Raw genomic sequence first — 287,322 nt, 5'->3', positions numbered from 1 at the left:
CTCAGCGTTGCCTATGGCTGAATACGCTGGCTAGGTGCTGAAACCCTTTTGCCGATTACATCATGCGTTCTTCTGCTCATCTCTGATGGCGGGGAGAGGGAGCCAAAAACCTACTGTGGGTCGCTCGAGATGCATCAGCCAATCAGAGTGCCTTGCGTCATTTGAAGAGATATCAACAATCGTGTGCTCTGAGAGAAAATGAGAGCAGGACAACTCTCTGGTTTCTGTCAGGGATGTGAAGCTTCGGAGGTTGATTTGTTTTGCCTTAATTTCGATGATAGGAAGTGGCAGGGAGGTTAGGGTTAGCAAGTCTTAATATTTACAGACAACAAAACACACACACACACAAGTGCCGGGTGCAACATAGACATGAGAAGCAGAGGTCAACCTAAGCTAACTAACAATAGCATTAGCAGCTACACAATTTCTGCCGGCCCTGAACTGCTCCAAGCGGATGTGAATGAGTGAAGTTTGAGGTGACAGCTGAGACCCTTTGAAGTGGCTGTGAAGTCAGTGTATTAACTGTTGCTGGCTATACTTCAGAGGCATAGTGGGTTCGGGGTGGGGGATGGTGTTTCAATCACTTTAAAACAATGTCCAGAGAAAATAGCTGGTATCATTACAATATTTTGGATATTTGCCATAAAACCACCCTTTACTTCGGAACAACATTTTGTCCTGCTTTGCGTTGGGGTTAAGGTTTCTCCATTTTCAAACTCAACTCATCTGAATTTACTGCAGGTAACGCACTGACACCGTATGACCTCACACAACCTACATAACATACATTTTTTATCAGTGATGATCAATATAGATGGATGTCTGAAACACTCTTCTGGGAAATTTGACTTGTTTGAAATTGTTTCTCATTGATACAATAAATTATTAACACTTACAGGATCCAAGATGAATCACTACCCTAAGTCTACATCCGTTACATGAGATTTGAGAAGGTATGTGGTTAATTTTTAGTCTACTAGTTCACTTATTTCTTTTTTTACTATTAATAGCCATTACCATGATTATTTTTTTCACACCAGTCCATTTCCTTGATGGGACAAGCTTTGCACAGCAGCATCATCCCAGTCTCTCTCTCCTTCTTCGTGTGAGCTGTTTCCTTTGATGTCAGCCTCCCGCCAAATTTCTGTGTGAAGGGCACTTTGTTCAATGAGTTGCATCTCCTGGAAGACACTCTTACAGTCACAAATATTCAGTCCAACCCTCCCCAAGAACAAGGAAACCCATGTTACAGAGGGTCGGCAATTCCAGACTTCCCAAAGCTCACCCTGACTCTGCAGTACCCCCCATCTCCATGTAGTATTTTAGCATCTTGCAGCTCAACTGAACTAGACTTATATCAACACATGACGAAGCTTGCATGATGTATTATCATTTGACTTTTTTGTTTTTAACGCCATCAGAGGCTGCAGCAGTGAGCTCAATGTTATAGTGACTGATAGCAACAACGTTTCAAATGATCAAACTATTTGTCAAAATCAAAAAGAAATTAAGGGTGAAAATATCGGCATTTCTGTTTGTCTAAAAACAGCTGTATCTGCAATCTCTTCAGTCACACAATTCGCCCACAAGGAGATGATGTCTCAGTTGGCACTGGCTGTGGGTTTCTACTCCTAAACCATCTGAACTATAATCAGAGTAAGAGCCCGACTCCTCTACAGATAAGCTTGGAGGACAGGCGTCCCTTCAGAATGACAATGAGGCAGCGACACAGAGCCACAGCTGGATGTGACAGAGAGAGATGAATGAGGCCATAGAGGGAAAGATCAAACCCCTTCAGCACACCTGTTCACTGCTTTCACTGATCCTCCTCCAGGATCACAGGGAGACAGGACGACGTGGAAGGGTGTTCACATTAGGGCTACATTTGAGCTGGAGCTGACAGAATGTCTTTGCTCTTATCTTAGTTCAATCAGTCCTGTCAATCATCATCGGACTCCTATAACATGAGACCTAAAACTTCTGTATAGCTCTGTAAAATTTGCGGTCTCGCTCCCATATTGCCAGGTGGTGGTATTTTTTGGTACTTTTTTGATATAAATGAAACCAAGGAGACAATACGCCAGGCTGTGGCTCCCTGTTTACAGCTGGCAGCTCCCAGTTGAAGAATGCTCACCTTGGTTTATCTCTTACTGTTATCATTTCATTCCTCTTAAGATTTATTCCTTGCTCGTGACTCTGTAAAACACAACACACATCAAGTTTGAATGGCATCTGGGCTCCGACCTTCACTTTCCTGAGAAGGAATCACCGACCTCAGCAGAGCTGAGCTCACTGAACTGAGGGAAGCTTAACTTTGGGCTAAGTGCGATTTTAGAGGACAGAGAGGGCAGTTTTTAGATGCAGAGACAGCAGCAATAGAATTTTGTGGAGGACTTGAGTTTAGGAGTCTGACTTGAACATGCTCATGTCATGCTCACTATGAAGTCCATCAAAAAATACCTCAGTGACTGTTTGGGTCAGGTGCAATAACTTTCTCACATGGTCAAACACGTCGTACAAACAACTTCTTCATGGAGCCTTAAAGGTGATATGGGTGTTCACAGTACGTCCTCTGAACAGAGACACTTCCTCTGGACATTAGAGTGACATGGGCTGGAGCAAGCTGGCTAGCATGGCAACCTGAGTGAGAACAGCATATGATGATGGCAGGAGACTGACATTGTGGAGTAAGCCAATGACGTTTCATGCTCAACTCACACCATTTCCTCAAGACTTGTCAGTAAACAGCGGCTAATGCTGCAAAAGGCAATGTAGCAACAGCAAAATAAGTTGTTTAACGTTACTGTTGCAGAGGACATGGCTACAAATGGTCACAAAAGGTCAGAGTTGTTTGTTTTAAATGCTTGAATAAATTAAACTGCTGCAGTTTTTCCCGGTGAAGACAGTCGCGTCCCATGTTTCCCCGTCTCATCCTCGAGCCAAACAATCACATCAATCAAATAAAACACATTTTTTTTATTATCTCCTCCCGAGTGCTGGAAAAGGATTGGTTGAATTGATTCTGGCCATAACGGCAGCAGGAAGGGAGCTGATATACAAAGAGGGCTCTGAACAGAAGAAGCAACCACCCTGACCTACTTCTGTTCAGCTTGTTTCATCGATCTCAAATAATTTTGGCAAGAGTGACGGGAAAACACAGGAGTACGCATTTTAGAGCAACAGGGTATTGATGCCATTAAATATATCCTGCATCCAGATACATCTTGCACAGAGCCAGCTCCATTCTTGACTTTGGCAGGAATGAACTTAAATGTGTATAACAACAAAGTTTTTCCCATGACAACTTCGCCTTCTTTCTCACACACCTTTTAATCACGCACTTTTTGCCCTTTTCTTTCCTTCTTTCTTCCACCCCAAAGCTCCATTCTGTATTCTGATTAATTTTACTGGTATCAGCCCGCGGTTGAAACCACATGTCTAATTAAGGCATTGTGCCCGTGGAATCTCTTTTCAGTAATTGCCCCTATGCTCCCAAGCTTAAGTAGTATATCTGGGTCAGAGCAGCAGTTAACCCTGGGGTAAAGCGAGCTGGATGCTTTCGGGGAGCATGAGCGCCTTTCCGATCATGCTGCGATTCCCTGGATCTTTCCGCCTCTCTATCTCTGCCTCTCCACACCACCATGCATGGGAGCGCACGCCAATGTGTTCTGGTGTTAAATACCACGCAGGGCAATCCGCTATAAAGCACCATGCTTCATGAGAGATTTGTAAAACAAGACCTATGGCTAATTCCGCTCCTCCAGGAACTTCCCACGGCTCCAGCTAATATGTGTTTGCTCAAGTTTTAAGAGCTGTAATGAGCAATAATGTATGTTTGCCGTATATAAGCTGTTAACATTGTATGCCATCCACCACTCCGCAATTTTAATACAGGTATCACGAGTTTCTGCTTGTCTCTACCTCTCCCCTCATTGGGGCCTGGTGTGAAGAATGCTAAATTGAAAGGTCCCAAGCAATCATCCAGGAGCCACACTCTGTTGAGTCGGCTGGGGAATTCAGTGTGGGCTGAAATGAAGGACCAGCCAGCATAACTAATAGAGCTCAGCCTGCCAAGCCGGCTCTGCAACCATAATACCCCCTGCTGCTCCCATACACAGCAAAATGTGATTGACTGCCGCCACCGCAGCACTGGCCAAGCTGCTGCCTGCCCTGTGCTGTACATGTCACTGACGTTGAGACGTGAACAATGGAGGCTGATGTTATGTAGACTTCCATTTGTCTCAGCTGCTTACATGGCTCCATCTTCCATCTTCCATCTTTTTTTTTTTTTTCCATTTCTCCACAAACAATGGAGAACCCTCTGACTGAGCATCACTATCTGCTACTGAGTTGTGCATTTATGATGCAACAGGATGGAGGCATAATCAGGAGATGGTGCAGTCTGTATTGGAGGAAAGCTTCAGTCAACCATTGCTGCACTGCATAGTGCATTTGCTCCCGATAGTGAGCACTGCGGCAGATTCACCGTTCAAAATTCTTAGTCATTTCTCTTAAAAAAGAGGTCCATGATTTCAGATGAAGCGCAGATCAAGGTTTTTGCAGTCACTCTCTTATCTGTAGTTTCTCAACTCTGATGCTAGTTGGTTGAAAATGCTACATTTCACGGTGACTCATTTTCAAACAAGATATACCCTTGATGGCTAATGTAGTTCATCTATTCTAAAAGACTGAGAATGAAGACAGCTACAAATCCCAGACAGAAGGGTAGTATCTGCAGCAACTGATGGAAAACAGCCTTTTTAATACAGCGCCGTGGCATTTTCAACAACAACCTCTCAACTCCTTATCCCTTTATTCTTTGTAAGTTTTGCTTTTTAGGCGTTTGAAAAATACACCCTGCTCCAAATGCTTTAAAAACTGCAGCTGAACATGCCAGGAAATACAAAGGGTTAATTAACAAGTCAAACTGCCCAATTACGTTTGCTAGGTCCGGACTGAATCTCTTGATAACATGGTATCATTTTTTTCGTGTACATAATTATGTTTTGCATGCTTGGCTCTCTGCTGCTGCCGTAGACATCATATCCACCTCTGCACCCAATGCCAGCAGCTCCACATGACCATAACAGTAAAATTCATTCTTCGTCCATCTCTTTGAGGATATTAGGGACGAAGTTTTCTTGTCATAAAATCATTCTCAGTTAAAGCCGCAGTCAGACTCAGATCACAGAGACAGATCTTCAGAAGACCTTCTTTTGTTGCGATTTTAACGTGAATTATAGAAACAATGGTAGTCAAGTAGTCATAAATCTTTTTAAAAGGTGTTTGGACTGAATTGAGCGGAGCTGTGCACTGACCCTGACTTGTATTATCACTCCTGATGTGACTGACACTGTTCCCATACACATGTTCATGTCCAGCAAAGGAAGTCGTCTGTCAGCTCATTACATAACCACTGTCAGTCACAGCTGTGTGTCCTGGACTGACACACTAACTCTTTAATCTCCCTGCACTTGATCTGCATTTCTCTTTACTCAAACGCTCTTATCAGGACCCCTTCCTACCGGGACGGATCCCAGACCAGTTGCAAATCATGGCACATGCCCTTCATCAAACCCGGAGATCTCAGGCCTGATATAACTTTCAGCTCCTGGCGGATGAGGCAAGGGGCTGGGGCCAGACAAAGTGTCAGCCCCGTTCATGTAGAGTCAAAATTAAGATCAACTGATGTGGGTTTTTGAGGTCAGATAAGGCATTTCACATTTCATCATTCTCAGGCTATCTGCTGATAAATCCTTTGAGTTTCTTCAGGCCTGTTTTATTCTTTTTAGGACTGAGAATAGCTTCGCCGACCAGACGGATTTGTGAGATGATCACACTGTGGGAAACATTTCACTCAACTTATCACAACAGACATATTTTTACATTAGCTGTTAAACTATCTCACATGGCTTAGAAGGAGGAAGCTGTTATTTGTTACAAAGTAAATGTAAGTCCTTCTAGCAGAAATGGGTTGGGATTTATAGAGCTCTGCTCAGTCCACACACCAGTTTGGAAAACAGGAGAAAAATTGATAAAAGTGTTGAGCCTTGAGGAATATTAAATCGAAAGTTCATAATGTTGGGAAAGAAGTTTATTCGTCTTCATGAGAGAGAGAAAGATGTGAGGATTGATGCCACACTCACATCTGGATGATGTTGCATCTCTAAAAAATTTTATCTCGATTGAGTTTCTCCCAAAGCATCAACCAAAAGCACCTGAAATCACTGTGCGTCATTGCTTTTCCCTGTGCATCATCCCCAGATACTTGGGGCACATTCATGAAACCATAGTAACAAAGAAACATAATAAAATTTAGCTTTTTTTCTGATCCAGGTCGAAAAAAAAAAACAAAAAACCATGAGTCAGCAGCCTTGAAAGTTTCTGTATGGCTGTGCCTACACGTGCCAGATACTGCTGTGTCAGAGTGCTCCCATTGCTTTGAATTTCTGGACTGAAGAACTGATTAAAAAATGAGGATGATAATAAGTCATGGTTTATGATGCTATATGGCTTATAGCTGTATCATGGCCAGAGGTGTTGTCCTGTTTAACAACAGCTATGAGTGTGGATGTAACCCTCGTCCATCCCATTTTGCCCATTTATCTCCTAAGGTCCTCTTGTCAAGACCAGTGCCATAAAAACTAGAACATAGTATTGCACCATCAAAATTTTATAGGCCTCAGTAATTTATATGTTTCATGTCCAGATCTGGATCATGTCCGGGTCTGGATCCAGACCACGGTCTGCTTATTATGTTACTTTATACCTCTGGTCCGGCACATTGGGCCAGCTAGGGATATCTGCTCAGCTGGCTGACAGCACTCTGCTAGTCATTTCTTATTTGCCCTTGGTAAAATTCTCTCACTCTTCGTGCTTGTGTCTGATTGCACCACCGCCACATCGCTCTGTCCCCATAGACGAAGCACTATTTTCATTGTGTCGCTATTTCCTGAGCAGCTGACGAGTTGCCCCATCACTATTCAGAAAGGCCTCTCATCTTTAGTCACAACACTCTGTTACCATCTCCACCTATGTTTTCCAGCTGCCTGCTGGCCCGCCACCTCATCACTTATTGAGTGTCTCTTCAGTCCCTATCACCACCTGCACTTCAGAGTCCAGGCCACCTACCAGACCTTTCGTTACAGTCCACCTCTCTGCTTCTATTTACACAGCTCAGTTGTTTTTTTTTTTTTGTTTTTCCCCTCAAAGCTCAGCCATTTCCTCGGTCTCTGCCACACAATATCAGACCTTCCAATCATTTCTCTCAGCAGCCCAGTATTCCATCCACCTTTTATAAATCAGGGTGCCTTACAGCCAGGCACATCATCTGTCCTGAGGTGCCTGCAGCAGCTTTGTTTATTTCCAGGTGAGACTTCTTTGTGATGCATAGGGCTGGAGACGCTTTCATCTGTGTCCTTGTCTGACAATGTGCGGACAATCTGGGGGTAATTAGGAAGAGACGACGAGAGACCCATGAAGGGAAAAAGAACAGTTAGTTCTGGAGGTGAAAGGAGACAGCTAACAACAAATACCTCCTCCAACATGCATGTGCCTAATGGTCATAATGAGACACTATCAAAGGAAGTGAAGCATTCATGTGTGGCACTCTATTTTAACAGGCAACTACAGCCTCAGATCCAGCTTTCTCCTCCTCCCCCTGTTCCTTTTAACTAGACTCACCTTCTCCTGGTTGGTTCCTCCACCAACCAGATCAGTCAGTGGAAATATACAGCCACAGTCGCTGTTACCTACTGTTTTTTTTTTTTTTGTTTTGTTTGTTTGTTTGTTTGTTTCTTTTTTAATTTGTAGAACTGTACAAGATCACTATGAAGTTGACCTTTGACCTTCATTTCAGTTGCGTCCCAGTTCAGCAGCATCATCATTCAGATGCTGCATTTGAAGTCTAATCGTGCCAAAGGCCATACAGTAGGTTCCCTCAGATTTTCCGGAGCAATAAAAGGCTTCCGCAGATGGATTCTTTGTAGCCAAAGGTATCCGCAGATTCATTACACCGTTAATGAAAATGATGTGGCAGCAAACAACACAGAGCCCGAGGTTCAGGTTGTAAAATTTTAGTGTTGTGTTTCAGCTCTGTTTGACAGGATAAAATCAAGGCCTTGAAGCCTGAGATTTTTTAAAAGAGAGTTTGGTTTTGTTGAAGTTGCTAAGGAGCACAATCTCCGCTCGGTGTTACAAAAGCCTCCATAGACCAGACTGCCTGTGTCAGTACCATCTTCGTGATCAGTAATGCCTGCATAGGGGCAGTCCCGCCAAAGGATGTGGCCCCTGAGCCCCTGAGCACAGCTTTCATCTTTTTAATCAGACTTTTTGTTTGAGTTGTTCGTTATTTTCATAATTAAATTTATATTTACGTAGTGATTTTCTTCACCTTTTTTTGTTGTGTTGCAGATTATAGGGAGTCCTGTCTGACAGTTTCCTGTCAATGTTGTACACTTTTTGCTAAACCCTTTGCATTTCAGTGACAGTTAGCTGGTCAGAGTGGGTGTGTGTGCACAAGCTTTTCTGATCTCTGGGTGATGTTTCACTGGAGTCTCAGATGTATCTCTTCCCTCACAGAACTGATCACCTGATTGAGGAGGTGGCGACCTATTGAGCTCATCCCTGTGAACTATTGATCAAGTTCACACCTATTATACTAGTATACCTATAATACTAGTATACCTAGTATACTAGTACGATTCAGACCACTTTGTTTTTCTTGTACCCAGAATTAAAAAAATCGCCTCAAGGTCGCATACTGTCTCCAAACACCCAGCTCATGAGCTGACAGATACCCCTCATCCCCATTTGTACTGATTCGACTAAGACAAGTGCGTGATGTTCTCTTCTTGAATACAAAGCATTATTTATAGCTCCGGTTTAGTACAAGCTTTTTTTTTTATTTTCCTCAACGGCTTCCTCAATTTCATTTCATTAACTGAGCAGCAACCAGCAGTGAGATTGAGGTAGCCACATTGTCGTACATCCAGGGTCGGCGCCTTGGTGGAAGTGAAGTGTAACTAAAATCTTATTGACCCTCTGCAGCTGCCATATGGGATTATATCTCATCTGGTTCAGGGAGCCTGTGGATAATACAGCAGTGAAGTATGGCCATACTGAGCAGTCATGTCACCCTGCCATGACAGGAGCTGCTGGATGTAACTCAGAGAAACACCGCAGAACATAAACAACACAAGAGCACAGAGTTGATCTGAGGACTGAACTAAAACAGCTCCTTCCTTACTAATTTTTAATTATCTCTGACATATTGAAATATTGGATGCTCTGATTTCAATCTTTAATATCAACTTCGACTTGCTCTAATCAAGTTTCATACAGTACCAACCATGTCCCCGCTGGCGCTGATGTGGGATGCTGAGGTTGTCAGACATTCATTGTCCATCACTGTGATTGACGGGGTCGTAAAAATGCCACCATAATCTATAATTACCTGTCGTTTTAGCTTTTAATTATTATGGTAATGAGACAGGGGCTATTTATTAGCATTTAACTTTCAAAAATAACCTGCATTTTATATTTGACTTAATGAGCAGATGAGTACAGACGCTATTTATGTCAACAAGCAGGTGAACGAACTCCAATGCACGCACGTTCGCCTGTAGCCAGACCAAACTGGAACCAGATTCAACTTGCCAGGACCCAGCCTATACAAAAACCTAAAACTCAAAACCTGGACTGACAGAACCAGAACTAAGATTTAAAGTCCAAAGCAATCATTTAAATGAATCAAACATTTAAATATTTCCTCGTTCATCTATCAGCTTGAAATGGTAAAACTTCAGGGGGAGCCTGGATCTAAACGAAGACGCTGTGCCGCTCTAACAGCCTTTGACAATCATTCATTACACCGTCTGACCCCTTTTCTTTAAAAGTTCAACCATCATTTTCATGAGGCAGCCATGCAGGCGCTGGAGATTACAGACGATTTAAAGAAAGCTAATGAGTTTTCACATCTGATGGTTCATCAACACAAGAAGGCAGAACTAATGTTGGTCAGTGATGAGAACTGATCAGCTGATGTAATAATAGGAGAGTCTGAGGGAGCTGATCTTATCGGCTGACCAGACTGTGTACAATATTCTGTCTAATATATTAATTAAATACACAACACTCATTTGTAATTCATGCTCGAGAGCTACCATTTTTCAGCAACAACAGCGGCTTACAACCAAATATTAACTGTATCCAACATTGAAAGCCTTCTGTATTATCTGAAGAGACTGCTGCTTCAAACAGGTTTCATACATTTTTTTGGATGATTGTTTCAAGTCCATAAATCCGTTTTGGGTCAGACTCTCCTCCAAACAGCAGTCCTTTCATTGACACCAAATTTGTTTGTGCTTTTGTGTTATTTGAACATGTCTCCTTCACCACTTGCTTCATGCTAAGACCTGTGAACAGCATCAGTCTCATCCCTCTGTTCTCATGAGCACGAGCTGTAGCGGCAGCTCACTGCTCAAACCGTCTGTTGGCTCATTGATCAGAAGTCAGTGGCCTGATCAATGAATTTACTCCAATAGATCAGTAAATCGAGGCGCCGAGCCTCCGCAATGACGCTCAGATGGGATAACCATCAATGCACATTGATGCCACTGTGTTCAGACTGTGAATCAACTTATTAAAATACGTCCTGTGTTTTTGTCCTGACTGTTTGGTACTGTTTCTACTTTTGCTTCCACAAAAATGTTTTATGATGTTGAGTTTTTTAGTTTTAGTCGATGCCTGGCGCCAGGCACAAGGTATAAAAATAATAAAAGCCGATAATGATAATAATAATAGATAGATAAAATATTGCTATTTCTGCACACTGAGACGCACACTGAAACAGTACAGTTCTCTGTACTGAGCTGTGCCAACAAGGGAAGACTCAAAAGTATTAATCTCTTGGTCTCCCCTCTATTCCAGCAGCCAGCTGGTCTAATCTCATAAGGAATCCATTTGCATCCTGTCCTGACCCTCTCTAGCTGTTCTTTCACTCCTGCCTGATATCTGGACCTGAGCTGGTATGTATATAAGGTAGTCTTTGAGGCAGAGCTCCTGTCTTTTCCTGCCTGTGACCCTGCTGCCTTTGATTTTTCCTCCCACACCTATGACTGTCCTTGCCTTTCTCCTTCACTCTGATCTGCTGTATAATTGGCGAATGTGACCCGCCACCTGAGACTCTTCTTAGCCTCCCAAAACACAAGAGCAATGGGTGGGGGGAGGTGGGGCCGCACCTTCTTCACAGAATCGGCTTGATGAAAAGTCTGCTGAGCTGGAAGCCCACACAGCAGTGTCATCCATCATCTGGGGATGAAAAAAACGCATTTCAGAATAAAGCAATAAGACGTGTTTTCTCTTTTCTTCTCACCTGCGTTCTTAAAACAATGGACGAATTAAGATGTGTGTGATCTGAAGCAGACCCTGTTGCTGTGCACCACTAAATCACCTGAGCAAATCCGTGTGTAGACGGCAACATTGTTCAATGAGGTCACAAAAAATTCCAAACATTTCAGCTCAACATTTACTGACTCTTCCACATGTGGAAAATAAAGGGGTGATAAACAGTTCCATGATTGTGGTCACAGGCTCTGCTTTCATCCTGTGGTTTTGGCTAAATGATGAAAAACAAAAAAAGACATAGCTTTCATTCCAAGGTCACATGAACGACACAGGAACTGGTCCCATATATTTATCTGTCTCATCAATGTGACGTAAACTCTCATTTGAATTTCCTAATTTTGGCCACTCTCTTTTGCAAGCTCGTGGCTACAGTTCGAACTGACTGACTTTAGCATCCAATCAGGACAGAGTACAGAGCAGGTCACTTTCAGACAGCACTCCTTCTCAGCTCCACCTTCTCCGCCAGTTACGGTTAAACCAAGATAGCTGACTTGAAAGCACGTGGAGTCTGAATTTCTAAATCAGATGATGGCAGCATAGTCATCAGCGCTGTTGCCCCACCACGAAAAGGTTGCGGGTTCGGTTCCTGGGCCTGGGGCCCTTCTGTGTGGAGTTCTTCTGCCTGCATCAGTTTCGTCATACCATCCAAATATGAATCTGTTAAAATGGGTTATGAAATAAAAACATAGAGATTCTGCAAATGCCACACACGCATGACACACATGGTTCAGTTTTTTCCCACACTTTTCGCTTTATGCTTCACAGGCCTGATGACACTGATCATAAACTGTCATTGGACAATGAGAATGTTGAAAGAGATTGTTGTTGGGATCATCTCACATGTGCTCTGCAAAGAATAATAGAGAGGCCTACATGTCCCTCCAGAAGCCTGGGCCAGAGTTGTCAGCCTGTTTGAAAACGGCACCACAACCCACCCCCTTTCAGATCCTGTTCGAGGCTGAACAGGATCTGAAGGGAGACACTGGCTGGACACTGGTCCCCGGTGACGTCACCCAGGCGATAAAGACCCACGGCAACCGTCCACCTTGGCTTTTTCCCAGGCTCTAGTTGCAGTAGAGAGCTCTCCCGGCTTTCGTCTCGACCAGATCGCCGAAGGGAGCAAAACCAATCATTTGGATCCTACCACCACAAAAACCCGGGTCACAGTCTGCTGTGTTTTTTTCTCTTCTCCTGCTGACAAGGTGGACGGACCGCCACACGATCAGCTGATTCCAGTGTCTGAGGAGCAACACTGATTGCTCAACCGAGCCGAAGAACACGTTGTGGACACTCGGAGCAGATCCCTCTCTCGCTTTATCTCTCTCACTCCGGAGGAGCGGAGCAACCAAAGTAAGAGGCTTATGTCTGGGCAGAGACAATTAGAATCGCGTGCATGGCATTTTGTTTTACCGTGTCTTTGGTTTATCCGGGATTCAGTTTTATTTGTTTGCTTGCTTTGCTTTGTTTATTTCCCTTAAACCCCATAAATTGTAAAATTGATTGGTGCTACAGATCTCGTGTCGGCCGTCACCGTGATCAGTGATTGAGCAATATCACTAGTTCAAGGACCAATACCCGACCTGTGAACTCCGTTCGCCGGCTCAGCTGTTGTGTAGTGATATTGTAATAATCAACTGTGGTGACATCGTCTGCGATCTCTTTCTCCTCTTTTCTTCCCCTCACACACATTCACACGCGGCAATCTATCGCCATCTTGACTCCGACGAGTGCGTAGCCGACGTCACTCCGTCGCCATCTTGGCCATTGAAGACGTCACTCACGTGACTCTTCGGCCATCTTTACTGCTCACACACACAAACACACACACTCAAGACCCATAGATAGACTAGTGCAATTGTGATTGCCATTGCCATCACTATTTGTGTTGCTACACATGATATTACTGCTGTTACCGCTATAGCTATCACCATCGCTAAGGCTATCCATATTGCTAATCCATTCTTATTACATGTGCGTTACCTGTTGTAGATTAGTAGCTGATGTGTGTCATTGGATAATCAAACTATAACAGCCATTTATCCAGAGTGATGTTATCTTGAATAATTATTGCTGTGAATAAATGCTGTTATAATTTAAACCGTCGTTGTTTGTGATTATTGTGGCTATAATTGTGACAATTGCTGGATTCATAACAGTCAGTGCTCACTTTCACTCCTTCTGTTAACCTTCTGAGACTGTATATTGAGTTTGGACATTGGTCTTAGATTTCAATGATCATTTTCCATAATCATTGATATTAATCGCCAATCTTCAAATTGCTCCTACCAGCGCAAAACATTGTTAAGGTGCAATGCCTGGTGCCAATTAACTCATCAAATGGTGCTGATGCCTTTACCTTCTCTCCGGCCTGGCAGAGGTCTGAACACAGCACATTCAAGATTTATTAATGGTACATAGTGAACTGTGGTGCTAAAAGCCTGAATTGGGGCAAAAGGAGACATAACTCCCACAAACCAACTCAGAGGAAGATGACAGTGAGCAGCTCCATTAGCCAGGGAGGTAATGAGGCACTAATGCACTCTGGACAACATTATCATCTGTAAATCACATTTAGGGGAGTTTCAATCTGAGGTGGGATTAGTTTATTAGGAAGAGGAGCGGTGACATTCAGCAATGACAGAGACTAAGACATAACCAGGGACGCATTCTATTACAAGCTTGTATACTCGTGTTGACATTTATGGAAGATGCGCGCGCACACACACACACACACACACACACACACACACACCAGGCATTCACAAACATGCCTTCTCTGGAAATACACTTTCTCAACCTTGAAAACTATTGTCCATTTCACCATATGAGACACATTAGGACTGTGTGAGTCATTACAGGCGCACATCATCATCCTGAGCGAGCAGTCGTCATCTGTGGTGGGAAAAATGGAGGAGGTTAGATAATGAGAGTGTATGGGGAGGCAGCGATAAGAGCACGGCCTCAGAGATTGTGGTCATCCAGTGTGTGTCTTCACTCCCTTTGCTAGAAGACTGAAAGTGGACTGACAAGCCGTGTCCACTTCAATTAGCTACACTGTGGACTGTGTGAAGTGTCTCCACCTTGTGACATCTAAGGCAAACATTTTGCTGTTACACAATAAAGCCAAATTTTGGTTTGTTGTGTGCAAACTCCTGTAGCCAACATGTTCTCTGGCACTGACATAAAAATCCTGCAAGCATTTTCTACTCAGACAAAAATTTCATTTCATTCAGGGTCTATCTTTATTACTTTCACAAGAAAAGGTCCTTCTACTCCAATGGAAGTAGTGAATTGTTTGTGTGCAGTTGGGTGTTTATGTCCTTTTATTTTTTAGAAGAATGCCCATTTCCTGGCAAAAGTTACTGTCTGTTCATCCTAATGCTGACTCTACAGGGGCACGCAGCATGTTAGAAGGGCACCAGCTGCAGAGCTCATTCTATGTCAGACAGAGGCTCAGTGTGCCACTTCAGCACCAAAACACAATCGCCGTAGTTGGATGGAAGAAAAGACACTAAAAACCACATGGCTCATGGTTCAGGACTCAAAAGCGAAACATGTGCAATTCCAGAAAGCAGGCCTTTGGTATTTGTTGGAGTAAGTATGTGAAGATATCAGAGGGAGGGAGAGAAAATACAAAAAAAAAAAAAAAAAGTGAACTGCACACTTTTCACTGAGACTATGAACCGTGAAGTATCTTTGCAAGTTTCTTATTATTAATCTAACGAAACGCAAACTAACCCTGAGTGCAGAGTTGGCTCGTCAAAAAAAGAATACGACTGAAGCAGATATGATCAGGTTGTCCCAACCTTGCAATTGAGTTAGCAGCGTTGTTATAAACAAGAGGAGTGACAACAGTTAATTGAGTTGAACTCACTCGGCTGGCAATAAATTAATTCACGTCGATCCCAGCTGAAATGATTTCTGTTCCAGTTATTTGTATTCTTTTTGTCCTCAAGTGCCCATAATCAGAACAATGAAAAGGGTTTCATTACAGTGCTTCAGGTTGTCAATAATGTCACCTAGGATACATCTTAGTCATTCAATCAACTTCTTTGGTTTTTCACACCACCATTAATAACCTCCCCATATAACTTAATTCAAATTTAAATCTTTTTGTGATACTGTAATTAGATTTTTAGATAAAATATTGCTTGACTCTGTCCAGCCACTAAATCAGTATGTTCATGCAGGTGTTGCTGGTGTGGCATTTATAATCAAAAAAATGCATAATAATTCATTTTCTAATCAGATTTTTACATCTGATACTGAGATGAATGGTTCCTTTCAACTACACCCTTTTATATATTCTGATTCTCCTCCCAGTCTAGGTTATTTGGGCGTGCGTGTGTGTGTGTGTGTGTGTTTTTACATCACATGTTTGTGGGACCATAGAAGAGAGAGTGTTTATGTAAATGAATGGCTTTCAGGACTAAGGGTGAATTAGCTGCAAGCATTTTGCACAGTCTGTCTTTTATTTACAGCTCAGACTCATTCAGAAAAAGACACGAACCAACAGGGAGGCGAGAGGAAGTGAGTCACTCGCTTCCACCATTATAGTTTCTCCACTTGTTTCCACGCTCAGATGAATGTTTCTCTGCCTGTCAGGGAGCTTTAATCAAACAGAGACATTAGCACAGGTTTGTGTACAGGTCTGTTCCGCAGGTGAGTGTGTAATCAGTGCAAAATTCAATCAGCTCAATGAGCCTGAAGGAATTTTACAGTCACGTAAACAAAGTGTCAGTTCAAATGGGTTTGGAAGTTAAATGAAGAAAATCATGCCCGGACTACACTGACAGCCCTAACTAACAAAACCTCCAATTTATCGTTACTGTTATTTTAATGTCTGCAACTGACGTGTCAGGATTAACCAGCTAGTCTTTGCAATGAAACTGGCCTGAGAAATTGTAATTGATAATTAATAAAAACATGTGTTCTCATCAAATAACCACCTCAGTTATTCCCCTTCTTCTTGCGTCAACAAGGACAGGGTGTCCAGAGAACAACATGGAAGTGTTAAATCAGGGCTGTTTGTACTCTATCCAGATTGTGCGGTACAGTCACACCCCCTGCTTTATGGGCTACTTTGTTCGAAATGGAACCATCATTTTAAAGCAGAGCATCACGCTCTGCTGAAGAAAACTTGAAACTAGAGACTGAGACCATAAACTCATTAGGAAAAAATTTACTGAGCTCAAGTGAGCGCCAAGGCCATTTCCCCATAGACTTCAATTTAGTTAGAATGCCGGTTCAAGGCATTTCAGCTTTGGCTTTGCTTTTAATTTTGATAGGTGCTCTGTGGCTTCACATAGGTTTTTGTGTGTTTCAGAGGGACGGTCAGAGATCAGAAAACTCAGTATCTGGTGTGACGACCTTGTGCACCATGCAGCGCGTCACATGCCCTTCATGGAGAGCCTTTATAAAGATCGGAAGGTGGGTGATTGTGGCTTGCGGATCATTGTCTCACTCCTCTTCGCATGGCTTCGATGCTAAGGATCTTTTCAAGCTCCTCTCAAGGACCCACGTTTGAGAGCCAAGAGGCAGATGGAGAAAAAAGATGAGTTCTTCAGATTATATTGTATGTGCATGGACTCATGTACGGACTCATGCGCTCACGCTACTTGCCAGTTTACAGTATCACCTGAGTGTGCCATTAAACATGTGGCCCGCAGGCTTTGATATGTTGACTGAGATAGGAGTGCTACAGAGGACAGAGAGAAAAAAAAAACCAAAAAACAATACTCCATCTTTTCAAATAAAATATCCTGCCAGTCTGTGATAATGTATTCAGTGTAGAAATGTGGATTTATCACACAGCGCATGGGTTCTCTGCAACTTCATGTGTAAATGCGTTTGATGTAAATCAGGGGAACGCCACAGCGCTCTCTCACCGTCCCACTAAAAGATAGAAATGTAAATGTGTACAGATGAAGTACACCGAAGCGTTCACTTTACCCATCACTGTATTTGACCGTCACCTGACCTGACTGCGCAAATCAGCCTCCTCACACATTCATAAACACAGGCAGGGGAGGAGACACCTGAAATCTAACCAGGTCATCACTCGAGACTGCAGTCTGCCAGGCTGCTTGTCCTCTGAGTTTTTCTTCTGTGGCCTTGGGCCAGGAGGAGCAGGAGGCGCCGGGTCTGACCCTCAGCGAGCCTCCAGTCAGGGTGAGTCTCTCCCGCCACGTGCATCAGCCTGAAGGTGATGGAGAACCTGGAATCAGGATAGCAGGCCTGAGGATGAACGAGCAGACAGCCTGTGTGAACACCGCACCCTGCTATTCATTAACCGTGGTGCCTCACACACACACATGCTCAGTGAGGATGCGTCAGATGTGATGGGAAGCAGAGGCAGTGAACACATCACTGATATTAAATATGGTGATTATAGTTCAACGGACATGAAGATTGAACAACCGTGTTGTATCACCGGGGGACTTTCCGCGTGTTTGTTTGTTTGTAATGAAGTGCTGTAGGTCATAAGAAAGGGGAGGGCAAGGAGGAAAGAATGATGACTTTTAATCTCTCGGGAAGAATGTTTGCAGTTCGTCAGCCTCCTCCAATCACACACACACATCGCCCCTCAGAAGCAGGATATTGACTCAGAGATTTTCACTTTGAACATTCCTGTCCTCATCCACGGTGAGCTGAATGTGTCTGTTTCTGCCTCTGACCGGAGCGACTCCCCTGACGCCTCTTATATGTCAGTTTCTGGATGATGACCTGCTGTCAGCAGTTTTTTCTCTCCTTTCATGAGTGAGGGGAGTGGCTGGTGGATTCCTGTTGAATTCCCCAACGTTATGGCCCAAAAACATCAATCATGCATCTATCCAAGTAACCAGTTTCATTTGTTAAATTTAAGGTGACCAGCGTTTCTTCTGAGATAATCTTTAATCGTTTATTCACACGAGAGAAGTGGACAATCCTCCAGTCAAAGGGGATGAAGCGACTTAGCCATATACAAAAGACAGGAAACAACACATTCATGCACTTGCACAACTTGAGCCATGAAGTTAAACAGACGTTTTTGTCAACAGCACTGCTCACCTCAATGGGGGAGCCATTTTAGAGCAGGCATCAAACAGGAGACAATCAGACAAACATTATGCTGGACAACTAACACGTCAGACAGTGGCGTTCAAACCCCCCGCCAGCCCCCATCCCAACAGGGATTGCCTGATGGGTGGATACAATCTTTGTAGGCGGAGCAGAAAGTGAGTTTTCCCTGTCGGTTTGCCAAGTGTTTTCCTGTTTCCTATTTTATTTACATCAATATTTTCTATGTTGTCATCGGGACTCATTTACACCACACAACTGTTTTTCTATTCAGACCACGTGAAGACAAATTCAATTCAACAAGACAGAGTGCTTCAGTGAGATCTTTCTCCAGTGGGGATTCCCTCAGTCTGGTTCTCGCAGCACAAAGGAATGCAGCATGGGAGACGGACTCGAACTGTTTGAATGAATTTTGAACATGATTTATCCTGCATTTACATTTAAAACTATTTAAGGTTATTTCTGAAAAAGAAATGGGTCTCCCTTGTTCAGTTGGGCCTGGCCTGCCTCGTCACATGGTGGCCAGAGGGAGGTTTGGGGCAGAGACACCTTCATGGGAGAAACAGAAATAAGACTAATGCTATTCTGTAGTGACACAGGTTATGCCCCAGGCCCCTGAGGCCCCAAACATTAGCCTGCTGGGGGCCACCGGTTGCTAGAACTCAAACTTTACAGAAGTGCAACAATAAATAGAAGGATCTCTGTTCAATTCCAGGGGTTGAAAATTCGCACTTGTGACTGATTACACTTATGAACTTGTTTAAATATGAGCGCGATCACTGAGAGAAGCAGTTTATTTACAGATGGATTCATGGAGCTCCGCTTCTCATCTCCTCAGAGAGGAGGCGTGTGTGTGTGTGTGTGTGTGTGTGTGTGTGTTGGGGGGGGGGGGCAGGTACAAAATGAGAGCGAGCTGAGCTGGATGAGCAGATGTGAGAGGAGAACCAGACGGTAATTGGCCGCGGACACGTTAACGGAATAACCGGATTACGGAGATTTGAGAAGGAGAAGCACCAGAATCCGGTGTCATACAAGGCGAGGGGGATTAAGTTAGGCACCTTCAGTCCTCCGGTCACCGTTATGGGAATAGACCGGCGGCGGAGAGCTTCTCTGGCTCTCACCCTGAACTTCCTCTCCCTGTTCCTGGCCGTGTCCGCGCTTACCACCAGCTACTGGTGCGAGGGGACGCGGAAGGTGGTGAAGCCGTTCTGCACCGGGCCGGTCACCACCAAGCAGCCCTTCTGCATCAGGTTCAACAGCTCCAACCTCAACGACAGCCGCTTGGTGCAGTACATCTGGGAGACCGGGGAGGACAAGTACGTGATGAGGAAGTTCCACACCGGGATCTGGTTCTCCTGCGAGCAGAACATCAACATGACCGGTGAGTCCTAACGGAGCTGCAGGCGGTGGCACCGGAGCGCAGCGGTGCGCGCTGGCTGTGCGCATCGGAGGCGCGACTATCCAACAAGCGGAGAAATAAGTCCGTGTCCCGGCTCAAAGGGCGTTTCACTTCACAGGAAAAAACATTCGACGAAACATTCATTACACAAGAAAAAACTCGAATCTGAGGTGGTCGTGGTCCTTTCAAGGATTTAAAATGTAGTAAACTGAAGCACACTCAATTCTTAGCAACAATGTGAAAATAATTAATTTGGTCCAAAAAAAGAGAAAGAATTTCAGACAGAAATGTTCACATGAGAAGCTGAAACCAGAGACAGAGATTTAAACATGTCTAAAATATTTCGTCTATTAATAACTATGATTACAAATCAACTTTATATGTCATTATAAAGGCCACATCTCCCCCCTGATCTGTCTCCAGACAATGAACCGAGCGTTGCTGTGACTGACAGTGAGGCCACCCTCACTGCTCCGTGATGGAGCTGTATTGTTTTCCCATCACAGTTCATACAGACATCCTAGAGATGTACAAATCAAAGCTGGGTAACAGATTGGATCAGAATGTTTCATTTATTTTTTTGTTTAGTTTTTAATTTTATCTGTAGGAGGGAAAGCCAAATGCTCCCTGTGGAAATCAGTGATCAGCGTGTTGCAGCAGTGTCAGTGACATGTCTGATGTTCTGCCTCTTACAGGTGAAAATTGCAGAAGTTTCCTCTACGTTGCCCCTTCAAATGAAAGAGGTAAGAAAAAAAAAAATACATGAAATATAAAACAAAGCACGCAATATTTTGTAGGTGACATGCATCCGTGTCCTTCAATTATTCATGAACATGTGGCAACACAATTCAATCTGCGTGGAGCACAAGACTGGAACAGCTGAGATTAAAACCAGCCTACAGTGAAGCAGCTCCTCTCTGAGTTTCACCGCTCACACGTGAGATATGAGAAGCCAAAAAACAAACCTTTTTATCAGGTTTGCCATGTTGAGGCCAAAACAAACCCTCAGCTCTTTGGTTACAGAGATTGCTCTAACTGAGCTGAGCTGAATTGCTATCAGAGCATCCCCTGTCCTGTAAAAACTCTCACTTTTCCCGCTTTAATCTCTAATCCAACTTGAACAAACAAATCTTCCCTTTCCTGCGTGGTTAATGAGCTGTTGCCCAATCGCCATTACGCCGTTCCTGGCAGTGACACAGCAGAAGGCCATGGCGTCAGTGATCACTTGCACTGTTGGGTAATAAGTTAAGTGGGGACTCAATAAATCAATCACCTCCACACTGGTTCGCCTCTAATCAGCTTCTCTCTTCCTGATAATCAGACTGAACTGTCATTTCACCTTCGCCTGTTTATTGAGTCTTCTTTGTCGGGCCAAACAAAGTGACGGATTAGTTTGGAAGCTTTTTGGAAATCCATTTCCAGCGGTGATCAGTCTGAAGACTGACAGGAAGATGCAAAAGACAGAAAGAAACAAAAATATGAGGTTTTATGGGGCTTGCATCAAGAAAGTCAACATTAAGCTCTTCATTTCCCACTTTTTCTATTTTATATACTGAACTAGCATGAAACATGATGCTGTTACTGAGGAGACCAAACCTGCAGTCCCTCTACAGACCACTAAAGTCTGGCTCCAACAGTGAGGCAGTCCTCATCGTCTATAAAAATGGTAGAACAGTGGAAATAAAGAGCCTGGTCCTGAGAAACAGCTAATTTTGGCCTTCCTGGCGACAGCACAGAGGTGAATTTTAATATAATTTGCCTGTTCGTATTTTATTAAGATTTAAAGTTATGTGAAATTGAGGGCATGGGTTGCCATAAAATCACCAGTATTAAAACCGGAACCCATGCTCTTCGCCAATTTTTGGATTAGCTGAGAGTACAGGGGAAAAGTCAGACACTGCCGATGTGGCGATGGGGGAGAAGCTGACTGCGTGATGTCACAGAGGCTTTGTCTGTCTTTATCTACAGTCTGTGGTCACGGCAGCGTTTCTGTTTACGTCTGTCTTCCAGGCAGCTGACATACACATCAGTAGATCATATGGTTACATTCAGCATTTTTCTCACTGAAAGCAAAGTCCAAAATCAACAAATTAAAAGTCAAGTCAATGTATTCATATAAGCCTAATACACCAGTTTTGTTCTTTTTTCGGTATTTGACGACTAAAAGTAAAGTACAAGAAAAAAAAAAAAAAAAAGCAACCCACACACTATCTATATCCTTTAATCCTGCCAGACCTCTGATTGGCTTCATTCTTCAATCAACTGTGGAAACAATCATCAGTGTCCACAGCACCAGAGCGACTGTGTGAAACTCCCTGAAAGGATTTGATTTGAGACATAGGCTGATGATTTGGACGTGTGGAAGTGAGCCAATCAAAGAAAAGCCAAACCCTGACCCTGGAATGAAGAGATCACAGCTTTCGCAGTGTGGTAGTGTCTCTTTTCTGTTGCTCCACCGCACCATGATATCCTACGATTAAAATATCAGAAATCAAAGCAAAGTGAGGCGAAAACGTTAGAATTGCAGCCAGTTTAAACGTCTAATAACATTTTGCTGGATCCTCTACTACACCCTTTTACTCTAAATTTAATTGAAACGTCTTTAACTAAATCCAATTTAGCGAGGATAAAAAAGACTTTTCCAGCTGAAGAATGAAACTCTATCCATAATTCATACAGAGATATTTTAGGCATATTACTATAGTCCACCTTGTGATTAATTTACCACATAATAACTACCTGTCCTTGGGTGATGTACGTAATTAGACCACAGTTTACATTTACAGGTTTTTAATCCGTTGATATTTGCCTCTTGCACATACGCTGTCGTGGGCTGAGGATGCTGGTTGTCTCTTGGCCGGTCATATGTCCTTTCTTTGACTGTGAAGGTTAATGATTTGAGTGGCTGGGTCACTGCTCCACCTTTCCCGGCTCATTCCTCCCTCCTCCGCCTCCTCCTTGTCCCTTTCCTCTCCCTTTGCCCTTGCTTACCTATATTTTCTCTCGATCCCCAACCCCCATCACGGCCATGCCACTACTCCCCCTCAGCCACTAAGCCGTGCTCAACCCCACCACCACATCATAAATATGTCTTTTTCTCCATCCTTACTCTTCCTCTGCCACGGTCGCATGTCTCCACAGGAGTGCTGTGGCTGTGTATCGTCGCAGAGTGCCTGTACATCCTCCTGCTGGCCACGGGGGGCATCCTCATGTCCATAGAGGTGTGTCATTTTGGCAACGTCATCGACGGCCTCAAGCTTAACGCCTTCGCCGCAATATTCACCGTGCTCTCAGGTTAGTGGCGTTATGATATGAATATAGTGATACACTCAGCACTTTCTCTGGAGTCCCACTGACCTTTAATTGTCTTGTCTGAAGAGGCAGTGTTGTGTGTTTTTATTCTCATCCAACTGACTGACTGTGATTAGATTGCTAATCACAGCAAACCAGATATCAGGTAAACACCCACATAAATCAAACCTTGTATTGTTGGATGGTGGATCCAGGAGGGCTGGGCTTGGGGCGGGGGCTTTGTTGTGACTTGACAAAGATACAGATATTCTCATGGCTCAGTTTCTAAATGCATGCTGGGAGCATTTCTCTGGACTGAGGCCTTTGATACTTTCTCCATATTAACATAGAACCTATAAACCTGCTTTATAAGAGAACATGGACACCTGTCCTTAGACTATATAGAGCTTTAACTTAGGTTGGCTTTTCTTTGATTTACTGATGTTCTCAGAAGAAACTGCTAATTAGAGACTAGTACAGCGTTTGTGGCCAACAATGTTGTTACTGAGCATATTTCAGTGTTTTCATTCAGCGCCGATGGTGTTTCTTCTGATTTAAACTCTCAAAAAGGGTGAAAAAAAAAAGTGTCTCTGGCTGCTTTGACAAGTTCATGAGAGCTCCGATGAGGATGAAAGACGCAGGTATGAAGTTTCTTCTAAAGGCTTCCCAACTATATTTTTCACTTTGCTCTAAAGGGAAAAGCAAACAGACAAGTCAATAATGTCTTTGTGCCAAATGACCACAAGGAGGCTATAAGTTAGTGGCATTAAAAACAAACTTGGATGCTAGGTTTCAAAGAAATGGGCTACAAATGCAATCAAATGTGCCATTATTCTTCTTGCATGGACGTCGCCATTTTCAGTTAGTGCTATCACTGCTGGAAATAATAAAACAAAACAAACACTAACCACAAACACAAACTTCTAGGGTACAAAAAAAAACATTTCAGTATCAGTACAGTTTTAAAGCAACAGAGGCCTTAGTTTTGGCAGCTGGTTAATAATATGTTGGGGCCGGTTACGGCCGCTGAGAAGATTTCTGGTCAGTTTGTGCTCAGTGAAGGATTTAACAATGACCTTCTCTGTAATCCACTCTGTGAAAATGATCGGGACCACCGTGTTCTGGGCAGTGAATCAGCAGCACAAGATCCTCAGCAGCAATGACTTGCAGCATTTTACTGACTTGACAGGTTGGAGTGGAGAAATGTCTGAAAGCGCTGCAGGCTGAGGATTTGCACCCCCTGTACTGCCTGGGTCCACAAATTGAACACATTCTTTGATGTTTGAATTTTTGCAGCATGTGCACTCAATTTATTTTATTAGAAACACCCAGGTCGTACCAGTCAGACTGACTTCACTCTCGATCAACATGACTTTTTGAGAGCATGGAGTCATTATCATGTCAAGAAGAAATAAAGGAAGTATGTGTCATTCTTGAAAATCTCCCAACTTCAAACATGTTCAGAAAAAAACTGGATTCTTTTGATGTGCGTACGTTTATGAACTGAAAGAAGATGTATAACTCAGGAGCAGACACAGGTTTCAGACGACTCAAAGGTGGGGCGTTACCACCAGTTCTTGCCTTGCTGGTATATGATGCAAGTAATGATGCAACCAAAAAAAAAAAAAAAGCCAACAACAACAACAAAAAATCAACTATAACTGTTTTTGTAAACTGAAGGGGTGAAATGTGGAGAATCAGTCTTCAGGGTCTTGTTATAAGTCTTGCGTAGCATGTCAGTATATCAATTAAGCCTCGCTGTCATGAAACAAATGATCAAACAAACTCCTGATCTGCAAGAGAACATTTGATGCGCTTGTGAGCTGCCCCTCTTCCTGGCCCAACAAAGATGTGGAGAAACTTTTTTCAGAAACAAGTCATGTTGGGACTTGGCTAAGCCTGAGGCTGCATATTGATCAATTTGAAGTTAGGGATTTTACTTTTCTGATGAAGGCTTTCATTTTAGACTAACACAGAGTCAGCAGGTCCCTTTTGATCTTGTGAAGCAGTGAACAGGGGTTTGGGCTTTGTATCACTTTTACATTTAATTTCTGCCATGTCTCATATTTTCTTCACCAATAATGTGTCCTCTAGCGTTTCTCCTCAGGGTAGCTCCTGATGTGACCACGATGACTGTGTCTGAGCGAATATCCACCTCCTCAGCCACTGTAAGCTTACCGTGTTCACCAGTGGCTGCTAATTGTCTGTGTTTGGTAGGGCACGTTGTGTATAATGGGATTTGTCAAAGCTGAAAACAGCTACATGCTGCTCGATAGAAGAGTTTGGGACGTTTGGGGCTGTGAATCACAAAAGCAGCGAAAAGACACTGAAAGATTCCAAAGAGTCAGTCAAAGATAGTTTTCTCTGGGTTCATCATGAACCTACTCATATACGACACATTTTCATTTCTCTCTCTCTCTCTCTCACTCATCTACTACCGCTCATCCATTTCCTGGTCATGGGGTGGATGGCGGGCTGGAGCCAATCCCACTTCACATTGGGTGGGGGGGGGGGTACACCCTGGACAGGTTGCCACAACACACAGAGACAGAAAGCAACAAACAACCATTCACACTCAGTGTCCATCAGACTGATGGACACTTTAGAGTCACCAGTTAACCGATATGGGCGTGTCTTACTCTGGACTGTGGGCTATCTCCACGCAGAAAGGCCCCAGGCCTGGGAATCGGACCCACTACCTTCTTGCTGTGAGGCAGAAGTGATTAAAATAAAGTCTTAATATTAATAAATAGAAATAGTAATATAGAAATAATTAGTCGGTGAGTGAGTGTTACCACCTTAAACTGCAGTGAACTAATGACTCAGACAGCCAGGGATTCAGACATCTGATAAACTAGTCCTGTTGACAGGGGCCAGGGAAAAATAAACCCGAAACCTTGTCAGCACAGAAAAACAGAGTAGCATTAGCATAACCCCTGACACTGTGTCAGCTCCTGCCAGTTACAAGCCAACTTTTATTCATGATGCTAACACTGCACATTCTGATACGCTCCGATTCTGCTCCAACCAGAGTCCTGGTCTGAGTCTGGAGCTCACTGAGACTCAAACATGAGGCTGAGTCTCTTTCATGTTTCCTCCTCTAACCATCTCAATGGTCTCTGGAGTAAATAGGTGGTTGGTGTGACTCCAGATTTCTCAAACAGGAAGTCAGAGTTGATGTAATTTCTTTAATAATGTGTGAAAAGTCATGCCAAACCAAATATGAATTATAGCAGAGGGTTGTTTGTTGTGCTGAGTATAAAACACGTCTGGAGGAACAAATGGGAACAGGAAACAAGGAGAGGTTTTTCTGAGCTTACCTCCTGTGTCCCGGTAAACAGTTTCTTACAAAAACCTCTAAAAAGAAAAAAGAAAAAAAAAAACTGCTCCAGTGCCAACATGAAAGGATGTGAAACATGGCCAGAAAACATTTGGTCACATGTCACATGTCCAGTCCACAGGTTCACCGGCTGTGACCCCAACAGAGAGGAACTGTTGACCATCCTACAGTCATTATCACTATCATTTTAATTTGAACTGAAGCCAGCGTGCTCTCCTGCTGCTGCAGCCTTTCACACTCAGTCTTCGCTGAGCTTTGTTCACAACCTGGCCGTGGCGTTATGCCCCTTTCGTCCAACAGCAGCTGAACTTCTCAGCTCTGTCTGCATGTCTTATGTCTGAAGAGAGGCAGCTACAGGTTGTTTGTGTGTTTAGCAGGATGAATAGCGTGAGAGTGGTTATGGTAATGGAGTCCAGAGGAACAATAGAAAGGACATGATGAGGCTTTATTAGAGTTGTCTGTCACCGGGGGCATGTTGGGAGAGTATGAGAATGTGGACAGAGAATTAAAAAAAAAAAACTCAAAACAGAGCACTCTCTGTTGTTGAGGATAAACTTGTGGTTTGGCTGATTAATTTTACAGTTACGATGAAAACAGCACTTTAACTTTTTAGTTGATAGTGCTGCAAGAAGTGAGTGTAGCTTTTATGGCGGAAACTGTGAAGAAACAGTGTGATGTCTATTGGACATTTTGGAGAGGGATCAAGACTTCAGACTATCTGTGCTGTTTTTCTGTGATTTGCATGTCAGTAATGATGACAATAAGTCTGTGGAGTTCCAAATGAAGTAGTCCACTGGCACCTGGCTGTTTTAGCCCCTCCAGGCTGCACTGCCTGAAGTCCAGGAAACATGAGAAAGTACTGCCTTTGCCTTTGAAATTACTCACATTTTTTCATCCACTAAGATTCATGCTATCAAAGTTTTCCCCCCATTGCTAAAACGTATTTTTTGAAACCTCCACCCATTTTCTCAAAACCTTTAACATAAATCCAAAAATTCAAACTACATTCACAAAACCCCAGACTTTTCTATCACCGTCAAGCTATTCGCTCAAAACCAAACAATGTGTTCAGCTCATACACACAGCAAGTAAAAATATATTCACCACAGAGCATTCATTACATACTACATAAAATCATTCAGGACACAGCAGCCAGGGCACGTAGTTAACAGAAAACGTTCATTTAAATGCATTTAGCAAAAAAAATAAAAAATCATAGTGGAAGTGATAACTACATTCAGCACTAAATAAATTAAAAACACATCACTTCCCAAAGTCACTGAGATTCATTCTCCAACATCATGTCTTTGTGCTGGGTCCAGCCAGAGCTCTTCATCCACGTCACAGGCGATATTGTCATTGCCAGACAAGATGGAGGGGGGCGTGCCAAGCCCAGCCTTGACAGACTCCACTTAAATCATCACAGGCCTGTTCCGTGGCCTCCAATATAGTTTCCCTGGTTATAGACCTTCTGCTGCCACACACTCTACTGGATTCAGGAAGGGGCTGTAAGGTGGAAGGAAAACCTTAATGAAGTGCTGGTTGTTGGCGAACCACTCACGTATCAGGACAGCAAAGTGAAAGCTCACATTGCCCATAACTATGACATATACAGGATGCACTGCTTGCTGATCCAGCATAGCGTCCTGTAGCCCACCCAGAAATGTAAGGAGATGTTCAGTGTTATATGATGGAGGAGAACCCCCTACAGTTATTTATGGCTGCCGACCGATTTTCCTGTTATGTTCCTGCCTTTCCGCCACCTTTTTGATTCAGATTGTTCACATGCACAGAAATATTTGCAGATACGCACGCTGTTGAAACATTTTCTTTTTATTTTTCACCAAACAAGTCAGTGCAACATATGCACAGCAGATATATTTACATGGGAACGAACAAAAATATGCTCACAAAAAAAAAAAAACAGCAGTAAACTGAAAAAGAAAATAGCAAAAAAATGTGCAGAAAAAACTATAGGCAATAATTAGGCAGCATCTTGCCGCACAGCTGGGTCCGGCCACGCCTCGTCCACATCACAGACACAATCTTCCCTTGCCAGACATCGAGAGAAAAAGCGCCTCTACCCTGGTGAACAATGCAGCCTAAAGATATTTCCCTCACAGTAGAGTAAATTGTACAGGAAATGTGTAAAGTCAGTGTATGACATCAGCCATTCATGAAGTAAGCTCTCATTTCATTTTAAAGCCACAAACTCCTCTACCAGCTACCTCTCACTCTTCCTTCCCGTCTCATTCTCACCCTCCCTCTTCCTCTTCTTCTCTCTGCAACGTCTTCCATTGTTGTTGTAAAAGAAAAAGGGTGCTCGCCCGCGGTGTTTTGTGGAAGTGCTTGCTTCCTGATTGAAGTGTTAACACTTAAGCATTCAGGTGTTTGGCCTAGTGGATCAAATATTGGCCAAATAGCTCTTGTAGTGTCATTTTGAATGGCAGTGTTTTGAATCTGACTTTATGTCAGATTGTTGTGTCTTATGCAGAGAACCGTGTTCAGTTAGTTTAAAAAGTGCCGTTTTGAATTGCAGAATGTGCGTAAAGCAGAAAATGTGTTTCGAGTTTTGGAGACTTGAGAGGAGGTTATGCTCTTTGTGTGTCAGTTTAAATAATTATGCTATGCATGTCATTTTAGTGTGTTAGCAAGTGGAAGAATCTATAATACATTAAGTGATTCAGATCAAATCAAATCAAATCAGATTTACTTGTATAGCGCCAAATCATAACAAAGTTACATCAAGGCACTTTACATATAGAGCAGGTCTAGACCAAACTCTTTATAAATTTATTTAATTACTCCAAGGTTTCTTACAGGAAGACAGACTTCTGCAGCAGTGTATTTACAGTATGCACACCATATTTGTGTACATCACAATGTTTTTTACAGGACTGTTAAAGTAGCAACTGTAACTACTAGCCTACACTAACAGTTGACCTATGAGCATAGAACTTTACTGGAGGCATCAGTGCTGAAAGTGCGTGTAGGTTACATTTACTTTACAAACAGATATCTTAGATCTTTGACTCTTTCAGAGTGCACTCAGAGGGTACTCTGTACACCTGTTTCATGCTAAGTCAATAGTCATAGGTCATTAGTTGAAAGAAACGCACTGTTGATTCAATCAAAGTTGACATTGTCTTCAATCGCTCTCTGCTTGACTTTAGAGTCGGATGCCATTATTTTGAAGGACCATGTCAACAATGAGTGCTTCTTGTTGTTGGGAGAAAGGAGCAGTCCTTCCGGCCTCATTTGGTCGTCTTTCAAGTCTGCAAAGCGGAAAAAGCACTTAAAAACAGATAGAGCCAGTAAAAACAGTATTGTAACGAACATTATAGTACTTACAGCACAGTGTTCGGAATGTCAAACGTTGTACAGCAAGAAACAACGGCCTGCTCTCTTCTCTGAATGTCCTGATGATGCTGGCCAAAGAGAGTCCGCTCAAATTGGGTTGGACTCTTTGTCCTGCTTCTCTCATCGTCATCCCTTGAACAAAGACATGGCGTACGACAGTTGCCTGAATTTCATCCTGGTCTCCCTCGTCATCTTCCTCATCGAGCGCCTCTCACATGAACTGCTCCTCCTCTGCCTCTCTGTATGTTTCTATCCATTCTAGATGTTTACAGTTCTGAAACACAAGTGTATCACGGCGTGATGCGTTGCGACGTGTTTAGTGACTGAGAGTGTGTTCAAGCAAAAAAGAGCAGATGAATTTTGCTCTTTGAGTCTAAGCACCTGAACAGTGATTGAGGTCGGGTCAAAAGAGTGTTTCATTCAAAAAGTGAATTCAGCTTTACTGTTTTAACAATTGTGAAAAACTGTAAAACACGCTGCCCCCTAGTGACCCTGAAGGGAACGACGTAACAACTGCCCTGCTTCAGTGAGGTGTGATGATGTATGTTGAGTGTGTGAAGAGTGTGCGATGCAGTGCAGAGCGAAGCCGTGTGGGGATTGTGCGACGCAGTTTGACACTGTGGCCTTGTCAGACGGTCTGCTCCTAAACAACATGGGTGACAGTTATTGACATCTTATAGAACAAACTGACCTTGTGTGAAGTCTTGATGTGTACGTACCAAACACTCAGATCTCACACTTGTTCATCATGACGCTGCCTCTGCTCATTGTGATGACATTAAACTGGCTTATCTTCAGGAATAAATGGGATGAGATGCGATTGGAGGTGTTCAGTGCTGAATGCGGTGTGCTCTTGTTCAGTCCAGGAAATTGGGAGGCTTATCCGGTGCGCAAATTGTGCGGCTACACATGCTGTTTGTTTGTTTTTGTTGTTGTTGTTTTTATTATTACTCCTGCTGTCTTGTGGGTAATGAGAGTTCCGGTGTGACTAGAGCCAGAAGTCTGCGCTTCAGCCGACAAACCCTGGCACACAACTGAGGGAGGAAGCAGAATGAATAAAGACTCATCGAAGAAGAGCTGGAACAGGAGACACAAGGAGAAATAAAGACAGAACAATGAGTCAGAGATGAAAACGTAGGCACAACTAGTTGAATTAGCTCATCCATGGCTTCATTTATCTCAGCGGTGGGAGGACAGGACGTGATTAAGCAGTGTCTGACTGGGAAAATAGCTTCCCAGTCACTTCCCTGCCACCATATGTATGTAATCACATTACAGTTTGTGATGAAAACATCATCCTGTTCATCCCGTTCAGGATTGGAGTATTCACAAGGCCAATGTTCTTTACAGAGAGCTGTGGTCGGGATTAGCCGTGCTCTTAGCTTCTGTGTTTGAATGAGCATGTTTCCTCCAGGAAGATCCTTGAAGCAGCACTGGCTGCCATGCTGAGCATGGAACTAAGTGGTGCTTATCAATGAGTGGAGCACCACAGCCTGCTCATATTTGTCAGGTGGGGAGAGTTTGGACTTGATAAAGACCAAACAACTTGGTTTCCAATCACTCTGGACTTATACTTATGCTTTTATTGTCATTGTACACAGTGTACAATGAAATTTAAAGACAACTCTTGAGTGCAAAATACAATTCTAATTCTAATTCTAATAATTTACATTTACAAAAAAAGCCAGTAAGAATATATGTACAGTTGAGAGTTACACAACGGTGTAAATATGGTATTAAGTAGAGGTTTCAGTTCAGAGTTTTCTGAGGGTTTTTTTTTTTTTTAGGAATGTTTGTCTGGAGCTCACCCTAAAAGAACATACTTATTTACTTCCTTACTCATATACTACAGATGAACAGTGAAATAGCAATGAAACTAAACAAAGAGGCTGGCATGTGAAGCAGCTGACAGGAGCAGGTCTTAACAAACGCTCAGTTGTCTCCGTCCTCTCTTTATCTCACAAACAAGGACACCTGGATGTGCCTCATCTTTTGGTGTACTTCATTTGCATCAGTTGGTTATTCAAGCATAAATAAATAATTTATCTAAATCGTTCTGTAATGACTGACGTTTACTGCAAGATCTACGCCTCCTTATTGTACAAGAATAAGCAAGCAAAGCTCCAGTGTTGCACAGTCTCAGCTTCAGAAAATACTAATGACGGACAAATGAAACATAAGGTTATTTACCTCTGGGCCTGGAGAAATTGTTTAAAGGTTGGTAAAGACTAAAGTTAGCCCTCTATGACCTGCTCTTTTTAAACCAGGTCTGGTTCTATATTGAATCGATGAAAGTTTCAAAGGTCACAGAGAAACCAGCTGTCAGGACTTTGTGATGTCACAACAAAGCAGTCATGTCCTAGAGCCATGGCCTTGAACCCAGATCACTCAGATCCACCTGCTAACTTCACTGGATTCGGTATTTTGGTTAGATCCCTCAAAAAGCAGTCAGCCAATCAGAAGTGAGGTTTAGAGCTTTGGTTCGAAATTTACAAATATGTTTCTGTTGATAGATATCAATACACAAGAGTGGCTAAAATACAGACCTTTAAAATGAATACAATTTTTAAGAGAAAATGTGTTTTTGGGGAAGGTCCCATAGACTCCTGACACTTGAGAAGGGACCCAAAGTAGAAACAGATTTTAGTAGGAAATAAATGGCTTCCTCTTTAACAATGCTGTTTTGTTTGTCACAGTTTGTCACGTTTTTGTTTTTTTTTTTATATAATAATATGAAACCACTCAAATAAAAATTGGTTTTTATATGATACATGACAGATTTGGTCGTTCATGTTGTCATTTGATGCTTTGGAAAATTGTATGTCAGCCACGGAGAGCAGGATTACATTGACCCTTGTTACTTTACCTCCATACAACGCAACACTTCCACCAAGTGCTGACAGTAGGGAAGTGCAGTGATGGATCCAAGGGGGGATGTTGGACTTCAGTCCTCTTCTTCTCGTGTAATTGCTCGGTCTTTTCTTTGTGTGGGGCAGGTCTGCTAGGTATGGTGGCCCACATGATGTTCACCACTGCTTTCCAGCTGACTGTCAGTCTGGGCCCAGAGGACTGGAAACCTCAGAGCTGGGACTACAGCTGGTCATACATGTGAGTGTATTCACTGCACACCCAGACTCTGTGGTGTACTGGAAGCAAAATATGAAAATGAACTAACCCTAACCCTGCACTGACAGACAGCCAGAATTTCCAGAATGGGCCCGCATGTGGAAACAGCATTTGAAAATCATATTATATAAGGGCCAGATTTGGACACTGGAACCAAGGATATACTGGGCCAGCAGAAAGCAAGACAGTGGCCCAAGAATGGCCCAGATTTGTTTAAATAAGGTACTAAAAGAAGAATCAAACCTATTAAATGCAATGCACAGAGAACAACTTTTTTCATAATATAAAAAAAAATTGTATCTAGTATTCACTCCCCTGTCTCCACAGTAATGAATTCAAATGACCTTCAAAATATATGAAGCCACAGAATATTAAATCACACATCCAAGAGCATGTGGACATGTTGTTCAGTATTCAGGATTTATGGAGACAAACATTCAATAAAAGACAACATACAAGCAGAAATAAATACCTGGACAAAACAAGCATTTAGTGTAAACTTCATGGAATATGATTAACGCCAGTTTAAAGTAAAACTGTCTTTTCTTCAGTCTGGCATGGAGCTCCTTCACAGCTTGCATGGCATCCTCAGTTACCACCATCAACCGCTACACCAAAACCATCCTGGAGTTCAAGCACAAACGCAGAAACATTGAGAAGAACCTGAAGATCAAGCAGAAGCTCTTGGAGCTGGACTCTCCAGAGCAGGTGTGGGACATGTACATCAGCTCCGTGCCGAGTACTGCCGAGGAGCTGCTGGACCTGTCGTCCAACGGCCGCAAGCTTTCCAACACCTCCATCTTCCTGGACCTCAATGACCTGCCTGATCGGCAGGGGGAGGAGTACTGTTAGAGACAACAGGGTGTCTTTATCTGTTGGATCCACGATGAATGATGACTGAAACAAAACGAGACCACAGCTCAGATTCTTTAAGCTTTTAATGTCTATGACCTTCACTTACGGCTATGTTTGTTGTCATCTGAGAACCCAAGCCCAGCATTCAATCTCCTTTAAGCTGTGCTGGTCGACACAAACCTGTGAGGAAATTGTTTGGCCCTTTTTAAGTTAGCTGCTCTGTTTATTCCAATCACAGCCGTTCAGGTCTAACAGGAAACCACATCCTGCTGGCAACAAATTTCAACCGAAAATGCAAATATGTGGGTTAGAACGCTACATGGGCTCAGTGCCCAAACTTTGATATTACACATATTTATTGTTAATATAAAAATATAAATATAAAATATAAAAAAAATTGTGCTCTTTGGCATTCATGATATTCAAAGTCGAGGATCAAAGTCAGTGAGCTACCAGCAATGTGAGTGACACTGGTGGGAATACACATGTTTGAGCAACCTGTAACTGTAATGTTGAAATAGTTTTCCAGTCTAATAATCAGTGATTGTTTAGAAAAACATTTAAAAATGTGAAAAATTTTGGCCCAAACTCTAAAAATACACAAAAACGTACAGAAGAAACACCACTTAAAATCAGTATCTTTTTTGGGGCTAATAAGGAGTGATGTTAGGTTAGTATCCCAAAAAATACCCAATAAAGTTAAAAATATCTTATTATTCTCATTACTTATTTTGTCAACACATCACCTTTTGTTTCTGAATAAATGCTCCGTGGCCTTATATCTACCAGAAGGTCAGAGACCAACAATCATTTTTGTAACCACATTTTCACACCAGTGAAAATAAACAAGGCCAAAATTGGTGAAATTCTTTGGGAATAATAAACACAATCTTGCATTTAATATTTATATCTTTATGAATCCTGGTTACAGGCCTGGTTAAAGTGCAACTTTCCAAAGGTGACATGTCCATCATATTCTGGACTTTTAATATTTCCATAAATTTTATTTTCACCATGTTGAAATTTCTTTATCATCTCGGTCAGTTCAGGGACTCCAACGTTTGGGATATTTGGACTTGAAATGTTTGTGAGTGCATTCCTTCATTAGTTCAGAAATAAAACACTAAGGCTTATATCCAGGATTTTCAAAACGTTACTGTTGACATGATGACAAAAGCCAAGCCAGGGAAAAGCAAAGAAGCCATAATAATGCTGACAAAAATTAACAAGAGTGAAACCACACGAGTTGAAACTTAGATTAGTAAAATCTCAAAGGTCTGAAGACGCAGTGTGCGTTTGTCAGACTACCATTCACAGAGAAGGCTACACTGCAACATGTGAGCCCATAACAAAACAGGACACCTGGACAGCATTACTTAAAAGAGCATGCATGACTCAAAAAAAGTCTTGAAGGCGCACAGGACCAGGATTAGCCAGTGTGGGAGTGATGGCGGGAGCAGAGTGTGAAGACAAAAAGGAATTGGACAGTGGACCAGATACGGCCGTAGATACTAGTGCAGGCACGGTGAACTCTGAAGTGAGGTGCAATCTAATCGAGTCCAGTTCCAGTAAAACCTGCCAAACTCGTTGGATGGTGCTTCATCCTACAGCAAACACAACTCATGTGAATCCAGTTTAGTAAGTGAGAGACAACAAACCCCTAAGACAAGTAACAGCTGAAGCATCCCCAGACAAGCTGCTCAGCACCTGGTGACATCACTGAGTCAAAGACTTTGGTCACCACATCACTAAAGAGCTGCTGTAACGTACCTATACCCAAAACGTTGGTGCCCTCGAATGAGGTGTTGTAATTCCAACATGGTGAAACTGAATCACTACTGCGATGTGATGTTTATTCACATCTGTGTGGTTTGAAATGTTAAAACTGCGTCTTGTCCGAGGCACTGTAGAGGACCCTGTCGTCCCCCTGAGCTCTTCTTTCTTCAGTCCAGCCCATTTCCCTCTAAACTCACTCACTCGGTGTAAAATTCATTCTGTGGGCTGTAAACTGTCACTGCTGTCACTGTATCACTTTTGAGATTTGGTCCGAACCATCTCACACACTTGGCTGTGCAGCGGTGCTCACGCACATTTTACCTCTGACTGAGAGACGCTGCTGTGGAGGCTTCTACCCTGAGAAGACTGAGGCTGAGGACCAGATGAAGACCAAACAACGGCGGACCTGAGGGACCAGCCAGCGCTCTGACGCTGGAGCCTCCTGGGTCACTGCCTGTTGGAAAGCGTACACAAGTCATTTGCCCGTGAATATGACCTGTAGATACACGTTTCTTGACCACGATGAGCTCATACTGATTCAACTATCATACTTTACACCGGAGAGGTCACCGGACTGTCTCCGCCATGTGAACCAAATGGCATTGGATATCAAGTGCTGACTGTGGGAGCACGGAGCTGCTCCTTGATGCTGGTTACGTGGGTGGACGCCGCCTGCAGGTTGTGCTCAGTGCCTTCACTTACAGCAGCATGTTCCTAATCAAGCGGCACGTTTCTCAGACTCATGAATGCTTCAGAGGAAACACGTCGCCCTCATTGCAAACTGCCAAACTGTGTGTTAAAATGGGAGCTCAGTGGAGTATGGACCGAGAGAAAAGTTGCGATGTATGATACTTTTGTGTGCATTGGAAAACGTGTATTTGTACTTCCAAATGAAATGTGTTGCACACAACCTTTAGACTGACTCTGGTTCAGGTTCAATTCCCTGCACTGAACACTGAAGCATGGAGTGTTGTCTTTCTGTGTGTCAGAGTTTTTGTGTGGTGACTTTTAGATAATAGATTTTTGTGGGTTATTTGAAATGTGATATATTATTGATATGAATAAAAGTTTCTAGCAAATATTTAATTTAAAGGTAAATGAGAAAAAAAAAACGTGTTTTTTCAGTTTTCTGAAGGTTCCATTTATTGTCCAGTAGGGGGAGCACTTTCTCCACTGTTACTGATGTCTTTCCTCCCTCAGCCCAACAACAACACAAAGATCACTGAGCAATGAAACACACAACTTTGAAACTATCACAAGGACTGTTTGCATCTCATCTGAAGGTAAGGAATTCGTTTGCAAAGCAGTTGCCCTGAAGCTCAGAGCTCTTTCAAAAAATCAAAAGATCAACCCCCCCAAAAAAAGATGCATTTCAACAAAGAGTAAAAGAACAATGAGAAACTTCTATGCTTGAAAATACTTTTATTTTTTTATGCTTTCAAACTAGTGCAAATACATGCAAAATGAAAACAAACAACCCTGTAAGCAGACAGTCACAGTTACACAGTGCAGCATGAAAGCGTCGTACATCATGTCCAGAGAAATGGCCCCGGACTTGATCTGGTTTTGGTTCAACCTGTGGTCCCTCTACTTCAGCGTGTACGAACAAGCTGGAAGGGAAACATCCACACCAGTTCCCCTACATCCATTTATCCACATTCATTATTCAGGAATACAAAACCACTCAGTCAAATCTGAGCTCACATAAAGATTCTCTCTGACCCCTCCGCTTCTCACCACCACATAAGAGACTCACTCCGCTGTCCTCCCCCTTTTTCAGGAACATCCTTGATACTAATGATGCACGTACTGATTGCCCTTAAATTATTAACCAAAGAGAGTGGAAAACACAGGGGTAGAAAAAGAACAGCCATGGAAAGGACGTGAAAAAGCATCATCCGTGTGGGTTCTTTGTGTCATTATGACCTACCAACTACAGGATCAAATTGCAGACCAGAGACACTAAAAGTTACACTGTGCATTTCACCCCTGGACTTCATACAGCAGTAACCTATAGCAAACACAATCGTAAGACCAACTTGCAGACGGATGGTCTATTTGACCACCCGAAGAGAGAACACCCCTCTTATACACCTACAACTGTTAGTGCAATCAAATCTTTGACTCAACATCTATGATATAGAAAATGACAATGAACAAGAGAACTGATTGGTAGAGATGAAGTATTGACACTTGGTTTTTATCATCAAGCCTCTGAGATGTGGTTCTGCTGGTCAGGAACAGATTGTTGGTCTGGACCTTTTGCCTTGCGTCTGTTTCAGTCAGATGGGAGTTTCCACCCAAAGCTGTGTCACTGCCATCCAAAGTCCTGTCCCACCATCTGATAGAAGCGCTGGTTATGAGGTTTGTAGAAGTCCCTCAGTCTCTGCATCACCTCCGGGTCAATGGTGGCATGCGTCCTCCCCTTTGTCTTCCCCAGGCAGTGAGGTTTACTGCTGCCCTCTGGCTTCTTCAGGCAGGGGAAGCCTTTCGTTTTGTTGAAGTAGAAGTGCTTGTCTGTGACGATCCTCTGGAGGCCCAGAAAGTCCTGGACTTTACCCAGTTCCCCCGCCGGGTCAGAGATGAGCCTCTCCCCACTGACCAGGTGGATCTGAGTCCTGGGGAACCAGGCCAGCCAACGCTCCAGGTGCTGGGCATACAGGCCGATCCACAGGGGGCTCCACAGAGAGTCGATCTGACCTACACACACAAAAACACAGATACCAGCCTCTGTAATCAAAACTATATTACTATTGTCCCTGCCGTCTCAGAGCATTATCATATGGATACATATTATCTGTGCTCTAACACCAAAGCACCTTTTACTCATCCAGCATTTGTTGTGTCATATCAGCTCCTGTTTGCAGTGTACCCAGTGTGCCCTGCTGTAGCAACTGTTTGCATATTTCCTTCTTCAGATTGACTCTCCCAGTTTCCCACCAGTTTCAAAGTATTGAATTCATTGCAGTCAAACCAATTTATTGATTGGTTGAGTCTTGGTAAATACACACAAGCTGCCTGAAAAGTGTTTTATTTCCTCACACTCAGTTTATGTACTTTAACATTTCCAAACTTCTACCAAAAGCTTGCAATCTCATGATGATGAAACTCTTTCACGCTCAATCTTTCTGTTCAGGTGGAGGACAAAGGATTGACACATCTGTGCGTAAAATGATCATCATTTTATTAAAATGTATCGAACCCTAACATACCTGTGGTGTGGTTCTTAAAGACAAGGCTCTCAAAGGGAGGGATGTTGGGAGTCTTTGAGATGATCTGTGTGTAGTCTGATATAGCTCGGGTCACGGGGTCACGGACAACCACAATCAGCTTCACATCCTGCGACATAGAGTGGACTCGTTCTGGTGTTTCCACGGTAACGAAGTAGCGAGGCGTCTTTTCCATAACAATCTGGCCGTCCAGGGCTTTAGGCATCATACTTCTGGAAGTGGAGGGAAAGGAAAATGTTCATAAACGCATTGCTATGAAAATGCCAACAGTGAATAATGACATGATGAAACGATTGTGTTTCTGCACGACATTTATTATTAATATAAGTGTGACTCTTCCGCTTCCACAATAATCCAAATTAATGTTGAGAAACAAAACAACAACCAAACTTCCTTTCAGGAAGTGTATTAATGTTATTTAGGCTCCACTGAAGAAGCTAAATGACTAAGTGAAGTTTAAAGAAATTGATATAAAACAAAGACCAAAAATATTATATTGGAGCAGTATTCTGTCAAATGGAGAGGATTTAACTGTAGATATTCTGCTTCATTTAGAGTCAGCCATTCATTTGTTCATTCATCTTTTACTGCTTATCCTGCACACGCTGAGCGAGGGTGGGTAATTATGAAATATTGTATGATGATATAATGTATGTAATGTAGAATTTTGTATTATCAATACATTTACTCAAGATTTTTTTTTTTTCCAATTGAGTGACTATTCGTAAAATAAAAAAAAAAAAAAGCAATGGAACAAATGAGATCTCATGTCATCTCAGTGACATCAGAGTTCTGTAACCTCTGTGACATCACAGATTCTGAGGAAAAGCTATGATGGAACTGAATGCCTTTGATCTCAGTGACATCATCAACCTGGTGGTACATACTTAGTGTATATAGGCTACTGAACCCCAACTTGGACACAACTTACATTACTCAGCACACACTGAACCAATTTAAAGAAACACCGTGACAGGAAAACCAGAGGAGAAAAGCCAGAAGCTCAACAACAAGCCAGAAGCACAACAACAAGTCAGAAGCTCAACAACAAGCCAGAAGCTCAACAAGGAGCCAGAAGCTCAAAAACAAGCTAGAAGCTCAACAACAAGCCAGTTCCTCAGACACCAGGGGAAACTAAAAACACTCAAAAGAAGCAAAGCGTGTTACTTTTGCAGAACCACTAGTCTTCAGTATGACAAAAGACTCAGCCAACGTTAATTCATCCACCCAGAGGAGGCCGACAACAGGCCACAAGCAGAAGGTGGCTGCTGTTTCAGCAGCACACAGTGAAGAAGCACCCAGACGTCCCACAAACAACAGGATGAAGGTGGTGCCTGAACAGAGGAAGTGTAAAGACAAAGCTCCCTCTGAGGAAGGTGGGAAGAAGCTGGAGGTGAAGCCTGTAGATCCCATCAGCTGTGTCCAAAACATCATGGACAGTCTGACTCCTGAAACCTTTCAGAAGTCAGTAACACAGCTGAAGCAGCTGAAGCTGGAGACAGAGGAGATGCTAAAGGCCATGATCAGCATCGTCTATGAACGCGCCATGTTGGCACCAAACTCCTCTGTTCTCTGCGCCAACTTGTGCAACTCTCTCAGCTGTAAACAAGTCCCAGCTGCAGCTGATCCAAAAGTCTCTGTCACCTTCAGAACTCTGCTGATCAGACACTGCCAGGCAGAGTTTGAACGAAACCACAGCAGAGACACCAAGAAGGAGCTGGAAACCACCAAGGACGAGGACAGCAAGGCTTCCTGCAGCTCAGTCAGCAACATCAGATTCATCGGGGAGCTCTTTAAAACTAACCTCTTGAGCACAACTGGCATGAGCAGCTGCATAAAGAGACTGTTAGATCTTCAGCACCAGCAGTCTCTGGAGTGTCTCTGTGAGCTCTTGAAGACAATCGGCAGAGATCTGGAGGTGGCCATTGCCAAGCGGGACATGGACCTTCTCTTTCACAGATTGGAGAACATCAGAAAGGAAGGGAAGACGTCATCTAGAGTTTGTCTCATGCTTGAGGAAACAGCAAACCTGAGACAAAGAAACTGGATGCCTGGAAGTAGAGTGACCTGTGTGAACACAAAAGACACTAACAGCCAGGCCTCAGGTTCAGAGCCAGAACCAGCTGATCCTGTAACAGCCCCAGAACCAGCTGGTTCACAGTCTCAGACTGAGGATTCAGCTTCAGACTCTGCCTCAACGCTCAAAACCACAATAGAGGAAAAGCCACAGCTGACTCAGGACAAGAACCAGAAGTTCAACAACAAGCCAGTTCCTCAAACACAGAGGGAAACTAAAAACATTCAAAAGAATCTCACTGAGAAGAAGCGTGTTACCTTTGCGGAACCACTAGTCTCCACTAGGCCAAAGGACTCAGCCAATGTTAGAAACAGAAAGACACAAGTGACTACAACTGGGCCTGCCTTCCACAAAAAACCAACAGGAGGCAACATTTCTTCTGAAAATTCATCCACCCAGAGGAAGCCGACAACAGGCCACAAGCAGAAGGTGGCTGCTGTTTCAGCAGCACACAGTGAAGAAGCACCCAGACGTCCCACAAACAACAGGATGAAGGTGGTGCCTGAACAGAGGAAGTGTAAAGACAAAGCTCCCTCTGAGGAAGGTGGGAAGAAGCTGGAGGTGAAGCCTGTAGATCCCATCAGCTGTGTCCAAAACATCATGGACAGTCTGACTCCTGAAACCTTTCAGAAGTCAGTAACACAGCTGAAGCAGCTGAAGCTGGAGACAGAGGAGATGCTAAAGGCCATGATCAGCATCGTCTATGAACGCGCCATGTTGGCACCAAACTCCTCTGTTCTCTGTGCCAACTTGTGCAACTCTCTCAGCTGTAAACAAGTCCCAGCTGCAGCTGATCCAAAAGTCTCTGTCACCTTCAGAACTCTGCTGATCAGACACTGCCAGGCAGAGTTTGAACGAAACCACAGCAGAGACACCAAGAAGGAGCTGGAAACCACCAAGGACGAGGACAGCAAGGCTTCCTGCAGCTCAGTCAGCAACATCAGATTCATCGGGGAGCTCTTTAAATCTAAACTCTTGAGCACAACTGGCATGAGCAGCTGCATAAAGAGACTGTTAGATCTTCAGCACCAGGAGTCTCTGGAGTGTCTCTGTGAGCTCTTGAATACAATCGGCAGAGATCTGGAGGTGGCCATTGCCAAGCGGGACATGGACCTTCTCTTTCACAGATTGGAGAACATCAGAAAGGAAGGGAAGACGTCATCTAGAGTTTGTCTAATGCTTGAGGAAACAGCAAACCTGAGACAAAGAAACTGGATGCCTGGAAGTAGAGTGACCTGTGTGAACACAAAGGACACTAACAGCCAGGCCTCAGGTTCAGAGCCAGAACCAGCTGATCCTGTAACAGCCCCAGAACCAGCTGGTTCACAGTCTCAGACTGAGGATTCAGCTTCAGACTCCACCACACAGCTCAGAAGCACAATAGAAGAAAAGCCACAGCTGACTCAGGACAAGAACCAACAGCCCGTCCTCACTGGCTCGCCCTCACTGACAGAGGACGACATGGAGACCATCTGTGGGAATATCATTAATAAGTACATGACAACAAACCACTTGGAAGAAGCCATTCGCTGTGTGACGGAGCAGACCAATCCCTCTCTGCTCCACATCTTTGTCAGGTTTGCAGCGGACTTGTCACTCGAGTGCAGCAGTACCATTCGGAGGAATGTGGGCTTGCTGCTCCTTGAATTGCACAAGTCAGGAGTCCTGCCTCCAGAGCAGATCTTCATGGGTCTGAAGGAGATCTTGGTGGTGGCCAAATACATCATAGCAACCTTTCCAGACGTTTGGCTGCGCCTCGCTGAACTCATCAGCCCCATGATTCAAAATCAAAGCACCTCCAATGCCAAACTTTGGGGACGAATCCAGAGTCTTCTGCCTCCTGCTCAGGCACACGTGCTGATGGGACACATCCTGTCTCTGATATCCACCGTCGATCTCTCCTGTACTCTTCTGAGCTCCACTCCTGCTGACACCCAGCTTCCCCCGTTACACCCATCAGGAGACGCCCAAATACCACCACCAACTCCTTTCCTCCCGTCTCTCGGCTTCACTTCTTTTAACCCCAACTCCTCCGGCTAAACCCACCCCCATTCTATCATTTTCTCTCTCTCTGTTCTCTCTTTCTCTTTTTTCTCTCTTTCTCTCTTTTCTCTCTTTCTCTCTTTTCTCTCTTTCTCTCTTTCTTTAAACCCTTTCATAAATAAAATTAAATAAATTCATTTTTGCTTCATTTTGGGTTTTTTTATCCAACAGAATTTCCCCTTAGCTATTACAATCACAAGAACGAGAGGTCACAGTGACCTTGAACTTTGACCTTTTCCCACCATTTATTACTTTACCCTTGAGTCCAAATGTACTAATTTCCCTGAGTACTGAAATAATGTGTTCATGGTGAAGTCACCATGTCCTTCACATTTGACCTTTCACCACTAAAACTTAATGTTTATGCCAAATAATAAAAAAAAAAAAAAAAAAAAAGAACAACAAAGCAAGCACACGCGAACAGACAGATGGATAGACAACATGAAAACCAGTTTGGAGGCATCGAAATGTGTAGCATAGAGCAGAGCAGACAAGACATGTTATTTGAATCCTCCACCCAATTCAAATGAAAATATCCTCTATACAAACATATTGAACTTCTTGTTTTAGTGACATAGTATTAGATTTTATTGTTTTGATGAATAACACACAGAGTTTGTGTCTTACTGTTAGTACACTGTGTACACGCCCTTTCAAATGCCTAACTTTAATGAACATGTTCATATGTTGAATAAAGCAATGGGATACTTGACTGTTAATCTATATGTTTCATTTTGTACCAAAAGGGTACAAAATTCGTGTTTTAATTTATAGGAAAAGTAAACCTACACCTAAATGTGTTTAAATAAACCCCAAAAGATAGCTTGAATTTACTATTGCTGTGTTTATAGTTTGTACATAAATTTAAAGTGTGACATTGTGTTAATGGACCGGTAGGTGGTCCCGATGATGTGAGGAGGAGGAGGTGAAGTGATGGGGACGCTGTAGAGAGGTCTTCCATGCTGCCGTCGGTAACAATGAGGAGCTTTGTGTCGAACACCCCCGGACGCAGGTTTTTATGGCTTACAAGGACCCTTTTTTCAGAAGCAACTTTTTGTCCTATTACAGGAACACCCATTTCCACGTACTCCACACATGTGGTACACAGAAGTCGACCGGAGGTGTAATAACAGGAAAACGAACATCTCTATGAGGACAACAGATAATTACTCCAAAGCCTGATATTAGAAGGAATGACATGATTTTTCAGGATCTTGGGTGCATAGCACACAAATATGCCACAACATTATTAAATGTTGTGGCATATTAAATAAAATTAAATAAAATTATTATTAAATAAAATAAAATGTCAACATGAAAAAGTTACACCTCTTACGCGAGGACATAAAATGAAACACAGTAAATAACGAATGAATGTTAATGACTAATTAAAATTAATCCCCGGTTTAGCCCCGGTTTAAGTCTTTCAAATAAGTAAAGCTGAGCTTGGCTAGCTCTTGACGTCAGACTTCAGTGTTTATGCTAAAAAGTCAGTCCATTGTCCATTAATCAATGAATGATCAGACATGAAAGCATCATCAACATAACTCTCAGTAAGAAAACTTAAAAAAAAAAAAAAAGTTCTGTAAACTGTGTGAGTGTATATGACGACACCACACTCTGACAGTGTGATTAGTGAGCGTCCACACAGTCGATCTCCAGTGATCCTGACCAGCAGACAGGTGACAGCAGAGCTCCGTAAACACATAAGTCTCACTCAGTTCACCTCTACCTCTGCATCAGAAGCTCAGCAGATGGGACTCATTTAGAGAAAAATGACTCCAGAGGCCCCACAGGACCATCTGGGGACTCGGGTGCATCTGCCAACACACATGCTAACACACCTGACTGACTGACTGCATACACAGAGCCTCAGCTGCAGGGGAGCCACAGCTCTGAATCAGTATCTGTTTGTTTAAATGGGCATTAAAGGTCCAGTGCATTAATCAAGTGTATCTCTTTAACTACAATTCAACCTAATGTTGTTGAATACAGGCTGTATTTTATTATTTATTTTTTTTTTTCAGATATACTTGTATTGTCCTCATCATTCCCACATGCTATTGATTTTCATTCAATTACAAACTTTAATATTGCAGATTTTCAAAAGTGTTTTTGAGATTCATTGATCCCATTTACAGTAATGGATTCGCATAATTTAGGATTAAGGTTCAAGGTTTCCCAATAGAAACATAAAACAACTGTTCAGCCCTGAGTGATTTTCTACAGCTACAAAAAGAAATCAATGCTGGTCTGAAATGGCTGATGGAATATATTCACCCTTAGTTCTCCAACCTGTGACTGTAACGTAAGATATACACAGTTTGTATTGATTGAGAAATAAATATACTACACAGTGTGTCAGCTGATATTCATTTATCCGATTTTACTCCCCAAAATCTTAAATCACAAAGCTTTTATCTAGAATTTCACTCTCAAGGTAATAAAGGATCTTAATTTTTACCATGTTATTATTTAAAGCATAAAAAATGTGAGGGGCTCAGGGAACTGAATGTTCACCACTAAAACCTCTGGTCTGGATCAGACCAATGCGACTGAACCACTGAAAAACAGAACAAAGAGCTGAAAGACGCCAAGGCAGAGCGCAGGGATAATTCTCTTAAAATGCCTGTTAGAAGAGAAGACATTCGAAAAGACTTAACAGTAACCCTTTGGGTGTTTTTTGTTTTTTACTCCTCTCTCACAATGAGAAAAAGGTCTTCAAGGCGCCTTTGTTATTCATCCATTCGCCTATTTTAGTGATGTGAAAGATTTTGAGGATTTTAGAAATGAAACATTGATCAAAGAAGGACAAACAGAGAGTGGAGGAGACACAGTGTGGACAAGATGCTGCAACGGTTCTCCGGTATCAGCTCAGGTTTCAGAGGAGCCTGCAACATGACCTCAATACACACACACACACATACACACACACATAGTGATTTCATGTGATGTAATTGGCAGCACTCACCACAACTGAGCCTGAAGATTTACCTTTTAACTCCAATATCCTGATCAGCTGCACAGTGTGTTACACACGCACACACAGCAAAACAAAAACATAGCCTCATTATTCACTCATTAGTCAAGCAATACGGTCATGCTTCTGTTCTCTCAGTGGGCTGTCAGACACACACACACACACACACACACACACACACACATAATTGCATACACATACACATTAACAATGACTCCACACACACCAAAACACTTTGGACATAAAGGATGTCTGTGGATCTGTGGAAGACTGTGTTCATCCAGCTGTGTGTGTGTGTTTGCGTGTGTAGGTGTGTAGGGGTGTGTGTGCATCTTAGAGCATTTGCTGGAGTGTTTTAAATGAGGGGGGTGGGTGACTGATGAAGGAATGATGGAAGTGGACACAAACGCGCCTCCATTAGCAATCTGCTCTTGGCCCACAGCCTCGTGCCATTACCACGGCACAAAGAGCTAATTAGTGGCCCCTAAGAGCCCCATCAAAAGAAGAGCCCCTTTAGATATATGCTACTTTGCTCAGACACACTAATTGACAAACAAAATAGCTGTTGGTTTTTCTGACAACCAAGTACGCCTTCATTCTGGCTTTGGGGAAGGAGACTTTGTGATCCTGAAGACACATGCGACTTCAGAGCAGTTAGTAAAGATGAGACCAAAAAAGCACAATCAGAATAATTCTGCTCCATGGAGTCATGAAACAATGTTTGCTGCACTGGTGACATACATTCACGGCATCTGTCATCTGACTGGATTTTGAGGAATGAAAACTTTTACTTCTTATGTATTGATACCATCAAAGCTCAAAAGGTGGCATGTTGTTCAGTACCTAAGAACTAAATGATTAAATCTCATTAATGTCAATTAAAGCCAATCAGCGTGCAACATGTTTTGACTTTTTATTTTTTGTACTATATTGTAATTTCAATTTGTAAGTTGGATGTAATAAAATCGGTAGAAGAAAAAGCATCATCAGTATTAGAGCGGCACATTGTGTACAAACCCATTGAAATTATTTTGTGGTTGTGATTTGCGATTGTACTTTGTTTACTCTGTCATTGCAATGTGCAATTTCAGGTACAAATATGTTGTTAGAGGCACTGCAACACTTATGGTAATCACAACGAACAACAATCTGGTGACACATTTCAATTTAAGAATCAAAAAAAGGTTTGAAGTGCCTTTGTTTTTTTTTTTCCCGAACTGTTTCGTTGTTGCCACATTGTCATTTCAATTGTTTCTTTTTTATTAATGGGGCAGCCCTGCTTAGCATCTAAATGGAGGTATCAGTACAAAAGATTATTAAACGATAATCAGCTCCATATCATGTAAAATCTAAAATCATTTTCAAATTGTGCAAATGTGAGGTTATAGCCCACTAGAGTCTGGTTCCTACAGTGGGTCAGTCCTCATATTTTCACATGTTAAAACTCCAAAAGAAACGCATTTACAGCTTGATACAAAAACTGTTTTGGTCTATGCAGCCACTTTCCTCTATCATGACAACTGTAGATGACTTGAATTTGACATATAATTGAATGTGACAGATAATATGACTTGTGAATGGGCCTCTTTGATCCTTTTTATTGAGGTAGCAAAGTTTTAATATCATTTTATTTATATATTCTATCTGTTGAATTAGGTGGGTTAATCTCCGAGCAAAGCTCCACCCCTGCTCATGATGCTAATGGGAATACACAGACGCTAATCCAGCTAATTCAGGGTTAGCTGGAATCAGGGACTGCCAAGATGGTGACAGTGCAGCAGCTCCCTCTGAGTTTAGAAACCTGTGATGGTTATTATGAAGGCTACAACTGTTTTTATTTACAGGCTCGACTTGACAGCTTGGGTTATCGTGACTGAGCTGACCTTAGTGTTAGCTCCCTGTTTATAGCTCATCTTTCTCTGCTTAGTATATACCGTGTCTATGTCACTGAATTGAATTATGGCTCATAGAGGTTATGTCTTTGGTTGAAATTAACTCAAAGAATTTTCCTTTCTGATCTGAGTATGCATAGCCTTGTTAGCATCATGTCAGCTTGACCGATTTTAGCTTTAATGTAACTTCAACCTGCTTATGGTATCCAGGTTATTAATAAGTGGCATGCATATAAAAAAATAATAACAATTTTACCTATTTTATCCAATTAGTCCAAATTTAGTGGATAAAAAGAGGAAAACTGAGTCATGGAGCTATTTATTGTCTTATTGTACAACAGCTGCTGAAGTGTGTGAAGATTGGCTGCCATTCGCCATTCGCAGCCTGCGGGGAATGATGGCTGCTCTTAGTTGCATACATTTTTGTGCTGTGTGTGTATAACCTGAGTGACTGTGTGTTTGATGGGAAGCTGACACAACTCTCATCGTGGCCCACATGGTTTGGAGTCCCACATTTTGTCTGAACACCAAAGTAACACAAACCTGCTGACAGTTGGATAAAAACGAACCAACTGGCGGCGCCATGTGTTAGAGAGGAAATCCCTCCTAAAGAAAAGATGGCTGAATTAATTGGCAGTTAAAACCCCTCCTGTTTCAGTAACATCCTTACACTGCTCATTTACTTTTGAGTGTGAGATCAAACATCCAGAATGATGAACACAGGGATTATCCCAGAGCTTATAATAAGCCGCTGTTTGCCTTTGTGGGACCTCTCTTTTGTCGTCCAATTCTCAATATTTCAGCAGCTCCCTGGTGAATAACCTCGGGCCAGACAAGGCCGCTGGCTATTGATCCTGTGGGGGCTTAGGCTAACATAAGTGGATGTGGATGGAGTGCAGCTGCAAACAGCAGGGACGGTGCGTGTTGGGATCAGGGAGTGTGGTATGAAGGTGAAAGTATGAATGTGAAAGCAGAGACTGAGGATGCAAAGCAGCTCTGGGCCTCCAGGACAGACAGGTGGAGCCAGGGGAGCCAGGATCCTCCGGAGCCCCATTAGTGGCTTGTTCTGCCATGTGACGAGTGTGTGTAGGTGAGTGTGTTAACAGCTGTAAAGCAACTGCAATCTTGATCAGACGTACAGCAGAGTGGGGGGATCGGAGGGTGTGCTGTGATGTTTGATCCGAGTAGGATAAAACGGCCAATCACGGAGCAGATTATTGAGTGTATTCATTATACACACCTGACTGTTTATTTGTGAGTCAAATATGAGATTTGAGCGTACAATTGTGGCTGTGCCCCGTCCACTTCCAGGAGACATCCATCATAGAGGGTCTACATGCCCCCCTGCCTTTAGTCTCTAAGCCCCAGGGGAGGGCCTTAATGAGGGCCAGCTCGCCCCACCCATCTGGGCCTCATGGTGATCACTTCCAGTACAGGACTGGGGCAAGACTGAGCACACCTGAACCCCAGCTACACACAGCAAACACAACCTAGCAGCCAAATCAAATATCTTCTTATAGCTTTAATTGCTTCACTCTTCATCATGTTGTTTCATAGACAGAAAAAAAAATTCCTATCTGCTAAATCTTCCCCGCTTCAGATCAGCAAATCGGACTGTGGATAGCACCCGCCCACTGAATCCTGCTGAACATCCAATGTTTTGGCAGCCATTATTCTGTGATTTGCATGGCAATTATTTTTCATTGTACCGACACAAAAACACAAGTAGCACCATGTGCTGTGTCACGGTAGGACAAAGCCTCCAATGTGTGGGTATGAATTTAAAAGCGCCCCTTAACGAGTTCAATATGAATTGCAAATTTGTCTGTGCTGTGGCAGCAGATGACTGAGGAAACAGAGTCCTGACGGCCCTCCCTCCCTGTCATCCTATGCTGAGAGGCGCCGCGCCTCTGAATGAAATAACAAAACCTGAGTGCCTCATCAAATCTTCCACACACAAAGAAAAAGTTCAGAAACTTCCACCTGGACTATGATGACAGCAAACTGGAGAAGGAAATAAATAAATGGAAAACTTGAACGAAGCCCATTCAGTCTTGAACTCTGCAAACTCTACCACCTTTTATTTAAATTAATCCTTTCTTCGATGTCTTCTGCTCCCTCCATTTGACTCCAGAGTTTTCAGCCCCTAAAATGAAGTCTTTCAGAAATATTCTTAAGATCCACAAAGTTTGGGTTTTTTTTGCTACCCAGACAGAGTCTGGGAAGACCATAAATGAAACTGTCTGCGACTGGACCAAAAAATGATACAAAACCATGATGTCGTGACAAGTAGCTGCGTGTAGCGCCTCTTTCTGCAGTTTTTGGCTACTTTCCGATGACGGCAGGTTTTCCAGCTCCACAACAATTTTGACTGATGTGCCTCATCTCACACGCTGACCAAACATGGTCCAGACACACACAGTGCTTGCTCAGGACCCTATCTTTTTTTTTTTTTTGTCTTGTTATCTTGTACTTTTGAAAAATGTCAATTCTTGGAAATGAACAGGGGAAGAAAATGCTGACGATGCAACCTCTCAGGTTAAAGCTCTTCTGGTAACTCAGAGTCAATAATATATCGATAAATCTCGCTTCACCTCAAGAACAAAATACAACCAGCCTCTCTGTCTAGAGGACGCAGCAGTCTCCAGACTGTGATGGAACCCGAAGAAGTCAGCACGCGCACACATAAGCATGCACATGCCCAGCTCTGATGGCAGCCCAGTCGTCCGGGTTGGATCAGAGGTCAGCTGACGTGTGTGAGGTTGTGGTAACACTGACTTCACCCTTTAACCTCTAGCCTTATCTCCTCATGCTCTAATTTATCTGTCTGTGTATTTCACCGTCAACCTGCCGTCCATCAACCCTACAAGAAGCCATCGGTGTGATGTGAATTTCCAGCTGAGTAATTTTAATGGATTCGGCATGAGCTGCAGAGAGAGAAGACACTGTGTGCAACACGATTCCTGTGTGCACGAGGGATACGCCAATGTAGGATAAAGCTTCCTGCTAATTGTAACAAAAGCTGAGCTGACCAACACTAACTGCTCTAATGCCGGAGTCAAACCAAGGTCAGGCCGAGGAGATAGATCTATCGATCCCAGACAGCACAGAGGAGGAAACTTCCAGCCCATCTCAGGCTCATCGCGGTGCTCTTCCAGATCCGATCTCTGCTCCAAACACTATTAGTGGATCTTTGTCAGGGGCTTTGATCTCAATTGGCCTCGTAAAACTAAATGCTATTTTACTTTCAGAGAGACGACTGGGGATTTTGAGGAAGATGCAGCAGATCTCGTTCTCTCTCATTGCTTTCTTGTAACACAGAAAAATTAAACTCCACTGTGTGAAACGAAAACACAGCGATTGCCTTTGAGAATAATTCTGCTTTATTATTTTCTTAGCTGTATTAACAATTAAATATCTACACTAAGAGAACGTGACCACAGGCAGCTTAACTGCAGTGAACACCATCACTACCTAAACTTCTGGGTGTAAACCATAGATAAAGCAAATCAAGATGGGTATTGGATCTATGACACCACCTGCAGGTTTTTGAGGGTCAGAGTGAGCTGTTTCATCAATTAATCTTGCTAGCGCCTGAATCTGCCCCCTATTTCGCAGATGATCCAGAAATGACCTAAACCTTTTCTCCTTAATAAAATGCAGAGCTTACGTTACAATAAAATTCTGACAAAAATTTACATTCTACATGAAGGTTCCCCCGCTGTCACGAAGGAGGAAGGTTTTTGTACCCAGCAGTCAAGTTGATGATTTTAACATGGGAGCCTATGAAACTGACTGACAGAGCCAGACTCTAGTGTTCTCCTGAGGAACCTACACAGTTTATTGCTTGTGAATTTGGTTAATTTTCAAAAAGCTGAGTGGAAAAAAAAGTTATTATAAAGCAATAAACTAAAAATCTATTTGATTCAAGATATACTCATATCAAATCGTTGGTTTGATTGGTTTTGGGTTAGAAAACACGTTGCAGGAGCTGGTCAGTTGCTCCATGTTACTTTTCAGTTAAGATCACACTAGAAACATGAGTCAATCATCTGTTCCTGCTGAAGCATCCGCATCCTAATTTTTATAAAATGAAACCGTTCCACCTTGCAGTCAACACCCGAACAGACAGAGGTACAGCCCATGTAACAAATCACACATTGGTAATGTTCAGTTTTTTAATAACACAACATTTCTGTAGATGGTTGTAACCTGACATGTTCAGTCTCCAGAGTCAAGACATGGGCCCCTTATGTTCATCCCCTGGTGTGAAGGGATGTGAAGGGTACCTCTTTTCCTTTCCTGCCTTACTCAACACACATGATGATAATGACTGACGACTTTGAGAAAACTTCCCAATACATCCTCCATCAAAGAACGTTAGAGCCAACCAGCAACGGCAGTTTCTGGTTGAACTTTGAACATTTATTTCAATGCAAAAAGCTCTTTAAATTTCATTTGAGAACTCATTTGTCTTTTACTGTGAAGGAAACAGAACAAAGACGTTTCTAGTGTCGGTGTGTTTGTGTGTGTGTGTGCGCTCTGGGTGTGTGCTGTTTGTTATAAAGTGGTGTGAACACATCATTAACTCCCAGCTTAAAGTGACCTGGAGCCAGAGGTCAATTGACAGAGCTGACAGCGATGTCAAGTGGCTCGACATGCAGCGAGCCCCATCTGGTCTGACGGGGAAGACGTGGCAGTCTGTTGTCACAGTCACATCACCTGGTGTTGCACACATGCCGTTCACACACCAGACAGGACACACAGGCTTCGCCCCACATCCTTTACATCCTTGAGCTCCAACATGATGGTGTGTTAACATATCAGCATCACGCAGGAGGCAGAAATTCATCCTCTGTCTCTGTCATAGGTTAAAATACTGCTTGCGCACTTGCCAACCAGAGCTGGGCCAATGCCACCATAGAGCCCCAGTAATAAAATGTAAGCTGGTTAGATGCAGCTTTGGATGCTGGCTTAATCTGTCATATTTGGATCAGCTTGTGAGTCTATAGGTTCTTGCACACAGCAGAAAAGAGCCTTTGGCTCCTAGTCTGCTGTGGATCATTCCTTTCCTTTCTCTATGAGCCACTTGCTCTGTTTCAGACTGCCTCACTCATGTGTGTGTGTGTGTGTGTGTGTGTGTGTGTGTGTGTGTGCGCGCGTTGAGAGTATTTCCAAGTTTTCATGGAACAGGCTGAGACCAGAGCCACATGACAACAGTAACATCTGTCTGTGGCTCCAGAGATGATTACTCTGCTGTTCAGTGAGGCCTCATCCTGCAAGGCCTCTCTCTCGCTCTCTCTCCCTACTGTATACACACTCACACACACAGCCACTGCAGGCGCACGCATGCACAGATTGGCAGAGCCAGATGGCAGAGTCTCTTTGACTGTCACCTAAACCTCGGCGGAATAGCTGTGGATATGTCTGGGTATGCAAACAACACAAAGAGATTCATTTCTCCTACTGAGACTGGAGGCTTCTAACTGGCTGCAGTCACATAAAAACCTCCAAATGCCCAGCATTCACACTGGAAGCAGGACTCAAGCCAAAATCCTAATTGAAATGATAAGGAGAGGGTGCCCCTCAGGGTGAATTTTACTCAGAAACTTTTGCAAAGACTTGGGAAACTGTGAATAAGAATCTTGTGTCAGCAGAGATTTAATTTAATCATTAGTAAAATAATATTTTCTTTTGAATAAGGATTAATTAGATGACAAAGAGGATGGCTAACAGAGAGCGACACTTTTTGAACGTTCAGCGGCAGACTCAGTGACTTTGTTGAGGCGCATTCGCTGCGTAATTGGTGCGTACCTGTACCAGGCCAGTCCCCGTGCGTAATGCCGGTCAAAGAAGTGCGGCTCCGACCCCAGGGCGCGGATGTCCGGGTGGAGCCGCAAAAACTCCAGCAGAGCCCTGGTCCCTCCCTTCTTGACCCCTATGATGAGAGCCTGAGGTAACCGCCGGGTGGCCGTCCACTCTTTCCCCGAGCTGTTCGCTTCCAGCCGGCCGCCGAGCGCGCCCTCGCCAGCCGCGGGGAGACCGTGCGTGGTCGCGCTGCTTCCGTTTCTCTCGTGCAGCCATCCCGACCACGACACGAGGAATTCGTGCGTGGGGGTCTTGATCTCAGAGTTCTCAGTCAGTTCGGACTCGCAACATCCGGTGAGGAGGTAGACCAGAGAGAAGCAGAGGATGCTCAGAGAGGAGGCGATGGTGAGCCGGTGGAAGAGCCGCCGCAGGTCCAAGCCCGGGTGGTGGTGGTGGTGGTGGTGGTGAAAAGCTGCCATCCCTCAGAGATCCATGTGAGATTCGGTGCCATTCTACCACAAGTTCAGCTCACAGCCCGTCATACTCCACCGCTGTGAGCGCTCTGTGAACTCCAGGAGTCTGTCAGTGCGCTCTGTCCTCCCCCTTCATGCTGCGCGCCAGCCAACCAGGCAGGCTGATTGTTCTGTGACACCAGGGACGCAGGTCCACCCTGTCTCACCCGGCCCTGTCAACTCGCAGAGGGGACTGAAGCTGGGGGACGTTTTCCTCTCTCCACTCCACGGGATTACACCACGGCTCAAGCTCCAGCCCTCCCCCACCCCCTCAACTTTCTGTGATGAAACAAAAGGTTCCTATTCTGCTCTGTCATCAACACTCACTCACATACAAATAAACAGAAATTCTGATCCAGACAGTTTGACCCACCAGGACGCAAACCGGGACATGAGTTTCCGGTCACATAATTGGCTTAGTGCAGACTGACTGGGTGAGTCAACCAGCATCATTCAGACGGACCCAAACACGTGACTGATGGCACCGGGGAGAGGTGAACTCATCAACATTATTAGTGAAGCTTCATCACCTGTATCAGAGGAATGTGTTGTGTTGTACTGTTTTGTTGTGTTAGGGAGCTCCGCAGCTTTTATTATTGCAGAGTGCAGAGCTAAGATACAGATAATAGCTCATAGGAGACTCATTAACCCCCCAACCACACGTGCGCACGTCCACTCAGTCACAAACACACACCAGCCTTCATGTTCCATTTGGCTTACCCCCCTGTCATTATCCCAGAACAGATGTGACCCTGCCATAAAACCGCTGTATTGTCCTGACAGAGACTGAAGAGAGATGCATGTTTCTACAGCACAGACACAACTTGACTGTTGTTCAGTGTCCTGACCTGGTCCACTCAGGACTGAGCTCGAAGCTCTGAGCTTTGCCTTAATGGACTCAGCTCTACCTCACAGGACTGTCTTCGTGAACAATGATGACAAGAAGAACATGTAAAACTCTGAAGCTCTGAAACACAGATTTCGGATTGTTTTTTCAGTGATATTCAAATGACGATGAGAGAACAAGTGTGCACAACAAAACCTTTTTTTTTTTTAAGCAACATTTAGTGGATGTAACCAAGGTTTTATATTCTTAAATACATATGTGTAATCTCACTTAGATTGCATATCAAAAGGGGTCCCCAGTTAATATACAACCAAAAATTTAAGTATCAGTTACCGCAGTCTTGCTTGTTTTGATCTGTAGATTTCACCTAAATGAAGTAAAAGTGTTGTTGATTGTTAAAGGTTAAAAATTAAACGTTAGTGATGAAGAAAACAAACAAACAAAAACATCGACGCAGTGACATAGTGTGACTCCTCGCTCTCCGCCTGACACGTGTTTATGAGGTGGGAGTACGCTATGAACCGATCAACAGCTATAAGGCGACGTCTCTTTCGTCCTCTTATTTTCTGTTTATTTTATCCTCCGACCTCCCTCCACGGATCAGAGAGCGAGTTCATCAGAGGAGGTTATGCATCTTTTGTCTGCCGGCAGATTGTTGCGTGATGAAGTGGTCGTCTATAAAAGCACGACCCCCAGGGGTCAGGGCTAGGGCCTGAACAGTGATTCATTACCTGACACACAGCCGCAGCCAGCTGATTAATACACTCCTGCATCACAATGTGTCGCATGCAAAAGAGTACATTTTAAACATTATGATTCACTTCCTCTTATCCTTATCGTGTTTTTTGAATTAACTTGTTCCCGGAAGCGTCCCATTTTTCTACTCAATCCACGTCCCTGAAAAACAAGACAATCGTCATCGACCCCACCCCCTCCCCATCACCCTCCAGCTCTGACTGACAGTCTAATTAGACTTAAAGTAATGGTGTAAGTAATCAGGGCTAAATTACAGCCATAAGTCACAGAGCAGAAGGCCTTATACCTGCGAGCCAATCGCTGCCGCAAACTAATGAAGTGCCCTCGCAGACCACGGACCTCACCATCCATCTCACACATAAGGACCTGCAGTGGCTGCTCTCAGCTCCACAGGCCATGCTGAAGTGCTTTCTGGTTTGCTCTTAAAGGCTCAATCCACCAAATTATAAGAAACAGAGTGTCCCTTGCGCCTCCCAGCCATGCAGATACGCTGAGGGGAAGAAGTGTTCATTCTGCCAGTACAGTTTGAGCTGACCCACTCTGAAGCCAGGGAGCTGGGGCTGCATGTCACCAAAGGATCATGGTTATGATTAACAATGGCGTGAGGTGACACTGATGCTCTTCACCATGCTGATCAGTAGAAATCAATGGCAGCGCTGCAGAGGAAGGGTCAGATTAGCAGCAGATAGCTAAATGCAGTGGTGGTGTCATCACTAACTGCCTCGGCGACTAGCAGGCAGATCCTCGGTGCTGGTGAGCAGTTTTTCCTGCCAATAGCACTTTTTGGGGAAAAAAAAGAAAAGAAAAAGCTTTCCCTGAACCTCCAAGTCCTGACAGATTGACTTGCTAATGTTTGAAAAATGGGAGTTGGTCTGCACACAGCTTCACAAGGACCTGATTATTGTAAAAGCCTGGTAAAAAAGCTGTTGGGGGGTTAAGACTTTCTTTTAGGGTCAGAATTGCCAACAGGGTCTGGAGAAATACATTGCGTAAAATGTTGTTTATTCAAAAGAGTAGCAGTTCGAAGACTTTATCACCACCAGCCGTGATGGTCCATCAGATCTGTAATGGCTCCCATGCTCAGGTCTCATGATCTGGAATAGCTTCCCACCAGGTTTGAGAGCCTTGGATTCTGTTGACTCTTTTAAGAAGCAACCCATCTGTCCACACAGACATTTAGGCAGCATGCCTTGTATATTCTATCTGGTGAATTTGGCTGTCACCATTTAGGTTTCCTGAAACCATTCTTCTTCTAATGTTTATCAGTTTCCGGCTCGCGGGGGGTGCAGAAGCCAATCCAAGCTCACACTGGGTGAGAGTGGGGTACACCTTAAAGAGAACATGCAACTATGCACAGAAAGGCTCCAGGCCAGGAACCGAACACGCGACCTTCTTATTGTAAGGAAACAGCACTTACTACTATGCCGTCGTTCTGCATGTGGTTCCTAAAACCAGAAGAAACTATATTTGGAGGAGAAGGTGGAGCTGAGCATGAGTAGGGGCTGGATCTGACCTGCTCTGTCCGAAACCCTAACCCTAACCCTGTGGTACAGTCTGCCGAAGTCCCTCATTAAACCGCTGTTTTATGGTCTATTTTCCTCTAAATAGCATCATAATAAATTAAGTTCTGAGTTCTGTAACAGACCCAGAGTCTGCTAATATATTTAAATCAAACCCAGAAAAAAATCATTTTGCATCCACAGACCTGGACTTGATCCAGTTGCTTTCACAGACTGCTGCTTATCACTGCTGTCATCTGATGGCTCTTTAATGAATATTGTAAATGTTTTGACAGAGTTTGAGAGTGTGACTTGGTGACAGCTGACAGTATGTGAGAGAATCACTAGCATGCAGAAAATGGTCTCATAAAACACTATATGACAGAGTTTACTCTGTGCTGAAGCACTTTGCTCCGCAGAAGTGTCTCAGTTCTCTTTAATATTTTTAGATTTTTGTGTTTATAATTTTAAGGGCATAAATGTTTTCGCCTTGTCATCTTAGCACAAATTCATTAATTTTAATTCTTTCCTAGAGCATGATAGGATGTTAAATAGGTCTTGTGTTTCTCCACTCATTCATTTTTGATTCAATTTGTGACATGACTGGACATTTATTTGTGTTCTTTCAATAGCATCTATGCAGCAGGATATCATATAAAGTAATGCTCTTCATGTTGTTATGGAGGCTCCTGTCTTTCCTCACCATCTGAATGCCTCACGTCCATCACTACTGTAACATCCGTGTTCCATCTCTGAATCATATTAGCCAGCTAAAGCTCACATATGTCCAACCCACAACCTCCATCTGGAACAAATCTGATAAATGTTATTCTTTATGTTACTTCACCTGAGGGTCAGGTATTGATATGTGGTGTACCAGTGGCCTAATTCAATTGTGCAGGTTCCTTGATCTCCTGTTTGCGCCCCTGTTTCCAAGGCCTGCGGGACTGCTGAGTCCTGCCAGAGCCACACCCAGATCAGAGGCCTGCACCTCCTGCTCCCCCAGCACCTTCCCCACCTGTCATTGATCCTCACGACAGCCAAGACACCACACAGTGCCCTGATGAAGAAGGTGTGTGTGTGTGTGTTTGACCCACAGGGTGAAGAGGGATGAGAGGCGGGTGCCAGATCAGATCAGAGGACTCCAAGAAGGGATAAGCCCTACTTATGTTGCTACGGGTAGTGCTTTATGTGTGTGTGTGTGGTGTGTGATAAAGGCACCTCTTTAGATTGTAGTTGCACTGAGAAAATCCAGATCCAGGTCCCGGTCTACAGATGTTCAATAGCTTGGGTTTAGAGCTGAGCTTTCCAGGCATACAATTAATTAGGATATTTATTTCTCATCTTTATTGTGGGACTTGAAGATGAAATCAGCTGGTGTCATCAGATTGGCATGAAGGGGTCATCATAGGTTTTCAGATTTACTGGTTTTTTAAATTTGGTTGAATCATTGGAGCTAAAGATGAGCAGCTGTGTGCAAGAAAATATCTGGATCTAAGATAATAGATAGGTCAGACCGTGGCGCCTTCCTTGCACCTCGCAGCTGATCAATCACAGCAGGAAGTGGGAGCTGTGTCGCTGCGGAAGACGTGGTCTACAAAGTCTGGCCCTACGTGAAGACCACAAAGGGTGAACTGAATTCTGACGTGCTGGTTTATGGAGAATTTCTGTCACCAGCTCTGCCTGACACCACTGTTGTATCCAAATACACAACTCCTGTTGCCCAGCAACCATGAGGACATGCAACCTTTTTTCACAAGAACTTCAGATTTTGGTTTTCCCCAGTTGTCGCTAAGCCGTGTTGTCCTCAGGCTCTTTATGTGGTGCTGGCTGCCATTTTCACCACCGATGTGCAAAATATCTTGGGATGGCTCAGGTCATGAAGGAACTATCTGTTGCAGCCTTTGTTGCCCAGGAAAAGAAGGGCACATCAGACCTACTAGTTTCAGGTAGTCTCTCTTTAAATGCAAACTATGCACCCTATGGAACGTGTGTGCCGCTACAAGTGCAACACTATGAGTGATGTCTATAGGGGACTGAAAGTGGCCATTGCAATGAACAGTTCAGTGCTGACGCCATTGAGCTGACCTGCTTCCCTCACTTCACCTTGATTTTCCAGCGTCTTCCTCTGAGGCTGTGGTTTGTCTTGTCTCTCGCAGAGCTCAAGAAGAGCTTTGGGGGTTTTAAGGGCCTACTAGGCTGACCCTAATCTGCCCTAATGTCCTTCTGCTGGTGCCAACGCCACTATCAGTGTGGCTCCATCTCCACAGTGCAGCAGAGTCGGGCTAATCAGCTGAGCCACGTCCTCTAACCCCCTTAAGTTACAAGATTAACACACTTGAAGGGATGGAGGCTTTTTGTGTGGAAGGATGGACACACAAGTGACAACCCTGCAGGTCCTGCCCACCCCTTAGTCAACAGAACATTTCTCCATGGATCTGAATGGTGAAATGGCGAAGTGCCACTGTAGGCGCATCCAGCTGTGCCTCTCGGGTGTTGGGTGTTGGTATTGAGCGTCCGCAGTCAGCTGGAGTGCGAACACCTCACACTCCTTATAGATTCAGCTTTTACGAGGAGAATCAGCAGTGTGATGATTTTTTTTATGCACACCTTTCTGCCACTAAGATCTGACACTACACTCAGGCCATAGTCGATGTACCCACATGCATGAATGCTCAGACATGCACCTGATGGCCCTCCCTGAACCTCGGCCCTAAGGTTTCAGTTATGCTGTGTTCAGTCCATTGCATGGACATTCAAACTCTACGTATAGCCCATGCAAGCTATGACCCAAATCATAATGGTGGCAGCCATGCAGGAGGAAGAGGAACAATACATGTGAGAGTACAGGAAGACGTCTTCCCAGAGCCTCCAGTTCAAAAGTGATTGGTCCTCTGTGGTGTGGTGTCAAATTGGCAGGTTTGTGTACTTTACACTGACAAAATGTACACCACAGGGAAACTAGCAGACCTTTGAAGATGTAGGACCAATAGAAAGGAGTTGTTGGCCTGGTGCTAAGAGGCATAGAGAGATAAAGTGCACGAGTGCGTAGGAGAGAGAGGGAGACAGATCGGGAAAAAGAGATTAAGACTACCTGCTGGAAAGCCTGTCCTCATTTCCACAGGCATCCAGACACATCTGCTATCATTGTTTAACATCCCCATTGTAAAGGGAAACGGATTATTGCTCCCCTTGGCCTCTGGAAAGGTGTGTGTGTGTGGGGGGGGGGGCTGTGTAACAACATGGACGTTATCCTAGATAAATCTGTTATCCGGGGGTTTGTGCAGGGATATCTCTGCAAGGGGATTAAATATAGAGAGAGAGCAGAGCAATATGGGAGTAATCCCACCCAGCTTCCTGTTTCACCTTTTCTAAGACCTGCTGTCACAGAAACAAGCACTTCTCTTCTACAAAGCGCGTCCACAACAACATGTTTGTGGCATTTAGCAACTCATTTGAAGGGCCACAGCCCATCTTCAAAATCAATGGAGCTGCTTTTTAGTTTTCTCACTCTGTGCTTTACAACACAGAACCATTAACCTGAAATAGCTCTCCTAGATTCCTGCAAGCTGTCTGTCACTTGATTACAATAAAAAGGGACTTAGTTATGGAGATAAAGTGATTTAACTGTCAGATTTGCTTTCTTTCATTTATTTTCCTCCAGTGACCCGTTAGTTTTCCATCTGACTATGTTTTTCTTCAACAGCAGAGAACTGAACATTAGCTCATATTTATGTGTTGGAGCACAGAAGTGGGTTATTTTTTCATCAAAATTCATCATGCATGGCTGAACTATAGCTTTCTCCTGACACTAGATTAGCCCGCCAGCCCTACTCCCCCTGCGCACCCTTTGACCCCTAATCTCAAATAGGATTACACCCCTAATGTGTTCAAATTAAATTCAGACACAGGCAGAGCCCCTTAACATTTGGAGACGCAGTAAAATCCACTCACGTCAGGACATTGGATGTTTAATTTCTTTTCAGACCAAAACAGGATTTTTGGGAAATGATTATCTCTTTGCCTCGAAATGATCATTTTCTCTCATTGCTCTTAAATCAGATTCTGAGCTCAGTGTTCTGACACAGATGTTATTACAGCTCCAGGCGTTGGTCAATAGTCAATAGTCCATTCAATGTCATCCCCACGTCTACATTTCAACCAAAACATGCCACCACCCCCCCCATCTCCTCTGGGCCTGACAACACCAAACAGCTGGAGACTGATGACCCTGTCCTTTCGGCTCGTTCTCAGGGCCCTCACCTCATTGGCCCTTAATAGGCTCTGAATAGGACACATACTACGATATGGAAGTGCAATCAGGGGACACTTGTTGTGATACAACTTACATGGGGACCTTTTTGCTTGGGTCTGGTAGTAGTTTGTTGGTGATTGGCTGCCAAAAAACTGCTAATATTAAACATATTAGTGTTAACTAATAAGTTTTATTAAAATGTTTTTAACCTCAGGGGACCACTCTAAAAAGGGGAACAATAGTCAAATCACCATTTCAGTCTTATGAAACACTATTCATTTGGATCGCTGACTAATAATTAATTTAATAACTACAGCCAAGTTACCATATTTAAGTAGAAGGATTTGGAGTTCTGCAGAGAAGTTGGCAGCATTCCTTCCTTTGAAACATCAGATAAAACAGCGGTTGTATTTTGGAACATTTATTATAACACAAACACACATGCATGTAATATTCTAATATGGGGTTAATACACGTATGTGCGCGCTTGTGTGTATGTGTTTGTGTGGGTGTGTGTGTGAAAGTGACCAAATGGGAGAGAATGAAACCTCAAACAAGATGGCTGCTGCTTTGTTCAGGCCAGCTGAAATAGTTCCAAGGTGCCATGGTGCCATGGACAAGCAACTGTCCTTCCTTATGCTTTGTCCAAGTCCACGTCCAGAGTTACAGGTCTCAAGTTAAGTTAGCAGTTGACACTAACTTAACTTGTCACTTGTCAGACATTTTAGGTAAGACCTGCCATTGCTGCAACAGAGGTTTTCATAGACCTGAGTCACACCTGGAATTTAGGAGCCAGTAGCAAGTGTACTTAAAGTTTGTGGTTGTCTGCTCACAAAGGTGTGAAAAGATGGGCTGTGGAACAAAGGAGCATGTTGTCCTGTTCCTTCCTTGAACAGAATGTGGCCCAAGTAGTATTCCAGTAGCTTTCTTTGTGTTAAGTTCGAAGGCCTACTCGCGCCAGGAAGTGGCACATTGTCACCTTACAAGACTGGCTGGTCAACCAGCTCACCTTCCAGGACACATTACCGCTGTCACAGTTCTGCAAAGGACTGTTTACACCCTACTGTCCATCACTGCTGCCCACCAGTGTTACAATCTGCCTCTTTGGACATTTCCTGTTTTGCGTTTGTTAGTTGTTGTTTTTTTTTTTATTGTTATTTTTACTCCTCTTGTGACTGTATCCCATTTCAGGAGCCACATCCTTCAAAGGGCACTGTGCACAAAGGTTTTTAGGCACCTTAGACCATGAAGTCTGAACTAAAATGAGATATTCACCCTTACTATTGTGGAGCCCATGTTGCCTGGCAACACAGAAAACACATAACTTTTCCTATCAAGGACTTTAGCTTTTATAGCTGTTGGCCTTACAGGTTGTAACTGTTCAGCTGAGCGGGAACACAGATTTTTTTTAACAGTGTGACCCTCAGGCTGGTCCGTGGTGTTTGCTCCCATGTGCATTGCCATGGGTTGGGTTATCGAGGGTCCACCCTGTTGGAGGCTTGTATTGTATTGTTTGCTGACAAAGACATTGGATGTGTTGGATGATGAACACCTGCTTGTTGGACCCTGCCACATCTGAAAGGTCCTTTAAAGGCGACTGTCTAGTTTGCCACTGTGCACTCTGCCTTTAAATGAAGTTTGAGACTCCTGATCTGGGAAATGGTGTCATTGTCTGTTCCAGCTGGTGATTCGAATCCAACCTTTGCTTTTCTCTGTACTCATGACGTGGAAACCTTAAACCTCAAGAATAAAGAGTTTTGTTCACAAGAGGAAATGAATTCTCCAAGTTAGCTAACTTTTTAATCTGTTGATATCATTGGCACCTGTCTGTTTCCCCTCCTGTAGATCATTTCATATTTGAACCGAGAAGGTGAAACAGAAGCTGAACGTGTGGCAGCTATAAGTCACAGCAGCTTGTTTTCCTTTTGGACGCCCTGAACTGTGATGAAGGTTTTCTTATTGGCTCCCATTTAGATTTAGTCTTTCAAGTAGAATCAGCAACTACATGAATCCATAAACAGAACAGTTTGATTCATTTTAACCATTTTTCTGCTTTACACAAGATCCAGCAAGGAATAATCCTTGTCTAAAAAGGTCAGTTTTGTGGTTTCTGTGTGTGTGTCTGCGGGGACTATAGGGAGTGTATTCCCACGGAGACAGGAGAGACAGAAGTGGCCTAAACTGTGACATATGCTGCTCTCACCTAATGGACAGACACAAACACTTCATGTGCACAATAAATAAACACAAACATGATTATTTGTGAGATTTTTGTTGTTGATGACCATATTTTTTGTTTTACTGTGTAGAGTTTCAATATTTTTGCTCATTTTTATAGTTTAAAATTACTCCCTCGGTGGTGTGGCGTCCTAACGTCGCTAACTCCAACTATAGATCGTACACAAGGTGCAGAAGACCAGATGCACTCTGGACATCTAGCAGTCACCTTGGAAACAAAGTTACAGCAGAGCCCAAAGCTCTGAGACCATGTTCATAATTCTAAACACTTTCCAGTTTATGTAAATGAGGATGTGATTCTGAGCAGCTCTCCTCTCAGAAATCTTTCTCAATTTCCTATTGGCGATAGATTTAAACAATGTCTATTAAAACTTAATGAACTCAATTTTAGTAAACATTTCACCTTCTAATACCAGAATTTCATCTGTGTTTGTGTGAAAGAAGTGAGGTCGGCGAATCTCAGCTGCAAAATATGAGGAAGAACATGTGGATGAAACAAGACAGGTGTGATGTGTGTTGATTTTGAGTCTATCCATTTCACAGTATGATATTGTAGCACTAAATTGTCTCAGAGTTAATTTTGCTTTGGGTGTGCCAACCAGCTGCAAACACGTTAAGTGAACATCTTTTACAGCCACTCAGAATTTTTTTGCCTGCTGATGAATACTTTTTTTGTGAGAAACATACTGAAAAGCAGCTCGCTGAATGAGGGCCATATGCGCAGCTGAGCTTGGTCTGGGCTCCATTGTACAGTTGGGTCCCAGTAACAGAGATTAACCAACAGTCCACATGGCCTCCATTCCCAGGTCCTGCATAACTAACCAGCCAATCAAAGGGAAGAGCTCCACCGGCACAGAAACAACTGTTACCGGTCACTCTTTTCATAACCAGTGATCCGAGACCTGTTAGTGGCCTGCACACTCACACACACACTGGACCTTATAGTGAGTACATAAAGAAATATGCTGTCGGCCCTGTGCAGCAGAACAAAAGTCTGCTTAACAGGCAATTATCATTCCTGCTTCTGTCCATGTTAATGTCCATGCATGCCTTCCTTTTTACTCTCGTATTCCCCACATTTCCCCTCTGACCTCCTCTTCTCCCCGCGTGCCTCCCTGCACCCCCTTAACTGGACCTCTTTCAGGCCTGTTTATAGTGTCAGCTCCTGCCAGGACCAGAGACAAAGACTCCAGAAGAGATGGCACACCGGAACAGTTTAGACAAGAGCCAGTGGGATGTAAAGTTCAGACCGCATGAAGGCCACAAATTGTCATTTCACCGTTTGCTGTAATGAGATGTCCTGGTTAAAAATTTTAAGGATCCAATTTTGCCTTAATGTGTCCCCTGGTGACACTAAGCTCTCATGTCGCCCTCCTCAAGGCACATGGAAGAGGCCTATTGGTCCTGTCAGGCTCTACCAGTTATGTGCTTTATGATCTTGGTTCATTTTGTGATTTTGGTAAATTGTATATTAAAGTCTATTATAATTTGACCGGTCCTCATTTTGTATGGAAGAGAATATGAACAGTAATGTTCCTGCTGCCACAATGATGCAGACGCAATCATGATGGATGGGCACAATATTTAGTTTCATGGTCCACAGAGGATGAACCCTAATGGCCATTATGTTGGGCTGTTTGAAAAAGGGGAAATGTCGTGAGAGAGGACTGAATGAAGCATGCAGCTCCTGTCATCACTCGCCTGGATTAAGGAAGAAAGAGAAGAACAGTTTCCCTGCAGGAGCCCCCAGGCATTACCAATAGATCACAGAGCAATTAAACCTTCTTTTCATTTCTCATCGATGTAATCTGCACCTAAGAACTCTAGTGCAAAAACATGAAACGGACTGCAATACCGTAAAACCAAATAAAGTCAAATCCTCAAATGACTTCTGTTTCAATATGTTGCCTCTTTGATGCAAATGTCACAAATGTACCGTCACAAACAAAAAAAACAAATACATGGATTCACGTGAAGTTTGATCCAGATTCAGTCATACTGTTATGTCGTAAAGATTGTTTCTGCAAAATCACCAGTCAGCAAATTTTAGTCTTGTTTCTCTGAGCTCAGAAATACAGCGTTTGAACTCACTCAGTTCACATTAAATTTGTTTTTGTTGATTTGTTTTAATGTGTCTGTTGTCAGAAGAACTACAAACCATGGCTGAAGCACTAAGACAACATGTTAACCACCATTTTATAACCACATTATTAAACCCCATGGTCGTCTGACGACATTATGAAACACACCGGTTAAAGACTGAGCCAGGATTTCAGTAAAAAAGTCACCATAGGCTCTGAAAATAAAGTATTGTGGATCCACTGTAAACTCTTCCTGATAACATGTCAGTTTATGACTGAGATTAAAGTAGAGCTGATCTGATGTCACTGAGCATGAGCGTGCAGATGTGTTTTCTCTTTATGAACGTTATCAAAGGTCATCTGGAGGTCATGGTAACCCCCGGATCCTGATGGCTGCGGTAAAGCAACTTTCTTCCTCATTGTGGAGCTAAGGACTGAAAGACATGATTTCCCACGTCCGTGTTTTTTTCCCCCTTCACAGAAAAATCCAATCAAGTCCTTTGAAAAGATCTGGCATCTCCTTGAGCCTCGTTGGGTCAGGACACACTGGCCAAAGGGGACAAGGAGGTGAGAAGCTGAGCCGAGGTCAAGGCATCCAGTGATGGCAGGCTTTAGAAATCCCTGCTCGCCCGGTGCCCCTTCTGTTTCATTAGAAACCTTCCTCCCATTACCACCCCCACCTCTGATTTAGATGAGGAGGAGGAGGGAGAGGCTGTTCGCGTGTGCTTGTGTGTGTGTGTGTGTGTAGGTGGGGGGGCAGTTCACTGAACATGTTTGTGCTGAAATGTATTTGTGTTTTCCTCTTCCAGTCTGATGCAGCTTCTGCTCCTCTTCCTCCTCCAAAGCAGCAGCGGGACTAATGACCCCACTAACTGCACAGTGTCAATATTGTAGCATTTAAATTCCCGTAGCTCTCATGTCATGCACACATAGAGGGAGGCTAATTTCAGCTTCATACCATGGAGCTCGTTGGACAAACACTGTCACGGTTTGTGTAGTTTGTGTTTGTGCAGTTCAGTTCAAATCTGAAAATGAAGTGTGACGCTCTGCGGTTAAAGTCATCACTTTCTTTTATTGCGCCGCAACGCCTGCAGAGATAAAGATTAAATAAATAAATTAGAATCAAGTCTTTGTTCTTTTTTTTTTTTATTTTGCTGTAATTTTTTTCCTCCATAAAAGGAAGATCAGGAGGCCTTTAGTGGCCAAAGAGTGAAAAAGAAAAGAAAAAGAAAAATTCTGAGGCCACGTTCTCACCATATCAAAATGTTGTTGTGTACAGATACAATTTGTTTTCACGCTGTGGATAGTTTTATCAAATGAAATAAATAGAGAGAGCCGGTGCAGCGCAGCCCAAAAGGAAAATCTATGAAATCATATTTGTGCCAGAGCAGATCGTATACAGGATAAAATGATGCATGATATGGGAAAATGGAGAGAGCAAGAATGAGCTTGGACAAAAGGAAAAACTCCTTCATATTTGTTTTTCAAAGGTTTTATGCTTACTATCTGTCTCTCATGATGATCATCAGTCCAGGCCCATGTGTGGAAACTATATGATAAGGAAATGTCTGAAAAACATAAAACACATGAAAAATCTCTAATAATTTTTTTTTTGTAAAAAGATGACAGCTGATTCATATTTATGTAAACCACAGCAGGCTTCAGTGATTAAACAGTAATGTTCTTTGAGTGAAGCGTGCGAGGCAAACATCTTTATCTTCATGGAAACATAAAGCAAGTCACATTTTCTGAGATGGATTTTTTTCTCCAGAAATTTCTATGGAAAACTGGCAGATGAATCCAACCGGGGCATTAATTCAAACCCTTGAAGATTACCACACAGGGGCGTCTCCCTATGGTTACTATAATAAACAGACATCAAACTCTTGTCATGTTTACATCCGTCCACCCAAGATTTCTCCTGAGTGGACTTCTACATCACTGCATATTACCCTTTGTTTCTGTCACAATCACTTCAACCGCTAGATGTCGCTGAGCAGCAAAATTTATGAGTCGGCACAATCTTCCGCACAGACAACCTATTAGCCTGTTAGTTACATGGTGGTCATAAAGAAAGCGAGTAGATTTCTAGTGCACAGTACGGTATACTGAATAATGTTTGTCTGATATTTTCATTTCCTTTCAGCCAAATTGTATATATACATAACTAGCATGGATCCTCAATGAGAAAACACAGTGACAGGCCCAGATCTCAGGCCCACTGTCTATAGCTTTAAGGAGAACATAAAGGCATATACATATGATCAAATATAACACCCACCAGAGTTACCACCTAATAAATAACAGACAATTCAGAGGCCGCAGGTTTATTAATGTGTCATTGGACAGTGATCAATAAGTTCAAACAAAGAGCTGGTATTATATCTCCTGAAAACAAATGATCCAGCCTACTGTTATCAGATTAATTCAGATCTATTCTCTCCGAAAGACCCAGGACTCCTGGTCCACAGAGAAGATTTCTCCTGGCCCTGCAGTAATGCTTATTCCCTGTAGTCCACCCTGTTTGAAATCTCTTTCTGACATCCGCTGGTAACATAATCATATCTCTGGCTCCTGTTGGTTCTAGGGTTATGAGAAACATTGTAATTCCTTTCTGTCAAAAACCAAGAAAATTGAAGGATTAAATGTTAAAAGTCTCTAATCTGTAAATGTCAGTGGAGTTTTATTCATGTGGTGACTGCGAGAAAGTGTTTCTGAGGTGAAGGGAAATGAGAGGCAGCGCATGTTGGAAAATCAGAGATTAAGGCAAATTTTCCATTTAAGATTAAATATGCGTAATCTTCAAACCAAACAGGACAGAGGGATTAGGAGGATTCCACTACTTATGATACAATCCCTTTTCGAGATGACATGTGATGCTGCGATTATGCCTTAAAAGAATAGTTTAGTCCAGGATAGTGGGCTCGGGCTGATAGGTGTGTCAAGGAGCAGATGAACTCATTGGCCTGGTCGGCCATGAGAAAGAATAAACTTGACACAACAGACTGTGGACTCAGTAAAAACGAATCAATTTTCCTTTGAAAATATGGAGTATTAAATATTTTTAAACTAAAATGATCAACCATTAATTTAAATGTTGCAAATCCTATCAGAAGTGACCCACTCTACAATGCCACGATAGCGCCATTTAGAAGAACTACATCACAGGGTCAGTATAATATGCTGCCATACCATTGAGTTTACATTTATCATCTTAAATATTTTCAAAATGAAATCATTTTGATCAGATTGTAGGAAATCGTTGCCTCCTTCTGAAGAGCAGATGTAAAGCTCAGAGCGAGCTTCTCCTCTCTTGCCATCTTGGCAGAGCACCAGACTCATGGCCAATCCAAAAACGGGCAAAGAGGTGGAGTGGGAGTGGAGCCGGTTCGTTAACTCTGGTAAGAATCCACTCACATCAGTATTGTCAGCACTCCTGGGTACCACGCTCAAAGGCTAACCCAAGGATAATTCATTTGTTGGCTAACAGGGCAGAAAGGTTGAGTGCAGACACTCATACCAAACGTATAAAAAAATAAAAATCAATAATGCAACACAGCTCAAAATTGCTCACATTATGTTTTTCAAATAACCAATAAGTGGAATCATCTTTGCATGAAAACTCCTGAAGATGAAACAATTTTATCCATAATCAGTTGATTGAGTGTGATCAGCGCAGCAAAAGATTCATTCATTCGTTATTAGCAGGTGGTGATGATATAGCCATCATTTTCTTACGGCACTTTCTCTGAGTGCTAGCTGGTTAGCATGCTAACTTCAGGAGAGGACACTGCTGTTAGTTTCGACTCTGGTCAACGATGTTGGTGAGTGAAGGAATTTCTAGCAGAGTCCTCAGTAATAAGTAAACAGCTGCGCATGTTAACAGCAAAACTTCCATTTAGCTCCGTTAATATAATTTCTCATTTGATGTTAAATCAAATCAGAGTTAAAAAAAAAAAAAAAAACAGCACTTTTTTTGGGATGGGGTTACTCTCAGAATGAAGAGTGACATGACACATGAGAAAATTAAATGAAATGAAAATTGTTACAGCTTTGCTTTATTTACTTTCTTTTCTTATTCCTTATTTTTAATTAGCTCAAGGGGAGAAACAACTCAATAAAGATCAGTGTTACACTGCCGTGGACACTACAAGCATAACAGTCATTCCCTTTTTTGCTGACCTCTTGACAGTGTGGGGGCCATTGATTTTAATTGAGCCTCAGGCCATCCATGTTTGCAAAATCGGTTCATTCCCAAAACATCCCCGAATAAATGGATCAAATGTGCTTTGAGTTACCAATCCCCCCAAAAAAAAGCAAGGCTTCACCGTTTCATATTTGATCGATTCAATACAAGAGCAGCGTCTGTGCCGGTTGTGAGCTGGTTCATGCGTTAACATCAAGCATATTTTCAGCTTGTCTTTACTGGACAGAATACAAACAGAGAAACAACAGATGGACAAAGGGAAACAGAACTGTGCAGACATTACTGTAAAGCGCATTGGAGCAATAATGTCCAGCTATCAACCAATATTTTAAAGTAAGAGCCGGCCCCTCTGGTGCTGTATCTGAAAGCTTAGAGAATCATTACTGTGGCCTCCGCATAACCTCCATAAGTCAGGTTAGTGTCAATAACCTGGGCTTTAAAAATTGATAAGGGCGATCCCCTCGCTCATGGAAAGACAATTTCTGAGCAGCAGACGTCCCTGTGAGGTGATTCTCATGTATAAGTCATTCAGGATGCATTACTCAGAATATCGCTTCAGGACAATCTTCTCCCTCCTGTTTGGTTCTTATCTAAATATTGCTCACTAGAGAGCACAGGCAATTGATGGAGGGAAACTATCAGGCTCGGTTACTCCACAGATATTGCATATCTCCTCACACTTGTCTTTAATTCACCTATAAGCAGAAATGAATCTGACAGCATCAGCAATGTAATATAGCACTCTGCCCCTCTTGTTAAACAATTATTCAAACACGGGCTGACCGCCATCTTCTGCCATGAAACATACATGATGTGGCAGTTCTCTGTGTGACATATGTAAATGTGTCCGATCAAAATGCCAATTTGCAGAGTCCAGCTGAGTGCTTCGAAGAAGTCCTTCCTGTCTGACATGTGGAAATGTCATAAAGCTGAATTTATTCACATGAGCATTAGAGGCACATTCCTGTCCAGAGGCCCTGCAGACAAAAGGCACTCAACTCCCCAGAGGAGAGTGACCTAAAGGACAGACCCACGCACACCAGCTGGACTTGACGCCAATATTCCCTCCACACATGGATATGCACATTCACACACACACACACACACACATGCACGCGCACGCACGTACAGCTCAAAACAGCCAATGACAATGAATTACTCATTTACATCACAATTGTCACACAAAGGGCTTTTGTCACAGAGCTCTGGACGTTGTGCAGGACATTTTAGTTGTCATATAATGTTATTTAATTCACACACCAATCACCAAATAGACTATACATCATTTTCAGAGCACTGATCCACCATTGTAATCCTCAGAGCTTAACACCAGAGTGAAGCTCCTCTCCTCCGGCTCTGAACTGAGGAGTGCCATAATTATGTGAGTGACAAGTAACTGTGTGAACGCCAGAGACTCTGCTAACAGCATTTATTTATGTATTACACACATATAATATATATATATATATATATATATATATATATATATATATATATATTACCCAGAATTATTGCAAAACTGCAGAAAAACTAAAGTCAAAGTTCATCCTTTCACATTTATTCATCACACTCTCTGTAGCCGACTGATGAGGTTCCATTAGCACAAACACTGAGACACTTTCCCTCAGATACAGAGTTCACTCTAAAAGGAGGCCATCAAATATCAAACCTGTCACTCATTCAGTAAGTATGAACGACACACTGCTGCCACCTACAGGACTGAGAGAGACAAATCAATAATAAAAAAGCATCCAATCTTTACATATGTATAATTTTTCTCAATATTTAATCAAATTTTATATTCATCTTTATAATTTGTCTTTGTCTTTGAACCAGTCTGAGTTGGATGACTTCTAAGAAAGGTGTAACAAATATTGATGTATTAATTTATTCTAAATTCAATCTTGTCCATTTTCTCATTGACAGAAAGTTATGTAAAAATAACATATTTCATCTAAAAGTACTAAATATGAAGCGTATCAACTGCATTCCATTTGTTATTATTTATTTTGTAATTATTTCTATATTACTGACCGAGCATGTATTTCAAATTGTTGTCAGCAGAGGTAGAGATAACTTTATTATTTTTATAGAATTTAGAGCATTTTAATTAATAATAATTCTAACAATATTTCTTAGACTTGAAAACCTGAGGGATTTTTTTGTTTGTTTGTTTGTTTTGCTTTGTTTTCTTTTCCTCTTTTGCTCTTTTGCTGTTTGAGCAAACACTCTACTGTGTGCAATTTTGTGTAATAATCAATATGTAAACCATATATAAGCGTCAGATTACCGGTTATGTTTCACAGTGATTGCTTATGTTGAACCTATAGAGTTTTACTGTCTTTCACCTCTTTTGGCTGCTGCAGGCCCTTGCCCTCAACGAAAAAAAGTTAAAAAACTTACTCTGCACAGGTTCAGGAACACTGTCAGAGCACTTTCAGGTGTTTTTTTTTTTTAAGAAGTGGAGGAAAGCAAAGTGCAGCAAAGAGGAGGGTGCATTGCACTTTAATTCATCCGACGGATAGAAACACATTTGCTGTGAAAATCTTACAAAGTGGTGTGTTGTGTGCAGCTGACATACGTTGCCTTCCATTATTGAAGTTAACAGTCACCTCAGCATACCCTGCTTCAAATATTCAATTTTTACACTGCCATAAACTACTGGTGGATGTTGAACCTGAAGAATTCAGATTCCCTGAGGGTCTGGGGGCAGTTGCTCACTTTGCCCACCTGGCCTTGTCAAACTAACAGAGATCTACCATTTGCTTTAATTTGCTTTTCAGCTTTTCTCCTACATTTGCTCAGACAACACAGAATCCTCCACTCCAGCAGCCAGTACAGCAAAGAGGAAGGGGGGGCAGAAGGAGCGGAGGTAGAGAGCCACCCTGGGGATGGGGTGGGCCAGCAAGACCTCCTTCCTCTTTCTGTTCACGGTGTGCATAATCTCGTCGGCCAGGACTGATGGGCGCACACCATGGGTCAACTGGCTGGCAATAACTGTTTAGGAACAGATACATGACGATGTAAATGAGGACTGTAAGCAGTTTTCACATTGTCAGAGGAGACAAATTCACAACAGTAGCTCTACTCACATGCAGCCAGGGCGTTCGGTTTTGGGCTGGGCTCCTTGACAGCTGGCGGGTCGCAGGCATTGATAAAAGTATGACTGATGGTGCTGACAACTATCCTATACTCCTCCACTTCAGCCCGCAGGCAGTCAAAGAAGGCCTGTGCCGCGTGCTTAGACGCTGCATCTGGCAAACACACAACACAAACACAAAAGGTGTCACTCACCCAGTAGACAGGTCTCATTCCATGCATTACACAAGACATACGTCGACAAATTGTGTCGAACTTTGCATGTTAAACTTCGAGGAAAAAAGGGAAGGAAAAACTTTACAACAGTAAAACGGTGTCACACCAATGACCTAAACTGAAACAAACTAAACCACAGACGCCCATCTGGATATTTATGTTTCCAGATATTTAACTACAGAGAGTGCAGATTCATCCCACCTTCTGTTATTGTGTTGCTGTGGAAGGGATTATATAAAAATTAACTATTCCAATTTTCTGAGCCAACCTATTTTAATTACCTTTACTTTCTTTTTTTATTCCTACATTTACTTATTGACATTTCTATTGACATAGTACAGCTATTATAACACTGTTGTTGAGATTATACTGAATTGAATTGATAAAATTAAACAAATAGGTATCATGTCACACAAATTGACTCACTAAACTACTTTTAACTGCTGAGCCTTGAACCATCATTTCATCTAATGATCATTAGAGGGCAACTGGATGGGTTACTAAGCAGTGGCATCCTCTCAGTCACTCTCTAGACTAAGCTAACCAACTCTAAATGAAAAAAGCCGTGACGGGTATATAGACTAAATACTATAAAGCATCAGTAGATGCATCAAAGTAGACTTTTACCAGATCTTATGATTTGATGCCACCAGAAAAGAGATTATTCCAGTGAATCAGTCTGAAACAAGCTCATAGACACTGAGAACTCACATGAACTCCTGAAGGGGACAGCCAGTCGGCCCTGAATACTGTTCACCAGCAAAATGTGCCCTGATCTTCTTGAGATCATAGTTGGAAGAACACCTGCCAAATGATTTGGACATATTACCATTAAGAACGTCACAGTACAAAGAAAATGGACACACTTGATTTTTTTCAGGGATGCCCACCTTTGGCCAGAGCACTGGGACCAAAGTAATTGACGTCCATGATGTTCCTATCCATTTCCAGAGAGACGCTCTGCACAGGGGCCTTCAGCTTCATGCTGCTGTTACAGATCAGCACGTCCACGCAGCCGTAACACTCCAGCACTTCAGCCACCACGTCCTCCATGCTGTCCATGTCACTGAAGTCCAAGATCACCAACTTGGGGGCGAATGTCTTGAGAGACATGACACAGTATTATTTTACTATGCGTGGAATTTCACTGTAACAGCAGGTGATTATCTTAGCATGACAGTGGAAGAATCTCAAAACCAAGTTTTTAACCATTCACCTTTTGTTTGTCTAATCTGTATGCAAACAGAAACTTTTAAAGTGTTAACATTCACAAGTCCCTGAACCAGAAAATACTTATTTGTGCTGTCCAAGCTGTCCAGGAAAAACCCAAATCTTTGAAATATAATGTTGGTGGGTGGATTCATTTTTGGAAGCTGTTAATTCAAAAGACTTCACTGTCTCTCCTACAGTCTTTCTTCCAAAAAAAAAAGTGATGTAAACAATATTTTTTATTGCTGAATCACTTAATTTAAATTTATGGCAGGAAAATTGTGCCATGCATTTTTTTAGGTTTCACTACTACTGATATTTGTCACTTATACAACCTGGTTGTCTGAAATAAAAATATGACTTTCGCTTAGCTGTGTCTGCTCGAGTTAATGTACTGTGCCTTATCTTATAAATCAACGAATGTAAATGTACTAAATATGTCCCGAGAGCAACTTCAACGGGAAACATTTTTCCATTTCCATAATCTATGTCACTAACAATTAAATATTAACATGTGTGAGACCATATCTACATTAACTGGATGATACTGTTATCTACTTCATGTTATTCTTGTGTGGTCACATCTGTTGTGGCCGGTGTGCAGGGGATTGACGGAGGACAGTGTGTTGTCAGGGAGGATATCCTGCAATTGTGTTGATCAGAGGACGACATGCTGGTGCGGGAGGAGGCCACAGAGCAGAGGACTGAAAAAAATACAAGGACAGGACATACTACTGTCCTGTCCTTTAAACTTTAAACTTTAAACCCGCACTGACATGCCAGTAACATGTATTAATTTTAAGGCAAGCTGGTTGTTTGAGAAAAAAATCTTCATTGTTCTACTAGTTTTTAGTGTATATTCTAGTGTGATGTTTACCGGAGCAAATATAATAAAACAACACTGACCACCACAATAAGATGAGGGATGTGATTAGTGTGGATGGGGCTTTGTTAGCCATGTTTACAATGAAGCTGATTCAATAGTTTCATTGGTTTAGTTTCCTCACCTCTCTGGGGTCAGCGTCAACTGTCAGAGAGTCATGGAGAGACTCCAGCTGATCCCAGTTTGTCCCACACAAGATCAATCTGGCACCGCCCTTATGGAAGAGACGGGCACACTCTGGACAGACCAACGGAGAGGACACATGTTATGACCTTGTGGGAAATTTGGAGAAATGCTTTACAGTAGAATAAGATTTGACACCTTTCACTCATGAAACTTCTGGCCTGCCTGGGTCCTTGGCCCAAATCTGGCTCATATATGTAGGCAGAGATAATGGTTGTTATCCTTTTATTACTGGGTTTAAAAATGTTCTTTCTGTGCACTGATAAGATACCATCTGATCATCATGTTGTATATCAGATACTGGGCCAGAAGAATACAAGCCCGTGACCAGTGTACGGTGCAGATTTATTTTTGTTGTCTGGCTGTGGATAAGAAGACGCTAAATGTGAAGCTTGAGAAAAGACAGGAAGCAATTAGATTAGTTTACCAAGACTAGAATTTGGGAACAGCTATATGTTTGCCCCCTCCACTGAAAGAGAGCTTCTAGAGCGCCATAACCTTTAAAACTTTGGAACAGATTATACATCAACTCAAAGGAAAGTAACATTTTGTGGAAGTTTAATATCAAAAACACATGTAGGATTATTTACCAGTGCCCACACCGGAAACAGCATCTGTGATCACCACCACTTTGTTTCTCACTAAGGATTTGGACATGAACCGCATGGCCTCATTGTAGATGTAGTAAACTCCTGCTGCCACGACTATCAGCAGGGGCAACATCACCACAAAGGGCAGGGCCATGGTCTGTAGAGGAGAGAGCACAGAGTCAGAGTCACACACCTACTGTCCTGTCAGGGATCAAGTTTTAGGTCTTTTAACTAAAACAAACAAACAAAAAAATATTATACAAAAATACATGGACTGGATAGTAATCACACACTTCGTCTTAGTTATCTGATCACTTAAAATACAGCCTCCCCTATCTCTAGCTCCTCTTCGTGTTGGGTATTGATTCAATCATGGAAACCACTTTCATTCAGACTCACCTTATCAGTGTATTTCTTGGAAATAGCGAAGAGTTCCTATTCTGGATGTCAGCATTATCTATCAGAAGTAAGCCTGTACATTAAACAGTACCTTCCTGAGAGTGAACCTCGGGCTATAAAACAACAATGCACTGTTATGTGTTTCTTCCTGTTTACGCTGCGAAAAGTGAAATCTGAGAAAGACAAATTAGCCTTGAATCTCTGAAGCTACAGGTTCTGCTTTTATGAAGGAATCATTTGACATTTCAGTGAAATATCTGCAATGAATAATGTAATAATGATGCCACTTTCACACCTGAGCCTGAAGCCTCTTAGCTTAGTTAGCTTAGCTTACCATACAGAAACTTTTATAGTTATTATTATAATTATCATTTATTTCATCCTGTGAAAAAATGTATGCATGAACGTTGGTCAATAGGGGAGGTGGCACGTCCCCAGAAGGAAATTTATTGGTGGTTCTTTATGATTTGGCTTTTGTCATTAAAACAACTTAACAACTTAAATATTTTACATATTTTATATATATTTTTGTTATTCGTCTTTTTTAGACATTTTAAAAATGTCTTTGTTATTTTATTGTTGTAAAGCACTTTATAATCTCTAATTCTGAAAAGTGAGATATAAATAAAATTTATCATAAGATAATTACAGTTGGATTTTCTTTTCTTGACACTGCCGCTTCCATTTTTTTTTTTTTTTTTTTTTGCTAAACTAAGCTAATTAGCTGCTACTTTTTGAATTATATTTTCTGTGCAGACCTAAGAATGGTTGTTCATGTTTCCAAAAATTTCAAAGGGCTGTTTTAAAATGGACAACCCTAACCTAATCCGGGCTGATACACCAACTTTTCAGACCTGTGCCTTCATCTGCTTTAACTGGGACAAACTACTGCTTTCCGCTCTCTGAGGTCACAATATTTATTTAGTGGCCTTCCTAACACACTTACCATGTAAAGCGAGTTTGTGAAGAACAGCTAAATATATTCTGTCCACAAAATGCCTGCACTATGCCAGCTCCAGGATATTGTCACAGGATACCCCAAGGGGGGCAAAGGTGGAGGCTCACACTTATGAGCTACTTGTCCTAATTTACTTGGAAAAATACATAGAAATAAACATTAATCCACATTAAAGCTACTATTTATGATAGCATTTGAGGTCAGGACTGACCTATGATTGAGCTAGTCAAGTGAGATCAGATTCACGGCAGCTCCACAACAGACACACACACACAAACACACATTCACTTTTAATCTGTGATATTCTTGGTTGACTTACAGCACAGACAAGGAGTTAATCCTCCTGCAGGACTGACTGTTGTTCTGTCTGGGATCAGTTAAGTTACAGAAGCTCTTCTCCTCCCTTTGTGCCCTCCGTCCATTCATACAGATCTTCTCCTCTGTCTGTCTGGGTGTCTGGGCCACTGCTGCTCACTGTAACCCGCTGCTTAGAATAGCCTCTGCTTGACTCAGCCATTAATACACACGTATGTGGCTGGTAGTATCTGAGGCATGTTCCCTTGTTGCCAGGTTGGAGGCTGTCATATGAGAGCCTCACTGTTACTCTGTGTTGGTTTAATTTTTGATTTATTTTTTTTTACATGATCAATTTCATGCTACCTTCCAATTACACTGCATCACAATTTTAGAGGGATTATGCTTTTACACCTTTATTTGACAGATGTAGGTTACTCTGGATAGAACAAATTTTTGATGTCATCCAACCAACTGTTAATATTAAGACATTCGTAGTAATAATTGAGTTTTAATAATGTATAACAGCTCCCTCTCGATGTAATGAACACTTTTCATACGGTAGCTATATTTTGCAGGTAGTATTTATGACTGTACATTTATACATAATAGGTTGCATCTATTTTACTTGAGTGCTTCCACTTCATGCCACTCCATTGTGGTTTACTTTTCATTTAAAGTTTTAAAAGCACATGTTGGTCATATTTCAAGGATTTTATATGTAAAGCACAAACAACTTATTGTCATACATTAAAACAGACAACTGTAGATGAAACAGACCTGCTGTCACAGAAAAATAACACAAAAAATCCAACAGTACAAAATTCATGCACTTTTTTTGAACACTTTTTCTTTAAATACTCCACTATTAGATTGTAATGGTAATTAAATGCTTAAGGTTTATTTTATTGTCATGGAATCATTGTAGATACATAATTGTTCTACTTTTACCTCTGTACCTCTATAATTGTCTTATAGCGAAACATAATCTGAAAGTAGGAACACTAATTATTTATGGGTATTTTTTCATACCTTACAAAAATCATGATAAACAATATTTTGTTAAAAACAATAGGACGATTGGAGGAAACCGGAGTACCTGAAGGGGTAACCAAGCACAGGGAGAACATGCAAACTGCACAGAAAGGCCCCAGGCTGATAACTGAATCCATGACCTTTGCATGAAGATCATGGAATGTAAAACTAAAAGAATGACCAAAATTATTAGCTATAATTCTTTAAGTTTATTATGGTTGTCACTGAAGACAACAAACAGTAGATTTTTCCATTTAAGGGAAGAGTCAATGTTGTGAACGATAAAACTTTGAATTTGTTAGAACAAGAGCATTGACGGAGTGTGGCAATGAAATGAACGATCAACCAAAATGTCCCTTTTAACTAATTTTAAATGAAAGAAACTTACTTGACTTCATTAATAAGAGGATATGTGTAGTAAGATCCAAAATGCAAGTACTCAACAAATCTAGATCTATAAACAACAACGCAAGGAGCAGTAGTAATATGTCGACTAGAAAAATTAATGTACTCTATGTTACAGTGATTTCTAATTTTTAAATGATGATATTGATAAAATAAACAGGCTGATGTATTTAACCTTTTTATGCAGTCTATTATTAAAACAGCTCAGGAATTGTGCTCTCTCTGTGGGCGGCGGCAGTGAGCAGTTATCGCGAGACTTGGGAGAAATCCAGGAGCTCGGAGAGAGCTCTGTCCGCCCCCCTCGGTCCGTTGGGAGAGAAGAAAATAAACCTAATGCTGCTAATGAGGCTAGTTATGGAACCAAACCTTAAATACTCCTTTTGCCAACTCTGACCGGCCGAGAGGGGCTTCCTCCGCATGCAGTGGCTCTGTTTGTGGGCAAAGCACGGGAACCGTTTGGATTCTCGGACCGTCCCTTTTCTTGAAAAGTCAAGTTGAAGACGCCAGCCAGGAGAAGCTCTCATCTGCTAGCCTAGCTACCCGAGCTAACCGTAGCCTAGCGAACGGCAGCGCTGGATGAACTTCGCATGGACTGACTGCTGCGGATGGGAGAGTAGCCCCGCTGCCCGACGGCGAGCTTTCCTTTGGGCTGGGTCCGTCACATGGGAGTCTGCTGTTGGACACTATCACTATCACACTATCGCCTCGGAGCTTGAAGGCGATAACTGTGAGCAAATGTTGCTTTTGCGGCACACAGCATCACGTTATTGATCTGGAAAACCCATTGGCAGAGCTAACAGGATATTAGCCACCTTTCTCGCTTTGTGGTTGCAGGCCATGGACAGAGGCGCATTCATCCCTGGCTGGGTGATGAGATGAGAAAGCTGGCTTGATGGCAGCTAATTATTTATTGGGAAGCAGCAATTGGAGAAGGGTTTGATTTGAACGACTCCCCACCCCACCCCCGAAGAGTTCAACTCCCGTTTGATCTTTTTGTACTTGAAGCTGAAAATGCACCAGAGTTAGTGGAGAAGAGACGCACAAGAAAACCCCAGTGTTGATCAAAGTCATCTAGAGAAATTGACAAACAGTTGAAATATAATGTCTGCTGCTAAAGAAAACCCCTGCAGGAAATTCCAGGCTAACTTCTTCAACAAAAGTAAATGTCAGAATTGCTTCAAACCTCGGGAGCTGCATCTGTTGACGGACCAGGACCTGACCCAGGTAGGACTTAAGTAACTTTGAGTTTGTTACTTGTATTGTACCTCAAATGAGGAGTTTCTGCTAAAAGCAGCAATGATGATAACCGACAGTTTTAAAGGAAATCTATAAAGAAATGCTAGCCACAGGTCCCCGAGGGAATAAAAGTTGAGTAGTAATGATCAGCATGATATCCATTAGAGAAACAGAGGCAGCTGTATCTGACAGCCACAGGTATGAAGTAGGAATGGTTGTGTTTATTTCACAGTTTCTTCACCTCCTGTCCGTCCCTTTCTCTAACTGATTGGTGAAAGTGGATCCCTATATATTTCTTCTAATTATAGTCCTTACAGTTGGTCACCAGTTTGGTGTCTGTGATTGTTTATCAACCCCCAGCTGTTGTTTATCTGCAGTTGTTTGTTGTCTGTGTGTACTCCAGGCAGACATGAGACCACTGTGTGGAGGTTGTTGGGAACGTGATTAAAGAACAACAAAGCTGAGTGGATAAAAGATAAAGTGAAGCTCCACTCAGCTGTGGAGATCACATTATACATTTTCTTCTCCTCTCTCAGATCATTAGTTTGTCTTTGTGTCCTGTAATTGATCCAAGAAGATGAGGCCCAGATGGCCCCTTGAACGTGGCTCGAGAGCCAAATAGCGATGTCAGCAATCAGTCCATGTGTGGGGCACAGGCTTCATTCCCTTTTCAAAAGTGTTTATCCATACTGCACTGAGTTTATTGCAGGCTAACTCTCCAAATGCAAGACTCCCAAGTTAGAATCAATGACTTTTGGTTATGTGACTTTCTTTAATCTCCCTGTGACCTGGCTGAAACTCTTTTCCACACCCTGTATGATGCCACCTAGAACCAGAGAGGCTTACTGTCCTGGCTCTGGAGAGTGATATGCCATCAGTGCTTGCTCATCACTGTTGTTCCAGTTGCCTACATGCTTTTACAAATGTCTGCAGTTGTCAGTTATCCAAACAGTTAGCAGGGAGCTCAGTTGCACAAGCAGGTTTTGTAATGATTTTATCTGGGCAGCTCACAGTTTAGTTAATGCTACACACCAGTCCATTACTGGTCTAAAGCTGTATTATGTAACACCACATTAACAGTGTTAAACTCTTGAGCCTTGTTCAACAGACCCAAGTTGAGGGCTGAACTTTCCTAGACTCCAGGTACTGATGCAGGCTGCCTTACAGGGGATAAACTGTATAACCTTGTAAAACAAAAACTCCAGTGAAGCTGGGTGTTTCTGTTAAAACATGATGAATGGGTGACTTACTGTGTGAATTTGAGCCCCAAATTAAGTGAAAGTTATTCTGGACTTAAAAGTTTTGAGTTGGAGTCTGAGAATGCAGCTTTGAAACAGATAGCCCACATGGAAAGTTATGGAAAGGGAACAGAGCTGAATGTCGGAAGGACAGTATTCAATATAAACAAACTCTTTGTTCTAAACTGCTAGTATAAAAGGTGGGCTGGGGGAGGGGCTGCTGCTGGAGCTGGAGTGAAGTCTTTTATTTGAGTCTATCTCCTCTAAGAGGCAAGGTGTTCACCAGGCTCTGCAATGCTCTCCTGCTGGAGAACAGTGATCACACGGTGATCACTCACGGTGGAGCTGGTGGGAGGCAGGACATTGATGGAGGATGCAGGCAGGCTAAGGTTTACATGTACGTGGGAGGGACAGAGCTAACACAGGCTGGGACGTGATGGGACTTAAGGAGTGGGAGCAGGAGTCACAGGGAGAGAGAGGAAGTTAGGGAGTGGGAAATAAGAGCAGAGTTTCCCAGAAGCTGCTGCTCAATGTCCCACTCTGTGAGGTTTTGACTACAGAGCACAATCCAACTTTACAGAGCTATAGCTTTAACATTCACCAAAGGTTCCAATTAGCTACCGACCGCAAGCTGCTTTCTAAGGTGTCGTGTCTTCATGCCAAAGACACCGACTTTGGCACTCATCCATGGCGCTGTGCCAACCAATAGTTTGTGAGAGGGCATTTCTTTTTTCAAGTCAAATCAAATCAGATTTACTTGTATAGCACCAAATCATAACAAAGTTACATCAAGGCACTTTACATATAGAGCAGGTCTAGACCAAACCCTTTATAAAATGATTTAAAGAGACTCAACAGGGTAGGATCACTGTTGTGATATTAGGGTGATTTTTGCACAGCATCTGTTTTGGTAAACCCAGCTACATTTGTTTTCGCCACCCTCATGTCAGCACTAATGCAGACAAACTTAAAAAGAGAACAGTTTCTTTCAGTTGTGGGCCTGCCTCCACAGTAAACTGGTGTTTTTTTACTTTGTAGACAGAACTTTTAAAATTGATCTTGAGAAGATAGTGATGGGAAAATACTGGTCTCAAACTGTAGGACCTGGAAATACTCAGTGAAGTATGATGTATTATTGCTAATCAGTGCATTAAAATAATAATTGACTTGGAATGAATTGTAAAGATGTGTTGCTCTGCATGATATCCTAGAAAATCGCAATATGGTGTTGGGATATGAGTCATGATTTCAGTTGGAGTGATGGTTTTTGCTTTTGATTTTCATGGGAAAAGGATTCAGTATTATCATTTATCGTTATTTTTGCAGACTATAATCTAAAAGCTGGACATCTCTGTAGCAACACAACGCTTAAAATGCAGGCAGTGCGCAACAAAGTTGTGACTCATCTTAATTTGCAGACATACCGTGAGAATGAAACATGAGTTAATGTGCATGTGTTTTGGACTAATATACTCATAATATGCAAGAGGTGCTGATCAATAATTGAGCAGATTCAGTTTCTGTTCTATTTGTGTTGAAATTGGTTTTAAGTGCAAATCTGTGCGAAGAACTGCGTTAAAGCAACTGACTGATCATATTTCTTCCACTACTCAGGAGAGACCGGTGACTGAATTCTAGTTTCCAGTACAAACAGGTTCTCTTAGAGGCTGTTTACAGTCTAATGCATTCCTACTTAGCACATGTCTCTATGCAGAATGAGTATAAACCTGGTCCAGGTCTGGACCGCATATGGAAGCTGATCAGGGGTTTAGAGCTACATTTTTTGTTCTAGTCACTCTAATAAACTACTTTTCTTACATATTTTATTATTAAAAAAGGAGTCTGATGAATGACTAAGCATCTGACACACAGTAGGGAGCGAGGGGGAGAAGTCATCGCTAACTAGGCTTTGCACTAACCGCTATGACCAGTTCTACATATCAAACAGAGGGAGTTAGACATAAAGACCTGCTTTTAATAAAAGCAAACAAAGGCTAAGCTGTTGCAGATCTCAGATGGGGGCTGTGCTCTGTGTTAGAGACTAATTAAAAGAGGAGAGACTGTCTTTGATGATGTAGTAGCTCACCTAATGAAGTATGGATTCTTTGTGCCTAACCCTTTCCCTTTTCATAACTTGAACTATGAACATGTGCAATATTTCCGCATCATACATGGACAAAGTGCAGTACTCGCCACATCAAAATATGCATTGTCCGTTTACATATTTCACATTGTGTATATCGTGGTTACTATCTCTTGTTTTTAACTTAACTTTGTAAATAGTCACTTTGGTGAGACTTTTAATTTTTTTAATGTTTAATTTTGAGAAATCCAAAATGCCTGTGCAAATGGCAATAAATTCTATTCTAGGCACAACTGGTCTCTCTGCTCCTCTGTGGTGATTTTATCAGTCAATGTTGGCCTACTTTTTGCATTTAATCTATGTATTTGCTGATCTTGTCACACATTGTTGTGGTTATAAAATCAGGATTTGACTATAAATGGTTATAGTGGTGGCAAAATATGCATGGCGAATGCTCAGTTATGTTGTGGGTTTTAGCATTTGTTATCTGCAATCTGTGGATACGAAATTGATTTGAATAGTAACTGATTGTGGCCAAATGGTTTAGGCATATACCACATAATATACACATAACTGCTGAAGACAGCAGTCCCGGTTCTGGTGATGAACCAGTTTAGATATGACAAAGAGCTAGTGTCACCAGCGCCAAAGCGGTGGACAGGTTATAATCACAGTGTGAACAAGATGCAGGTTGCAAATTATGGTTCTACTCAAAAAGACTGTCTTAGGTTCTTTTGGCCAAATCACCCTTCCATACCTAAAACTAAAGATGCTATGCTGAATTCAGCAAAATTGAATATTAATGCTCCCATCACTTTTTGTGGAGAGGAGATGACGAGGCTTGAGATGATAGGCTGTCCATATGCCTCCAGGGTGGAGGGGCATTGGTGTTCGCTGCAGGATTAGTGCAGAGGAAGTTAGAGCCATTGTGTTGTTTTAAGTGTGTGAGGTATTCAGGGATGTATTCTTGGGCCTTTTAAAGGGTTGTTAAACAGCTGCTCCTAGTTTTTGTCCTGTCTGTAGAGTGTTTCAGTGCTGGAAGTCAAAACATGGACATCAACCATTCATCATCTTTTGTCAAATTATGAGATTGATGTGATTAATTTTGGTCAAAACCTTTTGTCCCCCTGAAATAACCTCCTTATTGGTTTCAGCTCATTGACACTGCTTTCACAGGCACGTCCATACAAGTTGAAATGAGGCACATATATATTTATGGCAGGCATGCAGTGACACGGTGCGGTAACAGGCCCAATATTAGAATAATCAGATACTTCTCCCAGAGACATTTACATTTAGGAAAAAGTGTGGGAGTGAGTGCTGGTTTGACAGCAGCATGCTAATGGTTACCACCTAAAGCAGAGTGACTGTTTTAATGGAGAGATGGATTGGTGAGTTTAAAGAGTCAGACACTGCCCAGACTGTGTTTATGTGTTTCCCTGTTTTTTGAACTTTTGGACTGAGGTAGTTTCTGGTCAAACAGGTCCAGGAGGTGAATGATGAACCTGTTTGTCAATAAATTTGTGTGTTTTGGGAATGACACCAGTCAGTCCACCTTTGTCAGAGTAGTCTCATCTGCTGTGGGAAAACAGGCACTCACACATGCCATCAAACTTAAATGCTCCAGAACACACTGGTTGTGTGTGGCTGCAACATGAGCTGTGAGAACGAAGGCAACATCTGGACCCCAAAAGGCTTCTCCCCCCATATTTACACCATCTCTTCCCCTACCATCCCCCTCAGCTCACGCTGTCTTGTAGTTTTAATGATTACCTAAATTGCTCTTTTTTTCTCTTCCCACTCTCACAGGCGAAACCTATTTATGGTGGTTGGCTGTGCTTGGCCCCTGAGGGAACTGACTTTGACAATCCTATGCAGAGATCCCGGGTAAGAGCATATATATATATATATATTATCCATATTATCATTATACTGCATGTATCTGTTTATAAAAAATACTTTTTTGTTGCTACAAAGCTAACAATAATGCGATATTGAGCAATTGAGCGATCTTGTAGCCGCTGCTTTGAGAGCGTATTGTAGCTTATTGTGTTGTAAACACAATGACTGAAGTAACCAAACATCAATGTTTATGTTAGCTTTGTAGCATGAGTACAACTTGAGCACAAGTACACTAAACTCGACTAATTTTTCCATACATGCCCTTCATGGATGAAAAGGAATGAAGTTGAACTGGGGGGGTGGGGGTGAGCACACAGTTGTATCACTCCCCAAGTGCAACTGTGATGCACAGTGGCTGTTCAATGAATATTAGTATTATCTAACATTATCCAACTGTACCTTGTAGTCATAAAATCAAACTGCTCTGGCTAAAATGCAGGCTTCTCTGACAAAAACAATTTCTTCTGACAGAAATGGCAGAGGAGGTTCTTTGTGCTGTACGAACATGGCTGTCTGCGCTTTGCCCTGGATGAATCGGTAAGTTGCATAGCTTCATGTTGTGAAGTGAACTGAATCAAAGGTTGGCGCAAAACATCTTTGTTATTCCATTTCTATCTTTATATCTTTCTGAGATGCACAGTGGAGATGGCAAACACCCAGGTGATGGCACTGTTTATGGTTCGTGTATGCTGATGGAAACACTCCTTATGTCTCCCCTGTTTCCAATCTGAGCCGTCTCTTATTGTGTTTTCCCACCTAAAAAATCTGCCATGTTCTCTCAGAGCAATTCCAGTTCTGCCTGGGAATGCGATCACAATGTTGTATGCTTATCCGGCAGAGGGTAGATGAAAAACAAAAGAGCACAAAGTCAACAGTGTTGAAAATGTGCTGTCTCACTGAAAAACTCTCACAATCATAGAGGAATAAATGGAGCTGTTGAAAGAAACACAGCTTGTTTGTTACTTTTTTCACTTACATCATACAAAACATGTTGGTAAAACACATTTAGAAACTGAAGCACAGAAAGATTCCTTGATGAGTATGAGGACATGTAGAGCATGGGACTGGAAAGTTACCTCTCTGTGCCTGCTGTAATCATTTGTATAGTGGCGGTGTGTCACCAGGGGAATGTGACACAGGTGACCCACTTGAGACTCAACTGCTTGTGTGTAAACACCAGGGGCACGCACATTCTGACTTTAGATGTCTAGAGAAAATTAAACCCAGGTTGCACTTTAGGACAGAGACCATTTTTATTATGAAACTGAGTTTTTCTGCAGGTGTGTCCCTGTCAGAGGGCAGAGGAGCTGACTGTCCGTGTGTGTGCGCCAGCCGTTTGAAGTCACATGTGGTGAATCTCTTTTTGTGTTGCCAGTGATGACAAAGGGAGGAAACTTGCTAGTGTTTGCTTGAGTGCATGTGCATATTTCCACTGTGTAATGTGTTTCCAGTGACACCCAGGCTGGTGTGCACTTGTGTTTTCCTCTCATTGTAACAGTGATTCCAAAATTGTCTGCCTCATTGTCCTGTGCCTTTTTCATCTGCTCCACAAGGCAAGAAATGTGGGTCAGGGAAATGGCTGCTTTGTGCTCTGGACCCCAAGGAGAGGAACTCTCTCAAACGCTGGAGCTGATAACGACACCTTAATAGTCCTGATCTCATTAAAGTCATCATTGTTTACACAGCGGCTTGAGCTTCCAATGCAGGACAGATGTGATTTGCCTGAGGTCAGGGTTGATACTGCCTATTCCTCTCATGAGGCTTTTATATAGTGGAGAGATTTACACTGGTCACGCCCACTCTATGTTTGTCTGATTGCTCTTTTGAACTCATCTCCAGCTCTGCTTCGTCTCTCACAACGAGAGGTTCTCTTCACGTATTTTCAGCTCAAGTTTACTGTACCAGGAGCTTGAAGTCATGTCCCCAGTGCATTAGATAGTGATTGTGTCCACAGAGGTTTAATATTTTATTTATTATTATTAGTTGTGAAAATAGAATACAAGTGATTTATAGAATTTAATCACTGGAGCTTGGTTTGATGTTGTTGTCATGGTTTGTTCTCAAAAAAGAGCTGACAACCATGCGTTGTCCTCCACTTCACTTCAGCCCCTCTTAACTAATTTCGGGGGTATTTGTAAACCTACATTTGACATGGCAGGAGTTGAACTGAGGACTTGCCATTCAGAGCAGTTGAGTCCAATGCCAATGTTGTCAGGTCACTCTTGGGGAAATGTTTGAACCACTTGTTCTCTGTGTTAAAGGAAATTCAGCAAAATGTGCTTTTCACTCATATAATTGTTACCATCTAATTTCCACTACACTGCTGTTTAGGAATAATAATGATCATAAAGAAGAAGCCTATTTGTCAGGTACCTGATCAGGAAATACTGGATCACAAATTCACAAATAATAAATTCAATGCTGTTTCAATTTATATATATATAACACTAATGTGGCATCATACATGAGCTTGTGATATCGTTCACTTTGATTGAATCTGTAATTTTGAAGGTTGTAAGTTGTGGAGCTGTTGATCTGTACTGAGTTGCACTGAGAGGTATTCTTAATATAACAGTGTTGTTGCTTCATCTTAAACAAAGTGCTCCATGGTACTTTCACATCCAGTGACACAGCTGTTTTGCTCCTGTGAGAGGACATTTACCATTTGCAGAGCTCAGCTCTAAAATACTCCCTCCTCAATTTCTTATCAATGATGTTGGCCACATCTACAAATGGTAAATTGACTGCATATATATATAGAGCTTTACTAGACTTTTTAAAACACTTACCAGTGTAAGCTAAATTTCACATATGCATTAAAACAGCATTCACATCTACAGATACATTGCTTTTACCTTTCATGCACACCTTCAGGTGAGCTCAGAAAGGATTCAGGGATCATACCACTGAGCTCCTGACTAGTGTTTTGCAGCAGCCCTAACCCATTTCACTTTTTAGCTCTGTCACAGTAGGATTCAAGGAAATTAAAACCTTTTAAAGGGAAAATAACAATAAAAATATAAATAACAAGGTAAAATTAAAAGCTCAATGAAAAGGATATTTTTTTTGTTGTTGTTGTTTTGTTTTTTTAAGGTTGCTCCAGGGCCTTTGGCCTAAGTCCCCTTTAGTGTTAAACACCTAAAGACCATTATCTGAGGATCCAGTTGCAACAAAGAGGTCAGAGAAGTCAGTGATGTGAGAAATAGTAATAATATTGTGTGTTAGGGTGACTTCACTCTCCTGTTCTTTAAGGTGTGTTAACACCGTCTGCAGAAATTTTCTTCTGGACACACTTCTTTTTTCTTTCCACAAAAGGCCCAAGCGTTGAGTCTTCTGTTGTTCAGCTGCATTTATGCAAAGATGTCTTTAAGTTTTCAATTATGAATATATATATGATTGTTCATTTTTGTTAGGGGTAGCACTTTTAAATTTCACTTAAACCGTTTTCCCACCACATCAGTAAATATAAGACCGTTTAGTCTGCCTTTCACCTTTCTGTTCACACTAAGGGTACAAACACAACTTCAGTCAGCAATGTCATCACATGCAGTTACAGCGTGTGAGTTTATATTTTACCAGCTCCCTGTTGGAGAGATGACAGAGGTGTTTTACTATTTTGCATGTTTTGTTCAAATATCAAAGATCAGAGCTGATATATAGCTGTGGCTTCTGTAGAGTCATGTGACCTAGGGCAGATTGCTGATTATTCTCTACTAGGTTGCTGACAAAACCAGATATTATTTGGTCTTGGATTGCGTTTTGACCAGTTGAAAAGGCATTTTAGGTTGATCCAGGACCATTGACGTCATCTGGACTCATGGACTATACCAGCATCTCGCCTGAGATGAGAAATCAATCAAGTTACAGGTTTTTAATTTGAGTTTTAGAAAAATTATAGCTAGGTATGGAGATGATACTTTTGGGTGTATATGACTATGATAATGGTGCAAACAGAGAAAGATTGTCATCAGGTTCTGTTTTGTTTTTTTCCATCTTGAAAGAATAAAGATACAAAGTCTATGAATGGAACAGTTTTTCCCACGTCACTGCTCATGTATTTGAACAAGGTCCAGGCAATGATGACATTGCTGGCTATTTTTTGCCCAGCAGACAGCGGGGTGCTATCTGAAACAGTGGCCTCATAAAGCTGAAGTATTTCCACCACGACCAAACAGAAAGATGCTCTCTAGTCTAAAGCAGCATTCCTCCTCCAATGCCCTTATTTGGTGAACTGCAGTGAACATGCAGCCCCGGGACCACGGAGAGCAGGAGAAAGGGAGCTCCAACCCCTAAAAACCACAGAGGAAACGTCAGATCTGCCCCAGACCCAAACATTCCACCAACGTCCTGCTGCGGCAAGCACCCAGCTCCTCAGATGAACAGTTAGAAGGGAACCATTTACCACTGTTACATACATGATTAATCAGGCTTCACGGTCAAAAGGTCAGTGACCATCAGGACATGCTAGAGGAGGCGTAGTGGGAGCCACTTCAGCCCCAATGGGGCTCCCATCTTGTATCATGTATCAGAAACACTAAACTAGTCTCTCCCAGAGTCAGAGGGATCTGACTGGACCACATCTCTGTTCGTCATGGCAGCATTTGGAGAATCCAGAGTGGCAGATCTGGTGTGTGGAGAGTTTAGATGGAGACCAGTGTGTCAGGGAACATGTACCATATAAAACAGCAGTCTCCTCTCCAGAGCCCGCTGTGGCCAAGTTGCCTTTGGCTCAGGCTGTAAAAACCTCCTAAAGGATTTATCATTTATGGACTGAGTGAACTCCATTTAATTCTACAGCTGTTTTTTTGTTGTTGTTGTTTTTTTCATGCTACTTTTACAGTTGTTGGCTTTTTATTTGTTGTTTTTTGTTTTTAAATTGAGTCCGTGCTGAAATAAAAAGTAAAGTCCTGAAAATGGTGGTAATTTTGCGATAGACATCCCTTTTTTAGCATAAAGCATTTTACCCGTCAGTCTCAGAGGTCTGCGCTGTTTCTCAAGAGGTGCCTGTGAGAAAGTTTTTTTCTTTCTATAATATGCCATAGCCAAGCTAAAAATAGTGGTCAAATGGAAGACAGACACAATTGGAGGATATGTAATTGGCGCAGTTGTGCAGAAGTCAAACTCACACAAACTTTTTGTGTTTGACTTTAGCCTTGGCAGAGACATCTCCTTTCTTTGTGGAAGTAGCTGTTTTGGTCGGACGAGCAGGATCAGTTGGATTTCACAAGTGTGAGCTCTTCTTTCTCCTATACTGAAAGTGCCCGAGCTGCAGACAATAAGGAGATTGGCTGTCCTCTCTTGTTTTAGTCCCTGTCCACCCCAAGGGGGCCGTTTAAGGAACCTCACTTGTGTTTTCACTGAGGCAACAAACCGTCACCCTAAATCTGGTTCTTTTGTGGTTGTCCCAGTGAACTCCACAGTCTGAGCAACAGGATGAGGGAGATTTAAGAGCAACGTTATATTGCGTTGGCTTCAAAGATAATCTAGAGACCTAGTTTTTGTGTGACTACAGAGTAGCAGTTAGATATCAATTATCAATTAAACTGCTTTTATTTGTCTATTGATTATTTGGCTTATAAGTCTTTATAGTGGATAGTGACAAAGCTCTGTGGTAATTTTATCTTGAGAGAGGTCTGTAAATAAAATCTCCCATTGCATTCATTTGGAACCCGTAGATGTAGTAGTTGTCAAAAATTTCCTGATTGGTCATTTGATCAATTGACCAGTAACTACTGCTTTGTTTGTGATTTTGAACTAAATCAGTAGTTAATTACCATCAGACATTTGAACATTGGAGTTTGTAGTCCTGTCCTCTACCACTTCAGGCCATTTATTTTGTTTATTATTCATTAAATATCAGTGGTGATTTGAATATAATGTGGGGAGATTTCGAAGTCGACTATCAAATTAATGTGATCAGACCATTATTTTTAATTAATGGATTCATTTTATCCAAAACAAGTGTATCTTTATTCTAAAGAAAGACAGTAAACAATCTAATTTCAGACCTGAAATCCTCATTAATCCATTACCAAATTATTGACTTGAGTTCCCTATTGGTTGACTCCTCACTCTAATCTTTCTAATAGATGCAAGATCCGACGTGGTGCAGGAGGGACTTGACTTCCTGACTTAGGCTCTTGGTTTAGACCCTGTGGCTACGAAGATCCTGGAGTTATTTTTGTCAGTGAATATAGATAAGTGCGTAATATGTTTCTGTCATCTTCTCAGCCTTTCCCATCTTGGATCTCAATGTCTGCTACTTCTTCCCCAACCTGATCAGGTTCTTTTTTTTCCCCCCATTTTTTCAAGTGGAGGAAATTCTTCCAGTGTCTGATGTGCGACGCAGGGTAATTGCCATATTTGGCAGCCCCCAGGGGTTTTTAGGCAGATCTTAATAAAGCTGGATCTGTGTTCAGTGGCCTTAAAAGGAGCTGCAAACAGACCCAGCACCTGTTTTACATCTGTGGCAGGCAGAACCCAGAAAAGCCTGATAACAGAGTGGCAGGATTCAGAGCAGACACAGAGGTTTAGAAGTTTCAGAAGTTTAGAGGATGTTTTCACTCTGAAGTGAGCAAGACAATAAGTTCAAAGTACAATCTAGTCACACAAAACTCAGAGGGAACCTCCAGCAGTGTGTTGGTTCCTGACTGTGCTACATGTTTCTGGGTTTTCTACTAAGATGCTGAAATGTTTCCCAGTGTTATTAATGTTTCTATGTGGCTGATTTACACAGCAGACAAAGCTCCATGTTCTTCACTGATCTCTCTCACACACACACACACACACACAAAGCTCCTTTAGTCTGCCATCCCACTGCTGTCATCTCCCCTTTTCACTTACTCTGTACTACAATTGAAAGGAATTGATTGGTTACCATGGTGAGTTGGTGATCACAGCCGAGTGTCCATACAGTTACGGACCTGATATGGCCTGAGATCTGCTTCTGAATGAGATGCTGATGAGCACTGAGGCACTAGAAGAGACTAGAAGAGAGTGTTTGAGTTGTAATCTGAAATGCAGCAGCAGAGATATCAGTGTATATCCAGTCTGGAAACAAACCAGCTCAAGCATGGAAAGCAGTGACTCAAGGTCCTATTTACATTTTTTCCACATTTTTACTTTTTATGTGCAATTTTTGGGACACAAATATTATTTGGTTTTCAATTATTTTGTCCAAATTTTTTTGCTATGTCTCTCCCAGCCAAGCACGCTGCCTCAGGGTACTGTTAACATGAACCTCTGCACTGATGTCATTGATGCTGAGCCTAAGACGGGCCAGAAGAACTCCCTGTGCATCATCACACCAGAGCAGGAGTACTTCATCAGAGGCGAGAATAAAGAGATCATCAATGGGTGAGTGGTCTCAGTAAGGTTTGATGGTTTGGGAGGATTTTCATGCGCAGGCCTAAGAAACATACCTTTCTGTCTCTCTTCAGGTGGAGCGAGCAGCTGGTGGTTTACCCCCGAACAAACAAGCAGAACCAGAAGAAGAAACGCAAGGTGGAGCCAACGACCTCCCAGGTAACAGTTCACTTTGTAGCTTGATAATATGCCCCCTTTTCCTTTTCCATTGTTTCTGACAGTTTCATGTGCATCTGTCCAGGAACCAGGCCCAGCTAAGGTAGCAGTGACTGGTTCTGGTATCCCTGAGGCAGAGAAGGTTCCGGACTCAAGCTCTATAATCTGGCAAGAGGAGCTGAACCAGAGGGAGGCTGAGGGGGCTGCAGTCTGGGCGGCGGGTGACCTTCCCCCAGAGTCACCACTGCCCTCCACAGGTAGGAAGGAACAATAAAAGAAGCCGGTCTAAGTTACAGCAAAAAAAGTATCGTTAATCTCATCCTCTCCTCCTCTCTCCAAGGTGACTGTGTGTCTGTGGGCCACGGCTCAGATGCAGGCTCAGTGAATGGTGATGAGATGGACCGGGGTAGTGTTGCGCTGCAGGGCACTGCTCTGCAGCCGCCCAGTGACCTACTCTCACCCACAGGCTCCTGCTCTAGCCTGGGAGGAGTCCCCCGCTGCCTCTCCCCAGCACCCAGTGACCCCTTTCCCTCTGGAAGCTCCCTGCTCTCCAATGGGTCCCACATCAGTGGCTCAGTCAGTTCTTTGGACTCAGATGCTAGCGGCAGCACAGTGACAAGCACCGACAGTCACCCAGCCACCCAAAGGGGAAGCCACACCTTCAGCCACCATGACATGCCACGATCCAGACGACTAGAGGCAGAAGCCAGGAAAGCTGAGAAGAGGAGCAGGTTCAGGAGCCCTGACAGGCAGGAGAGGGAGGCTGTCCTCAGCCCTGAGAGGAGGTCAGCACCTGTTTCTTCCCAAACTAGTTTTCTCCTGAAATCATGTCTTTAACCCAGCCAAGAATTTAGAGATTGGCTGACCAATAAAGGTTATCAACACACTGAAGCTGCTAACAGTGGACAGTGATGATTTCCTTTGTTCTAAGGTTTACTGTTCCAACCCATATTATAAAACAAGTACTGATATGAGTGCATCATGTGCTGCTTTTCAATACATGACTGTCTGTCTATGGAGCCATACTTGGTCTATTTGGCTGAGGTTGTTTTACTGTGAGTCCCACTTAATGAAGGGCCCGCCAACAATTTCGAATTCATTTCAAAAAGTGGGGGTTCATAATAAAACAGATCAAAACGGCACAGCAGAACAACAACAACAACAACAACAACAACAGTACAGCAACATAAAATTACTTTCAAAATAAATAAGTTATCTTTGAAAACTAAATCAAAAATGGTGATAGAAATTACAAATTTTTGATATGATTAAGGGTACTTCATTTTTTATGTATTTTAATTAATTTATTTTTTAACATTTCTTTACTGAGGTATGTAATTCTCTGTTTTTAGGTTAATAAATTAGACAGGCCCATCAGCAATGCCACCTAGCGATAGCAGCATTAACTGAACAAATCCTCAATATGTATAAAATAGCAATTTAACTCACCTTACTATGATACTAAGAAATTAACGAATGACACTAACAGAATCAGTTCAAAATATGTCAACTTTATGGATGTATGAGCGTGACATATTCCATCACCTGTGTTTAAATGTATGGAGACAACTGGTGTTTGTTTGTTTGTTTGTTTTTTTTGTTGTTGTTGTTTTTTAAATGGTGAATCAGTCTGTGATGCAATTTGCTTTTTTGGGAATCTCTCACTCTATGCTTCAGACACTGATCTGGATACACTGAAGCCTCTGGCTTCTCCTTTTATAGGCATGCACACACATACACAGCCACACAAAGTTTACCGATGCACAAAGCTTTTGATGTGCATACACATGCTGACACAACTGTGATTTTAATGGAAGGAGGGCAAAAATAGCCTGTTATAAAGACATGATAGGATTTGGGATCCCCCTTTCATGTGTGACTTTGTTTCCAAGAGCAAATCTGCGTCTCAATAACCACCCTGCCTCTCAGTTCTCTTGTCTATCATCAAGATCATTAACTGTAGGGCCAGGCTGTATAAAAAGCCCCTGTACTTTCAGTCCGTTTCTCGGCCTCTATGCTGTTCATGGAGAGTTCCAGGTTTCACACGCTGGCAGCATTTTACACAGGGCAAATGGGCGAGGAGGGGATCATCATTTTCCTTCCAAAGGCAGCTTCCTGTGCTGTTCAGTCCCTCCATCCACACCAGCCATGAAAGGAAGGAGGTGTGGCCACACACTGCCTCATAAACACATGACGTCACTGGTCCATCTGAGAGTTTGGTGCAGACAGGGAGGACTGTCTGACTTTCAGAGATCAACCATGTTACATAAACGCAGAGTCAGATTTGGAATGAGTTTCTGAGCTACTTTCAAAAGATTTCATACCAGATCAACTGACATTCAAAAGAAAAATTAGGTGGGAAGTGGCTTCCAATCATGAATAAGCCCTTGTCTGTATCTGGCGAGGCTCTGGTTTGGTCTGTATCTCCTTCCCGAATGTCTCCCTTGTATCTTTTAATATAACAACATTAGACATTAAAATAGCCAAACAATGGCATGAGAAGTCAAAAAAAGACATGACCATTCATACCTTCCTCCCCTTCTGTTTTTCACTTTCTCTCATGCTTAGTTAAATAATATCCAGAAACATGTTTAAGATCATTCGCTGTTCCCTCTTCAGTGGGATTGGGCTAATAGTAGTTGGTTGGTTATTGTTGCTCCAGCAAGATATTGCTTATTTTGCAGTCAAGAGTCAGAACGGAATGATTTTCCTGAGACATTTGTGGTAACGAACAGCACAGAAACCAGGCTCAATCAATAGTATAATAAAGTTTCCAATGAGTTGATAAAAGATGGGTTTTTCAAGTTAAGTTTCTGTTTTTAGAATTCAATGGCCAAGTGAATATACAAATCTATGACTGATGCTGCCAATGAGAGAACAGGAAACATTCTTCCTGCCCTCCAGTGATGAAATTACTCCCTCTGAGAAACAATGGCCAACATGGTGAAGACATCATGGCCCTTCATGTGATATTATAATTGAGCCCTAAAGAAGGTTTTTATAATGTCCACATCTCTTTAACTGAGGGAAAAACAGACAACGTATAGTAGGAAAGTGGCAATTGTTTATGTCCCTTTTAAACCAACCAAATTGAACCTGAACCATTTGTGTTCAGAAAACGAGACCTAAATGTCATACATTTGTTTTGAAGATGGAAACCTATTTAATAACAATGCCAGAGAAAACAAGAACATAAGACAGAGTGGAAGGGAAATTTATCTCAGCATTGATAAATCTGTAGATCTCAGTCAGCAGTACTCTACCATCTGATAATCTCATGCTCTCATCACACTGCTGCCAGATTAACACAAATTCACATATCAACCCGATCTTCTCACAACAAGTAGCAAGGTTTATTCTCTGCCTTAAACACACAAGGGTCACACAGTGGGCATTTGAGTAGAGTAATGTCCCAATACCTCTCACGCTTTGTCCTCGAACTCCCCTGTGTGGGAGGTTGTCAACTTGGACTGTCCTGTGTTACAGGCTGCAGACAGACCACTTAGCTCTACTTTGTTTTCCAGATACAGTTTTTATTCCTCTGTGTCAGCGACAGCTCTGACCAAAGGAATTGTGATTTCAGCTTCTCCCTCCATCCCCTACTCGTGATGTGATACTTCAGGCACTTTCAGGAAATGTTTGAAAATGTGGTCCAAATTTGTACTCAAGGAGGACTGATGAGATTTTCATGGGCCTAGGCCATGGATAGTTATGAAAGGATAAATTGATGAACAGATGACATTTTTCAAATGTTGAACATGGGAGGGGAGATAGTGACTGTGGTTCACATGACAACAGTGATGGCTGGTAATACAGTATATATTTAAATAGTGCAGCATGCATCCACATGTGGGATAACAAATTAATGCTAAATTATATTTACCTAAGCTATATTTAACTAAGATATGTGTGCTTGCAGTCGCTCTGGTGTTATTGAGAAGTTGGAGGCCTTGGAGCTGGACCAGGAAAAAATGGAGGTGGAGGAGTCAGGAAGGGGAGGAGCCAGACAGGGCCGAAGTGAGCAGCGACGATTCCACAGAGAGGTAAGGCCTCTGGTGTGTGTACACCTCTGTTTTTTTTTGAGGACTAGTTTGAGTTGTAGGTTGGGTTAAAGGTCTGATGAACTGTTATATCAACGATTAGCCTCACAAATATTCAAATAAGTATGTGTGTGTGCCTACGTGTGTGTGTCCATGAAGGTTCTCAGTCATCCAGGTCATCTTAGTCTTGGGAGTGTTTAGTGGGAAGCAACTGGATATCTTATCTTGTTTGAAGACATTTCACCTCTCATCCAAAAGGATTCTTCAGTTCTGAGGGTCTTTGTGGTCACTGAGGTTCAGACCCTCAGAACTGAAGAAGCCTTTTGGGTGAGTGAGTGTGTGTTTGTGCGCGTGCACACATTGTTTACAATAGGTTCAGGGAGACTTGTAAAAAAATTTTTTTACATTTTTAAACATCATTACATGATTGAGCAGATGTGATCTCAACTTCAGGCCCACCAGCCTGGGATCTGTACCAGCACCTCCCCCCAGCCACTTCTGTCTTTTTCCTCCACCCTCGCCCTTAATGCCTCCACCTCTCCCTCTTTCTGTCCTGTCTTTGTTTTGGTTGTGGGTCAGAGGTCAGCAGCATGTGCTGTGTTCATTTCCAGTTTCCAATCTGTGGGGGGATTCCCCTGGTGATTGTGCTTCCCTTTCCCACCCTGGCCCCACTGTGCTCAGAGAGAACAGCCCAAAATGCGGCTTAAGCAACACAGAGACCAAACTCGCAGATGCACACAGTCACAAGCGTCAACTTGTGTGCTTCATTTGTCATGACTCAAGATCTTTGTCACATGCAGAAAATATTAAAAACAGATTACAATTCAGCAATGTGTGTGTACACTGTTGCATGTGTGCACACACACACTATCAGTTATCTTTCCTGTTTTAAATAAAACAGCGGATTCAGAGTTCATTTAGCCTCACCAGCAGTGTGTTTTAAGAGGAAGTGTTGTGATTGTTGTCAGTTTTTCTGTTTTGTGACTTGATTCACCTGAAGAAATACTGATCTTTATTTTTGTGTGCTCTGCAGGAGCAGAGGCATGACATTGGTAAGGGCCTGGATTTCCCATCCACTCTGCCCCCACTGAGGAGAGCTAAGTCCCTGGACCGAAGGACCACAGAGTCAGTCATGACAGTAAGTCTTTAATCTATCTGAATTTGTAAAACCACTCCTATAGGATCCAGGTTAATCTCTGAGGAGCCTTTTCTGTCCAATGGTTAAGTGATCCCACTCCTGGACTACGCATAAGTGCACCCTGAATGACAGGGTAGGCCAGTTAACTTGTTCACCTGATACAGCTGCCCTTGCAATTGGAAGTCAGTAATGAAGGGTGTTGTTGTACCTGGATTGTGTGTGTGAGTGTGTGTGTGAGTGAGTGAGAGAGAGAGAGAGAGAGAGGTCAGGTTCATTTAAAAGATTAGTGAGACATTTTCTTTCACAAAACAACCTACAAGATGATAAGCTAACTCAGACATTGCCTGTGGTGAAAGTTACTGTAAATATGGCCTCACCTCAAAAAGCAAACCTTCTGTGTCACTAAAATTCTGGTCAGGTCAGGTCAGTCCAGGTAAACTCTGTAGTGAATATAATAGGTTTGGTCACATTTAAAATCCACAATGCAGGCTTCCTGCCAAGTTATAAATAACCTACAGAAACATTGTTTGCAACAGGCTTTGTGTTACTGGCTCTAAATTACAACTAAAGGGCTAGCCTGTGATTAATATACTGAAACCCCAACCTACATCTTTGAAACACATCACACAAACTGATGACCACACAGGACAAGTCTGACTGAACCAATGAAGAGGAAAAACTGCTACTTTCATCCACTATGCGTAATGCATCTAAACATCCTGATGATCACAGTGCACTGACACGAATGTGATCATGTGAAATGTAATTAGCTTACTTTGAAGAAATGGTCTCTAAATAATCTAATTAATCTCAGTTTACTCTGAGGACAAATTAATCACAGACTTGAAGCTGTGGGTAATGAATCTTTTTGGTCCAAAAACAACTTTGGAATGTGTTACTGAAACTGACAATCAGTTAATTAACTGAGTGGTTGAGCTCTACAGCTGAATCTATGTCAGCTCCAAACAAAGTGTTGAACAAGACAACCGAGAGATAAATAAGGATCCTTAGGGCTCATGCACAGGAAATTCAATCATCTGATAGTTCATATTCGTTCTGATTGTTTTTCACTTTAATTTGAAGCTTAGTGTGTCTGTGGTCTCCAAACAAAGCGTCTCCTGTTCCTGTGAAGTTGTAGAATTCAGGGTCAGCAGCAATGCCAGGTCTTTGGCTGAGTGGAGGGAGGTCTCCTCACTCTTGTTGTTACTGAGCGGCTGGATCCAGTTAAATAACAGAGTTAGGAGAATTGAAAGATTGAGAAAGATATCTGTGGACCTGCCCCCAAACATGCCACAGGTTCATACAACAGCATCTAAAACTGTTTTCCCAGGGTTGGTTGTTGGTGATAAATGAAGATAGAGGTAGGACACTCAGATCCATAAAATTAGTAAAGTAAAATCCTGTTTTGAAGGGAATGACTACCAGCTCTGACCTCTGAATAAAAAGGATTGTTTCTCCGCAGTGATGTGTTTTCTGCTGTCGTTAAATTAACGTTGCTCTGGCCCTGTGGGGATGGTTCGAGGGTGTGGATGTTTTAGACCAAACCTCTGTGCTGCAGGGGGCAGTGCAACCCCCTCCTCTCCCTCTCCTCTCCAGGTTATACTCGTCCCTCTGCTCCCCTTGTGTGCAGATGTTGTTCACTGTGTGTATTTGCTGCACTCGCTCTGTGTTGTTGGTGAAGAGGGAGCTGTCTGTTTGTGTGAGAGTGTGTACCACCATTAACCACTGCTTCATGGGGTCATTGCTGACCTGAATGTGTATTGATGTTTCTCTCTTCACTGGATCCTGCATCTTCAGCTGGAGTTGCACAAAGCAACCTGGCAGAAGTTGCCCCTGGACTGTGGTCCACACAAAGACTCATTTAAATGTGTCTGATCCAACAACAGGGCCAACTTCTACCCTCGGCTGACTGAGTGCGCATGCGTTTTTGCTTCTGAACAATGACAACATGTTGTTGTGACTTGACTTGGACACATTGCCAGTGTCTTTTGAGAACAGATTTTAGCTGTTTTTGTTTTGTGTTGTTATATTTAAAGGTAAGTGTCTATTGTAGTGACATGTAGTGACTGCTGCATGGTGAACATGGTGAATGTAGAAAAAAACTTGTGCAGACATTTTCTTAGTATCTTTTCTTTCTTTTTTCAGCCGGACTTATTGAACTTCAAGAAAGGGTGGATGGTGAAGCTGGATGAGCAAGGCCAGGTACTGATCAGATCAGCAGCAAATTGGACAATACCAAACAAATGCAAATTTTTAAAAACACACCAGGTTTCTCTACTGAGTAGACAATCTGCTTCCATTGGCTTGTGTGTTAGAATGGACACAGTGTTTCTATAAGGCATTTAAACAGTCATTCGGACATTGTCGTTTTTTTTAAATCCACCTCTTTTTAACTATTAAATGATAACCTTCATTGGTCTGTGTGGGTCATTTGTAAGAATTTTGAGTGTGACTGGTATGGCAGTAAATTAAACATTTTATTGGGTCAGATATTTTGGGTTTCAAGGAAAGATGTCATATACAACAAGGACACCCAAAGCAGTAAATAACCATATGACCATATGTTGGCATTTATTTAAGAAGCCGAAAGAATAAGTTCAAATGACCTCTGAACTGTCCAGATCAAGCTCACCTGAATGTCTTTAACATCCTATGGCCTTTACAAGGGTGTGGCTGAGACTGCAGTCTCTAAATAGCATCTTCATTTGCTATGATGGACCTACAGCTGGTTTACTGGTGGACTGGATATTCAGGATGTGACTTAATGGTAGAAGTAGTTTAATGTTAAAAGTTTTGACCAACCTTTCACTTTTTGTTTCAGTGGAAGAAATACTGGTTTGTGTTGACAGATCATAGCCTGCGGTACTACAAGGACTCTATTGCAGAGGAGGTAAGCACATTGTTTTTAATTTCAGTATCATTGCATATTTTTTTCACTTCCTCTGATGCAGTATTTTTGTGCTGACATCTGATTATTTAGAATGCCACACATTGTCATTGTATTTTTATTTATTTTATTTTTTTATTTTTTTATTTTTTCATATTAAAGAAAAACATTTTTGGATGTTTGTTGTTTCTCTCAGGCCTCAGATCTGGACGGTGAAATCGATCTGTCTACCTGCTACAATGTGACGGAGTACCAGGCGCAACGCAATTATGGCTTCCAAATACATGTGAGAGGAATAATGCTTTATTACTACTTCTCCAATGGTTTATCTAATATGCAAATATCCATAGTAAGATATATTTTTGGTTATAGGAACAAAAAACCATCTCAGTGATAGCAAAACCCTCAGAAATATAGCTAATTTAAGGAAGACCAAATCGAGGTTGGCTGGCCCTCGAGGCATGGTTTAGGGAGGTGACTACTTTTTTGTGACATCACTAAGTTCCAGAAGTCCTGACAGCCATTTCTGAATACAGATTGTGAGGGTTTCTCTTAATACTCTTACTATATTGATGTAGAACCCGACCTGGTTTATAATCAAGGTAGACATGGAGTTTGACCTTGAGGCTGAATGGACCTTTAATTTCTAATCGGTTTTTGTAACATCTAAAGTCTAGTCACTTGTGGGGCTTTGCATTTTCTTCTTCTGTTGAGCATAGATATTTTAGAAAAATTGTTAGATTTGACTTAGTCATGAAGGTGTTTCTGTCATATCTTACAATCATTTGAAATCTTTAGACCCAGGAGGGATTGCATACTTTGTCCGCCATGACGGCAGGTATACGCAGGAACTGGATCCAGGCTGTCATGAAGAACGTCAGACCCTCCACGGCCCCTGATGTGGCGAGGTCAGTATAACCACGTGAACGGTGTTACAAACAGTTATCATCTGTAGACATTTAAAGATCCTGCTTTAGCAATAGGACACAGCTCCCACAGATCCCATCATCATTTTTAAGCTGAAGTTATTTGACTTTTCTCTACCTTCTAGCTCCACTGAGGATCATGGCACCTTCCCTCCTTTGGAAGCTCTGGCAAGGCCAGATGTCACCCAGGATTCTCCCTCATCTGAGGCCTCCTCTGTAGAGAGAGAATCTGCTCCGGGCATCATCAAGAGCCGGGCCCGTGAACGTAGAAGGGAAGGTCGCTCTAAGACCTTCGACTGGGCAGAGTTCAGGCCCATTGCCCAGGCTCTGGCTCAGCAGAGAGCACAGGAGGCTGAAAGCCTCCAGGCAGACTTGGGGGAGATTGAACGGAGCCGAAGAAGGGAGGAGAGGCGGAAGAGGTATGAGTCTGTGGCCAGTTTGTCAGCAGAGAACTCATCAGTAAAAGAAGGAGGGAGGACGGACTATGAGAGTGGAGAGGAGGTCGGACATTTAGAATCATTAGGTCCTCCATCTCTGGAGAAGCAACAGAGGGTTGAAGAGGTGATTGAACAACACTGGCGACAGGTGGAGAAGACACCTATACGGGAGGAGAGAAGGGTGCCCCTTCCTTCCACAGTGCAGTCCAGAGAGACAGCAGAACTGGAGCAACTGCTGGAGAACTACAAGCAAGGGGTTTGTTGACCTGTTATTTGTAGTGGATGTTCTCTGTTGTACTAAATCAGTTTCAGATGTATGAGACACTAGGTTTCCTAGTTAAACTTCAGAATAAAAGCTTGTTTGAGTTACCAGATTTGTCATTCATCAACTAATCATCTGTTTGAGCTTCTCCCAGTTTCTAATACACCTTTGCTACATTTCCCTCATCATGTTGTACACGCAGTTGGCAACTTCAAATAAATTTCAGGAATTGCACAGTTAATTCTCACAATAAAGCGTTAAACCAACAGGATTAAATTGCACACAGGACATGAACTAATGGGATGTTGTCCCTGATATTCCCACAGATTGAGGACCTGAAGGCTCAGTTGGAGAGCTGTCATCAGCAGCTCCTCGACTCCAACAAGCACAAGCAGGAGCTGGAGCTCCAGCTGAGAACAGCCCTGGAGAGAGAGCAGGATATACGGACAGGCTACATCTCTCCGGTGAGTGATTAGTCTCTGTGTGTTCAGAGTGTGGCTGCGCTGCTCTTTACAATGTAGATTTCCTTTCATACATATGTTATGAACAGTATTTTCCTCCTAAATTGATATTTGCTGCATGTTGTATTTTATTGTATGAAAACATCAAACTGACATTGAAGCAACAAAGTGACTACCGACATGTGCCTTTGCATGAGTTCATTGCATGCGAAAAAACATAAAGATCTTATTACTAAATTGGCTTCTACTAGTTAATCTCCTTTCTCTGTCTTAGGTCTGTATGATACCTGAACTCATGCTAGCAGTTTTGACCAAAGACCACTTGTTTGTTGGTTGTCAATGTACTTTCAGAGGATTATTTCACTCTAAATATAAATAGAGAAACACTTCATAATGTTAACTTAATTTATGGGCATAGTTACTCATCAGATGGCTGTGAAAGGGAAAAAGGAAAGTTTGAGTTAAAATGACAAACTGAAATTTTAAGGCCACAGAATTTGAAAATGAAACCGAAATATTGGTCGGAATCAAATTTTTTGCCTTTCCATCAGATCAGTACAACAACCGACAGAGATATTCCTTGCCACTGTTGCCATGTGTTTGCTCATGGGGGAAATCTGTGGGGTCTCTTTAAATAGATTTATAAAGAGCTTGGCTGGACCTGCTCTACATGTAAAGTGCCTTGTTGTGACTATGTTATGCTTTGGCGCTATATAGATAAATCGGATTTGAGATATTAAGGGAAAGAATTCAATGTTTCTAGTTACTTTTCCAGCCTTTCTCTTCACTGTCATCTCTTTATGTGTTTACCACATCTCCTCTTTTACAATTTTGAAATGGCAAATTTAAAACAACAAATGAAGAGGGAAACAAAGGTGAAAAAATATCAAAACAGACAAATATATTTGGATTTCATCTTATTTGTCATAGATGCTACATTTTAGGGTTTTCTTTTTTTTTTTTGTCATTAATGTTTTTTGGTTTGTCTTTTTTTGTGTGGGGGGGGGGGTGGTTCCCCATATTTGTGGGTTCCCCTTTAATTCCCCTCATCAAGTTTGTGTTATCCATTTCTTCCTTGTACATATTTAAATATAGCCTAATACTTGTTTGAAGTTAGCAGTAAAGTAGCTTTTTCTTGAAATTTTCATTTAGAGTGAAATTATCCATCATCATTCTTGGATAACTGCTTTACTTGTTAAAGTGTTTGGCTCAACATGTATGAAGAATAACCTCTTGGCTTGGTTTCTAATTAGCTGCATGGACATCAGAATCTCATCCTCTATTAACTGCTGTGAAGACCATCCACTTGTTCTGTTCAGAGATCGTATCTAGCTGTGAAACGGCAAAAATGTGTGATGTGGGGTGAATTTTGGTGCTTGTGCGTTGATACATCAACTGTGTTTTGCTTTAGTGAGGCTGAATGATTGACAATTTATTTTGGTTATAGCTGTCTTAAAATTAGCATTGCTGGGACTTTTATGATACACTGTTTGAACTTTGTGGGTGCCTATTCTTCATAGAAATGTAGACAACATTTTGCCAGTCTGCAGTTAGTGATTTGATGAAATCTTTTCCAAGTATTTTAACATTAGGTTTAAGTGGAATAATATTCTTCCTCACGTGTCTCCACTCAGAGAAGAAAGACTTTAGTGAGTTTGGACCAGAGAACTTGAGAAATTTGTGTGTTGGACCTGGTATGCCTTCCATCCTTGAGTAAACCATCCAGCTGAAACTAATATTGCATCACTTACCACAGTAACTTTTAACCATTTAATGTGCATGTGAGGTGATCAACTAACCGTGGCCATCAAATCTCTTTCCTTTGCTTTTAATCACAACATTAAACCTTGGGGAATTTTGTATTTGTTTTATTTTATTGTTCATTTGCATAGTAATTGATAGTAATTTGGGAATGTTGATTGCCATGCCATTGTTTGATAGAAATGATTGATAGATAACGCTGAGAATTATTAGCAAGCTTTGTGTCTCCCCTGCTGTATGTTAACAAACTGTCTGGTCCCCTTTTCCAAGCTGGAGCACCCTTTGGGTCTGGAGGCTGATGTGACGCCCCAGATGAAGAAGCCTGAACTGGTTAGTTCTCAAGCACAGAGTTTAACAAAGAAGTACCAGGAGACAAAAGAGCTCCTGAAAGTGCAAGAGCTGAAAAAGCGTAATATGCAGGCACAGCTTGGCCTCTCGCTTTCTCACCTCCCCACCAAGGAACCTTATTTCTCTGAACCCCCAAAACTGTCTGTTCTGGAAGATCCTCCTCCTGAACCTGTCCAAAAAACAGCCAATGTCTTGCTCCAGGACAGCTCAGAGGCAATTGAAGAACTAGAAGACTTGATAAGTGGTAAATCTCTCACTCTAATGGAGCTAGGCAAAGTATTGAAATCCCATAGCTGTTATCAAGAGACATCAGAGAAGTACCAACTTCAGAGGCTGTTGGAGACTTGGAAGTATCAGCAGGAGATAGAAAATGAAACGATAAAGAAGAGTTTAGCCAGGGCAGGAGAAAGCATCCGCAAATATGAATCCCGTCTTCTAACCATGGAGGATTTGGTGGGCAAGGTTCAGAAGAAAAGCTTTGAAAGCGTGAAAAGCCCCTATGGCTCCATCCCAAACATTGAAAACCTTTCAGAGACAAATGACATGACAATTGGAATGCTCTCTCAGAGGGTTGAACTTTTAACAAATGAAAATGGGGCTTTGAAACAAAGATGTCAGGAGATAGTGAACCAGCTGACCGAGGCTGATAGGGAAATCGACAGACTGAAAGCCGAGCTAATCGGCCAGCAGGGTGGCAAACAGCATCACATGGTCATGGAGGAGCTGAAAAGACTGAAGGCTGAACTGGCTGAAAACCAAGCTAATGCTATAGACAGGGAATATTATGAGAGGGAGTTGAATGAAAAATCCTTGAGGCTCCATGAAGCTCTGGTTACGTTGGAGGAGCTTGGCAACACCCTTAAAGACACTGAGAAAAAGCTGCATTTGAAAGAGGCCACACTGAAAGGTCTGGGCTTCCAGACAGATTATGAAGATGAGGAGATGCACCCAGAAAAAGAGCGACTGGAAGCTTCGCAATCAAATCTATTTGAGATGGAGGCAAACCTGCATTTGGCAGAGCAGCGCTGTGCCGAACTGGAGACTAAGAACAGTGAACTAATCACACTAAGCCAGGAATCTGAGAAAGTTTGTAGAGAGAAACTAGCAGAGGCAGAGAACGAAATAAGAATGCTGAGAGAGAAGTTAGCTAGAGCTGAAATGACAGAAAGTGATTGTATTAAAACAGGAAAAAAGCAGGTTGATAATAAAGGAGTTATGAAGCAAGTAATAGAAACGGTTGAGATGAAGACAGAGGCGATTAGTCAGGTCATAGAGATGTTAGCAAAGGTAGATGTTAATGTAGAGAGAATTCTCAGTGACTTAAAAAGCACTTTATTTGGTTCTTTGGAAGAAGAGCCAATCTGTGTGAGTCTAGAAGACTTAAGATTTGTAGTTGAGGGAGAGTTTTGGAGCCAGCTGTTGAGCACCCCAGAAATCAACCCAGAGGAAACCAGTCACATTAGTGGGAGAGATGTGGCAGAACAGATGATGTCACAGACACGCTTGATGAGCTTAACTAGGAAGTTTATTCCACAAGAAAAAGTTGAGGGTGAGCTAGTGACTGAGGGCGATCTTGCTTCTATTTACAGCTGGTTTAACAATGAAACAAATGCTCTTATTATCAAAGAATTATCAGAAACCCTGGAGGCAAAGTCAAATGTTTTGACGCACGCTGCATCCAGGCTAAGACTGGATGAAGATGATGTGCTGAAGTCTTTGGCTGTAGCGAGCTTTGATTTTGGCAGAAAGAAACAGGCCTCAGACTATCTTCTTGAAGCTCTGAAAGAAGCGCTCACTCATTATATGATCATTAGGTTGAAGGTCCAGCGTGACGAAGTGCTAAAGCAAAAGCAGATGGAAGTTGAGATTGGTAGCTCAGATTGTCCAAATTGTCCTAAATTAAGAGAAGTTGCCAGTAATCTCCAATCTAAAGTAGAACACCTTCAGAGTCAACTGTCTGAGGCTTCTTTGAAAACAATGCGAGAACCGCAAACTTGGATCCAAGCTGAAGGGGAGCCCATTGTCTCAGTGGATAAAACCACTGAGCTTCATGACATGTTATCAAGGCATAGGAAGGAGCTCAGAGATGTCAAAGATTGCTATGAGCAGGAGGCCGAAAGGTTGAGGCAGGAAATAACAAGCACCAGTGAAACATTGCGTCTGCGTTCAGAAGAAAACATCAAAGAGATTGACTCATTGACCAACTCGATGGAGAACCTCAAGAAAAAGCACGAGATGGAAAGGACAAATCTCATGGAGAGGTTTGAACAGGAAATGGAAGAGCTGAGAAGCATGATGAGTCCAGTCAACCCTGACAGGACTTTGACAGATAATGATGAACCATCACATAACCCTTCAGCCCAAACTTCAACCCTGAAGGAACGTATTCAAGAGCTGGTGACCCAGGTCTCAGTCATGACCGAAGAGATGAGGCGGCGCGAAGAGCAGGGCGACATTACGACTCAGCGGCTGAAATACGAGAAAGACCTGGAAAACCTGAAGGTGGAAGCGCTCCTTGTCCTTGCCGTTTTCCATCTGTGATGCCTTGTATTCCTTTGTGGCATTCCCAGATCTCCCTCTTCCTTCCCCAACCCATACTCCCCTTCCTAACTCTAACCTCACCCGACTCTTGCTCTTTGCACCACTTTTCCTTTGTGTTGCATGACAGTTAACCACCTTCAGATTTATGTGATCATTGACTGCTGTTTACTGAGGAACCCATTTTGTTGAAACTTGACCACAATTACTTTAACTTTTAGTAACTGATACATTATCTTAGGTATAAAAACTATCTGATTGAAGCTAAAAGATTCATCCAGACTATCATATCACATCAGCCTCTTTTGTTGTGAAATGAGTTCCTCTGTTGGTAGTTTATCATGCTTATTGATCTAATCATTTGACTGAGCTACATCTTGTTTTAATGTTAAGGGAAAAGAGTTGACCCTTGGTATCTTTAAGTTTCTTTATATTTAGAATCTTAAACATCACTTCTCATTTTAGAGAAATCATGGGTCTTATCTCTTTTCCTTAGGCTGTTTCGACTAACAAATCAAATTTAATTCCTTTTTTTCCCTGATTAACCACTGATGACATTTCGATTCTTAAGGTCCACTTACTGGCTTTTTCTAGAGCTTGGCAACAAATGAAACTATTGGGTCAGTTGTGATGATGTGACTCAATTATGAAACTTTAGGCACATGATGAGAAGTGGTTGTACAGCAACAGCACAGAGCTAAAGCAAATACTACAGGAAAAATACATTTCCTCACTTATTCTTAATGATCTTTGTCTGTGCCGCTAGTTTTGGTTCTCTTTGCACCGGTTTTCCTAACACAACAGTAAAATATATAAAGAATTCTGTTAGTGTTGTTGAATCAGATAATTTAAAAAAAAAAAACTCAATTAATTTATGATAAAGTAACAATACTGCAGACTGCTGGTAACATTTTCTTAAAAACTGCTTACCAATTATTTTATTTATTTATTTGCAGTAGCACTTCGGTGTTCAAAGTTGCATCTGAAATATTTCAAGGCCACGAATTACATTCCAATCACTTCAATTTTTTGGTGTTGTGCCTAAATACTTCTGCAAATCAGACCGAAAGATGTTGTCTGTATGGCTGAATACAACAGAGCCTGGATGGGGAAGTGTTTTCTTGTTATGTGAAAACATTTCCTTTAAGATGAGGTCATCATGATTCTTTAATCTTAATCGTCTTTTTGTATCTTTAAAAAACAAAACCAAAAAATGCTGGTGTCACTCTGTATTTTCCTTCCCATGAAATCCCATGAGAAGACGTGGGAGTCAAATTGAATAACAGTGATGACGGGACATGACATAGGATGTGTTTTTAATAGTTTTTTGATAAGAGTGGCATTCATTGAGGTGTAGATATAACTTGTTAGTAGGATGCATTCAACATAACCTTTGGTTCTTTCATAAAGTTTTATAATTTAAGACATTTATTACAACTTTTTTGGATTTGAGGTTTGGCAGTGTGATGGTTTGGACGATTTCCCAGAGCTACTGAAGACTAGAACCAAACCCGGCACTGGAGAAGTTGGGTGTAAATTTTGACTTAAAATTATAACAATCACAACAAATTAAAATGTAGACAGAATAGCTGCCAATTCAAAGAGGACATTACTTCATTTCAGTTTGGGCAGTTAAACCATGGGGTCAAATTTATTACTATTGAAGTTGCCATTTATGTCTTGATGTTGAATAGGGCATATGGAGTTGAGATAATTATTATATGCCTCAGTTGGATACACCAACAACTATGAGTAATGTCTCCATGTCCAAAGACCCTCAGTTTATCCACATAGCATCAAAATTCCTTCACTCCTCATATTTTCTTATGTTGCAGTTCTTCGTGATGGCAAGTTCAAATAGAATTTTACAAACGTAAATGTATACAAATGAGAAACTGAAACATCACATTGACAAAAGTATTCAGACACTTTACGCTGAACGATTTGAATCACAGACTGCAGTCTTCTTGGGTCTGAGATCATAACTTTTTGCAGTTGGATTAGATTTTTCTTCTTCTCTCAGCCTCTTTCAGTGTAGACAGGGTCCATCAGTGATGGACATTTACAGGTCTTCAGATCAGGGATTAGTCACAGAGTTGTGTTTGTCTTGGCTATGAGCTGGGGGCCATTGCCCTGTTGGAGGGTGAACTGTTAGCACACTTTCAGGTCTGGAATTTTCTGTTCTAATCTACATCATCAGCAGTGAGACAGATGTATAGTCTGTGTGTTTGTCCACATCCTATCTAATGAGTTGAGCTTACCACAGGTGGACTCCATGTCCAGGTATAGAAACATCTCAGATCATCCAGGCAGATGGAAGAACCTAAGACAAACTCTGCTTTAAATTAGTCTCTATAAAGCATTCAGTGTAGACTGATGAGGTTAATTAATCAGACCCAGTTTATCTTTAAAGTACAACATAAGAACATGTGAAGGCAGTGAAAGGTCAACAGCCTGAAATGCTTCTGAATGAGTGTGCTTCCTGGAATCATGTCAGATCAGGAAGTTTACATTTGTTTATGACGGAGGTGGGGGGTTTTGTCCCTGTGAAAACACACTGGATCTCCATTTCCCCTGTTTAGCTGAAGCGGGTAGGGGAGGGAGAGAGCCAAGAACCAGGCGTGGATTCAGTCCTCAGATTAGTGGCTGTGAATAGAGGACGGAAGCAGGGCCGGGCTCTGGGTCGGGCAAGTGTAAAGACCATTCAAATCCCCTCTAGTGGAAAAGTCTAGCTGTAACAGCAGAGTAGTGAATGTTTCTGTGGTGATGAGGATTGTTCTCCCTCTCAGCATGATCTCTCCTGAAGAGCCATGTCATGGCAGTTTCCGAGGTGGCCTTCTGTCAATCTTAGGCAGGTCAGGGTTTACATGTTAGCTGCAGACTGGAGGTGCTGTTGAACACCGCAAGCTTAGTTTGATTAAAAAAAAAAAAGTTGATGATGTTGCATGTCTGTGTTTAATGATGTGACAGGAAGTGGCAGCTTATACTTTGTTCCTCCTCTCTCTTTGTCTCTGCATTCTTTCATGTACTGTGTATCCTGTCATTCCTCTGAACTCTCACAGGCTCAACTAGCTCATGGCTAACAGGCTGTAGCTTTTTAGTTACTTCCTGAAAACAAGTGGATGATCTGCAGTAGCTTGAACTGAAGGCCCAGAGGTTTTTCCTGCTCAGCTGACGTGGTCAGGAGAACCTTATGGTCCAAGTACAGATGGCCTGTAAACTCACAGTTGCACCATGTACTCCTGTGTCTCAGGCCACCTGTGAGAGGGGCTTCGCCGCCATGGAGGAGTCGCATCAGAAGGTGATAGATGAGCTGCAGAGGAAACACCAGAGAGAGCTGGAGAACTTGCAGGAGGAGAAGGAGAGGCTGCTGGCCGAGGAAACGGCAGCCACCATTGCTGGTAAAAACCAATGTACACCAAGAATACCAAGACTTTTGTTATGTTTCTGAGGAAAACCCATGTGTGTTGTAATTCTTAAAGGTTTTTATGTTGTCTCAGCTATAGAAGCCATGAAAAATGCCCACCGGACGGAGCTGGTGAAGGAGCTGGACAAGGCTCGCAAAGCCAACAGCAACGTTGAGAACGCTGATATGGAGGAGATTCACAGACAGCACGAGTACGTTTCCACTGCTGCACCACTGTGGCATTTTGGACCAGTTGTTAAATAGCAAAATTAAAGTTAAAAAGTTTGACACATTAAGATGCACCGGTATCATTGTTAGGTTCATGAAGTTACATAATCAGGACGACTCTTCCGGGCAGATCCAGAGCTAGACCCTTGGGAAAGGCAAACAAGCAAATGCTGGGGGCCCCAGAAGACCTTTTATATTTTGCCCTGACAAGAATGAACCTGGTGAAATTATTGCTGCTGGTTCAGAGCCCCCGAACCTGTCTGCAGTAACTGGTGTCTGCCTATTGCCTGTATGTGAGGTCAATTGTGTGATTGGGTCTGTGATGTCACCAGTTACTTCTGTGTTGCAAAAACTTGATTTGATAATAAGTAAATTGTAGAAAGTAATATATGGCAAAATTAATGATTAAAAATACTAATGAACAATGAAATGGAAAATAAGATAACATGAAGAAAGGTAAAGATAAGTTTGAAGTTTTAAAAACACAGTGACCTCTGGGTGATTTTTCTGGGAACCTTTAATAAACCAGGCACAGGTGGAGTTAGTGATGTAGCTTGGGCTTTACCTGTTAAGGCTTTTTCATATAAGGAGAATAAGCTGAAAAATCAAAGCTGTAACAGGAGGTCTGCAGTTAAAACTTTCTCCTGGTGAAATTCAATAAACTTACCAAGCAGCATCACATACAAAGTTGATTTTACTCATTGTTCTCTGAAGAGAAGAGGTGTTCCCCTGCTGGTAAACAAGTACAACATATTTCTTCAGTAGGTTCCATCATTCAAAGAGAAAACTCTGATAATGGTCAATTGTAGAAGATGACGTGAAACATAAGAGCATTTGTCTCCAATAAGTACTTAATCAGTTTGATTTGTGCTGTTTTCACGCTGATACTGAAATGCTGACAAGTTCATTTTGTATTTTCTTTTGATTCAAACTGATGAAGTGCTGAAGCAGCAGGTTTTGTCAGTCATGCCCTGTTTGGAAAGTGTGTTCAGAGCTCATTTGTCAGCTTGGTGTGACGGTTGAGACGGGGACACATGTAGACATGCAGGTGTTAATGTGTTCACTGTAAATGAAGCCTAGTCTCATTAGGCTGTTCCTGTGTAACTCTGCAGGGAGGAGTTGTGTTCATTCCAGCGGGAAATCGAGGTATTGTCAGAGCAGTACTCCCAGAAGTGCCTGGAAAACGCCCACCTGGCCCAAGCGCTGGAGGCCGAGAGGCAGGCCCTCAGGCAGTGTCAGAGAGAGAACCAGGAACTTAATGCGCACAACCAGGTGCAAACACACAGGCGCACTTTGTGCAACACAATCATATCACTTTCTGTTGCACACGACACACCTGCATGCACATATTTACTCTGGACTTAACTGTGCTGCTCTGATCTAAGCCTCCTGTTCTCTGTGGCCTTTGTAGGAGCTGAACAACCGTCTGGCAGCAGAGATCACAAAGATGCGTTCAATGACGTCTGAGGATGGAGTAGGAGACACCAACACCACGATACAGGGGAAGGAGCTCTATGAGTTAGAGGTGAGTTGCCAGAGAGATGTCAAACATACAACTCAGTTTGATAGAAAACACCATGAAAGTTTTTACTGGTGAGGTTTGGAGAGCAGCCAGTGTTCCTGCAGAATCTGAAAGGGTTTTTGTTCCTGATTCCCAGGTGATGCTGAGGGTGAAGGAGTCTGAGGTCCAGTATCTGAAGCAGGAAATCAACTCCCTGAAGGACGAACTACAAGCCGCCCAAAGAGTATGTGTTTTATCCTCTGCTCCCACCTCCCCTCTGGGCCCTGTCATTTAATTCCCGACACAGTGACCACATGGATGCCCTTCATCTGAACTGCCAAACTGTTTGTTTTCAGGACAAGAAATATGCAACAGATAAGTACAAGGACATCTACACAGAGCTGAGCATTGTCAAGGCCAAAGCAGAGCGGGACCTGGGCCGGCTCAGAGACCAGCTGCAGCTGGCGCATGAGGCACTGGGGGAGCCGTCGCTGGAGGAAGTGGAGCGAGGGGGATACGGTACAGAGACTATTCCTGTTTGTTTGAGGCCGAGAGGCGAATCAAATCAGATTTTTTTGTATAGCGCCAAATCATAACAAAGTTATGCGGAGGGGTCTCTGGCGATGCACATCGGGCAGTGCACTAGTGAATTTTGTCCAAGAGGAATTGCTGTAAGTAGCTGTCCAAAATGGCAGCTGGTAGTGCAGAGCAAAGCCGAGCATCAGTATGCAGGACTGTCCCTTGGAGAGGGACAAAACCCTGGATAAAGTTCAAATAAAAGATTCAGGAGTGACACTTCTTTTATTTCACATTTATTAATTAGTATCAATACTGTCGTAGAGAAATCCGTACTGCTGGCTTGCAAGTCCAGTCCAGGTAACATTGTACAAAAGAAGCAGTCAGCTCTCCTCTCCAATAAACAAGTGAGTCTGTCTCAGCAGCTGGCTAAAAGACAAATAAGAGGGCCACATTAATGTGGATATTTGTTTGTTTACACACACACACACACACACAAACAAAAGTTTACAAATCCCTTTGACAAAAAAATTAACAGACAGAAGACCAAAAATATACTTGAATGTAATAATCTGGGGCTGATATCACCCATTCATACACAAAAAATGAAAATAAAAGGCAATGCAGAAGTAATAAAAAAACTAACCCTAAAAAAAAAAAAAAAGTTAACAGTAAAAGACAGATTTGCATGTACAAATACAAATTGATATACCTGTAGTCTAATGCAGACTTTCAAGAAGAAAAATAAAAACCTCATCAGACCAGGCATGAGATAATCAAGATAATGAGAAATAAAGAGCATGTGACGATAACAACAGTTAGCATCAACATCAGTTGATTCAGGCTTAGTCATCAGAACACACTTCAATTCACATCTCTGGCATTTTATAAGCTTTGGTTTGAGATATAAAAAAACAAAAAAAAACAGGAAGCTTTTACAGCCTACAGACAGTCCCCTTAAACTAGGCCAACTATCACACCAGATATAATCACATGATATGATTTCATGTTTAAGAGTTTCAAACAAGGACAATTACTTCATCGATGTGAACCTTCAGCAGTTTGTTGACCTTCACTCTCTATTTCTGGACCATTTGTTTTTATAGAAAGACGTAAAGCTGAGCCTCTTCCTCATGTGGCTCATTCTATAAAGCTCATGAATGTTTGAGTTGCATCTTGCTTTTATTCCTTCACAGATATCATGAAGTCCAAAAGTAACCCAGACATCCTAAAGATGGCAGCAGCTGCAGCCAAACGCTCGGAACGCACCATGAGGTCAAAGGTGAGTACTGCACTCAGTGTTAGGCCTGTCTTTCATCCTTCTGTGGTCTTCCATCAGGATTTCCCATAGCACACAGACACAGGCTGAAGTATAAAGCAACCTGCTGCCATCTACTGGTCCCCTGCAGGGTTGCATGCAACATTGCATGCTCACTGTTGCATCATCATGGGTGGTGTGCTCCTGTTGGGCTGGGTGTTGTTATTCCATCCTGTGACTCCATCAGATCTGCAGTGTTGTAATGCAAAGTGAAACCACAGTGGACTAACACACACTGCCGGTGTGTTTCCCTTCTGTTCTCAGTCTGTGAGTCGAGTCCTTCCCTGGGACAGTTAGGGCTGCTGAGGACCTGTAGGCCTCCCCCCTCCTTCTTTAGGTAAACCAAACCAGATGCACCTATGGAGGGTCTCAGCACATCCACCTGTGCTCTACCTCAACAGAACTGAGTCACTGCTGCACATGAACACAGAGCGTTCGGCATCTTCTTTACATGCTGTTATGATGAAACCATCTGATATCATTGAAAACATTTGACTGATGACACAGACTAATGCTAAAGGGTGAAAACTAAAAACTGTTGATTTAACATAAGTTTGCAGATACTAAACTCAGTCTTTGAACATTGAATCTCTCTGGGTCATCTTTCTACACCTGCTGTAAACTCAGCTGTCATAACAGTAGTGCTCACACACAGCACCGTCTTCAATAGCTACAGCCAACTGCTGTCATCAAACTCTAGATCTTTTTAGTCAGTGAGCTAGCATCAACAAAGTTGGTCACTTGCCAGAACACACAAGAGAACAGTTGTAGTTTCCTCGCACAGTTTACTGCTTGTTGGCTAAAATCAAGTGACTCAGTGATGCATCTGTGAGGAAACACAGAAAACTGAGGGACTTCTGCTCTTTGGCCCTGACCCTGTCGACTGCTGTTCTCATCTGGTATTACCCTGCATCACTTCAGATCACTTTGTATGTGTTGTTTTTAATGACTATGATACAAGCATGTGTGCATTCTTTTCATTGTTACATCGTGAGGACCAAAAGTATTTCCTATATGAGGACAGTTTGGGGAATATGTTTGAGAACACTTAGGGAATTCCTAACTCTTTTTCACATCTTTGAATGCCAGTCGGAAGGTTAAGACTTGGTCTCAGGGTTTAGGAGTAGGTTTTTAGGTCAAGGACATGAAACAAATAGCTTGTCAGAGGCCTTCACAGGCCGCATGTCCTACATTGTGCCTATTATTCTTTATTGTTACCTTTGGGTAAGAGTTTAGATTAGGGTAAAGAGTCATTGTGTCAGTACGAACCCTCACAAAAATGAAAATGCAAGTGTGCATGTAAACTGATCACCTGACACAAACGTCTAAACACATCGCTGGTGCCTTCACTGACATCATGTGAACAAAGCGAAATCTAAAATCTTTGAGCTGAACGCAGAAACACACAAACGCACACAGACAGACTGACAGACATGCCCACTAAATAAAATGAGTGGTTTGTAGATGTTTCAATAACTAACTTCAATGACCTGTTGGTGTATTTGACTTACGTAATAACACTGACTGCACTCTGTCAGTCCTGGCTTTGGCTTTGGTTTGAGTTACTCTGAGTTACTCCGCTTTGCCACACTGGTACAGTCAGGTTATTGTGTCATTTCGGTGAAAATAGATTCAAACTAAGAAGGAAACCTGTGTCCTGAACACAGTGATGGTGGTCAGTACTAATATTTGCTCTCTCCTCCCCCAGAGCCTGAAGGAGGGGCTGACACCTGAGCAGAGACTCCACTTGTTTGAGAATAAAGACACTAAGGAGTTCTGACGGTGACACTGTCCCTGCCCACCTTGCTGCATGTGTAGAAGCCACTATATTTTAGCTCTGTAACGACTTATTTAGTAACAGTAGACACTGGTCACGAACACAGGTCGTATATTATTAAAACATGGTATGAAGTTTGAATTTCATGTCTAGACTTTGCATTCCATGCACTTCAGTTAACTGTGACGTTTTTTTGTATTGTTTTTCTTGTTTTTGCTGACATGTCTTACTGTAAATACTTTAGGTTTTTAACTGAGCGTCTGCCACAAACTCACTAAACTCTGACTGTGTAAGCTACTGTTTCACTCCATAGGCTGTTGCTGGCCAAAGGCATGAATGTGATGTTTAAAGGCTAAACTACAACTACACACTGAGCAGTGAATGATGCATCGCTAAAGCGTAGGAGTCGATCCCACGCTCTGTTACTGTTTCCACACAGACAGAACGAAGACCTCGTCTGCAGTAGAAGCAAGAACCCGCCCCGCCATGTTGCTTCAACATCCCAGCTGCTCTCTGTTCTCCTCAGATCATTGTCACGTATGAAGAGCAGACAGCTGAAAGAATATGGACAATTCACTGACCATATATATGAAATTTTGTGTAGTTCTCCTCACTGGTTGGTCCAGCTGGAGGAGTTGTTGGAGTTGGTAGATGTCTGTAGTTCAGTGGCAGTCCTCCCTGTATTTATTTAAATGGTTGGGATTTTTCTTTCACCTTCCCATTACTCTGTACTCTATTATTGTAAATATTAAGCAAATATACACCAACTGACTACAGGTTTATTAGCAATAAATATTTTTGCACCCTTAAAAGTGTGTGGCTTTTTTTGGTGCTGTCAGCTGCTTTGCACTGTGCGGATGGAGGTGGGAGGGGTCATGTATCAACATTATCAGTCAGAGACAGGTAGGCCTGGTCTGAGTGGGTGTTCTGTTATCTAAGGAGAAAATGGCAGCAACAGCCCAGTGGAGCTCTGGTTCTCAACCATTCACTCCTTAAAATAATGTGCTGAAATTTACTAAATGATATTTAACTGTCAGAAGTGAAATATGTGTTGATTTGTGAGGTGTAAGTGCCTTTAAGAACAAGTGAAGGTAGAAGTGTCCACAAATATGTGAAGTCATCAATCCAAATATTTATCTTTGAAGTTAAGCGGATAAAAATCTATCCTGTCGTTTTCCACAAGTAACTTTTGACTGGAGGCTCAATAGCAAATATTATTTCTCATGTCAGTAACAACAACATCCAACTGATCAGTTTATAACTCTCAGACAGGTGATCTATGATGCCAGACACTGACAGATGAGGTCTGATGAGGTTTTTTTTTCCCAGAAAGGGGGACCTTGACGTTTTCCAGTGTTAATAAGCTTTGTCCAGTTCCTCTTCTGTTAAACTTTGAGCTTCCTGCTTCCTGTTTTCATTTCTGTTTGTACATACAACATAACTCATTATTTGCTGTAAATGCTTTTTGATTTGATTTCAGAACACATGCCTGTATTTAAGGCTTTATTAAAGTGATGGCTACATATTTTTCATACTTTTTGTCACTGATTAAATGATAAAATGCCAATGTCTTATTTATTTGTTCATGTAGTTATTTAAGTTAAAAAAAATCACAGATCTGAAATCTCTTCAAGGAGGCCTGGTAGAGAAAAGTACAGCATGCTGTTTGGCCTGGGGCAACCTGCCACTTCAACCTTGTATCCAATGTTTTGGGAGAAATTTTAGATGAAATTCTTTCAGTCTCCAAATTGTAAACATTACCGAATATATGAATACATTTATTTTGGACGATTAACCTCTTCATTAAGGTCAGCTAGGTTACACTAGATGTTTGTCATGTGATGCAGGAGCATAGAACTCCAATCTTAAAAGTACAATGTCGTAAAATGCTCACTGACACACTTCCTCTCCCTACATGCATAGGTGTGTTTAACACTAACCAGGTGAGGGAGCACAGACTGCAGGAAATACACAGGATAAGAGTGAGTCATTATCTAGCAAACAACTGTTGATCATTTATCCATCCATTATCAATGCTGCTTATCTGTCAGGTTCTCAGGGACTGGAGCCAATCCCAGCTGACACTGACCAAGGGCAGGGTCCACCCTGGATGGGTCCCCAGTCTATCACAGAGCCAGCATAAAGGGACATACAACCATCCATACTCTCTTTCAGACCGATTTAAAGTCACCCGTTAACTTAAAGGGAGCTGAAGGAAGAAGCTGGGGTTAGGTTGAGGAGATAGAACATGCAAACTCCAGAGAGAAAGTTGTGTTTATTAAAGAGGGTTAAAATGGATTAATGATTTGTTTCCAGTAGAAGGGATGATGGCACTGTGGCTATTTACTCCAGATTTGAGCTATTGGACTTCCAACGGAGTTGGAAGAGAAAGCGCATGATTGCAGATACTGAGAACTCAAGGCTCTCATTATCTTTCTTGATTAGATAAGATTTTAAAGTTAATTAACTTGTTCATGAAGCTCTCAGTGGTTTGGGATCTTTCTTCTACTGCCAAGTTTTTATTTAAATACAAACAATTTTAAACAGAAGAAAACAGGAAATGCAGCTTTTTCAGTTGGTTTCACTCAAGGCCCACGTGCTTTTCCCTGCTCTCCACAGAAGTGACCATTGTCTCATGAGGATGCTGCGGAGATGCATTAAAATTATATTGAATCCACTGTTTTTGGACTTTGACCCTATAATTGGGGACATCCTGAGTCTCACTGCTTTAATCTGTCCCCATCTCTCTGACTAACATTTGTTAATCTGGTTTGTTGTCTGTATTTATTTATTTATCTTTACGGACAGAAGAAAATTAAATCCCAGATCCTCTGCGGGTCAGTGCTTACTCTGGACCAGGTACAGGTCCTTCCTCTCTGCCTCCCATAATGCTTTGCTACGCCACAGCTGAGACACAACTGTTTCTCCGTCCAGTCCGTCAAGTCACCCGGAGTGAGACAGCGCCCTGCAGAGCGCTGGCGATGACGTCATTCCGGAGCGCCCACAGACAGCACACCCGCCCGTGTCGGCTGTCCGGCTGATTGACATGCAACATCTGGATCATGTCCGGACGATTCACGTCTGGACTGCGAGATAAACACATTAAGCATTTAATATTGTGAGTTTTTAAATGTGCTTAGACGTTCAATTCTATTTGTGTTTGCTTTGCTTTTTTTCCCCAAACAGTGACAATTACTGCAATGAGCGCTAATTGCTTTATTGTGAAGGGGATATCCGGAAGTTTGATATTTTACTCTAAACAACTTGACATAGAGTAGTGTGTTCCTGGAAAGTGTGTGGATCTTTAATTTTGGGTCTTTCTCTCCCTGTTCTGTTACCGGGAAATGTTAGTGTAGACGGCCTGTTGATGCAGGGAAATGCAGGGCGGGACGCAGTCTTAACGGGGACATTTACCAACGTGTATATCTTCCCCGCCCCGGTAAGTTTAGCTCGGCAGCAGCTCGGTGACTCCGCTCCGTCTTTGTTCCATGCAGCCGGGCCTTGCCCCGATGGGCTCCGTTCTCCTATAAGGACAGAACGTGTCGCCAAACTCCATGAAAAGTACCCCGCAGTCTAATGTCACCCATCCTATTGTGGAATTACTGCATGTAGTTGATAACATTGTGTACTTCTCTGGGTTGTTACCGTTCAGTCTCCAATTCGGAGTTTGTGTAATACGTTAATAAAAAGAAACTGAATTTAAAACGGGACTTCAAACGTTAATGTTGGCTCTCGCTGTTCGGCTTGCAAAGTTACTGAGAGCCGCAGCGGGCAGAAGCGGACAGTGCGGACCAGCGTTATTAAAGTTATCATTTTATTGAGAAAAGGGACTTAATAAAAGTGTAGACTTCGCCGAATTAAAGAGGGGTTTATCCCTAACAATGGGAGCTGTAGAACTATGTTAAGAGATTTCTACTTTCTCATCATTATTGAGAAAATCTCAAAACTCCCTTATATATAACCAAGTTCGTCACTGAGGGACGTTACCGGCGCTGAGCTGGGCCTAGCTAGCTAACGCTAGCTGTAGCTAAAATAAGATAAGCTAAGCTAAATGTCGTTAGCAACCCTGACCTGTCAACGTAAGTGAGTAAAGATTCAGCCGCTGGTTTTGAAAAGATATTATATACTGAACCTGACAGCCCGATCCCATTTACAGTCAGTGATATTAACCATTAACAAAGAAAGAATAGCAAACTTAAAATTGTCAACTAACGTTTGACCTGCAACGGTAATGGAAATCATGTCACGTGTCACTTTTATTATTTTGAGCGTTGCGACTTATGTTTTAACTTTTTTTTTTAATAAGAAAGGCTGGACAACAAAGTGCATGAATTGCGTATTGTAGTGGGCAGAACTAGTTCAACTGCGACCTTTGTGCTGACTGAGTGTATCGTTGGTGATGATGGCTGAATCTCTGTTTGTTGCAGTTGTTATGGAGCAGGCAGCTGGGAGCTTAGATGATCTACAGCCTCAAGACCTCTCCACCACCAGCCTCCCCACTGTGATCGACCTGACGAGGAAAGGTGAGGAATGCGTCCTAAACGCCACGTCCCTGCAGATGGTGAAGAGCCCGGGCTGGTACCCAAACTCTGGGACTGGCACGCCTGGAATAGCCTACTCAGATGCTGGCTCCTCAGACATCTCGTTCCAATCAGGGGATCACATTCAACCAGACAATGCCTTTGCCCACACAACAGTCACCTTGTCCTATGTGAGCAGGTCTCATGTCTTTCCCACTCAAGACACCATGTCTCAACACTCAGCTCTGTGTGGTATGCCAACAATGAGCAAGTTTTCCCTCCGCCCTTCATGTGACTCGGAGAAAGGGCTTGGGGAGACAGACTACTCACTAAACCAGCATTACTTGGAGCAGGTTGAGAGCCCAGGGGACCTCGCTTCTCAGACAGATGTTTTGCAGTCTCAGGTGGGACCAGAGAATGATGGAGGACTATGTCCGACACAGGAGGTTTGTCTGGTTAATGGTGGAGTGATTTCTAGTGATGAGGACACAGACAAACAAGTTGAAGAAAAAGATGAATGCAGCCTTCCAAGGAAAAGCAGCAAGGGTCTGGAGAACGGTCAAGATCATAGCCCTACAAGCTCAGGAGAATGTGTTGACTCCTCCACAGAGACTCTCACCCCCAGCAATGTAGAGAATGATAAGGGGGGAGGCTCTGAGGTGGTCTTTGTCATGTCTAAAAAACAGGACCCAGTGGTCACCTTGGACAGCAAGGGTGCTAGAGACCTGTGTTCACTGAGGAGGGAGTTCATCAGTCCACTGGAGGACCCCGTCTCCCCCTCTGCTACCTCACTGGACGATGTGGAGGAAGTTTTCACCCTGCCTCAGACCTCCAGCTCACCCAGCGGTGACAACTTGTATCTAGAGACTGAAGAATCTACAATCGATGACTTGAGCACAGAGGGGGGAATTCAGCCAGGCTCTGGCATCAGCAATAGTACAACAGAGTTGGATTCAAAAGATGAGAGTAAGAAGGCGGTGATAGAGCCTTTGATAGACTTCAAAGATGATGTTTGTGTGTCTGACGTTTCAGAGGACAAATCCAAGACTGTCACTCCCCACATGAACGGGAGCACAAAGGCACTAAGGAGGAATTTAAAAGAGAAAAAACTGCCAGTGCGTTCCAGCAGAGGGACGCGGTTAGAGGCCATAGTCATGAACATAAACTCAAGCAAATACAAAGTGTCTGGATGTATGCGCACCAATAAGAAAGCCTGTGCTTCCCAATCAAAAACTAGTGGTTCCAACACAGCCAGGCCCAAAAGGAACAGTGCACTGTCAGTGGGGAGGAGGAGCAGAGTGGGAACTCTCTCTGCCAAGACAGTCAAACAAAAAGCAGGAACTAATATCATTAACACTGACAACTCCATAGGCTCTACCTCTGATTCTGAAATCCTCAGTCACGCTAACAAGTTACACAGCAACACACATCCAAAAAGTCCTCAGTTTACTGTGCACAAGAAGTCAAAGAAAGAGTCAATGTATGTTTCCCACCCTGTGCACTCACCACAGAGTCCCCCTGCAAAGTCAAAAAGGTCTCTGTCACAGTCTAGTCCCCAGGCTGTTCTGCACCAGAATTCAAAGAAGGTGTCAGAGCTCCTGATTCACCCTAAACCCTCAGAGGAAATTCATGTGGCACGAGTTCCCTCACCAGAGTCATCAAAATCTCCAAAGAAAAGTCCAGGGAAAGCCAAAGGAAAGACTAAAGGTAGTACAAAATCTCCCACTGCCAAGACAAAGGCAGGTCACACTCCCAAGAGGAAGCGGAAGAAACATAAAGGCGGCCAGTCTTCCTCCATGTTCTCCCCCAAGGAGCCGGAGATCAAGCTAAAGTACATCAACTACAAAGAGGAGAAAAGGGACCTGAGGTTGGACAGTTTCTCTCCCTTCATCCGTGTGCAGCGGCAGCAGTCCTTGCCGTCACTATGTACTGTGATCAATTACCCTGAGGAGGTAAGGACGCAACACAAGAAGGGCCAGCAGCAGCAGGCTCACTCCAGTGGCTTTGTGTCAGCAGTTGTGCCCAGCACCTCGTGTCTCCAGCTGGGCCGGGTGTCCATGCACAGCCAGCACCAGCGCTCACTCGTCTGCTGCCTGTGTGGGCAGTCCGCCAATGCTATGGACTTGGGGGACCTCCACGGTCCTTACTACCCTGAGGGGTACCAGCCAAGCACCAAAACACCAGCCAGCATATCAAGCCTCAAAGAGGACGATTACAGTGATTCAGACTCCTCGTCCTGCAGCATCAGAGGAGGGAGGAGGAAGTGCACCAGTCCACGCACCCTTTGGTCCCTCCGGCAGGGAGCTCAGCTCAAGCAGAAGGGCCTCCTGGAGGGCCACCGGTGGACTGGTGACAATTCTGGCAGCCCTGCAGCCAAGCGGGCTCGCTCAGATGCCAATTCTGCAGAGGTGGAAGACTGGTACAGCCCCCCAGTGCTGCCTCTAGAGCCCTGTGAGTACTGGCTCCACGAAGACTGTGGTATCTGGTCCGCAGGCGTGTTCCTGGTGAAGGGAAAAGTCTATGGACTGGAGGAAGCAGTCAAGGTGGCCCAGGAGACGGTAAAACTACTCTTTAAGCCCGTAATAAGAATCTGTTGTTATACAATATCAAATGAAAATGTAGCTGCTATAATGTATTAATTGTGTCCCTGTTTGTGACAGTCGTGGATTTTTTGAGTTATCTTTAGTCACACAAAGGTGGCTAAATAATTAGCAGCAAAGTTAGTGGAGGGATGCAACAGAGCTGGGTCTCGTACTTTGAAGTAGCGTTTTCCTCTGAGGTGTTGTGCATGCTGGTGATGTTGTCCTACTGTGGGCTCGCTGAAATCATTGGTGGAGAAATCTGCACCAGGCGAGATGTGTTAGGTTTCACTTTGTTTATTTGTTGTTGTTTCCCGCCTGTGTAAAAATATGATAATTGATGTTGTAAAGTAACATTGAATTCTGATACAGGTCACATTGCTTTTCAGACTGTTGTCACATTTCAAAAAGTCTGATCTGTGTCCAATTTAGAACCAAATATAAAAGTGGCCCAAATGGGCATTGAAAAAGCCCAATTGCATATAATTTGTGCTTTGCACCCTGTGATTAAACAATCAGATCTGAGTCAACAGAGGGAAGAAATCAGATTTTAGCCAGTTGGGCCTGCTTTCTGAACATAATTGAAAAGGACTGACTCACTGTTGGAGCTCGACTCTAGTGCTCTGTAGAGGAACTGCAGGTGTATGATCTGCTGCATTTGTCCAGGTGAATCATGGGAGATGTAGTGACCTGACAGTATCCCCCTGATCCCCTGACTGGGAGTAAAAAGTGTATGAGGGCAGCACATGGACTTTGTAAAAACTGGAACAGTTGGATTAAAGCCATGATGATGGACTTCCCTCCACAGTCACATGACCTCACCCCCACTGAACATGTATGGCAGCACCGTATGACATGACAGGAAGCTCTGTGGCCCAAGAGATCATGAAATTGATATAAACTTGAATTAAAAACAAGATCATGCAAGAGACCTAAGTGCGGTGTATGAAGCTCCGGTCATAGTCATGTGACACAGTGACTGAGAGAGGGTTAAAGGCAGTGAGAAGTCAAGCGAGTAGAGACTTCTGACACAGCAGGTTCAGCTTTCCAACCCGATATTAGTGATAAATCAAATTTCTGAAAACAAAACAAACCTCTTGAAAATCAGTAACCAGTGTGAGACAATTCTCTGCAGAGATCAGGAAGTGAATTCAGGGCATGTAGTGTTAGATACTGTCTTTACGCTTTAACCTGCTGTGTTCCATTGCTTAATCTCTAACCAGTTTTCTTCCTGATCTGAGCTCTGATCAGCTTGATGTGGTTCTCTCTGCTTGCTGATCTTCATTTAACCTGGTCTCTGCTGTCTTTCAGGTGTGCTCAGCATGCCATGATCCTGGTGCAACACTGGGCTGTTTCTTTAAAGGTTGTCCCAACAAGTACCACTACAGATGTGCTCTGGAGTCAGGTATGGCTACGCTCACTGCCTGTCACCTCACACTGGAACAGAGAGCATTTCCAGCACAGATGCTTTCAGAGACATTACCTGGGCCTTTAAACAGCCAGCCGAGAACATCAGCTGCTGCTCTTTAAACATGATGTGAAAAATCAGAGCTCAAGGACCTAATCATATGTGTGTATCCGCATGTGTGTGTGTGTGAGTCTGTGTTCACTTGAACCTTTGGATGAGTCATTGTGGCGTCTTCACCTCCTGCTATGTTTTCTCCAGCAGACTGCGTTCTCATTGAAGACAACTTCTCCATGAAGTGTAAGAAGCACAAGGTGAGCAGAAAAAACGGCACCTTGATTGATGTTTCTCTTATGCAGCGGTGTCACAGTCTGAACGTGCAAATAAACTTCTGGCACAAGACTGAGTGAAACACGATCACCACAAAGAGCTAACACTACACAATGACACAAGGTTTTGAAGGTGCAGCAACTGAACCTTTCCCACATTACAGAGAGTTTTGTTTCTGATGCTGCTGACTGAAAGGTGTTGACTAAATATTAATCGTTCAATGCTAATCCTCAGAACAAGACATTCAAAACCCCCCCAGGGATCAGATGGGATGACAGCTGACGGTTAGCAGAGCCCTCATGAGGTGAGTCATTGCTGCTCTGACTTCATGTCTCTGGTTCATGTTCAGGAGCATCAGTCTTATCACGGAAGCCCAAAAAAAAAACAGACTTTAAGGTGTGTCAACATCCCAGTTATTTGTTTTGATGAATCATCACTTTGCTCTCCTCAGACACTCACCTGCATCGTCCTGCAGGGGCTCTTCTTCCTCTTTTGCTGGTAACCATGGCGACAGTGGACCAGGGTTCTTCTGACTGACAGCTAACACCCACAAACCTTAACTTCACCCTCTGCCCTTCAGCTGCACTGTTCACCACCCCTCCCTCTGTCAGTCCGGTCTGAGGAGAGACCTCCTCTCCCGTCACTTCAAGGAACATGCGGAATTTGTTGTGTGTAGTTATTTATAAGGATTTTTTCTGGATTAAATATGAATAATAATCAAAGATATTTAATTTTTTAAAGATTTCTAAGTATTTGATTATATTTGGTTTATTTATTCCTGAAATTTCTTACTGGGTTCTTTAGCAAGAGATTTGATTGTGTGTTTTTTAAGTTATTGTTAAAGCAGTTGGATGTTGAACTATCAGGCCAGTCGAGGAGACGCTAGGACAGGAAGAAGGCGGGATGGTCAATAAAGGTCAAGGTACTCAATTAGACACTGTCCACGCCTCTATGTATCAGACGCTGATTCATGAGGCAGGTCACGCGGGCCCTGTTGTTACTGAGGGAACTGGACAGTGTGTGTTTGAATGTATTCCCCCCCATGTCGGGAGGTTTTTGTGAGAAGCACTTTGGAGTGTCACAGAACACGTCCAGTCCTCTGCTCCCACTGCAGTATTGCCTTCTCCGGCTGACTCACCCACCTGCTTCAGGCACTCTCGTGACTCCAAGCTTCATTGGCCCATCTGACTTCCTGATGACAGAATGTGCGTCTGAATGTGCCTGTGTTGTGTTTTGTCTGCACGGCCATCATGGTAGTCGGTAGCTTCATCACTCTTTGGAAAGGAAATGAAAGCAGGATTGTTTTTGTCAGGAGCAGTGTTGAGGCTGGCATTCTCAGTCTGAGCTCAGTGTCGGCTCAGCTCCATCAGCGTCACTAAGGTTTAAAATTGCCTATGTTGATTTAACACTCAATGAGAAACTTTGGTTTACATCAGCAGCAGTGTTCATGTTCGTACTGATGATTCTGATCTGTTTTAGTGGGACTTTGTGTCCTTACTCGGGCCTAATGCTGCATTTCTACCAGAACCTGTCTGAAGAGCCTTATCTGATGTTCAGGAGGTTGATCCCGTTTTATTCTCTTCCCACGATCTTGTGGTGCAAAGACAAATCAGTGGATGTACATCACCTTCCTCTGGAGACTGAAGGCAGCTTGCATTCACCTCTCTGCTGCAGTTATTCACAGCCGGTTCCTGCTCTCTGGCACTTGTGTGCTGAGATGAGCTCCCAGTGTATTAGCACCTGTTCATAGGTGTGGGTGTGGGGGGGGGGGGGGGGGCTTTGGCTGATCACCTGCCTGATGATTTAGAGAGAAGTCCATGGGATGAGTGCTGGTGTGTTCTCATTACAGCCACTTGAGGCAGCGTTGTGCTGTCTGAAGGGGTCAGTTTGAGCGGACCACCCAGACAGGACGAGGTGTCTGCTCAGTTTCTCACCAGCAGCTGCAGAAGGAACTCCAACTTCTCCTCATCCCAGACCCTCTCTTCCTTTGTGCCATTGTCAAATATTTGTTCTGTATTTGGTTCCAGGAAAAAAATCTTTTTTTTTTTTTTTTATTGAGCAGGTTTAACAGAGAGGCCGCATCTGAATCAAAAACAGCAGCAGTTTTGTTTCAAAAACACGTTTGGAGTCTAGTAATCTATAATATTTTGTCCGTGTGTTAATCTCAGGGCTGAATCTCAGAATCTCAGAGAGGAGTTAAATTTTATTTTCTAATCTTTTGTCTCTTTCTTGTTTTGTGTGTTGACTCCATAATGACAACTGTAGCAGGATGTGTCCTCTCCTCTGTCCTGGTACACACTACCCATCACATTCCAACGCCTCTTCAGCGTGTCTCTCTGAGCTGTGGTATTTCAAGTTTAACATGGGGCTATAAACTATCAACTCGTGTCACTTTGTTTTTGTTTTTTTTTGTTTTTTTTTTTTATTTTATGACAACTTTTTGTACCGTCTCGCTCACCTCTTGGCGTCTCAGAGGTCATTGTAATTGTCAAAAAATAAATATTTTGTTCAATGTTGTGCTTCTGTGTTTGTTTTGCGACTGAAACATATTTTAGATCAGCTCATAAAATACTGTAGAACAGACGCCAAATTGGAATATAAAGAACATGAAACTAGAAAGCAAAACAAACCTCTTCTTGGACTGCACGTTTCTTTTCTGTCCCAAATACAGTGTAACTCACATGCTGCTTTCACGCCTGGAACACTGAACATATGGCTGTCGACAGCTTCTCTGGGCAGGTGTGGAAGTATAGTGGCTAAAAAATGTTATGTAACCTGGACAGCAGCTAGCTGGGATCAATTTTTGTGCTGTTCCCACCGTGACATGTCAGCACGTTCTGCACTGATTGTCCGAAGCCTCAGCTCTTCAGCTCTGTAGAATCCCATGCTCGCTGTTTTGTGTCTTTTAAAGGCTCGGCATCTCTGCTGTCATCATTTGGAGATGGAGCACCAGTAAACCCACTGCTGTGTTCATGTGGGACAAGACCAAACAGAAATAGATAAATGTCCATCAGGTGACTGTGCGCGTTGCCATAGCAACCCCGTAAATGACCTGAAGCAGGAGTCCCTGTACAGCTACAGTAGGAATAGGATATTGTTTCAGTGAGTTGGTGTATCCTGAGATGAACCTGCAGTTCTCTGGTGCCAACATCTTGATACAAATCAGACAGAAACATCAGCATCACAAAATATCCTGCTTGACACACGTCTTTATTGTGGGAACTCTTACAGTTTAAAAGACCCACAAACTGTCTCAGGGAAACGTTGGCCTTGTCTTAGCAGCTTGTGCTCAGTTTTTCACTGTCACTTTTTCTCATTGGTCAGACACATAATTTGTTGCTCTGTCCTTAAATGTTGAAAAAAAAAACTGCAACATTCGATTTTATTCAAAAAGATTGTTTATAAGATAGCATTTTTATTTTGTATTCTTTATAATGACTTCAGTCTTTGTCTTTAACAGGCCTGCAGTACTCTATCTATCTAACTATTAATTATACATGTAGCTTCTGTGATCCTGCAGGTGTTCACACTAAATATCCTGATGGCCAAATCCGCCTCCATCTTCGGTTTTTTCATTCACAAAAAAGTTACACTAACAAAACTTCAACAAGAATCATTTTATTGACTAAATCTCAGTTTACAGGAAGACAGTTGTATTGCACAGACAGAACCAGATATGAGTTCTAGTGCTGTGGTCACCTACTCACTAAAATGCTATGGAAGTGATGATTTTTGGAAATGTGCCACTGGATAGGGAGACACTGACACTCCATTACAACACGGTACGTTATGGATGGGTTGAGGAAGCAGCAGTGACTGACTCAGGCATCGAGAGGAGGAAGGGGAAAGAGTGGCTTGTAGCAAAAATACATTCCTACATTCCTCCATTTCTAGATGGGTGTGACTCATCTATCCTCCATCCATCCTCAGCTGCAGTGGACTGGTCCGTACAGGGGAGCGTTCTGTTTCATCCTGATCTCCTGACATCCCTCTTCAACACCCACTCATATTGTTGAATAGCTCAGAATTGTAGTGTTTGCATCACAATATATATTTCTTTTAAGTACCACTTGATTTTTTTCCTTTTTTCTTTTTGCTGAAATTGACAAATCTTCCTGTTTCAAAGAAACAAGCCAAGAACTGTAAGTATAAAAGTAAAATGCACCATGCTCAGAAAGTGTACGTGCAAAAATCTTGTTTCTCCAGTTAAGACATTTGTAAGCAAGATTACAGGTACTGTGCTCTGTGCAAATGGACGCACACGCAAGCAGTGCGACTGCCATCCTGCCATCTTGCTCATGTCCACCGACATCTGGTGACATCATCATGCCCACAAATGTAGCAATTAAATGAGATAACTTGCATTTGTTTACATGAAATCTCCACAGCCGGCTCTAATGTAACTCCAAAAAGCTGGCTAGCTGACTTAGCTGTTGGCAGGAAGGATGATGCTGGGGATCCAAGTGGGGTGGCCGGATTTTAGTCTCTATTCTTGGCACAAGGGATGTGACTGTGACTAGAACATGGTAAAAAAAAAAAAAAAGAGAAAGAAAGAAATCTGCAGTGATTTGACTGAAATCAAAATAATCCATGTAAGGCACAAAAGATATTCCCTGGTAGCAGCAGGAGGTGAGGATGAAAACACTTTACCTGCGTGAACAATAAAGCCGAAGCCTGTTGGCTTTCACACCAGAGGGAGAAACAGTAGAGGAATCAAAGCTGTTTGCTGCCATTTCAATGCTCAAGTGTCTGTGTAAGCAACAAATCTGAAATCACAACGATGCTTACGGAGACCTTGATACAATCCAACCCATATAATGTGATATCCGATATTAGTTTCTAATTTTTGTTTGCAGTTAAGGCAGGGTTTTACAAAAGAAGCACTATAAGGACATTTTGTATTTTATGTTTCAGCTGTTTTTAAAAAGTCAAATTCAGCCAAGCAGTGAAACAAAGGTCAGACTAATATGGAAAATAATGCAATCGTTGATAGTATTGCACTTGTAAATGTGCATGTCATTTTTCCAGATATTCTCTAATTGGTCTATAAGGGGCACATTAAAAAAAAAAAAAAGTGAACAAATAGCGGATTCCTTCTCATCCGTTTCTCCTGTGGGCAGATTAAAATGAGGCTAAGTGCTTTGTAAGGATGGACGGATGATGCAGATGAGGTCATGTACAGGCCTGTGTAACCTCCCGTTCATCTGCTCATGTGATGGGATACATCTCAGAGCTGCGCCAGGCCTGTCCATTGTTCTGAGTCAGAGGGCTGCAGATGAGGTCAGCGATTGTCACAAGATGTAGTCATTTTGCATACTCGCTCGCTGAGGAACATGATCCGAGCGTTTTCTGTAGGAGCTGAAGTTCAGCTGATCCTCCGTCAGGCAGATCTCACAGAGAAAGAAACATGTTTGCAGCCAGACTACATCTACAGAGAGTACTACAGCTTGTGACCGGAGAAACACTGAGCAGGTTTTTTTTTTTTTTTTTACTACACAACTTTAGCACACACAAATTCATGCAGATTTAGGTCTGGAAAACAACACACAAAATGTCCATTCCTGTACAAGATCTTTTTTTTTTTCTCCTTCAAATTATTTAATTTGGGATCAGTCAAAACAAGGAATGGATTTTTGCTGTTTAACTTTAATTTGTAAAGAAAAAAATCACTTATTACGACTAACTTTTTTTTTTCAGTATGCGCTTCGAGAAAAAAAGTCGAAATACAATTTCGAGATTAAAATCAAAATACAGTTTCGTGAATAAAGTCGAAATGTTTTGAAAACTCTTGAAATGATTTGAAACACATATTAATTCTGCAGTTGCATGACTTCAGAAACGTACCCTGAACGTCACACGGCTGCTGCGTCAATCTGCCAGTCGCTCTCCGAACTGGATTGGACGGACCAGAGGAGACATGTCGACTTAATTCTCTAAATGCATAGTGAAAAAAAAATCTTCCTCCTCTCAAATATTTTTCTCCTGCCATAATACTCTTCCGTACATTCAGGAGCAAAAATCTCTTTATAACTACGTAATTTAGTTCCAGCGCTTTTAAATTTCAAGTCTTTCGCTTTGCGTCCTCATGCTTTGCTCTTTTTTTTCTGTTTTTGAAGGTGGTGAGATGAGACCATGACTTTAATAGCAATACAAATACAACACACTGAATAGAAAGTAATTATTGTTAGATTTTCTTTTTTTTTTTTTAGCCCTAGGACATCTCCAGAGATCAGGGCAATTATGCTCCCTCTGAGAAAATGCAACAAACTGTGCTACAGCAAAAAAATCACACAATATTCTGTGGTTCTTTGTATCTTTGTTGTTTTTTTTTTTTTTTTTAAATCCGGTTCAAATTCTTTGTAAAGTTTAAGTTTGAGCTACTTGTCATGCAGTTTATAAAAGTTTTTTTTCTTCCTCTTCTTCAGATTGAATTGGAGATGTGATGGTTTCTCTTTTCTTTTCAGACGATACTTTGAGCTAAAGGCCGAACGTAAAGGAATATAAACTGAGAAGGGAAACAGAAGCTTCAGGGTACAAACTGAATTTCCAGAGCGGGTACAAAACAGTCTTTTGACAGTGAAATAGAAATGTTTGTCATGAAGAACAGACACCTTGTAAACCTTCTAGCCCAGACAGTTTAGCTCCCGGCCAGTCGGGAAAAAAAGTTCCCCCGGAAAACCAAAGGTCTAAAATCGTGTAGGGGAGAACCGGCTTGGTCTTCACAGTCATCAAACCTCACTCACAAGCCACAATGTGTGAGCAGTGTCAGAAATTTTCAGAAATGGGGTCAGAGGTCACAAACGTTCCTGTGGTAGGACCAGGAAATCTATTCTATTGGAAAAATGCCCCTACTTCTCATTTTATTTAGTAGCTCAGTGAAATTTTCAGTCAGTATAACATAAAGTTTATTCAGTATAACGGCCCCATTTAGAGGAAAATAGACCAAGTATGTATGGATCAGGATGCTCCATTTCCAGGTTTAACCTTGAAGCTTGCATCGCACATTGAAAGCAGCTCTATGGAAGAGAGTGTTTCAATTATGTGACTACCAACAGGCTCTCCCCGACATCATCATCAACCAACCGCGCTGCACAGAGAAGTGGATTTGGCACAGCTGAGCCTGAGCACACGATTGCAACATGAACAGAACACAACAGAATACAAAGACGGCACCTTTGCAAAAGAAAGAAAGAAAGAAAGAAAAAAAAAACAATAGAAAAGATAGAGTGAAGTGTTTTTAGATTCAAATAAATAATACAGTTCTCGAAACTAAACAAATCCACTTCTTTTGGAGACGTACAGAACACATAATTCAGACGCACCCACACACACACACACGCACACATGTTGCACATGAAACCACCATTCACTCATCTGAATTTTATTTTAAGGTATTTCCTCAAACATACAAATCCTCTGGCCCTTGGCTTCACACAGCTCTCTACCACCTTCTGTCTGTGTTGGACATTTTTGCTGGAAGTATTGCTTTAAGAAACACATTTTGGTCTTAGTCTTCTCAGATGGTTTTTAGTGACACAATTTCTAATGGAAGCCTTTTTTTTTTTTTGTATTTCCTCTGGGCTTCATTGCTGGATTCAAACTGTAAATGAGGCTCCTCTTGGAGTCTGTGGAGGGAATTTACCCATAAGCTCGACCTCATGAGGAATGTTTGTCTCTGATCCTCACTGTGTTTGAAACAGGATGTGTTAGTACTCACTGTCCTTTTTCCATGCATGCACATCTATGGTGTTGAATGAGAGGTATAAAAGTGTGTGCGTGTGAGGCTGAAGCGTGAACGCTCAGACACAGATCTCGATGGGCGTCGCCACCAGCATGCGACCGCCCGGTGAACTGTTTTCTCGCGGCACACGGTCGTAACTGTTGGTAGAGGAAACAGAGCTGTTGGTGGACACGGACACGTAATGGTGGCTGCCTCCCGGTTCCATCGACCCACCCTTGGCCCCCCCGCCGCTCCCCCTCTCCACCGCAGCTGGAGACAGGGGAGAGAGGGGAGATAAAGTCTGCTGCTTCATTCTCTCCACCAGGAGCTCCTCATCTTCTTCCCCAGACGAAGACGTTGAGATAGTGTCGTCCACCTCTCCTCGCACACTTCCTCCTCCTCCTCCTCCTCCTCCACCGCCACCACCGCCGCCGCCGCCGCCGCCGCCGCCGCCTCCTCCTCCTCCTCCTCCTCCTCCACCAACCCTCTCGCCACTGCCCCCACTTCCTGTGTTGCCATTGGTGTTGTTGTTTTCAGCATCCAGCATCCAGGAGTGGCTGAAGTAGCCGAACACCTCTTTGACGGAGCAGCGGCGGTCCTGCTCCACGGAGAGCAGCCGGCGGAACATGCGGAGGGCCTGCTCAGTGAAGCGCCTCCACTGCGAAGGCACTGTATTCGTCCTCCTCCTCTGCCAGCGAATGAACTCCTGGTAAAAGGAGTCAGAGGGCAGCGCCTTCTCCCAGGGGAAGTTCCCAGTCAGCATGCAGAACAGCAGCACGCCGAAGGCCCAGACGTCAGTGCTGTAGTCTACGCAGAAACCCTCATGGCGGGACATGTCGCAGAGCTCGGGGGCTGTGTAGGGGATAGTGCCACTCACCTGGAGGGAGAGCTCAACAAGTTACCACCACGGATCCAAAAGGATACGAGATGTTAAGAGGTGACAACATGGTACTGCTACTCACTCTTTTCACAGGAGAGCCAGCCCGGCGGGTCATGCCAAAGTCAGACAGCTTGACCTTTCGGCACTCTCGGTCAAAGATGAGGATGTTTTCAGGCTTGATGTCCCTGTGGACCAGCTTCTTACAGTGCAGGTAGTCCAGAGCGATGGCCACCTGGTGCACACAGCGCTTTGCCACGGCCTCAGGAAGCCCGACCTGACAGACAGACCAGAGCGGAACAGATGGATACAGTTCCGCTTCAAATGAACATCGGCAACTTTATATCTCCGTCTTCTACCTTCATTTGGACGTCTGCTCACAAAAAAAGATGATGAAATGTTTCCATGTGATGCCAGAGGACAAAGGAACAAAGGAGAACAACACTACTTTGTAGGATAGAGACAAATTGAAATTAAAATAAATTTGGAATTGAAGCCTATAACTTAAAGAGCTTTTCAAACACACATTTTATTTATCCTAAACAGTGGTTTGATTTGGTACCAGTTTACTACAGCATCAGACCAACCAAGGATTGGCCCATATCCAATATATAGTATATATAAATGTATTCTTATACTATTTTATTTCATCAGGTATATTTTATTATATATATATATATACAGAATTTTATGATTTAGGTATATTTTTATAATCGAAAATAAAATGTAAATCTTGTGTGTTTGTTTGACACATCTAAAGTTAAGCAAAGCAATAAAAAATTCAGAAGGGTTCAGTTCAGAATCGTGTGTGTCGGTCGCAATTTTCTACTTGTTTCTGATGGTTTGATACTTCGGATGTTATACATTTAGTAGCAACACACTCAGAAGCAAACTGCTGCCTGTTGTGACACCACAGTAAGAAATGCTCCTTTTTCAGCAGCTGTAAATGTGAAAAATGATGTAATTCCTTTAGTTTTAAATCCAACTCCAGAGGCTCAGTCAGTGTTTTCAGATCAGTCCTGAACTGACTTCCTCACTGATCTCACCATCAAGATGGATGTTGTGCCTTGTTTAAAACAGCACTGCTCTGCAGTAGCAATACCTGTGGAGGAATGATATCAAAGAGGTCTCCTGCCAGGGCGTACTCCTGCGCGAACACGTAGTATTCGTCTGTTTCGAAGGCGATCCCGAACATGTTGATGATGAAGGGGCAGGGAGACAGGTAGAGGGAGATGCTGTACTCCCGCAGGAACGACTTCAGCTTTGTTGTCTTCTTCTTCAGGAACTTCAGTGCCATTTTTGTACCTTTTGGGGGAAAACAATAGATATTTGAATGGTTTTGTTTCACGCCATGTCCTTATCCCACGGGAACCTCCCCTCACCTCTGATCTTGTGGATAACCAGGTCCACCTTGCCATAAGTGCCTTTGCCCAGCTCCCTGATCACCTCGTAGTACTTGTTGACCTCCACCCTTTCCAGGTTTTGGGCTGCGATCAGTTGCAGCTCATCTAGGATGTCCATGTTGGCTCGGGACACGAGCGGAGAGGAACTCATGCTGGGGATTGTTGCAGAGGACGGACTGAGAGAAAAACTGGGGAACAGATGCTCAGGCGGAACAGGAGCAGAAGCAGCTACCAGCTGGTGTCACTGTTGAAAAAAGACGACCAATGCTAAAATCAATAATAAAAACATGTCTCACCTCGGTTCGATGGGGCTCCCATTGTTAACATGTTTGTTTCCTCCCATGTAAAATATGATAATGAATCATAGATATAATGATAAAAGTAACAAGATTATAATAAACCAAAAGAAACCACATTTAGAGGAGAAGGTGGAGCAGAGGAGGCGTGAGCTGACCCAATTCTGATTGGGTGGTACTCACACAGTAGCCACGCCCTAATCCATACCCAGTTTTATGATTTGTCTTCCTCTAAATAGGACCGTCACTTAAAAGATCTACATTGTGTTGTATTGAAGGAGTCTGGAAACTAGAGACTAAGCTCATAAACTCATTTGGAGAACATTTACTGAGCTAATAAATCCCATATTTTCCCAGAGCCCTCAATAAAATCTGACTTTATTCGATACAATGCATGTTTGAGGCTCTTCAGCACTGCTTTCACTTTTTAGTTTTACATAATTTATACTTTAATCATATAATAATAAAGCAAGTTGTTCGTCAGATCTTTGTTGTCTATACACCTCCTGTAAGTAAAGGCAAAGAAGAAGAAGCTGCACACACAATGTGAAGAGGTGATTGTGTGTGTCTGAGTGTGATGTTTGTGTTGTGGACCAGCAGTTGATGTTGCAGTCTCCTGCTCCGATCTGCAGTGTGATAGTCACTGAAAATGCTAATTATCTGCAGTGAAGGCTGAAGTGGTTCTGTTCACTAAGGGGGATGCCAGAGCTGAGCTGTGAGTCTGGACCTACACACACACACACACAGACACATACCCACACATTACATAACCCAAAGTACTGGAAAGCTCCCTCTCTCCATCCCTGAGCTAAAACATATAAATCTGTCTGGTCTCGTATTTACACCAACGCCAACATGTGGCCCGTCCGTCTCCACACAAACTACCATCTGATCTTTTCCCCAGCCAAGCCCTTCAGAGGGTGTAGGAAACAACAGCGGTGCAGACTGAGCAGCTGTGAGCAGATCACCTTCTTCATGGCATGTGAAGTCACCAACTACGTGACCAAACTCAGCAGGTCGGGCAGCTTGTTGTTCCCGCAGCAGGCCTGTGTTCCTCTGCAGGGGTGTGACATTCAGTGTGAAGTGAGCAGGAAGAGCAGTTGACACCAGCAGGTGAGGAGGGATGAGTCAGTTTGGTGATGAAAGGAGGTGTGTGTGTGTGTGTGAGGGGAGGGGGGGGTCATTTGTGTCTGTCTATGATCAGACTCTAACTGCAGTATGTTGCATACAACACCATGTGTGTTAGTGTGGCACTGTGTGTGTGTGCTGAGACAACAGAGATTAAATTGTGGGTTAGTTTTTTTAAAATTCTTTAAAGTAGCAGATTAGAGCCAAATGTATTGCATTTCTGTAAAATGTGGTGGAGACATGTCCTTCAAGATAAACTGGAATAACAGCTTTTGTGTATCTTCTTCCCCATCGGCCTCAGCTGAACTCTAGGGCCAATGAGCAGAAGCTTATCTAAACACAGTAAACATTAAAAACCATCAGAGTTAGCATTAGCATTTAGCACTCTGAGGCTAGCTTTAAGCCAGCCGTTCCGGTGGAACGACGATCACAATGTTAGGACTTCCATCATTTTTAAATCCGCTCTTTGTGTGCCCGTGTGTGTGTCTAGAGCAGACACTCCCAGCTGTTGTCACACACACGCTCTCTCTCTTTTGCCTTAGCTGCATTTATCAAACACAGTGTTCTTGCATGTTGGCAGTGTGTGTGTGTGTGTGTGTGTGTGTCTCCCAAAGAGAGCTACCTCTGTATTTATATAGAAGCAGAATTAGTATCATCTAGCCTCTGAATGAGTCATAGACTCAGTGTGTGTGTGCTGCGTCAGACAGGCTCGGTGCACACACACTAATTGCGAAATGAGCCCCGGCCATATGATACATAAGCTGCACCCGCAGTACACTTAGAAAAGATTTATTCAACTGTTCAATAAAGATTTCACGTCAATGGAGTCATGTTAGAGAACAACTCCAGGCCTCCTGAAGTGCAGCCTGGACTGCTGTGGGACACATTTATACGAGGGACCGTCCACATTCAGAGAAAAGCACAGGCTTACCATTTTTTTTTCCAACATCCGACGCTGTGAAGTCATTGTGGAAATAGGACAGGTAAGATAAGAAATAAATCACTAATAGTGTTGGGAAGTCATGGACTGCACCACAATAATTATGCTTTCAAGCAGTTCTGTGAAGGTCTGAGACTGACATAATACCATGTTGAACCTTTTCTAGAATTTGGAGTCACTGTAGCTGTAGAGGAAAAGAGCGCGAGAACCCCGTCAGCAAAGAGGCAGATGTTGGTCCAACAGCCCCTGGACCAATGCCCTAACAACAGGGTTTTATCAAGAAAGACTCTAAGAGCCAATCCATACTGTGCTTGGTCAATCTTTTGAGGAGCGTCTTTGAACTTCATCGGCAATATAGGCTTGTATTTCTCGTAAAAATGGCTGACCAGTGTGGAGCCAAAGTTCTTGTCCAAGGACCAGGCTGTTATATGCATGAAGTGAGCCACACAGCCACACATATTTTATCATGGAACTGAGGTAAAAGACAAGGAAGTTTCATCATTGGTGGCAGAAAAGGCTTTTGATAAACTGATATCTGTGTTAACTAATGATAAACCACAAACCATCATCCAAACAGGGATGAAGCAGCACAAAGTATCACTGTATGCTGATGACATATCACTCTACCTACAAGTCATATTGATAATTAATAATCATCAAGCTTAAAAACGCTGAGCTAATAACTTTCCAAACAGGATTTCACCCACTTGTCCCGTCTCCCTTGTCATTGCTGGTGGGGGGGTACATTTATTTAGAATTGAGTTTTCTCTGACCATCATCTTACCAGCATTCAACTGGTCCTTCTGAAATTGGGACATAAATCAGCAACAGTCTCCTGTGAAAAAACAAATGTTCAAGACCAAAACTGTGCCACCTCCTGTAGAATGCTCCAACTGTTAAACTGGAGCACATTGTCTCTCTCTCTCTCTCTACGTCCAGGACTGGTTTCAACGCTCAGAGTCCCGGAGAGGCTGGAAACCGAATCAGATCAACTAGTGTCTTCTGTGCATCGGAAAAATGTATTGTACACTTCCAGAAAGTGGGCCAGGTCTGTTTTTAAGGGTAACCAAGAAAACAGAGCGTGTAAAACTACTCCTCCACTGATGCTCCTCTATTCTGATCCAGAGCAGACCTCTCTCCGTGAATGGCCTGACAAAAACCCTGGAAGTCATTGGAAAATGATTTGGTCTTGAGGCTTGACCAATTGAAACAGCCACCCCCCTTTTTGAGATACTTTCACTTATAGATCTAGTCTTTCCACTCTCAAACATTCTCCTCTGTGAAGCATATTTTCATTCCTCGTGAAAATGCAACCAAATTAGTGATTAATTGATGAAGAACAAAGTTGTTTCTCCTGGAAACTTTTTTTGTGTCAGATTTGTGTCCATCGTCTATAAAAAAGTCTTCTATTCCTATTTCAGGATTCTCACAGCCTTTAAACTGTGGCAGACAGAAAATGCACAATGTTCCCTCAAACTGAACGCAAATTCATCCCCAACCCCCGAAACTGACACAGTGCCACCAGGTTTAACATTATGGAGGCAGGAGGATCAACCAGGGGCCCCAGCTAACTAAATCCCAGACTGCTTATGCAACCAGCGGGCAGAGCTGACCAGCCAAGCACATTCAACGAGCCAAGGCGATGATCACAGCCACGTCCACCCCCGCTGAGCTGATGCAGCCACACTGCCCTCCAACAATTGCAGCAATGCCTTCTCCATCCTTTTTCCATTTCAGTGAACTCCGTTTCCCTGAGACATGAGCCGCATACAGCAGCGACAGGAACATTTCTTCATTCATTAAAACTTGGTAACAAAGGTTTTACAAAAGCTTTGGCAAACAGAAGCGATCGACTGCTGCACAAACACATAATCAAAGAGACCACAGCGTGTTTGTGTGTGTGTTTGTAAGAGCAGACTCTGATGGGGACTGGTGTATGGGAACAAAAATAATGAGAGAGAAAAGGGGAGAGCGAAACAGTGTGTGTGTGTAGAGAAAAAAAAAGAGTGTGGTGATCAGTCCAGCATCTACTATTACGGCAAATCTTACAGCTCAGTCTTAAGGACAGACATAGTAAATGACCTTTGACCTCCTTTAAGGTCAAATTCAAACCATGGACTGTTTGTTCTGTAAACCTGCATTCTATTAATGACCATCAGGGGGAAACTCCACTGGTTCCAAAAAGAAGTCAGGCTGTATTGAAGTCAATGCGAGAATGGCCATACTCAAACATTCTCCAATTGCTGTCAGTCTCTATTTTCAAGTCTTCGAAATAGCACGATGTTAATTTTTTTAAATGACGGTCCCATTTAGACCATAAAGCAGGGGGGTGCATGCATCACCGGGTGTCAAGAAAAACTAAAAATAGTTGGCATTTAGGTTTTTCTTGTGTAGAGGGTTGCTTATGAGGACTGACACCACTCTCATGTCAGTGTGTTAAATATGAAGCCTGAGCAGTCATTAGTTTTGCTGAGCATGAAGAGTGGGACTGGGACTGGGTGGGAGGCACCTAAAGGTGTCACTGAACCTGAAACAGTTTCAACGAGTCCACGCGACACAAACATTAAGTCCATTTACGAATTAAACAAGGTGACAATTTACAGGTGCTGGTGTCAGTTCCAGCAAATATGAATTTGTATAGCGCCAGTTCAGTACAGAAGTTTACAGACCGAGTCTAGTTATAATATTATTTAGAGAAACAACTCCTTTGAGCAGAACTGGACTCAGGGTGGCAGCATCTGCCTCGACCGGCTGGATTTAGTGAGAGACACACAGAGGGAGCAGGGGAATCACCATGCGGTAATCACAATAATATTAACGGCTGTTTGAGTTTAACAGCAACATTACTGCGAATGCTACTGATAGAAGTTCATGAATATCAGTAGGTTGGATGGTCAAACCATTTCCCCATTAGCGAAAGGGGGCCCCCAACAATGGCACATTTTGCAATGAAAGATGAAGCCCTGGTTATATCTCCCATAAAGATACAATCACAGTAACCCCGCCACCCTCCAGAGAGGCCCCCTGTTGGTTTGCTGTCAAGAGTGTCTGCTTAAACATGTGCGACATTCAGGTAACGACAAAAGTCTGGGGGGGGGGGTACCTGTGGCCCCTCTAAGTCTACAGTCACTGATCCCTCAGCTAGGTGTTTCCCTCTGCAGCCTATATGCTAAAATAAGATAAGCCCCCCTAAAATAAGTGAAGCTAAGCTAATTACCTCCTGGTTCCTTCATATTCAAATACTGTCTTTGTTTAATTGGATCATGACATGATTAGCTTAGCATTGGTTGACTGCCAACCATACTAGCATGTTGTTAAGTTGTGTTATCCCAACGAATGACCTTGAAATGGAAAATGATCGGTTAGTGAAGGTTTTCTCTACATGCGTGCGGGTTTGGTCAGACACAGACGAGCTCAGTGCCTAAACAGCTTCACCGTGTTGTCAACCATGTTTAGTGATTCAGGATTATACCACCCTGCTGATGCACGGAGCGCTGCTCTGACTCTGCAGCCACACAAAACACCTGAGTACAGTCTGAGTACAGGTGACAACAGGCTAAAGGTCCTACCACATCTGGCTTCTGATGTGACCACAACAACCCCACCACTGGTAGACACACACTGGGCTGGCGGTGTGACATGCATTGGGATCTGTGACTCATCATCTGAGTGTGATGCGTCTACGTGCCATCGAGGAGCTTAAGCCCACTTTGATCAGCTGTGTCCTGGACTTAACACACACCCATATAGGCATGCGTGCATACAACAGGAAATCTGCCACAGTGTCTCAAAATACACTGATTACTGTCAGGACCAAGAATTTCTTTTTGGAAGACAACACTACAACATCATGGGTGTTCATCCCAACAATACTGTTGACAAGGACGCACACAAATGGCTGTGCAACCTGCATGTGGACTCAGCTCAGGATGTAAATAACATGCAGGATCAGCTCAGTGCTGGTCCTTCCTGCAGTGTGTGCTCAGAGCTGACTGAGGAAAATCACTGTCACTTACTGGAAACGGACTCACACACAGAAACACACACACACACGAGCTGCAGCATATACCTGACTCCCCCCAAAACACAGGACGCATGGTTGTGTTGCTGAAGGGGCTGAGTTGCGATCGACAGCACAAATTCCACCACACGCAGTATTGTATAGCGTGTGTGCGGCTGGCGGTGCTGCTGGCTGGAGATAAACAGGATGACACATCAGCACCGCCGGGGATCGGCTCAGTGTCGAGCTGCCGCACCGAGCTGACCGGCCGGTCCACCTCAGCGTCCTCAGAGAGCCACAGAGAGCAGGGATCGGACGGAGTCAGCCCGGGTCAGGTCCCACACTCACCCGTCAGTCGGTTCCCATAAGGCGGCGGAGGAGCCCACCCTGTCAGCCACGGCTGCTGGACAACCGCCGGGTCAGATGAGCGCATGCTAAGGCCGGACAAGCCGGGGAGGGTCGCCTGATCTCGGTGTCCAGCTTTACGAGCCTCCGAGCAGCCGTGTGCGTGTGGATGTGACGCCGAGCATCCTGCAGCCTCCTCCGGCTCCGCGTCCTATTGTCTCCGCATCGCTCCGTCCTCTAGGATGGAGGAGAGGAGGGGAGGACGGGGAAAGGTGGGGGAGCCCGCCCACTTCTCACCGCTCGGACCAATCAGCGCGCGGCTCCGCCGGGAGCAGCCGCTGTCCGCTGTCTCCGTACAGACTATGCTGCCTTCAGGAACGGTGGGAAACCGGAGGGGCGGCTGTGTCCGTTAGCTAAAGTGGTGCAACCGTCACATTCAGAGACTGCGGGCAGGTTACTGGCGTTATAGTCCAACAGGTTTTTTAAACTTTGACAACTTTAATACAACTAAGTTTATTATTGTTAATTATTGTAGACTCAGAAAGCTAATGATCGTGTTACAAATGACATGACTTCCAAATAAACAGGTTCACCGGCTGCTGATTTAGGAGGTTTATTCTATCCTCTTATATTTATGACCCTCTTTACTATCTTCATCACAATTATCCGTGATGAAGATGAATTGTACGTTTAGCAAACAGCAGCAATAACCATCTTGGGGAAACAAGTCAGATTGTATTGAAGTCTATGGGGAAACAGCCCTATGTCTCACTTGATTTTATTAGCTCATTAAACATTTCCCCTAATGAGTTAATGGTCTCAGTCTCTAGTTTCAAGTTTTCAAGGCAACATGATGCTCATGCTTTAAATGATGGTCCCATTTAGAGGGAAAAAAAAAACACAAAGCTGGGGATGGATTAGCAGGTGTGGCTACTGAAACACACAATCAGGGAAGACTACAGAGCCTTCTCTTTCACACATGGTTTCTTATGGTTTCAGAAAACCAAGATTATAATCCAGAGGCTTCAAACAGCAACTCACAAACCAATGCATGACCTCACAGAAGGCTGAGACTTGGTTATAGAAATAATACCCGTTGTCTCCTGTTTTATGTTTTGGCTAGGTCTCAATTGTGAAACAAAGATGAAGGTTTGACAAACTACTACAACTTTGCTTATTATCAAGAAAATAGGGTGTATGTTTTTATAGATAACACTCCACCATGATAAATCATGCTTGAGTCATCACATTGTTTTGAATCATTTTAATTATTAAACTCTGAGGTTAAGATTTACAAAATAGACTTGAATACCTCAAAGGTCTAACACAGAGGAGACATTGTAGTGCAAAAGGAGACTCAGTGTATGAATATGGTATTTATGGAAGAATAACATCACCCCCCTCATGAATGTGGCTCAGAATTATCATTTGTATCTCAACTCACATCACCACAGAATGAGCGGGGACCTGATCACACCTGCTAATGTTTGATTATCTTTATTAACCCTGTGAAACATACTGTTGTTGGTTGACACAGTGACTTGTGTCCCTGAGTCCTGCCCTTTGTGACTGGTTACTAAGACATTGCATCATTGGATGTAATTGGTTTTTTCCCCCAAAGGATCTTTTCGTTAATCCCGCCTGTCCTCATCACACAGAAAAGTGGTCTGATTTACAAAGTTTGCTATATTCTGAGCTGTTTTTATTTGTGATTATTTTAATATATTAGACTATTTCTCAGTATTTCTGCACTGATCCCCTGAATAAAGTAAAACATGTGGAACTTGTGCTTGTTCAGCCTGCTGGTTGTGTCAATGTAATTACAAGGAATGATGTGAGCCTGTGAGGGATGTGTCTGGTCAGCTGATTTAACTTAACCTCCAGCTGTAATCACTCTATCTGTTGGTGAGGTTGAGCCGATTTAGTGAAGGTGTAGTGTCTAATTTAACTTCAGGACCAAAACCAGCAATGGCTCGTTAATTAATTAATTAATTAATTCATTCATTCATTCAACCAGTTTTTATTTTGACTGATGGAGCAAAGGTGAGGTGGGGGAATAAAAAAGGTAAAAAATATATAATTGGCTTCTGACCATTTTAAAATCGTAAAGAGACTAGAAAAGTATGCTGGCAGTAGAGCAGCAGAGAAAACTAAAAAAGGAATGTGCAAAATCTGTCTCTTTCTGACAAGCAGATAAAATAAAGAAGACACAGTAAAAAGCATAAATTAAAGCACTAAAGCCAGTGCAGTTAAACATAAAAGGGTTGATGAAAGCATTAGGGCCTCTCTTGTTGTGCAAAGACCCCCCCTAAACTTATACAAACAGGTAAAGTGCCAGGTCTTTGGTGTGAAGATGCTGAGCCAGGTTCTGGATGCGACACAGGCGAACGTTCTGAGCATCTCCTGCGCTGTACACCCTGAAGATGTGGTAGCGCTCCTTCTCCTTCAGTGCAAGGTCCAGCTCGTTAGCTGAGAGGTGGATGAATGACTTCTCCTTCTTTATAGTTGACTTCACTTCCACGTACACCACCTCTTCTCGTCCTCCGTGTGTGAATGTGAGCTTGAAGTCGTAGGCTTGGCCGGTCTCGCCACTCTGGTTGCACCACAGGACGTGGGTGGGGCAACCTGGCTCATTGCTGTCCCTCCAGTGGCACAGGAAGGAGTTGACCAGCTGCTCTCCCCACTCACCAATTTCCGCCATATCCGTAGTATCATCAGATAACACCACCTGCAGAAGAAAAGCAGTTTAGAAACGCTGGCGAACACCCAGCCCGGTAAACATCAAGAGGAGAGGGTACTGACGGTGGTGGGTCTCTGGCAGGTGAGCTCCATGTCCTCCAGAGTGGCCTGTGGAGGCTGGGCTCTGTTCCAAAGGGGGAAGTCCAGGTTCAGAGGAGGGCGCTGAGTGTCAGCACTCCCCTGAAATGTACTAGAAAGCACCACAGCCTCAGGGATGACGCTGGAAAAGACACAGAGAGAAAAAGGAGGAGAATAAAGTAAAAATCAACAATAGATTTGTCCATGGATATTTTAACCAGTGTGGGATGAGGAGAAGGAGCCTACAGGCTGTTGTGTGCAGGCTGGTCCCTGATGGTCTCAGCAGGCTGTGCAGATGGAGGATTGGGGGCTGGTCTGGGAGCTGGGAGACTCCCTTCTTGGGTCTCTCTCTGACTGGTCTCATTCTGTTGCTCTGTAATACAAGAGGAAGAATGAGCATATTTACTAAGAGGACTAATCTCTGCACTGCTGCTTCTGTATTGATGATTAAATAATATCACCCTAAACCGCTGCTCTAACTTAACACACACATATCTCAAATATCATGGCAGGGGCAGAGATTTTAAAAATCATAAATACTAATATATTGATCAGTGCAGGTCAATTGCCACATCAGGAGGATTTTCCCCTGTAATGCTGGACCAGTACAAGCCTCAGAGGAGACAGATGTCTTTTGGATGTTTGACCTGGAGGTGGTTGCGTAGTAGCAGGAGCAGGGTGAGGCTGGCCTGGGTGGCTGAGGACTCTCTGAAGGATGGGCTGGTCCAGAGGTCTGCTGCTCCTGAGGGATTGGCTTCCCTCAGAGGTAGTGGGACTCTGGGGACCCAGATAGCTGCCTTCTCTGGGCGCAATGTCTTTCTCTGGGTCCCGGTCTTTAGGACCAGCAGGAGGTGGCCACATCTTCATGACAGCATCTACTACACCTCCAGCTGCCTGACCTATTGGCACACGGATACATAAAGAGGTGTGTTTAGTTTCCTTCCGCTCTCAACTGTCACCTTTACTCTGAACGGAAGTGTGAGCACCTGCTCGACTGGATCCTGTGTTCAGTATAGATGATTTTGGAGGCCAGCAGACCAATGTTTCCTCCCCATCATCCCTTGCAGGGCGGTTAGGCTCCTCTGAGGTTTTGACAGATGAGTAACTCCTCGACAGCACTGAGGGATTAAAACCAATAAGGAAGATAAAAGCAGAGGATCATCAAAACAACAGTGTAAAAGCCTGTCTCAATATTATGATGAAACCTTCTTCTGATCATAATCCTGGGTAATATGTGAACGTTTGTGTGTCTCTGTGTTTGTGGCTCAGGTATTACTAATGTTGGCGGACCTAACTCTATACACACATTATAGAGACAAAATACAACTTCCCATTATTAAATCTTAAGGTGAAGACGTGTTTTAAGGTGTGCGGCTGTGTGTGTGTGCGCGCGCTCTGCTGCATGTGGTATCTGCTCCTCTTGCTCTTTGAGCCTTGACAACAGATGCTCTTTTATGGTTCCATACAGAACAGCGAAGAAACCCAAATTAGTATATGTGAGGAATGCACCAGTTATCTGTGTGTGTGTGAAAAAGTGCATGAGCATGGGTGTGTATATCTATGCAGAGCTGAGACAAAGAAGAAGTCATCTTTGAATATAATGAAATGATTGTGAAAATTGGGGCAGATATGACAGAGACTTGGAGAAACTGCATTGTCAAAGTGACTCGGCGGAGAAGCTGCTCTGTGTTGTTGGGTTTGATCTTTGGCTTCAGTTATCATTACAGGAACATTTCATACATTGACATTGAGTCAGAAATACAGATTAGACTGGCAGACTGGATGACACCTTAGTCCATCTTTCAAGACTGTGACTCCGATAGTGAAAAACCTGATTAGAAACAGACAAACTTCTTTTATTACAAAAGGGTGGATACTTCTTGGTCTTTTCTTGTTCATTATTCTTTGAAAATGATTGGACAGTTCAAGATCATAAAAAGTTCAATCTACTGGTGCCTATATATATAATGTTTGGGTTTTTCTGTATTTCGTTGTTTATTTTAAAATATTTTACTTTGTGATCATTTAAGGGCCTCAATCGTGAAAATACTGGTCCGGAGTAAGTGAGGCTGCAGAACCAGCAACATTATTCTTTTATTCCACACATTTTCACTTCCTACATTACTCATAATTTAACTTGACTGCTGACAGTCTAGATAGAAGTTCATGTGTATGATGCTGATGTTGCCTTCAGCAGAGATGAGTCTGACAAACCCACTTCACCTCACCTGATTCATCTGATCAGACTTCACACACAAACAAACACACCCACAGTGTCATATATGGATTTGCCCTCTAAGACCTGAAAATAATGCTCTGAAGAGCAGCGAGGCCTGGTGTTTGGAGCTGGACTCTGTACCTTTCTCTAGGGCCACCTCTGGTCTGGGGGGCTCAGGAACCTCCCACAGCTCCTCATTGCTGGGCAGCTCTTTGATGTCCTCTTTCTGCAGCAGTCTTTTCAGAGCTCGTGGATCCTGCAGACAAATGTACTGTTAATGACCTCGTCCTGAAGTAGGATTACATTTTTCTATTGAAGATTTTAATGTTGTTTTGCAACAGGCACTCAGAGAATAAACATGCTGCACTGATCCAGACAGGATCCCATCTGCAGTGTTTAGTTCCATTTGGGGTTGAGGATATGTTTGGGTCCTTGCTCTCAGTTCCTTCTGATGAAATGTTGATGACCTTATTAACACGTCCTGCCAGTGAATGCTTGATCAGTTCCCTGGATTAACACAGTGGGGTCCAAATGTCTGAAGCCACACTCAAGTTACAGTAATGAGCAGATCAGTGAGCAGCTTCTCAAATCCATCTGCTCCAGTGGATTAAATGTCTGGTTAATCAAAAATCCCTTTTTACTGATTTCAGAAAATCTCTGACCTCTGTGTGACTACACTGCTCTTACAGACATGAGAGCGAGCTGCCATGTGAATGTGAGTCCCTCCAAGGAAACAGCCTACTAGCTCCTGCTGTGCTCAGCTCTGTGGTGTCAGAAATGTGTGTGTGCATTTGAGTGTGTGATAGGGCAGGATGAAAGAACGGCAACTTGCTTGACGGATATGGATCAGTGATTATATATCACGTACATCGAGTGAAGTGATCAGGGCACTCAGGAACTGCATCAGCTCTTTCCTGTGGCTACTTTCAGTGCAGAAGAGTTTTGCCAGCTCCCTGTGACACAAGCACACAGACACAACATGAAGGAGAAGCACACACCAAAATACATGCATGCTATGAACATCAAATGATCTTTTTATCCATATAACTTTTGATTTTTCTCCTAATAACTGAACTGAGGTTTTAAAGGTCCAGTGTATTGTTTTACATCTTCTCTCTCGGGCCTCTTTCTGGAGCTCTCGAAACAACAGGTCAGTCAGCCAATCAGAAGAAAAACAATTCCAATTATAAAAAAATCAGCCTGTGATTAGAAGTTAGGACTTGAGAATGTTGATTTAATCTTGAAAGCTGGAGAAGCTGGAGCTTGGCATTATGGGAAATAGATGAACTTCATGACTTTTACATAAAATCAGTGTCAGACCCGCACAGACCTGCAGATGTCCAGCCTAGCAGAGAGGTGATCCTTCTGGATGTACAGCTCCTTCTCATCCTTCAGCAGACAGATCACGTCCTGAACCTCCACCAACGGTTCATCACTATCAGTGACATCCAGCTGGTAGCGGATGTACAACTTCCCCACCTGCAAACAGACACACAACCTCATAAATATGTTCAAGGCCACACCAGGTGTGTCTGGCACATTTATTTGTCAGAGCAATGTATGTGTACAGACTACGAGAACAAGTTCTTCTCATCAACTGGCGACAATGAGCTGATGCTTGAGTTAATCATTTGGTAATTGTGCACAATGTAAAACTGATTGAGAGACTGGGAGCCAATCCGCCTTCAGTGGTCATGTCAGTAAAGTTGGCCTCATAGTGCAAAAAAAACACAGACATAAGAGGGAGTCTCGATCTGATCAGTAATACCAAACAGGAAACAACCTCAAATGCCAAAACCCCTTCTAAAAACCAATGAACCTTCATACCTGCCCAAAGCAAAGGCGCTTGATCTTCTCTCCTATGTTGTTGTTAATCAGCTCTGAATAGATGTGAGTCAGTTCATCGTGGTGGTAGAGGAACCTCTGGATGTAGGGGATGACAGAATGCACCATGGCCTGCATGGACGGACAAGGCCTCAGGTTCTCTGTCAGTGGCTCAGTCTTGACACATTGAGACAATGAACGGATGCCGCAGATTTCCAGAAACAAAGTTCGGTCCTTTTCTTTAAAGGTGGCTCGTTCTCCTGGGACTGTTTGGTCAGTTACACACAGAGAGTCATGACCTACACTCTGTATCTGGTTATGCATAATTCACATAAGAACTCAGTCTGGGTACACTGCCAGTCAAAAGTTTGGACACACTCCATTCAAATGAATAGGAAAGTGTGTCCAAACCTTTGACTGGTAGTGTATAAAGTGATCAAGTGTATTCTGACATCTATATGGAGAACAGAAAAAGCAGATACCAGAGTTCCCAGTCTTCCCTCGAGTAGCATCCCGCTTCTCTGCTGGTGGCAGCTGGAGCAGGCAAACCTGCTGATGAGCTTTAAAGACCTTCTCCAGCTCTTTGTCGTCAGCAATCATGGGTTTACGTGCCAGACTCACCCAATTGTTATCTTTGGTGGGGAAGACCCTCTTATCAGAGACCATACCTGAAAAAACAGGGGGACCAGAATCAGCTGAAGACATTTAACTTGTATTTCTTTTCCTCGCTGTACCAGAATTGCTGAACATTGTTTGTTACGACTCATTAATCAGACCACAGTTTTACACAGTTTTATGGGACAGTTCAATTTACCTTTAACCTTGCTGATATAACATGTCATCACTTTACTCCTTTAAGAAATTTGTGTTTTGAAATTACCTCCAGACATTCCTGATTTACTGTGTTCTCAAGAATAGGACAGAGATAGGTCAAGTACAAATTTGCTTTAAAGGTAAAGGAAGAAGTTTAAAAGATGAGTTTTAAATCTTCAGTCAGTTTGTACCACTGATGATTTCACTGTGATGTCCAGGTTGAACTGCAATTTATTTCTTCTGCATCACAGTCAAAGACATCAGGTCATCAATTTTTCAAATATTTATGAACATGGTACCTTGAAGGATTTTATTAAAATTTGGCAAAAACATGAAGTAAGAATGAAGGCATAAATAAATATAAATTGTCGTGTTTTTGCTGTCGTTCACACTTATTTTGACACAAAATGTCTATAAAGATAAAATAAAATGCTATTAAAACCGTTTGTATCCGTGGATTAGGACTTTGATGATCAGCTCACTTTGAAAATTTTGAGGCATGTTTTAGGAGCTAAACTTAGTGAATCTTTCTCTAGTTTCGACTCAGATCTATGGACAGACTGAGAGCAAAATTATATGCCTCATGTTTGTTTGTTCAGACTTGAATTAATCAGTCAAATCAAAGAGAGACACAACAGTAACGCATCAGCATTCACACATCCCTTTCTTCAACCCATACCTCCCCTGCTCGTCCTCAATTAGCTAACTGTTGTTGCCACCTCGAAACAGAAACATACGAAACAAATGTCCATCCAGACTAAAGCAGCAAATTTTCCATGGAGAATTTCACAACACACGCTCCATTGACAGGTGGTGGATGATGTTCATTGCCAGTAAAAAGCCAAACATCACACACAAAGTGAGGAGATTATGGGAGGTTGTTTACATTTGGACATCACTTGACTTACCTTTCAAAGTGGAGCAGTAGCTGGGATTGAGTTTGCTTTCATGTTCTCCATGTGTCGGAGTTTTACACTTGTGAGCTGTTGACAATATCAAATAAACCAAAATAAATTAGTTGGAAGATACTGTATGATATCACACAATATATGAAGTAATATGATGTGATATAAAGTTATTTGGTATGATACGATATGATATTATAATTATCCTTACCAAGTCTTGCGTACAGAACAGACACGTCCTGCAGAACTTCAGCAGTTGGTATGGGAGATGAGGAACAGATCTGCTCCATCAGACCCACATACTGGTTCATATTGGGGCTTAGATCCACATTCAGACACTAAATGTATGGAGATAAAAAGACAGACACATATACATAACTTCTGTCAGTTATAAGCCCGTCAAGCTGGTTAGGGTTAGGTTAGGGGAGGACCAGGCCAGCCTGCTGTCAAAGAGTTTAAGTTAAGTTAAGTTTTAAGTTTTTCAGAGTTTAAGCTAGCATTATCAGCTCTGTCCAGGCCCTTTCAATTTTCAACATTTGGAAAAATTATTTGAACTAACAGTAACAGAGAAACAACAATAGCATACTCTGGTGAAGAAGTCTTTCATGCCCTCCAGCGGGCTGTAGAAAGGAGACAGGACTTTGGGCTCTTGGAGGGAGCTGCGTGGTTTGTGGATCAGTGCTTTGTAACGCAGAAACATCATTGTTGGGTCACTCCAGCACACTTCCTTCAGATGGTAGAAGCATCCTGAGCACCAGCCCTCATCTAACCTGGGGGGATCGCATTTGAATCAAATTAAATCAAATCAAATTAGGTTTATTTATATAGCGCCAAATCATAACAAAAACTTACATCAAGGCACTTTACATATAGAGCAGGTCTAGACCAAACTCTTTATAAAATTATTTAAAGAGACCCAACAGATTCCCCAGTGAGCAAGCACTTGGCAACAGTGGCAAGGAAAACTTCCTTTAAGAAGCAAAAACCTAGGGCAGAACCAGGCTTGGAGGGGGGTCGGCCATCTGCCTCGACCAATTGGGTTGAGAGAGAGAGAGAGAGGGAGACATGGAGAAGGGGCAAAGTTGGGAGAAGGGAGAGAATGAGAGCGGGAGGATATTCAAGACAGGTACGGAAAGGAACATATGATGCTGCATTAAGTTCATGGAAATAATGCTATATGGAGGAACATGGGGTGGCAATGACTCACCACCCGAATCATAGTTTAAGAGATCAGATTTTGACATAAACCAGAAAAAAAGATTGCAAAGAGGTGACAACGTACCTCTTTTCCTGTTCAATGAACACTGCAGGGGTGTGCTGGAAAAGGTCTTTGAGACTGCTCTGGGAACAGTTTGTGTACAGGTAGTTGTAAATGTTGTGGATGTGTTGAACGGTGGAGGTGAAATGGGCACCCTCAGATTCATCCTCGGGTTGTCTCTGCTCCTCTGGTTTGATGCACCACTCCTTTAGATAGCTGATCAAAGCTTCCACTGAGATACTTTGCCTCATTCCTGAGGGAGGAAAAACCGATGTTATGACCTTCTGTAAATATAGGATAACTTATACCTGAAGAAAACAGATATCCACCACAGTAGTCAGATCTTTACCCAGAGCTCTGCTGAAGTCACTAGGGTCCATGTCCACATAGTAGACTTGGGTCCCCAGCACGTCGGTGACCTCAGCCAAAGGTAGGTAGACTGAGTTTGGACAGAGGTACTTCCTATCTTTCTGGCCTCCCTTCAGGTTTCGAATGGCTGGCACCCATTCAAGACAACTCAGTGAGTGGTAGAAGGAGGACTTGGTGGTTTTTTTTGGTCGTCCGTCACTGTCAATCACCTGGGCATTGACGTACTGAGAGTAGTGGTGTCTGACAGAGTGAGAAAGTGAGGTCAGTAATGGTTGGTGAAGATCATAATCATTTATATCATCAGAACTTTGATCAATGCATCTTCACTTAAAGCTCATTCATCTGTGTGTCACCCTGCAGAATATTCAGCTTTCAGATTGAGCTGCAGATGCTTAGTGGTCTGTTCAGTGATGATTTCAATGCCCAGAGAAGGTCTGAAGAAAAATCTTTTGTCTAATGAAGCATTGTAATGATGTCAGTTAGATCCTATTAAACCTGCAGAGCTATGATTCAAGTAAAAAGAAACAAATCTTTCTATTTAATTTGTGATGGACACAGCACAGTTAGATGAATAACAGGCGGAATAAAAAGGTGATGTATTGATTTTCTGCTATCATGTAATATCATTCAAATTCAACCCTATTCATTCAGATTCCAAAATAGGGAATGGAGCTTGGTTGAATGTTGACTGTCATTTCATTAAGCTTCACCATATACAAGCGAGAGTGATGAAGTTAGAGCATTGACAGAACAAGTGCTAAACTTTCCCTAGTTGCTGATTCTCTTTCAAAATGCTTTGGCCCAAACGTTTTTGACCGCATCATGAGGAGGCACTTATAGCAGAACAACAAGCTACATACACAGTACAGACAGGTAACTAGTTTATTTCTTAAATAATTAGCTGCTTTCTTTGCAGTCATTGTTAATGATTAACTGGATGGTGTGAGTTTCCTAGGCGTTTGAAAGTCGAAATGGAAAAGCATGAATTAATGTATTGACATGCTGGGAAATTTCAAACGATTTTCAAGCATTTTTCAGATGCGCTGAAAGAGGATTTAAGTCTGCACCATTGACATCAAGGAGAGAGGAGGACTGGGACCAAACGGTGAGGGTGAGACAGAAACAGCTCAGTGACAACAGTGAATAACACTGCAGCAGCTTAAAGCAGAGAAACTGTTCAGCAGCAACACAACAGTGCAGAGTTACCATCCTGTTTAAGTTCCTTACTGCCTCAAGCTGTCTTGTTCATGAGTCACAGCAGATCCAGTGATATTTATTAAGTGGGAGTGTTATGGGTTATTTATATGTTTACAGAAATATTCCAATGATCATTTTAATCATGATAATAACTACTTATTAAGACAGCAGAAAAAAGTCTGTGTGATGTTTTTGTATGACTATGTGTGGGTTACCCAGTGTCCCAGTTGGTGGCCAGCAGCTTCAACAAGGCCATCCTTTGCTGCCAGAGGACGACCCCTGTCAGTTGGGCTGTCGCCAGGGCATGAAACTCCTCGCAGGGGTAGTCCTCAAGGACACAGCTGTCCTCAGGGCTGAGGCGCCACATTGTACTTTCAGCTGACCAGTGGCTAGAGGCCTTGAAGAAGAGAAGGAGGAATTTAAGGAAGGAAGAGAAGAAAACAACATGAAATTATCTGTGATTAAAAAGTTGTACTTTATCATTATCTTTGTTTGTTGATAATTGTTATGATGTATTTACAACATCACCCTGTTAAGGACGCTGTGCTTTTGTATATTTTAGGCCTTGGCCAGACCTCCTTTAACATCCTAAGATCTGAACTTTTATTTGATATGTTGATGGCACTTTTTGACTAATCATAGTAATGTGCTTTGGTGACCACAAGATGACAGAGACAAGTGTCCACAAATGAGGTCCAAGATAAATTAAGTATAATGGTGAAGAGAACTTAAAATGTAATGTCATATGAGGATGCAGGATCTTAGGTGGTGAAATGGGTCTTCAGTGTTTTAGTGTGTTTACTGGTAGTATATTGTATCTTTTCACATCTTCTTTAAAATGCATCCCCAGTGACCACTAGTGGTGACATCTCACTTGCTCACTTTCCTGCTTTAACTACTGCAGTGAAATAAAGTTTTATCCATTTGAAATGGTGAAATGTTTTTAATCATGCTGAAGCTGGGATGGAACTAATCTGCCCATGGCAGAGGGTGTCAGCAGTCCAACAATGTTGCCCATGATGCATTTGTGCTCATACTGCTAAAAGAATGTGGTTAGTTGAGGCCCAGACCTCCTCAGAACGTGGATAAGCAATGTAACTGGATCTCAAATGCGACATAAATTTTGTCTTAGGGACGTTCATATCTGAACTTACAGCTGTCCTCCTACTATACAGCATTTATTTCGTTTTGTTTTTTTTTTTTAATACATGGACAGCTGTGTCCTCTGGTCTTTTGTTCTGATATAAGTCACATCTGACTTCATTCAGCCTTTAGTTCAAGTAGTATTATTATTTGCACATTACGAATCCACATGCTGTCCCATGTATCTGCAGTTAGACTAAAAAAGGCAACAGGATTTTGTGACCTGCTCAGCCTCAGCTCTGTCTGCCACACCTGCTTTATCTACTCATATTCACAGCAGGTCCTGATCCCTCTTATCCTCATCAGCTAGTATCTTCATTCTCCAATTGTTATTTGACTCATTATGTTGAGTCATTCCTATTTTCTAATGTAGGGGAAAAGTGAGTTATACCTCTGGTGTCCACGCAACCAGTAAATATTGTGTCTTAACTCAACACAGTGCACAGGCCCTCTTCTCACCAGTTGTTTAGCAGTGAGTGTTTGGGTCTCTTTGCGGATGATGAGACCATCTCTGACTCCAAGTCTGCTCAACAGCTCTCTCCACCCTGCTACATCATCATCTGTCTTCACGTAGTAGGGGCTCAGCAAGGTCCAGTCATAGCCTGGTGGAAGAAGATGTAGAGACAGGACCAAAGTTAACCGGGGGACAATTATGAGAATAATAGAGCAACTATAAACATTCTCATGTGAGTAAGACATAAAGGCAATTTGTTACCAGTTATTCGGAAAATGTCATCACCAGAAACTTAACAAAAAAATTCTCAGGGTGTCGATAAGTACAATAATCAATTATGTAAAAATACTTTTTAACATGCCAGTGTCTAGTAATGTTGAGTGGTGAGCTTCTACACTGTATCCAATGCAATAGCTACCCCCCCTCCCCCACACAGTGTGGAGCAGAATCTATGGAGCTTTAAGGTGACACATGAACAAAAAAGGTACTCTTTAGAGCCAGTGTTTGATTCGTTTGCGTTTGAAAGAGTGTGTGTGTGTGTACCTGGAAGTTCCTCTGGCAGATTGATGTTACCGTACTCCTTCGAGAAATGCACTCTGTCCTGTCCTGGGCAGAGCAGACCCTTGTTGGTGAGGACAGGAACTGCAATGTCTGAGTATTGGCTGGAGGAGGAATGCTGCTTGATGAAAACCAAGTAGCTCACCACCACTGCCTCAGGCTTTGACTGATGGTGAGGAGCATGATGATGAAAGAAAAACATCCAAGCAACATGCAAAGGAAAAAAATATATTAAATTTCTCAAATATAAAATTCTTTTAGTGACCAAACGGATTAGCATCCTACCTTCCATTTGTTGCTGCGTATCAAAGGGTATATGTACTGCTGCAACAGTTCTTGAGGCTCCAGTTCATGAACTCCTAGTCTTCTGAGCAGCTCTCGAACCTGCTGACTCTCAAGAGGCTCCACACAGTTCAGCAGAGATGGATGAACTGTGTTTACGTCCTTATATAGTTCTGAGAATTGCCCTGTGAAGAGACAATGCTGTTAATTTCAATTTCAATTTTGCAGCAGATGAGCAAAGAAGCAGTCTCATTTTGACTTGGAAGTTCATTCATTCATCTTAAACCACTTATCCGTTTCCAGGATGCAGGGTGACTTGGAAAAAGAAAATATATTTATGTACAACTCTTCATCAATCTTACTTCCTTGTTTTTCCTTTTTGCCGGATTTCAACATGCAACTGAATGTATGCTTCTGACATAATGACATATACATATACACCTACACATGTGTGAGTAGAAAACTTTGGTGACCCAATTTCTAAACCTAAAAGGATGCTTCCCCACTGAGCTCTGCACTGCTCAATATTTCAGAGGATCTCTGTTCAAATCCACCATCTGTCTGAAGTTATCATACGCATCTCTGTTGACTTCACCTCTGAGAAGATCTTAAGACTTAGAATTGAACCTCACTCACTGACCTGGAAACCAGTCCATACAGAATCAAAACTTCAGTCCTTCTGACATTATTTAGTGTTCTTTGTTCAGTGAAAAATGTTCTGGTTCAGGATCAAATAAAACATGTTGATGGCTGTCACAGCTGCTGTGACTTTTTAAGGCAGGTAGTTATTGATAATTTATGGATCAACCAGTTCATTGGTTAATAGAAAGTCATGAATGTCAGTCATTATGTCATTAATGGATGTAGGGCCTACATTAAAGTCTCCTATTGTTCTGAAGCTTCAGTGATGTCGGTCACTGACTTTCACTGATGTGTACTATAATGACATGAGAGTAAAACACTGGCTTCAGTGCTTCAACGCTTCCGCCTTAAAGGCCAATAAATGATCCAGAGGATGAACAGTGTAGAACAAGGTCAGTGGTGAAGAGACACTGAGATGAGCAGAGACAGACAAGACAGAGAGAGTGAGAGCTTGATAGAAGGACAGACAGATTATGAGAAATAAAAATGGAGAGAGACAGATCGACAGACAGGAAAACAGAGAAAGATAAAGACTAAAAGACAGAGAGTGAGAGAGAGAGAGAGAGAGAGAGAGAGAGAGAGAGACATACAGAGACAGAAACAGATCACATCAGGGCAGGACATTCACACATCAATTATTCATGTCTGCCATTCTGAACCTCTGTGAGTGTGATGACGCACAGACATGGGTGGTGGCCTCCACCTCTGATGTGAGCAGCCTCATATCTTATTCTTAGATAAAGGTCAGGTGTGGCATACAGCGCCTCTAAAAGGCTTCAGAGATTCAGAACAGAAAGTCTTGGTCTGTCCTCCAGCCTGAATTTAACTTTGTCTAACTATCACATAATCCCAAGTGTGCTATTTTTATTTATCCACAGTCACTTGTGGTGCTGAGCTCTCTAAGCACAGATGGAGAATGGTGCATAGGAAGCTCTCACCATTGCAAGGATACATTTTTATCTGTTCTTATTTTTTTACATCAGTTCATCACATTTTTAGAAACAGTGAAACTGTGCTGCTCTACATCCTGGATGCTCTTCCTCCTCCATCTGCTGCTTTGTTGTTGTTGTTGTTGTTGTTGTTGTTGTTGTTGATTATGATTTAGAGCTATCCAATTAGGACACACTTCACACCTGTGCGTTCTTTGAAAGTGCTAATGTCTTGGTAATTTATTTAGTTTAGAGTACTTGCTGCCTTACCTTTGCCTTACAGATTATATATTTTGAAAAAAAAAAGGATGTGCATGATGATGACTCACCACAGAGTTGTGAATTAAATTATATATAATATAATACAATAAGCAATTGCTGCTTTACTTTTATATGTTTATCCATCAGTTCTGATTCTCCATTTTTGCTGCTGATGTCTAGAATCACATCTCTACAACGGACATTCATATCGGTTCCAGTGGGGGATGTTACAACCTATGAGTCTCTCATTCAGAGGCCTAACTGTCAGCTGCTTGTGACGCACCAGTAAATGGGATCAGAACAGCCTTTTCTGATATCAGAGTAAGGGGAAGTTGTCTGAGTCTGGGTTTATTGCAGAGGACAATATTAAAATATTTAGATCATCAGAGGCTTTGAATCAGATTTTTCATGATTACTGCTCAAAAGAATTATATGTCATGTTCATGTGTCGTATGTGTTCGTATGTCATGATCATATAAAGATGTTTAACAGGTTTACAGTGTCAGTACAGCATAAATAAAATAGGATACTTGGTGACATTTAAATATTTCATAAGGGAAAAACTGAAAGGTGTGAAAAAAAAACAAGTTATTATCTGATGTATACGCCACAACTATCATAACTCTGTAGTTTAAAAAGTTGAAAATGAAATAAAAGTGTACTTATGTTCAAACTAAAGTACCTGTGTGTGCATTCTTTCCTTTCTTTTTGGTCGCGGTTTCTGCCATTGGAAAGAACACCCCCCCACTGCTCAGTGCCACCACAGATCCGTTAGCCAGGGGGATTATGGGTAGATCCTTCAGGGTCTGCAAGATTAAGTCTGCCTCTCCGTAGCCATGCTCCAGAGCTCGAAAGTTGCAAACCAGCAGCCTGGCGAGCTGCTGCAGACCACCATCTAGAAGAGAGATGCAAGGTCAGGGAGGCAGTGTCGGGGGAACCAGAGATCATACACCTCCCAGTAAATAACATAACATGTTTCATTAGCAGCATTCGGAGACATCGTAGAGCAAGATCATGTCTTCTGGATTTACGTAGCAATAATCATCTAAATACATCATACCAATACAACATTTTTGGACATATTCCTGATGATCCATATCTAATAAATATAATCTTGGCGGAAAGAAAAAAATACTGCTGCCTGTTCATCAATACTGTCTAACAGAGGATTCCATACAGCTGAAAATGTACTGGTGGAAAAATTATGGGGAAAATTGTCTAATACCTCAAGATTATGGTTTGCAACATACAATATTTAGTTTTATGTATGGAAAATTTACTTTCAGTTGATGATCATCCCAGGATGCCTGTTTTTTAATTGTTATTCTTTTTTATCTGACTGTATATTGAGTGTGAGGAACCAGTTTTTTTTCTGCTCTGAAACTTCTTGCATGGTCTTAGTAACAGTAAAGATCACCTCTAAGTCACAGCAATAAGCATCCATTTACATGTAATGACGGTTCTGATCAGCTGCAGTCTGACTAATACACAAAACCTCAACTCTTTCTCTCACCTGAATGGATGCCTTCCGCCCTCATCAGCTCCTTTGCCATGGCTGTGGTTACCGTGGTAACATCCGGTCCTCGCAGGTATCGCACCCCGAGCTGAGTGAGCAGGGAGGTGGGCGGGACAGGGCTCAAACTTGGATGCAGATAGGACAGAGAGAGGTGTCTTTCAAGGTCATCCCCACTAATGACCCGGCGGATCACGGGGTCCTGACAGACGGCAACCTGGGAGGGCAGCTTGTACACAACCTTGGAGTCTGAGATGATGGAGTGCATTCTGGATTAGACAGGGCTAACAGCACCGGTTTACAAAACACATTCATTTATTTTTTAGATTTACACCTGAAAACATTTGAGTCACACCTGAGCTGAGTGTCGGCAGGAAAGCCCTGCCCTTCAGAAGCTGAATAATCTGACCAGCAACAGGCTTGAAGAAGTCAAGGACCTCATCAGGAAGGGGGATGAACTGAAGGAACTGGCAGAGACCCTTCAGACCCCTGAATTCTGGGTGATCCTGGAATAGGACGAAAGAGCGCACAAGTTAAAACAATGAAGAGTACTATTAGTTAATTTCACTGCCTCATTTTTGGATCCTGACTTTTATATACCTTGACTATATATTTTAATGACATAAATCTAATGATAAAATAAAATGCGATACTTCCTTTGTTTTCCCTCTTGCTAAATTTAATATAGTGTACTGTTCTAACTCTTATCACCAATTTATTATTTTGTTTAAGCTTGAAGTTCCCTTCGAAAAAAAACCCCACATCCTGCCTGGAGTTTTCAAATGAAAACAGCCATGAAAAGAGATTTTGTTCAAATTATTATGAACACCCAGGTCCAACATGAGCTTGAAATAAATACATATGATGGAGATGATGATCTCAGTCTGAACTGATGACATACCTGATGAAGTTGTTAACTTTTGAGGATAAAACTTGCAAAGAAATTATATGTAAAGATGCTTTTTGTCTCCAATTTATAACTTTGTGTCGCTTATTTAGTCATGAGTGATAAATTGCCCAGGCCCAGGCCAAGGAACCGAACCCGCTACCTTCTTGTTTTAGGGAAATAGTGCTAACTACTATGCTGCCGTACTACCTCTACTTTTAGAAATTTTTAAAAATATTTTCTAATCGTATCAATATTTTCTATGAGGTTTTTCTTTTAAATTATCAGACTTGTTTGAGAGGGACATTAATGCTACATCTCCACTCATTTCTCACGTGACACATTATTGTCTTACAGTAAAGACATCCATGGCCTGCAGAAAGAGCTGTGGTATTTCAGAGCGAAGCCACTGGTTCCAAGAGCTGTCTCTGTCCACATCTTCACGGGAAGAGGGGATGTCAAAGTCACCTGTGGAACAGACGTGGGTGAGTGGATTTCTCTGTTTCTTCATTAATCACTCTACAATTTTCGAGTTTGTTCTCACCTTGGACAATGAAACGTAGTCCAAAACTCCGCAGGGGAAGGTAGGCAAACACAGGCTGTTTCTCAGGCTGGCAAATTACCTCATTTCCTGTGTTGTGATTGGCAAGCTGGAAAGCCAGGGCAAGTTCAGTCGACTCAACTTCCTCTTTGATCTGACGTTAAAGAGATCAATGTGAACATATTGCAACAGAAATTGGTTCAAGTAAGGAGGACAAGAAAATACTGAAAAGGACACAGATGGAAAGATTACAGTATCATATTACACATAACTGAAATATGCTTGGTATGGTCTTTGCGTGTACAGGCATTTGCCTAGAACACACTAAAGGATAGTATTAAAGTCTGAAGAGGAACATTATTGAAACAGAAGTACAAATGTAAAAACAGATAAAGTTTACATGAATGACAATACATGATGAGGTTGTTTGTTACCTTCTTGGGTTGTAAAGTGGTTTTGACCACCAGCCAGCGCTCTAGTCCCTCTGTGTGCTCCACCTCCAACACGTTGTCACTCAGATCTTTTCGCGTCATGGTCATGAAATGCTTCTCACTCTGTGAGAGCAAAAAAAAAAAAAACAACAAACAAATAAACAACAACAAAATACACACACACACACAAAAACCCCCAAAACAACAGATGATTCCTCAGGACGCCTTTTAGGTTTGAAAAAAACAACTTCACCTGTACTTATGAGAGCTACCTGATTGTAGATGGTGATGGAGCGAAGGCGGTGCAGGAAGAGCAGCAGGGAGGGGTGCACGTCGTGAAATAGGTTCCTGGTCTGATGGCTCTCAGGGCGCAGTGGAAGGCAGATTTTAGTGGTCCAGCTGATGAGACACATGCAGACAGGAAGTTAGAAATTATTTAGCACAAAGCGTCAAAGATTCATGTTTCTTCTTTCAAGCATAATATAAAGCATCCTTAGAAAATGTTAGATATATACCAGAGTTAATCATCTACATACTGGTAGATATATAATTCAAATCATTTTCAAGCTGTACGAAAGAATTAAAGGGGTCTGATAAAACCAACAGGGTTTTATCATTGAGCTGGGCAGAGTTACCATCAGTCACACATTAGCCACAGCAAATATAGGGTTGATAATTGGTCTAATATCAGCTAGATCAAAGTTTGTAGCCAGCACTGTTGCCAGCAAGAGGGTACTGTGTTTGAGCAGAAGTTAGAGTACATTTTAGTTGATATAAAATGCTGTTGAAAAGAATATATATATATTTAATCTCCTGGAAAGTGTCAAAGTCTGTGAGTATTATGAGAAAAAATTTATAAATTAATAAATTGATTCATTGATTCAACCTTATACTATAGTGTTGTGTATCCCTATTTCATTTATTATAATTTTGTGTGAGCGAGTACCTACCCCTATCATTTTACATTCAATTAATGTTAACATACAAAATCTCTCCAATATCAACATCCTCCAAATTAGCATTTTTATATTCAAGGTTAATAATCAAGCATCTATACAATTGGATCACTTTCAACAATATTTAGCAAAAGATTTCCAATCACCAATCCACTACACTATTTTCTCAATGTGCCTCAATGTATGACCACTAGAAGTCAGCATTGTATTAAATATTGAGTGGTTGATTCAGTAATCTCTATTTTTAACAATATTAATAATAATAATAAATAATAATAATAATCACTATTTTTACCTCAGCCTGTTTGCACAAAAAGTTCACTGATAAACTGAGCCAAGAAAAGCCATTAGTCATCAGCCAACTATTACTCCCCTGTAATTATCTTGTCTTAATGTCTTGTTCCTGTGCTGCACTTTTGTCCTTGCCTTTTTGTGCATTTAAATTTTTTTGCTTTATTTCTTTTTAAATTATTTCTATTCTCAGTGTGTGATCTGGTGTTTACATAGAGTATATGTCAATATGTCTTCTAAATGGTGTTGCTGCTCTATCAGCTGTCCTCAGGTTTCATATGATGAAATTTTGCTGAAACTTTGTTTCATTTTCAATGCAAGCCAATAAAATGAAAAAAAAAAAAAAAAAAATATATATATATATATATATGTAAAAAAAAACCTGGCCTTTCTCTATGTAGCTTGCATGGTCTTTATATGCTTTGGTTCCCTCCAGCTTCATTCTGAAGTCTAAAAATACACGTTAGGCATCATGACTCTAAATTGTTGGTAGGTGAGACTGTGACATGTCCCTCTGCGTCAGCTCTGTGACTGGTGACCTGTTTAGAGTATACAAAGCCTCCCCCACTGCCATCTGTGTTTTCACTCCTCTGAAATCGCTGTATAGATAATGGATGGATATTCAAAGTAGAGAGGTCTTCAAATAACCTGATTGGATTTATGTTCTTCAGTTGTACATCTAGAGGTCTCTTGTCCTCAGTCCAGTGAGGGAGGATGTAACCCATAGAGCCACAAGTCTTGTCAAAGCGCAAGTGGAAGCCATTGGAGTGAATCTCTGGACAGTCTGTGACCTTAAACACAGACTTAAAGCCGATGCCCTTTTGTCCTGTGAAAAGACATTTTTTTTAAGATGATTCAGAAACTACGATATATTTTCGGGGCTGTTTTATGTTAAACTGACACAGAAATCAGACCAACACCAATTATTAACATCGGTTTCCTAAGTCACAGAAGTGTCAAACAAAGTGTCACTTCATGCACACACTTACCGATGTATCCATATTTGTGTTTGCCCTTGGTGCTGCGACCCACATCACAGATGGCCCTGATATTTTTCTCCTGAAAGCCGATCTCATTGTTGAGAACAGTGATGCAATCTCTCTCCACCACGAAGGCCAGAGATGGAAGGATGCAAGCCTCTGATGGATAATTGTTGTCATCTGCATTCTGAGAAAAGAAGATAATTAAGATGTTAGAATGTGTTCTTAAAATGACAATTAAATCCACATATCTGGTTAGTGTGGGTGGTCAAGTGGTTAGCGCACATGCCACGTTATTGCAGTGTCCCGGGTTTGACTTCGACTCAGTGACCGATACTGCATATCAATACAGTCTCTCTCCCTACTTCCATTAGCATCTCTGCCACTTAGTGTTATTCTAAACAGACTCATCTGTTGATCTCTTTCATCCACTGAGAGTTTGTCAGAACTTGTTAGACCTGTTTAATATCTTAAAGGTGCTGAGAGATGAGACAGACTTCAGGGGTTTGTTTCACTTTCAGGGAACCCCACACAAGAACAATAATATGAGGAAGACTCATCTTGAGTGGGAAGAGGAAAAGGGCTGAATGACTGAATTCAAATAGATGGTGCAGACACAGATGTAAAGTCTTAGTGACTGAGTTTAGGGGGCTGTGGGTACTTAATGGAGGTCAATGACAAGCAGCAAAAATAATATATTTTGTTTTAAGGCACTCACTCTTGAGTGAACTAGCAAGAGGGAGTTGAAGTTAAATTATAATTAATATAATTTCATAAAATAATCAATAACAATAATAATAATAAACGTAAGACTTGTGTTCTGAATGGAAAAGAATCCATATTATGGATTATGGATGTTAGCTGGAAGTGAATAGGGCAACAGGACTTGAGCCTTCATCATCATCAATATCACTATGACAGTGAATCAAAAGCTTTGACATTGGCATTTTTCAGCCTTATCGTGATCATTCATTTATAAAAATTCACTCTTCAATGTTTAATGGGTGAAAATTAGCTGTCAACTCTTAACACATTCAGAAAATGATCATCTTGGGCTGAATCAATGATTTCATGCTATGGCAGTGGGGTTGATGTCCGAAATAATGTCCTCAGGCCACATTTCAATTTAACCCAAGTTTCAAAATTTCAGGGTGTAAACATGTTAGCAGCCACCTGAATGAGCTCCAGCACAAAGTGTGTGTCTTTGCTGTAGAGCTCAGTGGAGAGCCGCTCCAGACTGCGGCCCAGCCGCTCCTGGTTAACCTGCACCAGCCTCTGGCCCTCAGCGTTCAGTTCCACACCAATACCAAACTCATTTTTCCTGAGACAGAAGAAGAAACAGATCAGCAAAACAATCCATGACACATTAATGGACATATCTAAATTCAGACCCAACCTGATGTCCTCGATTATGGCTCTGTGGAGGTCTAATGTGCAACTGGGAGGTTCCTTTTCGTTAGGATCAGAGATGTGGTCTTCATCTTGACCTTCTTCAGTTTTGACGCTAACGTCTGTTGTTTCCCCATTTGGCAGCGGAACCAACTCAAACAGCTCCTCTTCATCCTCTTCCTCAGTAACGACTTGCTCACCATTAACTAGAAGAAAACAGCTATTAAAAACTGAAAAAATTTAATTCCTGCACTTGCCTGTGCTGCAATTTTCCAGTCACCTTGTGTTGGGCTCCGAGAGACAAAGCTGTCATCCATGATGTCTTCATCCTCACTCGTATTCAGATTTGACAGACTGCTGCTTACAGAATCTATTAAATTAGACTGAAGTCAAAAGAGAAGAATTACAAAACAGAAAATGAGTGTCACAGACACTGTAAGTTACATCACAGCAATAGGTTTTATTAATAGAAATCTTATCCACATTTCACTAGGTTTTTAGGCAGGGTTAGAGTAGAAACTCATTATCAGCATCAAAATCTGGTTAAAGTGACGATAGACTGTAGATAAAAAAGCTGATGTGTTCTTATTATGTTTCTCATGTTCTCGTCACTCTCTTAACACAAGATGAATGCTGAAAATCACAGTGGAAACTGAATTGATCGGAGTCATTCTCATCTTGTACAGTCCTGTTTATGATGTACATTCACTGTGCTGTGAATGACCTAATTCCTGCTGGTAGTTGTACTGTGTTGGTATAAAACTATGACTAAATTATGGCACTTATGGTGTTTTACTTTCTACAGGAGGTTCTGTATTCTAATTATTACTCAATTCCATTTTCTGTTTATTCTGATGCTAAATAAAACTTGTACTTTGAAGAAGTGAGTTTGAGCAGCACACGGTCCATTTCTGAGATGTTTGTCAATCATCATGTGATCTAAGTTTCCGACTTAGGTTCTGACCTTGACCCGGTCCATGGGCGCCATGTGTGTGTTGTAGCTTTGGCTCTGTGATGGGATCAGCCTTTTCTGGTAGTCCTTGATCCAGTCTGTGATGCCCAAAAGGATGCCCAGCCGATGCAGACAATTTATGTGCCTTGGGTCAGACTGGGCCACGGTGATCAGGACCTGTTTAGACTTGGTCTGGCCCAAGACACGAGCAAAAGGCTCCAGAAAAACCTGGACATCACATTTAACAAAGGATAGAGAGATGCATCTTAGTGAGCTGAAGAAGAACTGTTTAGGGCCTGAGGAGATTGATTTTGTACCAGTCAGAGTTTTTAACAAACTGGCAAACATTAGGTTGCAGGAAATATGTGGTATGTGGCATGAAAACCATAGGACTGATACCTGCCTCCCCCTCAACAGTTAAGGTGAACAGACTGAAATCACAGGTTTTAACACTCATTTAGAAGAAATTAAAATCTTGTCTGATCACTTAACCGTCATTAACCATCACAACACTCATTTGATTTTTTGATTTGATTTAAGCTTATTTTGAACAACATAAAATCATAACATCAATCACCGTTTCCTGTTGAGCGAAGTGTGGAATGTAACATCCTCCGTGTTTAAAACCTGCTCTCACCACCTCTACTCTACAGTTCAAATAAATTTTATTTGTAATGCGAAAAATCACAACAAAATTCAAGTACAGCTTCAGCACAGAGACCACAGGAAGTGTAAAATTGTGGCCTGTGATTTGTGCAGTGTGACCAACCTGTTGCAGGAGAGCCTGACATGTTCTGGTGGGGATTCGAATCAAACATGCCAGGAGGAACTTGGCCACTCTACTGTAACACGACACATCGTCTTCAGCCTGGGACAAATCTGACAAGCATGGGCATGATGGTACATTAAAGTTTTAGAATGTGTTAGAAAAGATAAAAAAAAATTACTAATGCTCTGTGAATGCCTAAGCTGTGTTACAACATTACCTTCTCTTGCCACAGCCGCTGCCAGCGAGCTTTCCATGTGATTGGCCAGGAGAGCTGTGGGAGCATTCACAATCCCATCAGCTACCACCATGGAAACCAGATGACCAGCTGTGCCAACAGGGTCAAGGGCCATGGCGGCACTGGAGAAATGCTTGTCTCCCGTGTGTGTGGTAATCCTGATCAGCAAACCTGGTGTGACCTCCAACGCCTCCAAGCCTGTATTAGCTGTATGTTGGTTAAAAAAAGCTTAATTCATCGACCAGTTGCATATTATTATGTATAATTATAATGAAACAACTAAAGCTGTGTCTCATGTCAAGACACCCTTGAGAGGATGTGAACTAGACGACAAAGGATAAATTAATTGAGATGCTCAGGCCAATGATGGAATTTGGCTTTGCACTGGCAACTGTGCCTTCGAAAGGTGACAGTCTATTCATGCAGACTGACACATTTTGCCATCAAAGGCTGCCCCCAAAGGATGAAACTGCCTGAACTGAGACACAGCATATATTTCCCCATATACAAACCCACTGTGACTTCTACCTGCATTCCTCTCAATGAACTCTTTGAGGGAGCCGTGACCGGGTTTAAATATCAGCTCCCATTGGCTCCATTCACTTAAATCCTCCAGCAAGGGGCATGACAGCAAGCTGGCCAAGGCCTGGGTCTGAGACATCTCACCCAGACGCCCCACTGTCTCACACCCACTTTCAGTACTGATCATGGGAAAGAGACAGATGATTGCACTTTTTATTCATTAAAAAGTTACATTTAGTTCATTTTTATTCTTTTTAATATTTTGTATTGTTTGTATTGTGTCCTGAGTATTGTGTGAGAAAAAATGTCTCACCTTGGTTGGGTGTTTTTGGCAACCAGGGCAGATTCATAGTAGACCTGGCTCAGTCCTCCTCCTGCGAGCTGCTTCTGCCGTTGGACCAGACCAACTAGCATTTGCAGAGAGCCATGGCCGAGGTCTCGACTGTCCCGGACCCTGTAATGGGACCTCAGTGCTGACTCAATGTGGGAAATCTGGGAAAAAGAGGAAGACGTTGGAATTGTTAAATTGTAGTATTTGTGTAACATGCTGTGAGAGAAGAGCTTCAATCTTAGCTCTCCATTTGTGCTGTCTGTAAATGACTCACTTCATCTGGATCAGCAGATGTGATATCGCCACATTGTTTGATGAATTCAAACAAGTCTTGTCTGCTTGGACGGAAACCACCCCCCAGAAATCCCATGCTACTGCTCACAATCAACGTGGACCCCAGTGTGTCCTGAAGCATCTGCCCATAGCCAGAGTGACACAGGTAGAAGTCAATGCAGATTATTATCTCATCACTGTAGCAGCATAAAAAGGATTTCATACACACACGATCACAGTAAAAAAAAAAAAAAAGAGATGAGATTGAAAACTACCTGGCTGTGTTTAACCAAGAACTCCAAGAAGTTGCCCTGCTCCAAACAGAGGAAGTTTTGAACCTGGAAGTGTTTGGTCAACTTCCTCTCAAGGGAGGCAATGTAAGCCAGATTGATAGCCGAGCTCTGAGAGGACAAGCTGTCTTTGACATACTGCTTCACTTTGTCTGAGACACAAGGCAAAACTATCAGTCACACAAACATATGAAGCATCAGTAGCCACTATCATAGTAAAAACTGCTACTGTAAAAAAAATGTGATACCTTCACTGGGGATGGATGTAGTGGCTTTGTTCTCTGTCTTCACTTGTGCTGTAGTATTTGAAGGCTTGTCTTTGGGCACCAGGTCCTGTGGGATGGCCAGGGAGCCCCCACAGATAGCCAGCTGGAAAAGAGCCTTAGCCAGACGGTCGCCTGACACCTGAAGCAGGAAGTTCTGGACGTGCTGGGTTAGGAATCAAAATGAACTATCAGGTTTAAGCTAGGAAACAGCCATGCAACAGAGCCCCCTACCAAAACGTTATTCAAATTTTTATGAATGTTTTTTTAAAACATTTAACGAATATGACCAATGTCCATACAGCTTTTTTATGGTTGCTAATGCTCCCTGGTGGCCTGCCCAGGCTGTACACGTCACTCAGCACCTCCAGCACAGAGATTAACCAGAGAACTGACTCTTAATTTTTCAATCCAAAATGTTACATTTTAAACTTCTGCTAAAAAGCCTCTAAATTGAGACTGTGCTTATGTTTTGTTTAGGAGACAATCAGAAATCTAAATTCTATATTTATTACACAAGTACAAACATATAGGACTGAAACATGAAGCTGTTTTATTAAGGATTAAAGTTATGCATAAGGGCTTGGCCTGTTTGAGGGACAGGTGGTTGATTGTATGAGTCTCAGCTCCACACATGTGCCACCTTTTTTATGCCAATTTTCAGATTAGCTGGAGGTTAGGGGTAGAATCAGCAACTGCCAAGATGGGAACTGTAGCAGGTCACTCTGAGTTTCAAAACCGTTCTTGGTGACGTCAATCTTTTTTCATAGTCGAATGATGAAATTTCTACCTTGGGACATGTCAAAGGTCATGAATGAAAGTGTTCATTTAAGTAATAGCAACATATATGTTTTAAAACAAATGTCTTTAATGATGATGAAAAGTGGCTGCAATATCCTGCATAGTAGATAAGAACAAGCAGGAGGCTATCAGGATATCTTTAGCCTAAAATCCTATGTCAGTAATAGTAAAGTATGTCTGCATTTTTCAGTTTTTAATAATTTATTTGACAGTGCCTTCTTTAAGGTTTAGGAAATTATGAAGGGTGACATTTCGTTAATGGGTTCAGCAGTGCAGTCAAGCTTTGTAGCTCAGTTATTCACTGGAATGCTCATAGTGGATTTAGCCAGATTATCCAAACTAAGCCTCTAAAATGCACACACCTATACTGTCAACAATTTTACTGAAAATACTTGATGGATCTATGGAGACAGACAAACACATCTGTCAGTGTCGGGCTCCCACCTTGGTCATTCTGGAACTGAAGACCCCCTCTGCATTTGACAATACAGCCAGAACTACGTCAGCTGCTGGTAAGGATGCATATTTTTTCCGGAGTTCCAAGCTGCCGGTGGAGGAGAAACAGCCTGCTCCTTGCACTGGCTCCAACACACTCTTCTTGATCTTTCTCAGCTTCTCCTGGATCTCCTCCTCCAGCTCCTTCTGGATGACCTCCTTGGCTCGGTCCAATATGATGTGCTCCAATCGACTAACCTTCATAAGTGTCTGGATGGTAGTGGAAGAGTACATTTATTCTTAAAGGTTTCAGAAGCTCTCTCATCAGCTCAGCAGTGAAGCAGACAAGGTAAGACTAGATTCACACTAGCTGCTGATGCTCACTCATCAGATCTGAGGTTTTACTGAGGGTCAAGTGTCTTACTGATATGGGTAGCCCAAGACCATTGATCCTGATGCCCAGCTCATAGGGAGAGTCACAGTTGTAGTGGTCAGCCAGATACTTCATGAAGTCTGGCAGGTCGACTTTGGGTTTACTCTGCTTCTTCCGAAACACACGGAGTTGCTAGAGAAACAAAACAAAGTGTAGTTAATAAAAGATTAAAAAAACCTCACAGACCACATTCAATCGCAGGAACTTTCAGGTCAACAGGTATGTTTGTGTCAACTTCGCCAGGCTTGATATTCAATGTGAACTGGCTTTGAAATCAGTGTATTACTGTTTTAGCTCTTACGACTGTTTAATATGTAAAATTACCATTTTATCATCAGTTAATAAATCCTTATAGTAACTATTAATGAGAAGGGCTCCACATTTATTGTATTGAATTGATCTGGTTCATGCGATTTTAAATTTGTAAGTAGGTAAGGTAATGTTTGTGTCAGTGGGATTCCTCAGTTCCCTTTAAACTATACACCATTCATCACGCTTCACCATCATAAACTATGTCACAAGGGTTTATTATTTTTGGGAGGCTTGAGGTAATTTGCATAACTTTACATTCAATGGCCTACATGACTTTATTCGGCTTCAACAACAACAACAACAAAAAATCTATAAAAAAAACAAAACAAAACAAAAAAAAAACATTCATGGACATGGATCCAGATTACTGATGCAGTTAGCTTCACAGAAAAGAAAGGTTCTATGAAGATCAGTTGACTTGCCTCATCAGGTTATTTATACCATAAACAAATTGGAGGTGTGACTAGTGTTGATTATAATTAACCACTTCACTGTTTATTAGCAAAAAGAATCTTCATTGAGTAATATCAGTCAAGCTGCTGACCCTAATCCTGGGACATCTGTGGACTGGTCCCACAGTCCATTGAAGTTGATCTTGAGGCTGTTTTAGTGTCAGTCTGTCTCTGTGTCATATGAGCAGCAGCCTGGTGGTTCACGCTAGGTGATTCTGCTCATCTGCTCTTCTTTGACCTCACGTCAGGCAGATCTTTAAAATTACCTTGTGACTTCATCACACAGAAATTCAGCCTGGCTGACTTTATTCATAGCTCACAAAAGCACTTGGAACCGATTTTCTCCAGATGGTTCGTAGGGTAATGCACATATGAACGTATGGATATGTATCTACATAGGTTGTCTTGGAGAAAAGAAACAGTAAATGAACACAGGCATTGTTGCTGCATCAGATGAATGTATGTGTATGTATGTATGTGATTTAAACAAACAAACAAAAAAAAATTTTAAAAATTCAAAGTTCAGTCAACAGTCAAAAATATAATTTTTGTGTTTTGCAAAAATTCATCAATGAAATGTAGCATTTGAGTCATACCCTTAAGATGTCTACTGTTTCAATCTGGTGGATGTCATCATCCTTGGTGTTGCGGTCAATTTTGAACATGCGATGGATGAGTGGTAGTTTGCAGAGGGGCCCCAGGTTCAACTCTTCAAAGCGCTTCTTGTTCTTTAGGCCTGCTAGAGACTGGCTCAGCTCATACAGGGTACATATGGAGGTCACTGCCTCAGTGGACTGGCACAAACAGACAGTAGGACCTCATCAGCTACTGTACCACACACTTACGTAAACAGTGGTCATTCGTAAATGCACCTGTTTGCTCACCTCTATGAACATGTTGATCTCTCTTAAGATGTACTGTAGGTCTTTCAGAGTTGGGATCTTCCAGGGTTTAATAATCCGTGAAGCTTCCTGAGAGGAAATCTGCATCAGGCTACATACCCTGGATATCACCTTAACATTGGTGAAAGTTGATGAGAGGAAGAAGAGAGAAAATGGTTATTATTATTTTTTGATTTTTAGAAAATTTGTCAAATTTTAATTGCATATAAGTATTATATTTATATTTAAACTCTTTAAATTCTTTATCTTGTATCATATATCTTCACATTATTTCTTCTTACATTTGCTGTTACGAACCAAAACACCAAAGTGAATTCCTTGTATGTGAAAACCTACTTGGCAAAAAAGCTAATCCATTTTGTTCTAGAATTTGTTCCCAATTTTGTTCCCCATCTGCTGTCATATGTGGCTACATTTGAGTCCAGAAGTGACTGAACTGTAACAGATGAACACATGAAGCTGGAGGCATGTGCCAGTGTAAAAAGCCCACTGACTTCCTGTTCCTTTCATCACTCTTAAGTTGTCATGGAGATTATGTCTGGCTTTTTTCACCCTAGGGCTATGCTAAGATAACCTTGCTATATGAAGATATTTACAGTATGAGACATGCCAAGCATAAGAATCAGAATACAGTATCCTCAGTCTCACCTTCTCCTGTGTTACCAGGTCTCCCTCTGCAGCAATTTCTCGGATCACATCGTCCATCAGATTGTTAAGTTTGTCCTGATCGATGTCCCTTTTCCTCATCCTCCCTGTCAGCTCCATGTCATCCTCCTCCATGGCCTCCACTGCCCTCATATTAGCTCCATGGACCTCTCTGAGTTGCGAATAATAACCTTCTTTAAAGACAGAGGAACTGCTCTCTCTTTGGCTGGCATCTTTCACTTTGCTCTTCTCTCCTTTGTTTGAATCAATCTCTTTCCCCAGCACTGGAAACTCAGAGCCAGACAGGAGGTCAAATCTGGTTTCTGCTTGTTGCTGTTTTTTCTCAGACTTCATTGGGTGATTGTCTGCCGCTGTCGATGGACAATGTAAAATATATATTTCATAAGTATCATTTAAACAACTCTGGTTAATGTAAGAGGAGAAATGTTGTCATATTTGTCTACCTGCAGTTGTCTGCAACACCGCAACGTCAGGTTCTGCTGTTTGTTGAGCCTGAGTCGTCAGGATTGATGCACTCAAGTTGTTGTACAAAGACATGTACTGTAAGAGAGGCAGCTGCTCACCAAACTGATTCAAGTAGTAGGCCTGGAGCTGCTCCATTGATGGAGTTCCTAGCTGATATTTCTTAATCACCTGGAACATCAATACACCTTTATTGAGCAGATAATTTAAGTGAAGCAAAAAGGTCAACAGTGGTTTTGCATGTTATATGCTTCAGGCACAATATAATCAAATGCAAACTATATCCAAGTTAATGTTATGCTTTTAACTTGTTAGGCTTTTGCTTGCTTGCTTTTAACTGCTTAAACTTTTCAACTGTGATGAGCTGTTTATTGATTTTTCGGTCTGTGACTCATAGCTGTGATATGAGTCAGAGCAAAGGGAAACCTTTATCAGGATGAAGACCACACCTACAGTACCAATAATCTGTCAGTGTACTGAAGGACTGGAGACACTTGCACAAAATATTCAATGCAAAACTACATCTTCTGACTCTCTGGACAGTTGTCTTCATTATACAGTTGGTATCTTACAGATTCACCAAATTTTGATTGATACCAGTGAAATAAACTGGAACATTAACAGACCCACAGGTGGTCCTACATGTTACATTGTCTTAATGAAGAAGTTGATTTCTCCACTGTTCAACAAGTGATTTTTCTGCCGCTTTTTCTCAATTACACTTGAGGAAATAACCCCATTATTAAAAAAGCTACAGTTTTTTGTTATGGTGCACTTTAACTCCAAAGTATTGGTATTTCCTACAGGGTAACAAACATTAAATGGGTTAACAGTTTTTGGTCTCTTAATGATCAATCAGAATAAAAAATGTCCATGTGATTAAGGACATTACTGAATATTTAGAATATTGAACTAGATCTCTGAGACAAATTTTTGTATCTATTTATCTATAAAGACTTGTGGCTAAATGCTATACATTTGAGTCAGAAATTATTTTACCATTCATCTGAATGTGAAATAGACTTGTGAATATGGGAAAGAAACAAACAAAAAACAAGTCACACACCCACATAAAAATTTATGAGTGGTCCATGCATTTTTTTTCACAGCTCACCTCTAAGACTCTCTGGTACAGCTGCTGCTGGGTCAACTGCTCAGCTGGCTTTGGCACAGCAAAAAGTGGGCTCAAAGGGAGGCAGTGGGTGGAAAATAAAGAAGCAGCTGGGGCCAAAGGAGGACCTAAAAGGTTGGTTCCTTCCTGGGTGAGGGGCACAGAGTGGGGTCTAATGTCTTCCTCTGGCATAGTTAGAGTAGGGGCACCAACCTTGTCTCCAACTGATTCAGCTCTCTTGGGAGTTGTGGGCCTGTTGTTCTGCCAAACTCCAACTCTGGCTCCAGCTCCAGCTCCAGGTACAACTTCAGGTACAGTACTTGCAGGATTTCCATGATGATGGTCCCTGTGAAACACCTGTTCCCCTTTCAGATGACCAGACCAGATGACCAGATCCGGTGTAAGTGAAGACACCAGGCTAGATATGGAGTCGAAGCCCAGGGTGGATAGGGTCAGGTCCTTGTGGTAGGTCTGCTTGTATAATTCAGCCAGTTCTTTGAGGGGGATCCCAGCTGGGTGCTGCTTCACCATGGCTAATATATTGTCCACAATTTTCTCCATCTTCTTTCTGCCTTGTGTAACTGCTGTTGCTGTCTTAGTAACAACTTCAGGTACAGCTTCAGCTGCAGCTGTATCCTTTGTCACACTGTGGTTGGTTTTGTGAAAGACCACTTCCCCTTCTACAACCAGTTTCTTCTCCAGAGATGCTACTAAATCAGCCATGGATTTGAAGCCTAGGGTGGATAGAGTCAGGTTCTTGTGGTAGGTTTGGTTGTAGAAAACAGCAAGCTTTTTCAGGGGAATCCCATCTGGGTGAAGTTTCACCATGGCCACTATATTCTCCAAAACCTTCTCCATCTTGAGTAATGCTGTCAAGGGAAGAAGCATTCATGTATCTGAAAAGGTACTCCAGTTTCCTCCCACCATCCAAGCACATCATGTTTGGGTTAACTGGTGACTCTAAATTGTCCGTAGGTCTGAGTGTGAGTGTGAGTGGTTGTTTGTCTCTGTCTGTCTCTGTATGTTGGCCCTGTGATGGACTAGTGACTTGTCCAGGGTGTGCCCGCGACCCATAAAACAGATAAGCAGTTGAGGATGAATGAATGAATGTATCTGGCCAGTAGTCTGTGCTCTGACTATGATATTTATTTGTCTAAAAATACTTTCTGATATCAACATATTGTTTTTGGATTATAATATCAGCATCTTCCTCTGAAAGTCTCTCTGCCTGCTTACAGCGCTACAGACTCAGAAGCAATAGTTTCTTTATATAATAGTTTAAAGACACGCATGTCCTTGGACAATGGGAGGAAACCCACACAAACAAGGAGAGAATGTGCAACTGCACACAGATAGGCCCCAGGCCCAGGAAGGACACCCACAAGTTTCTTGCTGTGAGGCCACAGTTCTAACCACAATGCCACCATGCCACCATGGCCTGTGACTTAGCATTTCACCCTCAGTTTACTGTTTTGGTCTGTGAGCGGTGGAAGTAACAAAAACACCTTGAGTCATTTCCTCTGGTTTCATCCACCAATCAGACCAGTTACAGGAAACATGGTCCCAGTCTGTAATTCCTCTTTGACTTGTTATGTGCAATTCAGGGGCTGCATTTAAATACTGAACACGTGACAGTCTGCCTGTCCTAAGCTATTCAAAGATTCATTGGGCATCAGTCATGGAAACCTAAGACCTTAAGTTATTATGAAAACAAGTTTTAAGTGTTGCCAGGGTTCCAAGGCAATAGGTTAAGATAAGGTAAGAGAGAAGTCAGTGGCAATGCAAAGCAAAAATACTTCTGGGTCAAGACTATCCCATTTCATCGGACTTCTGCAGTCTGCAAAGGCCGCAAAGGACCAGCCACATCTTTTGAAGGATAAAGGGCCACAACTATTGTGTTGAACAATGACAAGGAATGTTTTTAGAGAAGATTATGTAAAAATGGGAGGAAACTGATCTTCAACCTTGTATATACAAAATATCATTTATTTTTACTTATTTCATTTAAATTGTGTTTATCCTTAAAAATAAAATAAATATTTGTGCCAAATTTGAAAAAGAATCTATCTCTCTCAAATTCTATCTTACCAACATACAGTGGAGTCCACTAGGTTCTCATCAGCAACTGTGGGTCAGTTCTAGCTGGTGTCATTTGCCACATGTCATTCTCTACTCTCTTTCCCCCACCTCCTGTCACGCTTGAATCTGTGTTATCGGACAAAGCCTGAAAGCCTATATATGTACATACATATATTGTGATATTCAATGTCACTTATTATCAGACCAAGCCCAAAAGAAACCTTTCTTCTGACCTCAGGATAAAATTAAAATTTTTGTCATCTGGTGGTTGCAGCTGGATCTGATTTACATTAGCATCCAAAAAGAGTAATGCCAAGTTAAGAGATTATATCAGACAGACTTCACTCAGAGCTGTTTCCTGTCTGCATTTCTCTGCAGCTACTGTCTCAGAACACATAAAAACTAGTTTGTAGAAATTGATTTCCTGTTTGCCTAATTCCCTCTGTTCCAGATACAAAGGTTCACACACATCACCTATGTCTCACATGCATACACACCGGGCAGGTTTCTGGATAGGTGGGGGAGTGTGTCAAAAAGCCAGACACACTCCCCCACCTATGCCAAACCTATGCCAAACATAGTTCTCTCCTCCTTTCCTTTTAAAACAATTAAACAATTACGATAAAAACGTGTTCTTGGCATTCACAGCTTAACATATTAGATAATTAGAACTAGTTACGAATGATCTGCTGTATTCATTGTATAGTCCATCTCCAACAAATATATCCACGAAAAGAAGCACAAACTGAAGCTGCAGTAACAAACTCACAGCTCTACGGTTCAAACAACGAAAATTTGTGGCTGGATCTGAAAACATGCGAGAACTGCAGGAAAAATGTATAACATTTGCTCTTCAATAGTCATTAGGTCAAGGTAAAATTTGCCTAAAGTTTTGTATACAAATCAACACACAGAGCTGACTACACAACATTATCTATGTTCTATGACCCGATCGCAAACAAACAAAAAAAACAAAAAAACAAAAACCCAACAACAACAAACTGCATTTTATTTGCCACGTTATGTAAAGTAAAACTGCTATATTTACATGAGGAATAAAAAGAGAGCAGAACTTAGATCTTTCTTACCTGCTTCTTTATTAAAAAATTGTGTAGCTCATTCCTGTCACAAACTGAACTGCTGTCTATCACCCAGCAACATCACTGTTTATAATCCCCTTCCCCTCCCACTCTGGCTTCTTCTCCTCCTCTCCCCTACTGTGTTTCATTGTGAGCTGAATTACAGAGAAAGGAAAGTGAAACTACTTTAGCACACAGGAGGATTTAGCAGTACAGCTGACTGTGGCCAGCAGACACACTCTCACATTCCTGAAAATGGTCACAACACAGACATGCACAGACATGATAAGGGCCATAGAAAGGAAAGGAGAGACAGGTGGAGGCAGTTAAGCAACATCTTACTGGTTTATCAGCACAGTACAGTTTAGTACATCTACTTGAGTGAAGCATTAATCAAAGCAAAGATACATACAGTGTTAATGGTACAGTGTTAGAGAAACAGACGTCACAGTAATGGCGGCAAGTAAAACTGCAGAGAGAGGAGTCAGGAAGAAAATAACAAGATAAACATGAGGGTGGTGTAACTGAAGAGGAAGTAGAAAAGAAAACTGGCTTTAAGTTTCACTTTCCTGTCCTCTCCCAGTTTATTAACCAGCTGATGAGCCAAAAACAAAATGACTCAGTCTCCAACAGTCCATGCATAAGAACAATGTAGTACTTCAGGAAATGAAACAGAAGGAAGAAAAGTGATTCAGCTAATTTCTAAAAAACTTTGGACAATTATGACACATTAATACAGGTGCCACCACTTCAAGAACTCGTATTGCCTTTGCTTAATTTCCTCCTTACTAACAAGATGAGATATGACAGAATACCATGGTAAAAATGAAAGAACCTTTTGGCTGCTATGGAATAAATGAAGTCACACAGTTGTGTGTTCCTCAGTTTTGTTTTGTTTTTCCACAGTTGAAATGCCATCAAGGTGCTATTTTATTTCTCCTGCTTTCACAGTACTGATGTAAAACCTTGGCCTGAATTACAATCAGAGAAGGAATGGAGACTATACAGACCTTTAATCGCAAATTTGATTTGAATGGCATGCTTCACACTTTAAATCACAGTCCCTACAAGCCTCAGTAACATACCTTAGTCAACGGTGCAACTATATGGTCAGTGCATCTTAGCCTCTCCCTCCTCAAGGTCAGGGCTGTACCTCATAGCATGAGGGAGGGATGGGGGCACTGCAGGAGATGAGGAGGAAACAAGAGGGGACAGTGATGACAAGACTGACCACACACCGTTCTCTCATTGACCAACTGACTAGGTCGTGGATTAGTGTCTTCAGACCTGCTGACCACTGAGGCTCATCGCACACAACACACACGGACCCACTGCAGTTCACACACAGGTGCACAGTGAGAGCAGCAATTCTATTTACTGTGGTATTAATGTGTAGTATATCAAAATTTCATCACAATCTCGTTATAATGTGCTAGTAATATTTTGAAAGCTTGAGATTTTAAAAGGCGGATTGACGCTTATAACAGAGTGATTTTATATATATATATACAGAACAACATTGGCACATAATAACAAAGCACTGAAACTAGCTGAACAGATGCTTAAAGTGGGGCCGACCCATTCTGAAGCTACCTGTTGCTCTGGCAGATATTTCCCGTGTGTTGCAGTAGCCGGTTGTGTGTCTTTGTCTTCATTCAACATGCTCAGTTTGTGCTCAAGTAACTACAACACGCTAGCTCAGAGGCTAGCGCAGTTGCTATCCCTGCTCGATAACGTTAGCAGAATAGAGGAAGTATCCCTGTTTAACTTCACGCTAATCACGTAGGTCAGTCTGTGACCATGTTTAAAATGGTCTTTGTCACAGTATTTACATGACGGAGACTCAACACTATTGTAACTCAGCCCAACAGTAATTCAGCACGGAAGAAGCGACATACAGGAACCAGCCGTTGCGAGTAGCAACGGTTTGTTGCTAGTCTGCTACCTAGCTGCCATTGGCTGCGTTCAAGTTATACAACTAAAATAGTATTTTCGAGTACTCTGAAAAAAAAGAGGAGTTGATGCAAAAAAAATTTCATTTCCCATTATTTCATTATTATGTCTCTTGAAAACTGGACTTTGTTATCTAGTCGATAGAGCTTTATTTCAGTATCGTCCTGAAACAGATTTTTATTTGGTTTGACAGGTAATGGGTTATTGTTCATCGTTTCAGTATGAAGGAAACTGAGGGGTTATGTGTTTTAGAGGAAAAAAACTTAATGAAGGAAAAAAAAAACAACGACAATAACAACAAAACGTATGTAGCAATTGCGCTTGCTAATATTGTTAACATTGCTAGCCTAACTAGATGTCAACATAAATTAGAGTATGTCCCGTTATTTCATTAAATGACGTTGACGATAACACTGTCTTGACAAATCACAGGGGAGCAGGATCATGACAGTAGCTTCACCTGATTAGTTAATCATTCTAAGGTTAGGGTTCAGGTTGCTTTATTGGTCTCCACCGGAAGAAATTTGGCCTGGAGACAGAGAGCAAGTTACACACACACACACACACACACACACAGGACAACCTTACATCAAATTCTTTCTTTTTTTTTTTTTCACCAAGAGATGCCACCTTGGTTTGGCCTCCACAGAAAACAAATTCAATTCTATAGCACTTAATCATGACAAAGTTAGATCAAGGCACTTTAGACATGGAGCAGGTCTAGACCAAACTCTCCATGTAATGTAGCACATTGGTCGTACTTATTTCGGGCTCCACCCTTGTTGTTTGTGATGACCAAAGAGGCAATCAGGAGGAGTGTCCATCATCGTCTCAGCCCATGCAGGCTCTAATACAACCCCAGAGTTTTAATGCTAAAACATATCCAGCAGCCTTTCTGAAAGTCACTGTTTTAAAGCCTGGAGACAACTTTAGAACTAAACCATTAGATTCACTGAATGAACCCACATCAGGCAGATGATAAAAGTAAACAGATCACAAAATAAAATGTATTATTTCATTCATTTTAATCCCAAATGAATTTGTACATGACATCTTTCATTGTGACTTTGTAGACAGAATCAAAATACTCTGCTTCATCCGATGTCAGCTGGTTTTTCCAGTCTCCAGCAATGCCTGAAACACAATAATCACATGTGAGCAAATTTGTCTTCATTTGAAATTATCTGTTGAGATTTACAATCTAAAATCACTGCATATGTTTCCAGAGATGCTGCATTAAGTCTATATTTAACTAAACACACCTTTCCTGAGGAATTCAGACTTTCTCTGGTCCAGGAACTCACGAGGAGCAGCAGAGTAGTTCGACATTTTGTTTTGCTTCATGTTTTTGAACAAACAACACTCTGCTATCTTCTCTATCACCTCAGACTCCAAAGGCTTCTCCAAGAACTGAGCGATCCTGGTCACAGAGTCCTTCAGGTCCTGCAGCACAGAAAACCACAGCATTGAGTCGGACAGTCAAGCTGTGACAGGCCAGAACTGCTCAGTCAAGGTCTCACCATGATCATCTCTTCGTAGGAGATGTACATAATACGCTCTTTATCTTCAGCGTTCAGCCAGCCCTTCACATGGTCAAACCAGGAGCCAAACATAACTAGAGGGGAAGCATAGCCACAAGTAAATTATTATGGGGAATAAACCTACACTTAATAATCAGTTATAGCTGGTTATTCTTATTTCCTTTGTTGTGTTATGTGTTGTATTATGGAAATATACTCAGTACAGAGCTGACGATGAATCCAACCTTTTCCATCAAGGAACTTCTGGAGGAACTCTCCCTGTGAGCCTGGGTGGACCAGGAAGGAGGCTATTCCATAGTAATGAAAGGAAGATGTAAACACATCCTTGGGGTTCCTCATGACATAGATGACCTGCAGTGATAAGGCATCCATTTATCATGAGACTTTGATCACTGTCACAGTTCAGGGGCTGCATCCTTCAGAGGATCTGATCAATGAAGATGTAGCCCTTCGATGCTATCGTGGTTCACAAAGGTCAAACTAAAAGGGTCAGGTCCATGGAGAATGAAAAGTGAAGCCATTTCTGAAGAGCCTTAAAGCCGCATTCAATCCAATGACCCTCAGAGGGCGACTCCACTGGCCATACATACAGAGCTACAAGTCATATTGTATTTAAATCTATGGGAAAATGTCCCTACATCTGACTGCTTTATTAGCTCATTGAAGAGTTTCAAATGAGTTAATGTTCTCATTCACTAGTTTCATGTCTTCTCTGATACGACATGTCTATTTTTTAAACAATTTAGAGCAAAATAGACTATTAAGCAGGAGCGTGTGACTACAGTGTGATTGACTGTACCACACACATTGACCTCACTCCTCCTTATAGCCACCTTTTTCCCCAAATGGGGCTGAACTTAGTTCAGATACAGTAAAGTCACACACATATATATTTATACAGCTTTACCTTTGGTTTTACTTTAAAGAAGCCTTGAGGCATCATGTTGTAGTGGAAGTGAGTAGCAAAAATACGAGGAGACGGCCTGTTTTCCAGTTCGAGGTCCCAGGCCCGATTCTCCTCCAACCAGGGGACACGGTCCCAGTTCTGAAGAGTCTCAACAGAAGCTGGGTCACCTCTGCTGACAACCAGAGGGACAATCTCCTTCATCCATGTTGTACCTGAACAAAGAAAAAAAATGTCTAGTTTTATTACTGACATAAAGTATTTCATAAATTTTTCTCATTGTCTGTATACAGCACAAAGAAAATCATGTGTAAAAACAAAACCAAACCAACGACAAAATCAACAGAAGGAAACCTTAAGGGAAAGACTTATTTTCTTAATTTTTGGGGCCTAATTTTAAATTGACAGTCCAGATTATTTGATGTGAGATAATCAGGTATTTGTCCACAGTCAGTGTACAATGGGAAGTAGATTTGAGTCTGCTGCTGTGGACCCCTCCCAGAGAATTACTATCAGTTTATACAGAGCATATGCTTATTTTAATATTTCAGCACATTACCTTGCCATCAACAGCCATTTTATTTGCTTCTATATTTTCATCAACGTCCACAGTGTATGATTCCACAAATTACCTGCCTTGCCCAGTGTTCCGTGGAAACAATGAGTCAGACCTACTGACAACAACCCCGTCAAATAACGTGAACTTCTGCCTGCTACAATCTTAAATACAACTTTGAGTGCTGCTTTATCAGATGACCATTAGGAAAATGACTCAGTGAACTGGAGAGGGTGAGGAGGCAGCAAGACAGAAATAGGTGGTTATAACCATTTTGCAGTTATAACCATCCCTATTTCACATCTAAACTATCAGACGTTTTCCTGAGGTTGGGTTCGTTTTCCCTTGGGGCATAACTTTACCTTTATATAATACATCACCTGATAGGAATTCACTGACGCTTCTAGAAAACAGGAGTGGCCCTGTTTGATTTGATTACATAATTCTCCCACGTAGGTTAGAGGTCAGGGTAATATTTCGGTCAGACAGCGCCTTCTGCTGCTCCACAAGGTGAACTACAGAAATCAGACTCAGGCACTTGCGTTGTGTCATCACACTTCAGATATCAGACCTTTCTCATGTGCTCAGATAAAAAGCGACATCGCGACATCTCACCTGATTTTGGATATGTCACGATGATGACGTCATCCCGGCGGAAGGTGAAATCCTCGTAGTTCTGGAGGCTTTGTGGATGATGCAAATTTGAGGGCACATAGACACCCTTATACAGCGAGTACAGCTCAGCTTCCGTCATACTTCAGACCAGGATCAGGACTTTGCGTTCTGGACGATTCAATTTATCCAGTCACTAACTCTCAGCAGACCCCTCCCACTCTCCCTGTCTCCCTGCCTTTACCTTTTCCTTCACAGATTTTTTTTTTTTTGTTGAAGTCATTACTAAGGTGGGCAAAGTAATTGCAAAATCTGCAATCTGTAATATCAAAATGACCTTGTAGTTATAAAGTTGGTACAGCTGCTTGAATGATTCACAGAGTCTGAAAAGCTTTACCTGGAGACAACTTTAAAACTAAACAATTAGATTCACTGAATTAACCCGCATCAGGCAGATGATAAAAGTAAACAGATCACAAAATAAAATGTCATTAATTTCATTAATTTTAATCCCAAATTAATTTGTACGTGACTTTCATTATGACTTTGTAGACAGAACCAAGATTATGCCTACAGGGGAACCAAACAGAACTGCCCAATATGTCAAAATGACCTTGTAGTTATAAAGTTGGTACAGCTGACTGAATGATTCTGCATCCTCTCCAGATGTTAAAAACTGATGGAATTAATGTTGGATGTTGGTGATTTCTAGAGGTCATGGGACTGCTTGCTCAGTTAAGTAAATAAAGCATTTTACTCAAAACCTTTTTTCTTACTAAGAATGATTTGATTTGAAAACTATTATTTCCTGTTTCACATCTAGTGTTTCAGACATGACGTGCCACTCCTTTATTCCTCAGATACAAGAAGTCAGAAATTTGAAGTTATGGGTGGGGATCTGTGTTACTCTGTTATATAGCCTGTAGGTGCAGAAATTGATTAGAGGTATTTACTGTTGGCACTTTCACCAGATGAGTAAACTATGTAAAATGCTTGAAATTGTGAATGCGAATGTTCAGACATTGTATGACACAGACTAACATCAGATCAGCCTTCTGTGTTGGGTGAATTTTAGGTTCAGACTTCTACACGAGTTCATTTGTCCAGCTTATTCCACAGACACAAAACCACAAATTGCCAAATGGAATTTATATTTTTAAAATATATTTGAATATTCCACCCACATCCCTGATTCAGGCACAAAACCATAATAAACCTGTATTACCAATCAGAGATGTTTTGTGTTTTTTGTTATATATGAAGAAGGAAAAGAGATTGAAAAAGGCAACTGTATGAAAAAATAAACATGCAGATGTTACAGATAGCCAAGGAGAAAAGCCTGTGTAAATGTCAGATAGGATACATAATAAACAGCATATTTGCTAATTAATTCATTATACTTTGTTAAAGGGCCAAAGACAGACTTCAGTTTGAAAAAAAATCTGTCCATTTTAAGTTGAAATGCCTTGTGATTCTGATGCTGTTGTTCCTGGCAGCATCTTCTTTCTGCATTTGTTTGTTGAGCCTGCCGTAGCCTCCTCTCGGCACACTGGGTATCACTTCTCTGCTGGGAAAGGAGTCTGAACTTGTACGAGCGGTTTAGTAGTACTGGCAACACAACAGGCACGCACAATTCTGGCTCTAGACTCTTTTCTTTTTTGGAGTAGCACTGGGTGAGAGGAAAAAAAAACATTGAGAGGAATGTTGACAGTCAACAGACTGTCAGAGAGAGATTTTTCTGAACATTACAGTTCATTCACCAATGTCCACAGATTATTGATGGGTCTGTTGTGTCTGTTGACATCCCAGGCCAGAGAGAGCATTTATAATATAGGAGGGAGGTTGCAGATGAGAATCAGAAATACTTTATTAATCCCAGGGGGGTATTCTGTTACAGTTGCTCTAGGAGAAACAAAAATGACAGTGAAAGTAACCCAAGAATATATACAACATGCATGATATAGATGGATAAATAAAAAATAAAATTTATCTTAAATATAGAGTGATAGATAATTAACCCTCCGGTCGTGTTTACCTCCCGCCCCTTACTTTAGTGTTCCCGGTCAAAATTGACCAGTCTGTTTTAACTGCTCTTAAATTAGCACAAAAACCATTTTTCACCACCAAATTTTTATTCAACATTCTTTAGCTGTGAACAATGTCTCAAATTAGTGTTTCACATGAATTTATAGAATTAGACATAAAATAACTGCAGTGAAAATACAAATAGGCACTAAAAACTTATTACAAAATGAACATGTAATGTAAAAACTAAATGGAAAACCAAAGACCAAACTCAACATGAAGTTGTGTGTGTGCATGTGACACTCGGGCCAGAGTGGGCCTTGCAAACATAGGCATCACATTTGCAGCATCTCAGGCTTGTTTCGTTGTCTCTAGGGGCACAGAGCTCACAGCGCTTCCTTTTCTGCCCATGTCCTTGTTGGGGGAGAGCAGCCAGGGCAGTGGCTGGGGCTGGGGCTTGCACACTGCTAACCAGACTGGCAGAGGCTGGTGTGCGGGAAATGTGCTGGAGCCTTTGAATAAGAGGACTCACCAAAGCTTTCCCCAGCTCTGCTAGGAAAAGTCTTCTCTTGAAACTTTTCCCCTGATTCCAGGTTGGGTCGATGGCTGTCCACACCACATATGCGTTGAAAGCAGACACATCAAGGATGTTGTGGAACACACACACACACACACACAGGACAACCTTACATCAAATTCTTTCTTTTTTTTTTTCACCAAGAGACGCCACCTTGGTTTGGCCTCCACAGAAAACAGCAGACAATACCATGTTGTTTTCAGCTAAATCAAATTCAATTCTATAGCACTTAATCATGACAAAGTTAGATCAAGGCACTTTAGACATGGAGCAGGTCTAGACCAAACTCTCCATGTAATGTAGCACATTGGTCGTACTTATTTCGGGCTCCACCCTTGTTGTTTGTGATGACCAAAGAGGCAATCAGGAGGAGTGTCCATCATCGTCTCAGCCCATGCAGGCTCTAATACAACCCCAGAGTTTTAATGCTAAAACATATCCAGCAGCCTTTCTGAAAGTCACTGTTTTAAAGCCTGGAGACAACTTTAGAACTAAACCATTAGATTCACTGAATGAACCCACATCAGGCAGATGATAAAAGTAAACAGATCACAAAATCAAATGTATTATTTCATTCATTTTAATCCCAAATGAATTTGTACATGACATCTTTCATTGTGACTTTGTAGACAGAATCAAAATACTCTGCTTCATCCGATGTCAGCTGGTTTTTCCAGTCTCCAGCAATGCCTGAAACACAATAATCACATGTGAGCAAATTTGTCTTCATTTGAAATTATCTGTTGAGATTTACAATCTAAAATCACTGCATATGTTTCCAGAGATGCTGCATTAAGTCTATATTTAGCTAAACACACCTTTCCTGAGGAATTCAGACTTTCTCTGGTCCAGGAACTCACGAGGAACAGCAGAGTAGTTCGACATTTTGTTTTGCTTCATGTTCTTGAACAAACAACACTCTGCTATCTTCTCTATCACCTCAGGCTCCAAAGGCTTCTCCAAGAACTGAGCGATCCTGGTCACAGAGTCCTTCAGGTCCTGCAGCACAGAAAACCACAGCATTGAGTCGGACAGTCAAGCTGTGACAGGCCAGAACTGCTCAGTCAAGGTCTCACCATGATCATCTCTTCGTAGGAGATGTACATAATACGCTCTTTATCTTCAGCGTTCAGCCAGCCCTTCACATGGTCAAACCAGGAGCCAAACATAACTAGAGGGGAAGCATAGCCACAAGTAAATTATTATGGGGAATAAATCTACACTTAATAATCAGTTATAGCTGGTTATTCTTATTTCCTTTGTTGTGTTATGTGTTGTATTATGGAAATATACTCAGTACAGAGCTGACGATGAATCCAACCTTTTCCATCAAGGAACTTCTGGAGGAACTCTCCCTGTGAGCCTGGGTGGACCAGGAAGGAGGCTATTCCATAGTAATGAAAGGAAGATGTAAACACATCCTTGGGGTTCCTCATGACATAGATGACCTGCAGTGATAAGGCATCCATTTATCATGAGACTTTGATCACTGTCACAGTTCAGGGGCTGCATCCTTCAGAGGATCCGATCAATGAAGATGTAGCCCTTCGATGCTATCGTGGTTCACAAAGGTCAAACTAAAAGGGTCAGGTCCATGGAGAATGAAAAGTGAAGCCATTTCTGAAGAGCCTTAAAGCCGCATTCAATCCAATGACCCTCAGAGGGCGACTCCACTGGCCATACATACAGAGCTACAAGTCATATTGTATTTAAATCTATGGGAAAATGTCCCTACATCTGACTGCTTTATTAGCTCATTGAAGAGTTTCAAATGAGTTCCTGTTCTCATTCACTAGTTTCAGGTCTTCTCTGATACGACATTTTTTAAACTATGGTCCAATTTAGAGCAAAATAGACTATTAAGCAGGAGCGTGTGACTACAGTGTGATTGACTGTACCACACACTTTGACCTCACTCCTCCTTATAGCCACCTTTTTCCCCAAATGGGGCTGAACTTAGTTCAGATACAGTAAAGTCACACATATATATATTTATACAGCTTTACCTTTGGTTTTACTTTAAAGAAGCCTTGAGGCATCATGTTGTAGTGGAAGTGAGTAGCAAAAATACGAGGAGACGGCCTGTTTTCCAGTTCGAGGTCCCAGGCCCGATTCCCCTCCAACCAGGGGACACGGTCCCAGTTCTGAAGAGTCTCAACAGAAGCTGGGTCACCTCTGCTGACAACCAGAGGGACAATCTCCTTCATCCATGTTGTACCTGAACAAAGAAAAAAAATGTCTAGTTTTATTACTGACATAAAGTATTTCATAAATTTAACTAATTGTCTGTATACAGCACAAAGAAAGTCACATGTAAAAACAAAACTAAACCAACGACAAAATCAACAGAGGAAACCTTAAGTGAAAGACTTATTTTCTTAATTTTTGGGGCCTAATTTTAAATTGACAGTCCAGATTATTTGATGTGAGATAATCAGGTATTTGTCCACAGTCAGTGTACAATGGGAAGTAGATTTGAGTCTGCTGCTGTGGACCCCTCCCAGAGAATTACTATCAGTTTATACAGTACATATGCTTATTTTTTGTCAGACTCTGTTTTCGTTGTCTTATACACTTCCTGCTTTACTTTGAAAATCTTGTGTTCCATCTTGTTGTTTGCCGTTTACTTCCCCTCTGTGTTCTTTTTCCCGCCATGAGTTAATTCCTAATTTGTGTTGGTTCCTGTGTATTTAAACCCCACCTCATTCCCCATGTCTCTGCCAGATACACTTTGTTACCTCCTGTTTGCTAAGCTCTCTCGCGCACCCAGTTGTTTGCTCCCAGTGTATGACCGGACTGTTTTGTCTGCCTGATCCTGCCAGCCTCTTTGTGTATGACCCCTGCCTCCATTTGGATTAAAAGCTCTTGCCCTACTGGACTCACTACCTCTGCCTCGCTTTCCCTTTTTGCACCTGGGTTCACTATCATCAGCTCTGACAGTACAATCTGGCCATGACAGACCCAGCAGAAGGGGATGCTATCCACCATGCCCTCGGAGCTCAGGGAGTTCGCCTTACAGCTTTGGAGCAGTCCCTCTCCAGCCTGGGGCCCGGTGTTCAGTCACTCTCGGAGCACCTTCAAGCCTTGGCTGCCCAGACTAACCAAATTATGGCCCGCCTTGGTTCTATGACCCCAGCAGCACATGATCCTGTTGACTCTTCTCAACCTCAAGCATCTCCAGCACCACCAATTCCTACATCTCCACATTTGGAACCCAAAGCACTACCCATTGAGAGGTGCGATGGCTCTCCCAAGACATGCCGCTCCTTTTTGACCCTGTGCTCATTGACTTTCGAACTGCAACCTATTACCTTTGCCACAGAACGCTCAAGGGTGGCATATATGATAACAAACCTCACTGGCAGAGCTTGTGAATGGGCTATGGCTGAGTGGGCCAAGAAGTCACCCACCTGTGATTCTGTAACTGCTTTCTCTGCTGCTTTGACCCGTGTATTTGGCCAATCTACCACAGGCCGTGAGGCAGCCCGAGCCCTTGGTAACCTCAGGCAAGGCAGGAGCCGTGTCATCGACCACGCCATCCGTTTTCGCACCCTAGCAGCTGAGAGTTGCTGGAATAATGAGTCACTGGCAGACATTTTTTTTACCTCAGCCTTTCAGAGGATATCAAAGACCGTCTCACCACTGTGGATTTACCTGCAGACTTTGAAACTCTAGTGGAACGCGCTATCAGAATCGACAACCGGCAACATGACCGCGAGCAGCTCTGTGGACATTCAACCTATGAGGATCATCATCACTGGAGGCAATATGGCACTGCTATGCCCCCTGTGGCCAGCACCCCAACACGACTCAATCCACCTAACCCAGGGGCTGGTCCAGCTGCATCCCGACAGGAGCCCATGCAGCTCGGCTGGACGCGACTATGTCCTGAGGAACGGCTATGATGTCAACATGATGGCTTATGCCTCTATTGTGGGGGTTCTGGTCACTTCCTTGCCCAGTGCCCAGTAAAAGCCCAGGCTCACCAGTAACTGGAGGCCTACTGGTGAGCCACTCATCTGTTGGCCCCAACCCAGTACGCTCACTGACACCAGTCCAGCTATCAGTTCGCTCACAGTCCCTCCTGGATGGATCTGCCCTAATCGATTCAAGAGCTGATGAGAGGTTGATGGATAGAAACCTGGCCCACCGACTTCATCTCCAGCTACAGCCAGTGCGCTCGATGGGCACCTGATGAGCAGGGTCACTCACCAGACTGCTCCTCTGTCATTGTGCTTGTCAGGTAACCATACGGAGACAACTTCCTTTTTTATTATTGATTCTCCTGTATACCCTCTCATTTTGTATCCCTGGCTGTGCAAACATAACCCTCACATAAACTGAACTACGGGGAGAGTTTTGGGGTGGAGTCAAGCCTGTCACTCATCCTGTCTGCCTCCTCTCTCTGTGGCTTCCAAGTCTGAATGGAATCATATGACTGTTCCATCGAACTCCTCCCTGGAGCAGTTTTGCCTAAGGGTCGCCTCTACTCCCTCTCTGGTCCAGAAAGAAAAGCCATGGATGAATACATCCAGTCGGCACTGTCTGCAGGGATCATTTGTCCATCCTTCTCTCCTGTTGGAGCTGGATTTTTTTCTACACTGAGGAAAAAAAGACAAGACCCTGTGGCTTCTTATTGATTATCGAGGCCTTAATGACATTACGGTGAAGAATCGCTACCCCTTACCACTCATCTCCTCTGCCTTTGAGCTCCTTCAAGGGGCTCAAATCTTCACTAAGTTGGACCTCCATAATGCCTACCACCTGGTCCGTATACGGAAAGGCGATGAGTGGAAAACTGCATTCAATACCCCAAGTGGCCAATATGAGTATCTGGTTATGCCATTCTGACTCACTAATGCCCCCGCTGTCTTCCAGTCCCTGGTCAATTACATCCTCCGTGACACATTGAACAGGTTTGTCTTTGTGTACCTGGATGATATCCTGATATTTTCTCTGTCTGAAGTGGGGCATGTCCGCCAGGTGCTGCAACGGTTGCTTCAGCACCACTTGTTTGTCAAAGCTGAAAAATGTGAATTTCACAGGTCCCGCAACATCAAGCCTGACACCCTCTCCCGGCAATTCGAGGCCGAAGACCACCCCCGGGATGCAGCTAACATCTTACCCCTGTGTGGTTGGAGCAGTGACCTGGGACATTGAGAGGGATGTCCAGAGTGTGCTCCCAGGTACCCAGATTCCTGATGGCTGTCCCCCCGCTCCGTTCCCGAGTTCTACAGTGGGGACACTCTTCCCTACTGAGCTGTCATCCCGGGGTGAGTAGAACTCTGAGCTTGATCACACAGCGATTCTGGTGGCCCTCCCTACGGGAGGATGCCTGAGAGTTTGTCTCCGCCTGTCCTGTCTGTGCCCGCAGCAAGCTCACCAGCTGGACCCCTGCCTGTTCCACATCGGCCATGGTCTCATGTATTGATGGACTTTGTCACAGGGTTGCCTCCCTCAGAGGGTAAGACAGTTGTCCTCACAGTCATTGACCGTTTTTCTAAAATGGCCCATTTCATTGCCCTGCCTAAACTGCCCTCTGCTTGGGAAACGGCTGAGGCAGTTCTGTTTCACGTTTTTCGGCTCCATGGTCTTCCCCAGGATGTTGTCTGGTCCCCAGTTCACCTCGCGTTTCTGGAAAGAATTCTGCAGGCTAATCGGCGCATCTGTTAGTCTCTCTTCTGGCTTCCACCCACAGACCAATGGCCAGACAGAGAGATACAACCAGGAGATGGAGAGAGCTCTGCGGTGTATCGCCTCCCAGAATCCTTCCAGTTGGTCCCGGCACCTTCTCTGGGTGCAGTATGCCCACAACTCATTCCCAGTGGCATCCACGGGCATGTCACCCTTCCAGTGTGTCTACAGCTCCCAGCCTCCGTTGTTTCCTGATGTTGAAGGACAGGTTTCCGTCCCATCAGTTTTCATTGTCTTGTACACTTACTGGTTTACTTTGGAAAATCTTGTTTTCCATGTTATTGTTTGCCGTTTACGTCCCCTCTTTGTTCTTTTCCCGCCATGAGTTAATTTCTAATTTGTTTCACCTGTGTTGGTTCCTGTGTATTTAAACCCCGCCTCATTCCCCATGTCTCTGCCAGATAGTCTTTGTTACCTCCTGTGTGCTAAGCTCTCTCGCGCACCCAGTTGTTTGCTCCCAGTGTACGACCGGACTGTTTTTTGATGTTTGATTTCCCTGCCTACTCCTTGCCTGTTTTGTCTGCCTGATCCTGCCAGCCTCTTTGTGTATGACCCCTGCCTCCATTTGGATTAAAAGCTCTTGCCATACTGGACTCACTACCTCTGCCTCGCTTCCCCTTTTTGCACCTGGGTTCACTATCATCAGCTCTGACATTTTTAATATTTCAGCACATTACCTTGCCATCAACAGCCATTTTATTTGCTTCTATATTTTCATCAACATCCACAGTGTATGATTCCACAAATTACCTGCCTTGCCCAGTGTTCCGTGGAAACAATGAGCCAGACCTACTGACGACAACAACCCCGTCAAATAACCTGAACTTCTGCCTGCTACAGTCTTAAATACAACTTTGAGTGCTGCTTTATCAGATGACCATTAGGAAAATGACTCAGTGAACCGGAGAGGGTGAGGAGGCAGCAAGACAAAAATAGGTGGTTGTAACCATTTTGCAGTTATAACCATCCCTATTTCACATCTAAACTATCAGACGTTTTCCTGAGGTTGGGTTCGTTTTCCCTTGGGGCATAACTTTACCTTTATATAATACATCACCTGATAGGAATTCACTGACGCTTCTAGAAAACCGGAGGCGCCCTGTTTGATTTGTTTACGTAATTCTCCCACATAGGCACTTGCGTTGTCATCACACTTCAGATATCAGACCTTTCTCATGTGCTCAGATAAAAAGCAACATCGCGACATCTCACCTGACTTTGGATACGTCACAATGATGACGTCATCCCGGCGGAAGGTGAAATCCTCGTAGTTCTGGAGGCTTTGTGGATGATGCAAATTTGAGGGCACATAGACACCCTTGTACAGCGAGTACAGCTCAGCTTCCGTCATACTTCAGACCAGGATCAGGACTTTACGTTCTGGACGATTCAATTTATCCAGTCACTAACTCTCAGCAGACCCCTCCCACTCTCCCTGTCTCCCTGCCTTTACCTTTTCCTTCACAGATTTTTTTTGTTGACCTAGGATGCGAGCTGAGCAATGAAATCTGGTTAAGAATAATAGCAAATTAAGGGAAATATATAAAGGAGCCTTCGGGGAAATTTACTCAGTACAGATTAATGCACAGATTTTATTTTACCCCATCTAAACTTTACAGAATGGGTTTGTGGGTTAATAAATTACGCTGGAAATGTCAGGAAGAGACAGGAACATTCTTACATGCTATTTGGGAGCGTAAATTCATAAAACCCATTCTGGGGAAAAAGTAACTGAACACATAGGCAAATGTGCGAGGTTAACAATACCTGTTTCATCCAAGATTGTGCCTACAGGGTAACCAAACAGAACTGCCCAATATATCAAAATGACCTTGTAGTTATAAAGTTGGTACAGCTGCCTGAATGATTCACAGAGTATGGAAATGCTTTAAAACAGTGACTTTCAGAAAGTCAACAGACCTATGTAGGCTTGGAGGTCAACCAGGTCGATTTCTCTCCCGGAGTGTCCCCAAACACGCGCTCCCCCCCCACGTTTGTCATCTCGAGTATAATTCCCTCAAGAGATAGGTTCACATAACAGACAACTGTCTAGTCTGTGTGAAGATATTATACATTGTTTCATCGGGAAGTTGGTTCACATGGGAGGATCGGCACATAAGCGCAGGAAAGAGATGTGTACCCGCAAAATACATTGTTCAGTCTGAAATGTGTGTGTGAGTGAGTGAGTTAGTTGGGGTGGTGTGTATGGGGATGTTTTCTGTCTGATGGATGGATATAGTCTGGATACCCATTCATTTCCTATGGCGGTCACTTTTGACCGGGAACACCACAGGTGTACCAAGGTTGATTAAAACACTCAAAATTTAACGAAAGAGGTGATCATCACTTTTATATGTTCAAGTGCATAGTGTGGAGGATATCATAAGGCCTTGAGGCAATCAGATGTAAAAAATTATATTTATGAGCGTTTCAAGTTGTAAATCGCTCAGATTTGACCCGAACACGGCAGGAGGGTTAAAGTGAATGGGCCGCAAGGAGTGACTGAGTTCCAACATTTAAAAAAGTGATGCAGTGCATTCTGAAGAGTATCAGGTGCAGCAGTGATGCATCGTTATGCACAATGGTTCACAGTCACAGTGGCAATGATCAGAGCGTGGGCTATCATTAACTCATGTGACGACTTTGATGTACGCCATGAAATTAAGGGAATACAAGAACCTGATGATTGTCAGATGCATGACTACATGATGGACCAGTAACATATCAGAAAATATTTACATTTTATGTCAGATATTATAATTGATATATTTAAACCAAACAATAAAAAAAGAAGTCTATAAGCAGTTTTCCTTTCAGCTTTTATTACATTCATAAATCCTTCAAACATGGTGATGATACTATCTTGTCCATGGGTTAGCACTGGGGGAGGACGGCCTATATCCCAGAGTTGGAGGCAGCTCCACCTCCACCACAAACTGTAGTTCTGGGTCTGGAAAACAAACCTTTTAGATTATCAAAAGCAGTCTGGGCTGTAGGTGACCACAAATATCAGCTTGACAGAGGTGAGTTGAGTTCACGCAGCAGCTATTCTGCTGTAGTTGCCTGCACTTTCTCCCTGCACAGAGTGAATTTAAAATGCCAGCCAGTGATTTGTGATTTTTGTTAATGAAACACTTTGTATGTCACTGAAGTAAAATGATCAGGATAAACCCAAGTGCACCACAGACTGAGACCAGAGAAGGAACAGAATGACAGCAAATATACAGCATAACTACATGCAGATGATTATCATAATCCACTGACCTAGTCAACCAAAACACTCCAATAAACACTTGGAACCCTCTGGCAAGGAAAACCAGGCCAACAGCAGACAGACAAGCAGGGGTTAAAGTGCGCCTGAATGTGGGCCTGCGTTCCGTCACCTCAGATGAATTAATCAATAAATAGATTCATTCATATCAACGATCGTGCAATGTTGTTTATGGTGGGCAATCAAATTTCAACCTCCTCCAATCCTCTCCTCTCTCTTCAACGCGTTATTCATTAAATCAAAGCATAGCTTAATATTATCTCCTGGCCTTCACAATTACACGGCTATCTGCATATCTTAAGCCTGCCACTTCTCGGCATTATGTTTTCAGTGCTGGTCCGCATATTTTTTTAGTTAGGCCTTCTGTTAAACAGTGGAATCCACGCAAATCGCAAAAAAGAAAACGTGTGACAATCAAGTCGGAGTACCAGTCAATATGGCAGTTCTTGTCTGCATCAATTTTGGGGTTTTTAAAGTTTGGACTTCCCATTTGTTTGCATATTGCCATATCAGTGTAGATGGACCAAAATAAATAATACTCAATGTTAAATGATACGCATCTGAACACAGTGAGTCATTTTTCTTTGTTTTGTTGTTCCCCCACCTGCCAAATCCCACTTTAACCACTGCCGACAAGGGGTGAGCGAGGAGGACGGGTCAAAGATCAGAAGGGCATGGCAGTCAGAGAGAGGACAGGTGGATGGCAAAGTACTTGTAGGAGCAATAAAAACCATGAATGATTCATTCACGTTGAAATAATAAATGACTAATGAATGGCCCACTAAAAAGAGCCAACTCTTTTGGCTCTCGAGTGACTCCTCAGATGTTTTGTTGCTTAAATAAGCACAAAAAAAAAAGACCCTTCTCAATTAGACAAAAGGTCCAATCTCTGATTGTATACTTATGTATTCATCAACTTTTAACAATTTAGTGTAAAACAACAATAAATACAAAAAGAAGAAAACACAATAACAACAACACAGTAACAAAGAAAAATGAGTAAAACAAAAATAAAAACAGGTAAGAGTTTCAGCTAGTCTTTAGAGAACATTGGCATTGAGAAGGGCCAAGTGCCTGATTGAAGATTCGGTCAGAGAGGATGGATGTGGCCACAATACAAGAGGGGAAAGAGGGGAAAAAATTAAACGATTCCGAGCCAAACAGACTTGTGTATTTTATGAAGAAAACCATGTTACTCTCCAGTGTTTGTAAGTCGTGCTTTTCCAGTCGTTCCTCAAATGACAGCTACGGCGCCACGCTGGTTCCAATGAATGAAATTAACAAATGACTTTGAGAAAAGAGTTCATTTTACTGAATGAGATCAAAAGACCTGACACAATAATAAGAGCTGAACTTCCCATCACTGCTGGACTTTGACAAAGAATCCACAATAAACCATTAGGCTCAGACCTCATTTTCCTTTATCAATCATCTGGCGTTAAACTGTTGGAAAATCTAATCACACAGGTCAAGGTGACCTGGTGCACTGACTCCAAAGACGGAAAAACCCAGAAAAAAAACACACACACACCTCAATTTCTTTCATCACCTTCACTGCATGATCTTTTTCCATGCGACAAACAACAGGTGTGAAAAACAGGCTTGGGGAGTTAAAGTTAATCAGAGAGAGGAAATTCGATCAGCTCACTATAGCTGCAACTACCTGTGTGTCTCCAGCTGCTGACATCCTGCTTATTGTTGAAGTATGACTGAGGCTGAAATGTACACATCGTACAAAGGGGTCTATCTCCTCTCGCGTGTGCTCTGTCGCAGGAACTTAAAATGCTACGAGGAATTCAACTTTCTCCCAGACGATATTCTCATCGTCACATACCCGAAGTCAGGTGAGTTGTTACTGTCACTTCATTGTGTACATCCGTTTTATACATTGTATTTCAGATGTGCCTATTGATATACAGTGCAGGACAAACGTTTGGACACACTTTCCTTTTCATTTGAATGAGAAGGTGCGTCCAAATTGTTATGCTGTGTGTATCATATTTGATACATACATTTCTGAGACCACCAATTGACAAAACAAAGGAAATAGAAAATGAAAAAGGCTGCAGTTTGAAAAAAATAAAGCTAAATGTTATAGATGTCCAAGGAGAAAAGCGTATATACAAATTATTTTATTCATTTAATTTTATTTTACATTTTGTTAAAGGGCCAAGTAAAGACTTCAGATAAAAAAAAAAAAAAAAAAAAAAGGCTTTTCTATCCATAATTTCTTGGGCCAGGCATTATCGGGTTAAATATACACTTGTGATAAAGACCCAATACAGACCTAAAATTAGACCTAAAAATTCCAAAACACCCATTAAACAGAATGAAATCATGTTAATGTTGCTTTGATGAGCAAAAAATGTGAAAGGTCTATTCTGTCACATGAGCGGATAACTGTCAGCGCAACATATTTAATTACATATTTAATCTAATTGTGTAGGTGTCAGGTCCTCATTCATAAATGTTCTTTTTTGTTGACACAGATACTTAAGTGCTCAATATCAATATTTGTAATCTGAAAATGTAGTGGAATTTGAGAACTGTTAAGTCAATATTTTAATATCAACATTTCTCCGACAAAATTTGTATCAACATCAGTCTCGCGTCTCACTCCCTTTAAAAACACAATCACACCAAAATCAGATTGTACAGTTGCCACCTGTTGCACAAAGATGCCACAGAAAAGATGTTTCTTTACTAACATCTTAACTACAGATGTGGACAAAATTGTTGATACTTTTCCATTAAAGAAAGAAAAAACCCACAATGGTCACTGAAATAACTAGACTGACAAAAGAATAAATAAAAATGTACAGAAAATGATCTAATGAAAATCAGACATTGCTTTTGAATTGCGGTTCAACGGAATCATTTCAAAAAACAAACTAATGACGCTGGTCTGGACAAAAATGATGGTACCCACTGAAGATTGAAAAAAAAAAAAAAAAAAAGACCATTGTGACATGTTAAACTACGCTGTGTTCTGTAATCAGCATCACAGGTGCCTTAAATCTTGAGATCTGTCAGTCTGCCCATTTAAAGGGTTGAAAAGTAGTCACCGTGCTGCTTGGTATCATGGTGTGCACCACACTGAACGTGGCCCAGAGAAAGAGGGAGTTTCCTGAGGACATGAGAAGGGAAAATTATCGACAAGCATGTTACAGGTAAAGGCTATAAGACCATCTCCAAGCAGCTTGATGTTCCTGTGACTACATGACCAAACTGCTAACATACAGCACAGGCCAAAAGTTTGGGCACGCTTTCCTTTTCATTTGAATGAGACGGTGTGTCCAAACCTTTGGCCTGCACTGTACATACATATTATAAAAAGTCAAATGACACAGAGCTTGAAGTTACTTATTACCAAGGGCTTTGTTGTACATATGTCCAAATGAAATGAATGATGATTTTTTTTTTTTTTTTTTTGTTTAGGTACAACATGGATGCAGGAGATTGTCCCTCTGATTGTCAGTGGAGGAGATCCAGCCTCTGTTGAGACTCTTTATAACTGGGACCGTGTCCCCTGGTTGGAGTTTCATACCGACTGTAATGAAGACTTTTCCAAGAGGCCTTCTCCTCGCATGTTTGCAACACACTTCCAACACCACATGATGCCTCCAGGCTTCTTTGAAGTAAAGCCAAAGGTAAATTCATAGATATGGGAGCCAGTCCAGTTCATGCCTGCGTGGCTTTCAGGTTTCCTTCCACTGTCCAAAGACTCCATGTTTGGGTTGCTTGGTGACTCTAAATTGTCTGTAGGTCTGAATGTGAGTGTGAGTGGTTGTTGGTCTCTGTGTGTCTCTGTGTGTTGGCCCTGTGATGGACAGGCGACCTGTCCAACTTAACATTACGCAACACACGATCAGAAGAACTAAAAATATGGAGACTTGGCGTATTTGGACGATAATTGTGATTCAACTTGTTGCTGCGTGGATGGCTATGGATGGATGGTTGGACGGAGAGATGTGTGAAAAGACATTTTGCTGTATCATAAAGACGCTGAAAATGAAAGGAATGAGTTTTCAAAGCTCCATGATCAACAAATATCATTTGATCACTGCAGGTCATCTATGTCATGAGGAACCCAAAAGATGTGTTTACATCTTACATTCATCAGCACAGCATGACCCCCTTAATGGTCCAAACAGGCCCACAGAGAGAGTTCCTCCACAAGTTCCTTGATGGAAAAGGTTGGGTTCAAAAATCATAAAGTTCAACATGTTAAGTTGTCTCTGTAATTATTTGAGTAAAAGGTTTAACTTTCATTTGAACATGAAGGTGGTGGGTCCTTTCTGTACTGAGTTTGCATGTTCTCCCCGTCCAAAAACATCATGTTTAGGTCAACTGGTTTCTCTGTGTGTTGGACCGGAAACGGAAAAGCGGCTGAGGATTAATGAGTGAATGATGTTTCATTTGGATTCAACTGAATTTTGATTCAATTCTTGTTGTTTTCCTTTAGTTGCTTTTGGCTCCTGGTTTGACCATGTGAAGGGCTGGCTGAACGCTGAAGATAAAGAGCGTATTATGTACATCTCCTACGAAGAGATGATCATGGTGAGACCTTGACTGAGCAGTTCTGGCCTGTCACAGCTTGACTGTCCGACTCAATGCTGTGGTTTTCTGTGCTGCAGGACCTGAAGGACTCTGTGACCAGGATCGCTCAGTTCTTGGAGAAGCCTTTGGGGCCTGAGGTGATAGAGAAGATAGCAGAGCGTTGTTTGTTCAAGAACATGAAGCAAAACAAAATGTCGAACTACTCTGCTGCTCCTCGTGAGTTCCTGGACCAAAGAAAGTCTGAATTCCTCAGGAAAGGTGTGTTTAGCTAGAAAACTCTCATGATGTAGAGCTACTGATTTATATCTGTGGAACCAAACTTGATCCTTCTTGTGTTTTAGGAGTTGTTGGAGACTGGAAAAACCAGCTAACAGTGGCAGAAGCGGAGCATTTTGATGCTGTCTACAAAGACAAAATTAAGGATTTCAAGTATGAATTCATATGGGATTAAGATAAATAGATGAAGAGCTGTAAAGATAGTCGATTGTGCTTCACTGAAATCGATACCAACAGCTATATTCACAGTAATATATAATCTTTAAGATAAGATAAAGCAGCAATAAATCAGTCGACCTCCATGACCTGTATCCTCACTAACTTCAGGTTTTCTTAGGTCACCCATATTTTGAATGTTATTTAGACACACAATTAGGAGCTTTTTGCTGACAGAACTAACAGTTGCTGACTTTATTGAAGTGCTGAAAGTTTAAAATAAATGAGAAAACAAGTCCTTTTGGGTTGGTGTTCATTTGTCACTTGAAATTCAGACTCACACGAACAACATCGACAACGAATGATCAAAGTCAAACAATGTCATCTGAGGCTGAAACTAATTGAAAGTGTGATCTGAAGCCAAACCAAACAGTTATAATGAAATTAAAAGAACTCACGTGCATCAATCCATCAGTAATTAATATAATATCATGTGAACAGCAAGGAAATGACCAAACATGGAGAAGCATAATGTTTCCATCCAAGGAAAGACGAGAGCTGTCATGTTGTCAAGCATGTCTCTGCATTCAACAGAGCACTCCCCAATTTGTCTGCAACACCATTCATGTCTCCAGAGGACGGGAGGACCTGTGTCCCTGGTGCTGTTCTGGGCGTTTTCTGCGCTTTAAATTTTCACCACCTGTTTTTCAGGTGAACCAGAACAAAGCTTTTTTTCACCGCGCAATTGTTGTCGTCCTCCTCCTGCTCCACACTCTCAAATTCAACCAGCTCTACTGTTCACTCCTGAGCTGCTGCTACACTCAGCATTCAGCCTGTATGGCCTTAGCCATCCAGTCACATCTGGCCATGAGTAGCCTCAGTCTGTCCCCTGATGACTGGATCAGCTGCTTCCCACTGACAGGAACAAGGCAGAGAGACAGACACACAGGATCAAGACATGCAAAAAATCTGAGAGCTGAATGACATTTTGAATCGTTCAGATGTGGACGTGAATCTGCTTCACCTCTGATAGTCCAATCCCAGCAGGCTGACTCCATTCACAGCCAGGATCCGGTCACCTGGTATCAGTTTCTCACAGCGGGCTGCAGGAGAGCCCGGGACCACAGCACGAATGAAGACGCCCTTCACCCTGAAGGAGGTGTCCTTGGAGAAGAGGTCAAAAGGTCACTTCATGCAGTCATCAAACTTTCGCCACACACTGAGGTTCAGCAAATACCTGGGCTGGCAACTGTGACATTTACACTGTGATTTATTTTATTTTGTTAGCATGTTAATTTTAGTTTATTAGCAGTGAAGTTAAGTGTAATTGAAAGCTATGACTGTAAATGAGAGACCAGTAACACACTGAAAGTTTAAGAAGGACTTAATAAAAGCCCAAAGGTGATAAAATAAAATCTGTTTGAATATTAAAAAAAAGAAAGAAAAAAGAAACAAAATGTTTTGACATTCATTAACCTTGAAAGTCAAGTTGAACAAAATTGAGAAAATGACAGAATTATCAGTTATAACTTCACAGGCGAAATCGATTGAAAAAAGGATGTCAACTGCCACCAGCAAACTAAAAGCGTGAAAAGAATAAGGCATACAGTTTTTAAACTGAAAAGTAAAGCTGAAGTCTATTAAACCTTCATTCTACCTAATGCCCTTCAGGGGATGATTCAAATGGTTGAAAAATCAGATTGTATTGAACTCGAGGGGAAAATGGCTCTGTTTCTCACTCTATTAATTGACTCAGTAAATATTTTTCTAATGACTTTATGGTCTCAGTCTCTTGTTTCAAGTCCTCAACACAACATGACATTTTTTTTTTTATTTTTTTTTTTTTTGATGGTTTAGAGGAAAACATGCCATAAAGCAGATTATGTATTAGGGTGATAGACTCTGTGATGATGTAAATAAATCACCAACAACCTTAATACAAACTGGAATCAGCCCTCAAACCAATGGTTAAGATCAGAAGGGGTTAATGTGTCACTTCAGAGTGAGATGAAAGGAACAAAATGTTCAAGCTGAAGTAATTCAAGTGAAAACACTGAAAGCAAACTCAGAATGTTTCTGAGCAATCAAACGTCATGTGAACATGACACCAAGTGGCCAAAGGGCTGCAATATATGTACAGATGCTCAGTGTGGTGGAGTAAATCACTAAACCACTAGGTAGCAGTGCACACAAGTTGTGGAACAGCAGCACAGCCACCATGTAACTGTAACCGTGTCAGTGGTGTCACGTCAGTGTGACACAGCCTGAGACTGAACCAGTCAAGCTGCAGCTCTTCCCTCACATGATCATGATGAATTATTGATGACAGTAACGCCATTGTTTTCACTCACCCTTGTGTCAACCAGAGCCAGACCAATTCCTCTTTCACCACGCTCCAGCTCCAAACTAAAAACCTCATTAGTGCTGTCGTCATAATGGTCCTCCTCCTCCTCCTCCTCCTCTTCCTCCTTCAGCTGCTGCCCCTCATCCTCTTTCTTTTCCTTCATATGGGGACAGTCTGATTTCAGACGGTCTACTTTCAGTGCAGACAGACATTCAAACACTAAACCACCTATGAGGGGAGAAAGAAGGGATGTTCAATTAATCATCAGCAGAAGAAAAACCTTGACTAGGGACCTGTGTCTGTACCTTCGTCATGCTCATCAACATCAGAGGAGCAGGGAGGCATCTCTCCGTCAGCCTTCGTGCTGTCCACATGCTCGACGATGTGGGGCGTGTTGGGTGGGGTTAGGAGACAGGAGGCGTCCAGTCCTGACCTCCTTGCATTGCTGCTCGCCTGCAGCTCCAGGTGTTTGAGTTTCTGGGACAAGAGGAAGGCACCGCAGGAGCTGAACTCATTCAGATAGTGGCTGGAAAGAGGAGAAGCTGGGGACCGGGGCAATGGAGGTGATGCAGCAGATGGGGGCGTTTGGTTGCAGACAGTTGCCTGAAGAAAAGAGGCAAATGGCGAAAAAGGAAAACTGCCATGACGAAAAGGATTACGTCAACATAAATATCATTAGCTGCCTTTTCAAGAGATACATGATGATGACAATGAAGATTGACACCACTGTTTTCTTTGCACAATATACTATATGACTTAGTTAGTTTAGCATGAAGGAGATCTGTGAGCTATACAGGTGCTGATCTGTAAGTAATGGTAGGCAGAGCTGAGCAGGCTGTTTCTACAGGGGACGCGTTGGGATGGACGATGCTGTCCTTTCCATTCTCCATCAAGCTCATTCTCACTTGAGTCAGATGTTCATATTAGGTGTCTGTTCCCAGTATCAAAGAGAGCCTTGATGGTATGTGGACGGCTCCAACGCTCATGTCAAGACTGGGTGTACAGGTATCTGACATTGGCCTTCAGTGGATGGATGGATGAAGCAATCCATCTATTTATGGATTACACCAGAGGAAAGCATGTCTAGAAGAGAAGGTGGAGCTGAGGAGGAGAAAGGGCTGATCTCTGTTCATGGTGAACTTTTGGTTTCTTTGGAAAATGTTGCCAAATCTGGACCTGACTCTGTCAAGAGTTGTTCAAAAAAATGAGGCAAAATAACAAATAAAACTGACAGCAGACCCAGAATCTGTGTCTCTTTAGTCAGGTATTAAAGCCTGTAGTACTCATGTTTCCCAACATTTTTCTGTCCAGTGCTGCGAATGACTCATGAATGTTTGTTTGTTTGTTGCACCTGCTGTTCTCTGGTAGCTGAGACTTTGGGCAGCGAGGGAATAAGCTCTTGGAGCTTGCTGAGCTGTTCCCTCAGAGCAGCGTCTCTCACAGTCCCTCTCACTTGGAGCTGGTAACCCCCTGAAGGCAGCACCAGAGGATGGTGGGTGTCAAAACTCTCCAGGATTTCAGCTGAGGAAGCACGGGGACAATCACAGCCACGTAGTCAACAGGAATGAATCTTGAAGATGAACTTAGGCCACATGTTTGATGCTCTCTCACCAGTTCGGTAAGCTGCTGCCTCGTCCTGTGCTGTGGGAGTCCACATGTGTCTGCAGGGGGACGCTGGGCTGTAGAGACTCAGCAGGTGGTTCAGCTGGGCCCGACTCAGAGCAGGGTAGTCAGATCGCAAAGATGTCCAAGATGTCTGCACATTGACATGGAAATGAAAACCACATCTGGTAAGTTGATATAACCATCATCGTCTCGTGAGACCGATTGACTTCATCTTATTTAACAACAACATTCATATTGTTCATATTAATATTGAAATGATTTCTTCTCTATCATAATTACATCTTGTGTCAAGTGTTTTCCATGACTAAAAAGACTTAGTCTGGCAGGACAGTGACCACCCTGAAACAGTTCAAAAGCACCTGGATATTTTAAGGTGGAATGACCAGGACCATGTCTGCATAAACCTCCAAACTGCCGGATGCTGCCACAGACTGTGACGCTGATTTTTTTTTTTTTTTTTAACTTGACCTTTATGCCCGTCTACTCAGCCTTTGTCTATAAGTAATATCTGAGTAATCACCATTGGTTGGATGGCAGTTGAGCTTTGCCTATTGGCCATTTCTCTTTCATGATAACATGATGCAAACATTTTTGATCACATCGTCAAAGGTTAATGGGCGAGGGCCTGCTAGGAGCAGCTATCTCTGACTCACTCTGTTTATTATGTGAAATCGTTCATATCTGTCTCTTCGCTATCTTTTCCATTATGCTGAGATTAACGTTGCATAATGTTCAAATATTTGCATTCATTACAGTGGGCAGAAACTTTCATTTTAATTTTGCTGTCTGTGCTGCAGGAAATTTACTGTCTCGTTTTCTGCAGACAAAATCTCCTATGACCAGGCTAAAGTTAGATACACGGTTAGTGAGTGTGTTTTACCTGCAGTAGATTCTTTCGAGGGGTGGCCAGGAGATTGACAGCTGATGAGAGTGTGTGCGTTTGCTCCAGTGCCATTTCTCCCTGTCCAGCTGTCTCGGCCCAGTCCAGGACCAGGTCCAGATTGGCCCGCATTCGTACGCCTCTGGACCACTGGTAGAAACCTGGCTCTGAGCCTGTGAACACATGAGGAGAAAGGTACGGTTTGCTGCTCCTGCTCTTCTTTGTCCCTTCTTAATCTGACCATGATGTGAACATTTAAAATGTTTACATTTCACCTTTGTTTTTTTATGAATGCTTTAGTCTTAATTTGAAATTTTTGTGCTCTTAGTGTAGTTATTTATTTCATATCAATCTCATGATGAATGAAAAACCATTTCCTGTGTCCCCCAATGCTGTCTGATCATTTCAGAAAATGGTTTTTAATACAAAAAAAACCCCCAAAAAACAAACACCTACTCTTGCAGTTGATGAATCTTTTTAATCTGATTGGTGCTCATTACTAAAATCATCATTTCAACCTGTTGTCATTTTCTGTATTTGTATTAATTGTGGGGAAATGCGACAGCGAAGAAGCTTCACGGTCATGACTCTGAGCAGCCACCAGGGAGCAGGCTGGCCACAAATAAACTGCACCATTCACCCTCAGGCTTAAGGGCAATTAAACCTGTCTGCCTGAGGACTTTGGGAGCAAGCTGCAGAACCTGGCGAGCATCCACACAGGCACAGAGAGAAGAGACGAAGTTCACATTGAAAGGCCCCAGGCTTAGAGTTCAAACCCACAACTTTCTTGATGTGAGCATTGTTGACCGCCGTGTTATAAGTTAAAGCACAACTGATGTAGGTTACAGTAGAGCTACAGTAGTAAATGTACAAAGGCGTAATCAGATTATATGAGCGGTGATAGCAGCATGGCTAACCACGGTACCACTAGGCCACCACAATTCAACACAACTGTCATATTTCTGCCCCTCCTCCTCTTTCTCGCTTTTAGAATACAAGGCAGAATGAATAAATGAAAATGAAAAGGTTCTGTAGTAACAGCAAAATGATCAGAATATGAGGATGATCACATCTTTATAAATATAAACTGCAGAACGAGTATGTCTGAGTTTTTGTTGTAAGAAATGTATTTTGGGCCAAATGTGAACAATAATGCTGACGTTCAGCAAACACGGAGTGCAACTGAGGCTGATGGGAATGTGCTCGTAAACCAAAGTGCTGGATAAACATGAGAGTGGCTTTTTTACAGACTAGTCTGGATGAGATACTTCTCATCCGCCTCATGGTGAGGCTATGATCAGATCCATCACAATCTGGATGAACCAAGCATCAAGCCGCTATAACGTCACTGTAATTTGGCCATTGCCATTTGGTTTACATATCATGAGGAGAGGGTAGAGTTGAGGGTCACCATATGTGCTGCAGTCTTTCAATCCCAGTAGCCACGCCTGATGCATACACAGCTTTACGGTCTAGTTTCCTCTAAATGGGACCATCATTTCAAAAAAGAACATCATGACGTAGTGAAGACTTGAAACTACAGACTGGGACCGTAAGCTCATTTGGAAAATAACTGAGCTAAGAAATCTTATGAGAAGTGGAGCCATTTTCACATAGACTTCAATACAATCTAAATGACTTTTACAACAGGTGGAGTTGCCCCCTAATGGTCGTTAGACTGAATGCAGGTTTAAGGCTCAGCAATGACTTCACCTTAGAGAATGTACAGGGTCTGCATTCATTTTGAATCAGTCTGACCCAGCCATGCGTTAGACTGGCTGACTAGCCACTGACTGAGCACACAGCACTGAGAAGAAGGGATTACTGATTACCTTTACTTTTGCTTTACAGTTCACTGTCAATACTAATCATTTCTGTGTCTCCACTTAAACACAGAGGGATTACTTTTATCTCCAGTCATTAACAGTCTGTATCAAATTGTGGTCGAATTGGTCGCTGTGTGGTTCCTTGTCTAATGTTATATAAAGTAGGTTTGGCTGTAAAAGGTTTGTGTAGTCCTCCACTGGTACCTCGCTCCATGAGTGAGTTGACGAGTGATGCGTTGATGAAGTAGAAGAGGTAGCCAATGAGTTGGGAGGACATTTCTGGATGGAGCTGACAGCCTAACAGAAGAACCCAGGCTTCGTTGAGGACTTCCACAACCTGCCGGACCTCTACAGGGACCTGCAGTCCACTGGTGCCGGTCACCTGCCAGTCCGGACTCTCCCGGAAGGGGTTGCAGTCCAGGAGTCCAGGTAGGATGGGGTACAGGACCTGAAGAGACAGAGGTGTTGTCGTGAAGGTAGCTGTGCAGCTCAGCGACTCAGTGTGAGTGCGGCGCTGCAGAGCGTTCGTCATTCCTGTGGGTCAGTGTGAGGTTGGAAAAGTTAATGTTCTGATCACAGGGGTAGACTCAAACATGTTGCCATCTAACCCAGATTTGAGACCACCCATCCTGCCTCTACATGTCTCACTCTGCTACATGAGTTGATATAAGATTAGTTTTCCTCTCTCTCAGCCAACGGTCGTCACTGCTCCTCAGAGTAAGCCCATACAACCACGGCTTTGTTCGGGTTAATTGTACACAGACATCCCCTCTCCCCTCTAATCCAGCTCTTACACCCACCACACTTCCAAGGCCAGCGCCGCCACATTCCTGAAAAGCTGAATATGGCTCATGTGGGCCTGGCACGGCTCTGCAACAGGACTGCTGAGTGAAGAGTTCTGGAGGAATCCACCCTGAGCAGATCAGCTTACATTTACTGTAAGACGCTGCAGCCAGGGCCGCAGTCGGGGCCACAGCCGGGGTCGCATGAGCAGTGCAATACAACAGCCAAGGCCCCTGTCACACATGAGACAGTTAAACTGGGTGAAGACAGAGCCAAATAATCCTGCTGTGTTTCTGGTTGGAAAATGTCGCTCAGTGGAGCCAAACCAGCAAGGACTCATTCATTCAATAATGCTGGAATTACCACATGCAGTCATGGCTCATATTATCCCAGAGTCAAGGAAGGAAGTTTGTGCTCTCTGTTGTCTGCTTGTTTGTGCATTCATTGTGACGGGTAAGTAAATGCACAGCCTGACCACAATGCTGTAGTAGTGCATGTGTATTCATTACAACGCGTCCTTGGCGGTGGCGCCTTTTGTCTTCCATCATGCAGTAATTACAATTACTTTGATGCAGGGGCACGAAACAGCCCAGAATAAAAAGATTTAAGAAAAAGTTACCGCTGTTTGGAGCTGACGTGAATTTGCTTTGAATGTGGTGGAGTTACTGTCAGTGTCGTCTGCTCTGTCTTACCACAACAAACACTGGCACTGTCCTCGCACAAACCATTAACGCTTGGCCAGGCCAGTCCATCACCTGACGAAAACTTTACCACATCCCTTTCAAAATTCCATCTGTCAGCCCAGATGTTAATCAGGACCTGCTGTGAAGCAACACACCTGGATGAGCTCAAGAAAAGACTGCTCAACAAAGCTGAACACAAACTCTACATAGAAGACAAAGAAGAGTTTAGACCATGATCATGTTTGTCATCTATTTTAAGATTATAAAAACTTCTTTCTGTGAAGAAACCACAGACCTCAGTTTTCTGAAGCTTATATTGAGCTGCTGCACCGTTGCCCTGCCTCTTGGCAGTGCCTGATTCCACCAGCCCAATCCAAACATGGACAAAGAGGTAGAGCGTGTGTGGAGTTGAGACAACAATGCACACAACCCACCTGCCACTCAACGAGGCCACATCTTCAATTCTAAGTTAAAATGTAAGCCTAATGGTAAAATGTGAATAAAATTCACCTCTGTTACATTTTGTCAATAAATGTTATGCTTATTCTATAAATTGACTGGGTAAAATGTAGCTCGAGTAAAAGCTGATTTAAAAAGTTCTTCTGTCCTATTTCCTGTTACTGTATTGCAAATTGATCCAACATGATAGATAGATTGATAGATAGACAATTTTATTATAAAAACGAACAAACTTGAGTTTTAGGTTAAGTACAAGTTGGTGTGTGAATGTCCCTTTTGACCCTGATTTGGACCAAAAATTATCTATTGATCTTCTCGTCATCATCAAAATGTCCAGCAGTTTTTCATTTTCAGAAATCATTGCTTCCTTTGTTCCACAATAGATAAATCACGTTTATCCATCTTTTCCAGACTCCAGAGCCATTCAATGGAAATCCCTTGAATCATCAAAAGTCAGTGGTCAGACGCAGTCTGTTTTCCTCCTAAATGCCTGAATCTACTTTAAGCTCTCAAATGTGCAGCTACAGGTCTTTATTTTTCAGATAAATGAGAAGTAACATGGTCATTGACAGCCACATGCTTGTAACACATGTATGTGTGTGTCATTATATTTGGTTTTGATTAGGTTTCTAAATGTTATTTAAAGCAGGGAGTGAAGAGATCGGCACGTCGGCAGTAAATCTGACCGTAATGCAACATAAAATCAATTCAACATTAAACTTAAATGGAATGCAGCAACCTAAATCTGCATGGCCATACTGTTGTATAGTCCTGGATTATTTATGGATTTACTGACAAACCACATCTGGTAGTCATCAGCTTCACTGGGCAGAGTTGTTGAAAGAAATATATGCTGACTGAGAGGAGGAGTTAGATAACCACATCCTCCTCTCTGAGAAAAATGTGCTGTCTCAAATGAGCAGGACATTTAGGAATATTTAGGTTCCTATAGTTTCCTCTTTAGAGATACAGTATCGTGTTGTTGATGAGTGGGGGAGGGCACGCTGAAGTCCAGTTGGCAAGACACGAGACCTCGGTTTGGCTGCTGCTCCTGTCAGACCAACACTGTACTGATGGTGTCTCAGATGTGGCTCAGTACTGGACATGGATTTCCTTAGTTCTGGCCCTGAGCTCATCAACTGGGCGTAGCTGGTTTGGATCATCCTGGTCATTAAAGGAGGAATGATTTCTGCTTCAGTTCATCTGCTTACTGAGAAGGAGGATGGACTCTTTGATGTCACTGTATGAACTTAAAACTGTCCCCACTCAAATTCGTCCCATGAGTTTGGCGCATCAGTGAAATGACACATTTGGACGCTGTGGCTCCAAGCAAACGCTCTGTTCTCCGTGTGCCAATGCTACTTTTGTTTTGGAGCAGTGAGCCCCATGTGATTAAACCAGTTTAACTACAGTTTGTAGTAACCTGCTCCTTTTTTTATTATTATTATTATTATTTTTTTAGAATTTAGAAAGTTAGCTAGTGCAACTACAAATGATTCTGAGTCATAAAAGAAGTCTTTCCAGTTTTTTTTTTTTCCAATACAGTTCAACTAGCTCCGCCCCTTTTTGTTGCAGCATGACCTCTATGAAGCTAGCCAGGAAGATGCCGCCACAATCTTGTAGTTTATGTACAAAAGCCTAAAGCTGGCTTTACTCAGTGCCCATGCTGTGACATCATCATCACGGATGAACCCTCTGAATCTGAGTCCAATGAAGAATATCATTTGGCTTTCCATAAATAAAATATTCTGATCACATGTACACTATCAATTTTAGAAGTTTACACTAGATTTTTTCACTAGATTTATTCACTGAACTAGATTTATTGTCTGGTTCAACTTTCTTCAGTGGAAACAATTTGCAAAAAGTGCTGCTTCAAAGTAGCTTCCCCTACAATAGTGTCTTGTATGGTCAGCAAGTAAGCGGTGAATTGCTCCTGAGATCAGAAATTCTTCAGGTGATAGAGGGAAATGTTCAGTTCAGATCATATTCTTTTATTTGATTTCATTTACAGAGATTAATAATTACTCAAAAGGCCCAGAGGAAACTCCTTTCAGCAAACACTGTAAACGTGTCGATTATCAGAATTAAAACAGTGCCAAGAGATTTTTGTCACTTGCAGCTTGTTCGCTATAACAAGGACATATTAGTACTGCAATAAGTCATCATATCTGAGGACTCCTCTCATGATTACACTGATGAATACTTTTCTTCTTTTACGCAACCAGCAGTTGCGTGAAAGAACCACTCTTCTTCTGGAGGCAAAGAAAAATCTGTCTCTAACTTTTTTTTGTCTCACATAATCACCTGAAACATACCCAATGAGCTCACTGGGAATAAATCAAAGTCAAAGCCTGTAAAATCGAAACGATTAGCTGAAAGATACAAAGACTGTTAAGAGCTGCAGCGTCAGATATTAATAATAATATCCTTCTCTGGGTGGAGCAGTTTAAGATCTTAGCTTGGTTGGCCAGTATTGGTTGGGAATTATCTGTTCCTGATTATTCCTCCAGTGTCTTATATGGTCAACACATGTCTCTGGGTTCCAGATGAAGTGAAACGTCCCATACGTCATCTGTATTTAATACATCCGTGATCAACTGAAATAATTGAGGCTGAAATGCAAGGCTGCTTTTGCTACACTACTTGATCCCTTCATCTTTCCCTAAAGCACACACACACACAAAGACCCTTGGTGTCCTCCCTCCCATGTCATAATGCCCCCAGTGTAGTCTGGCAGTGCAGTTGATGGGTCCATTAGAAAGCTGTCAGAGCAGCTAACTGGGCTCTTTATTCTTTGCTCACGTCTAATTATTTTCCTTTCTTGAACTACACATCATCATCAGAGAGTGGACTACTTGCTACTCCATTCACTATTAACCTTCTCACAGAGGAATCCGGTGTAGAAATATTTGCAGATCGTTACATTATATGAGTGCGTTCCCATAAAAGTCGAGTGTATGTAGCTGTGAAGTTAACTCATTACACAAACGTACACACCACTATTTAGATGTTGTGTACAGTACTAGGCCGTCATCTCACCTTGGTGATGTAGTATACACACTGCTGGAAGGCCAGCATGATCACCTCCTCGAGAACTGCCATCGTTTCCTCGCTGGCTGAGCGGACACAGGACAGGCGAACCTCCAACATGGCTGCAAAGGATCCAGACATAAATACACACAAGAACAATGGCGTTGCTCCACAAAAAATACTGAATGTGTCTTTAAAGAGATTGAAGAATTTTGTTTTTGCTTTTTGGTGTCCAACCCGATGTTGGGTTGTGGTGGCACCAGACTGAACAGGAACTTCCAGAGGTCCCTCTTTTGAGCCTGACAGGTCCAGGGGCCTTCATTGGCCAGTTGGGATCTGTTATCCTTCCATCAAGTTCTGGGTCTAATCTGGGTCTCCTTCCAGTTGGACGTGCTGATCTGACCTCAAGCAATCCACAGATGAAGTAAATGTATCTGTGATCTAATTCTCAGTGACAGTTGGAAATAAGACCAGCTGATGAAATTGACAGCTTCTGGCTCAGATCCCTCTTCGCTTCAATGGTCCAATGCAAAAGTTGCATTATTGGTGATGCCCCACCAAGCTCCTTCTAAAAAACTAGAAGGGTTCAATCCATCATTTACCAGCAGAGAACCACGAACTTCGACACTGAGACAATGTCACTCCACCCAGTAACTTCATACTCGGCTGAGTCGACCTTCAGTGTGAACTTCTGATCCATTCTGATTCAAACAGGATTGGGGAAAATCATTCACTTTCATGGAGTCCATTGCCCATTGGACTCATCTTTGACTTTGTGTGCCTTCACTCATAATAACACCTCTCTCCCATGTGACATGGTCATAAGCCTTATCCAGACTGGTTAGTATTCTGCCGAAGAGCTAGTTCTTCATGGATAAGACAATGGCCAGAACCTAATTTCGATCACCCTGAAAAACAAATAATTGGAGCATAGTGATTTCTCCAAACTCCATGTGACATTGAGGAGTTGTGTCTAAAAGACAGGACGTCCACAGCTGCCCTGCCACCGAGGAGCTATGGGATGTGTTGTTATTTGTGTTCAAGAGCTCCTGAGAGTTCTCTTTGCTGCGCACAACAATGTCCCCAGAATGAAGTAGAAGATCTCTCCGGATGTGTCAAGTCCTGCTATCCATGTCTGAAGGTTTGCCAAAACTCTTTGAGAGGAACTGAAAGTCCTCAATCACCCGGTGAGGATCAGTCTACTATTCTGCCCTATGTCCAAGGCATGTGGCTGTAGTCCTGATGATCCGACCCTGAAACCCATCACCAATCTTTGGACTAAGGTGTTGTGGCAGTGCATAAAGAACTCATTTATACTTAATGATGTTTGCTATTTTCAGTCCATGACTAAATCCCTAAAACAAATTGGGCCCATTCTCAGGTTTTTTCATCTCTGGAGAAGAAGTTTTCCAGTGGGACTTAGTTTTCCGCCGCAACCAAACCCTCTCCAGGACACTACACAGACCCAAGAAGTCCTGATACTTTGAGCTGTTGTTGAGAGCAGTCACAGCTTGACACACAGTCAAGGCCTCTTCTTCCCTCGGCAGATAACACAGCAGGGCTTAGCTAGGAGCTCGTGAGCTGCTTGAATTCTTTGTAAGTCAGAACTATGACTACGACTTCTGTATTCTGTTAGCTGTCCTTTATGAGCTGTGCAAGGAGCTGTAGAAAAAAATGCTCCTCGTGAGGAGGAACATGTTTTCTATTTAGATCTGAACTTTTAACTCACAACTTTTTGCACACAAGCATTTTACATCTGTAATTAAAATTCATTATAGGAATGACTTTGATGGTGATGATGATCAAGGTGATAAAAGAAAATGATGTAAAAGTGCAAGATTGTTGTTTAACATACTTAAGGTCTCTGTCTCCTTGCTTTCATCATCTTCCCTTTCTTCAACCTCCTCCTGTCCTTGCTCCATTCTGGTTCTCCACTCCAGGATAAGAGGTAGCTGGTTCTGGATGAACTGCAGTAGTTCCAAACTGTTGGACATCCAGACCATGAGGGGACGCAGTCCTGAGATGACCTCATGCAGGCTGAGAGGCTGGGGGTCCTCTGAACTTGAGTCTTCATCAATGAGACTGCGGGACAGGGGGAAAGAGCTGTGAAAGCTGAACTGTGACAAAAGAGAAAATCAAACAGTAAAGTCCACTTACGCTTCAGGTTGAACTGCTGCTAGTTTCTTGGTGTGATCCTGGAAGAAATTAAAAAAAAAAAGGGAGGAAATAGGAAATAAGACACTTATAATAAAAAGAAGTACAAACTTGAGAAAAGCTGCATAAAAGCAACTGTACTGTAACATGTCCATAAAAGAATTTCCAGGATTTGTGTCACCACTCAGCCAGTATGATCTGCATTTTGTTACTCTAATAGAAAACAACGGAGCTCTTCTTGGTGATAATCTAGACTTTGGAACAGCCAATAGAAACCAAATTGTGATAAAGCTGCAGCATTCTCTGTATTGTACTGAAAACAAAATTATAAATCATCTCCGACATAACACTGTCATGGATAGCAGTGTTAGCAGTTATCCGTTCACACACTGAGAAACATCAGCAAGATAGCGTCACGATTATCCATTTTATAAATGTGTCTAAGTCTGTTTGTTGGTTTGTTTGTTTGTTTTTTTTTTTCAACAAAGAACAAAGTTCACTAGCTTTGTGTTCATCAGAGCCTTTCACAAAAACTGAACCAAAACAGTTATGATGGGAGCTGTGGAGCTTGAAGACATTAAAATAAATCTAAAGGGAAGAATCAGGTGTTGATTTCTGGTTGATTACTGAGCACAGTGTCTTGATTCATTTATTGGTGAAAATATTGATTGCAGATAAACTTCCTTTAATCCCAACTCACCCACATGACTCCCTGAATTCCACTGGCTATGAGCAGCAGGAGCCTGCGCAGGTCTGAGGTGTGGAGACACGTTGACGAATGTTGAATGCACATGGACAGCAGAAGCGCTGCAGTCAGCACTGGTCTGTCTGTCACTCCGCCACTTCCCGTAGAAATGATCTCCCTGACGATGCGATCCTCGTCCTCTGTGTCATAGTTCAGAGTCAGGCTGTGGCCGTCGGGGGATTTTAAAAACGGAGGGCCTGCGCTTAGGGCCTCTTTGCTGCTCAGGCTCAGGAGGTCAGTGAAGGCTGATGTGCAGGTATTGCAAAGGATCGTGTTGGTATTGTGGCTGGCTTTAGCAGCAGAGGAGCTGTGTCCCAGCATCCAGGGGACAGGAGACAGGCTGGGCTTAGAGGCAACACTGCTCGCATTCTTCATTTACAGGAAAGATACAACAAAGATAAAAATGTCAGTGAGATGTCTGAGGGCATGATTTATTGTGTGTATATGGTCTAGACTCATCTCCACATGTGTGTCCAGTAGTTTCACCTTGTGCATCAACGCCGCAGGATCCTTGAACAGAAACAGGTAGTGTTGTCCCATCCCGATAACATCACCAGGATTAAGTTGTACTTCATCTCTCAGCACTTCACCGTTCCTTGTGACCACAGCATCTTGACCAGGCCAGAGCATCATGGGACCGCTGGTGCTACGTCGACGGAGGCAGCAGTGTCTTTGAAGAATGTCGGCGGCAAACAAGAGGATTTTGGGCTTTGACCCATCTTCACGATCACTTTTTCGTCCAATTAGAGTCTCCAGTCCCAGAAGCAGGTAGATGATGAAGTCCTGCGTGGAGACAGATACAGCATATAATCTGAAAAAAAAAAAAAAAAAATCCTCCCTTGGTGCTGTCTTTGTGTAGCTGTTCCGTTCATTCAGGGGGCGGAACAGTGTTGCAGTGGCAATCATCACCTCACGACGATGTGATGATGATTTATGTTTACTCCAGCTCTCTGCCACAGTCCAATGGCCCGGCCCGCAGGCCTGAGTAGCCCTGTCTAGACCGGCGACCTGTCTAGGGTGAGCCCTGCCCTCGCCAAATGTCAGCTGGGAATGCCCCTCACACTATTTTTGCTGTTTTCATTCCAACTGCAGGTTTTGATTTGTCACTCCAGACAAGCCTACAAACATCAGTGCGGTCATAAAGGCCTTGATTAGAGGAGAAAGGGGAGAACATGAAAACTCAACACAGAAAGGCTTCAGGGCTGGAAACTGAAGCCACAACCTTCTTATTGTGGAGCAGCACCGCTAACCACTATGCTGCGATGCTTTGTTCAGGTCAGCTTCCACTAATATTACACCACCATGCTGCCCTGAAATGTCGCTAGTTCATATTATTTTGCATGTGAAACTTCTGGTTAATAAGTTCCCATATGATGATTCATCGTTAAACAACTAACTAAAGAAGTGTTATAAAGTGGTTGAAATAAGATACAATATCAAAATATGATGAAATAATATAGTATAATGAGATGCAATTGTACACATTTTAAAAAGTTCAATCCTGCATGATATGTTATTGGCATACTTTTTATTTTTAAGTGCATTTACTTTGACTTGGAACATTTTTGCATGGCCATACTGTTCCTTTAACTTAACTGAATGATTTCAGAAACTGATTTTTTAACTTTCTAGGCATCTTGGTCTTAAAACAGAAAGGTATTTGTGGTTAAAAGAAAGAAAAAGTAAAAAACTGAAGTGAGACTGGCCCAATATATTCTTGCATCAGTCACTGAAAAAGGAAACCAGAGACTGAATAATCATTAGTTTGACCTGCACCTACACAACAGCCTGTTAGTTAAAGGTCCAAAATGATCATGTGAATATATGAGAATTACAGTTCTTATGTAAGCCTGATTAAACAAAGACTGGTGGATAATCTCAGTGAGTGAGAACAATGAGCAGGATTAATATGTTTGACGTTTTCTGTGTAATATCGGGGCAGATTTAACTGAACAAACGCACAAATAAACTCCCTATGATAAAACCCTCAGATTCTTTAGAAACAAGACAAAGTAACAATCACAGCGCACGTGTGTGTGTGTGTGTGTGTGTGTGTGTGTGTGTGTGTGTGGCTGCTCACTGTTAAAAGTGCCTGTAATCACTCAGGAAGCAGGGCCTGGTTTGTCTTTCTGTTTCCTGATCAGTGTTTTTTCTACTTTATAACCTTTTACATCATGATTGTCCAACAGTCTCTTTTTACACTGGGACAACACGCTGTGCTCGGGAAGTACAAGATATAATTCAGTCTGTTTTGTCCCGATACACTGAATAAATGGAGATTTCATAAAGAAAGCAGTGTTTATTTGGTTGTGTGCCATCTGCCAAGATACTGTTGCTTCACTTTCTGTTCTCATACAGGGCCATTTAAAGTAATAATGGTGCAAGACTTAAGATCAAAACTCAAAACAATCTTTTTAAACAATAGCTCTTTGATTGAAGTTGGCACCCCTCAAGTTTTAGCAGCCTTTGACAGCTGAAGCTAAGTTAATTACACTGTTCATTACTTTTAATGTGGTAACTCTGTTATTCCAGCACTTAATACCTACATCATTTTGTACTTAAAGGCTCAAGTTAATTCATATCCTGGAGGAACGGGAGGAAAGATTGTTCAGGTAATACTTGGCATATAAAGGAACACTGTGACAGGTGTCATATCTTATTCTAGCATTTCCATTTAATCTAATTTAATTGGATTGTAAATATTTCACATTTTATTCACACCCTGTCCATTTTAAACACAACAAAATTAAAAGACAAAGGGAGTCTGTTAAAAGTACCACTGGGTGGAACTGCTGAGTGTGCATTTCCCAAATCAAAAAAGTACTGGGCACAAATGCTAACCTTTAACAAGCATTTCACAGCAGTGTATTTATTTTTATTTCTTTTTCATTTGTTTAAGCAGTGAATTATCAGTGTGATTAAAAATCTCATTTATAAAACTGTTAATGTAACCTTTAAACATTTGAGCAGGTTTACCATATGCTAATAGTTGATTGCTCATCTGAAGAGTTGACTGAAAAGTCTAGTCTGAGTTTTTGCATCTTGGCTGTTGAGTTGTTGATTGTGAGCAGTTCAGTGCCCTCCACAGTGAGACGGACACGGCGGCCACGTTAATGCTTCCTGAACGGAGAATGCTTGGCAGACCTGATGCTTGTTATGACTGCGGCACTATGACAGTCAAGCTTGAGCAATCAGTCAGTAGTGGCGTGTGTGTGAATGAGATACCTGTGTGGGGCTGCAGCCCTGCAGCAGCAGCAGGTAAGGACAGTTGTGAGGAGGGTGAATGGTGTACTGTGTGTTGTTATCGTCACTGCTCTCCATCTCCTCCCTCTGCGACTCCTGTCCTCCGTGCTTGCCTCTTGGCTTGGACGGACAGAGGGTCTCTGTTTTGGCCTGGGACCCCTGGGGGGGAGCTTTCAGGCTGTGAATGTGATTCTGTTCTGGGCTTATTTTGGAGCTTTCTGAGATCTGCGCTGGCATTTGATTCAGGCTCTCACTTAGATCCTTGGCACATGTTTCGCGATTTGTGTCTTGTTTGGTCCCAGTGTCAGAATCTAAAAGGTCCATCTCACTTTTGCTCCTCCAAAGTTTGTGGTTTCGACCCATAGTTCTGTCTATGAGGGTGGAGGTCACTCTGGAGCGGCTCTTCTGCAGCTTGCGAGCCTGGGCATTGATACCTATCAGGGAGATGAACAAACAAAAGAGAGAGTCGGGAAATGCTGTCAAAATAATATGCTAATTGAGCGGCTTCACACTGAGCACTAGGGAATAGAGGAATGCAGTGACAGGGCAACACCTGTTTTTTTTTCCTGAGGTGTGTGTGAGCCAGTGTGCACTGGGTCATTTGAACATCATGTGAGTCAACACAGAGAAGCCCCACACAGACCTCAGGAAAACAGAGCTGAGTGGAAAGAAAGACAAAGCTCATGGAAAGAAGAAGAAGGAAAAAAAAAAAAGCGAAGTTCATCCACACAGCAGGCATCCGCAGGCTGGCACTGATAGAGGCTATCCCAGGCCGCCTCATTCATAAATGCCAAGCACAAACAGGACACACTCTCACACCACGGCCACAGCTGTGTCAACCTCAGCCGGGGCTCCAGGACAGACAGACAGGAGGACTGACAGACAGAGCAGGGGACAGACAGTGGTCCACCCTTTGCATTAGCACAGCCATGTAGCGTTTTTTGTTTTGGTTTGGTTTGGGTTTTTTTTTTTTTTTTTTTTAGATGTGCCTGTGGAAAGTCTGGGGCATTTTTCTGTTCTATCAGTCTTTGTGTATAAAATTGGAGAGGATATTTTATAGAACTGAGTTTGAACACTGAATTATAACTGAGAAGGGTATCTTACTGGAATCAGTCTCATTAAATAACAGGGGGTGATTTAACCTTTACGTTTCTGAGTCTATTGTAATGACAGTAAAAATGAAACACAAGCCCAAATCTGTCACAGAAATTGAAAAGAACAAACAGAAAGAAATTGTCGACCTATTAAAATACATTTTGGTCTGTGTGGCTTGGATGATTTTCAGTGGAAAAATAGTGGGCCAATAAACCACATTTTTACTGTGAGAACCCTAAAAATGGCTTAAATCCTGACAATACAGACTTTATTTCATGGTAAAGGCTCCACCATGAATCAGGATGTGGTGTGCTGTGAAATGATCAGTCCCTACAGCAGCATAAGGCTAAAGGCCGTCACTCTACCAGCAGTGACAGTGTCTTTGTCTCTCGACGTCTTCTCCTCCACTGAGCTCCTCCTCTGGATCTCGAACCTTCTCGCCAAGCCCTCTCTGGGTTTCCATAGTGACTGCAAGAGGAGGGGCTTCTCGTTGTCGCCGACAACTCTGAATCCTTCAGTCTTCCACTGATGCGGCCCAATTGAGCCAATGGCATCACAGAGAACATATGACTCTGACTCCTCCTTTCCCAGGCCATACCTGTGCGACATAGCCAGATACACGTAAGCACCAAAACAGATCAAAGGCTGGGAAAACTTGATTTAGCACTGAAAAAATGTGTGCACATTTCAAACCTCTGCTTTCTTGAACTGTAAATCACCAAAGACACCACATCTACTCTCCTGGAACTGACTGATCATCATCCACACCTCCACACTGTCTAACTCAAATTAAAAATATGTGGCATCATTCTAAGTGACTAATGACTGGAATTACATGCATCTTAGTGCATAGGTCTGCAAAAAAACAAAAAAGCATATCTAATAGCTACTATTAATATACATGTTGGTGCGTAACTGTCCAACATTTCTGATTACTCGTTAGCGTAAAAGACTGGAAATAAAAGTGAGCTACAGCACTGTTACCATTTTGTGCCTGACTCAGTCCCATTCTAAAATTGAGCAAAGAGGTGGGGTGTGTGAAGCTGAGACATGTCACTTGTCATCAAAGATTTGAATCCCTGATATAATGTCATCTGATTTAAGTTTGGTGAAATTTTATATAAAACCTTAGCCTCATTAAGGAGGAAACTAGCTCCAGATGATTTTTTTTTTTGTATCAGGTTGTAAACATGATAACATCTGCTGAGCTCATTGTTTGAACCGGAGTCCAGCGGGCTGTAGAGGAACTGCAGGCTTTTTCACTTGACCATTATCCAGTAGTTGCAAACAGCCCCAGCGGCTGCTGTTCAACTAAAGTTACAGACTTCCTACACAAACCACAAGCTGTAAACACAATATTGACTTGTTTTTACATTACAAAGCTAACACACTAAGTATGTTGGCAAACAATTGGTTATTGCATTACTTGTAGAGTTCACACCAGGTTTAGTCCTGACAACCCACAACTTTAATGCTACAATGTGCATATTTTGGAGGCCTGGCCCACAGGCTGGCAAGCTCACTAATACTGAATTGGCCAAGGCCAAAAAAAAAAAAAAGAAAACACACTCACACTAAGAAAAATACATTTAAGACATGGGTGAAGGTGTTGGCAGAGTGTAACAGGGAAGAGAGAAGGGGGAGTGGAGGGAGCAGAGTGGTTTGTGTTCAAGCCTCATACCAGTGCACGCTACAGATCCAAAACTTTTACATTGTATTTTAAATGCTGTTAAGCTTAAGACCAAAATAATGAGCTAAAAAATACATGAACGCCTCATTGAGTAGAGCTAAACTGTGTGCCATTATCAACCAAAAAATACGAATTCATGCAAAAACCTTAACTGTGCAAACGTTTACATCTACCGGTGACTCGCGAGAGGATTGTTTCCTCATGCTAATCAAAGTAAAATGTTATCATGGTATTCCATTCAACTAGCACTAGAGACAAAATGTTCCAATATACTTCATGTATTTGCTAACACATTACTAACAACCAACAATGTATGCAGATGCCACTGCTACAGTGCAGCCTTCACAGAGAGAAGAGAAAATGATTCATTCTTTCCTCTACAAGCTGAAATCCTCTTGCATTGAACATTCCATTATGTTTTTGGCTGAGACGTAGGCAAACCCTGACAGACATTCACCCTGTGGAGAGGCTGCCTCTGAGCCGTGGCCCGCACTGGTTGTCTCTTACACAGATCTATGGTTTGCTTCAGACCTTTTCAGAACTACTAAATGAACTATTTTGTACTCCAAACAAACACACACACACATACACTGTGCATTATGCTTCAATTATAATAAACTGGAAAAAATCTAACTTGTTTGTCTGCGATATACCGACATGACATGTTAACCTTTCATCTGTTGCCAAACTTCTGTGAATCAAAAAGAGTCCTGACTGATTTATATACAAATGATGTGGCACAAAGATAAACTGCAGCAGAGAGAGCCTTTGCATGGATTCATTTTACCCTGAATAGACGCACAGGGACTCACATATACACTGTAGCAGGCAGACACACACACACACACACACACAGATAACATGATTTTACCGTTCAAGGGCCTCTTTAACCAGTTCTTTGGCACTGGAGTGTGTAGTGGCGAGGACGCTTTTATAGTGAGCTCCTTCACAGATTTCAGTTCCAAAGATCTTCAGGATTCCTGGAGCAGTGATCTGATTGGAAAGCTCAGACGGGTCATCCTCAATCAAAGCATCTGCAGAGATCACTACAGAACATGGGAACAGGGGAAATGCGATGTAACGTTTGGGCTTCACTTGTTGTTCAAGAGCACATTAACAAACAGTTATGATAAGCTACAGTACACAGCACAAATAAGTTAACTGACTGCTCGAGTTTGGACTCTAGAAAACTAAAAAGGCAGATTTAGAACTGAAGAGCCTGAAAAACCACAGCCTCTTTTACACAGATCAAAAAAAAACAAAACAAAACAAAACATTCTGAGCTCAATGTGGGCATGAAAAAAACATAACTGAAGCACATCTGATACACAAAAAGGCAAAAAATAGCAATAGAGGAGAATTTATATCAAATTCAATTAGAAATTAAATAACTTTCCCCTGAAGGACTCAATGTCTCTAAGTCTCCTCATTGAAACAAATATAATACATTCATTATGCATCATTCTTCACTGTGAACTATGTTATCAGTTTGTGTACAATGAAACAGTTATGCTGCACCAACAGGACCAGAGCCATTCAACCCCCCAGTGAGGAAATCTAGCAGTCTACGTGTGTTATGACATTTGTTTGAAATTGTATAGTCAGGCAACAGAAGCGCTGCACTGCCATGGATCATAGCTATTTATGTCTGAAATTTAGCTTTTAAGACTGTCTGAAGAATGGTGTGGAATGGGTCATTGTGGCATCATAATCCAACCCATGACATCACAAATCAGTCCCTCCTTTTTCACTTTTGTTGTTTCACAAATGTCAACTAAACCCCGATGACATCATCAGTGCTGTTTTCTCAGAATACTCCCCAACTGACCATCATTTGTCCAAAAAAGTAAAGATAATTAATAAATCTGTGTAATTCCACTCCAGCAACATTCCAAAAATTATTCATTCATATCCTATAGTCAATTTGGCACTAGCAACCTGATTCTGTGTCTTCCCATGAAGACAAACAGCCAGTCCAGCTAATATGTTAGGAGAAGGGTAGTGATAACGGGACGTACTGCTGCCTTTCCGGCCTTGGATAGACAGTGACGACCTGAGACCTGCCGTCAGAGCCATGGAGCCTGAGCTGGAGGTGGGGCCACGGAGGAAGACCCCTGAGAGGCGGTTGGTATGGCGACGGATGCTGTCCTTGCTGGGCTGCCTGATGGCCACCGCCTCAGCAGACCTGCTGGTCGATAAACTGCCAGTGGACGAGGATGATCTGAACAAGAGAGGGAGAGTCTTCAATCAACACCTGCTGTCCAAGACATCGAACTCCCACCAGCAGATCTGTATCTTAGCGATTGCCTCCAACATCCTTAAGAGGAGGAAAAGACCACAACTGCAACTGATGGAACAGCAAATGGATAAAGCAAAGTTCAATAGAAGGAAAATACAAAGCATTAGTAGCACAATAAACTGTGGATTCATTCTCATACACCCCACATATCTTGCTACAGTGCAGTGTGTACATACATGTGTCCCCAGCACAGTGCCGTCCAGTCTGTCTCACCTCTTTCAGCTTCCTTCAGTGCATGAATGAAATAATGAAGTGTTGTTTACTCTAACCAAGCTGATAAGCTACTTATAGCTGTGGTTCAAAGGTTCTCTGCAGTTAAGCCACCAATTGGACGTAAAAGATTTTAAACTTGTGATCGAGGATATTGGACCTGCACGATGGAATGATGATGATGATGAACACGTAGGGATGATAGGTGACGTTTTTAGTTTACAAAATCTTAAAGTCTGTTACTTCAGATGAACTTCCTTTTCCTCCCAACTGCCTGGTGTTGTTTAATTTGTTCCTATGCGCAGAATAAAACAGTAACACTTTCTCGACAAATGTAACACAAAAGTTCTACTTATTGTCAAGGCAGTCATCACAAGTGGAGAGGTTGTGTTTACTGTCCAGTTGTTCGCACTCACTGCTGAGAGCCATTACTGGTCTTCCTCCCCAGCCTGACAAAACGTCTCTTCGGAGGGGCAGCAGAGAAACTCGGTGGTCTCGGTGGTCTCTGGTTCATTCCTGTCTGGTCCACCTGGGTGTCTCTGTTCGAGCTAAAAGCGCCACTGAGGACAGAGAAGACTCCCACCATGTCCCACGGCTCATGCACGCAGACAGCCCGGCTTCATTCCTGGGATGCTTCCTCCAGGAGAGGCTGCAGAGAACCGCTCCGCCGCCGATCCACTTCACGCACTCCGCAACAGGCACTGCAGATGTTTCCGGCCCTCATCCAGCTGTCGGGTCTGCTGTGCCCACGCTGTCCAGATAGTCCTGCGGGGATAACCAGCGCTGTGTCTGATCAAATGGGGTAAACAGTGTTGAAACAGTCTCACTGCGGTCACAGTCACATCATATGTGGGTCGGTGTCCGCGTGTAGCAGGAGGAGGCACTTCGTTTCAAATTCATAACGAACGCGCTCTCCAGATGTGCATCCACAGCGCAGCTGCCTGGAGTAGCCAAGTGCACGCACCCCCGCCCATGCATACACTGTCCCTTTCAAAATAAAACCGTCCCAGAGGTGGTGCCCCCGCTCCAAACACATCCAGAGGGGGAGGACTCCGCCTGTGGGAGAAAAACGCTTCTCCTGTGCGCCCGGAACCGACTGAGAGAACCAAGCCGCCACGCATTCACGACTCCATCTTCTGGCTGCGCACAGATCACAAGTGAAAGGCTCCTATTCGTTCACATACTGTGAATTATGTCACCACACGTGGCTGAAGTCAGTCAGAGTGGATCGACAAGCAGGAAATAACTTTTGGTTGAGGTAAGAAGTTTCACATGTGCAGCCTCATAAAGTGGAGTCCTGAAGATGAGCCCTTGAGCAAGACGCCAAAATCCTACCAGCAGATCTGCGCCTCTTCCTGTGACTCTTGCATCCCGAATGCAACATGCAACAGCAACACTTTGACTTTTGGTCGAAGGTGGCCTAAATTACAACCAGAGCCTCTGTTTCCCATTGAGGAAATTGCTGAATTCGTTCTTTTTTTCATTCAGTAGTTGCGCCATTTGTTTTTCAATCTCCATACTCCTCCTTCCTGTGTCACAATTTATACCTTTACTATGTCAGTAACTTTACAGTTTAATGATATATATACTGCTACCAGGTCTACTGATGCTCTCACACACTGAACTAATGCCAATGTTGGTAGCGATGGTAAACTCTCATTTCTAAGGCTTGCTAATAGAAAAGTAATTAAGTATTGATTCTGTTGTCATTAAGTGCTGTAGGTTCTCCATTTGACCACTGGATGGCGAGCTTTCCCCTGGAAAAACCTGGACAAGGCGTGACGAGCTGAATTGTTTCTTACGGGTCCATATACAGGTTGACCTTGTTGAGCAGCACAATGAACAACAATGAAACAATTACCATGATAATCATGTTCTAATACAGCAGCAGCAGCAGCAGCAGCAGAGTGTAGATGGAGCTTTTTGTCCATTTGTTCTCATTGAGGAAACAGAGGAAGTGCCTTCAATGAAGTTACCCTCGAGGCTTCATGGGGTTTTAATCATTTATATCTTCGAAGATTCATTGCTTTATCTCCAGCGGGAATCAAACAGTCAGTGAGCCCCAGGCCATCCTGACCCAGCGCGGAGAGATAAACAGGCTTACAGTTCTGAGGCAGAGCTGGGCTTTACAGGCTCCACTTGCATAACGTGACACCGCTGATGACTGCTGCTGAGGACTTGTGACAGTTCCTGTGGCATAAATAAATACACAGGTCTTCCCTCACTTGGCACGAGTTAACGTCCTGCAGGTCTTCATTTATCTGCATTGCATCAGAAAGGATCTCTAGCTAATTTTGGACCCAAAAGCACTGGTCTCTGGGCCAAGGTCATCTCCTCATGGAACAGAAGGGCTTAAAGTCTCGTAATCAGATCCCACGTTGTAAGATCCTCTGCAGCAGGAGACCCAAGACTTATCAAAGCCCAGTGCCTGTACAGCCTATAAGACAGGAAAAGCCAGCGCAATGCAGTGTTATGTCAGTGCTGTGAAAGTTTGCAGATGTTCCCATCAAGAGCAGACAGAACTCATTTGCTCTTTCCATTTTTAATAAGATAATGACATAATGCCCCATACGCTTCCAAGCTCCTCGTCTTTCATCCAAATTTTACATGAACTGACTTGCCTGCGAGTGAAGCTGTGACCGTGTAATTTTAGTTTGATCTGGCTAAAAGATTACTGAGAACTGACATTTTATCTCAGCAGATATAGGTCTAAATCTAAAAGCACAGAAATGCAACTTCAAACCAAAAACAGAGGGAGGCCTTGTGGCTCTCATTCATGTGTGATGTTAAGCATGTTCAGTCACATCTCCAGAGAAAGAGGGTGGAAATGCAGTTGTTACAGAAACACACTTTTGAAATAATGTTAAACACACTTGAAAGTGACCTCAAGTAGAAACAAAAGGACATGTCTCTTATAAGGATAGGGATGTAAAGTTACACACATACATATTGGGTTTACTTCTGTTACATATTTATTCGTTCAAATTACCCATTCTGTTATACAGATGTGAAATAACAATACACAGAGGGAATTAACTTGACCACATATATATTTAACACATGAAGGAAAAAGAAAACAATGTAAAACATTATCACCATTACTTAAAATAAGCCAAAAATAAAGTTACTTGGATTCTTTTTTTTTTTTTTTCAATACTCGCACTCAAATTGCATACAGAATCAGTCTCCCAAGCTCCACCTTCCAAACCACAATGAGACTTCTTGAGACTGTTGGTAAATGATCGAAATCTATTTTGCTGTAGAAAAAAATTTTATGAAGTAAAATTTGAAAACCTACGTTTGAAATTAAGACAAAAAATAGAAAAATATGTCTTTCGAAAAGGGGAAAAGGGCCAAATGCTTCAGCATCATGAGGTCTGTCCAGCTACACACTCGGCTTGACTTTCTTGAAGATACTTAGTCATGTCAGTCATGTCTAGTTGGAGATAATGTGGTTATAAATTTCCAATTTGTCCCACACAATTCATGTCAAGAAGAGCCATTGGAGAGGCCCTCTGGTTTGACTATTGACACCTTTAACACACATTCTACTGTCATTAGCTCCGTGCACGAGGTAGTCCATGGTGACGTCTTCAAATGTGGGGGGCTGACTGACTCTCGCTCATGCTGTGATTTATCTTTCACTAGATATTTTTGGGAAAAGTCACACATGCTGTGGGTTGGGAATCATTTTTAATATATTCGAAACAAAATTAGCTTTGCGACAGAAAATACACTGGACTGTTGTTCAGGTGCAGGTCAAAAGCTGCATACAATTAGAAATGAAAGGTCGTAACCAAACTGAGGAAGCATCCATGTGAAAGAAAAGACACATAATAATATTTCCATTCACAGTCAGCTGAACATGAAAATCCCAAATACACTGTATATTCAGGCACAGGTGCTGACTTGTACCTTCAGGACCACAGATCTGCTCTTATCCAGCTGATATCTGTATTACAGTGCTGGATCGACCGTTCCTATGAAATGCTTTACCTCACTGTACATTAGCCATTGGGCAAAGAACCTACAATGTGATTTTAATGAAGCTTGTTAACCTGTTAGAGAAGTGACGCACAGTAAATCAATGTGAGAGGGAACTAAAGCTTAAGTCAGTAAAAATTAGTAATGTAGTCAGTTAGAAAAGCGACGGTCCACTGATTTTGCAAATGGAGCTCGGTTTTCTTTATGAAGTTCTCAGAAGTGATCGTGATGATGTCATTAAGACTTCACATCTTCATATCTTCAATATGAAGGGGGGGCGAATGAAAGACAATGTCTAATTTGACCACATTAGAGCCTAAAAGCTCTGACATCTCCACCTTTGCTGCTCCAGTCTGGGTCCCTCCTGAAGACTACAGTGTCATTCTTCTTTACTGACAGGCAACGTGTGTGAATGTTGGTCTGAAACTGTGTTTTGTATCTTGGTGTGCAGTACATTGAGCCTTAAGGCTCATGTTATAAAACAGCAGCAGCAGCAGAGTGTAACAGAAACAAATGGAGAGAATGTCTCCATTAGTGTTGTACGCATGTTTCATAATAAACTCAATCCATTCAGATGTGTTCAGGCCTGGTTCATCACTATTTAATGTCCCCTGGAAAGACTTTGCGGTCTGAGTATTTGCTGCTCATTTGTTTTCGGGATGATAACGTTCTATGAATTCATGTTTTGTTGTTTTATCATGTGTTGAACTCTGAGGGAGAGTTGCGTCTCATCTCCTCAATGATAGCACCGAACTGATGGACAGGGGATTCGCCAGGTACATCTGGCTGAGAGGGAACCGAGCATGTGTGTGTTTCCTTTGTCCTTATTTAGTTCAGAGAAGTTGCACAATCAATCCACACATCCACCGTCTAACACCACGTTGCCCCGTAACTTCACGTTTATTCCTGTGAGTCAGCATGACTGTGCCGATCGGTTGTGTCGTGTGTGTGTGTGTGTGTGTGTGTGTGTTTGGAGGGGGAGGGGCGGGGTTTAGTCGGCGGACGCCCTGCCTTCCTTCACCATAACCTCCGATAATCCCTCGCAGGCTCCTGTTGACTTCGCCGCCGAGCAGAGCGGAAGGAGCGGGCTGATTCGCTGCCGCTGGTCGGTCCACGCTGTCCGCGGAGGACGGGGGCGGCGCACTAACCGCAGAGAGAACAGGGCCCGCCGCCGATGTGGCATGTGACCGGCAGCCAGCGTCTTTCTCTCGGTCAACGAACAGAAAAGCCGGTCGGCGCGACAGGGCTCGAACCTACAGAAGAGACAGAGAGCTCCGCCCTCCCGCCGCCACTGACATGGAGCGGCTCTGCGGACCGAAGCTCCCCTTCTGGGTGAGTACGGCGTCGTCGCCCCGTAGTCGCCGGTCCTCGCTTCGCCGGGTTGTCCAGACTGTGTGTGTGTGTGTGTGTGTGAACAAGAAATTGTTACTCTGCTGGCCTTGTGTACACTTCGCGTACACTCTGAAAAAGCACGTACAAAGTTAAGCCGCCGGCTCCTTCTCCTTTTCTCTGCGGCCAGACGTTCACCATTCACTGTGAATTTTCCGCAATCTTGGCGCGACTGCAATTTGTTGATCTAGCTCCGCGAAGAAAGCGAGTTGTTGTTCACCGGGGAGATGAAGTGTTACGTTAATCTGATTATTAATGTGTGGCAGTGCCGTGAACGGGTCAGTGGCATCAGTGATGGAGCAGGAAATGAGTCTGGATGGGGATTGTCACCCAAAGAAGTAATCACAGGACACAATTATGACCATTCATCTCACACACACACACACACACACACACACACACACACACACACACACACACACACACACACACAAGTGTCTCCAATATCACAGCAGAAGGAAAACACAACAGTTCAGCACCACATACACCTAAAGCCCACTGGGTATATTTTGGCTTTTATTTTTCCTCAGAGATTAACAGCCTGTGCACTTCACCTGTAACTGCCAACAACATGCACAGTATTCATATATGCACACGTGAAATAAAACCATGTCAAAAACTGTCAAGGAAATCTAATAGAAATTGGAATAATTTCATATATTGACATACAAATATGTATGTTAATAAATGCTTTCTTATATCGTAGATATATGTTAAATATATGTTCACCACATTCATTTAGAAGACAGCTGAGACGTCGGAAACCACATTAAAAGAATTAAGAACCCCCCCCCCCCTAAAAGTGATAAATGTAGCATTAATAAACTTGCATATATGAGTGTAGTGTAATTTCAACATGTTGCACCGTAGAGAGAGATTTTCATAAATATATGTGATGATAACAGTCCATTTATTTACACAGCCAGTCAAAAGTTTAGACACACTATTCATTTGAATGAGAAGGTGTGTCCAAACTTCCATATGTCAGGTCATATTTCCATATTCTCACAGTCATTAAAGGCAACAGCAGAACAAGAAGTGATAATGTCCTTTTGTCAGATCCCGGTCTGTGTTTTGAAGTTATCCTGAATCAATTTTACAAATCAAATGTGGAAGTTGGTCACTGTTTATGTCAGCGTGACAGTAAACTGCGTCTGTTGGAAATCAGTGTTCCTCACATTTTGGCTGACTGAAAATAATAAAAAAAAAAAAAAGTGACTGAAAGAATTTCCTTGTGCAGTCTCTGCACATTTCTGAGAAAGAACTCACTTTGAATATCAGATGAGCTTGTAATCCTCATAACACTATTTATTATGTTGAATATATATTGACTTCTTGTTCTACTGCAGCATTTAAATCCTCAGTCAGTTGTTACCTTTAAAGTCTGACCTGCTGTACATGCGATCACACTGAACATCTTCCCTCTTTGACACTTTCTTGGATGGTGGTGATGGTCCTCATTTGGCCTGGTAATGTTGCAGTCATTTACAATGTGCTTGCTGTGGATGCAATGAAAAGCTTCCTGTTCGTGTCTTCTTCTCAAAGTGCTCAGTCAGGAGGTAGACAGGAAATGTTTCACTGACATAATGAAACCACACCAATCTTCAAGATGCTGAAAAGATTTGTGGGGTGAGGTGGGCTGTCCCTGGGAGACACATTTCTTCCTAAATTTTCAATCAGTTGAGATCAGGGAATCTGAGCGTCTCGGTGTGATCATCATTGGTCATTGAAACTGGAGAGTACATAAGTTGATCAAGGCGAATTTCATGTAGTTCCGTTTGACTCTAACTACTTTTGTAACATACAGGCATTTTCACATGCGTGAAAAGAACAGACCTTCCCAATAAAGGAAGACCATATGATTTATAATGAACTTATTGAAGGCTGTTTAATTCACCTAAAGGGATGTTTCCTAGAATGAGATATCATATCTGTGATGCAGTAAAAATATAATTTTTATACGATGTCATAAAGAAAGGTGATTTAAACTTATTTTGGGTGAGGTTTTTTGTTTGTTTGTTTTTAAAATTTCATGATTATTGTAAGAATAGTGTGTATCTCAACTGGCATCTAGATAATGCCTTGCAGCAGGGCTGTGTAAAGACCTTTTTTGGGGAGGGTGGGACCTCAGTGACCTCACTTTTCATAATTATTTAGAGAAAAATAAAGATACACGCATATTCATCCATTTCAGTAACCATATAATTATACAGATGTTAGAATTATACTAAAAATCGATTTCACATTGTAGCAATGTTCTATAACATTGATCTGCATGTAACAAAGTCAAAGACCTGGCCATAGGGCTGCTTTTTCTAAAGCCAAATTGAAAACTTGAAATATAAAATTAGATAAAGAGATGTATTGCTCTAAACCTAACACTGCCTATATCTGAAGCCAACACTTCTTTCACTCTGTTCCTCTAGTGGGACACTTTTCCCACTCTTGGGACTTACACCTCTCAAAGGATCTACGCACAATCTCCTGCCTTTCATAATCCTGCGGCGGGTTGTCATGCAGAAAAGCCTCGCTCCACCATGTACTACCAGCACAGCCTGCTTCCCTTGTTTATCTTGTCGCATTCTGTCTATTCTTTGTTTCCCCCCTTAGATTGGCAGTGGTGTAGCACTGCCCTTCCTGCCTCCCAAAAATAATTTCACTCAATAAAGATAAACAATCTAGCCCCCAGGAGGGACTGGTGATAGTCGAATACATGCACTGATGAAATAAATTGTTGCATGACAACAAAAAAAATGCTTTTATCTCCAAAAACGTTGGCACTCTTTCTGTTGTTAAACTGTGACAACAAATGCAGACAAAGATAAAGAACAAAAAAAGTTTAAAAATTGCAAAAAGAACACAGATTTATTTAGAGGCCAAAAGTGCAAGAGTCTAACCACCACTTGACGTGTACCTATGCATGTGCCTGTCTCCTGGAGGGGGACCTCATCAGTGTGACCTTGTGTTGATGCACTGGGGCAAACCAAGTGGCCATGGAAGCTCTGTTTTGCCCCTGTGTTGGATGTAAATGCTGTGAACTTATTTGTCTGTGTCATACTGTGTCATGGTCTGTGTGTTGTCTTCAAGGACCTGCTCCACTCTCCAAACTGAGGCTGAGTGTTGTTTCAGAAAGGGTTAAGAACGGAGCATGGACGTTAGTCTGAGCTTTGGCTCGTTTTCCAGGCCACCTGAGGTGACCTGCACTGTTTGCTGCGTTCACTTCAAACAAACTGCATGCAGTTGTAATCTCCTAGAATTCAATGGTGTGTGCTTACCGCAAGTCAGGTCGAACACTAGTTTGACTACAGGCTTAGTTTGCAGCCTCACTGCTTATAGAGGGAATTAAATGAGACCTGCTGCATTTCCTGGGTTAGGGTTAGGGTTAGGCAACAGCAGCGACAGTAGTTCTCTGCTCTAACAGCTGCTTTGAGACCTTTCTGGTACATCAGTGTCCCCTTCACTACATGGGGGGGTGTACAGGAAGCATACAGTCTGTCATTCCTGTGATAAAGTTAGACCAACAGCAACAGTCTCAAACAGTCTCACCACTAAGACCTTTAGTTGGGGTTTTTTTAATAGCTTTGTGTTGTGTCACATGGTCTTCCTCAGCACACAAGTTTTACTGATGTCAAGACTCCTGAATGTTTAAACGTTCATTCATTCATCTTCTGCTTTTCTGCTTCTGGGTCGTGGGGGAAGCTGCGGCCAATTTCAGCTGGGTTTTCACACTGGGTGAGGGCGTTGTACACACCTGTCCGTCACAGGGCCAGCACACAGAGACGGACAGAAACCAGCAACCATTCACACTCACACCCAGACCTACGGACAATTTAGAGTCACCAATTAACCTAAACATGAAGTCTTTGGACAGTTGGAGGAAACCCACACAAACATGGGAGAACATGCAAACTCCACACAGAAAGGCCCCAGGCCGGGAACCAAACCCGTGACCTTGTTGTCGTGTGGTGATGGTGCAAAACTCTATGCCGCCATGCTGCCTAATGTTAAAATGTTTCATTATTATTCATTCTCAACATTTTGTCCTTTGTATTTTCTGCTGCAGTCAATGCCTCCAAGGCCTGATTGTACCAGGAAACACACGCACACACACATACAAACATTAACAAACGTTATCAGCCTCTATTTTTTTAGCATAATGTAATATTCACCGTTACATTTGTAGCTGGTTAGTGTATTGTATTTAGATGAGGAGAGTGAAACAAGTTTGTATTTGGAGGTGATCTACATTTGTTTGCAGTAAAGAGGTAACTAGGAAAACCCGGTCTGTTGTGATAAAGCAACAAATGATTAATACATGCTAATATAAAGTGTTTGAGCTCATGAATATGAACAGAACAGCAAACACAGGGAAATATTTAAAATCACAATATTGTCACCTCACCTCATCAACAAAACACCTACAACAGGGGGGCTGAAGGCAAGAGACCCCAAAGCAGAGTATTCACGACACGTTGTCCGCAAAGTGACACTGGAGGGCAACATGTTTGTACGTAACAGTACTGATGTATAAGTCACACTCTCCTACATATAGACTGTCTTACATATTACGTTGTCATTTTTTTTTTGTAAAATTGTAGCATTTCATATTTAAATAGCACACTAGTTTTTATTTTTGTACTGTAAAATAATCATATAAGAAATAACATGAAAGCAGTCATATTTATTGTGATTTCAGTTGTCATATTGTTTATGTGGCTGTTATGGAGATGGAACTTTAAAGATACATTTTTTAAAATAGAACCTTGGGAAGACCATTACTTGGGAAGTGAAAGTGCCACAAGAAACGATAATGGATCATGTGGTGAGATAATTTAATGCTCCAGGTTCAGTTAATATGGGGAAACTTTTCTGTCTATGATTCCCAGTTTTCACTGAGGTTGAACCAGTGATTGGTTCAAACCAAAATGTAATTTGCCACAATAGATGATTTGACTGTGTTTTAGTTGGCTGTTTTGTTTTTTTTTAATCTATCATGTGTCTGGATATGATAGACAGGAAGCTAAGCAGTTAAATGAGGGTTGGATGCAACTGAAATAGAGAATGGTGCAGCAGGTAACAGGCGCATGAACAGGCTGATGTAAAGCCTGTTTGTCATCAGCATCATAGGCCAATTCAATGTGTGTGCGGAGACAGAGCACAGGCGGGAGGAACAGAGTGATTGGTGTGCTGCAGATGAACAGAAACCGACAGAGAGGAAGTACAGCAAACGACGACCGGGGCGTTAGCTGGGAATGTCCAATACTACACAGCCGTTACTATGTATTAGTTCACGTTTGTCATCTTCAACTGATGTGATAAATTGTCCATTGTACCAATGTGATGATTGGAAAACAGTAAACAGCAAGATTATTGTCTTGTTGGAGGAAGTCAAGAAGTGTCTTGCCTTTCCTCTGTGCCATAAAATTGTATCGCAGTCACTTTCCTTGTTCATCTCTTTGTTTATTATCCATTTTATTTCTCAAAGTAATTGAGTCATATTAAAACAAACTATTAAAACCTTACACGCACAGACTCAGATTGTTTCAGTGAATGTTCCTCACTGTGTTCTTCCTGCTCCAGTTTACCACCGTTAGCTCCAGGAAGGGGTCCCAGCTGTTACCAGGCATCTTAGATTCATAACGTGGAAATTTGGGGCAATTCGGTGATACAGACTGAAACTTGCACTGCCCTGGATGGCAGCTCCATAAGTGCACATCATGTTGTATTGAAGATGGAATTACAGACTGAGGCCATAAACATTTAACAACACAGCCTTTAAAAAAAAGTTTACTGTGTTTATAAATCAAGTGAGAATAGGGCCATTTTCACATTGAATACAATCTGACTTCTTTTTTTCAGAAGTCTACCCTTAATGGATAATTAGATAGAGTGCAGGTTTTAGGATGGTAAATAAATATTCAGTAGTTATTATACAGGTGCTTAAATTACATTAAAGTTGACTTTACGTAGAGCAACATAAATGTTATGACACCGGAGGACTCAGCCTTGTGATAAACAACTGCTGCTAGTGACTAGGTTGTGGGTCAGCTCACTGTTTTATATTACTAATTCAGTTTTGTAGAAGGAACCACCCTCCTTTCAGATCTGTGTACAGTTCAAAAACAGGCTGGTCTTATTATTCTTACGGTCTCAGTCACTTCCTGCCTGCTCTATAACATTTCCATTGGTTTTCCTTTCCAAGTAAATCACAAAAAAATCCCTCAAAATCTTTTTTATCCGCTGCAAATATGAACGACTGTGGTGTAATGTGCATTTCAGGAATCAGGCAATCCCCATTCAAACATGAGAAGCACAGATGTTTTTCAATGTCGGACTATAAGCAAACATGACTGGCAGCTATTCCTGTGCTCCTGCTGTCTTTACTGTTGTCAGACCTCCATTTGTACCTGCCTGCTGGGCCTCGCACCAGCTGCACTGCCCCTGTGAGCGGTTAGAGCAGAATTTTGAGACCAGATTAATGTGATTCCACCGTAAACACTGTGAACACTGCTGCAGGCTCCGTCAGTCTGGATTGCAGTGGCAGCTTGCATGGAAATGTCTTCAGACTGCTCTGTACTTTCTAGTAGCAACTAGGTTGCTGTTTCTGGTAGAGTCTGCCAACCACACTGTAGCCACGTCCCGATACTTTGATCGTTTTGGGCTATATTTAAAAGATGAACATAATGTTATATTGAAGAAGGCATGAAATTAAAAAGTGAGACAATAAATTCATTAGGAAAACCTTAACAGAGGAAATAAATCAAGTGGAAAGTAGGGACATTTTCACATCTTTCACACACTTTTTTTTTTTAACAACCTCTGGCCTCGCCCCCTGATGATCATTAGATAGAATTGAAATTTAAGTCTCTTCAGCATTGCCTTCACTTTTCACAACCTCAGCCTTTACATCCAGTTCATAGTCACATTCCTGATCACTGACTGTACATCCTTTACTGCTGAACACAGGTGTACTCTGATCTTTCACCTTGTCAGAGCTGCTAGACCTGAATTTTGAGGTTTGCTCTGATCAGATAGCAGCATTGTAAATATCCAGCTGTTTTGAGCTGTGTGTGGGACTGTTTTCAGATCTACAGCCTTGATAACATCATCACTGTCACCGTCACACAAGGTCCTGGTGATATAGCATGCTTCTCAGCCCTTCACTCATACTCAGAATGAGCCGATTAGATTCGTCTTTTTATGAGGCCCTAATGATGATGGTTGTAAAATACTGAATAAAAATAATTGTCTGCCCCTTAACTTCTGATGGAAAAGCAGACACACACTGAACCCAGTCTGACCCCATAAATAAACACACACGAGGTGGAGGAAGGGGTGAGGAAGTCAGGACCTGTCTGTCTTAGTGGCTGTGACTGTATAAGATCAGTTTACTTCTACAGTAATAAAAAGGCTGGTTCACAGTCTGCAGGACGATTCTCTTCCTCTCAGATCATCAGTTCATCTGCAGACTATTCATATCATCCAGATGATGCTTCACTGCTCTTTTCTCCTTCGAAGTTTGAAATCAGCAGCTTCCTCTCCCATGTTTGGATTGTTTCATATCACAGGGGGTGGGGCTCACATGGACTGAGCTGATGTCACTGAACAAACACCAATCAGAGTTGAGCAATTTTCAAATCAACCAGTTGCTGCTTCGTTGTGAAGCTGTTTTTTATATATTAATTGGTGACATACTAATTACAGAGGTTAATTGGCTCTTACCTGATTAGATCTGATCTATGTTTACACTGATTTTGTTGCTTCATCAAATGACTGATGACATTGATGATCTCATTAAACTATTGCCTCAATTCACACCTGAATTTGTATTTGTATTTGTAATTTGTGTTTTTCCTTGCCCCTCTTCTCCTTCCTCCCTCTCTATTGGCTCAGTAAAAGGCCGCCACACCCTTTTAATCTTACCTTTTGTGTGGGTCTCAGGTTTCGGGTATTAAGTGGGTAGAGAACTGGGAAAGTCTGTGAAATGGAGTAAAGGTTCTGCATTCAGTGCAAGCTCATTTGAGCAGGTGGAAAAAGCTTTCTCTGATTGGATGGGAAAGTTTGGCCATAGCTTCGTTTCTTACAGCAACCACAGAGCTGACAAATCAAATTTTACCACAATTTGTCCATTATTACTCTCTTTTAAATAGGTTTTCACCATCAAGAGAAGGCAGTGTTACATTTTGCTGACACTATCTCATGTGTTGACATGAATATTAAAGGACAGTCAGCAGCTCAAGCTCCTTAAGCCAGATAATGTGGTGCGTTGTGAGGTCGGGCAATACACCTTGTTTTAGGTTTGACCTCACACTGAGGGACACAGCGATGTGTGGTCACAAACCCAAATGCGCACACAAACACGTTGCTTTGAAGAGTGTAGGGATTAAGGTGTGCTCATATTTGCAATGCAAACAGAACTACACATTAGCTTGTGGATAATGAATGCCTCTATTGTGGGCTCAGGTTATGAAATTAAAATGAATCAATACATTTGGAGGTAAATACAGTTTTAACCAGCTGAAGCAGTGACAGTCAGGATCAGGACTAGGACGAGAAAAGTTTACTCATAATTTTGGTGGTAAAAGGTCAAAAGTTACTTTCAAAATGCATTCTGAGCCATAACTGAAGAATTTATAATCTAATTATGGCAAAAAATAAATTCTCATAGCGATTGAGCAGCATAAATTGGAAAATTATAGCAATCTTTGTCCCAAAGGTCAAATGTCATATACACTGACATCCTGATGTTCTGCAAAGCACATCTGGTCATTATTCCACACTGTAACTCAGGAAGGAGTGACAGGGACCATGTTTCCTGTGAGTTGGGGGGTCAGTTGAGGAAACAGCCAGAGGAGATGACCCTGGTTCACTGTGTTACTGCTGTGACTGCACAATGTGATTAATTGTAAAGGGTTGGAGATGTGTGGTTATGGGCTGCTCATTTTTTGCAACTTGAAACGATCCCACAATTTTGACATTTTCTCTCTTCTTTCCTCTCATTTCTTGTCTTTGCTCTGTCTTATTAAAGATCGTGCTACTGAATGTGGCTTTTTTGTGTTTCCGTAACAAGTCGGGGCAGCACTGTGGCATAGAGGTTAGCTCTTTTGCCTCACAATAAGGTCACGGCTTCGGTTTCTGAGCCATGTATGCGGACTTTGCATGTTCATCCCGGGCTCCAGGTACTCTGGTCTTTTTCCCACTGTTTAGGTTAATCGGTGACTCTAAATTGTCCGTAGGTCTGAGTGTGAGTGGCTGTCTGTCTCTATATGTTGACCCTTTGATGGGCTGGCGACCTGTCCAGGGTGTACCCTGCCCTTGCCCAGTGTGAATAAATGAATGAGTAAAGCTTGATTGAAGCTATTTTTTGGAATGAAATTGTCAGAATAACCAGAGTTATTGTTTCACCCGAAAATTGTGTGATTGCACCATATCTGCTTGCCTGGTTGTGTACCCCTGCGTACACTTCTGAGGGACTCCCACTATAAAGAGGTTCACCTTACTGCTTCCATTGGTGAGCAACAATGTTGTGTACTAACTGTCAATTTATCTTTTCTGTTTATATTCAGCAGTTCAGTTATAAGTGCATTAACATGTTGTATGGTGTAATTTGTGTATGCCCAAGTCACTTTGGTGCCTTTCACCAGAGGATTAAGCTATTTACTTTTGCCAGGATAAACAGCCTGTCCTGCTTCACTGTAAATGCATCACATGACACATGAGGTTCCTTTTTTAAATGCTGATCCTATTTAGAGGAAAACAAACCAGAAAGCAGGGTATTCATGACGTTGTGGCTACTGTGTGATTGAAAGTGACTGATTGAAAAGCCAGAGGACAGAGGACAGAGCAGGTCAAATCCAATCCTCGCTCTTTCTCATTTCCACCTTCTCCTTCAAATATAGTTCTTTCTGGATTCCAGAAACTCAGGTGGTTGAGAGATAAAGTGTAAACTGGAGGCTTCAAAGCAAGAGCTCAAAAATGGATGTGTGACGTCACAGTGGTTCAGCATTTTGTACAGGCCTTCCTAATCTGAAGAGTTCATCACTGCTTCAGACAAGTCATTTATCTAATAGCATGACATTGTGGCTAGCAATAGATGCTTAAATGTAAAAAGTGTGCCAAACATGATGAGGTTGTCATAGGTAATCTCTGGCTAAAACAAGAATAGTCCTGTAAGGTGTAGAACATAATAAGAGTAAGAGTTTGATGCTTCCCTCAAGCAGAGTGGGCCGTTCTCCTCAGCTCCTCTCAGATAACCACCTGTAGCTGAAAGACCATATCTCCCTGTCAGACATGAGACTGCCTACTTATCTTTGAGCAGATGTGTGAGATGAGTATTTCCTAAACTATTAAACTATAACAATTATCTGTCTTCCTTTTCTTTACTTTTCATTTTTTTTGTGACTTTGTGACTGCTCTTCATTTCACTTAACATTAAGTTCTATGCGTGGATAGCTTCTCTAAATTTTTACACACTACTTTCCTGTGAACGCACACTAATATACATAAGCCTGGGGACAGTATCTAGTGTAATTTGTTTTTCATAAACCAACTAAATTAACATTTTCACAGTGTTAGTCTCTCAACTTTGGTTATTACCGGCATCTCATGTGATGTGGAAAACACGTTCATTAGAGTTTCTTCTGCGTCATTCTTTGAGCTTTAGTGAATATGTTGGACTGAAATATGGCAGATGGAGTGCGAGACAGAGAAAGTAAGGGGTTAAAAAAACAATGAAGGCTTTTTGCTCATACTTTGTTTAATTTAGGCTGTCAAGAAGAGTAATGATTCCACAGGCCTACATACCAAACACTACCTCAACGACACACACACAGACGAGCGCTTATCCCCACCTCCTTACTGCCCCTACCCTTTGACATACACTTGGCTGTGTCCTCATGCTTCAGCCGGTGGGTGTGGTGGTGCATGGATAGAGGCTGGCAGCTGTGTTTATCTTGGTTGTATCTGTGTGTGGACCTTCCACTGTGTTTGTCCAGGGAGTGTGATAACCACTGGGTCCTGTTTGCCGTACCTGCCTGCTTCTCTGCAGTGGTCACTCAGCAAAATAATGAATCACAATGTTTTATTTCAATGATGTGTGAACATGTGGCCACTCATGGAGCTGCTCTGGCAGAAGCCTTTCTTAATGTCATGATAACAACTTCTATTCATCACCACAGAAAACTGTGATGTTTCCACTTCACAATGACAGCATAGTAACATATTGAGGGAAGTAAAACCTTTGGTGTTTAGTGACTGTTAGTGTTTCCCACAGTGTGAGAATTTAGCAGAATTGTGCACTGCAGAGAGAGTGGCAAGAAGATTTGATGTGCTGCAGTATAATGTGATCAAACCCAGTATATATGAAATAAAAAGATCAACACTAGACACTATAGACAGTGAACTACTCTTGAAGTCTGCCAATTAATTCCCCCACAGAGACTCAGGATTTGTGTGGCTGTTATGGGTTTGGGGTCATGGAACATAGTACCCAGCCTTAGTCTGTTGGTGGTCTAATATCTAGTGAGGTATATGTTTTTATATGAAAGGTTTGGATCTGGGCCTAGTTGATAAATCATAGAATCATCTGATTGATGTGGGGCATTGCTTGACATAGAACACCACTTGATGAAAGACACAACTTGAAACAGAATACTACTGAACAATGGTAAGTAGTATTGATGCAGGAAACTATTTGATACAGGACACAACTTTATGGAGGACTCGATCGAAACCACTACCAAACGCAGAATGGAGCTTGATACAGGACACTACTTTATGTAGGAAACTACTTAATAGAGGACATTTTTGGATGTGGGACACTCATTTCATTTCTGGAGTCAACACTGAAAAACTGCAGAGTAAAAAAAAAAAATCTTGAAAAACTAATATAGCACAATAATGACGAGTTTCACTCTGACAAAGAGCCAGCCCTGTAGGAACTACTGTTATTGCTAACATAGGAATGGGAAGTACATATTTTTGCTCTAACTGTGTCAGAGGTCACATTTTATGGATTTGTAAAAACAAATAGTTTTGCACGATTCTTCTTTCTGTGCAATGCTTGTGTTTTTGTGTTTTGTGTATCTTTTGTCTTTGTATTAGCTGCATTGCGTTTCATTTAGATGATCTGTGTTGCAGCTTTCAAGCTCTGTATGCTCCTGATATATACTAGGTTCTGTCTCTCCAAACCAAAGAATTTCAAGCTATTGGTTCCTGGACTGTTTCGGCCAAGTTTTTCAAATATGAAGAACTGGATTATATATTAGTTTCCTGCCCCCTAAGCAAATGATCTCAAAGTGTTTACAGATTTCAGTTCAAGGAAACATCTGGTATGATGAAGTTTTGTGTGAGTGGGTGGAGGGCAGCTGTTGCATTTGCGTGTTGTCAGAGACATGCCTTGACGATGCATGTCTGGTTAGTGTTAGGGTTCAGATAGAGTTGTATGGACCCACTTGATAAGATGTCCTGCAACTAAAGTGCTGTCTTCTTTCCTGTGCGTCCCTGCAGGTGGCCAATCAGACGTTTCACACAGACCGGCCCGACCTACCAGAGTGTTTCCAGCTGTCTGTCCTGTCATGGCTGCCCTGCATCTACCTGTGGGCTGTCTGCCCCATCTATCTTTTCTATCTCAAGAAGAACAACAGAGGCTACATCATGATGTCAGTTTTGAACAGGTTCAAAACGGTGAGATGGGATTTCATTCATTCATTTATTTTTTGTTAAGCTAATAACATATGATCCAACACAACTCAAAGGGTGCAATATGCAACAAAAAATACAAATTTTCATTCACTTGTGTGGGGAAAAGTCGCTGCAATAGAAACATGTATTTGGAAGAGGAACTGCAGTGCAAGCAGAGGTCAAGCAAAGCTAACTAGAAACAGCATCACAAATAAAGAAACAATCAGAAAAATAAAGATAAATGAAAGGATATTTTCTGCCATTGCATATTTGCTAATTAACAATTATTACATGGAAAAGTAATTCACCCCTGCTTTACTGCTCATTGGAAGCTTTTATGGTGGAATGTTTTTTACATGGAACCCAAGACGAGACGATAGACAAAGACTATCTATGATTTTTATCTTGATTATGCAAACTTTTAATTAACTTCCTTACCGCCCCTGTCTGTTAAATTATGGGACCATACATGATGTGTGTTCTGTGTGCACCCTGAATGACAACCACAAAAGTAGAGAGACTGACACAGTAGAATATACATTTAAAATGTTTAAATTTATCCAACAAATACTTTATCTAGTTTAATTACCTTTTTCTCTCACAGCAACTGTCTCCACTGTATCTTTCATTTCAAATTAAAAGTGCTCTGTTGTAGTGATGTCATGACATTGCACTACTTTTATCCAAATCCAAAGACACACACATTCTCAGATAGTGGCAGATAACAAAGTTATTTAATATTTTTTTTAGTATCTAAAATTAAATGAAAGTGTTGCAGCATTGAAATGATTGTGGTCTATATCTGCTCTAATGTGCATTGGCCTTTAACGTGAAATTTTCTTCTACAATCATCAACTACAGCATCAACTTCCTGTAAGCAGCCTCTGCAAAGTTTCAGGCATTTACTGTCATGTTATCTGTATCTGCAGTTCAGGAAGTTTTTGTCTCGTATAAAGGAGTGAAAAAATTTATCATCTGCACACAAACAAAATCTGTAATTCAGGGTATTATGAATTTAACTGGAAACTCTCTCTGGTTTTGTTTTCCTGACATATACTTTAAAGACTTGCATGTGATGATCTTGTCTTGTCAGATATATCTGCCCCTTATTGGTCTCCCAGTGAAGGATGTTTTAAGTGATTTTACCAATAGTGAGCCTTCAGTGTGTTTACATTGTTTAATGTGCATTTTCTGTCCCACTCTTTCAGATTTTTGGCCTCTTCCTGTGGATAGTCTGTTGGACAGAACTCTTCTATACTTTCCATGAGCTGCGGCATGGGCACAACCAGCCACCCATCTACTTCATCACCCCACTGGTTCTTGGCATGACCATGGTGAGAATATATCATTTCCATCCTGACGTAGTTGTGCCACGCAAATGAAGCTGACTCTTCAGGGTTTATTGTCAACATTCATTTACATACATCTAAAAATAGCAAATTTTGAATAAGTCATGATGTCAAAGCAACATTTTGTGACACCGCAGGTTTTCCTGTGAAAGTATACAAACATTTTTTGTGTATGAAAATACAGAAATTTTATCACCGGACATTCACAAAAAACAGCCAGACACATTTTCATGCTGAAAAGTTGTAGTTGTTTCATATGAAGATAAAATAATGTGGAGCCAAATTGAACAAAGTTGAACCTTGGCAAACAAAACTCAGAGCTCTATGTTAGGTGTAGAAGCACTCGTAATTGGCACACAAAATAAAAATAACTATAATATATAAACCCTGTGAATACATGCATTAAATTGTTACTATTTAACATTGATCTCTTTCAAAGTGGATTTTGAAATAAACTTTCTGCTTTGACAAATGAATGAAATATTTTAAAGTAGAGCATCTCCTCTTTCAAAAATGTTTTTCTCCAAACAACTGTAACATGCGCTACGTAAATGGTTGTAAGATATTACAAGTGACAGCAGCCTGGGTTTGTAACATTATAGTTCATTCTTGTGACCAACAAACATAAAACATGTCTTTGTGTGCTGAGTTGATTCCAGTCAGAGAGTCTGTGTTGAGTGCCTCAGCAGCAGTGGGGCTGAGCCTTCAGATACAGCAGAGACCTGGAGGAGAGTCTAACCAAGTTTCTCCTGGAGGCCACATCAGGTTACATCACCTGAGTTTGATGGTGGAACAGCCAGCATGAAAGACTGACCCAGTTAGCCTGAGGTTCACCTGACATGCCCTCAGTAAGTCTTTCCCAGCTAATTTAACTCCTGCTCTCTGTGTAACCCCCCTCCTCCAGTTGTTGGCTACGTTCCTGATCCAGTTTGAGAGGTTACGTGGGGTACAGTCCTCAGGGGTCCTCTTCATCTTCTGGTTCCTGTCTGTGCTTTGTGCCATCGTGCCTTTCCGCTCCAAGATCCTGCAGGCCTCCAGCCAGGTGAGTACACAACACAGCCCCCAGGGGTCTGCTGCCCTCTTGTTACCTTATTCTGCTTCATCTCTTCTTTCCCATTCTTCTTCGTCTTCTTCTGCGTTTCTGCTCCTCAGTCCTCTTGAGTTAAGTCAACTCTACCTCCATCCCGCCCCCATCCTGCTGTCTCAGGACATGGTGTGCAGTTTAACGTGAGTGGATGCTTTGGAGGTCAGCCCAGGACACTACTAAGCAGAGCGAAGAAGGAATAGTAGGCCTGTTGTTGAGAATTTACTTATCTTACCTCCAGCACTGCAAGGCTCTCCAACAGAGCACGCCAAACAAATCCTGCTGGCAACGAGACCATGCAGGAGGAGGTGTGAGGGTGGAAGACATACGCACACACAGGCAGAGGACAATGTTACATCTGTGCACACAGTGCCATTGTACAAGCTGATGATCATATGGTTATGGATAAATAGCAATGACCCAGGTATTTATGGGGTTAGTTGTTGAGATTTCTGGCTTCCAGATATGGACTAAAATTCTAAAACTCACGGATTAGTCCCCTTTTCTTTCGGGAGTAGTGTGGTTAATGGTTAGTGACCTACTAAACATTTCTACTACAAAGGCTGAAAGATGGTGTGTCGAAACAACTGGTTTTATGTTGCTGATCAGTGCAGGGCTTGTGCCTCTAACTCTTTGGCATTAATCCCCAAAGTCTATAAGAAGTCCAGATACAAATAAAACTGAAATGATCAGCTGATTCGGAAGACTGTAAGGAGAAAAGAAAAGTCAGCAACTTCCCTGTTTGTGGTGTTCTGAGATAAATGCATGGATGTTAACATTTAGTCCAATTTGATGTGAAACACAATATTTAGTTAATGGGGATATTCATATCCACTTCCAGTTTACTCGTGACCTCACAGGTGTGACATTTGCGTTTTGAAACAAGTTGTAGATATCATCCCAAAAAAAAGCTTTACTTAAAAATGTTGACAGTAAGATTTAGTCCTGATTCACATTCACAAAAATTGATCCTGTGCCTTTCGGCTGCAGCTATCATCACATCAGTATTATCTGTTTATCATCAATTACCTGATATACCAGATATGAAATCTTCATTCAGGCTAATGCCCACTGGTCATACCAAGAGGTCAGATTGTATTGAGGTTTACATGAAAATGACCCTACTTCTGATCTGATTTAATAGCTCAGAAAACGATTTTCTAATGAGTTGATGGTCTCAGTCTTTACATTCAAGTCTTCTTCAACAGAAAATGAGAATGATATTCATTTTTTAAATCATGGTCCCATTTAGAGGAAAACACACCATAAAGCTGGCCAGACATTTGTATATGACATAAACCTTCATACATGGCAGCCATCATAGGGTCCAGCAATTTTATATTTGAATTCATAATTTTGGGTGTCTTTTACATTTCAGAGTGAGGTGACGGACAAACTTCGGTTCTCCACGTTCTACTTCTATTTCACCCTGGTTGTGTTTGAGCTGATCCTCTGCTGCTTCAACGAGAAACCGCCTCTATTCTCCAACGTTATCACAGACCCTGTGAGTTGTGTCTTGCTGCAGTGTAACCTGTAAATTCATGTGAATTGTGTGTGTGTGTGTGTCTGTGCTGTATGTGCTGTATGTGAGAGCTGCTGACTCTTTGGAGAAGCTGAAGGTCTGAGTGTGCTCTGTGGTTACTTCATGCTTGTGAAAGCAGATCATGCTCAGGTCCTTGTTTAACTTCTGACCTGTTTCATCTGTTTGTTCTGTCTCAGAACCCCTGCCCTGAGACCACAGCAGGCTTTCTCTCCACCATTACATTCTGGTGGTTCACAAGGTGGGCTTGCTCTTCTCACTATCTCTTCACCACCACTATAAACATGGTGTATGTAGCTGCCTCCATCACAATAATTTTACTCTAATTTCAGCTCCTCCAACGTGAACATTTGTTTCTTTGATGATTCTCAGTTTGAAGCTTTTATAAATCATCAGCATAAATGTAGCGTATGAATGCCATTGAATCTCTCAGTTTAGCTCTGTCATAAATACATAAAATAAATTAATATTATCATACAATTATTTCTATCATGTCTACAAATATAAATCAATATTTACACTGTGTATAAATAGCTATCTGTAATACTTAGAGAACACTGTTGAGACTCACTGTCTAATACCAACACTTCTCTTATCTTCCTGATTGTCAGCATCATCTTTCCTGTTATATGCAAGAAAATAGCTCAAACCAATTTCTAGTGGAATCCAATCCATTTGTACATAATCACGATTGGCAATTCCAGAAAACTGCATCAAGAAAGCAATTCTTATTAAGTTGTCTGTGACATGAAAAGGTTTTAGTTTTAGAATCAGATTTCAGTTGGGGAATGGAACACACACAAGGGACAGAAAACATGTTGAAAAAGATCTGAAGTGCAGTGAGGCAGATGCAGGCTGGAGAGCCTGTAGTGACCCTCATTTTTGAAAGGCTTAATGTAACAGATTGAATTAAACTGCAGTCTCCCTCTTTCAGTATGGCCATTAAAGGCTATAAGGTTTCCCTGGAGGCCAAAGACCTGTGGTCTCTGAATGAACGTGACAGCTCCAAGGTGATGGTGCCAAATCTCCTCAGAGAGTGGGACAAGGAGCTGGCACAGGCCCAGAGGTAAGTCTGTCCAGTTCGGTTTGAGTGTATCTTCTCTCACTTCACAGCTGCACTTTGTTTACATCCAAAGAAAACATGTTATTGACAGAAATCAGATTAAAGATGGAAACTGAATAACTGCTGGTAAATAATCTGATGTATTCACTCTAGTGTTTTGGACCAAGGCTGAGTCACAGTAATTGGATTACCGACATATGATGCTGCATGTGTGATGCTGATGGGGGGAAGCGGGATTGAGTAGACAGGATGCTAGTCAATCACAGAGCTGATATTTAGAGACACCTCAGTGAAGCAGCAGTGATTTGATATGTTCATGTTCAGAAACAACTTCTCAGATTTATGTGTTTTTTTGTTTTTTTTTTTTTTTGCAAAAATCTTTACAAGCAGTCTGCCGAACTCTGCCCTCCATTAGGCTGCTTCCTCTCGCTAAGTTACAGCTTTCCTGTAAATTTCACAGAGAACAGAGTGTTAAACGATATGGGAAAGCGTCTCCCCACCTTCCCAGTGCTGGTTTGTAAACCTGTTTGGTGTTAAGCTGAATTGTTGTCGTCCTGTTGATTCTTTCACTGTTGGAATCTGACTCCTGAGTGTTAAGCTGCTGCTAAATAGACTATGTGTAGTTTGTACAACATTCCATTTTCTGAAAGCCTGCAGCTTTTTTTTCATCAGGTCCAGCTGCCCAATACATTGTTAAACATTCAACATACTCATGAATATATTCAAAAGCACAGCCCCAAGCAAGGCTAAACTAAGAACACAATAGACAGAACCCAGTGGTCATTGTCTTCAGCACTGTTCGTTCTTTTATATTGCCAAAGAGATTAATCAGAACCAGTAGAGTATGAAACTATCTTTCTGTGAATGAATAATGAACACCAATAACAAGCTATGCCCTGATAGTCAATTCAAGGGGTTCCTCTCTTTAAACTTTAAACTTCATCGGGTGGCTCTCTGTACTGACAAGAGTTCTGGTTTATTTAGCCCTGCCCTCGGTCCACACAAATTGACAGCAAATTGACTCCATAATGACCTATAAATCCCCAACTGTCTGAGTCTGTGTTGGTGAGACTGTCATTGTTTCACTGCAGTTAAAGGTGAAAACACTCAATTATGGTTCTGACTGATTATTTAGCTCAGGAATCACACATTACTGTTAGTATTTTCTGCAGATTATCAGCTAAGCACAAAAAAATGGATAACCTGCTCCCTGTCTTCACTGGCTAGCACATCTCGTGTACATGTGTTTTCAGATGTATTAGCTTGGCCACATTTTGTTTCTAATTTAGAGTTAAAACTGTTGTTTGGATGGACATTATTTTCATTTTCATAGTTTTAGAATTATAACGCAGCAGTTCAGCATTTCCGATGAAATTAAAAAGATTTACTCAGCTTTTAGTATGAAAATCTTGATTGCTGCAGCTTTAGGTTGTGTGAAAATAGAGGCTCTGAGTGAAATAGCTGAGCCTCCACCAACTAACCTGTATTTAATGCTTTCCTCAGATTCCAGGACTCCATTACACTTAGAGTTCTTTATTCTTTTATTTGTTTAATGATGACTGTATCATGCAATGTAAATCTCCCAAATATCAACAGGGCATGTTCAACCACACTGTTCACAAAAGGTGTTAAATAACTAGCCTGTGAATGAATCTTAATGGAAGTCCTCTGATAACATGTTCAAATAAACTGAAGGTTCCCACAATGACAAGCTCAAGATAAAAGCTGGACCTCATTCAGATCAGTCTGGCCTTTTAAAATGTCACAAAGAAATAAAAATAGCACAGTTAATAATAATTTTCCTGAAACAGTTGTCTCTGAAAATCAGATTGAGCAACAGCCCTCTGCTTCATAACATTCAATACATGCCATTGTGATGTACCAACAAAGTGTGTGTCCCTCTGTCCACAGTGAACAGAGTCTGTCCAGCCATGCTGTCTACTCCAAGCCCCCACCGTCCACCACTAACCACACTGGAGGAGGTGGCGGAGGGGGTGAAAGTAGCCCAGAGGAAGTTGAGGTCCTGCTGTCCAATCAGACAGCAGCTCCCCGCAAGCCATCCTTCCTACGTGCCCTGGTCAAAGCCTTTGGACCCTACTTTCTGATTGGCTCGGGTTTCAAACTCCTGCAGGATATCATCACCTTTGTCAACCCTCAGCTGCTGAGGTATAAAAAGCTAACACTGCATGTTAACACTGTACGCTATAGGCAGTCATTGTTCCAGTACCCACACACGTATTTACATTTTGTGTTTTTGCATGTTTTTTTTTTGTTTTTTTTTTAATAAATATATATGCAATGGAAGGAGCAGAGTTGCCTTTATCAAATTCATCAAGGATAAGAATTTATATTCATCATCTTATCAGTAGGATTCCACCATATTACCAGGGGCTAGTAAGTAAACTGTAAATACAGTTCCAGGCTTCTCCAGTAAATGGTTAGGGTTAATTTAAGACCTTTTATTTTTCCCCAGGGGAATTTAAAGGGGCACATAGAGTTGTCTTTAAAAAGTCTGTGAAGGTGAGTAAATAAACAAACTACAAAACGTGATATTATAATGACATAATCGTAATAAATGACTGTCTATGCACTTTTAGGGGGAAAAATGGCTGAATGTAAAATGTACAGTGTTGGTGGGGATTGCCATTAATAGCAGCAGATTGAGCGTGGTAAAGTCACCCGAACAGGGTCAGATCAGGTACAGAGTGTGCTCAGGTTCTTATGTGTACTTGCTGATGATTCTTATCTTCAAATTTCTCCTATGTCACCTTGAGCTTTTAGAGTTGAATTCACCTCTTCCTCACAGCCTCTCATGGATCCTTGGTCTGTTATTGAGTGGTGGCGTTCTCCTTTAGTGCCCTTCCCTCCCTTTTTAAGCCATGGAGTCCATTATTCCTTTTATCTTTGCAAAATTTAATTTCCCACACATTGGGTAAGATGTGTTTCCTGATTTGTAATCACTTGGATCACTGAGATTCCTGTGGTAGCCATGTGCTCAGAAAAAGTGGAACACGGGTTCACCTTCTGACTTCAAGGGATAATAGCAACATGGATGTGTTATTCCAAGTTTGTCTCTTCAGTTCTCATGGATTCCTGTTTCATTTTCTGAGCTCATGTTTACAGTCCAGATTGGATCTCAGCAAGTCACTGCTCCACTTCCTTGACTTGTCTTGTTATGACCTGGTTCGTCTTTTCTCTGGATCAAGTCAGCATCTTCTTCAGGAGAATCTCTCAGGAGAATCCATCATGGCGACACCATGTGTTTCTTCCCATTTCAGGTCTTTCCTTTAATCTGTCACTGCCAAGCTACTCTGCTTGTAGGTGAAGTGCTGAAGAGCCTCAATCCTAATCTCTGTCTATTGACCATCAGTGGGTGACCACACTTTCCCATTAAAAAATTGCAGTCTAAGAGAAAATTTAACTATTTCTATCTTGATTTATTAGCTCAGTATTTTTACCCCAAATAAAGGGTAATAATGGTTTCTGTCTCTAGTTTCAATTCTTCTTCAAAACACTATGATGTTGCTATTTGTGAAATGATGACCCAGCTAAGAGAACAATAGACCATAAAGTAGGGTATGAATTTGGGTGTAACTTCTGTCATTGACAGAGTGTATCACACATGGTGACCTGCCTGACATCAGGATAGAACACAAAGCAGTTCAGATCAAGCTGATCAAGATGGAAACAGCCAAATTACAAACTAGAAGTTTAAAAATGGAAGCTAACAAAGCCATGCGTGACATCAGGGTGGGTTGCTACATCATTTGTCCTCTTCCATGTTTGCACATCAGAGCAATCTATCTTCGTTAAGTAATTGAAGTGACTGCAAATATGTTTCCTCTTCGCATCTTATCATTGCTCAAAAAGGAAGTGAAAGCAGTTGCTGAGAGAAGCCTTATCTTTTTCCAAGATGAGAACTTGTCACTGATAGTTAACCACCATAGATATTCTTTGTATTTTATCACAGACAAGTGAATACAAATACTTTGCAAATTGTGCCTTGGGAAAAAAATAACCCAAATATAATATTAACAGTGTTAACAGTTAACGCTTTTAAACACAGTTAGTCTATTCCTTAACAATAATGTCTCTGGCATGACTTCCCTGGCTGATGGAACCTCTGAGCAGGCAGTAGAGCAGACTGCTTTTAGTTTAATCTGTAGGTGTAGAACCAAAACGTCTGAGGAATCCTGTTGAATTGGTAACCTCATTATAATGTTGCAATTGCCATCAAGATCAATCAACCAACGGGCCCCCTGGTGGACAGGGAAGGTATTAAACATTAAAATATATATGTGTGTGTGTGTGTGTGTGTGTGTATATATATATACTATTACTACTTACACTAAGGCCTTCTAATCTATCACACATATCTATTTATATATGTGGTCCCAGCAGACATCATTTGACCTCTGTATTGCTATGTATTGCTGCTGAAGATGATTATTATTAAACTTTAAGTACATCATCCATGCAACATTTATGTCTCTGTATTTTGACAGAATGCTGATCTCATTCATCAAACAGAAGGGTGTTCCCGACTGGTGGGGCTATTCGCTGTCCTTCCTCATGTTCTTCACAGCCTTCCTTCAAACCCTCATTCTCCACCGTCATTTTCAGTACTGCTTTGTCACAGGCATGAATGTACGCACAGCCATCATAGGAGCACTCTACAGGAAGGTACGTGGGACAGCTACACTTCTTAGTATCTGACTTGCAAAGATGCCCTAACATGTACAGGCATCAGGCAGGAAATCTGTAGCTCTTGTTGTTTTGCAGGCCCTGGTGATAACAAACGCCGCCAAACGTTCATCCACAGTGGGAGAGATCGTCAACCTGATGTCTGTGGATGCGCAGAGGTTCATGGACCTCACCACCTTCCTCAACATGCTGTGGTCTGCTCCTCTTCAGATCATGCTGGCCCTTTACTTCCTGTGGCAGGTCTGTGCACAATTTTCGCATGAATTACAGGAAGTGCCTCTGTGGAACAAAGGATTAAAGTGTAAATAGTTGTGACAAGATATTTCCCTCCAGATTTGACAAGCTGTTTACAGAGGGCTGGAAGTTTCGTTGGATCACACCAACAAATAATATAAACAGTTTGCTTTGGAGTACTGATGATCAGATGTAGTGGATCCAAAGCTACATGAGTCATACTCGGTGTGGTGGACCAGTAATTGCTGAATAACACAATAACAGTGTAGTTGCACTCACACTTACCACCACTTGCCCTACAGACAATTTAGAGTCACCAGTTAACCCAAACACGATGTCTTTGGACGGTGGGGGGAAACCAGAGTACCTGGAGGAAACCCACTTGGAGCTGCAACTCCCAATCAATCCACAGTTTTCAGGCAGAGAACCAGGACCTCTGTCTTGTAACCACTCAGTCATAGTGCATGTTGATGAACAGAATTGCATCATCGACAAACATTAGAGACGCAACACTGATGCTGTTATTAAAATACATCAAGAAAAATAAGCCAAACAACTTAAACAACTTTAATAGTGTTAGGCAGAAAGCATGTTCGTTGCTAAAAGATGATCTGTAAGCTAGGTAGGTGGAAATGTCCAGCTCGCAGTGAGTAGGGCCGAATATTTAAGGAGCAAATGCAGATTTGTGTTCATCAAATTATCTTTGTCCTAATTTTTGTGCAGAATTTGGGTCCATCTGTGCTCGCTGGGGTGGCTGTCATGATCATGCTGATCCCTTTTAATGCTGTCATTGCCATGAAGACCAGAGCCTACCAGGTGTGATCAAACTGACTATTCAATGGATATTTCATATATTTAAATATATGTTTAAAATAATTAAGCTCAATTGGTTCATGTCCGTGTGGCATATGGTTTGCTGACGTGACCCTGTATTTGGTATTAAGCAAAACATTTTATCTTCTTGTCCTCATCTTCCTCCTCTTCCTCCTCTGTCACAGGTGGAGCAAATGCAGTATAAGGACGCACGTATCAAGCTGATGAATGAGATCCTGAATGGCATCAAGGTCCTGAAGCTATATGCCTGGGAGAACTCCTTCAAAGAGAAGGTCTTGGCCATCCGGCAGAAGGAGCTCAACGTTTTGCGCAAGGCCGCCTACCTGGGAGCACTGTCCACCATGGCCTGGACCAGTGCCCCTTTTCTGGTAGGTTCAGTTCACATAGGCAGAAGGTGGCAGTGAAACGGTTCAGGAGTTAAAGCTTCGCTGGGTTTCATGGACACAGCAGGCATCAAAACTGTCTGGAAAACCATTTCCTGAAACTTGAGATGCTTTTATACCAGACTGCAAAACTGTTCATTTCATTATCACTATTATTACTCTTATCTATAATCATCTTTCAGGTTGTCTTTCTCTCTCATCTCTCTCACTGATGAATCACTTATATCTGCCACATTCACGCTACCAGATCAGCCTGAATTGGCTATTTTATGTATTGTCTCTGTTGTGATGTTTGTTTTAGTTCTCAAGTGAATGCTTGTGTGTATGTTGTCTATTACAAATGGTCAAGTGGTCATTATCAGGAGCTGAGTTGGGGTTCAACCTGTCTGCTGATGTGTTTCCAGGTTGCCTTGACGACATTTGCTGTGTATGTGACCATAGATGAGAACAACGTGCTGGATGCGGAGAAGGCTTTTGTGTCGCTCTCCCTGTTTAACATCCTCAGGTTTCCTCTCAACATGCTCCCTCAGGTCATCAGCAGCATTGTCCAGGTGGGAACTTGTTCTAAATCTTCCACTGCCTGTGTTTGTTATAACGGTGTAACCGAGGGCCATGTGTTGACTCTGTGTCACAGGCCAGTGTCTCACTGAAGCGCATTCAGCATTTCCTGTGTCATGATGAGCTGGATCCAGATTCAGTGGACAGGAAGAACACAGCATCAGGTAGAGGGAATACCAGTCAGTCCCTCTGTTGTATTCTGACGTCATATCTTTCTAGTACCTTTACAAAATGTGCTGCATCATTACATGTTGTCATTCCTCTGTGGGCTGTCGAACCTTTCACCCAGTGACTCAGTCTGAAAAGCTTTTTAATGACTCATAAAAGTATCTTTCAGCCTTTCCTTTTAATCTAGTCTCCCTATAAAAATAAATTAAAGCGACATCTTTTTACTCAACAGAGTTTTCTGTCACTGTTATCAATGGAAAATTCTCCTGGGCCAAAGAAGATCCTCCTGTTTTGCACAAGTATGTTACACAACGAGTTTGTACTTGTCACGTGAGTGGGTGGAAACACTTCAGGATGTTTGTAAAACCTGGTGACTGTGTGTTTACAGCATTAACCTGATGGTGCGTCAGGGCTCATTGCTGGCAGTGGTGGGCCACGTGGGCTGTGGGAAGTCCTCCCTGATCTCTGCCCTGCTGGGAGAAACTGAGAAACTGGAGGGAGAGGTTTCTATAAGGGTATGCATTCATTTAATCATCTGTGACACAAGTAGGAAAGTACCAGTTTATTTTATGAGTTAACCTTTGGGTCTTCTTAAATCAGCCTGTTCCCACTGCCGTAAAATATTAGAATGAATTCAGGCATAATTTTACTGTAAGCCTCCTCCAAAAGCTTTAGACTGGCTGATGATGTGGAACGTTCCACCTGACCTTTTTAAACTTTGATTACTTCCATGTTTATATAACATATAAACTGTGTCTGAGGCTCCACTACTCTGACTGACCCTCTCCCTGTTATCACAAGTTGACAGCAGTGGTACCGTGGGTTTGTTGTCATGAGAGCTGTTGGTTCACTGCAGTTCAAGGAGGAATGCTTTTACTGAATAAAAAAAGAAGAGGAAAAACTTTATGTTTGCTCACATGCACAGGTTAACACACAAGTACTGCAGAGAATGAATGAGCAGTCAGTGGAGGGTTTCATGAGTCAGTGTAAACTTTATTGAGAAAACACCCGAGACACTCAACTGGGAAGTCAGTGAGGATGTGCAACATATTACAGATAAGACATTTTATTAGTAGTTTTACAGCTAAACTGAACCTTAGTTCAGTTTGTTTATTTATTAACTAACTTTACTAAAAACTCTCACCCGAGTTGCCACATTTAGAGTGAAGGGAACCAGTGTAATAAGTTTCAGTTAGATATTTCCTGTTTACATCTTGGATTAGATTAGAGCACAGTGATTAGAGATGTTCATCACAACCCCATCATAGCTGATCATCTGTTGAGTGTGTGTGTGTGTGTGTGTGTGAGAGAGAGAGAGAGAGAGAGAGCGAGAGAATGACAGAGAGGCAAAGACAAATAAAAAAAGCTGTGTAGACTCACTGAGCTGAAACATAAATTGAACATAAATTAGTTGAATAAAATAAATAATTATCTACTTGTATGCCGCGTGAAGTTGTTGGAGGTAGGAAAGAAATTAAACCTCTGTTTAGTCAGATTATGTAAACCCTACAGCAGAATGAGAAACATCAGTGACAGAGGACAAACATGATTACCTGAACATAAACCAAAGGCAAGTCTTTGAAAACCTCCTGCAGTGACCCAAAAGTAATGAAATGTTTGTCTCTATGTATCCTCAGGGCTCAGTTGCGTACGTACCTCAGCAGGCCTGGATACAGAATGCCACCCTGCGGGACAACATCCTGTTTGGGAAACCTTACAATGAGCAGAAATACCGCTGTGTTCTGGAAGCCTGCGCCCTGACCCCTGATCTCGAAGTGCTGCCAGGAGGAGACATGACAGAGATAGGAGAGAAGGTACAATGAACAAGCGCATCCACCTTCCTCTCAGTTACTCAGAGACTTAGTTTTCGCTCATTAGTTCTGGATTTTCTGGATGTTTGTCTTCCAATGTGAATGCAGGGCATCAATCTCTCTGGTGGCCAGAGGCAGAGGGTCAGCCTGGCCCGAGCTCTGTACAGTGATGCTGAGGTCTACCTGCTGGACGACCCGCTGTCCGCTGTGGATGCACATGTGTCCAAACACATCTTTGACAACCTGATTGGTCCAGAGGGCATCTTGAAGGGAAAGGTGAGTGGAGCCAAAAGAAATTCAGCATTGTGGTTAGATTCTGGACCAAGATGGAAGTTTTTGTACATAATACTTGCTAAATCTTGACATTTCGCCTCTAACATGGTTGCATAGACTCTTAGTTTTGTTTTAACAGAAAGTTTGAGCGCAGTTTATGATACCACTTGTCTTTGAATCTCTCTTAAATGGTCAAGCTTCTTGTGAAATGCATCCTGCTGCTTATAGAAACTGGGCGTTTTCTTTGATAACAAAAGAGGTGTGTGTTGTTGTTTCACTGCAGACTCGGGTTCTGGTCACACATGGCATCAGCTTTCTGCCTCAGGTGGACAACATCATGGTGATGGTGGAGGGCAGGGTGTCAGAGATGGGCTCCTACCAAGAGCTGCTCAATCAGAACGGCTCCTTTGCAGAGTTTCTCAGGAACTATGCCCTGGAGGACATTGTGGAAGAGGACGAGGTTATAGGTGAAGCTATGAGTTTGTTTCCTCTTCCTCAGCATAAAACTTGTTAGTCTGCAGCCCCTCATACTGATTCTCTCTTTTACAGAGGAGTTAATGGAAGATGAGATGTTCCCTGACGACGCCCTTAGCAACCACACAGACATGGTGGACAATGAACCAGTGATCAATGAAGCCAAGAGAAACTTCATAAGGTATCAGGAATATTTCAGAAAGATTAAAACACAATCTTCATGATCCTTAGACTGAACAGTGAGCAAATATCAACAGCCCCTGTCAAACATTAACTGTAAAATGAGACCTTTCCTAGTTGGATCAGCTGCCAAATGATTTTGTATTTTTTTATCCTTTAAACGGCACTGAGATGAGGTTATTCCTTCTCGTTTTCACAGGCAGATCAGCATCATTTCATCAGATGGAGACAACACCAGGTGTCGCTCAGTGAGAAAACACGGTTGCAGCCAGAAGAAATACTCAGAGCCACAAGAGAAGAAGAAACCACAAGAAATTGAGAAGTTGATCCAGACAGAGACTGCAGAGACAGGCAGGGTCGGTCCAAATCACATGGCCCTGTGTTTACTCTGAGCCCTCGGTTCAGGTTGACGCTGAGATGGAATTTGGTTCAGTCACACTAAAAAAGAAAATAATAGAAATGCTGTGCTGTGATCGTTTCACACATACATTATCACAAATAAGATGCAACAAAAAATGGTTTTAATCAGGACACATTATTCACAGTTGAATAGAAGTTAATGACAGTTAGACCTATGGTGAAATACAGTAATATAAAGAAAAATACCAAATGCATAAATCCAAGAATTAAGTAAATACAAATACATACATACAATCAAATACAGAAAAAATGTTATCTTGACTTCTTGATTGAACTCTCTGTCCCACCAGGTGAAAACCAAAGTCTATCTGGAGTATGTAAAGGCAGTGGGACCTCTACTGTCGGTGCTCATCTGTTTCCTGTACGGCTGCCAAAGTGCCACTGCCATAGGAGCAAACATCTGGCTCAGCCAGTGGACCAATGACGCCTCAAGGAATGAGACAAAGGAGAATGTTAACATGAGGGTGGGGGTGTATGCCGCACTGGGCATTGCACAAGGTAAGCAGGTTAAAACACACTCTCTCATTCATCCATGGCTGAGTAGAATGACTCCAGGTTCACATGGTGGTATTCAAGTTATGTAGAACCTGATCTTTAACTCCACGAGGTGCACATGCCACCTCTACCCCCGCTTGATGTTGTGCAAGTGAGCTCAGTGGAGACCAGGAGGAGCAGCTGTCAGTTTGACAGTTGCTGTGTTGTGGTGGTTTCGTTGATGTGTTAACTGGGTGATGGGGCCTGTGGATGTGATGCATCATATTGCCGTGCTGTTCTTTTTCAGTGAGCTGTTTCCTTTCGGACAGATGTCTCATTTCATTCTCATCCCATAATAACCCGCCTGTCTTCTGTTCCTCCTCTTCCTCCGGTTCACCTCAATCACAGGTATCCTGGTCATGATCTCTTCATTCACTCTAGCCATGGGGAACATCGGCGCAGCCCGGAAGCTGCACTATAGCCTGCTCACCAACAAACTTCACACGCCCCAGTCTTTCTTTGACACCACGCCTATAGGACGCGTCATCAACCGCTTCTCCAAGGACATCTACGTGATCGACGAGGCTCTACCAGCCACTGTGCTCATGTTCCTGGGCACTTTCTTCGTCTCTCTTTCCACCCTGATTGTTATCGTTTCCAGCACACCCATCTTTGCTGTTGTCGTATTTCCACTGGCGTTGATATACATTTTTGTCCAGGTACTTGGGGAAATATTGCTGTTGTGACAGACACCTTCCCTCCTCCTCCTCCTTTTATCACTCCTCCTGTTCCTGGAATGGCATGTCGCTTGCAGATTGGCGCAGCAGCTTTTCTATTTTGGGCTTTTGTTACCCTGCAGCATTTGATGATTTCTTTGATGTCTATTTGCTGCTGTGACTATCTTTACTTTAAGTCACAAATTCATTTTGCTCTCTTCGCAGCAGAAACACTTCCTGTCCTGCCAACAGCCTGCTGCCACACCATTCCCCAGACACACACAGACTCACACTCATGAACACATCAAAACAGTCACATGAAGCAGTAGAACCCTGCCTCAGCATGCATACAAACCTGTGAATGTCACACAGCCTTTAGTAATCCATAACGTCCCTGTAATGGTGGATCAGGATGCAGGGGCTGGACTGGAGTCCCCTGTGACCGATTCCTGATTGGTTTTAGGGGTCACTGTCATTTGTGTCTAATGTGCAGCCTATTACTAAAACAATTGTGTTGAACAAAATTAGCAGTAACTCCATTTACTCTTAGTTTAATTCTGTTAAGGGTTTAAGTGTACTAAGTGTTGTGGTCTCCTGTAGTCAGACATGAAGAATATCCAGGTTTCAAATCCTGGGGTTTGATCAGTATTCTATGTTTAGATGATGTGAAGTGTACTTGCTGAGGATAAATCCATGCAGTGTATGGTCTGAGAGCATCTTCATTAAATCCAAGTTAAATGAATTTATCCATGACCCTGATACATTAACAGCTCTATTAAGTTTTAAAACTTAGTTCTTCAGTGTCAACCTCAGTTGCTAAGGCCTGATGTGTGCTTGTGAAATAGTGGAGTTGTGTTTACGGTTCTTTAAAAAGTAGTGGAACAGCCTATGGTAATTTGTGGTTAATAAGTTGTTCAGAAATACCCACCCCTGACATAATAATTGTTCTCAGTCTGAGCAATTTCCCTGAAGAATTTAATAAGTCTCATATGACTTGTCCTCGGGGCAGCCTCCTCTTCGTCACTCAGGCTCTTCTCTCCTCTTTATTTAGACAGTTAATGTTAGTACACATAATTTTAAAGCTTATGTCAATTAAGTTTTTAAATATTTTTTCAAAATATTTATTCCCCAAACCCACCAGTTTTTTTGTTTTTGTTTTTTTTTTTTCTTTGATACTTTCTGCTCTATCTCAGTCTCATCTGAATTTTTGGTTCAATAACTTAATTTTAATTATTTCTGTAACACCTGGAGGTAAAAATCCAGATGAGAAGATGGGAGAGAGCTGAAGTCAGTTCTGTTCATTGAGTAACTAGGTAGCCTACTTGGGAACATATGACCCATTTTATAGGTTCTTTTAATATCAAATAGCATAAACACAGCAGACTCTCTCCATACTATTTCTTCTACCACTTCTGAATCCAGCCTGTTATTTCCCAGATTCCCAGTCTGAGGCTGGTGATGAGAGAGAGAGAGAGAGAGAGAGAGATTTCGTGCTTGTACCACTTGATTTATACTGAAATCTCAAGTGACCTCTGCTGACACACAAGAAGGGATGAATCTAATGTTCGCATGTTGGTTTCAGAGTACGCACACAGTAGACCTGGTAGGTAGTGTTAGTAGTAATAAGCAGTGCACAGAGATGGAGCAGTGAGGCATAATGTTAAACAGCAGCAGCTTCTGTTTCATTAGACATCATGAATGGGTCTTAATACGTTTAACGCAGGTGTTGTTGTGTTGTCACCCCCCCCCTTCCCCTTTCTCACAGGTGTGCTGTTGTTGATTAACTGCCTGTTGTGCCGCGCCTACAGTATGCTGCGGGCAGCCAAAGTCACACACCACAACTTGCTCCTGGGGGTCCTGCGAGCTCCGCAGGCCTTCTTCGAGAGCACCCCCACTGGGCGGTTACTGAACCGCTTCAGCAAAGACATGGATGCTATAGACTCCCACATCCCAGAAAATATTGACATATGGATGCGCACTTTCTGGTACACACTGAATGTGCTGCTCATATGCTCTGCCCTCACCCCAGTGTTCCTCATAGTCGTAGCCCCATTAATGGTGTTCTATTGGTATGTTCAGGTAAATAGGAAACAAAGTCTGCTAACTCATTACATCATGCATGTCTGAGAGTGTTGCTGAGTGTGTGCTGCTAAACTGTTGCATGTGGTTAAAGTGATGGTAGTGGTTGTAGGTTGGGTAGCTGCGAAGTGGTAGTCTTGTGGCTTGGGTTATGTGGTTTTAGTAATAATATGAAGGTTGTGATTCAGTACAAACTACTACTTTTTTATTATTGGTATGCATAGGTTTTACTCAGGGGCCTAAATGGACTGTCAAAGGCAGTAAAAAACTCCAACAAAGGATCCACCAACTGAAGCGTATAAGAGACAGACTTTAGACGCTCAGCTTGGCACAATAAAAAAAAAAAAAAGACTTTCGTTTGACTTAGATTTCAGTGTTAGTAATCTGTCACTTTATTTGGACTCAAACCTTTTGATTGAAAATCTTTTAGCCCAATAATGTAAAAGACACATTTTCAGTCCCAAAAAGATAATGTATAAATCTCCACTTTGCATCCACCACAGAGCCCCTCCCCCTGTCTGTAAGGAACTACCCTAACCACACTAAGTTAAAGGAATATTCATAGGATCCCCATGACAACAACCAATACCTTGCTCATAATCCTCAAATTTTTGACTTAAGATAAGTCAGACATACTTACCTGGGCACATTCGTCTCATTATCCTGTAGTGGCTTTTCAACAGCAACAGCCATGTTATTAAAACTTCAATCAATCAAAAAATCAATCAACGTTGATTTGAATATGGCTGTAGAGCCTCGTTTAAATCTCGCAGGATAACTCTTTTCATTGATTTTATTAAACGTCTCCTCGGTGTCCATAAGGTTCCTTTAAAGTGCCCAAAATCTGTACTGTCTTCACTAATAATCTGGTGTATCCTTCTGACATAGACATAGGTCTACCTCCAAAACGCACCAACCAGCAGAACAAACTCAGCAAACTCCAGTTTTTCCTTTCCTTTTTATGTTTTTCTTTTTTTTTTTTTTTTTTTGCGAGGAAATTCATCCTCCCCTTTACTTCTACTGCCATTTGTGTTGTGAACAGAATATAACGTGGACCTCTCCATTATAGGAATGATACCGCTGCAGGTTTAGACACAGAACTCATCATCTTGATGGGCTCCCTGCAGCATGCCATTCATCTGCCTTATTTACCCTGTCTCCTTTATGGAGATCTGGGACCCTGAATGTAATTTTACCTGTCAAAACCTCATCTAGTGGGTTAGGGTTGGGGACACCACCAATTGTGTCTCCTGCATCGCTTCTGTGAGCTTGTTTTTTAATCCCATGTTAGCTCAAAGGCATCCTCACTTTGTGGATGTCAGGCTAAGTAGCTTTAATTTCTATTACATGCAGATAATTAACAGAAGCCAAATGAGAGCATCGTGTGGGATAATTTTATTCTGAAATTCCCTATTTGAAAGTGATGTTCTGTAACAAATCCTTAGCAGTTTATTTTTCATATAGAAAAGAAAAGCCTTTACTTACCAGAGAGTAAGTCCACAACAAAGCAGGTATTAATAATATCATGGATTTAATAAACTGCTGCAGTGAACCCAACCAAAATCCCGCTGTTGATCTTGAGAAAGATTGATGTGATGAGTTATATCCTTAGTTCCTAACACAGGTGCAGACACGAAATCATCATTAAATTTCTCATCTTCCAAAGCCCATCTCACTGGTCATGTGCAGTCTCCCCAGTCACAAACACTACATCAGAAAGCAGTTACATCAGTTTATCACAATCACAGGCCCAGTCCATCTGTCTGCAGGAGCCTGTAGGTCCTACAAAGAACAATATGTGCTGCTGCTTTAGACATTGACAGCACCACTTCAGTCACGTCCTGCCTGTTTTTCTGTTCTGGTACCTTTTGACATAGGAAGTGCACCGGTTTCACCAGCTGCACTTTGTCTCGCAATGCCTCATGTCCCTGAAGTCAAACACTGAAACGGGACGTTTGCCTTTTTGGCCTTTGCTGTCCTTGTTCAAACCCAAGGGGTATTTTCTGCAACCAAGTAACCACCTTCAGAGTAGGCAGGGTGCTTCCTGTTGGGACAGTGCCTAGTTTATGTTAATGGATGTGTGAATTTTGTATTGAGGTGTGTTACAATGGACAGAGATCTTCATTCATACTTAAAAAGTGAAAAAATGCTTAACGCTTAAGTGCTTAATGGAATTTTACTAATATACCTGTGAGTTCTAAAGACTAAATCGATGGTGTGACCCGTTAACTACACTGGGTAGGGACGATACACATCAGACAAACCATTCAAGCTTACCAACCTATATTAAAGCAGTAGACGGTTTGTCAATCAAAAAGTAGCATAGTCAGTGTATCTTTAAAGATGTAAGATGACATGTATGTGCTAGTCATGAAATTGATAATAGAGCAGAGGTTTGTGTACTCACTGCTTTATACTAACCTTACTTCCAAATGACTGATATACACCATGTTAACAAAAGCTCACATTAGTCCTATGGCATTTTAATGGCATCTATCCTGCATGGCCTGTGGCTTCCGCATCACTCGTCTGCAATTGCACTGTTGGAGGGGCTTCTTTCAGGAAATAGAGCTTCTGCTTTAAGCTTTTAACACTCAAAATTCCAGATTTTTTTTGTAGACAATTTGATTTTGATGCAACAATATATGCTATGAAAAACAAAGCACCTGCAGTTAAAACTCATCTGCCTTGTGGATGGAAGAAGTTCTTTGGTAATAAACATATTAATGATCTTAATTTTTTTAATTGCAGTAAAAACAACGTGATGTGTCACATGCAGGTCAGAGTGCAAGACATTCTAAGGTTAAGGCAGGCGAGCTGATTTGGATGTATGTTTGGAAATTGTCACCTGTGTGGACATGTAATATTGACTATTATTGTTTCCACCATGGAAATGGAGGAATATTGAACAAACACTGCAGGTGGTTTGTTCAAACAGGCTTGCTTCATTACACTGAGCGCTTCTGACCGTATGTGTGTGAGCTCGTCTGCGTGTGTCATAACGATGAATGATGAATTTTTTGAATACCTGAATGTCTGCATTGCCTTGTTTGGTTGTAATGTTGTGTCTCTTTCCCCCTTAACGCCTGTAGAGATTTTACGTTGCCACGTCTCGGCAGCTAAAGCGCCTGGAGTCGGTCAGCCGCTCTCCCATATACTCCCATTTCTCTGAGACCATCACTGGCTCTAGTGTAATCCGAGCCTATGGCAGGAACTCTGCCTTTGTTCTGATGAGTGATATGAAAGTGGATGAGAACCAAAAGAGTTACTACCCTGGTATAGTGTCCAACAGGTACGTGCCCTGTTTCAGCTCAGCAGCTGCTGTGTTGCAGTGTTGTTGAAAAGACTTTTCTTTCTTTCAACTCTGTCCACACAGCCACTGGTGTGATGGCGTGATGGTGCGATAGTGTGACGGAGTGGGAGGAGGAGTCACAAACATAATCCCTTTGCTTAAGTACACTGCTCGTCATTTCAAACCAGTGGCTGGGGGGGAGACGAAAGAAACAAAAGAAAATAAAAGCATTTCAACACTGAAACACAGCTGGTGCTGCTTTTCACTGAATGAACACACACAGTCATATAGCCTCACTGCAGAGAGTATAACCTCACATACAGCAGCACTGACAGCAGAGACTTTTATTGGTCATATCAAGAAATGTGCAGGTGTTGTAACTAAAACCAACTAAAACGGCTCTATTCCATTTGTCTCAGTCAGTCACACCATTCATTCTGCACATCTAAATGTCATGCAACATTAATGTTATTGGTAAGATTAGTAAGGTTATTGTGCTATATCTGCTGTGTAAAACTATGTGCTGGGAAAAGAGCCTGTAACAATGACTAAGAATGTGGAAAACACGGATTCACAGTGAACAGTGAAGCTACCCCAGGTCCTCTCAATCAGTTATTAAAGCCCCAGCAGTGAGGTGTGATCAGAAGTACAATGTGCCTGAAAATGAAGCTTGTCTCGATGCTTTTCATATTTTTACACTCATTTATATATATCAATGTCAGAAGCGAATGAGTTCTCCTATTGGTCAGACCTCTTATTAGCTGAAATCTGCTGTAACTGTGTCATACAGGTGGCTCGGTGTGCGCATTGAGTTCATCGGGAACTGCATAGTGTTGTTTGCAGCTCTGTTTGCTGTGATTGGAAAGGAAAATCTGAACCCCGGCCTTGTGGGTCTGTCTGTGTCCTATGCCCTGCAGGTAGGTTTGATTTTATGTATGCATGTGATCAGTATTGACAAATTATGAATTAGGACACCCACAATGGCTTATCACCAGGCTGCAGTTAAACTACCCATTAGCATCTTTTAGCTAAAGCTACGATCAAATGAGTGGCATCCAGACAGAAAGACAATATTACGTTATGTTAGGTAGCTGGTAAACATAGTGGAGTTCTTTTCTCTGGCTCTTGAAGTCAAAAATATATGTACAAGGACATGAAACCAGAAACAAGAACCTAAATGAATATTATTTCTCAATGACTGGTTTGATATATATTCAGCTGTTTTTGTAAGGACACATAGCAGTGCTGTATTTACAGTTTGACGTCTCACCAAATTTAGCATTTATCCATTACTTTAAGTTAGCAAACATTTACTCAATACCTTTGTTTGTTTGTTTTTTTTAACAATTTACCCACCTTTTAATTGTTGTTTCAAATGTTTACCCAGGTTGGACAGTTTCATAGTATTAGCGTTGTGTGATGACCAATAACTACTTTAGTAAAATTGGATTTTGTTTTTGTAGGTGACAATGTCTCTGAACTGGATGGTGCGAATGACTTCAGATCTGGAGAGCAACATAGTAGCAGTGGAGAGGGTGAAGGAGTACTCTGAGACCAAGACAGAGGTATGTCCTGTCTCTGCCTAATACTCAACAGGACCTTCAGTTGGACTGCATGTGTTTTCTTTCAAAAATAAAAGAGGGTTGGCTTTCTGCTGCTGGTAAAAGTAGCAATTCTCTCACATTCTGAAAAAACTGTTGCACTGCCAAGTCATGTTTGTAAAAAAAAAAAAACCACACACAACTAATAAACTATAACTAGATCTAGAAAAAAATTTTTCTAATGCCAAGATGGTTCTATTTGTTGCATAAGATAAACTGTCATAATGTACACAGAGTACTCTCCTTCCTCGTATCACAGTAAGTGCCCATCTATAGCTGGTATAGCTGTTAGTGAAAGCCTTTTTTTGGAGTTTCCACTTTTTCCCAGAGGTGAAATAAATATTTGGCAGCGCTGAATGACTGTGCTCACACAGATGACCAATTCAGGTTTTCAGAGTGAGAAAAACAAATCATTTGTATGAAAAGCCAAGCAGGCTAATGAGTTGTTCAGAAAATGTTCCGAGTCGGAGATGCTGTGTTTGTCTTCACAGGCCCCCTGGGAGGTGGAGGACAAGAAGCCCCCTCCTGAATGGCCCATGGAGGGGAACGTGCAGTTCCAGGACTACAGCGTTCGGTACCGAGAGGGACTAGACCTTGTCCTGAAGAAACTGAATCTGAGCGTGCAAGGAGGAGAAAAGGTGGGGTGTGGTGAGGCGATTATTAAGGATCATGGGTCAAAACAACAGCTTCAGTCATCAAGGATGTGTGTGTGTGTGTGTGTGTGTGTGTGTGTCCGTGCAGATTGGTATTGTGGGTCGTACCGGAGCAGGAAAGTCCTCCATGACGCTCTGCCTCTTCAGGCTGCTGGAGGCTGCAGCAGGGGAAATCACCATTGATAGGGTGAAGATAGCTGAGATAGGTCTGCATGACCTGAGGTCCAAGCTCACCATCATTCCACAGGTAACAGCACACTCACACACATCAATCTACACAGACATATCTAAACTATAAATTGTGTTTCCACTCAGAGCTGTGAAGTGAGGCCCTGCTTCGTACAGTTAACATGGGTTCACCTCTTTCGTCAGGTCAGGTGTGTACCTGAGCTTCTGTTTAAACTCACACCTCTCCTTTGTCACAGGAGCCGGTGCTGTTCTCGGGGACGCTGAGGATGAACCTTGACCCCTTTGATCAGTGCAGTGATGAAGATGTGTGGAAAGCTCTGGAGCATTGTCACCTCCACAAGTTTGTCAGCAACCAGCCAGCAAAACTGGATCTGGAGTGCGCAGAGGGTGGAGAGAATCTCAGGTTGGTGGCAAGGGGATGATGGTTTGAGTTACGAGAGAAAGATGACCACAGTGCTGATGTGTCTTGTATGATATTATGTCTCCAGTGTGGGTCAGAGACAGCTGGTGTGTTTGGCACGAGCTCTCCTGAGGAAGACGAAGATCCTCGTTCTGGATGAAGCTACCGCTGCGATTGACCTGGAGACAGACAATCTCATCCAGTCCACCATCAGGACTCAGTTTGAAGAGTGCACTGTCTTCACCATCGCACACAGACTCAACACAGTCATGGATTACACAAGGTTTGATATCTGTATACAAGCAAAAATAATTACACTGTGAGTGAAGCTTTAAAACTATAAACAAACATTCTTGAAACACATCTTGCACAACTGTGTGTGCTTCCTTCATTCTTACTCCATAGCCCTGTATAAATCAAACACTGTCATGGTATGTGTAACTTGCTCTTTGTTTACATGTTGTGAAAACTGTCCACACTGTGAGTGACTCTCTGTGTCTTCTGTACTCCAGGATCCTGGTGTTGGACAAAGGACAGGTGGCAGAGTTTGACACTCCAACAAACCTCATTTCACAGAGAGGAATCTTCTACAGCATGGCTAAAGATGCAGGACTGGCACAGTAGAGCCTTATTGTCCCAACGTTACAAACGAGGGTGAGCATGAGCTCAGTCTGACACTGAATTTCAGACCTGGGAGAGGAACTGAAGCGTAACCTCCATGTACATTTGGTATGTTTTCAGGGTACTTCCTGCCAGTTCTGAACTAAGATCTGGACTCCTTTTCAAGCTTTGATCAGTTAGCAGTTGGAAACATTTGTAATATTTGTCCGAACCTACGTCAGGACATGTACATACTCCTCTGACTGTATTGTGTGCAGGGCAAACAGTCCAGACAAAAACAAGCCATATGTGCAAGTGCAGGTTGATCCAAGTCTGCTGTTTAGTGCCTTCTGGGACAAAGAAGCCAGTGAATGTATCATTTTCTAATCAGCCATCTGCTGCAAAACAAACAAAAAAAGTAGGAGCTTTTTTATTTTATTTTTTCTACACGAAACATGCTGTGCCACTGTACTTTCCTCAGAAAAAAAAAAATAGACTTAAACGTTTGTGATAAACCCACTTATTTTTGTACTGTACCATTATTTAAGCCACTTTTTAAAGTTTTTCTCATCTCGGGAAATTTGCTCATTTTAAATGTGTGATTCTTCTGTGAACCAAATTTATAAAAACTTGAATTCTGTACCACCAAAATATAATTATGATAATGCCTTTATTAAAAAAGAAAAAGAAAAGAACACTGTTTGTCTGCTGTCATCAAATTGTACATTTTCTCAGTTAAGATGCATCGGCCATCACTACGGTGAGTTACTGTTTATCCAGCATCTTAAAGTGTGACCGTTGGCACCATTTAGAGGGGAAAAGACGATAAAGCGCAGGATGAGTAGGGGATGTGGCTACTATGTGACTGACCAACTGTAACCCCGCCAATCAGGACAGAGTACAGAGCAGGTTCAGCTGACTTTGGGGAGGGTTCACCCCCTGGGGGTCTGTGGAATCAAACCCAGGTCTGCTCTGTGAGGTGACAGTGCTAACTACTGCTTCAGCTTGCTATTTATTTTCAGAAAATAGAACATGAACGGTGAATGTGAAAATTCTGTTGTGCCTTTTAAGCAATCATGGCAATCAGGTGTTTCCTGCTGCTCTCTTGAAGCTCAACTCTTCTTGAACCAACTGCTTCCACTCCCTGCAGCTCCTTCCAAAGATGTTGAGTCGGACGAAGATGTAATTGTACTCCTGTAGTCTCCTCTCAAGGCACATGATCAGCTGAAATGATCAGCAGCTGGTGTACTTCAAACACACTTAACAAAAGATATCAACGTCTTAAAAAGTGTAATTCTTCCAGTCCTCCACTAGAGTTCACTCACAGTCAGTCAGGGATCCGCTGTAACATGCCTGCAGTCACTGCCATTCACCGAAAATCTGCGTCTGACTCCTTTGCTATTTAAAATATTCATCAGTAATGAAGACCTTTGACTGACGACAGGTCTCATCTACAGCAAAGAGTTGCCATAAACAGTCAGTGGATGTTACCACAGTGTGACTGCGCTTCCTCCTCAGACTAAATCAAGACAATCATCTATTTCAAATGGCAAATCATTAAATGTGCGGTAATTATGGTCCCATTCGACACCTTGACTAGGATTCAGGGTTTGGTTGTGTCAGTCGTCTTGATGTTTAATCAACTGAACGGTGCCAAGGAGCCAAGTTCACCACAGATCCATCACAGCAAGACACCTCTTGCCCCACACGCACATAAACTTCCTGGGCCCGCTGCGGTTTACACACTGTGTCTTTGTGCCTAACAGACGCTTATGGCCTGGTATGAATGAGTGCTCGGCTGCAAGCTGCAAGTTTGATAATGCCGCTTGCCCATGGGCGAAGCTTCATGGAGTGGCAGAGGTTTGGCTTTGGCTGTCTGCTGACACACCTCGTCAGATTGAGCTGTCTCCAGTGTTCAGTAAAATGGTGACAAAGCACGATTTTCAGTGTTGCTCAATGTTGCATCTGCGAATAACAACCTGAGCAGTGCTCCGATTGTTCTGTTGCCGAATGGGATTGTTACAGCCCACCTTGTTCCTGTTGGATACAGCAAAGCTTCTTTTGTCCTTGTTTCAAGTCTTTTGGGCTAAGATAAGCTACCAAACTGCTGCTTTTGCACGTTATCTGCATGTACCAGAAGTCTTTTGATTTAACCACGGGTAGCAGTCATGTAGCTTACTTATATTATGTATGTTCCCAACACAAATGTCTGTGCATCAATGTGTTGTATCTGTTCAGTGCACAATAATATCAGTTTAATAACTGCTAAGCATATTATGCCATTTTGCTCAAAAGCTAAAACACAAAGCTAATCCATTTGTTAGCCAATCATCTAGTTCACAGCTGGAGGATTTTGGCAGAACTCACCTGTTACTCAAAGAGATCATGGCTGAAACTATTCCTAACTTCAAACCTCAATGAAGTATGAACAGATGGGGGCATACATTTGTTGCCGTTTTAGATTGTTGTTAACTGTCAGACGTTAGGGAAATGTGAGACTACAGCTAGCTAGCTAGCTCAGTACAGGTCTGCGCTCCAGCTCCTCTAAAGCTCAGTTTGGTTTTGGGGTCGGACTCCAGGGAGCCATTTTCTTTCACCACGAGGTTATGAGGCCCTTTTAACATGTTAGTTAGCTTTAAGTACCTGGTATCTTAATGTTTTTTAAAGCACTGAGCCAGTTTTTCTTTTCTTGCACCTCTTTATTGCTAAGCTATGCTAACCAATTAAGACTGAATGAGTCATACTCAAGTTTATTGCATCAAAACTTATTTATGTTTCTTTTCTCATCTTGGAGTTAGTTTTCGGCACATCTAAATGAATGTTTTCGTTCGTTCGTGTCCAGGTCTCGTTGGATTTCCTTGAATTTTCAACGTCAATGAGCTCATTATGTTGAGTTTCTGGACCAGTTTGGAGAATGTGTTCCGTAGCTGCAGTTACTTTCTGTCTGATCAAATTTCACCAGTTCAAATGAATCAGGAATCCTCAAATAACCTTTCTGCTGACAACATGCCGTTGGATGACTGTGCTCTTCAGGGTTCCTGGTATTTGATTAAAGTCAATTATTTCCTGTGTATTTGTAGCCTGAAGATGTTTCCATCCTCGCTGGGTTTGACTGTTTATTAATTCAGCTTCATATCAAATTCTTCATTTTTAAATGACAGGTTCAGATGTGTGTGGGTTTTATGAGGTGAGCCTCTCAGTGGGAAGTGATGAGATCGTTTTTTGTTTTTTTTGTTTTGTTTTGTTTTGTTTTGTTTTTTTTTCCCCTGCACACATATAGAAAAATCATTTACTCCAGCAAATGCTGTGGACGTCAACAGACTTTTATAGGAAGTAAACTATGTCATGTCTGTTTAAATAAGCTGATGTTGTTAATCATTCATACAGAATATGGGCAGTTGTTTGTCACCGGAAAGTGAAATGGAGCAAATATAATCCTTCTCACAGGATTGGGACCTGCAGCCCTGGAAGCTCAGAAAGCTTGAGATAAACAGGCTTTACTTCTTTACATGTCATGCACACGCACACAAATCACTGCGTCTGCATCAAGAACACTCTACCACACAAATAGTCTGACACAGCATGAGTCCAGTGTTATTGCATTGGAAGGTGGTCTAATAGCTCCTCTGTCCTCAGCTGAACTTCTGAGGAAACCAACCCAAGTAGTTTACACAGAGAAATTATAATAATACCTTCATTCATTAAACGCTCTGCCAGCATGCTCACTTTGGAGAACATCATCTGAGCTTCAAAGTGTTTTTTTTTTTTTTTGTTTTGTTTTATCGTCCTCATCTCACCTCTGCTGGCCCATGACTCAGGTCTGACAGGGCTGTGTTCAAAACTGAAGAGTTATTTGCTATTTTAAGTTCTAGGAATGGGAGCCGACTCTTACACAAATCTGAGTGTTGACTGATGATCTGGTATTGGTGTTGCAATTTAGGCTTTCTCCTCATAATAACGTCCTACTGTCTATACCTGCAGCATCCTGAGTGTGTGCTTCTTAAGAATGAATTTGCAATTTGCCAGAAATTCACAGGAAACATTTATCACACTGTATACACTAATCCTGTGGACAACGGCAGGCTTTGTGGAGAATGTGTACAGGGGAATTTGCGTCCAGGAGTGAACCATGTCACAGGTCACATGAGACACAGGCAAAACTCTCTATCAACGTCTGCAGGATTACTACTTTTACAGTAATTTACATCAACGAGGCAGAAACAATCACCTTACTATTTCTTTACAAATCACTGATTTCATATGATGTTTTTCTTTTTGTTGTTTTTTTGTTTGTTTTGTGTTTCTTCGGCTATAAAGCATTTAAATTAATTGACATTTTTTTCATTTATTTAACAACTTTATTATAATCATTTATTTATTATAACATATAAGTAAAGCCTGAAATACATTTAGTCCAATTATGCATCATTGTATTAATGTGGGAGGATAATCTTTCAACTTCTCAATTTGTTTTAGTACAAATTCATTTGATTTTAAAGGACAAATTAGACTGTTTGGATTTTTCATATTTTCGGTTTAATTAATTATTGTTATAAAATTAAGGAGAAAATTACGAATGGATAATAATGAGGATGAAACACGTCGTTATACTTCCTGCGACACATTTTAATTTGAAACTGAACCTGAACAGAAAATCTGACGGTTTTCCAATTTACACGTTGAAATGATGAGGGGGAAAAAATATTTAATATTATACATATTATTTTTATACATTTATTTATGCTTGAACCAATACGACAACAGATATTCGCATTTGCATGAATCTTCTATGACAGCAAATGAAACTATATCAATTTGGATATGCACGTATAATTCTAACAATAATGTGAAACTTGAAGAATGAGGGAAAGTTTGCGGTCGAAGCGCAGCGCGCTCGGCTCTGTAAGGGTTAACGGGGTGAGGGAGTCCTGCCCCGCCAGCTGCAGCTCCAGCCCAGAGCTCGGCTCGGACTTTTAAAAGCTTCATGCAGCATCTCAGGACAAACTCTCTCATGTTGTCGTTCGGGTTGGCGGCTGCACACCGGCGGAATAACCCCAGGCAGGACGACGACCCCGCCGGATCCAGACTCGCACCGCCGCCTTTTTGTCTTCACCTCCTCCCCTCCTCTCCGGGTCCGGCTCCGCTCTGGAGATGTGGTGGATGCTGTTTCCAAGGTGGATCTGGTTCCTGATCTCTGTGTCAGTGTGGATGGACGTCCGAGTCGGGGTTCTGACTCAGATCACCTACTCACACGCCGGGATCTGCCCCAATGACATGAACCCCAACCTGTGGGTGGATGCCATGAGCACCTGTACCAGGGAGTGTGACTCTGACCAGGTAAGAGCATCAGGACCCTTCAGGGTCTGGATCCTGTCCAGTTCAACCTGCGGCTTACGGTCCGTAGATGTTATATTGTGTTGTATTGCAGACAGCCTGTGCAGCTTCCACAGCTTCTCTCATTTCCCTCCTCTTACAGGAATGCGAGTCCTTTGAAAAGTGTTGCCAAAATGTGTGTGGCAATCGGAGTTGTGTGGCGGCGCGGTATGTGGACGGCGAGAAGGGTCCTGTGGGAATGCCCAAGGAGGCCACCTGCGCCAGCTTCATGTGCACCCAGCAGGGTTCTGAGTGTGACATCTGGGACGGCCAGCCGGTGTGCAAGTGCAGGGACCGCTGTGAGCGGGAGCCACACTTCACCTGCGCTTCCGATGGCATGACCTACTACAACAAGTGCTACATGGACGCTGAGGCGTGCTCCAAAGGCATCACCTTGTCTGTAGTCACCTGCCGCTTCCACCTCACCTGGCCCAACACCAGCCCCACATTGACGCAGGCGACCACGCTCCACCCTACCACCGCCCCCCTTCAGGCGACTGTTGCGCCTCCTCAGCCACCCATGGAGGTCAGCAGCCCTGGGCATCAGGTCGTAAACGCAGGTGACACAGCCAGCTTCCTGTGTGATGTGACAGGTCACCCAAGACCTGACATAACCTGGGAGAAGCAGCTCCCAGAGGGGATTGAGAGGGTTGTGATGCGGCCCAATCACGTGCGAGGGAACATGGTGGTCACTAACATCGGCCAACTGGTCATCTACAACGCCATGCCGCATGACTCAGGTGTCTATACCTGCACAGCGCAGAACCCTTATGGATCTCTGCAGGCCAACTACCCATTTACTGTGCTTCCCACAGAGCCATCCAAAACCCCTGAGACCAGGAATGTCAGTCGCTGCCTCCCTGAGGAGTGTCTGAAGCCCCCTGACATCTCAGAGGATTGTGGGAGTGAGCTAGAGAAAGTCAGCTGGTTCTACGAGCCCAAGGCCAACAACTGCTTCTCCTTCACCAACTGTCATAGCAATAACAGCCAGCACCCCAGGAAGGTCTTCGACACATATGAGAAGTGCATTCAGTGTTGTGGTCCCGAGGTGTTGGGCCCCTGTGGGCTCCCCAGCCTGCAGGGCCCCTGTAAGGCCTACGAGCCACGTTGGGCTTACAGCAGCATCCTACAACAGTGTCAGTCCTTCATCTATGGAGGATGTGAGGGCAACGACAACAACTTTGAATCCAAGGAAGCCTGCGAGGAGATGTGCCCCTTCCCAAAGAACCACCACTGCAAGTCCTGCAAGCCCAGAGGAAAGATCGTGACAAGCTTCTGCCGCAGCGACTTTGTCATCCTGGGTCGCATGACAGACCTCACAGAGGAGAAGGACTCGGGCCACGCCCTCGTCACTGTAGAGGAAATCCTGAAAGATGAGAAGATGGGGCTCCGCTTCTTCGGTAAGGAGCCTCTGCAGGTCACCTTCCTCAACATGGACTGGAATTGCCCATGCCCCAACATCACAAGTGCTGCCACCGAGGGACAGGTCATCATCATGGGCAACGTCAGCGAAGGCATGGCGGTCCTTCAACCGGAGAGCTATGTGGGTGCTTCCAGCCCTCGCCGCATACGAAAGCTGAAGGAAGTCATCTCCAAGAACACATGTGACATTCTCAAAGCGATCACTAACAGCCCTCAGTAGGGTCGAGGTCATACTGTGTGAACTCGACTCCTCCTGAACATGAGCCGTGGTCATGGTGTGGCCTTTCGGGACCAGTCCTGCTACGTTTACCGGACTCGTCTTCAGATGGCTCTGATGTACAGAAATGCGTCCTCTTAGGCTGCGCTTACCAGTGCTGTTGATTGAAATACCATGTATGTGACCACAGGAGACATCCATCATCATTGTCCTGTTGCCTTAAAGGCCCAGACACCGTTGCCCCACTTGCAGCAGAAATGGAGGGTGCAGACAGGACACGATCCTGTTTGAGTCCTATATGTACAGACTTAAGCTGTCACTCTCCTGGTTCTTTACCCTACAGCCTTATGATCCTATGTTCTTCATACATTTACTCCATGCTGTGTCTGTTCACAGGATGTCCAGCACACAAGAGTTCATCCAAAAAAACTGAGTTGTAACATATTTAATTAACCAGCACATTTTCTCCCAATCTGCCATTTATGTTTTTTATCTCTTTTTTTTTTTTTTTTTTTTTAGCTATTTATTATCATGTTAGCTTTTTTACTGTTCTAGAATTCACCTCTCTGAAGTAAAGCGGCATTTTGTGTTAAAGAAAATAAAAATTTGTGATTTTTCTTGAGTCTCCTTTTTGAAATGTGCATATATCTGTGCCATATTCACTCATATATTAACTGCAGGGTTCACCCTTAGTAGCTAAAAATGTACAGAAGGATTTATCCAGATCCATCAGTTATTTGTACCTTACTGCAGGAGAGAGAGCAGCTGCTCCATGTACCTGTGTGGTTCCTCTAGCCGGCTGTGATAAAAAAGACTTGGAAATAGCGTGTCCCCAGTCCGCCCTACGCCAGCTTTATCCCCAAAACACCCCCAAACAGAATGCAAGACCCCTGTGGCATTGTAAAAACTTCACGCTAGTTTGGTTTGCCTCCATCATCCAGTCTAATTGGGTAAAGAGCACAAGCTGTAAACCTCAGATCCACTCCCATACAAGAGTTATGTCTTTCATGCCTTGCCAGCAGGCTTCTCTGGGTTACTGGGAAACAGGCCTTGGTGGGCTTCGACAAGGGTGTTCTCCTTCCCAGATGAGATTCTGTTTCTCCCATCCAGAGCAGTGAGGGAGGTGGGAGATCAGCCCATGTACGGCGTTCCTTTACTGGCAAAACCGCCAGGGAGCTCCGACATGCACTTCAGCAGCTGTTGACACGCTGGAGCAGAGACGTATTAGATCTGCAGTATCTTGGATCACGTCGGTGAGCAACACAAGCAGAGTTCATACCAGCAGCACAAACACCACGTCCCTTATCCACTTCATCTCTGTTAAAGCGCTGGGATCCGCCAAAAGCTCCGCTCCACTGGATTGACTGGCTCCTTCACACAGGGCACTGGTCTGATGGTGTTTGACTGTCACTGTGTTCTGTGTGACAACTGTAAGTTGAATATGAATTATTCCTTAATGTCAAACAGCTGAAAGGAAAAAGTGATACCGGTCAAAATCACTCCCACGGGTCACAAATGGTTTTTTCCTTATTCCGAGGCCTCCAGGTGAACATGCACACATGCAAACACTTAGGCCAAAGTCTAAATTGTCCGTTGGTCTGAGCGTGAGTAGTTGTTGGTCTCTGTCTGTCTCTGTGCGTTGGCCCTGTGATGGACTGGTGACCTGTCCAGGGTGTACCCCGCCCTCAAACAGTGTGAGCTGGGATTGGCTCCAGCATCCCCACACGACCCGTAAACGGATAAGAAGTAGAAGATAAATGAATGAATCTAAAATGACCCTGTTGTTTGAGTGATTGGACACGTGGGCCATTGGGTGTGGTGTGTTTGTAATTAGAGTTATTCTTCATTCTGTGTATTTTTTCCTTGTTCAACAGACTCCAGCCAATGAAGACGTGACGTGCAATAAATCTGCCGCCTGTGATCTTTATGGCTTCTCTTCAACCAACAGATGAAGAAACCCATTGGCGTCGCATCTGTACGGTGTTTGAGCTACTCAAAACACAAGAGAAAGTTTAAACCACAGTGAACTAACAGGGAGAAACGTTGCTTACTGGAGCTACTGAGAAAGTGCCAGTCAAGCTACCTTCTAAAAATCTGAGAGTTTATGTGATATGAAATATAAATGCTGGTTCAAAACTTAAACCAGCAAGCTAATATAACAGCTTCAGTGTGATGATGATGAATCTTCTGCAAGGTCACACGAAAAAACTCCCCTTTACTGCCCAGAATAATTGGAAATCAAAGTTATTTGACTACTTGACTACATGTGACTGTAGCTGAGCGACTTCGTTAATGTAAACTGTGGCTAAAACAGTTTGAATATGTGCTGCTACTGGCCTGTTTATCACCCGGTCGTCATGTTCACATTATTGTTCCTCTAACTCAGCAACGCTTGACTCTTGCTTGGACTTAATATCATTCACAGGTGTAACCATCAGGTCAGCTGAGGGAACTGGTTCAACCATCAAAACAACCATCAATTATTTTTCGCCTCTGCCGATTTTCCATAAAAAAAATAAAACAACTCCATTTACCACTTCAGCACCCAAAGCAACGTTTACTATCAATTAAAATTCAGCATATTCGAAACATGTGTGAACCTTTTGTGCTTTTCTAACGAGTGCCGACGGAGGGGTACAGGAGCTATGCTTTGAATTCCCACTCACATGTTTTCGCTCTCCTTCCTCTCGGGGGCTGGTGATTGCCTGGGGTCATTGCGTTCACAAGCCCAGTTCACTCAAGGCAGGCGTAGCCAGGGAGGTCCCTATAAAGGCGCAGCTGTAGACCTGCATCAGGTAGAAGCAACTCAGCCGCCAGCTTAGCGCAGCGCCTGAAGGACGCTCAGATCTCTGTGTATTTCTGTGCGGTGCCTCCATGCTCCATATCCAGAGGAGATGGGACCGTAGCACCTGTGGAACAGATCAGCCAGCCGGGTGGTTTAAGACCTTTGATTCATGATCCGCATCTGTTATGGCCATATCATTTGGAACGTCTATTGAAAAGATACAGTCGCCACTCACACACATTGACCAGAGATGAGCAGCAGCCCTGGGCAGTATATCATCCTGGGGCAGCAGCAGCTGAAAGCTTTAAGCTGGGAGCCCTCTGAATTGAAGGGAGACATGATTGAGAAATGCTGTCACTTCAGCGGCCTCGAGCAAGGCACAACAACCACCCACCCTCCTCTGTCAACAGTGACAGTCATTCTGATGCTGCGCCTCTGAAAAGACCATCAGTGGGTTTATGAACTGGACGCCAGGAACAAAAACATTCATCACATCCTTCCTTCAACCCCTTATGATCTAATTTTCTTTAACAAATAAACATGATCTCTTGTAACCAGCTCTGTCGCCTCTGGTGAATTTGTCTGCAATCTAAAGCTAAACTAAAGTTTGTCAGTGCAAGTTTTTGGCCGACACCTTCAGGTTTTCCCAGCGTAGGTAAAGTGCAGAAATCATCTCGTGGAACATACAGCTGGTATTTAGCACAGTGAAGCTGGTGTCAGTGCAGAGCTGCAGAGAGCGTGTGTGCGTGTAGAGGCTGTGAACCACAGCATCCTCTGGTGTTGGTCTGCAGTTTGATCTGCTGAGAGGACACAAGGAGATACCTAGTGAACTAAGTGTAATCTGGTAGATTCCCTGGAAGAAGAAATCTGATTGATGCAGCCATTCCATTGTACAAAATGTATGTATATTTATATATATCTTTCCATGGATACAGTGAGTCCTGCCCATCATGTCTGCAGCTGGAGCTCAGCTGTGGCCACAGAGACTCTGGGTCTTCGCCTCCATTCTCCTTTCATAGAGGGGTAAACAGACCTGATATCAAGATGATTTTATTGGTTTTGAAGTAACAACCTGCCCCATCATTGTCTTTATCTGCTTACTGGGTGTCATTTGTGTTGCAAGTCCCCGCAGGTAAATCTGAGACTGAATTTCTCTCTGAGCCGGCACGGCGGGATAGCAGTTAAAGCTGGTTCTGAGCCGGGACACTTTCTGTGTGGAGTTTGCATGTTCTCCATGCGCTTGCATGGGTTTCTTTTGGGTCCTCCCACTGTCCAAAGACATGCATGTTTAGAGCTCCGTGTGTCTTTGTGTGTTGGCCCTGTGATGGAGTCGGGGTGTGAGCTGGTATTGGCTCCAGAAAACCTTGCAACCCAAAATGAAAAATGAATGAATGAATTTATGAATTTCTCTCCCAGTCTGATTGTGTTCTGGGCTAATCCACAGTTATCACCACCACTACCATCAGCATAATGTTGTCAACCCCATGCTTAACACAAAGTCTTTAGGTATGTGTGTTGTGTTACATTTCGGCCAGACATCGTGTTTGGAGTTGAGTTGTGGCTATAAAACCTTTCTCCTCTGCATTTAAAATCTGAATCTGGCAAAGTGCTCCTGGTCTGATCACAGGGGGACCAGGTTGATGCACTTCTCATCTTAACCAGTTCAACTTGATTCATCGTTGCCTTGTTTACAATGCTGTTTTTGTCCTGATCTTTACAGTTTTAATTAGTAAATACATCTGGAAATTTTATCTGTTTTAATACAATCATTAATGGTGACTTCCTGTAGACACCAGGAACAGCAGGGGACACTTCCTGTCCGTGTGAGCCATGAAGCAGACTTGGGTTCTCATGCTGAGATATAGCGCTGCCTCTTGTGTGACTGAATCCTTTTGACTCAGCTCCCACCGATCACTAAGTGCAGTAATCCCTCTGCTCCCGTAGAGAGCAGCACAGACTCGTGTGGAGCAGCATCCACAGAGTTGGGCTGCATCATTTCAGCTGAGCAGACATCTCCATGCTGTAGCTCATTGGTCCGCTCTCAGGGCGTTTATCGTCCTAATAAAGGCTCAGATAATTGACCATGTAATGAAGAGGCAGGAGAGTCAGAGTCAGATTTACTGAAGTCTCCAGTGTATGGTCCAACGTCACACTATAAACAAGTCAGAGAGCCTGCAGTCACTGCTGGGGGAAGGAAACAGTTTGGAAAACATATACATCACTACACTCTGCCTCTTTCTCTCTCTCTCTCTCTCTCTCTCTCTCACACACACACACATACACGCAATGCAAACTCAGCATCTTCGGAAGCTCAGAATAAAACAGAGCAACTGGCAGAAATGAGAGGATGTGCTCTCTCCTCCCATTTGTCTTCGTGCCATGTGATGGTTAGCTGGACATTTTGAGAAGAAAATTCATTGACATCATCAGTTTGTTTTTTATGAGTATTGAGTTCTTTAATGTGGCTGAGGTGTGCAAATTCTCAGGCCAGTGAACATCAGCAGCGATGATGTAACAGGAGCGCGCTCCACATTAAACACTGTCTGTGAGCTCCACGCAGTATTCAGAAAGGACCCGCATGCTAATGTGTGTACAGATGTGTGTGGTGAAAGGTCTGATGCTGGGTTCACACAATGTCAGCGGAATGGGACTGAAGCTAAAGCTGTCCTCGCAGCTTCTTCTAGTAAATTCAAATGCACGCAGTTAATTAATCCTAGGACACAAGTTGTATTCAGATGCATTTGTGTTGGTAGATAAAAGAAAAAAGAAAAGGTGAGCATTTTTACTGGGGCTCCTCAGCGGCAGGACATAGGAAATACAGTTTTTTTTGCTGTGTGTGTGTATGTGTGTGTCTGTCTGTCTGGGGCAGCTGGGGTGGGGTGTTGGGGGTTGCTTGCCCACATATGCAAGTGCTTGCCCACTCCTTTGTAGTGTTTTATTTTTGGAGCAGCACACAGGCTGCTCAGGAATAGAACGGCAGTCAGGTGGAATCAGTTGACAGACTCCCCCCCCCCCCCCCCCCCCCCCTCCCCGCCTCTCGGTCTTCCTCCCTCTGTCTCTCTCTCTCTCCTTTACCTCCATCTCTTCTCCCCAGTAAGACAGATAGCTTCACTGTGTCTACTCTCATCACTCACACTGGCTCACAGAGCCACCATGACCTGAATCCATCCTCCCCTTTTCTTATGCAATCCCCTCATCAGAGAGAGACAGAGAGAGAGGGAAAGGGGGAGGGCGGAGGGGGGGGGGGGGGTGTTCTAAATCTCCACTGCCCTGCTTCTGTTGTGTGTATTATGCAATCTATTTTAGAAGTTTAATCATCTATGTATGTGTGTGTGTGTAAGAAAGGGCAAGCGAGAGAGAGAGAGAGAGGGAAAGTGAGGGAGAGATTGAACTGATAATCAGTGCATTAATCAGGCCTGCCTGTAAAACCCCCATCATTGTTGGTGTCACTACTGTAGGTTCATGGTTCCGAAACATTTTCTGATGCGCGACACATACATGTGTAACGTCCTCAGGAATCATAGTGTATCAGTGTCATCTCCAACATCACCATAGTGAAGCACAGGCCTGAGTTGAGGAGTGCGTTGGACCAGGAGGCTCAGTTTGGTGAAGTGCTGTCGCGATTTGATGAATCAGTGGTATCAGAATCCGAAACGCTGTATTAATCTTCAGGGGGATGCTCTGCTGTTTGGTAGCTTATCTTCTACAGTCTGATGGCAGTGGGAATGGATGATTTTCAGCATCTATCTGTCCTGCGTTGAAGATGGAACAGAAATCATCCGACAACCAGACTGTCGCACACAGAGCTGAGCTCCATTAGTTCCTACAGGGTGTTGATCTCAGCTCCCTCCCTCTTTTGGCTCAGTTGTTTACAGGCTCTGAATAATTTGCTTGTGTTTAAGTAGAGCAAAGCTCTTAAACCCAGATTTCCCTCCCTCATCCCCCGGCCCATCCCTTCTCTCACTCGCCCCCCGTCTGTTGATCTGTGTTAGGGTTCCTTTTTGGACCCTTCTCCCTCCTCCCTCCCCATCCTCTCTAATTCTACAGAGCCCCCCCTGACAAAAATGTAACCCATCTTCACAAGTCATTAAATCTTGTATTGACACTTTGGGTCTCCTGCCAATTTGACCTGAAACACTTGAGCGTGTCACCAACACAGACATCGTTTTTTTTGTGAGATCTTGCATGGAGAGATCTGACCTCATCTGCCCTTGCTGTGGGTGACGTCGTGCTGCTGTCTCCGTGTAATGAAATAGTAATGAGTTCCAGGGCTGTGCACTGAGGATATAAAGAGCCTCAGATTGCAGACCATCATCTGTCCTCATGTCTTTATTCTTAAATGTAGATGGCAGTTCTGTTTTTCCCCGAGATGGAGCAATGAGACAATTAAACCGGTGAATATCTTTTACTGTGAAGTGGTGAGAGTGAGATGGAATCAGCTGGATGGCTGTTTAAAGATGCTGTTGGAGGTTCTAAATGCTCTGATGTGAATGAAATACAGCTGGCAAGTTTATTCATAATGCTATGCCATAGAAATTCTATTATATACTGACATATGCAATAATATATCATAGGCTACACTTCACCATCACCTAAATAATATACAGATCCATAAACTTTGTCCAAGACACGTCAAAAAGATAAAAACAAAAACAAAACAAAAAAAACAAGATGCATCCTCATATCAAGCCGCTCTGAGATAATCTAGTTCAGATTTGACAGGTCTCAGTGTAGGACTTTTTAGATCTGGACATGATCTAACAACTAAAGCAGTGTCTCTGTTTTCCTATTGTTACAAATAGAAAAGAATTACATTTTTTTGCAAGTTTAGTTGAAGCCCCATTCAAATTTTACATGGAATGTCTGATGTGTTTTTATAACTAAGAGGTTTCATAAACACTTTTTTAATGAACTTACCTGCTGAGTTAGAAGCTAACGAACAAATGTTCCCGCCCTGACGAAACCCAGTGGTTTGTGAGCTGGTGTTTTCAAGCTTCCATTTTGAAGGAGAAGGTGGAGCTGAGGAGTTCGAGCTGAATCAGCCTGCTCTGTACCCTGTCTTTGTGTGGTACAGTCACTACAATCACACTGTAGCCACGCCCTGATTCATCACCTGCTTCATGGACGATGATTCCCCTGATTCGGAACAGCATTTAAAAATGAACATCACGCTGTACTGTAAACTTGAAACGAGACACTGAGATCATAAACCCATTTGAAAAACCTTTGCTGAGCTAATAAATCAAATGAGAAGTAATTTGTAGATTGTATTTAAGTCCATTTTCCCATAGATTTCAGTATAATTTGACTTCTTTTTACAATCAGCCACCCCTTGATGGCCATCATATGGAATACAGATTTAATGTTCTTTGTCATCTTTTATAAACAGTCCACGATCACGACCTTCCAGTATAATCGAGTTGCTGTTGGTGACTTTGCTGTTGAAGGCAGCATCCCTGCGCCCCTGAAACCTTCAAGAAAATCACACACTGAGGTTCCTCTTCAGTGTTACTGACTCTGGCTGTAAATGAATTCTGATGTTTCTGGGGTCCTTTTTGCACCTTGTGCTCTGCAGTTATTGTTGTTCTGCTGTAGCCCTCCCTGGGAGGAGGTTTGAAATTATATTTCTCTGACCTCAGTGATTGCACTGTTGCTTGCTGGTTCGTGGGGAAAATCAATGACTTCCTGTCACTGTCAGCGTGAATGTGAAGCCAAGACATTAACTGCAATGACTCAGATAACCAATGTCGCCTAGTTTCTCAGATCTTATTTAGTTCCGGTTCATACGGTTGCATCATAGAAAGAAGTAGCTTTGTTGAAGTTCAGCCTTTGACATCTGGGTAGAAACTTCTCCTGGCCTTCCCTGGGTAATTGACCTGGCACGGAGAGGTGCTCATGTGGAGAGGAGAAATCAGTATTTAGAAATTTCACCAGTTGGCAGATCCTGCAACTCAGGAGCAACTCGGCTCCATCAGAAGCAGCAGCACAGGAGCTGCCAACATTAAAACAAGAGGATCTCAAGGATTACCACTTTAAATTCTCACTGCACGTGTTGGTGCAGTACATGTGTGTGTAGGTGTGTGTGTATTTTGGGGGTCCTGTTTTGTCCTTATGCTCCTGGCTCCAGCCAGCAGGCTTTGGCACAGAAGACAGTTTCACCTCACATGACCAAACTCTCTGCTGCAGCTTCCAGAGGACAAGTGAAAGGTCGAGAAGGACAAAATACAAGGAAAGACAAGGGAGTGATGTTCGTATGTGTGTGTGTGCGCGTGCGTGTGTCAGGGGGAGGGGGGTGTATAAAAAGCAGTAAGAGGCTGCTGAAAACCATGTAAGGACTCAGGTCAGGTTTAGAGTAAGAGGGCAGGAGGATAAGCAAGAAGGGAGCAGATAGAGCAAGTTGAAAGCCACTGGAGGGGTATCGGTGGCAGTAATGTCAGGGGGTGGGGTAATGTGAGGGCACATGGGCAGATCAGGTTAGAGCAAGAACAGGGGGGCGTGATAGGAGGTGTCCCCAAAGTACAGAGCTGGAAACTGACTCCTACAGTTGGACCCGGACCAGGAAAACTGTGCTGTGGGTACACTGTGTTCACTATTCCAGAACACACACACACCCTGCATGCTCAGGGGGAGGCACACCAACGCTCCTCGACTCACATTTGTTGGTCACTGCTGAGACACAAACAAAGACTAAGGTTGCAGTTAAAGCGCCGTTACGCACACACGCACACACACATTTTACCTCAAGTAAACTATAATTAATTTGAGTGAGCGTATATGGAGCTCATCCTTGATTGGTCATCAGCATCATATGATTTGATGTTGAGGTGATACAGCCAATTACAATTTCTGCCCTGTAGGAAATGTTTTTTTTTTTTTTTATCCTGAAACATAAACAATTATTATTTATTGAATATACAGACACATAATAACAGAGAGAGAGCGGGAGATGGTCAAGTCTCAGGGCTCACAGATCAGGTCACCTGTGCACCGGGTGGACCTGCAGACCAGGTGGACCAACCCTTCTAACCCTCAGTGACTTGAGGTGGCTCATGCTGCAGATTTGGATCTTCTCTTTTCTCACATGGTGAGAGCTATGAAGATCCAACCCCATCCACCCTAAATCTGACCAGACCTCTACAACAGGGACCTAACACCACGAAGGGCTCGTGATTGAAAGCCCTCTGTGGGGGTGGGGGGAAGAGGTGAGTGCAGTTCCTGGCTATGAACGGCTCTGCACACAACTGGAGGAGACACTTGGAGCTTTGCGATGGACGCGTGGCCATTAAAATCTTTGTACTGATGATAAATGTTTTAATGTCTGAGTCAGACACAGCCAAGCATTGAAATAGGGTAATTGAGAAAATGTTGCCAAAGGAAAAAGGGCTGTTTGACAGAAGAAAAAGTGGTGAACATTTTTACAATAAAGCATAGTGTTGGGGAGTAGTGGCCTACATGCATTTAAATTAGTTCTTTATCTTCAAGTAGTTAAATATCTAAATGATTCGAAGCCATAAAAGAAGAGGAATGATTTCTTTTCCTTATTTTTTCCATCGATTCTCCCTCTTTGACTGCTGTGGAGTCGGATCCAAGCGAAAAACTGGTCAGGCAGACACCATTGCACAAACTGAGGGTGTGTGTGGCTCAGTGTTTACACAGTGGCACGAGGATTCATCATCGTCACCTTCAGCGTCTTCATACTGTTACTGCTTATAAAACAATGATGGTCCAGCATGTATAATGAAGGGTGAATGGAGGATTTTATTCCATGTGCACGTTGTCAAAGTTGAATGACTTTCTCACTAACTGACAGTTAACCGAATGACATTTCTCCCACGGTAAGCACTGTCGCACCTCACAGCAAAACGGTTCTGGGTTTGATGCCCGGGCCTGAGGTCTGTCTGTGTGGATTTCCTCTGGACACGTCAGCTTCCTCCCACAGTCAAAAAAACATGAGGTTGATTGGTGACTCTGTAATTGGCTGTAGGCCTGAGGCTCACTCTTTGTTATCTTGCATTGCGCCCCACACAGGGTCTTGATGGATAAGTGGTGTAAATAAAGAATGGATGGACGGAGTTCTGCCACGTAGCTTTGCTGCGCTTCAACTTCTTCAAGTGTGAAGTAACTGGTAGCTTTCAAAGCACCTTCTTCTTCTGATAAAGCAAACAGAGACTGGTTCAAGTGTTTCTCCACCCACAGCAGCTCTTACCCCAATCTCCAGCAAGTAAATCACTGACCATTTATCAGAACCTCCCAAAAACCACAGATCAGACAGCCACAATGTCTGCATCTTCCTGAAAACACATATCTAACCGGAGGGGGCTGATGAGGGGGGGCAGTGATCACTGTTGCCCTGGTCCTGTAGCAGGTGGATCTGGCCCTGCTGTGTGATTCTTGACTTCTCATCTGCAGTAATAAGGAAATCCAGCAGTAAAACATTCTGGAGCTAATGTCCTTAACAGAAGTGCTGCAGGATACATGGCTGCTGACCAAATCTAACAGACAGCCTCGTCCCCCCTCCCCTCCCAGGCAGGAGCTGACTCCCTCCTCTGGCCCCTCAGGAGCAGCCTGATGAAACTTAAATGAGTCTGTCCGCTCCATCAGAGATCTGCAGCACATCCACCTGACTGGGGAAGCCTGCGCACAGACAGCTCTGTGAACTCACCTTGGACCGGCGCTGTGGTCTCAGGACGACTGCGCTGCATGAATACACATGGAGAAAGTGTTCAGGCCAGACGGCATGAGTCACTTTTTTTTCCATGTGTCTCATCTCATTTTCTCAAGGTTTAAGGTTTATCTCCAAAGAGGCTGACAGTTTGATTCTTTCATTTTCCTATTTGGCTCTGACTCTGATTGCAGTTCTTCTGATGCTGGCAGCTCAGTAATCACACAATGTTGTGCTCTTAAAGGGTCAGTCTGCAAAAATGAGATGTGTTCTCTTTGATTATGAGTGACAGTGCACGTGCGCAGGTACCCAAACACGGAGAGAAACTACAGGTTACTCTCGTTTGAACCGGCTCAGCCTCTTCACGTCGGGCCAAGCTAGACGACAACATCAGCTCTTCCCTTCAGTGATTTTTACTGTGTGCTGCTCCAGCACTGCTGCATTTACCAGGACGGTGAGGTCAGATATACAGTGAGGACTGCAGAATACATTTGTCTGTCTAATTCTGTGTCGTTACTTCAGATGGTGGTAGAGGAGAGTGTAGTTTACATGAACAATAAGGAACAACAATGAATGGGATGTTTCTCTCTCCGTCGGTGATTTTAACTGATGAGTCTGAAAAATCTCCACTTCCTATCCCCCCACTACTATCACCCGCACACGCAGGGGCTCGCACACGCAAACCCTTCTTCCTCTGCTGCCTGTCAGCGTCACTTGTTACGGGAGGAAGAACAACGCTGACATCACACTCATTATGCAACTCCATCAACTCAGAGCAAAGAAAGCTTCTTTTTTTAGCAACCACTCAGAGACAACGGGTCAGTTGAGCCCCGAGAGGCTGTATTTGTGTGTGAGTGTGAGTCTGAATGTGTGTGTGACTGCAGTAGATCTTGCATATGTAAGCACGTCTGCATGTTTTTGGTCAGATACAATTACCTGGGAAAGAGAGACACTGCAGTGACCCAGGAGCAGCTGCTCCACCGGAGAGATGATGAACTTACTCTTAGGAATTAAAGAGGATGGTGAAAGGAAATTCTTAGATGTGGGGGGGGCAGTGGTTGCATTGTACTGTGTCACTGTGGTTTGTATGAATGAGACATTTGATGCTAATGAAATGCCATATGAAGATGTGTAACATTATTGTAACAACAAAGACGTGTTCTGAGAGAAGAGCGACTTGTGAAGGTCAGCTGGGGTGTTTGGGCCATGTGGTCCCGCCGATGTGAGGCTACCTGCTCTTACCCTCAGGGCAAAGCTCATAGAAATTCCCTCCAGTCTGCTGCTCTGACTGTGTATATACAGAGGGGGGGCTCTGTGTGCAGGCTCCGTCTGAGGGCTGATACAGAGAACAGTCTATCTCTGCTGCACTCCCTGCTTCACTCAGAGAGAATAGAAATCAGAGGAGTGCTGGAGCTGAATTCCAATGTCCCAGCTCCGTCTTACTCTGAGGTACAGACACAGCAACAACAACAACAAAAAACCCCAACAACTCCTGGATTCCTTCTCCTCGCCCTCTCTGTTTATCTCACTGGTCTGTTTCCATTTACAGTCTCAACGTGTCTAAGTCATGTCAGCTCCACTGTTCATTCTGAATGAAAACTTTAATTACTGTTGAACCATCATGAGCAAACATCTGCAAGTTCATATTCATGGTTTTGGGTAAATCTATTCTGTGACATGCAAAAACAGAGCAGACGTGGTGCTACTTAGCAAGGTTGCGAGCAGGCTGATATGTTAATGTACAGCATGTCTGTAAATGTTAACAGATGTCCAACACTTTTAGGTGTGGAATGAGACCCATTAAAGGCCTGTGAAGGTTTTAATCACACCATGATTTTTGTTGTCTGGATACACAATTGTGTGTGTTTGTGTGCGTGTTTCTGATAGCATTGCTGTTTCACTGTGTTTGATGCCAGTGCCGTCTCACATCTGAATGAGCCTGAGCCGTCTCTGTCTGAATGTATATTCACTATATGTATGTGTTTCTATGGCAACAGTTGCATCAGCAGAGGTCAGCGCTTTCACTTCCTTGTTAACTTTCGACCACCAACTAAAGCTGACATCTACAGTTATTTAGTGTTTGTAGCATCTGTAGCAGCACCAGCACCAGTTAGTGGGCACCACGTTGAACTTTTAGGCAAATGGAGGCAGGGTATATGTGCTGGCAGCCATCTTGGTTATCTAACGCTTCTCCCTTCACATCTGCTGTATTGATTGACGTAACCTCTGTGTTGCAATGGATACTGCTGTTTAAGGTGTTTGTACATCAGAAATATAAGTGTTGTGTTGGGATGATTCATAACTGAGTGTAATCAGCACTGCTGCCAGCGTCTCACCCGTAATGTTAGAACCAGATCAGATGAAGTTCAGGCCCTGGATCAGAACGTGGTGTAATGGCTACGCTGGATTTCAAACCATGCAGATGAGTAACCCCCAAAGCCTTTTTCTGGAAAGTCAGTACTCCAAAGACCGAGAGTGGTCAGACACCAAACATGACTGAAGCCATCCAATGCTGAAGGGTTCTTTGGAGTGTGACCCTCCCAGTCGACTCTCAGTAGGAGCACACACAAAACAAAATGTGTATATCAGAATATAATATAGAATATAATATATATATTATATATATATATATATATATATATATATATGTATCCAATGTCATGAAAACAGATCAGATGTTAATGCTGACAGGGAAAATGTCTCTTCAGGTTTACAGGCTGACAGTTTAATAGCTGTGGAGGAAAAGGTAGCACCTCTGTATCATTCCAATTTAAGTATACGCGATACCAAAGTGACACGAAAAGGTAGCACCTCATTCAGGGACATCACGATCTCCCCCTGAAGCTCTGCTCATTTACTGATAGCAGTAAAAGACATCTGAATCCAGAAGTAACTTTCTTTAGTATAAATATATATTGCTGTTTTCAGCTTGCTTGATGACATTGCCTATTAGGTGCTCTCTTGGCTCCCCCACACCCAAATTCCACAAGTAGGTTCCAGGCCTTCCGCTCATTTCACTGGCTCATGAGGATCAAGTCTTGATATTTCTCTAGCTGGCGCTCTTGTGCCTCCTCCATCCTCTCTTCCCAGGGTACTGCTAGCTCCATGAACACCACCTGTTTGGTAACTCCAGACC

At 42.5% G+C, this 287,322-nt stretch overlaps 13 protein-coding genes across 21 annotated transcripts; 6 read left to right on the top strand and 7 right to left on the bottom strand.

The window, feature by feature from the left end:
- Positions 1-19,545: 19,545 nt before the first annotated feature.
- Positions 19,546-33,833, top strand: gsg1l2b (gsg1-like 2b). The gene is made up of 5 exons (XM_029528070.1): positions 19,546-19,846; positions 20,560-20,607; positions 23,006-23,158; positions 32,852-32,963; positions 33,533-33,833. Exons 1-5 carry the CDS (start codon positions 19,546-19,548, stop codon positions 33,831-33,833), a joined length of 915 nt encoding a protein of 304 aa, XP_029383930.1.
- A 4,090-nt stretch (positions 33,834-37,923) lies between these two features.
- hs3st3l (heparan sulfate (glucosamine) 3-O-sulfotransferase 3-like) lies at positions 37,924-54,121 on the bottom strand. The gene is made up of 3 exons (XM_029528405.1): positions 53,649-54,121; positions 38,825-39,054; positions 37,924-38,312 (listed from the first exon to the last, which is right to left on the bottom strand). Exons 1-3 carry the CDS (start codon positions 54,119-54,121, stop codon positions 37,924-37,926), a joined length of 1,092 nt encoding a protein of 363 aa, XP_029384265.1.
- An 18,360-nt stretch (positions 54,122-72,481) lies between these two features.
- dhrs7cb (dehydrogenase/reductase (SDR family) member 7Cb) lies at positions 72,482-78,043 on the bottom strand. The gene is made up of 7 exons (XM_029527844.1): positions 77,894-78,043; positions 76,218-76,374; positions 75,569-75,681; positions 74,243-74,453; positions 74,064-74,156; positions 73,130-73,291; positions 72,482-73,034 (listed from the first exon to the last, which is right to left on the bottom strand). The coding sequence occupies exons 2-7, from the start codon at positions 76,369-76,371 to the stop codon at positions 72,829-72,831; spliced, it is 939 nt and encodes a 312-aa protein (XP_029383704.1). The 5' UTR covers positions 76,372-76,374; positions 77,894-78,043; the 3' UTR covers positions 72,482-72,828.
- Positions 78,044-79,589: 1,546 nt separating this feature from the next.
- On the top strand, positions 79,590-118,349 carry LOC115059675 (myosin phosphatase Rho interacting protein). 4 transcript variants are annotated; one of them, XM_029527289.1, is made up of 25 exons: positions 79,590-80,532; positions 85,675-85,752; positions 86,239-86,304; positions 92,972-93,123; positions 93,207-93,291; positions 93,374-93,545; positions 93,629-94,073; positions 97,208-97,331; positions 98,362-98,466; positions 100,612-100,668; positions 101,288-101,356; positions 101,550-101,639; positions 102,152-102,261; positions 102,405-102,972; positions 103,305-103,442; positions 105,471-108,050; positions 111,340-111,487; positions 111,587-111,704; positions 112,833-112,992; positions 113,132-113,245; positions 113,379-113,465; positions 113,578-113,740; positions 114,934-115,019; positions 115,320-115,392; positions 116,764-118,348. In XM_029527289.1, exons 1-24 carry the CDS (start codon positions 80,410-80,412, stop codon positions 115,350-115,352), a joined length of 5,871 nt encoding a protein of 1,956 aa, XP_029383149.1. In that variant the 5' UTR covers positions 79,590-80,409; the 3' UTR covers positions 115,353-115,392; positions 116,764-118,348. The 4 variants fall into 4 exon arrangements, with proteins under 4 accessions (XP_029383149.1, XP_029383150.1, XP_029383151.1 ...); XM_029527290.1 differs by lacking the exon at positions 115,320-115,392 and having other exon boundaries at positions 105,471-105,530; positions 116,764-118,340; XM_029527288.1 differs by lacking the exon at positions 115,320-115,392 and having other exon boundaries at positions 80,410-80,532; positions 116,764-118,349.
- Positions 118,350-120,106: 1,757 nt separating this feature from the next.
- On the top strand, positions 120,107-127,404 carry LOC115060554 (transcription factor 20). 2 transcript variants are annotated; one of them, XM_029528509.1, is made up of 6 exons: positions 120,107-120,271; positions 121,260-123,910; positions 125,243-125,336; positions 125,601-125,650; positions 125,901-125,970; positions 126,118-127,404. In XM_029528509.1, the coding sequence occupies exons 2-5, from the start codon at positions 121,265-121,267 to the stop codon at positions 125,946-125,948; spliced, it is 2,838 nt and encodes a 945-aa protein (XP_029384369.1). In that variant the 5' UTR covers positions 120,107-120,271; positions 121,260-121,264; the 3' UTR covers positions 125,949-125,970; positions 126,118-127,404. The 2 variants fall into 2 exon arrangements, with proteins under 2 accessions (XP_029384369.1, XP_029384368.1); XM_029528508.1 differs by having other exon boundaries at positions 125,598-125,650.
- Positions 127,405-133,465: 6,061 nt separating this feature from the next.
- bsk146 (brain specific kinase 146) lies at positions 133,466-135,817 on the bottom strand. Its single transcript, XM_029528154.1, has 5 exons — positions 135,646-135,817; positions 135,366-135,568; positions 134,349-134,540; positions 133,879-134,263; positions 133,466-133,725 (listed from the first exon to the last, which is right to left on the bottom strand). Exons 1-5 carry the CDS (start codon positions 135,815-135,817, stop codon positions 133,466-133,468), a joined length of 1,212 nt encoding a protein of 403 aa, XP_029384014.1.
- Positions 135,818-143,633: 7,816 nt separating this feature from the next.
- Positions 143,634-179,297, bottom strand: LOC115060244 (uncharacterized). Of its 3 annotated transcripts, none has more exons than XM_029528118.1 (48): positions 178,993-179,297; positions 178,485-178,580; positions 174,245-175,110; positions 173,112-173,301; positions 172,651-173,018; positions 171,985-172,113; positions 171,697-171,894; positions 170,328-170,468; positions 169,913-170,173; positions 168,653-168,833; positions 168,390-168,556; positions 168,116-168,256; positions 167,824-168,002; positions 167,517-167,689; positions 166,971-167,195; positions 166,754-166,863; positions 165,997-166,212; positions 165,313-165,415; positions 165,040-165,238; positions 164,817-164,964; positions 163,653-163,830; positions 163,312-163,489; positions 161,689-161,815; positions 161,420-161,539; positions 160,989-161,139; positions 160,800-160,912; positions 159,914-160,064; positions 159,559-159,807; positions 158,728-158,940; positions 156,217-156,398; positions 155,917-156,097; positions 155,379-155,521; positions 153,992-154,173; positions 152,560-152,819; positions 152,235-152,463; positions 151,539-151,722; positions 151,164-151,290; positions 150,956-151,030; positions 149,717-149,902; positions 149,238-149,500; positions 148,741-148,889; positions 148,279-148,363; positions 147,552-147,666; positions 146,179-146,310; positions 145,840-146,091; positions 145,439-145,565; positions 145,178-145,334; positions 143,634-145,103 (listed from the first exon to the last, which is right to left on the bottom strand). In XM_029528118.1, the coding sequence occupies exons 3-48, from the start codon at positions 175,097-175,099 to the stop codon at positions 144,690-144,692; spliced, it is 8,907 nt and encodes a 2,968-aa protein (XP_029383978.1). In that variant the 5' UTR covers positions 175,100-175,110; positions 178,485-178,580; positions 178,993-179,297; the 3' UTR covers positions 143,634-144,689. The 3 variants fall into 3 exon arrangements, with proteins under 3 accessions (XP_029383978.1, XP_029383980.1, XP_029383979.1); XM_029528120.1 differs by having other exon boundaries at positions 174,455-175,110; XM_029528119.1 differs by lacking the exons at positions 178,485-178,580; positions 178,993-179,297 and adding an exon at positions 177,409-177,481.
- Positions 179,298-180,376: 1,079 nt separating this feature from the next.
- On the bottom strand, positions 180,377-183,107 carry LOC115060156 (sulfotransferase family cytosolic 2B member 1-like). The gene is made up of 6 exons (XM_029527997.1): positions 182,969-183,107; positions 181,801-182,012; positions 181,118-181,244; positions 180,873-180,967; positions 180,615-180,795; positions 180,377-180,486 (listed from the first exon to the last, which is right to left on the bottom strand). Exons 1-6 carry the CDS (start codon positions 183,105-183,107, stop codon positions 180,377-180,379), a joined length of 864 nt encoding a protein of 287 aa, XP_029383857.1.
- A 3,040-nt stretch (positions 183,108-186,147) lies between these two features.
- LOC115060151 (sulfotransferase family cytosolic 2B member 1-like) lies at positions 186,148-192,612 on the bottom strand. The gene is made up of 6 exons (XM_029527992.1): positions 192,474-192,612; positions 187,574-187,785; positions 186,889-187,015; positions 186,644-186,738; positions 186,386-186,566; positions 186,148-186,257 (listed from the first exon to the last, which is right to left on the bottom strand). The coding sequence occupies exons 1-6, from the start codon at positions 192,610-192,612 to the stop codon at positions 186,148-186,150; spliced, it is 864 nt and encodes a 287-aa protein (XP_029383852.1).
- A 3,625-nt stretch (positions 192,613-196,237) lies between these two features.
- Positions 196,238-199,543, top strand: LOC115060123 (sulfotransferase family cytosolic 2B member 1-like). The gene is made up of 6 exons (XM_029527960.1): positions 196,238-196,376; positions 197,971-198,182; positions 198,602-198,728; positions 198,998-199,092; positions 199,170-199,350; positions 199,434-199,543. The coding sequence occupies exons 1-6, from the start codon at positions 196,238-196,240 to the stop codon at positions 199,541-199,543; spliced, it is 864 nt and encodes a 287-aa protein (XP_029383820.1).
- A 235-nt stretch (positions 199,544-199,778) lies between these two features.
- Positions 199,779-223,387, bottom strand: radil2b (Ras association and DIL domains 2b). The gene is made up of 18 exons (XM_029527865.1): positions 223,011-223,387; positions 222,104-222,306; positions 220,957-221,131; positions 218,761-218,993; positions 217,283-217,734; positions 214,544-214,840; positions 214,013-214,426; positions 213,316-213,353; positions 213,014-213,240; positions 211,168-211,280; positions 206,405-206,648; positions 204,375-204,547; positions 203,480-203,624; positions 203,220-203,389; positions 202,174-202,471; positions 201,876-202,096; positions 200,549-200,688; positions 199,779-200,439 (listed from the first exon to the last, which is right to left on the bottom strand). The coding sequence occupies exons 1-18, from the start codon at positions 223,178-223,180 to the stop codon at positions 200,346-200,348; spliced, it is 3,807 nt and encodes a 1,268-aa protein (XP_029383725.1). The 5' UTR covers positions 223,181-223,387; the 3' UTR covers positions 199,779-200,345.
- A 4,205-nt stretch (positions 223,388-227,592) lies between these two features.
- Positions 227,593-266,207, top strand: abcc3 (ATP-binding cassette, sub-family C (CFTR/MRP), member 3). Of its 3 annotated transcripts, XM_029528137.1 has the most exons (32): positions 227,593-227,910; positions 240,475-240,651; positions 241,857-241,982; positions 242,902-243,039; positions 244,460-244,585; positions 244,801-244,862; positions 245,556-245,687; positions 247,596-247,850; positions 250,190-250,367; positions 250,467-250,628; positions 251,346-251,438; positions 251,621-251,824; positions 252,244-252,390; positions 252,474-252,561; positions 252,798-252,864; positions 252,954-253,080; positions 254,203-254,379; positions 254,485-254,652; positions 254,933-255,116; positions 255,199-255,304; positions 255,503-255,659; positions 256,014-256,221; positions 258,679-258,992; positions 262,085-262,284; positions 263,075-263,201; positions 263,748-263,849; positions 264,377-264,523; positions 264,627-264,785; positions 264,964-265,130; positions 265,216-265,410; positions 265,640-265,781; positions 265,869-266,207. In XM_029528137.1, the coding sequence occupies exons 1-31, from the start codon at positions 227,875-227,877 to the stop codon at positions 265,749-265,751; spliced, it is 4,641 nt and encodes a 1,546-aa protein (XP_029383997.1). In that variant the 5' UTR covers positions 227,593-227,874; the 3' UTR covers positions 265,752-265,781; positions 265,869-266,207. The 3 variants fall into 3 exon arrangements, with proteins under 3 accessions (XP_029383997.1, XP_029383996.1, XP_029383998.1); XM_029528136.1 differs by having other exon boundaries at positions 265,640-266,207; XM_029528138.1 differs by lacking the exon at positions 258,679-258,992 and adding an exon at positions 256,606-256,916 and having other exon boundaries at positions 227,594-227,910; positions 265,640-266,207.
- Positions 266,208-270,878: 4,671 nt separating this feature from the next.
- wfikkn2b (WAP, follistatin/kazal, immunoglobulin, kunitz and netrin domain containing 2b) lies at positions 270,879-272,742 on the top strand. The gene is made up of 2 exons (XM_029528065.1): positions 270,879-271,064; positions 271,204-272,742. Exons 1-2 carry the CDS (start codon positions 270,879-270,881, stop codon positions 272,740-272,742), a joined length of 1,725 nt encoding a protein of 574 aa, XP_029383925.1.
- The last annotated feature ends 14,580 nt before the right edge of the window (positions 272,743-287,322 follow it).

This window comes from Echeneis naucrates, chromosome 19, assembly GCF_900963305.1.
Source record: "Echeneis naucrates chromosome 19, fEcheNa1.1, whole genome shotgun sequence".
Classification (NCBI taxonomy): Eukaryota; Metazoa; Chordata; class Actinopteri; order Carangiformes; family Echeneidae; genus Echeneis; species Echeneis naucrates.
The sequence above is the reverse complement of the archived record's forward strand: the minus strand, read 5'-3'. Positions and strand labels throughout refer to the sequence as shown.

Bases quoted from the DNA above. Each gene is read 5' to 3' on its own strand.
- dhrs7cb (XM_029527844.1), bottom strand. From the start codon at position 76,371: ATGGCCCTGCCCTTTGTGGTGATGTTGCCCCTGCTGATAGTCGTGGCA. The intron at 74,454-75,568 runs GTGAGGAAACTA...ATGTCTCTCAAG, and splicing joins TTGACGCTGACCCCAGAGAG to ACATTCGCCCCCAAGTTGGT. The intron at 73,292-74,063 runs GTGAGTTCTCAG...TGTGTTTGCCAG, and splicing joins TGTCCCCTTCAGGAGTTCAT to ATGCAGCGTCTAAGCACGCG.
- LOC115059675 (XM_029527288.1), top strand. From the start codon at position 80,410: ATGTCTGCTGCTAAAGAAAACCCCTGCAGGAAATTCCAGGCTAACTTC. The intron at 93,124-93,206 runs GTGAGTGGTCTC...GTCTCTCTTCAG, and splicing joins AATAAAGAGATCATCAATGG to GTGGAGCGAGCAGCTGGTGG. The intron at 101,357-101,549 runs GTAAGCACATTG...TGTTTCTCTCAG, and splicing joins AGGACTCTATTGCAGAGGAG to GCCTCAGATCTGGACGGTGA.
- hs3st3l (XM_029528405.1), bottom strand. From the start codon at position 54,121: ATGGCAGCTTTTCACCACCACCACCACCACCACCACCCGGGCTTGGAC. The intron at 39,055-53,648 runs GTACGCACCAAT...CTCCACTTCCAG, and splicing joins CGGGGACTGGCCTGGTACAG to AAGTATGATGCCTAAAGCCC. The intron at 38,313-38,824 runs GTATGTTAGGGT...TTGTGTGTGTAG, and splicing joins CTTTAAGAACCACACCACAG to GTCAGATCGACTCTCTGTGG.
- LOC115060156 (XM_029527997.1), bottom strand. From the start codon at position 183,107: ATGACGGAAGCTGAGCTGTACTCGCTGTATAAGGGTGTCTATGTGCCC. The intron at 180,968-181,117 runs GTTGGATTCATC...CTTCCCCTCTAG, and splicing joins GAAGTTCCTTGATGGAAAAG to TTATGTTTGGCTCCTGGTTT. The intron at 180,487-180,614 runs GTGTGTTTAGTT...ATTGTGTTTCAG, and splicing joins GTCTGAATTCCTCAGGAAAG to GCATTGCTGGAGACTGGAAA.
- radil2b (XM_029527865.1), bottom strand. From the start codon at position 223,180: ATGGTGGGAGTCTTCTCTGTCCTCAGTGGCGCTTTTAGCTCGAACAGA. The intron at 211,281-213,013 runs GTATGTTAAACA...GATCCTTTGCAG, and splicing joins CAAGGAGACAGAGACCTTAA to CCATGTTGGAGGTTCGCCTG. The intron at 202,472-203,219 runs GTGCAACAAACA...TCTTTTCTTCAG, and splicing joins CAGCTACCAGAGAACAGCAG to GCAACTGTCTGCAACCAAAC.
- gsg1l2b (XM_029528070.1), top strand. From the start codon at position 19,546: ATGGGAATAGACCGGCGGCGGAGAGCTTCTCTGGCTCTCACCCTGAAC. The intron at 19,847-20,559 runs GTGAGTCCTAAC...TGCCTCTTACAG, and splicing joins GCAGAACATCAACATGACCG to GTGAAAATTGCAGAAGTTTC. The intron at 32,964-33,532 runs GTGAGTGTATTC...TCTTTTCTTCAG, and splicing joins GACTACAGCTGGTCATACAT to TCTGGCATGGAGCTCCTTCA.
- bsk146 (XM_029528154.1), bottom strand. From the start codon at position 135,817: ATGAGTTCCTCTCCGCTCGTGTCCCGAGCCAACATGGACATCCTAGAT. The intron at 135,569-135,645 runs GTGAGGGGAGGT...TTCCCCCAAAAG, and splicing joins GGTTATCCACAAGATCAGAG to GTACAAAAATGGCACTGAAG. The intron at 134,264-134,348 runs GTGAGTAGCAGT...CTCTCCCTCCAG, and splicing joins CTGGCTCTCCTGTGAAAAGA to GTGAGTGGCACTATCCCCTA.
- LOC115060554 (XM_029528508.1), top strand. From the start codon at position 121,265: ATGGAGCAGGCAGCTGGGAGCTTAGATGATCTACAGCCTCAAGACCTC. The intron at 123,911-125,242 runs GTAAAACTACTC...GCTGTCTTTCAG, and splicing joins TCAAGGTGGCCCAGGAGACG to GTGTGCTCAGCATGCCATGA. The intron at 125,337-125,597 runs GTATGGCTACGC...TGTTTTCTCCAG, and splicing joins CAGATGTGCTCTGGAGTCAG to CAGACTGCGTTCTCATTGAA.
- LOC115060123 (XM_029527960.1), top strand. From the start codon at position 196,238: ATGACTGAGGCTGAAATGTACACATCGTACAAAGGGGTCTATCTCCTC. The intron at 198,183-198,601 runs GTAAATTCATAG...TGATCACTGCAG, and splicing joins TCTTTGAAGTAAAGCCAAAG to GTCATCTATGTCATGAGGAA. The intron at 199,093-199,169 runs GTGAGACCTTGA...TCTGTGCTGCAG, and splicing joins CCTACGAAGAGATGATCATG to GACCTGAAGGACTCTGTGAC.
- wfikkn2b (XM_029528065.1), top strand. From the start codon at position 270,879: ATGTGGTGGATGCTGTTTCCAAGGTGGATCTGGTTCCTGATCTCTGTG. The intron at 271,065-271,203 runs GTAAGAGCATCA...CTCCTCTTACAG, and splicing joins GGGAGTGTGACTCTGACCAG to GAATGCGAGTCCTTTGAAAA.
- abcc3 (XM_029528137.1), top strand. From the start codon at position 227,875: ATGGAGCGGCTCTGCGGACCGAAGCTCCCCTTCTGG. The intron at 263,202-263,747 runs GTAGGTTTGATT...TTGTTTTTGTAG, and splicing joins CTGTGTCCTATGCCCTGCAG to GTGACAATGTCTCTGAACTG. The intron at 263,850-264,376 runs GTATGTCCTGTC...TTGTCTTCACAG, and splicing joins ACTCTGAGACCAAGACAGAG to GCCCCCTGGGAGGTGGAGGA.
- LOC115060244 (XM_029528118.1), bottom strand. From the start codon at position 175,099: ATGGAGAAGGTTTTGGAGAATATAGTGGCCATGGTGAAACTTCACCCA. The intron at 152,820-153,991 runs GTAACCCACACA...TCACTCTGTCAG, and splicing joins GCCACCAACTGGGACACTGG to ACACCACTACTCTCAGTACG. The intron at 149,903-150,955 runs GTAAGTCAAGTG...CTGTTTTTTCAG, and splicing joins CTACTGCTCCACTTTGAAAG to GTATGGTCTCTGATAAGAGG.
- LOC115060151 (XM_029527992.1), bottom strand. From the start codon at position 192,612: ATGACGGAAGCTGAGCTGTACTCGCTGTACAAGGGTGTCTATGTGCCC. The intron at 187,016-187,573 runs GTAAAGCTGTAT...TTATCACTGCAG, and splicing joins TCTTTAAAGTAAAACCAAAG to GTCATCTATGTCATGAGGAA. The intron at 186,739-186,888 runs GTTGGATTCATC...CTTCCCCTCTAG, and splicing joins GAAGTTCCTTGATGGAAAAG to TTATGTTTGGCTCCTGGTTT.